We start from the raw sequence: 220283 nt of genomic DNA on the forward strand, positions 1-220283 counted from the left end.
ACTAAATGAAAACATTGATCAGTTAAAAACACTGCGTTCTTGAAATGCCGAAGGAATGTCTTCCCCATTTGCTCTGAATGAATAAAGGGAAATTATGTTATACTTTTAGCAACTTACATCTTTAAGATATGTGTGATAATCTACAATTGTGAAGGGCAAGCCTCTTATAAGCTGATCTTCAGTTCAGTTCAGTCACTCAGTCGTGTCCTACTTTTTGCAACCCCATGGACTGCAGCACTCCAGTCTTCCCTGTCCATCACAAACTCCCGGAGCTTACTCAAACTCATGTCCATTGAGTCAATGATGCCATCCAACAATCTCATCCTCTGTCGTCCCCTTCTCCTCCTGCCTTCAATCTTTCCCAGCATCTGGGTCTTTTCCAATGAGTCAGTTCTTCACATCAGGTGGCCAAATTATTGGAGTTTCAGCTTTAGCATCAGTCCTTCCAATGAATATTCAGGGCTGATTTCCTTTAGGATAAGGATAAGGATTTCCTTTAGGATAGGATAAGGATTTCCTTTAGGGTAAGTTGATCTTACCCTCATAATTTATAAGCATTTAATAATAATGTGTTAATAGTGCAGTAGAAAATGGAGAGGTTTATGGACTGAACTGATTTTCTTGAGTTCTCAATTTCCCAGACCAATCACTTTAGTTTTCTTCATGTAACCACCTGAACTTTCCTCAGAAACTTAGAATGAAGAACAATTCAACTGGTTTGGGTCTTGAGGAAATAACAATTGGTTTTCTTCTAAACTCAAGTGTTTGCTAATCCACTCAAGCCATGATTTTGTATTAGGTAGAACGTGGCGCCTACATGTTATGACTGGGGAACTGTTTAGGTAAGTTGATTTCTTTCTTGTGACCTTGGAGAAGTTAAGATACAGATTTACTTTTGGTTACTTTTTCAGGCCCCATTGAAACATACACACTTGAATAAGACAGCTACACAAGATGAAACACCAAATGCATGGGTAGTTGGGAAGGCTTAGATCAGAAATGGAAGCCATATCCTGCTGATGCTGATTCCTGACCCCAGGACACAGTCACATCTGGGTAGACAGACAAGCCCTTTCCCTTCAGGAACTAGAATAATGGAAAGGCTTGGATCTGGGCAGAAAGGTTCTACCCAAGCTCTGCCATAGGTATATTGTTACATCCCAGAAAGACTGCCCATTGAAACATCTTAGTAACATCTGTTTTAATGTACAAACAAGTACCCAGCCACCACTTGCTGAAGGACAATAGTTCATGTGAAAATGACATCATATGCCAACAAATCAAAGTTTTCCCTGAACTCTTCATTATATTTATGAAATATTTTGGTAGATTCTACCAGAAATCTATGAAAACATGGGTAAATTCTTTAACTCAATTATGAATGTAATTACAAATTTCTCATTGATTCCAGTTCAGTTCAGTCGCTCAGTCGTGTCCGACTCTTTGCGACCCCATGAATTGAAGCACGCCAGGCCTTCCTGTCCATCACCAACTCCTGGAGTTCACTCAGACTCACATCCATCGAGTCGGTGATGCCATCCAGCCATCTCATCCTCTGTCGTCCTCTTCTCCTTCTGCCCCCAGTCCTTCCCAGCATCAGAGTCTTTTCCAATGAGTCAACTCTTCACATGAGGTGGCCAAAGTACTGGAGTTTCAGCTTTAGCATCATTCCTTCCAAAGAAACCCCAGGGCTGATCTCCTTCACAATGGACTGGTTGGATCTCCTTGCAGTCCAAGGGACTCTCAAGAGTCTTCTCCAACACCACAGTTCAAAAGAATCAATTATTCGGTGCTCAGCCTTCTTCACAGTCCAACTTTCACATCCATACATGACCACAGGAAAAACCATAGCCTTGACTAGACGGACCTTTGTTGGCAAAGTAATGTCTCTGCTTTTCAATATGCTATCTAGATTGGTCATAACTTTTCTTCCAAGGAGTAAGTGTCTTTTAATTTCATGGCTGCAATCACCATCTGCAGTGATTTTGGAGCCCAAAAAAATAAAGTCTGACACTGTTTCCACTGTTTCCCCATCTATTTCCCATGAAGTGATGGGACCAGATGCCATGATCTTCGTTTTCTGAATGTTGAATTTTAAGCCAACTTTTTCACTCTCCTCTTTCACCTTCACCAAGAGGCTTTTTAGTTCCTCTTCACTTTCTGCCATAAGGGTGGTGTCATCTGCATATCTGAGGTTATTGATATTTCTCCTGGCAGTCTTGATTCCAACTTGTGCTTCTTCCAGCCCAGTGTTTCTCATGATGTACTCTGCATATAAGTTAAATAAGCAGGGTGACAATATACAGCGTTGACATACTCCTTTTCCTATTTGGAACCAGTCTGTTGTTCCATGTCCAGTTCTAACTGGTGCTTCCTGACCTGCATACAAATTTCTCAAGAGGCAGGTCAGGTGGTCTGGTATTCCCATCTCTTTCAGAATTTTCCACAGTTGATTGTGATCCACACAGTCAAAGGCTTTGGCATAGTCAATAAAGCAGAAATAGATGTTTTTCTGGAACTCTCTTGCTTTTTCCATGATCCAGCGGATGTTGGCAATTTGATCTCTGGTTCCTCTGCCTTTTCTAAAACCAGCTTGAACATCAGAAGTTCACAGTTCATGTATTGCTGAAGCCTGGCTTGGAGAATTTTGAGCATTACTTTACTAGCGTGTGAGATGAGTGCAATTGTGTGGTAGTTTGAGCATTCTTTGGCATTTCCTTTCTTTGGGATTGGAATGAAAACTGACCTTTTCCAGTCCTGTGGCCACTGCTGAGTTTTCCAAATTTGCTGGCATATTGAGTGCAGCACTTTCACAGCATCATCTTTCAGGATTTGAAATAGCTCAACTGGAATTCCATCACCTCCACTAGCTTTGTTCGTCGTGATGTTTCTAAGGCCCACTTGACTTCACATTCCAGGATATCTGACTCTAGGTGAGTGATCACACCATCGTGATTATCTGGGTCATGAAGATCTTTTTTGTACAGTTCTTTTGTGTATTCTTGGAGCTTCCCTCGTGGCTCAGATGGTAAAGCATCTGTCTACAATGCAGGAGACCTGGGTTCGATCCCTGGGTTGGGAAGATCCCCTGGAGAAGGAAATGGCAGCCCACTTCATTTCCAGGACTATTGCCTGGAAAATCCCATGGATGGAGGAGCCTGGTAGGCTACAGTCCATGGGGTTGCAAAGAGTCAGACACGGCTGAGTGACTTCACTTTCTGTGTATTCTTGCCACCTCTTCTTAATATTTTTTGCTTCTGTTAGGTCCATACCATTTCTGTCCTTTATCGAGCCCATCTTTGCATGAAATGTTCCCTTGTTATCTCTAATTTTCTTGAAGAGATATCTAGTCTTTCCCATTCTGTTGTTTTCCTCTATTTCTTTGCATTGATCACTGAGGAAGGCTTTCTTATCTTTTTTTGCTATTCTTTGGAACTCTGCATCCAGATGCTTATATCTTTCCTTTTCTCCTTTGCTTTTCACTTCTCTTCTTTTCACAGCTATTTGTAAGGCCTCCCCAGACAGCCATTTTTCTTTTTTGCATTTTTTTCCATAGGGATGGTCTTGATCCCTGTCTCCTGTACAGTGTCATGAACCCCAGTCCATAGTTCATCAGGCACTCTATCTATCAGATCTAGTCCCTTAAATCTATTTCTCACTTCCACTGTATAATCATAAGGGATTTGATTTAGGTCATACCTGAATGGTCTAGTGGTCTAATCTTATTGATTAAAGACATGTTAATGCCATCTTATCACATGGTAGACAGAACATTTAAAATTTGGTGACCAGGGTGGACATGGACATGCATGCATCAAGGAAGGATTTGTTGCCTCAGCTGTCAGTCTTCTCCAAGAGTGCCTCAGCTGCAGAGTCACCTTGCCCAGGGGTATGCTCTTCCAGGGGTGGCTTTCACATCCAGTGACTAATGTAGGTGGAGTCATAAGAGCCTATCTATATTACTCTGATGAAAGACAACTCTAGCCAGAGCTGTCCAACTGGGTTGGCAGAAGGCATGTCAGCTCTACTTCTCTTTCTGGCCAGGCATGCTTCTCTCTTTGTGTTTGTGATGATCCCTAATAAATACCTTGCATCACAAGCTCCATCTCAGCCTCTGAGTCTTGGGAACCAAACCTGCAACAATAATTTCTACATATTTTATTGGCCTGGAAAAGGAAGCAAGTGCATCTAAGCCATCTTGTCTTCTGAAGTGGCCCATAATATTTAAGGTTCAAATCAATATTTCTACTTCCTCTAAATGCACAGCTTCAACATATGTACCAATATCTAAGTGCTGGAGATACTGAGGTGAAAAAGCTATAGCCTTGATTTTCATACATGTACAACCTAGAGAGGGTGAGAGATGACTATAATAAGTTCACTGGTGACACATAGAGATAATACACAAGCAGATGTTCTTGTGTGCTTGGTTTTAAGGAGGCCATCTTTAAACCAAGGGGCTATGACTTTCAATAATAACATTATAATGATACAGCACTTGCACAGATGGTATCTCATCCTTATGAGGTAAATTAATTACTACAGAAATCTCCTGGATAAGAAACCATAAGTTCTTTGCAATTCTGTAACACCCTCTTTTTTTTTCCCTGAAACTTGAAAACAGAAGACAATGACCACCAAACCATCTTGTGTTGGCATCTCTCAGTTCTCATTTGCAAACTACCATCCCAGAATGTAGAGAGCTTGTTGACACAAACCATGAGGGGTTTGATTCAACAGAACTTTAGAGAATATGCTATTTGAATATAAGCTTCTGCAGAAAATAAATATATTTCAAATTATATATAAAACCAAAGCTGAGCTTGTGAGTTTAAAATCCTGTCATATTTGGCTGTAATCTTTTGAATAGCTTCAATATTTTCATGTAATGTATACATGTTAAATGGAATGTTTTATTTTAAAATTGTTGAGAGTTAGACATGGCTCCCTTAGTGCAGTTTGACTTGTGTGGCCTGTCATTGTCATCATCACTGTTGCTGTCATCATTTTTAAACTTGATTAACAGAGCATAATGAAGCAGACATTGAGCTTAGCACTTTCTCTGCTTTATCTCATTTAATCCTACCAACAGACTGTGAGGTTAATATTACCCTCACTGTACAGATAGTACAAGTAAGTTCTTATGGTTTCTAATCATTCAGACTTTCTTTGGTATCTGAGAATTCTTCATTATCTTCAAAACAATCACTAAACCTAATATTGCCATTATCATCACAAAGTGTATTAAAGTAACTGTCCATGCATATGTGCAGTGGAAAAAAATTTAAAGAGGTAAAGATCTTTCCTGGTAAGAACTGATATTCTAAACCCTGTGTTTGGTTTTAAATAACTAAATTCTTAACAATGTGTCCTCTTCAATTTTGGTCGACACCAGCAGTGTTTTTCCCATAATCCTAGCGTCCAATTATTGCCTCTTCGCATTGGGGCAGTCTCCTTCACCTGCCCTTATTAAATTCCACAACTTCATTTGCGATTCACGACTTTTTAGGTAATTGTCATTGGAAGAAGCTCTCAGAAGCCATAATACTAACAGAATAATTGGTCTGATAAAGGTACATGGAGGGCACGTCATCCCACTGTCTCACTCTATAGAACAGGGTTCCTCAACTCCCCATCCTTCCTCCCCACACCCCTTGCTCTGGCCACGTAGCAGGAGGTGAGCCATGGGCCAGGGAGTGAAGCTCATTTGTATTTCTAGCTGCTCCCCATGGCTCTTATTGCTTGAGCTCCATCTCCTGTCAGATCAGCGGCGGCATTAGATTCTCATAGGAGTTCAAACCCGACAGTGAACTGTGCATGTGAGGGATCTAGGTTGCATGCTCCTTATGAGAATCTTTCAGAAACCACCCTCCTACCACTCCCCCCAACCCCCTGGTCCATGGAAAAATTGTCTTCCATGAAATCAGTTACTGGTGCCAAAAGGTTGGGGACCACTGTTATTTATAGAGGTTTCTGATCCTGTGTCTCCTGACTTTTCAACCAAGGCTCATGCCATTGGCCAATGCTAAATCCTTGATTCTTCTTGCATGGCAGTTTCCCATGATCCATGCAAATGAATTCTTCATTATTGTTGTTGAAACCAATATTCTAAGACTTTGTTTAACTGTTTGGCCACTTTTACTCACTAACTCAGAGTGCTCATTGTATGTTAAGATCGTGAGCTATGAGGCCAGACTGCCTTACACCCCTGTTCTGCTGTTTACTAGCCATGTGATCTCTGGGCAAGCTTTTCCGTTTTTCTGTGGCTTGGATTTCATATCTGTAAGGTAGGATGAGTCTATAAATAGAATTCATGATTCTATTATGACAATTAAATACGTTAATACATGATGTGTAGAAACCCAGAACAATGCCTGGCACTGAGTAGCACTCATGAATATTAGCAACCATTTGCATTATGCATTCAGAGTTAGAACAAGGTGCAACTTCTCAAATAGAGCTTTGCCTAATCTGAATGGTATTCTTATCCATGTTTCCCCAGAAAAATTTATGCATTCCTAAGATTTTCTGTTATATTACTATACAGTAAAAAGTTTTCATTTTTAAGGTTATAGTACTAAATTGGTAGAAATAAATCAAAGTTGGTTTCTATTTTATAGCTTAATTTTTAGCTTGTATATTCTGCTTTAAAATTACATTCACTCTAGTGGCAGAAGACACTTATTAGATCATTTTATTTGCCCTCCTCCATGCATGAATCAGGCTTAGATGAAAACAATGTGTAAGCTTTTTAATATTTTTCTGGGAAATTAATTTATTCTGAAGTAATGTACAGCCTTTTCTTCCTCGCATCATTCAGTTATTCTCAAAAGCCCTGTCTTCTCTCTCTCTGCTTCACACCCCACCCTTTAATAACAGCTTACAGCTGTGAGTTAATGAGCCTATTCTGAGGTATGTTCTGAGTAGTGGCCTGCTGGAAGAACTTTATGAAGGCAACATTTTTGGTTACATTTAAATTTAAAGACACCAGAGAGTTGGGGACTATATGTTCCACCACAAGGAAGGGAGGATTATAGTAAATTGTACAAATTAATGCATTTAAATCATTTGTGCCTTATGTTAATTTCTACTTTACCAGAATAGTACAACTATGGATTAGTATAATTTATATAATCTGCCCCAAACAGTGCAATTATTGATTAGCACAGCTTAATATACCTAAGTCAATCATTTCTTACATTAAATTCTACTTTGCCAAAACAGTAGTCATGTACCCTTAGCCAGAAGCCTTTGTTGCAAATCTTGGATTTGAACAAAGAGTAGAATATCTAATTCAAATTGGAAGATTATAATTCTACATGATTGAAGCTATAATGTGAGCCACATAAATCATTTTTAACTCCATAGTAGCAACACTAAAATTTTTTAAACAGGTAAAATTAATTTTAACAAATTTTACTCAATCCAATCTATCCCAAATATTGTTTCAACATGTAATCAATAAGAAAAGTTATCACTAAGATCATTCACATTCTTTTTGTCATATCAAGTCTTTGAAATCTGGTGCTTATTTTACATTCACAGTGCATGTCAATTCCAACCATGTATTATTTTTGAAACATATGTACTGAAATCTTTGTGTAAAAAGGGAGCAAATATAGTGGACAAGTCTAAGAACAAGAGCAAAGAGGTTGAGGGAACAAAAAAAGAAGTTGAACTGGTTTAGTAACAGTTCAAAAGCAACAGTAACACAAGCAACAGTTACTTGGACACTTTGGAGACTTCACTGTCCACATGGCCTTGCTCAAAAGTATCTAAGAGTCAGGAAATCCAAATGCCCTCCTGGCTCCACCACCAACCGGCTGTGTGATCCAGAGAGCATCACTTTGCTTTCTACTACTCAGTTTTGTAGACCAGATTATGAAGATCTCTTCCCATATCATGAATATTCTACACACACACACCCCACACACACAGAGCCCTGCTCTAACACTTAACTATTCTTAAGATAAAGTTTTTGCTGTACTTTCACCACAAAGAAACCTTGTATTTTTACTTATTCAGTTTCTCATGTTTCCTTCTCTTCTTTTCAAGAGCTGTACATGGGTGATATTTTATGTAAGTGATTAAAAATAGAAGTAAGCTCATTGCTTTGACCAATCTTGGAACAGAATGAATTGCTGATAATGCATCATTCATTTTGAGATTTTTTTTTAAAGGTTAAACATGTTACCAATATATTTCACAAAAATGTATTATATTTTCATGATCTTTTCCTCATAGCTCTCTCTTCCTCTTTTCCCTTCTAACAAAGGCAGCAAGCAGCAAATGGATGGGAAGGGAGTGGGGTCGTTCAGTGGTGGGTGGGTGGGTCGGTCATCCCTTTGCTTTTGCGTATCGAGTCCCTGGCTAAATGCCAGAGGTACTTGAACAAAAACAAGAGCAGAGCGATACAGGCTTTTAGGCAGAGTGCTCATTCATAATTAAGTTGCTTAGTTGCAGGGCCATCAAAGGAAGACTTCAAACACCCTGACAGCAAAGCCACCTGTGCTAAAAGCAGAAGCAAGATGGTGCAGGGGAAAGGTGCAACCGATGGCAGACACTCAAGAAGCACAGAGCTAAGAGGCCATTTTGAAAGACAAAAGCAAGAACCCAGGCTGTGTGTCAGAGGAACCTGGCAAGCATTGTTAGATCTGAGACTCAAAATCTATTGCTGGGGCTTGTGCTAATGCACAAGAATCTCAAACCTTTCTTTGTTCACTGTGTTGCCTTAAACGGGAGAGTCTGCTTTTAAAATAATAAGCTTGTGACATCATTCATGGGATATTTATGCTGCATCCAGTATTGGGCTAGACTAGATGAGTACAGTGTCTAATTTAATCCTCTCAACAACTTGGTTGTTAGGTGCATTTTACAGACGTGGAAACCAAAGCTTAGAGCAGTTGAGTGATTTTTCCTGAGTCTCACGACCAGTAAGGGGCAGAGGCAAACTAACCACAGATCTCTGTCTGCATGCGCGTGTGCTCAGTCGCTTCAGTCATCTCCGACTCTGTGTGACCCTATGGACTGTAGCCCACCAGGCTCCTCTGTCCATGGGATTCTCCAGGCAAGAATACTGCAGTGGGTTGCCATGCCCTCGTCCAGGGGATCTTCCTGACTTAGGGATCGAGTCTATGCTTCTTTCGACTCCTGCATTGTCAGGCAGGTTCTTTACCACTAACGCCATCTGCAAAGCCCTAGATCTCTATCTACTAAGCTTAAAATTCTTTTTCTTTTTGCTGCATCCACTCTCTGTCCCCACACCTGCCAAAGTTTGACCCTCAGAAGTCACATTTCCATTGGATGACTGTATCAGAGGGTCAATCTATTGTAAAATCCTCCTACCACCCAAGTCTTTTAAAGACAAGCTCCTATTTCTAATAGGTCCTTAGTAACTTCTAGGGAATCTGGGGACTCTAGCTTACTACTGGGGCCTTGGAAACTTTCCAAAGAAACTTTAAGTCAGGCTTTCCTTGCCTTTGAACCCAAAGGATTTGGGTACAACTCACCTGGGTATAATATAACAGAAAGTTTCCTGGATCATTTTCTTTTGCTTCCCAAAATGATATAAAATAGAGGTATGGGACCAGGTTAATCATGGTCTCAAAATGCAGGGCCACAATGATGGTAGAAAAGGAGAGGTCCCTAAGGATAATCTAGTTGAGCAACCTTGCTTTATGCCTAAGAGGATCAGAGAGGTTAAAGCCACAAACCTAGCAAAGAGCAAAGCAGACCTGGAGCCCCCATCTCTCCTACAAGGCTAATGGCTATTTCATAACTGCCCGGTTCCCCGCGCTCCTCAACTGCCTCCCTCCCACCAATGGCCAAGTTCAGACTAGACCCACTGGCAGTTTGAGCTAAGGAATAACAGGTCCCCACAATACAGCAAGCCAGTACAGCTTTTGATAAACATGACCTACTTTTGGGAAGGGGAGAGATGGATAAATTAGGAGTTTGGGATTAGCAGGTACACACTGCTATATATAAAATAGATAAACAACAAAGACCTACTGTTTAGCATAGCGAACTCTACTCAATATCTTATAATAACCTATAAGGGAAGAGAATGTAAAAAAAATTAATGTATGTGTTTATACATATAGGTATAACTGAACCACTTTGTTGTACACCTGAAACACATTGTAAATCAATATTTCTATAAAAAATTTTTTAAAAGGCCTACTCTTTCAAACAGGCAAGCACTACAGATAACATGTACCTCTCCAGAAATATAACCATCTCAGACACATAGCATGTGATACTGGCCCACTGCTTCATTCTCGGTAGGCAAAAATTTTCAGCGTCAATACTCCAAAGCATTCAGTTCAGTTCAGTCGCTCAGTCGTGTCCGACGCTTTGAGACCCCATGAATCGCAGCACGCCAGGCCTCCCTGTCCATCACCAACTCCCGAAGTTCACTCAAACTCATGTCCATCGAGTCAGTGATGCCATCCAGCCATCTCATCCTCTGTCATCCCCTTCTCCTCCTGCCCCCAATCCCTCCCAGCATCAGGGTCTTTTCCAATGAGTCAACTCTTCGCATGAGGTGGCCAAAGTATTGGAGTTTCAGCTTCAGCATCAGTCCTTCCAATGAACACCCAGGACTGATCTCCTTTAGGATGGACTGGTTGGATCTCCTTGCAGTCCAGGGGACTCTCAAGAGTCTTCTCCAACACCACAGTTCAAAAGCATCAATTCTTTGGCGCTCAGCTTTCTTCACAGTCCAACTCTCACATCCATACAAGACCACTGGAAAAACCATAGCCTTGACTAGACGGACCTTTGTTGGCAAAGTAATATCTCTGCTTTTCAATATACTATCTAGGTTGGTCATAACTTTCCTTCCAAGGAGGAGTAAGCGTCTTTAAATTTCATGGCTGCAGTCACCATCTGCAGTGATTTTGGAGCCCAAAAAAATCCACAATAAACACTATTTCAGGCAACATTTACACTGGCAAGACATTTGGAATGTAGCCTTTAGATGGTGCTAATGTTCTACTTTTAACATGGAGTCTGCAAGAACTCTGTGCTCAGCATCAAGGAGGTAGAAAGGACCTTGAGAAGCTTGCTATATTCCAAACCTCCTGTTCCAAGCCCTGGGAACACACCAGCAAACAGGTTTGGAGCTATCTTGGTAAAAATACATTTCACAGGAGTTCATTGCTATAGCTAGGTTTTGGTCATGCTAAATGTACCTTACCGGGTGGCTCAGATGGTAAAGAATCACCTACAATGCAGGAGACCCAGGTTCGCATTCATGGGTCAGGAAGCTCCCCTGGAGAAGGGAATGGCTAGCCACTCATGTTCTTGGGGCTTCCCTGGTGGCTCACAGTAAAGAATCTGCCTATAATGCAGGAGACCTGAGCTTGATCCCCGGATTGGGAAAATTCCCTGGAGAAGGAAATGGTTACTCACTCCAGTATTCTTGCCTGGGGAAATTCCATGGACAGAGGAGCCTGGTGGGCTACAGTCCATGTGGTCACAGAGTCAGACACGACGGATAGACTAACAATTTCGCTTTCACTTTTCACTTTTGGTAGATCTCATGCAATCCATGCCATCAGTCAATACTTTAAATGTGAATATACATCCTCAGAATTCAGATCCATCTGTGCCTTTGTGCACTGAGTAGAACTTGTGGCTATCTTGGTTCCTAATGTCTGATTGTGTCACCAGATTTGTTTAATGGAGCCATTCATTTTGTGAGACAGTTTTCTTTGGGAAAGCCTCATTCATTCACTTATGAAAGAATTGGTGAAATCTACCATCATCCATTTTTTTTCTGTCTCTGAAAAGAGTGGTGGGGTCGGGGAAACACATCACACCATAGCACAACCTTTCTACAGCGGGCTTTTATGTCTTATTTCTTCTCTTTTCCACACACTGTGAGTTCCTGAGACTCCATTCATCTCACAGTCCTGCTGAAAGAGACAATGCTTTGCTCTCTAGTTTTTCTTTGCCAATGCAGTGAGTGACAGGCTGTGTCACAGTCTTATTGAGAAGCCTTTGACATTTTGTTGAGATTTTTATGCATGGAAGAAAATTACTCCTTGTGCATTCCCATGGACAGCTCTGCACATGTAGGAGCTGACAGAGGTTCCCAAAGTAAGACATCACACTTAATATATACACTTGTGAGTGTATTTGTGTGTGTGTGTGTGTGCACATGTGTTTATATCTGCCCTGAGTGGAAGAGAAAGAACAACTAGGGAGCAAAGAAGGGTAGAGATCAGGAAAGAGGTGAAGTTCCTACCCAGATTATCTGTTGAGAAAAAGCTAGGAGAGTCATGATACCATCATTCTGATGTCTGAAATGGTATTATAGTGGACAAGTATGTTTGTCCAGAAAGATCACAGAAGGGACAGAATTAGATCCAAAGAGATGGAAATCTTTGGGAGACAGGATTCAACTCAGTTTCAGCAAGAACTTTTTGTTGTTGTTGTTGTTGTTCTTAAAATTAAAACAACAGCAACTCTAGGATCCAGGTGAGCACTGGCCCATGAGTGGGTTGGGAAGACCACTGCTTCTGCCTTCCTGCTTCCACCCTGGAGTATATAGAATTTAAGCCTTCAGTCAGAGTTTATGGTAGAGCTAAAGAAGAACACAACCAACCAAGGATCATATGAAATTATAATTGGCTAATAATCCCAGGTGGCGTTAGTGGTGAAGAATCCACCTACCAATCCAGGAGATGCAAGGGATTCAGGTTAAATTCCTGGGTTGGGAAGACCCCCTCGAGTAGGAAGTGGCAACTCACTCCAGTATTCTTGCCTGGAGAATTCCATGGACAGAACAGCTTGGCGGGTTATAGTCCATGGAGTTGCAAAGAGTTGATGTAAAGGCTTAGGCTGAGTATGTTGTGGAGTGGGCTTCAAAGGACCCATATGACTTCTTTTCCACAGTTATTTTGGCCCTAATGTCATTGTTTCTAGCAAGTGCTATATTGTCTTGGAAATTGGCTAAGATGATTGGGAAAAGGAGCAAAAGAAGAAACAAAAATATCAAAAAAATATTGCAAAAACTAAATGATTGAAAAAACATTGAAGGCATAAACAGGCTCTGCAACCAGAGGAAAATCGTTTGGAAAATTATTCAGCATTGGAAGGACCCAGTAAGGTTTCTTTTCAGATCTTATGATGGTATTTTTCAGTAAACAAAGTCTGAGCATATGGAAGAATCATGTTAGTTCTCACCTGTACTGTAGCAACTTTTCAGCTTCAGTACAGAAGTCGGTTGACAGTTACTATAAATTGGCTCTTATTATGCTACAAATTCTTTGTAACTGACGTAGTCATTTGCCTTTTTGCAACTTATGTATTAATACTAAAATGAAAACATCCTGTGGAGGAAAATGGCTTTAGATTATGAACTCTATTCAAACAATGGCTTAAGAATGCAAAAATCAGAATTGTCCTGAGGTGAAAAACAGGCTTTGGCTTAAAAGAGATAGGGTGTATTAATTACATCTCTTATCATTATCACTTATTTCCTCAAATAGAATCATTTCTGGCTTCCTCAAAGCAAAATAATATTATTTAATGAGTACTTCTATTTTCTGTATTTTTCTCATTTTAGCTTTTGTGAGACTGGTAATTGTCAGACATTCTGCATTTTTCAAAATATAATTTTGTAAAGAATTCTCTTATTATCTTGACTGTGTAGAACACCACTTACTGGATATAATAATTTTTGTACTTGTGAACACCACCATTTTCTTGAGATGATTTGAGTATAGTAACAATATGATTTAAAGCCTGTGGTAAAAATGCCAAATCTGTAGTACCTTGGAACCAATTTATTCTCACTTGTGCTAAGAAGAAATGTGAAGTAGTAAAAATGTTTTTCAGATAATTTGTTGATTATATAAATACCAGTTTTGCTTTTTATTCTACTCTTTGTTTTAATTAATGTGGTAGTGACATCCTTTACCTTTTTGATCAAACAGGTTCATGGTGAAAATTAAAATTTCAAATTTCCTTTAAGGAACTTTTAAAGAGTAACAGTTAAGTCATATTTCATAAATAGTAAAGAAAGGCTTAACATTTGGAAAATTTTTGTTTGGCATAGTATTGATTGGATGAAAAAGATGTACATTATGTCAAAATGAGACTATAATTAGAAATAAAGAGTTAAAAGATAGTTCCTTCATTAAGTAGCATAACTGGAAATTTTTACTCTAACATGGCTTTTAAAAATGCATGGTTAATAATTTAGTTGTCATTAATCATTAAAAGCTTATTAATTCTTTCCTCACCTCTGATAATGAATTTTAAATTACAAAAAAAACTGTCCAATAGCTTTAATTTAAAAATGAAACTAGATATTAAAATAAATTTGATATATTTTTATTTTTTAAAAAATCTTTAGCTTACCAAAGAGTTGCAAGAATAGTACAAAGAACACTCGTATGTTGTTGATCTAGATTCCTCAGTTGTTAATGTTTTGCCACATTTGCTCTCTATCTCTGTCTTGTCTCTCTCTTTCTCACTCTTTCTCATATGTGTTTTCCCCTGACTCATTTGAATGTAAATGACATGCAAATATCCTTATATTCCTAAATATTTCCTCATGAATTTCATAATAATGACATTCTCTTACATAACTTGGGGCTTCCCTGGTGGCTCAGACATAAAGAATCTGCCTGCAATGTGGTAGACCTGGGTTTGATTCCTGGGTTGGGAAGATCTCCTGCAGAAGGGAATGGCAACCCACTCCAGTATTCTTGCCTGGAAAATCCCATGGACAGCGGAGCCTGGTGGGCTACAGTCCACAGGGTCACAAAGAGTCAGACACGACTGAGGAACTAACAGTGTCACTACTTTACACAACTTGAGTAAAACTATACACTCCATACTCAAATTTCAGCAATTATTCGAATGGTATGCTTTGTAACTATTTTTTCCCTCTGATTCCAGGATCCACTAGGATACATTTCTGGTGATGCTAACAAGTATGAGCTTTTTTAAGATTCTGGGTTTTCAGAAGTGAAAGGTTCTGTATCAAATATCAATTTTCAAATATCAGCTTGGCAAGTATATCCTATTGTGCTTACCAGTATGGCAGAATAAAAGATTTAAATAAACTCTACAACCCCAACCCTTTGTGATTAAGGCTTTCTGTGTCCTGTGTATGAAATCTGTCTGCTTCAAAGTGGTGAAAATATCCTCTTAGGCCTTCTTATGGAATCTTTTGTAGTCCTAGGTTTTACCTTTAAATTTATAATACACCCCAAAATAATTATGTGTGTGTGTGAATGGAGTGAGGTAGAAATCAAGGTTCTCTTTGTTTTCTATACAACTGGCCCAGTTCCATTTCTTTAGAATATTATTTTCATGCTAATCATCATATTTTTCATAGATGAAGGGATTTGGCCAAAAGGTTGCACTCAAATGAAAGACTGGACAGAGAGGACATTACATTGGGAGGGGGTGGTCATATGGGGGCAGAGGGCTTGCATTGTCTTGCCTCAAACATCAGTAGTTGGGATTAGTCCTGGGTGTCTGAAGGGTCACTTGTGGTCTTCTTGTTGAATTTCAGAAGACAAGAGACTTGCTCATTGTTTTAAAAAACACCTATTAGGGACCTGGCCAAATGGTACCACTCTGGGGAAGTTGTTCCTGCCCAGGGGAGAACAAAAAAATTAACACACAGGTGGGAATTCTTATTTATTTATTAATTTTTTGCCTCACTGCACAGCACATGGTATCTTAGTTCCCTGACCAACCAGGGATCAGACCCTCACTGCCTGCATTGGAAGCTGGAGTCTTAACCACTGGACCTCCATGGAAGTCCCCATAGGTGGGAATTCTAATGTGGATTTTAGTTGCAAAATACAGAATACCATACGTGTTTGTTTCAGAGGGGGCTTGGTTGGAAGAGACATTCAAGCTGAGGCTTGAAGGAAGGGCACAAAAGAGCCAGGTGAAGAGGAAGGTTAAGATGACACCAGCACCTATGGGGATAGGGAAGCTGGCAGCCAGCAATAGGCAGCCCCAGAGACCGGGTATGGGAAGTGAGGCAGAGGGTAAAGGAGCATAGGGATGACAAGGAAAGGGATGCACTGGCTGACTTGCCTCTGGTACTTTGGACTGTGCTAAGGATTTTAGACTTGATTTCAGGTGCCTTGTGAAGCCTTTGGAAAATTTTAAGTGTTAGTGACTTTTCTATGCAAAGAGCTTTCATGCACAGAAAAATAGTCTTACAGTTACTTGTGTCTTAATATTTCATTTATCAACATAATAAATATAAAAACCATTACTTTTCAGCTTTTAAGCTCAACATATAAGCTATATTTATAACCTAAGTGATTTCTGTGTAAGAAAAAAACCCCATCACTTTAATTGGTTATTTGATTAATATGCTCTTATTTCATAAATTTGACAAACCAAAATTTCCTCAGTATTTAGCATCAGTTTCAACTTGAATTAATTGAATGATCTTAGGTGTTTCAAACTGTATTTACAAAGTTAATGCATTTGGTTCTCTCACAGCTACAAAGGCAGATTTACAAATCTAATGTGAAAAACTTTCCTAACATTTAGTGGATCAAATTCTCTTAAGCATTTCAAAGATCTTAAAAAAAGAAAAGAGAAGCCCATTTGGAGCAACACAAGCCTTCAACATTTGTCAGTACACTTGTCCAAACAGAACGTTCCCAAAGTGTTCTTGTTTTTAATACCTTCCTTGTGTTACTTAGTTAAGCAAATGGAATACATTTGCCAGTTCATTTTAGCTGAGGTTTCTTAGTCAGAAATTTTGGGTTGTAAAAGTCTGACCAGAAGCATCACAGGCCCTGTATTTTAAAACATTCCTAGGATTTCTTTTATTAAATTATGGTAAGACGCACAGACATGGAAATGACTGCCATGAAAGAATAAGTTCTTACAGATTCCTAGAATCAGGAAGCACTCCACACAATTCAGGGCCACATGGGGAAGCACCAGAGTCAGTCAGGAGGCAAAAAGAGTCAGGGGGAAATGTAAGCAAGAGCCTTTAGTGCAGTTTTTGTGAAAAGGAATGAGTGAGGCAAAGTAGGCAAACAGAGCAGGCTTGAATAGTGTGAAGAATTTTGACAGGCTCTGGGCCATGAGGATGGTCCCTGGTTGTCTGGTACCTAGCCCTGGAGTGATTTAGGGCAGAGGGATATTGTCTTGGGAGGCAGGATCCTGATAAAAGGAGGTAGATGGAGGGTAGAGACTTAGGATTGGTTGGTTTGCAGCAAGTTGTTTGCTATTTTTAGGAATTAACTAACCCTAGGGGAGGAAATGGCACCCCACTCCAGTACTCTTGCCTGGAAAATCCCATGGATGGAGGAGCCTGGTAGGCTGCAGTTCATAGGGTCGCTAAGAGTCGGACACGACTGAGTGACTTCACTTTCACTTTTCACTTTCATGCATTGGAGGAGATGGCAACCCACTCCAGTGTTCTTGCCTGGAGAATCCCAGGGATAGAGCCTGATGGGCTGCCGTCTATGGGGTCGCACAGAGTTGGACACGACTGAAGTGACTTAGCAGCAGTAGCGGGGGAGGAAGTAGTCCTCCTCTAAGTCCACAAGGTCCCAAGATGCCAAAGCATCATAAAATACAGAAAATTAAAAAAAAAAAACAACATGACTAATATACCCTGGACACCCCGCTTAAGGTGAAGCAGGAAACTATTGGGAAAGCCTCCTTCTTGTGGTCAGCTTTTGTCTACCATGTTACCTGACATGTGGGATTTAACAAACCACACAAATTTTAGGATCTAAACATACAATATAGCATAGTATTTCTGACTTAAAAGTATATATTATATATATATATATATATATATATAATGTATTAGCTGGGGCCATTTTTAGGCCCACTGATTATTCTGTTTTGCATAGCCACTGAAATACCCTCTTCCCGACCCAGGGATCAAACCTGGGTCTCCTTCATTGCAGGTTGATTCTTTCTGAGCCACCAGGGAAACCCATAATAATACCCTACTAATGCTTATTACACCATAATGGATGGAATTTTGAACCATATTCTCTGGGCTCATTTGCATCCTGTATCTCTTTCTGATTCTCATATGCCTCGTGAATTGCTCTTGTGTTATTGCTTTATTCACTTATTCATGCAAAAATGAATTATTGAAAGTTTAGCACTTAGCACTGGGGATACACCAGAGAATAAAACAAACATTTTTGCCCTTTTGTAGCTTTCATTCTAGCTGGGAGACAGACAACAAAAATGCATATAATCAATAAGTTAATTGTACAGTATGCAAGAAGGTGGTAAGTATTATGGAAAAAAGAAAAAGTAGAGCAAGGTAAAGGGGTTTGGGAAGGCTGGTGGGGAAGTGAAAGAGGTTTGAAATTGGTTGGACAAGGTAGTACTCACAAAACAGGGAGCATCTGAGTGAACACTTCACATTTACTAGTAGAACGATGTGATCATATCTGAAGACCAAGGTTGTTTTTCCATTGGTGACATCTGTCATCTCCTAAGGGTTAGATGAAGGCATAATGGGAGGAGGAATAGAGAAAGAAGGGACAAGTGACTTGCAGATGAGGTTAGGTGTTTAGATTCTGGAGGTGGTGGTAAAATGGGCTATTTGTAAGTTTCCCTGCACAGTCTGCAGTAGGTGGAGTGCTAAATCCTTAGAAGCACTTGGCTGGGCTGGGCAAGATGGAAGCCAAAACCAGACACAGGTATAGCAGTATTCAGCACAGAAATGGCAGTGGAAGCCATGAGAACAAGCAAACCTTTCAGGGGACCCTAGAACCACCCACATTTAAGGGGCAAGTAGAAAACAGGCCCTGCTGGAGACATCTGAGTGGTTTCTGTCAGAGATGCTGAGGCAAAATCAGGAAAGAAGGAGTTGAGGAAGTGTGAGTTGGTGAAGATCCGAGGGTAGTCATCAGTGCGTCATCCAGCCAAGGATTGTGTGAAGACTAGAGGATTTAGTGGCATTCTGGGAAATCTTTGGTGACCTTGGTCAGAGACTTGCCATCAAAGTGTAAAGGAAAGGGGCCCGACTGCCAGAGGAGGTGGACGGTGGGGACTGAAGGCTGCAGAAATGAAGCTAGCAAGCAAATCCACCAGGCTTTTTTTAGATTTCCTGGGCAGGGAGGGAGGAAGAGTCCAGAGGGGTGAGCTCCTGTGGCCTACTCTGCCCTCTCCAGGACCTGCTGACACAAACCTATTGATCTCCAGCGCCCTCTACTGCCTCTAATACAGCATTTATTGTCTTAAATTAGCTTGCATAGTCAAGAGAACTCTTCTCTGACCTTACAGGATAATTACCATAAGGAGTCAGGAAACTGGCTTTGTTGTTCTGTAATATGTTTGCATACTTCCATTATTTTTCAGTATCCAAATCTTGCCTCTGGCATCTTTAAAATGGATTTCCATATTTTTATTGATATTTTTTCACTTTTACCATTCTCCTTTTAGCTATTTCTATTGAGCCCATTTGTTTTTATAATTTTAAAAGTAAATTTCTGTCAATAACTATAGGGGTTTTACAGCTGTAGGGTTTTTGGGGGACCATTCTCTATATTTCTAATTTTTTATTAATTCTTGTTTAAGTATAGTTGCTTTACAATGTTGTGTTAGTTTCTGCTGTACAGGAAAGTGAATCAGTTATATATATACATATATCTTTTCTTTTTAAGATTCCTTTCCCTCTAGGTCACCACAGAGCACCAAGTAGTAGAATTCCACTTACTAGAGTGGTATACAGTAGGTTCTCATTAGTCATCTGTTTTATACACAGTGGTGTTTATATGTCAGTCCCAATCTCCCTGTTTATTCCACCCCCTTCCCTCCATGATAAACCATAAGTTTGTTTTCTATATCTATGACTCTATTTCTGTTTTGCAAATAAATTCATCTGTATCATTTTTCTAGATTCTACATTTAAGTGATATTATATGATATTTGTCTTTCTCTGTCTAACTTCGGAGAAGGCAATGGCAAGCCACTCCAGTACTCTTGCCTAGAAAATCCCATGGATAGAGGAGCCTGGTAGGCTGCAGTCCATGGGGTCGATACGAGTCGGATGCGACTGAGTGGCTTCACTTTCACTTTTCACTTTCACGCAATGGAGAAGGAAATGGCAACCCACTCCAATGTTCTTGCCTGGAGAATCCCAGGGATGGGGGAGCCTGGTGGCCTGGCGTCTATGGGATCGCACAGAGTCAGACACGACTGAAGCGACTTAGCAGCAGCAGCAGCAGCTGTCTAACTTACTTTACTCTGTATGAGTCTCTAGGTCCATCCATGTCCCTACAAATGGCATTATTTCATCCCTTTTATGGCTGAATAATATTCCATTGTATATATGTACCACATCTTCTTTATCCATTCCTCTGTTGATGGCCATTTACATTGCTTCTGTGTCCTGGCTATTGTAAATAGTGCTGCCGTGAACATTGGGGTGCATGCATACTTTCCAATTATGATTTTCTCCAGTTGTATACCCATGAGTGGAATAGCTGGATCTAATGTGTGTGCATGCTAAGGCACTTCAGTAGTTTCTGACCCTTTGACACCCTATGGACTATAACCCACCAGGCTCCTCTGTCCATGGGATTCTCTAGACAAGAATACTGGAATGGGTTACCATGTCCTCCTCCAGGGGATCTTCCCAACCCAGGGATCGAACCTGTGTAGCTTATGTCTCCTGCACTGGCAGATGGGTTCTTTACCAATAGCGCCACCTGTGAAGCCCTTGTTGGATCATATGGTGGCTCTATTTTTAGTTTTTTAAGGAGCCTCCATACTGTTCTCCATAGTGACTGTACCAATTTACATTCCCACCAGCAGTGTAAGAGGGCTCCCTTTTTCCCACACCTCCAGCATTTACTGTTTGTAGATTTTCTATGATGGTCATTATGACCACTGTTAGGTGATACCTCATTGTAGTTTTTATTTAAATTTCTCTAATAAATAGTGATGTTGAGTATCTTTTCATGCATTTGTTGGCCATCTGTATATCTTCTTTGGTGAAATGTCTATTTAGATTTGTCCATTTTTTGACTGGGTTTTTTGTTTTTATGATATTGAGCTGCATGAGTTGTTTGTATAGTTTGGAGATTACCCCGATCGGTTGCTTCATTTGCAAATATTTTCTCCCATTGTTTTAGTTTTGCTTATGATATCCTTTGCTGTGCAAAAGCTTTTAAGTTTAATTAAGTCCTGTTTATTTATTTATTTTTTCTGTTTATTTATTTTTGCTTTTGTTTTCATTTTCTAGGCAGTGGATCAAAAAAGATCTTGCTATGCTTTATGTCTAAGAGTGGTCTGCCTGATATTTTCCTCTAAGAGTTTTATAGTATCAAGCCTTACATTTAGGCCTTTAATCTATTTTGAGTTTATTTTTGTGTATGGGGTTAAGTGAAAGTCGCTCAGTCGTGTCCGACTCTTTGTGACTCCATGGACTGTCGACTACCAGGCTCCTCGGCAGACAGTCCGTGGAGTTTTTCAGGCAAGAGTACTGGAGTGGATTGCCATTTCCTTCTTCAAGGGATCTTCCCAACCCAGGGATCAAACCCGGGTCTCCCGCATTGCGGGCAGATGCTTTACCATCTGAGTCACAGAGTGTTCTAATTTCATTCTGTTTCGTGTAGTACAGCTGTAGTTTTAAATCTGGGGACATTTTGGAGAACATCCAACCATGACAATATGAATTTCCCTTTTCCCATGGACTTCTTTCACTCAACCAATTTATTTTATTTAGAGTTTCTCCTTCCTCCCTTTATTCCTCTTCCTTATCTTCATCTTCATCAGGTTTTACTTCTGGAATGTTGTACTGAGGATTAGAGAACTAGGATGTTATATACTTGTGATCTGTTTCCAGTTTGTAGTTTAATAGTATAGCATTAATCCTCTGGAAATACAAGAGATTTGATTTCAGTGTATGGGGTCTGATTGCTCCTTACCTCCATGTGACACTGAGCCATCAATGATCGTGAAAGTGAGCTTGTGAATGTCTATTGGGTGGAGGGTGCATTGAATGTGGTCTGAGCAATGAAAGGGCTATAGTCTCTCCCACAAGCAATTCAAAGAAACATGTGTGGATTATCCCATGTCTTACACATGCTATCATGGACGTTATCTCACTTAATTTCTGTAACAACCTTGTGGCACAAGATAAGTTTTATTACTATCATTTATCAATCTCATTTTATTGAAAGGAATCCTAGGAAGGTACTGGTGCTGGCAGGAGCATATCTTTTGAATCTGCTCACACACACACAAAATAAAGAGAAACTAAGATAGTAAATCTAAGAACACCTATAATAAAAGCAAGTGCCAAGGTGTCCTCATCAACTCTGAAAGAGAAACAGATTTGGGACAAAACACCATCACCAACAAGACTTGTATAGAACCAGCCACTGTCCAGGGGAAAAGAGAGGAAAAGAATGGGAATTTTCAGTGACCACAAGAAAGAGATAATCCAAAAATTGCCCATTGATTTCTCCAAAATGCCCCTTAGCATGGAAAGATCAGGAGTCAACCTGAGAAGAGCTAAAACTAGCAAGGATATTTCTAGGTTCCAATCTAGGAACCATGTTAAGGTAGAGTTTCACTGGAGTGGTGTGGGCCCTAAGAACTCTCAAAGCTGACCTAATAAATAGACCCACATGAATAGAAAGAGTTGCTCTAGAGGCAAGGAAAAATAAGAATAAGTGAGACAGCAAAGCTCAGGAAGGAATTCAAGAAAATCTTCCTGAGAAAAAATGAAGAAAACTTGGAAAGCCATTTAGGACAATTCACCAAAACGTCAGCATTAAGACATATTCTAAGAGAATTATTGGTGTTTTCAAGCTAGAAGACCATGTCATTGATGAGGGAGATAAATCAGATTGACATTAGACTATTTATGCCCAAAGACAATGGAGTCAGCATATTTATGACACTGTTGTTCAGTCACTAAGTCGCATTCAATTCTTTGCAACCCTGTGGACTTCAGGATGCTAGGCTCCTCTGTCCTTCACTATCTCCTGAAGTTTGCTCAAATTCACGTCCACTGAATCGGTGATGCCATCCAACCATCTCATCCTCTGTCGTCCCTTTCTCCTCCTGTGTCAATCTTTCCCAGCATCAGGGTTTTTTCCAATGAGTCGGCTCTTCACATCAGGTGGCCAAAGTATTGGAGTTTCACCTTCAGCATCAGTCCTTCCAATGAATATTCAGGGTTGATTTCCTTTAGGATTGACTGATTTGATCTCCTTGCAGTCTAAGGGACTCTCAAGAGTCTTCTCCAGTCTTCTCCATTTATGATGCTAAGGGAAAGAAAATGTGAGCCAAGGTTGCTGATAAGCAACCAAACTGACCTTTAAATATAGAGGCCACAGGCAAACTGTTGCAAAATCTATAAGAATTTGGGGAATATTATTCTCATAAGCCCCTTCTGAAAAAAATCTACTAAAAAATAAGCTTTGGAAAACCAAAAAATGACCTAAGACTAAAATCATAGTGATAAGGAAGAAAGTAGTTTGTAATGGTTATCTCTGACCATGTAAATGCAGTGTTCAAAAAATTGGATGAGAGAGAATACACAGAAAGTAGGATAAATTTGTTGACTGTCTTACATATACATAAATTGGGATCAAAATTATATACTAGGGGAGGCAGAGGGGTTAGAAAGTGTTTATGAATAATTTGAAAATCGCTCATTGTAGACAGTATAAACAAAAAAGGATTAAGGTTATTGATAAAGACAGTGTACAGGTAATTATATTCATTTTCTATTGCTGTCATCACAAATTATCACAAACTTAGCAGCTTAAGGGCTTTCCTGGTGGCTCAGTTGGTAAAGAACAGCTTAAACAATATAAATTTATTGTTTTACAGTTCTGGAGGACAGAAGTCCAAAATGGGTCTCACTGGGCTAAAATCCAGGTGCTGGTAGTGCTGAATTTCATTTGGAGATGCTAGAGGAGACTTGATTTCCTTGCCTTTCCAGCTTCTAGAGATACCACATCCCTTGGCTCATGGTCCCCTTTCTCCATCTTCAAAGCTCATCATGTGAGTCAAGTGCTTCTCACATTGCATCCTTCTGACCTTGCTTCCATCATCATATTTCCCTCTGCCTCTCCTTTCTCCCTCTTCCACTTAAGAACTGTTGTGTTTACGTTGAGCCACACAGATAACCCTGAATAACACAAGTGTGTATGTGCCCAGTTGTGCTCAATTCTTTGGACTATAACCCATCAGGCTCCTCTGTCCATGGGATTTTTCCAAACAATACTGGAGTGGGTTGCCATGTCCTCCTCCAGGGGATCTTCCCAACCCAAAGATCAAACCCATGTCTCCTACATTGGCAGGTGTGTTCTTTAACCACTGTGCCACCTGGGAAGCCAGGCAATCCTGAATAATCTCCTTATGTTAAAGTCAGCTAACTAACAACTCTAATTCCATTTGCAACCTTAACTCCCCTTTGTTGTCGTTGTTCAGTCGCTCAGTGTGTCCTACTCTTTGTGACCCCGTGGACTTCAGCACGCCAGGCTTCCCTGTCCTTTGCCATCTACCAGAGCTTGCTCAAACTCATGTCCATTGAGACTTCCATTTACCATGTGATATAAAATATTCATAAGTTCTAGGAATTAAGACATGGACACCTTTGGAGAAGGCATTATTCTTTTTGTCACAGTAACTAAATACTAGGTTCCAACAAAAACATAAAACTTCCCAAATGTCAAAATATATGTGTGTGTGCTCTGTTGTGTCCAGTTCTTTGTGACCCCGTGGACTAGCCCATCTATCAGCCTCTTCTGTCCATGGGATTTGGACAAGAATACAGAAATGCGTTGCCATTTCATTACTCCAGGGGATCTTCCTGACCCAGGGATAGGATGTGCATCTCTTTGCCTCCCTCCAAAAAGAAAGAGAACAAATAAAATACATTTAAGGAAAAACTGAGGCCCAGAAGGAAATAAACTAACCATCAGTAGACCCAGGGCTGAAACCTAGACTATCTAATTCCAAATTCCTTGCTCTTTTTATTGCTTCACATGATCAAGTCCAAAGGCTCATCTCTTAAGAGATGGAATTATGACCGTCAGTCTAGTCCTTGTAAATAAGTAGTCTCTAAAGATAAAGACATATATGATCATTATCATGATTATTATGTTAATAATAATATGATTATTGTTCTTAAAGGATGCCAAAAACTAGCTGAGGAAGTAGAGGAGATAAAGAGGAGCTGAAGGCATGATTACAATTCAGTTGCTCAGTCATGTCCAACTCTTGGAACCCCATGAACTGCAGCACACCAGGCTTCCCTGTCCATCACCAACTCCCAGAGCTTGCTCCAACTCATGTCCATCGAGTTGGTGACGTCATCCAACCATCTCATCCTCTGTAATCCCCTTCTCCTCCTGCCTTCAATCTTTCCCAGCATCAGTGTCTTTTCAAATGAGTCAGGTCTTCACATCAGGTGGCCAAAGTATTGGAGTTTCAGCTTCAGCATCAGTTCTTCCAATGAATATTCAGGACTGATTTCCTTTAGGATGGACTGGTTGGATCTCCTTGCAGTCCAAGGGACTCTCAAGAGTCTTCTCCAACACCACAGTTAAAAAGCGTCAATTCTTTGGCGCTCAGCTTTCTTTATAGTCCAACTCTCACATCCATACATGACTACTGGAAAAATCATAGCTTTGACTAAATGGACCTTTGTTGGCAAAGTAATGTCTCTGCTTTTTAATATGCTATCTAGGTTGGTATAACTTTCCTTCCAAGGAGTAAGCATCTTTTAATTTCATGGCTGCAGTCACCATCTGCAGTGATTTTGGAGCCCAAGAAAATAAAGTCTCTCACTGTTTCCATTGTTTCCCCATCTAACTCACGATTACTGTCTTTAAACATATAGTAGGATTTTCATAGGGATAAGTTGGGTCACTTTTCTTTATCTTCTTAGAAGACAGAACTAGAGTAAAAGATTTAAGTCAAAACTGCAATAACTTTAGATCTTCATTAGAAAAAAAATCCTTTCTTTCAAGAGAAGAAAACACTGGAAGAGGTATGCAGGGTGAAAGGTATGGATTTTCTACCAGAGATCCTTGAGAAAGGAACAAGATAGCAATTTGAGAGAGGCTGAGGCAGCTTCTCAACCTTGGAGTGAGAGCCAGACAAGACAGACTATTTCTTTGGGTCTCTTTTAATTCTAATAAGAGATGACAAGATTCTGAGTACAGAGTAGAGAGTGTGTCATGTGTCATGATCCAAACTCAAACTACTGTTTGTTTCTGATGATCACTGCATAGTCTAGAAAACTCATCAGACCAAAGTGTGAAGGAAAGTTTGGGTGTCATACACTTGGAAAGTTAATGTTGCCTGATAAGAAGGAATGAGACAATATGAAGGAAGAAACACCCATATAACCCATCTTGGAGTAAGCAGAGTTGTCAGAACATGTTTTGAGCTTTGATCTTGATTCTGTCATTTACTAGCTGAATGGCCTAGGGCAATTGACTGAACTTTTCTGAGTCTCAGTTTTCTGATCTGTAAAATGGGCACAATAATACATACACCATGGGCTTTTTAGGAAGAGTAAATAAGGGAATGTAAGCCAAGTTCTTAAAGATGGGAATATAAGATGGCAGAGACTCAGTTCATGAAAGGCTTCTTCCATGCAAGTCATGAAACAGTATGCATTTGGTTTGAGATGTTTTCATGTTGTCATTAACAGGCCTGAGCAATACTTCCTTAAGATTTGCATTCCTAAGCGTGTGCTCTCTGTGCCTATACTTTCTCTCCCCTCTGCTGTATTTACATCTGTGCCCTAAATTTACATCTGAGTGGCCCTTGAATAGATATTGGGTAGATAAGGCCTGCTCCCACTCTCAATGACAAGGAACAAATAGAACAGTCATGAAGAGACCATTACACAACAACACGGAAGTACCGTGTGTGGTGTGAGAGTGGCCGACAGACATAGTGGTGCCCTTTGGGTGCTAAGGTGCTTGGCAAGATGGCAGATAGTAAATCAGAGCTATAAGTTGGTCTTTCTGTGGCCTGACTGCACTTGGGATGCCCCCGAGGACAGGTGCTTCTCTTTAGTTTACTCCAAAGAAGTGCTTCTAATGGTGAAAGATATGCTATTGGTGGTGGTTGATGCTTTCTCATTCTTAGGTTAGCCCACCTGGTCATTTAATACACATAAGATGCACAGAGTGTGGATACATGTGTATGCATGGCTGAGTGGATCTGCTGTGCACCTGAAATCATCACAACATTGTTAATCGGTTATGTGTGTGTGTGTGTGTGTGTGTGCGCGCGCACACTCAGTCATGTCCCACTCTCTGCTGCCCCATGGACTGTAGCCCACCAGGCTCCTCTGTCCAGGAAACTTTCCAGGCAAGAACACTGGAGTGGGTTGCCATTTCTTACTCCAGGGGATCTCTCTGACACAGGGATCAAACCCATGTCTCTTGCGTCTCCTGAATTGGCAGGCAGATTGTTTACCACTGGCGCCACCTATACTGCAATATAAAATAAAACGTTTAAAAAAAGATGCATAGGGTGGCAATCTCTCCAGGGCCATCTGCCCAAATCCTAGAAAGGAGAACCCTTCAAAGAGATTTTGTGAATTTTAGCTCTGTCAGCAGAGGCAGAATTCAAGATCAACACAGGCAGCCTGTCTATGCCTGGCTACTATGAGCCCTAGCTGTGTCTTTGATCCTTAGCATGTATTTCCCAAGATCATTTAGGTAAGTCAAGTATGGTTGGCTGGGAGCTCAAGGATCACAAATGGCCACAAATACTTCCCCTCCCATCAAGAGGGGTAGTCTATTTCTGCAGCCCTTGAATTTGGGTTGGCCTGGTGATTTGCTTTGGTTGATGGGGAGTGAGCAAACAAGATATTAACAGAAGCTTGAAAAACATTCATCATTTCAGCTAATGCCCTTCTAGACCAGTCAGCTCACAGCAGACAAACAATTGACCCTAGACCAGAGGTTGACTGGCTAGCTGCCTGTTTTTGTAAATAAAGTTTTATTGGAAAACAGCCAAGCTCATTCATTCACTTCTATCTATGGCTTTAGTGCTATACTGGCAGGGTTGCATAATCATGACAGAGATAGTATTGCCTTAAAAACCCAAGATAGTTACATCTGGCCCTTTACAGAAAAAGTTTGCTGACCTTCACCTTAGACCAATAAGGAAGCCTAGTCAAGACAAGCAGAAGCCAGTCCCAGTCCAAACTGCCAATCCACAGAATTGCAAATTAAACAATGGGAGTTTTACACAATTTCATTTTGGAGTAGTTTGCTGTGTAGCAAAAACAGAACTGGTACAGTAACATATAGGTTTCTCAGAGAAGTATGAGAACTGTTTGCAGGTTAGGAAAGCTTCAGAAGTCAGACGAAGGTGGTGAGATAGCCAGCACAACCTTTTGTGCTTTTAGCTTTTGACAATGTTTTGGAAGAGGAAATTGGTTTATTTTCATAATATCCTTGCACATCATATATGAACTGAAACCAGAGCAATTTGTCACAAGAGTTATCCATACAGTTCCACACCTATATCTACCAGTCTATCTCTGCCTATGCTTATAGAGATTGTAAACAGATTGAATAACTGGATGGCCCAGCTATAAGAGACAGCAGAGACTTTGCAAATAAAAAAACCTCGGATATTAAATTCTGACAAAATTTCTGTTAAAATTGTTGCGACTGCTTTTCTTGATAACTATGAGAATTGACATATTGTCATTAATTTGTCTCACTCTCCCAGCAGAATGCACTTAAGCCAAAATTAAATAAAGGCTGTTAGGTGGTGTTTTAGTCTGCCAAGAAAGCATCCTCTGTGTAGTAAAAAGAAGGAAAATTTTCTTTTTAACTCCCAGAGAGTGGATGCATTACTTGAGGAATTGGAACTGTATTTCCTTTGTCTTATGATTCTAGGCCCCCAAACTCTGGAAACTAAAATGCTTTTTGAAAAAAGACCACCTCATCATGTTTGTGTACAAATGACTTATTCTTAATCATTCTTTGTGTCTGTTTTGAAAAAGGTCATGAACCAGAGGGACCACATGTGCCTAGAAGGCTCCAAATAAAATACTTTGGGTTGATGGACTGATTTTTTTAAACCAACATTTACCAAGATTTATGTGAGAAAATAAATTGTAATTCCTTCCATTGTGTGAAAGAACTAAAGCCCAAAGTTACATAAAGCCATCTGATGAGTCATCATGAAATCTAAATTTCATGCACACAATTGCCTGGCACTCAAACTTCTACTCAAACTGAATCTTCATTCTCTCAAGAACATTCCAAAAGTTAAAATTGCAAGGATTTTTACTATAATTTATTATGGCCTGCCTAGATTTCTATGGACACTTTTTTGTTGTTTTTTTAATTGATGTATAATTTCTTTACAGTGTTGTGTTAGTTTCTGCTGCACAACAGAGTCAATCATCTATATATGTACGTATATCCCCTCCCTCTGTTACTTGTCTCATGAAAATATATGGTTCATATGATCATCACAATCTTTTACTCTTTAATTAAGCTGCCTATTAAATATACTTTGCTTCACCTGGTAAGTACCACTTTGTTCAGTTTCTGATCAATTCTTAGCAAGTATTTTGCTGTTCTAATGAACTCAGAGTATTTGAAATCACTAGACAATATTTGACATACCATTTTTCAGCTTCAGTTTTAATTTAAATGATCTCAAAGGAAAAGCTAGAAATATGACATCTTAAGCTTGAGAGACTTATCCCAGAAGTTCTTTCTCCGTCTGAAAAGAAAAAAAGACCCCTTCATAATTATAAGTTTGCCGTCAGGGCTTATATAATCAGTTACTGGAGAGTTACCATGAGATATGTGTTGTGTCTAAGTTATGAAGAAATTATTTGATCATAAGGTAGGACTTACAATTTAAAAATAAAAATTTATCTACAACACCCTACAAAAGCACCTTGATTCTGTAGGCCTTGATGTTTCTTGCTAAAATACTGATAAACAGGGAATAAAAAGTACAGGCATTTTTAGTCTTGGACATGTAAATACGTAGGTTGAAAACGCAGTAACTATTTGTCAAAGGTTTCCAAGTTAAAACAAGTCTCTATCTGAGTACACACTACTTATCCTTTCTTTCTCAGGTCATCATTACTTTTGTGAAAGAGAGCAAACAATAAAGCAAGAAATAAGTTAAACTGTAATCAACATCTTAAAAAACAAATATATACTGATTTGAGCCAGAGGCATAAATCTTTTCTTTGAGGTAAATAATAAGTGGGCAGGCACTCAGTTAGTTGGTGAAATGGAATGTCCAAGAGTGGCGTGCTTTCACAATGAGAACACACTCATTTGCAGGTTAAAGCTGTTTGTATGCACACAAGTGACATGGGCTTCTTTGTGACACGTCATAGCAGATCAAAATCAATATCTTGCTATCTTTCAGTTGATGTGATTTGTTATGTACAGGATGATGATGAGTTTTTATAATTTCATATTCATTGAACCATGGAACTCTTGTTTTTTCCACTTATAAAATCAATGCAAAATGTAGTTATTATGTAATTAAATACAATGATAAAGAAGATGCAGGTGTATGTAAAATAGATGACCAGTGCAAATTTGATGCAGGAAGCTGGGCACCCAAAGCTGGTTCTCTGGGACAACCAGAGGAATGGGTGGGGAGGGAGGTGAGAGGGGATTCAGGATGGTGGGATACATGTATACCCATGGCTGATTCATACTGATGTATGGCAAAAACCACCACAATATTGTCAAGTAATTAGCCTCCAACTAAAGTAAATTAATTAATTTTAAATAAAAAAGAAGTTGTAGGTGAAAGGCTTCAAGGGAGGGAAATATATTTAAATCAACATTGAAATCTCTGTAAACAAAAAGAAAATTTTCCTAAACCCAAGAAAAAATTCACTCACAAGGGTGGTATTTTCCCTATATTGTCTGTCAGTTTTTAACCAACTTCATTCTCTATCCTCTTCTACTTTGTTTACGGTTGAATTCCTTTGTTGATTCATCTTTGCACTTCTTTCCTTTCTCCCAGGCCTTCACTCATGAAATATTTCCCCATGAGAAGGGCACAAGTGATCAGGACCAGTTCTAATCAGCAAGAGGAATCAATGCAAATAACTGGCTAATTGCTTTCATAAAAAGGACAAAATTGCCATATATATTAGTTTACTCAGACTGCCATGGCAAAATACCACAGACCGGTGGTTTAAACAACAAAAATTTACTGCCTCACAGAACTGGAGGCTGGAAGTTCAAGATCAAGCTGTTGGCAGGTTTAATTTCTTCTGAGGTCTCTTTGGCTTGCAGATGGCCACCTTCTAGCTGTGTCCCCACATGGTGATCACTTTGTCTGTGCTGTCTGCTTCCTAACCTCCTCTTCTTAAAAGGACACTAGCCATATTAGATTAGCACCTACTCTAATGATCCCACTTTAACTTACTGACCTCTTTAAAGACCTTGTCTCTAGATAGTGTTACAGTCTCAGGTACTGCGGGTTAAGACGTCAACATTCAAATTTGGCAGGTTGAGGGGGTGGGGATGGGGACATAATTCAGCCCATAACACGACACTATGGCAAATCAGTGTCCCTCTGTAGAACAAGGTGAAGAGAAGACTTTACACATATGGGACTTCTCTTTAGCAGCATCACTATCACCTTTGCAGATATCTTCCTTCTCACCTCATCTTGAAATGTAGTATCAGGGAAGGTTAGACTAGGAACCCCAAAGCCTGATCTGGCTTCTAGGCCTGCCTCTGATATACCTCAAGGAGATTCCTTCAGCTCATTGGGTCTTGGTTTCCCTCTCTGAAGTGTTGGTGGAAAGGAAGATATTCAAGATTTTGGCTGTGACTGAAATTTTATGATTTCATTATTATTATTGATGACCATACCCATAAGTAAAGTAAGGAAGGTTGGAAGTTATTTTAGGATGATTCCTGTTGCTCCCAAATCACTCTCTAGATCACTTGCTACATTATTAAATTGTGGTCTTAGAAGTTTCTTCTTGCCAAGTGAAACACAGCAGACACAGAAAAATTTTGCACTATCTCACCTATCTGTGGGGGCTTCCCTGCTGGCTCAGATGGTAAAGAATCTGCCTGCAATGTGGGAGATCTGGCTTCAATCCTGGGGTTGGGAAGATCCCCTGGAAGAGGACATGGCAACCCACTCCAGTATTCTTGCCTGGAGAATCCCCATGGATAGAGGAACCTGGTGGGCTACAGTCCATGGGGTCACAAAGAATCGGACACAACTGAGCAATTAACTAACTAAACTATATGTGGAACCTGAATTAGTCAAACACATAGAAGCAGAGAGTAGAATGGTGGTTTCTCAGGGCTAGATGAAGGGGAAAATGAGGAGTTTTGACCAAATGGGACAAAGTTTCAGTTACACAAAATAAATTTTGCAGTTCTGTTTTACAACCTAGAGCCTGTGATCAACTACACTGTATTGTATACTTTAAAAATTTCTAAAGTAGATCTTATATTAAGTGCTCTTATGACAAAAGGAAATAAAAACTCAAGGATGTGGGAAGGAACTTTCAGAGGTGATATATAACTTTATGGCATTAACAGAGATGATGGCTTCACAAGAGTGTGCTTTCCCCCAAAAAACATTAAACTGTATATATTAAATATCTACAGCTTTTGTATATTGGTCATGCCTCAATAAAGTGATTTTTTAAAAAGTGCCTTCTTTAGGTGAAGACCTTGCCCTTGAAGCATCTTGTTTAAAATATTACTTTTACAAGGAACAAATATGTAAATCAGTTCACTTCAGTTCAGTTGCTCAGTCGTGTCTGACTCTCTGCGACCCCATGAACTGCAGCACGCCAGGCCTCCTTATCCATCACCAACTCCTGGAGTCCACCCAAAGCCATGTCCATTGTGTCAGTGATGCCATCCAACCATCTCATCCTCTGTCGTCCCCTTCTCCTCTGGCTCTCAATCTTTCCGAACATCAGGGTCTTTTCAAATGAGTCAGCTCTCTGCATCAGGTGGCCAAAGTACTGGAGTTTCACCTTAAACATCAGTCCCTCCAATGAACACCTGGGACTGATTTCTTTTGGGTTGGAATGGTTGGATCTCCTTGCAGTCCAAGGGACTCTCAAGAGTCTTCTCCAACACCACAGTTCAAAAGCATCAATTCTTTGGCACTCAGCTTTCTTTATAGTCCAACTCTCACATCCATACATGACCACTGGAAAAACCATAGCCTTGACTAGACGGACCTTTGTTGGCAAAGTAATGTCTCCGCTTTTTAATATGCTATCTAGGTTGGTCATAACTTTCCTTCCAAGGGAACAAGAGTCTTTTAATTTCATGGCTGCAATCACCATCTGCAGTGATTTTGGAGCCCCAAAAAATAAAGTCTGACACTGTTTCCCCTGTTTCCCCATCTATTTCCCATGAAGTGGTGGGACCAGATGCCATGACCTTCGTTTTCTGAATGTTGAGCTTTAAGCCAACTTTTTCACTCTCCTCTTTCACTTTCATCAAGAGGCTTTTTAGTTCCTCTTCACTTTCTGCCATAAGGGTGGTGTCATCTGCATATCTGAGGTTATTGATATTTCTCCCAGCAATCTTGATTCCAGCTTGTGCTTCTTCCAGCCCAGCGTTTCTCATGACGTACTCTGCATATAAGTTAAATAAGCAGGGTGACAATATACAGCCTTGACGTACTCCTTTTCCTATTTGGAACCAGTCTGTTGTTCCATGTCCAGTTCTAACTGTTGCTTCCTGACCTGTATACAGGTTTCTAAGAGGCAGGTCAGGTGGTCTGGTATTCCCATCTCTTTCAGAATTTTCCACAGTTTATTGTGATCCACACAGTCAAAGGCTTTGGCATAGTCAATAAAGCAGAAATAGATGTTTTTCTGGAACTCTCTTGCTTTTTCCATGATCCAACAGATGTTGGCAATTTGATCTCTGGTTCCTCTGCTTTTTCTAAAACCAGCTTGAACATCTGGAAGTTCACGATTCATGTACTGCTGAAGCCTGGCTTGGAGAATTTTGAGTATTACTTTACTAGCATGTGAGATGAGTGCAATTGTGGGGTAGTTTGAGCAGTCTTTGGCATTGCCTTTCTTTGGGATTGGAATGAAAACTGACCTTTTCCAGTCCTGTGGCCACTGCTGAGTTTTCCAAATTTGCTGGCATATTGAGTGCAGCACTTTCACAGAATCATCTTTCAGGATTTGAAAGAGCTCAACTGGAATTCCATCACCTCCACTAGCTTTTTTTTGAAGTGATGCTTCCTAAGGCCCATTTGACTTCACATTCCAGGATGTCTGGCTCTAAGTGAGTGATCACAACATCGTGATTATCTGGGTCATGAAGATCTTTTTTCTACAGTTCTTCTGTGTATTCTTGCCACCTCTTCTTAATATCTTCTGCTTCTGTTAGGTACCTACAATTTCTGTCTTTTATTGATCCCATCTTTGCATGAAATGTTCCCTTGGTATCTCTAATTTTCTTGAAGAGAGCTTTAGTCTTTCCCATTCTATTGTTTTCCTCTATTTCTTTGCATTGATTGCTGAGGAAGGCTTTCTTGTCTCTCCTTGCTATTCTTTGGAACTCTGCATTCAAATGGGTGTATCTTTCCTTTTCTCCTTTGCTTTTCTCTTCTCTTCTTTTCACAGCTATTTGTAAGGCCTCCCCAGACAGCCATTTTGCTTTTTTGCATTTCTTTTCCATGGGGATGGTCTTGCTCCCTGTCTCCTGTACAATGTCACAAACCTCTGTCCATAGTTCATCAGGCATCTGTCTATCAGATCTGGTCCCTTAAATCTATTTCTCACTTCCATTGTATAGGCATAAGGGGTTTGATTTAGGGCATACCTGAGTGGTCTAGTGGTTTTCCCCACTTTCTTCAATTTAAGTCTGAATTTGGCAATAAGGAGTTCGTGATCTGAGCCACAGTCCACTCCTGGTCTTGTTTTTGCTGACTGTATAGAGCTTCTCTATCTCTGGCTGCAAAGGATATAATCAATCTGATTTCGGTGATGTCCATGTGTAGAGTCTTCTCTTGTGTTGGTGGAAGAGGGTGTTTGCTATAACAAGTGCATTCTCTTGGCAGAACTCTATTAGCCTTTGCCCTGCTTCATTCTGTACTCCAAGGCCAAATTTGCCTGTTACTCCAGGTGTTTCTTGACTTACCACTTTTGCATTCCAGTCCCCTACAATGAAAAGGACATCTTTTTTGGGTGTTAGCTCTAGAAGGTCTTGTTGGTCTTCATAGAACCATTCAACTTCAGCTTCTTCAGCATTACTGGTTGGGGCATAGATTTGGATTACCGTGATATTGAATGGTTTGCCTTGGAAACAAACAGAGATCATTCTGTCGTTTTTGAGATTGCATCCAAGTACTGCATTTCAGACTCTTTTGTTGACCACCATGGCTACTCCATTTCTTCTAAGGGATTCCTGCCCACACTAGTAGATATAATGGTCATCTGTGTTAAACTCACCAATTCCAGTCCATTTTAGTTCGCTGATTCCTAGAATGTCAATGTCCACTCTTGCCATCTCCTGTTTGACCACTTCCAATTTGCCTTGATTCATGGACATAACATTCCAGGTTCCTATGCAATATTGCTCTTCACAGCATTGAACCTTGCTTCTATCACCAGTCCCATCCACAACTGGGTGTTGTTTTTGCTTTGCCTCCATCCCTTCATGCTTTCCCCACTAATCTCCAGTAGCATATTGGGCACCTACTGACCTGGGGAGTTCATCTTTCAGTGTCCTATCTTTTTGCCTTTTCATACTGTTCATGGGGTTCTCGAGGCAAGAATACTGAAGTGGTTTGCCATTCCCTTCTCCAGTGACCACATTCTGTCAGACCTCTCCACCATGACCTGCCATCTTAGGTGGCCCCACGGGCATGGCTTAGGTTCATTGAGTTAGACAAGGCTCTGGTCCATGTGATCAGATTGGCTAGTTGTCTGTGATTGTGGTTTCAGTGTGTCTGCCCTCTGATGCCCTCTCTCAGTGCCTACTGTAATACTTGGGTTTCCCTTACCTTGGACGTAGGGTAGCTCCTCCTGGCCGTTGCCCCTGACTTGGGCATGGGGTAGGTCCTCTCAGCCGCACTGGTGTGCCATATGTAAATAATAGTGTGCAAAAATGCTTCTCCAGATTGGTTTCCTGTTTTTCCATAGAGTGTAACCGATTGCATGATTTTAGTTGTATCCCTACCATCTGTCAGCAAGAAATGTCTATTTAGCCTTACAACATATTACTATTAGTAATTATAATAATAGCTCCAGTTTATTGTATGGCTACAAAGTGATTGGTTTCCGTATCTACTATTTCTAACACTTAGCAGTTCTAGGAAGTAGGTTTTATTATTTCCATTTTGCAGGTAAAAATCTTGACACAACAGGACACACTTCATCTTCAGATAATAAACCACCAAATTACATGGTGGTCTCAGAGGAGCCAATGTCTCATCCAATGAGAGGACTTTATACCTTCAGAGATATGTGCTTTTTCTTTCATTGGCCCAGTCTTGAGTTTCTGCTTTAAGAAATATAAGACAGAAGATTAGGCTTGTCACATCATTAGCTACCATGAGGAAGATGATTCTAAGCCAGGGAGATTTTGCATACTGACTAAGGATGATTCCAGTCACAGTGGAAGCAACTCATCCTCTTGTTAGTCCAATTACATTTGTAAATCCTTTCAGAAATCCATAACATCTGGAAGCGATATCCAAGACATTTATCAACAGTCCAACCACAGAAAAGCTTCGTCTTGCATTGGCAACTATCAGGAAAATCATAGTGCCATGGAAATTGGAATTCAGGTAAAGTAGGCACAGGCTGAAGAGGGCAGGAAGGAGAAGTCCTTGATAGGTGAAGAGTTTTGGATGGTGAATATGCTGAGAATATTCCTGCACTGGAAGATGTCTGCCATATGACCTGCTGTTGAACGAGGATGGACGTGACATATTCCTTCTCAGTTCAGTTCAGTTCAGTCGCTCAGTCATGTCCGACTCTTTGCGACCCCATGAATCACAGCACACCAGGCCTCCCTGTCCATCACCAACTCCCAGAGTTCACCCAGACTCACGTCCATTGAGTCGGTGATGCCATGCAGCCATCTCATCCTCTGTCATCCTCTTCTTCTGCCCCCAATCCCTCCCAGAATCAGAGTCTTTTCCAATGAGTCAACTCTTCGCATGAGGTGGCCAAAGTACTGGAGTTTCAGCTTCAGCATCATTCCTTCCAAAGAAATCCCAGGGCTGATCTCCTTCAGAATGGACTGGTTGGATCTCCTTGCAGTCCAAGGGACTCTCAAGAGTCTTCTCCAACACCACAGTTCAAAAGCATCAATTCTTCAGTGCTCAGCCTTCTTCACAGTCCAACTCTCACATCCATACATGACCACAGGAAAAACCATAGCCTTGACTAGACGAACCTTTGTTGGCAAAGTAATGTCTCTGCGTTTGAATATGCTATCTAGGTTGGTCATAACTTTCCTTCCAAGGAGTAAGGGTCTTTTAATTTCATGGCTGCAGTCACCATCTGCAGTGATTTTGGAGCCCACACTGATGCTTATATATAAGTGATTCTTTGGGTCCTCATAAAACAGAATGAACCAGGGAAGACTTAAGGCACAGCCAGAAGCACCAAAAGTGTAAAAGACCTTGAGCCATCCCAGGGAGTCACAGGTAAATTCAGTTATATTCAGGACAGTACAGGGTCCTAGCAGAAGTCCTGATAAACTCAAAATGGTAAATTGGCTTTGTTTCAGGTGAGGAGCCCACTTAATCCAGACTAATTGTTGTTTAGTTGCCAAGTCTTGTCCTACTCTGTGACCGCAGGGACTGCAGCACACCAGGCTTCCCTGTCCCTCACCATCTCCCGGAGCTTGCCCAAGTTCATGTCCATTGAATTGGTGATGCCATCCAACCTCTCATCCTCTGTTGCCCTGTTCTCCTCCTACCCTCAATCTTTGCCAGCATCAGGGTTTTTTCCAGACTACTTGTTATTAGTGTTATCCCCTCAAAGAGTCCCTTGATTACTCAGCATATAATGACCAAAGCTTCTCCAAATTCAGCCATCAGTGAGTGGAACATGGTAAATATTGAGCTGAGAAATAATTCAGAGCCAGCCATTTTATTTAAGATAAATATCCAGCAGGAATTTTACTGATCATATCAGTGTCAATGCCATGATAACCCAGAGGCAACTAGTCAACCCTATCCAAGTCCAACTGTTGACCACTGAATGACCAACTACTGGTCAGGGAACACCACTATGCAAATAGATAACCAGGTGCCTCCCAGGAAAGTTCCAAATTTTTGTTCCCTTGGTTATGGAATTGCTCTCTTCCTGCTTCTCTGTAATGTTATAATAAGATTATTATCCATTTGCATAGTGGTGTTTCAGTTGCTTCTCTTCTTGCTGAAGGATTTGTTTTCTATCCACTGCTCATCTCAGGGCCATGTTATAATATGCTCCCCTGGGAATAGATCCTGTGGCAAACGTGAGTTACTGTACTGACCAATAGTTGGCAACAATCCTTTGGTGGTCAACAGTTGGACTCAGATGGGGCTGACTTGTTGCCTCTGGGTTACCAAGTCGATGGTACTGGGAGGATCACTCCTCAGATGTGTCCACATGCTGAGGGAGCATGTTTCTCATCTCAGTTGTTGTTGAAGCAGCTCATTCACAACCCAGCAGCAGTGAGGTTGTGAGGCAGGTGGAGATGCCCATGCATGATATTCTTATTGACCCATTCCTAAACTTCATGGCCTACAAAGTGGGTCCTTTGGTCTATTGATGTCCTTGGGGTCCTGTATCTCACACACAGCTGTTCAAAAGTGGCTTATTTACCAGCCATCTCCATGCAATCAAATGAGCCATGAGCATGGGGCTGTTACTTTTAAACTAGGAGGAGACTCTGCATTTAACAGAATTGTTGTTTAGTCACTCAGTCGTGTCTGACTCTTTGTGACTCCATGGACCATAGACCCCAAACTCCTCTGTCCATGGGTTTCTCCAGGCAAGAGTACTGGAGTTGGTTGCCATTTCCTTCTCCAGGAGATCTTCCTGACCCAGAGATCTAAACTGCATCTCCTGCATTGCAGGAGGATTCTTTACTGCTGAGCCACTGAGGAAGCCCAGTTAATAGGATACTGTTGATTTAATGGAATGAGACAGACGCTGACGTCTCTCATGGTAGACAGCTGCCACACAGCCTCACACATTAGTGAATGGTCTCCTCAGGGTCACCCCGGCAATTTTCTGTTCCTTGTCCTCATTTCCCAACATCTTGGCACTCACAGGAGTTGCCTCAGCCTAATGGCTGACTCATCAATCTACACCACGCAGGCCTACAAGCCTTATAGTTGCCAGCCTCGAGACTAAAGGAATAGCTTGGAGACAATGACAGAGATAGCAATGACTTATTAAACAGGGGAACTTACATGTCTAAAGCTGGGTCTCAAAGCAACACCCCACCATGTGAAGCAGCTGGAGAGCAGGACATGAGAGCACTCATGGCTAAGGGGTTCAATAATGAAAGAAAAAGTGAAAGTGAAGTCGCTCAGTCATTTCCGACTCTTTGTGACTCCATGGACTGTAGCCTGCCAGGCTCCTCCACCCATGGGATTTTCCAGGCAAGTATACTGGAGTGGGGTGCCATTTCCTTCTCCAGGGGATCTTCCCGACCCAGGGATTGAACCCTAGTCCCCTGCACTGCAGGCAGACTTTTTACCCTCTGAGCCACCATAATTAATTTTAACAAATTAAAAAATAAAATAGACTCTAGCATGTTTTAAATTCATCTTGAGGACTGGTAATTTTTAGTGTTAACTTTTTGCCGATTATAAAAATAACGTATGTTTATCATTGAAAATTCATAAAATGCAGAGAAATATGAGGAAGAAAATGCAGTGGTCTGTATTCTTGTTTTCAGTGATCATAACACATTTGTGAATGTCATTCTGGCCACTAATTCCATGAAATTTTAACATGGTAGAGTACTTACTATATATTTGATTTTGTTCCTGTTTTTTTAAACTTGATAACTATATTTTGTCTCTAAATTCTTTGAGAACATTATTAATAATGCAGTACCATTTTATTATTTAGCTATGTCATTTATTTAATCAATATTAGGCTGTTTCCATTATTTTGTAATTTGAATTTTTTCATGTACAGATAAATGTTTGCATTTTGAATTATTATTGCTAAGGATGCTAAGCTGCTACTGCTAAATCACTTCAGTCATGTCCGACTCTGTGTGACCCCATAGACGGCAGCCCACCAGGCTCCCCCATCCCTGGGATTCTCCAGGCAAGAACACTGGTGTGGGTTGCCATTTCCTTCTCCAATGAATGAAAGTGAAAAGTGAAATTGAAGTCACTCAGTCATGTCCGACTCTTAGCAACCCCATGGACTGCAGCCTACCAGGCTCCTCCATCCATGGGATTTTCCAGGCAAGAGTACTGGAGTGGGGTGCCATTGCCTTCTCCATTGCTAAGGATAGGTGCCCAGAAACGGAATTATAGAAACAGAAGAGAGGAACACTTTTAAGACTGCTGATAAATATTGCCAAATTGTGTTCATAAAGAAAATTCTTATTTTTATTTCCATTGGTAATACAGATAAACACTCAATTCATTTCCCCTCCCTTGCCAGTTTTGGGTTTCATCTTTTCTTAGTCTTCTTTAATATGACAGATTAAACAGATTTAAACTTCTTTAAAAACAGATTCCAATTGTTACTTTTAGTTTGCAGTTATTTGGTAACTACCATTTTCAGTACTTTGTCACAAGCTTACTTGGTAATCATATTTAGAATTTTGAGGGATATATACTAATAACATGGACTCATTTATATTTTGAGATCATATTTATTTTGTGTTAATTTCCATTCTCTTTAACTTACAAAAATTTATTAATGTGTATAAATGTTGAAAATAATTCAACTTTTCTTGTTCGTATTTAATAGTTCTTGACCTGTAGTATTTTCTTTCTATCCATCAGATCTGTGTTTCCAAACACGGTCTTAAATTTAAACTTAGAAATTCTGTGCTTGGAGGGATTAAATAAATACTCATGTCTATTTTTGTATTTACTTCTTGGATTGCTTATATTTGCTTGGTTTAGACTTACAGTCATTCTTTACTCCAACTGAAATTTATTTCAAGTATATTTTGTGGCGAGGATATAAATTGATTTTGTTCCCAAATAGCTAAGTAATTTTCCAACTCGTCTTACTGATTAATTCCTCCTTTTGAACACTGATTTATGGTGCCACCTTTATCACACATTGCATGACTACCTGTCAACGATATACAGATTTATTTATCTGTCAAGGATTCTTGCACCAGCTAAAAAAAAGCTTTTAATAATTGAACCTTCATAAAGCATGTTAAAACTTATTTTGAATTTCTGCTTCAATTCAAAATGGAAATTGTCTTCCAATTGAAAATAAATACATTTAAAAATGGAATAACAGGTGCCTAAAACAATTTTACTAGAAAAAAATTTAATGGAAACAACAGTTTCGAACATTGGACACTAAGCAGTGGAAGACATAGGTCACTGAGAGAGGATAAACAAATGAGTTGAGAAAGCTGAACCTGTTGCTCAAAAAGGATTTCCTGGCAGCAATTCAGGGAGGGAGAACCACAGTGAAGCTTAGTGATTTCCCTGAGTTGAGTTTTGAGGAAGTTGATAAGGAAGAAGACGGTATCCAAAGAGAGTTTTCCAGAGGTTTACATAGGGCCCCCTCAACTGAAGGCTGAAATGAATGTGTATAAAAGAACTCCCAGAGGCTGGGGAAAGGAGCTATCCAAAAACAGCAGACAGAGAGTAATCACATGGATATTAACTGAATCATGAGTTAAAAATTAGACGTTCACTAAAGGCTACTCAGGTCTCATCTTACAAAGCTTAAAACAAAGCCCCCAAATAATCAAACTACTTTCACGTAACTTAATTACATCCTAGAACAAAGCTTGACATTTTTTTTAGGAACACGAAAATATCTAACTACTAGTAAGGTAAAATTCACAGTGTCTAACAACCGACCAAAAATTATCAGGCAGACTACAACAAAGGAAGCAAAAATACACAATGGAGAAAAGATAGTCTCTTCAATAAGTGGGACTGGGAAAACTGGACAGCTACATGTAAAAGAATGAAATTAGAACACTCCCTAACACCATACATTACTGTGACATTATTAAAAAGCAGAGACATTACTTTGCCAACAAAGGTCCGTCTAGTCAAGGCTATGGTTTTTCCAGTGGTCATGTATGGATGTGAGAGTTAGACTGTGAAGAAAGCTGAGCGCCAAAGAATTGATGCTTTTGAACTGTGGTGTTGGAGAAGACTCTTGAGAGTCCCTTGGACTGCAAGGAGATCCAACCAGTCCATTCTAAAGGAGATCAGTCCTGGGTGTTCATTGGAAGGAATGATGCTAAAGCTGAAACTCCAGTACTTTGGCCACCTCATGCGAAGAGTTGACTCATTGGAAAAGACTCTGATGCTGGGAGGGATTGGGGGCAGGAGGAGAAGGGGATGACAGAGGATAAGATGGCTGGATGGCATCACTGACTCGATGGACGTGGGTTTGAGTGAATTTCGGGAGTTGGTGATGGACAGGGAGGCCCGGCATGCTGCAATTCATGGGCTCGCAAAGAGTCGGACACAACTGAGCGACTGAACTGAACTGAAGTAACACCATACACAAAAATAAACTCAAAATGGATTAACAATCTAGATGCAAGACCAGATAATATAAAACTCAGAGGAAAACATAAGTAGAACACTCTTTGACATAAATCGCAGCAGTATTTTTTGAGATCTGTCTCCTAAAATAAAGGAAATAAAAGCAAAAATAAGCAAATGGGACCTAATTAAACTTCAAAGTTTTTGCACAGCAAAGGAAATCACTGACAAAATGAAAAGAAAACCTGCTGAATGGGAGAGAATATTTGCAAATGATAAGGGGTTAATATCTAACATATATAAACAATTCATACAACTCAATGTCAAGAAAACAAACAGCCCAATTAAAAAATGGGTGGAAGACCTAAATAGACATTTTTCCAAAGTGAAATACAGATGGCCAAAAGGGACCTGAAAAGATGCTCAGCATCACTATTCATCAGAGAAATGACATCAGGATAGCAAAAGTCTAACTGTGAGGGGTTATTTTTTGTAGATGCAGAATGAGCTTTGTCTACATGTACCATCATCTTAAATGTTTATTTACTTTACCAAAGTAACAAAAAGATTTTAAAAACAAATGTAAATCACTTAAAGACAAAGAAATTCATAATCTGTTATTGAAAGTTGCATTCTACAAAAACTTCCTTCTCTAAGCAGAGAGAAGACAAAATCCCAGTCTGGTGCCAACTTGCTGTTAATAACAAAATTTGTTTATCTGTTTAATCTTAGAAAGTCTTTTCCATAAATTTTGAAGAACTAGCAGTATTTTTCTAAAGGCATGAGAGTAAAACCATAGAAGGCATGTTTAAAATCTGATTCTATTGCAATGGACAAAGAAACCTGGTCATAACTCTTTAATATGATAACTAAAATTATAATTGACCATATTTTATCAGGGCATATCGGATCTATATGAATTTCACATAATTTTAGGATATCTGTATTACTAACATCAACTATACAGTATAACCTGAAAAGATTTATCACCCCTTCAACAGTACTTCTCATGTAATTTAACATGTCCGGTGAACCCAGGTAGCTTAATAGCTCTTTGGGATGTCTCAGGGGCCCTCTGAAGCATCCCAAAGTTAGCTAGAAGTCAAGTTATTTAGGAAGCTTTGTGGATAAATATCAAAAGGGTTTATAACAATCAGGTAGGATCATATAAGTCACTGTGAAATAAGTTATTTACTTAGCCAAAGGTAACAAAAGATTTCAAAGGTAAATATAGAACAGATCAATTAAGAAGTAAAGGAACTTAAATCTATTATTAAAAGCACTTCAACATCTGAAGAAAGTATATTCTCTTAACAGAAAGAAAGGCTGAATTCAAGTTTGTACCAGCTTACTTTAAACTCGTTTAGGTAAACTTAACTAAATTTATTTTAAACTTAGTCGTAACCATGCACAAAATTTTTTTTCAGGGTCCACCTTCCACAAACTTTTTATCCACTTTCTGTAACAGCCACCTGTAAGTCAGACCTACTTTCTTTTCCCTTTATAAAATGTAATTTTATTTTTTATGTCTTCTTCATTAAAAACATACATCCTACTTCCTTATTAGATTAGCAAACAAACATTAATACTAGATATTTAATATTGAATATTTCCCAGTTTACATGAATCTGAAATTTATTTAGGTTAATTTTTCTTGTATTTAGAATTGTTTGATTTTCAAGTGCTTACTTTTTTAGGCCAATTAAATTAGAATTCACTTACAACTTCAACAATATTATCAGAAAAAAACAAAAGACATACGCTGAGACATACATAAATACAGACAGACAGAGATCTTATAGTTTACCGTTTGAGATTTAAAATATCTCTTTGACCCCCCTTTTTTTTTCTTTGCTTGAAGTTCTAATTTGCCCAAGGCTGAGGCCTCAGGCAAAGTTGTCTGTGTATTTCAAGGATGTGGAAATGGTTAACTTCAAGCTTTTCCCTAGGCAGGACTTTTAACAAGCTAGTTGTTTTTAATTGCATATGCAAAAAAGAATTGGTTTCGCAGTTTCCAAAAAGAAAATTTTTTCTCATTCCATTCAATCAGCAATCATGCACTCACAATCATTCAGAGGCTATCACAATGCTTCCCTTCTCCTGAGTCCCCAGGTTTCCTTAACTATTGCTCCCTTCCTGGGAGCTCCAAGGAGGTTATCAGTCAATGCCTCCCTTCTCCCAAGTCTCCAGATTTCCTTAACTTTTGCTCCCTTCCTAGGAGCTCCAAGGAGGTGATCTGTCTCTTCTACCCGCTGGGGTAGGATCTGACTGGGGACTGGCCCTGGGGCCTTCCGTGATTCTGTGGGCATTCCCGGTGAGTTGGTCCGTCTCTCCAACTAGTCAAGTTGGGGCTTGTCTGTCCGGAGAGTGGGAACATTGGTCCGAAAGAGAACCTGGAATACCATCAGGTGGCGCACCTCCTCGTCCCTCTTGGGGTTCCTTCACTCCAGCCCGACCGAGCCACCAGTCCGGCGGCTCAAGGGAATCTCACTGGGGCCTCTAGAAATGTTGCAGAAACCAGTACTCGAGAAACTAAGCACCACACTCCGAGAGTTGGAGAACTCAGGTTTACTATGCAGGCGGGCCCAAAGGAGTTAACACTTTTAAGTTTTGAGCCCCAAACAAAGGGGTTGCAGTTTTTATACACAGACAGGCATTATTAAGCGGGTTTGCAGAGGCTGGGCGGTTGCAATAAGCAGGACAAGGGTGAGGGAGATAAGCTCCAGTTCCTAGTATTGTGAGTCCCCACTTTCTGAGACTATGTGACCTACATGATCCAGACATTGCAAGGAGCAAGCTGAGTTACAAAGGCGGAAGGAGCAAAAAGTTATGTAAAATTTAAACTTTTACTCTTCAGGAGGGGTGATTGTGGGTGAGAGTAGGGGAGGTAGATGGAGCAGCCAAGCAAAAGTGAAAAAGAGAAAAAAGTTTGCATTTTTAAAATATACTTATATGAAAACATATATGGATTCACATAAAATTTTTAAAAGAATGTGTTAAATAATAGTGTTTTGTGTGCTTCATATCCATGCTTAAATACCTTTGGAATCTGAAGCCACATTTTGCAGATGTCTTTTGTTTTGAGAGCCCTGAGCTAAATAAAGGAAGCACTGTTTTCCTCTAGGAAGGATTTCAGGTTCATGTAGTTCATAACTTCTGATCTTATTGCCAAGAAAATATCAGAACTGCAATCTATGAAATCCATCCTTTGTTTTATGTCTATGTACACACACCCTCTCCATTGCTTTGTCTCAGGCATAGACATCTGACCAATTTATTTTAAAATGCTTGTTATTATGATCAGAATTGACTAATTTATGGTTGTTACTGAAGCAACTGGAGGATAATATAATAACATTTATTCCAGATAAGATTTTTTATTGCATTGACTGGTTTGGATCTGAGCAATTACCTTGAATATCAAATAAAAAAGCTATGCTTTCCCTTTAGAATTTAAACCCCACCTGCTTTTCCTCAGGACAGTTTCGATCAAGCTCTGTCATATGCTATTTTACTAAAAAGAGGTCTTAGATATGAAGCACCCTGGATCAACATAATTCAGAATGACTTAAAGGGCACCAGCTAAATGAAAGGTGGTATCTTGAATTAACAGATGGGCTCAATAGCGTAGGAAAAATACAGGAAGTATTTAAGTCTGAAGCACACAGGACAATGTACAAGCTGCAGCTCTCTATCCCTAAAAATTGTGAGTAAACAAACAAAACCAGAAGGCTTCTTTAAAGAAAGTGAGATTCTCTGGGGGTATTTAAAGAAATAGATGGACAATTGCTATTGTTTTCATATGGAAATGAGAGGAGACTGTGGTCAAGAAAGATGGAAATATAATTTGGTCATGATTTTTTCCATTTTATTCTAATTATTATTTATTTATTTGGCTGTGCTGGGTCTTAGTGGCATCCTGTTGGATCTGTTTGTTTGTTTGTTTTTAGTTGCGGCATGTAGGATCTAATTTTCCAGGGATGGAACCCTAGCCCCTTGCATTAGGAGCATGGAGCCTCAGCCATTGAATCACTAGCAAAGTCCATTAAGCACAATTTTTTAAAATCTAACAACCCTGGAAACTTGTTGCTATTTGAAACTAACATATATTTGAACCTCAGCATTTAGCAGTTTTATAGAAAGTTAACCTCAAGATTACTTGTTTATGTCTCTCCAGCTTGAATTCTGATCATTCTGCATAACTTTCCAGCAGAATCTAAATATGTGGGACTTCCCTACTCAAATATTAATTTTGTCAGTTTATTTTCCTCTAAGGGAAAACTTTAATGTGTCTGGATTGTGTGCATAAGTGAACTGTAGAACTACATGTGCTGGCTTCCTTATGGGACATTTTGGTTTGTTTTTATGCTCAAGTACATTTACAGTAAGAAAGAAGGTGAAAGCAATTGACCCTAAAGAGTCCTTTTCACTAGAAATGTAGTTAAAGCTTGAATCACTTGAATGATTTGAACAGTCTCTCAAAATACCCCAAATTCCAAGTAATGTATATTCTTTTTGTTTTTAATTCTGTCAAATATTTTTTTTTGATGATCCCCAAGTAGTAAGTATTAAGTAAATTTTAGTTGGACATATTGGTATTTAAAACTCCCAATGGATACATTTATAGATGTGACTGAGTCACTCTGCTATGCACCTGAAACTATCATAGCATTGTTATCAGCTATACTCCAATATAAAATAAAAAGTTTTTTTTAAAAAAAGAAAATTCCCCTTTTGAGGCAACTAATGACATAATTATATCTGCTATGATTCAGACCTCTCCACCCCTTTCCTGGATGGTGGAAATGCATAGTTTCTTGACAGTCTAGAGTCCCCAAAATCACATTAGGTTGCTGAAGTCAACAAGATCAGTCTGAAATACAAATTCTTTTCCAGCTTAAAATTATTCAGTGGTTTATCTTCAATTTTTGGATACATATCAAATTCTTTATCCTTGCTATGCAAGCAACATGATTATGCTCCTGTCTGTCTCTCCACCATACCTTCTATCACACCCTTCAGATTCTCTTCCTTTTGGGAACATTAAGACTGCCTGGATATTCTGCTGCATTCATATAGCTATTCTACCCCCTTCTCACACAGTTACAAATCTTTCAAATACAGTCTATTCATCTTGTAAACTCCTACTTCTTCAAAATGAATTTTTGTTTGTAACATTCTCCAGAAAGCCTCCCTAGTTAAAACTTAATTTTCAAGTAACAGATACTACTTAAAGGTAGATTTAAAAGGTGTGTGTTTAGTAAGTATGGTAACAATGCTTTGGTCAGCAAATCATCATAGAGGAGAGAGATTATAAGGTAAATCTTTATGAACGGGGAGGCCTTAGGAGAAGAGACTTACACTTTTAGGCAAGAAGGAAAGGTTCAAACAAAAGTATTAGAAGAAAAGGTGATTATGCCAGATTCTGAACAGAATGGTTTTAATATTTATTCTGATCCTGGTATTACAGTTTATGAGTAGATATTCCTGTTTACCCTCTACGTTAGAATATAGACATCATGTACCTTTAAAGATTTGTAATGTATAAGGAAATGTCCTAAGAAGATAAGCTTGTGTTATTACAGGGCAATTAGAGACTTTGTAGATTAAAAATAAGGACAATACATACTAAAGGGCTGTGAGGGAGATTAAGTAAAAAGGATATTGGGACTTCAGTGAGAATTGGCCAAGAAGAAACTCTAGACTTAAATTCCTTGAAATGTAATACATTTTGCCCTAGTTAATATCAATGGTCTGCATGTTCATGGCTTTGCATTCTTAGTAAAATGCATCTAAGGAAAAGCATAAGAATACCAAAGAGAATGAGTTTCAGCTTTCTTTGGCAAAATAAGCCCTTTAAGGTGTAGGGCACATAAGATATTAATGCCTAGTTACAGGGCAGAAGTACCAGGATCTCAGTGGACTCACTATGAATGAAAAATGAAAGCTGCTCAGTCGTGTCCGACTCTTCACAACCCCATGGACTACACAGTCCGTGGAATTCTCTAGGCCAGAATACTGGAATGGGTAGCCTTTCCCTCTTCCAGGAGGGGATCTTCCCAACTAAGGGATCGAACCCAGGTCTCTTGCACTGCAGGCTGATTCTTTATCAGCTGAGCCACAAGGGACTCACTATGGGTAGCAGTAAAATTATGTTGTGATTTGAAGTGGGTGACATTATCATGAACCATGCATTGGAGAAGGAAATGGCAACCCACTCCAGTGTTCTTGCCTGGAGAATCCCAGGGACGGGGAAGCCTGGTGGGCTGAGGTCTATGGGGTCGCACAGAGTCGGACATGACTGAAGCAACTTAGCAGCAGCAGCAGCAACTAAAAGCCATTTTCTCCATCTTTTTTTCTTTAAAAGAAATGTGATCATAAAATATATCAGTTCAGTTCAGTGCAGTCGCTCAGTCGTATCCGACCCATTGCAAGCCCATGAATTGCAGCACCCCAGACCTCCCTGTCCATCACCAGCTCCCAGAGTTCACTCAAACTCACGTCCATCAAGTCGGTGATGCCATCCAGCCATGTCATCCTCTGTCGTCTCCTTTTCCTCCTGCCCCCAATCCCTCCCAGCATCAGAGTCTTTTCCAATGAGTCAACTCTTCGCATGAGGTGGCCAAAGTACTGGAGTTTCAGCTTTAGCATCATTCCTTCCAAAGAAATCCCAGGGCTGATCTCCTTTAGAATGGACTGGTTGGATCTCCTTGCAGTCCAAGGGACTCTCAAGAGTCTTCTCCAACACCACAGTTCAAAAGAGTATCAATTCTTGGGCGCTCAGCTTTCTTCACAGTCCAACTCTCACATCCATACATGACCACAGGAAAAATGATAGCCTTGACTAGATGAACCTTTGTTGGCAAAGTAATGTCTCTGCTTTTCAATATGCTATCTAGGTTGGTCATAACTTTCCTTCCAAGGAGTAAGCATCTTTTAATTTCATGGCTGCAATCACCATCTGCAGTGATTTTGGAGCCCCCCAAAATAAGTCTGACACTGTTTCCACTATTTCCCCATCTATTTCCCATGAAGTGGTGGGACCAGATGCCATGATCTTCATTTTCTGAATGTTGAATTTTAAGCCAACTTTTTCACTCTCCTCTTTCACTTTCATCAAGAGACTTTTTAGTTCCTCTTCACTTTCTGCCATAAGGGTGGTGTCATCTGCATATCTGAGGTTATTGATATTTCTCCTGGCAATCTTGATTCCAGCTTGTGCTTCTTCCAGTCCAGCGTTTCTCATGATGTACTCTGCATATAAGTTAAATAAGCAGGGTGACAATATACAGCCTTGATGTACTCCTTTTCCTATTTGGAACCAGTCTGTTGTTCCATGTCCAGTTCTAACTGTTGCTTCCTGACCTGCATATAGATTTCTCAAGAGGCAGGTCAGGTGGTCTAGTATTCCCATCTCTTTCAGAATTTTCCACAGTTGATTGTGATCCACACAGTGAAAGGCTTTGGCATAGTCAATAAAGCAGAAATAGATGCTTTTCTGGAACTCTCTTGCTTTTTCCATGATCCAGCAGATGTTGGCAATTTGATCTCTGGTTCCTCTGCCTTTTCTAAAACCAGCTTGAACATTAGGAAGTTCACGGTTCACATATTGCTGAAGCCTGGCTTGGAGAATTTTGAGCATTACTTTACTAGCATGTGAGATGAGTGCAACTGTGCAGTAGTTTGAGCATTCTTTGGCATTGCCTTTCTTTGGGATTGGAATGAAAACTGACCTTTTCCAGTCCTGTGGCCACTGCTGAGTTTTCCAAATTTGCTGGCATATTGAGTGCAGCACTTTCACAGCATCATCTTTCAGGATTTGGAATAGCTCAACTGGAATTCCATCACCTCCACTAGCTTTGTTCGTAGTGATGCTTTCTAAGGCCCACTTGACTTCACATTCCAGGATGTCTGGCTCTAGATGAGTGATCACACCATCGTGATTATCTGGTCATGAAGATCTTTTTTGTACAGTTCTTCTGTGTATTCTTGCCACCTCTTCTTAATATCTTCTGCTTCTGTTAGGTCCATACCATTTCTGTCCTTTATCGAGCCTATCTTTGCATGAAATTTTCCCTTGGTATCTGTAATTTTCTTGAAGAGATTTCTAGTCTTTCCCATTCTGTTGTTTTCCTCTATTTCTTTGCATTGATCACTGAGGAAGGCTTTCTTATCTCTCCTTGCTATTTTTTGGAACTCTGCATTCAGATGCTTGTATCTTTCCTTTTCCCCTTTGCATTTCGCTTCTCTTCTTTTCACAGCTATTTGTAAGGCCTCCCCAGACAGCCATTTTGCTTTTTTGCATTTCTTTTTCCTGGGATGGTTTTGATCTCTGTCTCCTGTACAATATCACGAACCTCAGTCCATGGTTTTTCCAGGCACTCTGTCTATCAGATCTAGTCCCTTAAATCTATTTCTCACTTCCACTGTATAATCATAAGGGATTTGATTTAGGTCATACCTGAATGGTCTAGTGGTTTTCCCCACTTTCTTCAATTTCAGTCTGAATTTGGCAATAAGGAGTTCATGATATGAGCCACAGTCAGCTCCCGGTCTTGTTTTTGCTGACTGTATAGAGCTTCTCCACCTTTGGCTGCAAAGGATATAATCAGTCTGATTTTGGTGTTGACCATCTGATGATGTCCATGTGTGGAGTCTTCTCTTGTGTTGTTGGAAGAAGGTGTTTGCTATGACCAGTGTATTCTCTTGGCAAAACTCTATTAGCCTTTGCCTTTTTTCATTCTGTACTCCAAGGCCAAATTTGCCTGTTACCTCAGGTGTTTCTTGACTTCCTACTTTTGCATTCCAGTCCCCTATAATGAAAAGGACATCTTTTTTGGATGTTAGTTCTAAAAGGTCTTGTAGGTCTTCATAGAACCGTTCAACTTCAGCTTCTTCAGCGTTACTGGTTGGGGCATAGACTTGGATTACTGTCATATTGAATGGTTTGCCTTGGAAATGAACAGAGATCATTCTGTCGTTTTTGAGATTGCATCCAAGTACTACATTTCGGACTCTTTGGGATGTATGAAAATGCACTGATTGTAGTTCTTTCTTTATTCTCAAAATGAGCAGAACCATGCTAAAATGCCATTTGTATTCCATGCTCTCTGATGTAGGACAGATCTAAAGACCTAATAGTTCAAAAGAGAGTCACTTGGTCCAGGAGAACAAACTCCATAAAAAAAACTGTCTTTATTTTTGCCCGAGAAGGCGATGATCTAGGAATAAACTTAATAGTGCTCTAAATATACAAAGCACAGTTTGATGAGAGTGAGGTTTATTTTTCCATTTTATTGAAGAAGAACCAAAGCAAGAATTTAAGCAGGATGAAGCTCTTAAATAAGATGGAAGGAAAGAAGGACTTTTTGATAATAAGAAGGCAATAAACACTCAAATGACCTTAGAAATTGTCCATCCAAGTTTTCTGTAGACAATCACCAGTGTGCTGGGCTGGAGATCAAAAGACCTTTAAACCTTAGTCACTAATTAGTTCCATGACCTGGGACAAGTTACGTAGCTTCTCTGAGTCCTAATTTCTGTACCTGTAAAAGAACACTTGATTCTTAACTAGATTCTCATCTAGCTGATATGATTTCTATCTCAAGTCAAGGAAATGGGTGAGATTTCCTTGCCAGGCTACCTAATGGCTTAGCTTTTAAATAATGCTTTTCCTCTTAAAGCACTGATTTCTTCATATGTACTTATCATTTTGTCAGCATTCCGAAATAGAAAACATACAAAATATCTTTTTTCTAAAGTTTCATGTCAAGCATATATTTACCCTGAAAGGTCAAACTTCTATGTTGCTTGAACGTTTTGATGCTTTGCAAAGATTATGATATGATTTCTTGGAGTTCTTTATGACAATTCACCCAGTACCAAGGATAACTTCACAAAAATGTTCTCTATGCTATAATGGAGGCACATGTGTGAGTCCAGAAGGGCCCAGAAGAAGGTATTCGGGCAAACCAAGGGGTTCAGGACATTTGAAATGTATCCTAAAGCGTGAATAAGAAAGCATTCCAGTTAGGGTGGCCAGATACAATACAGACACACAGTTTAATCTGTCTTACTCAAACAATTTTTAGTATAATTTTTAGTGTAAAGATGTCCCAAATATTGTATGGAACATACACACAAAAAGGTATTTATTGTTCATTTGAAATTTACATTTAACTGGACATCCTATTTTTTTATTTGTTAAATCTGGCAGCCTGGATTCTAGCCCCAGCTCTATCTGCTCATCTCTGCCCCTGATATACTACTGTAATCATCTATCTCCAAGGCAGCATCTCACTTGTATAGTATCTTCCCAGAATGACCATCTCTGACCATGCAGTCCCTCCTTCATTAAAGTTAATTACTCTCTACTTTGTGCCAACACCACTCTTTAACATTAATCTCTATACAAAGACATCACACTGTATTGCAGTTATCACATTTTATTATCAAGTAATATTTTAAAAAAGCCAAAAACACACAGTGGGGGAAAGGCAGTCTTTAACTGAAAGCATTGGAAAACTGAATGTGCACGTGTGCTTCATTGCTCAGCCATGTCCAATTCTTTGTGACCCCCATGGATGTAGCCCACCAGGCTCCTCTGTCCATGGGGATTCTCCAGGCAAGAATACAGGAGTGCGTTCCCATGCCTTTATCCACGGGATCTTCTACCCAAGGATCAAACCCAGGTCTCCCGTGTTGCAGGCAGATCCTTTACCATCTGAATATTCACATGCAAAATAATAAAATTAGAGCTTTCTCTTATATCACTTTAAAAAAAACCTGAAGTAGATTAAGGACGTAATTGGAACTGTAGCCATAAAACTTTTAGAAGAAGATACAGGAGAAAAACTTTGACATGGGTCTAGAGGATGATTTTTAAGATGTGACACCAAAAATTCAAATGATGAAAGCAAAAATAAATGAGAGATAATCAAATTAAAAATTTGCTGTACAGTAGAAGTAACAATAAACAAAATGAAAAGACAACATGCAGAATGGGAGAAAATATTTTCTTTTTATAAAAAAAAATTGTTGGAGTATAGTTGACTTACAATGTTGTGTTAGTTTCAGTATTATTTATTTAGTGTCTATCTTATTATTGGAACATAAGCTTCCAGAGGACCATGTCTTATTCATCTGGGTGTGTTCAGAATGCCTGGAAATAGATGAGCTCTCTGTGAACATTGTTGCCTAAATGAATATATGGATGTGGATATGAGTGAATGTCCCATGTAGCACTGATTTCCAAATGAATCAGAGAACAAATAGAAAAGACACTTCAAATAAGGTCATTTATATATTTTTTAAAAATTTCTTCTGCAAGGTAAGCATACTGGAAATTTGTTGCTCAGTATACATTTTTCTCCCTTTTGATTGTCCAGGATCTAAACTTCCTTCTTGAATTTGGGGAATCTACTATTGAATTCACACAACAACATGGTGGGAGACAGGTCTTGACAACTAGAGCATGGTTATGTGACCCAAGCCCAGTCAACTGATATGGACTTTGAATTCAGAATGCATTTGGAGTTCGGAAATCAGAATGAATGATAAGGAGAGTTTAGGCTTTATTCTGCCATTGCTAGTGGTGGCCAACAGTGCCCAGGGTTGACATGCTAACCAGTGAATTTTCCTTCTGCACGACTGTGTCAGTCCTGAGTACTATTTGTCATTGACTTCCAGTTCTTTCCTTCCTCTGGAAACATGGTTCAATTTCATTTTCTGGCTGCCTTGTGGTTGGGTGGAGCCATGTGGCTAGCTATGGCCAATGAACTGGGGTGGAAGTGAAGAGTGTTCCTTCAGGACTGAGAGTTTAATTGGTCGAGTGGTGGCTCCTAGTAAAGAATCCACCTGCCAATGCAGGAGATATAGGTTCAATTCCTGTGTTGAGAAGATCCCCTGGAGGAGGGCATGGCAACCCACTCTAGTATTCTTGCCTGGAGAATCCCATGGACAGAGGAGCCAGGCAGGCTACAGTCCATGGGGTTGCAAAGAGTCAGACATGACCAAGGAACAAAGCACACACACACACAACCCACTTCAGTTCAGTTCAGTCACTCAGTCATGTCCGACTCTTTGTGACCCCATGAATTGCAGCACTCCAGGTATCTCTGTCCATCACCAACTCCCGGAGTTCACTCAGACTCACGTCCGTCGAGTCAGTGACGCCATCCAGCCATCTCACCCTCTGTCATCCCCTTCTCCTTCTGCCCCCAATCCCTCCCAGCATCAGAGTCTTTTCCAATGAGTCAACTCTTCGCATGAGGTGGCCAAAGTACTGGAGTTTCAGCTTTAGCATCATTCCTTCCAAAGAACACCCAGGGCTGATCTCCTTCAGAATGGACTGGTTGGATCTCCTTGCAGTCCAAGGGACTCTCAAGAGTCTTCTCCAACACAAAGAATGCTCAAACACAACCCACTAGAGCTATCTTTTCCTTCTGGTGTGACTACTGGCAAGGTTTGAGATAGTGGCTGCCTTATCAGCTTAGGACTCTGAGGGACTATGTTGAGCATAGATCCTTTGTCAACTCAGAATGGATATGTGGATTGAGTAAGAAATAAGACTTTATTGATTTAAGCTGCTTAAACATAACCTAGCCAACCCTGTAACTTTGATTCCTATTTATTTATTAGCCTAGTTCGTAAGTCTTCCCACTGATTCTGTTAACCAACCTGTATCTTTCCAACACATTCTTTGTTTCATAAGGTAGATAGAATTGAATTTCAGTTGCTTACTCAAGAATAATGACAACTGTGACAGAAAATGGTCATTGCAATGTCCTACCTTTAATTTGTAAGAAGAAAGTTATTTGGGCCTAACAGCTATTTTTCCAAATTGTTGTAAAGAAAATGTAGAATCTAATAGGAAAGAACATTGTTAGAAATCGTAATATTTTATGGCTTGGTAGCTGTGCTACCTCTGGAATGCAGCTGTCACTTTTACTATTTGAAACTGATTCCTCCAGGGCTGATGTGAAGGTTAAACAAGAAATGTCATGTGAAAATGTTCTGTAACTTTAGCAGGGTTGTACAAATGTGACACCTTGTTCCTGACCCAGGCTGGGATTGAGCCAGTCTAGGCCAATCCTAGAGCCAGTCTAGGATTGAAGGAGTCCCATTGCAGTAACACTTGAGACTGAATTATCAAGTCATTATGCAAAGAGCAGATCACTGCAGTTACAATATGAGAGGAAATGTGCAAATATGTGCAAATATGAGAGGAAAGTAGGGACCATGGGAAGGAAGAAACCTGAAGACACCAGCTAGAGTCTCAGCTGGGGTTGGTTACATGGTGTGTTAGTAAAACAATCGCCTGGATGTAAACTATTATATATAGAATGGGTAAGCAACAAGGTCCTGCTGTATAACACAGGGAACTATATTCTATATCTTGTGATAAACACAATCAAAAAGAATATATATATATATATATATATATATATATATATATATATATATATATATATATATCTCGGAGTCACTTTGCTATACACCAGAAAGTAAAAGTGTTAATCGCTCAGTTGTGTTCAACTCTCTGCAACCCCATGGACTGTAGCCCACCAGACTCTGTCCATGGAATTCTCCAGTCAAGAATACTGGAGTGGGTTGCCATTCCCTTCTCCAATGGATTTTCCCAACCCAGGGATCGAACCCTGGTCTCCTGCATTGCAGGCCAATTTTTTTTACTGTCTGAGCCACCTGGGAAGCCCCTCAAGGACCCGTGGTGGATGCATATTGATGTATGGCAAAACCAATACAATATTGTAAAGTAAAAAAAATAATAATAACAAAATAATTAAAAAAAAAAAAAAGAAGAAGAACTGCCTGCCCACTGAAGCTGTCACTGGGATGAGGCCAGAAGTGCTATAGGCTAATGGAAAGAGCATTAAATTCAACTGAAGATTCACTTGAAAGCTTGTTGCTTATCATGAGGCAACTGCTTCTGGATCCTTCTTCTACTTGACCAAAACATTGTATCAGACCCTTCAGGTGCCTTGCCTCAAATCCTCCTAGCACATCCTTTGTCCCCAGTTTTGAAGTAACAGTTTTGCCAGGCATATGTCATTTATCAGTTGTGTGATGTTGGAAAAGCCCCTATCCGTGGTACTCTTGATCTCGAGTGGCCCTTGGCCTACAGTGGTTTGAAGCGGGATTTCAGTCCCCAGCCAGAGACTGAGATCAGGTTGTCGAGGTGAGAGCACCAAATCCTAGCCACTAGACCAGTAGTCTGTGACAAGGCCCTGGCCCTGTGGCTTTGCAGAAAAGAATTCCCACAAAGATGAAAAGTAGTGAAGCAAGTATTTATTAGGGGGAGAAAAGAGTACAGTGTGTGTAGGTAGATACAACACATGGGCAGATTCAGAGGAAGGGTTGTGCCCTCATGGTGGTTTGAATCACGTTTTGGGGATATTTCTTCCAGGTTTGTTTTGGCTGATCATTTTCATTTGCTTGCTTCTGAGTCCATATTTGGTATGTCTCAGGGTCCTCCCACATGTGCATGCTCATCTCTTAGCCAAGATGGACTCCAGCGAAGGGGTCTATGGGCAACTGACATCATTCGTTATGAGGTGACTACTCCTCTTCCTTTATTGACCTCCAAGGAGCCTTTCTGTGCATGCGTAGTTGGGGAGGTCTTCTTAACTTCGAGAATGAGGAATATGTGGCCTTTTATCTCTTACTGGACAGGGTCCAGCCTCCTCCATCATCCTGCTTTTATGGAGTTTCTACTATCATGGAGTTTCTGTCCACAGGGGAGAAACTGTTCAGTCTGGGGCCCATCTATCTCCTGCCTCCCAGTCTGTGTGTGTTTTTACTGAGGAGGTGACTTGGATGTCAAGTCATCTTATAAATAACCAAAGGTATGTCTGTGACCTTTGGAATTTGGTCTTTGCCACCAATGTCCCTCTGACATTGAGGGCCTCTACCAGTTCCCCCTCTGGGGTATGGCCACTCCCAGTTAGGAAGTCTCCATCACTTTGTTATTGCTTGTGAGGCTGTTATTTTTGCTCACAGTAATGGAGTATATATATCCTTTATTTTAGAATTATTTGTACCTTGGCATTTCTGGTTTTGTACACTCTTTATTTTGTTTTACTGTTGTTCTTTAGTTGTGACCAACTTTTTTGTGACATCCATGGACTGTAGCCCACTAGGCTCCTTGATCCATGAGAGCCCCCAGACGAGAATACTGGGGTAGATTGCCATTTCCTTCTCCAAGGGATCTTCCTCACCCAGGGATCGAATTGGCATCTATTGCATTGGCAGGTAGAGTCTTTACCACTGAGCCACCTGGGAAGCCCCCTTACTCTGCTTAGCCTACTTTAAATTATTTTTTATGGATTAGTACACCATTTTCTGGTCTTTGACTCTAAGATTTATTCCTTTAAAAATTCTTCCTTTTGATTATCTCTTCATTTTATATGATCTTTAATATTAAAAATCACCTTTATAGTATTTTCATTCTTTAATTTCAAGACATTAACCAATTATTTTCATTTCAATTTCTTATATTTTCACCATTCTGTTTAATTTTATGTAATTGTTTAATGTGCTAAATATCCCTTTTAATTATATGTTTTCAATTGTTACTTTTCCCCATCATTTCTAGCATTCATTGTAACTGCAACCTGCTGTTACAGTTTTTTCAGAAAGAAACTTTTTTACCCACATTCACACCCCAAGCTGAGATAAGTTCTTCTTCTACCTTTCATGCAGGTGGCTTGTTTCCAATGAACCCTTTCATTGAACCATTCTTTTCAGTGTTGTGGCTTCCTCCAGTGGTCTCACCTGGTGCAGCATGTATCCAAAGCACTGCCTCCTGCCCTGTGCTGCCCTTAAAAGTCAATTCCCTTCATTAGGAAAATCATATAGCCCCACTAGAGCTATAGTTTCATATGGTCACTTGCATTTCCATCTGCCTCTTTAGCCCTTCATAATTTCTACCACTTTATTATTAACCTGGCCACACATGTAAAAAGATGTTTGTTACATCTCTCTCTGTTTTGTATTGAGAGAAATTCCATATAACCTGAAATTAACCATTTTGAAGTGTACAGTTTAGTGATATCTAGTACATTCACAGTGTTGTGCAATCACCACCTCTGTCTATTTCTACAAATTTTTATCATTCCCAAGGGAAACCCTGAACCCATCCAGCAGTTAATTCCCTGTTTTGCACCCCTCAGGCCCTGGCAATTGCTATGCTGCCTTCTGTATTTATGGATTTACCTATTGCTTATATTTCATATAAATAGTATCATTCTATCTGTGACCTTTTGTGTCAGCCTTCTTTTGTTTTGCATTATGTGATGTCTGTTATATTTTATCTAGCATTTTTAGCTGTTTTGTATTGGAAAAATTTTCAGGGCATCTACTATATACATCATGTTGCTGGAAATAGAAGTCCTATACCTGATTATTACCATGAGTAGGAAATTAAGGGACTTTACTGAAAATCCCTTTGACTGATTATCTCTTGGAGTTCCAAAACTTTCACTCAATGTTTTACTTTTTAAAGAAAGCAAGGATAAAAGAGTTTCTTCTAATATTTGGTCAATAATTCCCTAAAACAGTGTGCATTCAAATATACATTCATTTAATCCGTATTTTGAATCCATTAATCCATTGCACTTAATAAATTCCTAGAAAAAGTGATTTTTTTTTCTAACTTCACTAAAGGGAAAAATTTCTTGAATCAGGAAAAATGTGCTATGAATACATCTTGCATATCTCTCCCATAGAGATCAATTCTTAATGAACTTCCAAATAGTAGCTTGCTGTGTTGTTGTTTAGTTGCTAAGTCATCTCTGACTCCTTCGCTATCTCCAGGCTCTTCTGTCCATGGGATTCTCCAGGCAAGAATACTGGAGTGGGTAGCCATTCCCTTCTCCAGGGGCTCTTCCTGACCCAGAGATCAAACTCTCATCTCCTGCACTGGTAGGCAGATTTTTCACCACTGAGCCACCAGGGAAGCTCCAAATAGTAGTTAGCAATAGCAATTGTTTCTCAAAGTGAAGAAATGAACTCTCTAGGATAAGATAGCCAGAGATGAACAATATGGCAACTACCTGTTTTGATGGAATAATTTTGAATATGCAAAATTTTCAAGCATTTTTGAATTAACAGAAGTGTTTATCAGCTAGAGAGATATGCCTCTTGGGAGGGCCTCCAGATTTTCAAGGGTCTTTCTTTTTTTCCTTTATCATGGTCAATTTTTCTTCTCCCCGCCAACTTGTAGATATAGAAGCATTTATTAAAGATAATCATCTCTATAATTGCCAGTAATGATTTCCCTTTCATTTTCAGATGCACTTATTTTAATGAGCAAGTCTGATGAGGTCAACCCAGGACCACTGAAGTCAAGATCTTTGAAGTGAATGTGTGTGATCTTAATGGATACAATTCATCATTTGCCTTTTCATCATCATGTATTCATGTCTGGCAGCACCTTTATTCATCTTAGAAATGAGCTTTTCAAATGCATAGGCTTTATTTGCTCAAATTGCCCCTGATTTGTCTCAGTTGGATAGGAAAAGAATTACGTTAGAGACTTGTTAGACATCTAATTCAATCAGTACAAGGTGCTTTCATCTAGACCAATGGTTCTCAACAGGGGCTGGTCCCCCCCTGCCCCCACCAGGGGACATTTGGCAATGTCTAGAGACACTTTTGTTTGTTGCATGCAAATGGTGGGGAAGGGGAGAGCAGTGGTGGTGCTACTGGTATCCAGTGGGTAGAAGCCTGGTGTATCATTTAGGGTTTTCCAGAGAAACAGAACCAGTAGGATGGAAATACATAGATGATGAGGAATTGGCTTACACCATTGTGAAGGGTGAGAAGTCCCACAATCTGATCTGCCATTTGCAAGATGGCAACCCGGGAAAGCCAAAAAATATGATTCTGTCCAAATCGGAAAGCCTGAGAACCAGAAGAATCAATCAATGATTTAAATTCCAGCCTGAGGGCTGGTAAAGATCAGATGAGATGTTTAAAGTCAAGCAGGCAGGCAGGAAACAAGAGGGGCAAATCCCTCCCTCCTTCCTCCACCTTTTGTTCTATTTAGGCCAGTGGATTGCACGATGCCCACTTACATTGGAAAAGAGCAATCTGCTTTACTGAGTCCACAGATTCGCATGCTAATCTCATCCAAAAACACCCTCATAGACACACCCAGAAATAATGTTTAATCTGGACACTCTGCGGCCAGTCAGTTTGACACAGAACATTGACCATGACACCAGGAGTCCTGCCAAGCATCCTGCAATGCTCAGGACAGCCACTATAACAAAGAATCTTCCTGTCCAAAGGGTCAACTGGGCAGAGGTTGGGAAACCCTGATCTAGCCTGAAGCAATTTCAGAATTTAAATCATGTTCCTTCTTGGTCTCAGATGATTTTAAAAGACTTATAAAAATGCATTTGAAGTCTGCCTGGCCAGAGAGTATGCTGTTCTATTAACACTTTCATATCAAATATTAGAGATCTAAGATTTAGTCTCTCACTTTTCAGTGTTCCAAGTCAAGAAACTTAACACCTATATTCTAGTTGGACATTTCCCAAAATACAATCCTTAAACCACTAATGAGTAACAAAGGTTCCCTGCTAAGCTGTAAACATACCTAAAAATGTAAATTTTTAGTGTTTCTGATCACATATAATCCATAGACTTTTACTGAATTTTGTTGCACTAGTTTTTTTCCCACTGGAAAGTGCAATGAGTAGTTTCATCAACAGTTATGAAATCTTTTTCTCTGCTGAAGTCTTTCTTAGTCAAAAAATGATTGAAAACCACTGCTATGAAAATTTTTCTTTTGAACAGCTCCTCCTGCTCAGACTCCTGCCAAGATTAGTTCACTCCTCTCTGCTGCTTTTTACCTATAGATCTTGGTCTTCCTTCAAGACACACCTCAAGTTCCCTAACACTCATGGATGTATTCGTGAATCTAGTAAACATCTCTACCACTATGCCAAGGGCTGGGAACATCAAAAAAACCCCTAAAGACAGAGTTCCTTGAGTAACTCATTGTGGAGGAATTCTAACTTCTGCTAACACTTCCCTTTCATTACAACCCACAATTTAATAATTATATCTTGCTATTTTTTACTCTCAAATTGACTTTTGTGGTATTGATTTCTCCTTCTGAATCATAACAAAATATCTTTTTTGGGCTAGGGTTGCCAGATAAACTATGGGCCATCCAGTTAAATTTGAATTTTGGATAAACACCGTCTAATGTTTTCAGTATGAGTGTGTTGCAAATGTCATATGGAACACCTTTTGGGGATTTTCCAGGCAAGAATACTGGAGTGGGTTGCCATGCGCTCCTTCAGGGGATCTTCCCAAACCAGGAATAGAACCCAGGTCTCCCACATTGCAAGCTCTTTGCCCTGAGCCACCAGGGATGTTTCACCCTTATATTTTAAAAGTTTATTCAGACAACAAATTTCTACGGTATAGCACAGGGAACTATATTCAATATCCTGTGATAAACCATATTGCAAAAAATATGAAGAGGAATTTATATATTATATACATTGTTCATTGCTGTACAGCAGAGATTGACACAACATTGTAAATCAACTATACTTCAATAAAATAATTTTTAAAAGATTATTCAAATGTAACTGAACATCTTGTATTTTTATTTGCCAAATGTGGCAATCCCATTTAGAGCAAGAGTTCTCTAGTATTTTTCCTACATCTCCAAGGATATATGAGAGAGGCCTGGAATGTGCAGTCAGGACTCAAATGAACATTCTTATTAGCAGTTGTCTCATTCCTTTGAGGAACACAGAAAATTAAAACATTTTTTCCTCCAAAGGTAGGGACAGTGAGTATTTTGTTCTAGTTGATAGTGACATCATAGTTAAATCAGTTGTGATCTGAAGCAGGAGGAGGCTTCCAGGAAATCATGGGGTTTAGGACGTAACTTCTAAAATATCAGATTAGGAGAGAAGAGAATCCAGGCTCTAAGAATTTTTTTTCTCCCCCATAAGGATAGAGTGGGTGAGAGTTGGTCTTTTAGTCCTATCCATTCCAGGATGAGTTTCACACAGGGCATTGGTAATATTGATAATGCAGGGAAACAACTTGTTTCAGTCTCAATTATTTGGATAATCAATCATGGAAATTTAACCACAAATAATATTTTCTTTTCAATCTAGCACTTTGCAGTCAAAGAACACTATGCTTTATCTACAGTCAACACTGTAACTGAAAATACCCAGAGTTGCTCCTGAAATCTCAGCATCAATAAAATGACTTGACTTAAATGTCCAGAAGGCATAAATAGCCATTGCTAAATAGCATCCATTTTGAGCCCAGCAGGTTTCTATTTGCAATCCCCTGAAAATGCCCTGCTACATGGAATGTGTTGATAAGTGTCACACACACATAGATAGCCCAAGTATTATATAAACAGGAATTACTGTCACACAAAATTACTGCCATGGCAACTTCACAATGTTAACTCTTTAATACTTGATTTTCATCACCAAGAGTCCAGCATTCTAATCTTGGCTATATAAATGGGTGCTGCTGTTTGTAGGAGAAAGGGGTGTCTGAGATGATATTGCTTCCTCTTTCTACTTAGAACCTTCTTTCTGTCCCACTGCCTCACTATTAGGGCCTACCTGACTCAGACCTTGAGCCTTGGTCCCCAGGCTTACTTGTGGAGATGTAGACCAAATAGCTCCAAATGTCTTTTCTAGCTCTGTGGTCCACATCATCAGTCCTCTTAAGTTGGAAAATATTAACTTATCTGTCTTGAGGAGATGAAAATTTCATCTGAATTTGTTCCAGATTATTCCAGGTGGAAAACCAAATAGCTGAATGATTTATAAGAGTAGGAAGTAAGGAAGTTGGGGAGGAAACTATTTTCTTTGAAATGCAGCAAAGCCTCTATTATCCAACATGACTGGACAGTATTTTTCAGATTAACACAAATTTATCAACCAATTACCAGTTTTTAAATCTTTTGAGCATAATAAAATATGCTTAACAAAATATAGTCAACAAGTTTTAAAAACATTTAATTCTGAAGGTTTTCATGAATGTACATAAGTAGAAATGTACACAAGTGAAGTAAGTCAGAGAAAGACAAATACCATATGACATCACTTATATGTGGAATCTAAAAAATGATACGAATGAACTTATTTACAAAGCACAAACAGACTCACAGACATAGAAAACAAACTTATGGTTACTAAAGGGGAAAGAGGGGGAAAGACAAATTAGGGATTTGGGATTACCAGATACAAACTACTTTATATAAAATAGATAAGCAACAAGGACCTGCTGTATAGCACAGGGAATTATACTCAATATTTTGTAATAACTTATATGGGGAAAGAATCTGAAAAGGGTGTGTGTGTATATATATATATATAATATAATATATATACAGCTGAATCACCTTGCAGTATGCCTAGAATATTGTAAATCAACTATACTTCAACTTAAAAATATAGAAAATAGTATAACTTTTTCTTCATGCACCTATCACCCAATTTCAATATCTGTCACTGCCAGTCTTATTTTATTTACATCAGTCACTATTTTCTATTTTCTCCTAGTGTATTTTAAAGCTAATCTTAAATATTACATTGTTTTACACTCTAAATATTTAGTATACATCTCTAACTGATAAGGTATTTTTATATAACCACTATGCCCTTATCACATATACCAAAATGAACAATAATTACTTAATATAATCTAGCAGCCAATCCATAGTCAAATTTCTCCATCTATCCCCTAGATATAATTGATTTACTCTAATCAAGATCCAAACAAGTCTACACATTGCATTTGGTTGAGTCTCTTAAGTTTCTTTTATAGTGAGCACAATTTAATCTCTTCACTGAACAATTTAGAAAACATTCCAGAATTTTAGAGACTTCTGGGATTCATAGTATAATAATTATTATATTTCACATGGCTGGATATCTGTGAGTAAGTGGTTAATAATATGCAGAATATGAGACTGTAGTTTAAGACTTTGGGATAGAGAGCTTCTTCCAAGTGATACACAAAGAACCAAAGAGAGATCATGGTCTTTGTCGCATAGTTTCTTTCAGAAAATGTGTAAAGGACTTAGTTGAGCTTTGTTGGCTTTGTTGTACAAATGCTTTAGCTAACATTTTCCAATTTAAAGCAAATACCTCCAAAATATCTACCTAAAGTCAAGCCTTTTTATTAGAGAAATCACAGTATTAGTAAAATTTGAAGATGTTTCTACTGCAAGGTTTTTTATGGGTGTAAGGTATGTCAAGGAAGAGCTAATGGGTCATTTGATTTGCTGAAAGAGAAAATACACTGTTTCTAGTAGGATAAGAGACTTCATCAAAGCAGCTAGCTAGGTTCAGGAAATTGGGGAAACCACATGGCAGTGGACCAAGAGGGGAAAAAAAAATCAAGCAACAGTAACACAGAAGGTACATGGGGCTTCGGCCAAATGACTCAGAAGAAGGTATCTGTAAAGGGCTAAAAGTAGAGGAGAAAGAAAAATCCTAACATTGTGCATTAATCTGCCATAACAAAGTATCATACACTTGGTGGCTTAAACAACATAAATTTCTCATTTTTGGAGGCTTGGAAACCTGAGATCAGGATGCCAACCTGGTCGAGTTGTGGCGAGGCTTCTTGCCTTGTACTTGGCCACCTTCTCACTCCCTCTGCCTTTTCACTTGGCAAAGGGAGTGGGCAGGGGAGAGTGAGAGAGAGAGGAGAGGGAGAGAGTACTAGAGGGTTTTGGTGTCTCTTTCTAATGAAGGCACTAATCCTATCATTAGGGCCCCACCCTCATGACCTTGTCTAAACCTAAAGTGAAAGAAAGTGAAAGTGAAGTCACTCAGTCGTGTCCAACTCTTTGTGACCCCATGGACTGTAGCCTACCAGACTCCTCTGTCCATGGGATTTTCCAGGCAATAGTACTGGAGTGGATTGCCACTTCCTTCTCCAGGGGATCTACCTGACCCAGGGGTCGAACCCGGGTCTCCCACATTGTAGACAGGCACTTTACCGTCTGAGCCAACCTAACTACCTCCCAAAAGCCCTACATTTAAATATCATCACAATGAAGAAAGGGCTTCAACACAGGACATTTTCCCATCTTTTCTCTTAATATTTCTGTATCTGAGTCATTGTTAGAAATGTTTTCCCTGCTCCTAGTTTATAAAGTATTTCTTTGAGCACTTGTATAGTCTAATCATTTACATTTAAATTGCTGATCTGTTTAGAATGTATCCTGGTATATACCAGGATGTGAGATATGGATTCAATTTTATCTTTTGCTTTATGGCTATCTAGTTATTTAAGTGCCATTTATTAATAGCTCCATCTTTGGAGTGACATATCAGAAAGACAAGAAGTCGGCTTGAAGGGGCACCCCAATTCACAGACAATTTGAACATCAAAATAAATATAGTAGTGGATTAGAAGCTATTGAATAAAATCGGAATCCATGAGTCCATCCTGTTGTACATAATAAGGGAAATACATTGAATATTTGATGAGGAATAAGATACAGGGTTTCTCAGGTGGCTCAGTGGTAAAGAATCCTCCTGCCAATACAGGAGAGATAGGAGATGCAAGTTCAATCCCGGGGCTGGAAAAAACCCCTGGAGGAGGGCATGGCAACCCACTCCCATATTATTGCCTGGAGAATCCCCATGGACCGAGGATCCTGGTGGGTTACAGTTCATGGCATTGCAAAGAGTCAGACACAACCGAAGCAACTAAGCACAGCACATGGTAGAGGTGAGGGCTTCCCAGGTGGTTCAGTGGTAAAGAATGTGCCTGCCAGTGCAGGAGATGCAGGTCCAATCCCTGGGCTGGAAAGAACCCCTGGAGGAGGGCATGGAAACCCACTCCAGTATTCTTGCCTGGAGAATCTCATGGACAGAGGAGCCTGTCGGGCTATAGTCCATAGGGACTCAAAGAGTTGGACATGACTGAGCACTGCTGCTGCTGCTGCTAAGTCGCTTCAGTCATGTTCGACTCTGTGTGACCCCATAGATGGGAGCCCACCAGGCTCCCCCATCCCTGGGATTCTCCAGGCAAGAACACAGGAGTGGGTTGCCATTTCCTTCTCCAATGCATGAAAGTGAAAAGCGAAAGTGAAGTTGCTCAGTCATGTCCGACTGTTAGCGACCCCATGGACTGCAGCCCACCAGGCTCCTCTGTCCATGGGATTTTCCAGGCCAGAGTACTGGAGTGGGGTGCCATTGTCTTCTCCAGGACTAAGCACATATGCATGCAAAATACAAGATATTTGTGTAGTCTCAAAGTACTTCTCCACTAAATAGTTATTAACTACAAAAGAAAAAGTAACTTTATAAAAGAAGTCTGGAAGATACCACCTTAACCAAGAGACCAAAATTGACATCACTAGGAATGGGATCAATTGAAATTGTACCTGATTGGATACAATTAGGAGAACACAGACAGACTTCTGTGAAATTTTTGTCAAAGATGCATAAAATGAATCTAATCACAAGGGAATATTAGACAAATCCAAATTGAGTGGCAGTCTACAAAATTCCTTGACTAGGATCTTCTAAAGTGTCAAGGTCATGAATATCAAAGCAAGATTGAGAAGTGTGCCAAGTTAAAAGTGTCTAAAGAGACAGCACAACTAAATGCAATGTATGATTCAGGACTGGGTCATTTTGCTAGAAAAGACATTATTGGGACAACTGGCAAAATTTGAACAGAGTCTGAAGATTAGATTACAGTTGTGAGACGATATTAATTTTCTAATTTTGAGAGCTGTATTGTGGTTTTGTAAGAGAATGACTTTGTTCCTAGGAAATACACAGGAAAGTATTTGGGGGTTGTAGTAATGGAACATTCTGTCAACAGCTTATTCTCAAAAGTTTCAAGGAATAAAAGGATCCTTATACCATAATTGCAACTTTTCTGTAAGCTTAAGACTGTGTAAAACAACATAGTTACAGATAAAAAACAACCTCCATCTTTTCCTGATTTGAAATTCACTCGTTTTTCACGTATAAATTTCCATATACAATTGAATCAATTTCTACAGTTCTATTACATTGAGCTGTCTACTCATGAATTAATGTCCTCTATTTTAATCACTGAAGCTTTTCTGTTAAAAAAGCAAAATTCAACTAAGTTTAAAGATCAAATTGGCTTTATTCAATGATTCATGAATTGTACAGCATTCCATCTAGTAGGAAGGAGCTCTGTACAAAATGAAAGGTTTTTAAAGGCAGGGAGGAGGTGGGGGAAGTAAACCATGAACAAAAGAATGGGGTTATTTCAGGCAAGGTCACCTTCCTTTGAGTGAAGGTGGGTCTCTTAGGCAGGTTATCTCTCTGGTGCTCCCAGAAAATTCTAGGCTGACTAGTTATGGTCACTTTCCTGAAGAAGATTGAAACTGCAATTAGGTTAGCTATTAATTCTTGATTTGGTGATATGGGTTAACATAAGTGACTCCATTTTGGGCATGTTGTTTCTTTCTTTCTTTTTTTTTTTAAACAATGCCTAGTAAGTTCAACCCTCTACTTCCCCTTTTCTTCTTCTTTTTAAAGATTTTCCTAGCTATTCTAAGGTAATAGTCTCTATTTGCACATCTTTTTTGCAAAGCTCAAATCAATAGGAAAAAACTGCAAATGATGAGAGATTCTTTTCACTATATATTTAAGTATAGTTGATTTACAGTATCATATTAGTTTTAGGTGTAGAACATAGTGATTCAATATTTTTTATAGATTATACTTTCCTTAAAGTTATTATGAAATATTGGCTATATTTCTTGTACTGTACAGTTTATCACTGTAGACAGATTTTAATAAAATAATAGGTTATAGAATAAATATACACAAATGAAATTCCTCCATTTAAAATAAAGATACTATATTCAAAGATATAATGAGGACTTCCCAGGTGGCACTAATGGGAAAGAACCTGCATGACAATGCAAGAGACATAAGAGAGGTGAGTTCGATCCCTTGGTTGGGAAAATCCCCTGGAGAAGGGCATGGCAACCCACTCCAGTATTCTTGCCTGGGAAATCCCATGGACAGAGGAGCCTGGCAGGCTACAGTCCATAGGGTCGCAAAGAGTCAGACATGACTGAATCGACTTAGCACACATGCAAAATCTCAATAAAACAATAGAAATGGAATATTCAAAGATATAATAAAACCAAAGACCTCATTCACAATAGAAAAAAAAATCTAGGCATAAATTTAACATCATACATCGAAAACCTATGTGAAAAAAATTACAAAACAGTTTGGAAATACACAAAATTATACTTGATTGAGTAGAAAAATATTTCATGTGCTTAGATAAAAAGAGTCAGTGTCATGGAAACATTGGTTTTTCCCAAGTTAATTTTATAAATTTAACAGATCCTAGTAAAATCTGTCAGCCTCCTTTAGGGGTTGCCTTGGCTGTTAAAAGTCATGTCACCATCCCCAAGCAGCCCAAAACCAGCAGAGGATCAAGGCAAAAGTTCAAAGGCCTGCTCCAAGGAGACACAAGTCTATAGAGGCAGTCCAGTCCCAGAATTCCCTGCGCAGTTGGCCAAACCTTCCAATGGGATTGAATTACAGGTCAACTTCTTCAGCTTCCTGCTCCCTTCCTTTCCCTTTAGGGATCCTAGATCCTGACAGCACTCCCTAATAAATCTCCTGCTCACTAACCTCGGTCAAAGTGATTAAACACTTTGATGCTTTGCTAGCCTATGTGAGCAAACTGATACCTAACCCAGTTCATGCACATGTATCTGAGAAATGGAAACTTAGGAACAACCAGTCACCAACAGCCAACTAGGTTTTTCCAGATAGGCAACTGCTTAATTTCCTTGCTTTGCTTTGCTTTCTTCTCTGCTGTGTAAAAAAGCCTTGCCTTTAGCACTGAATGCCTCCAATCACTTTCAGTTTGGCTTCCCTGGTGGCTCAGATGGTAAATGCAGGAGACCTGGGTTCGCTCTCTGGGTCAGGAAGATCCCCCGGAGGAGGAAATGGCAACCCACTCCAGTATTTTGGCCTGGAGAATTCCCATGGACAGAGGAGCCTGGAGGGCTACAGTCCATGGGGTTGCAAAGAGTCAGACATGACTGAGTGACTAAGCACACCACTGGAAAAGATTTTTGCTCAGATAAACTCCTGAAACTTATAATGTTCCTCAGTTTATCTTTGAACACCTCTATTTCAGAGTCTGCTTCCTTAGTAATCTAGACTGTGACCCAGGCTGCAGGATTTGACTTGATCTGTGAGCACAGACTCCTCAATCCTGTGGGATTAGACATGGTACCCTCAGCCTCATACTTTGCTCTCTGTCCTTGAAGAAAATTATCTCGGTCTCAGTATGATACCACTATATTCCTGTGAGGGACAGTAACTTGCTGCAGTGTCTCTAGTTTTCCCTCTCATGTGGAATATTTTTCTTCCTTATAGATGTGGGTGCCTGAATTTAAAAACATGATGATGTTATGTACATCTTCTAAAGAGCTCAGCTTTGCCTCTACATCCTCAGCTGCGGCTCCGCAATCTGCCACAGACAAGAGGATCTCAGTGTGAGCTGTCAAACACCCATTTTAATTACTTGTGTTATATCTGCTGCTACTGCTAAGTCACTCCAGTCGTGCCCGACTCTTAGCAACCCCATGGACTGCAGCCTACCAGGCTCCTCCGTCCATGGGATTTTCCAGGCAAGAGTACTGGAGTGGGTTGCCATTGCCTTCTCCAGTGTGTTATATCTACTTAAGATATATTATTGTATGTGAATAGTTATAATACATAATTAATTAATATAGACTACATTAACATACGTATAAGTAATATATAGCTCTGGGCTTCCCAGGTGGCTCAGTAGTAAAGAATCTGCCTGCCAACACAGGAGACTCAAGGGATGTGAGTTTGATCCCTGGGTCAGGAAGACACCCTGGATATGGAACTGGCAACCCACTCCAGTATTCTTGCCTGGAGAAATCCCATGGACAGAGGAACCTGGTGGCCTACAGCCCATGGGGTTGCAAAAGAGTCAGACACGACTGAGAGACTAAAACAGCAATATGTAGTTCTATTATTATATTCAATGTATTACTATAGGTTATATATCAGAGGTATGCTCAAGTTTTCTACCTTTTGTAATACATTTCAGGTTTTTGCAATAGATTGCCCAATTCCTGCAATCTACTTATCACTTATCTTTACAGTTATTCATAGTTTAAATCCCAAAAGTCACAGCATCCATAGTGAAGAATAATTTTTTCCTTCTTTAATACCTTGATTTCAATCATTTCATACAAAGTGAATGTCTACTACTGAGAAGAGTTCAAATCAATGCAAACCTCAGCTATTAACATCATTTTGTAATGTGTAACCCTCCCCACCAGGAACATGTCTTGCTGTGGTAGCCATCCATAAGGGTAGCTCCTCTTCTCATCTAATTACTATGGTTGCCAGACTTGATTGCAACCATCCTCTGGAGTCCATTTCTTATATGTAACATAAACGTCTTATTTATAAGAAAACATGGCGAACTTTCCTGGTAGTCCAGTGGCTAATACTCTGCATTCCCAATGCAAGGGGCCTGAGTTTGATCCCTGGCCAGGGAGCTAGATCCCACATGCCACCCACAACTAAAGATCCCATATGTTGCAACTAAGAGCTGGTGCAGTCAAATAAGTACATAGTGAAAAAAAAAAAATAGCATGGAGAGATTACTTAATGCAGCACTACATAGAGATAGCCAGTGTTCATTCTACATCCAAGACCTCACAGTATGAAATGAGAATCATATAAAGAATAATTAATTGAAAATAACTTTATTGAATAACCAATAGCTAGCATATATAAAACAATACTCTAATAGTTATTGGAGTGTTGGGGCTCTAATACTCATTTCTGATTTCTTCTTCCCCCAAAGAATTGGTAAAAATGCTTAACTGTGTTCTTGGGAAATGTTCTGAGCTTCTCTTCTTCCTGAGCTGAATATTTCGCAGTTTGCTCTTCCTCTGTGGGTCCCCTACAATCCTTGTCTTCTGATTATCACCCTTGTTTAGGAAACTTTATTATGATTTCTGGAAATAGTCTCTACATACAGTCACTGTTAAAAAAAAAACATCACTTTGGTCCAGTTGGTTTAGCACTTAGGTTGCAGGTAAGAGTTGTTTTTTCTTCATCAGACTCTGCAACATGTCTAGGTATGACCTCTGTCTTTCTGAAGCCTTGTTGCTTGGTAGTTTTGGCCTGAGGCCACATGTTCTGGGGCCTGCCTCTGTCTGTTGTGCCCCTTTGTCCCATCCTTCTCTGTTGTGGCAATAAGGTCATGGAGGAAAGAGCCATCCTTTGGTTCTTTGAGGAGGAACAGTCTTTTCTCTTCCTTCTCAATCTTGTTTTGATGGGCTGGCTCAGAACATCCATCTCACTGCCAGCTGTTAAGGGAAGTCATGCAGACCCACCTGTTTTTGCCTTGTACCCTGCCAACTGTACTTTGATCCAGTTCATGACCAGTCCCTTGGCCTTTGGCATCTTAAACCAGCGTTTGGACTTTTGAGTTGGATCTCAAGCTTGTAGCCCAATGCCCCATGAAGGGCTTTGATTTGGATTGCAGCTGGGCTCCCTCAACTCTCTGGCTGTTTGAGGATATGATTCCCCTCTAAAGTAAGCCTTTGAAGCCAAAAGTAAGGTTTTGGCCCAATGAAAGTTCCCCTACTTCCTTTTTGTTGTCCCCAAGGAGAGGATTTGGAAACTCTCAGATTAGGATCCAAACTGATGACAGATTTTTCACTGGGCAGAACCAGAGGTCCTATAACATTTAATGATTGCTAAAAGTTGTTAAAATTTTTATTTAACATCGTTACAGAGAAGGCATGGCTGAGACCCTTTCATCGTTTGATCCTTCCATCTATGTTTCAAAAAAAGATTAACAGAGAAGTTGGGGAAAAGAAACTGGTAAACTCTAAAGAATCTAATTTTAAAACAAATTTTCTATCCCTTTGTCAAGCTTTCAACATTCAAAAAAAAGTGAAATGTACAACTTAGATAATATCTGGTGAATTCTGCTTTGCTCTGTCTGCCTCTTTATTGAAACCTCCTGTAGCATCATAGGAGACTCACTGAGATATCTGTTAATGAAAAGTCAGACAGCAAGAAAGAAGTAATAAGGACAGTTTATCTCTTTGGCAGGCTTCTAATAAAAAAAATGAAAAGAAAGTAAGTTCATTTTAATTAATGAAAGAAACACGGATTTCATCAAGTTGGAAAAGGCAGATAAACACTGCTCAGGGCAAACAGCATTCCTCTGTGCTTCTTGGTTAAAGATGCTAAGCATCTCTCTATTGGAACATGTATTAGGTTCACGGTAATTGTCTGTTTTCATATTTGGTTTTTCCTAGGATTAGCATGGAGAAGGCAATGGCACCCCACTCCAGTACTCTTGCCTGGAAAATCTCATGGACGGAGGAGCCTGGTAGGCTGCAGTCCATGAGGTCGCTAAGAGTCAGACACGACTGAACGACTTCACTTTCACTTTTCTCTTTTCATGCACTGGAGAAGGAAATGGCAACCCACTCCAGTATTCTTGCGGGAGAATCCCAGGGACGACGGAGCCTGGTGGGCTGCCGTCTATGGGGTCACACAGAGTTGGACACGACTGAAGAGACTTAGCATAGCATAGCATAGGATTAGCATAACTTCTTATTGATAAGGGCATATTCCAATGATGAGCACAGTGACTGATGCAAAGCTGGTGCTCAACAAATTGTTTTGGAATGGATGAATAAAAGATAATGCATGATCTCTTCCTGTAGGAATTTATTATGCAAAGAAATAGAGGAAAACAACAGAATGGGAAAGACTAGGGATCTCTCCAAGAAAATCAGAGATACGAAAGAAATATTTCATGTAAAGATGGGCCCGATAAAGGACAGAAATGGTATGGACCTAACAGAAGCAGAAGATATTAAGAAGAGATGGCAAGAATACACAGAAGAACTGTACAAAAAAGATCTTCATGATCAACATAATCACGATGGTGTGATCACTCACCTAGAGCCAGACATCCTGGAATGTGAAGTCAAGTGGGCCTTAGAAAGCATCACTACGAACAAAGCTAGTGGAGGTGATGGAATTCCAGTTGAGCTATTCCAAATCCTGAAAGATGATGCTGTGAAAGTGCTGCACTCAATATGCCAGCAAATTTGGAAAACTCAGCAGTGGCCACAGGACTGGAAAAGGTCAGTTTTCATTCCAATCCCAAAGAAAGGCAATGCCAAAGAATGCTCAAACTACCACACAATTGCACTCATCTCACACACTAGTAAAGTAATGCTCAAAATTCTCTAAGCCAGGCTTCAGCAATATGTGAACTGTGAACTTCCTGATGTTCAGTCTGGTTTTAGAAAAGGCAGAGGAACCAGAGATCAAATTGCCAACATCTGTTGTATCATGGAAAAAGCAAGAGAGTTCCAGAAAAGCATCTATTTCTGCTTTATTGACTATGCCAAAGCCTTTCACTGTGTGGATCACAATAAACTGTGGAAAGTCCTTTAAGAGATGGGAATACCAGACCACCTGACCTGCCTCTTGAGAAATTTGTATACAGGTCAGGAAGCAACAGTTAGAACTGGACATGGAACAACAGACTGGTTCCAAATAGGAAAAGGAGTACGTCAAGGCTGTATATTGTCACCCTGCTTATTTAACTTATATGCAGAGTACATCATGAGAAACGCTGGACTGGAAGAAACACAAGCTGGAATCAAGATTGCCGGGAGAAATATCAATAACCCCAGATATGCAGATGACACCACCCTTATGGAAGAAAGTGAAGAGGAACTAAAGAGTGTCTTGATGAAAGTGAAAGAGGAGAGTGAAAAAGTTGGCTTAAAGCTCAACATTCAGAAAACGAATATCATGGCATCCGGTCCCACCACTTCATGGGAAATAGATGGGGAAACAGTGGAAACAGTGTCAGACTTTATTTTTCTGGGCTCCAAAATCACTACAGATGGTGACTGCAGCCATGAAATTAAAAGACGCTTACTCCTTGGAAGGAAAGTTATGACCAACCTAGACAGCATATTCAAAAGCAGAGACATTACTTTGCCAACAAAGTTTCGTCTAGTCAAGGCTATGGTTTTTCCTGTGGTCATGTATGGATGTGAGAGTTGGACTGTGAAGAAGGCTGAGTGCCGAAGAATTGATGCTTTTGAACTGTGGTGTTGGAGAAGACTCTTGAGAGTCCCTTGGACTTCAAGGAGATACAACCAGTCCATTGTGAAGGAGATCAGCCCTGGGTGTTCTTTGGAAGGACTGATGCTAAAGCTGAAACTCCAGTACTTTGGCCACTTCATGCAAAGAGTTGACTCATTGGAAAAGACTCTGATGCTGGGAGGGATTGAGGGCAAGAGGAGAAGGGGGCGACAGAGGATGAGATGGCTGGATGGCATCACTGACTCGATGGACGTGAATCTGAGTGAACTCCGGGAGTTGGTGATGGACAGGGAGGCCTGATGTGCTCCGATTCATGGGGTCGCAAAGAGTCGAACACTACTGAGAAACTGATCTGATCTGATCTGGGAAGAGAAACATGTTGTGCACACACATACACACAATGCTTCCCACAATTTTATTCCTTGTTAATATTTCACTATTGTTATTGATGCTTTCAAACTGTGGTGCTGGAGAAGAATCTTGAGAGTCTCTTGGACAGGAAGGAGATCAAACCAGTCCATCCTAAAGGAAATTAACCCTGAATATTCATTGGAAGGACTGAGCTGAAGCTGAAGCTCCAATACTTAAGCCACCTGATGTAAAGGGCTGACTCATTTGAAATGACCCTGATGCTGGAAAAAGTGAGGGCAGGAGAAGAGGATGACAGAGGATGTGATGGTTGGATGGCATCACCGACTCAATGGACATGAGTTTGAGCAAACTCTGGGGATTACTGAAGGACAGGGAAGCCTGGTGTGCTGGAGTCCATGGGGTCGCAAAGAGACACATGACTGAGCAAATGAACAACAGCAAGCCTGAGGTCAGAAGAAACTCAGGATTCTCTGGCAGCAAGTGGATACAGGGACTGGGGTGTGATAAGATAAGGGGTCACTTCAGGCTCACATCAGTTTACCAGACCTGGAGCCAGCCCCTTACCAGGCCCCCGGCTTCCCTATTCTCAACAGAATTTATCAATTAGTTCTTGAAAAGCCATGCTACATTGCTTCTTTCTGTTTTTGGTACTCAGAGGTGGCTTTTTGAGTGGTCTGGAGAAATATACCTCTATTTTACTACTTCAGCTTAAACACCTGTCATCTCACTGAATCACCCTACTTTGGCAAAGCCCATATCCCAGGCTCATAGCTAATTCCCCCTTGCTGCTTCAGGGTGGGCTCTGAATTCCACTCTGCCCCCCCCCAAAGTCTTGCCTGGACATCACCAATTTCCTGGGCTCCTGCCTCAGCAGCTCCCAGAGGGGACACACTGGCTTGCTCCAGGAACAGTTGTCTGTTTTGATCACTTGCAAACATGAGACTTTTTAAGATAACCTTTAGGTGTTGCATTTACAATACTAGGGAAGAGCCTGCTTGAATTCACTGGGGGTTTCAGGGCAGGGAGAGTGGGGACAGAGTGGGTATCCAGAAGGAGGATGAGCGGGGTTTGTGCCGTGCTCAGTAGCTTCAGTTGTGTCCGACTCTTTGCAACCCCATGGACTGTAGCCCACCAGACTCCTCTGTCCATGGGATTCTCCAGGCAAGAATGCTGGAGTGTGTTGCCATTTCCTTTTCCAGGGGATCTTCCCAACCCAGGGATCAAACCCATGTCTCATGTGTCTCCTACACTGGCAGGTGGATTCTTTTCCACTGAACCACCTGGGAAGCCCATGAGCAGGATTAGGGATCCCATTCAACTTCAGTTCAGTTCAGTTCAGTTCAGTTCTGTCGCTCAGTCATGTCTTACTTTTTGCAACCCCATGGAATGCAGCATGCCAGTCTTGCCTGTCCATCACCAACTCCTGGGGCTTACTCAAACTCATGTCCATCCAGTCGGTGATGCCATCCAACCATCTCATTTTCTATCATCCCCTTCTCCTCCTGCCTTCAATCTTTCCGAGCATCAGTGTCTTTTCTAGTGAGTCAGGTTTTCGCATCAGGTGGCCAAAATATTGGAGTTTCAGCTTCAGCATCAGCCCTTCCAATGAATATTCAGGACTGATTTCCTTTAGGATGGACTAGTTGGATCTCCTTGCAGTCCAAGGGACTTTCAAGAGTCTTCTCCAATACCACAGTTCAAAAGCATCAATTTGGGGCACTCTCTCTCCCCCTTCTGATGTCTATGTCAGAAGCTTTCTCTGACTCTTTTTATGCTTTAATAAAACTCTGCTATACAAAAGCTCTTGAGTGATCAAGCCTGGTCCCTTGTCCTGAAATTAAATCTTCTTCGGAGATCACAAATCCGAAACCGTTCACCATAAGCTATCATCTTGGGGGCTCATCTGGGATCTTCAGGACAAGGTAAGAACACTCAGAGCTCTAGCCTCTCTGCTTTCTCAGTATATGCATTTTTCTGCCTTACTTTACTAACTCTACAGTGTGCTTGTGTGAATGAATAACATGCCCTGCTTGAAGCAAGTGATGAGTCCTGCTCTGCAGTTTTGCAGTGCCTCCTAATGACTGAAGGCAGTCCCCAAAAGGGGAGCCTTGTTGGGGGTTTATACAGACCTGCCAATGCCAAGAGACACCCAACATCTCTGTGGGGAGAGCAGCCAGAAATGGGCAAAGCAAGTGGACTGAACTTTGCTTTCTTGGTCATCTTTTCCTGGTCTCTTTGACCATTTCATAATTGTGTGGGGAATTAGAAGTACTAACCAAATCTGTCAGATCATAGATTTCTGAGGAACTTGTGATCCATGCCATTACTGTGTACTATTTCTTAGACCCCCAAGCTTGGAATAGTCATGTGACACCCAGACTTGCTGGGAGCACATTTGGGAATAAGGTGGAATTCTAGCTTCAGCAGCATCTCTCTTGGCTGCCTACCTCAGGGGCCAGCGACCTGAAAGTGAGTCCTTGTCATAGCTGTGCCTCCAAACTATATGGATGGAAGCACTGCTAGACAGCATGAGGTTTCTAAGAACATAGGTCAAGAATCCCAGATTGGAAGTACAGCTGGCTTCTTCCTTTGGTAGTGCTAACTGTTAGTGGATCAGGGGAGGCTCTCTGGTGGCTTTTGTCTCAACTCCTTAGATAATTCTTCTGTGGAATCTGTGGAAATGAACTGGAAGGATTGGCGCTAAGAGTTTGAGGATGAAAAATCCCTTTTTCCTCCCTGGGTGACCCTTCACTAACTCTTTTGCTATCACATATACTGGTGTGGCAACTCTCAGAGAAGGGACATCTTGGTTGCTGTTCATCTGTTTATGACTCACTGCTTTTACTGTGGTCAGGACTGTACTCAGGAATGTGCACAGACACACATAAAGAAGGATGCTTCCCCTAGTAGGCCTAGCTTAGGAAACATTTCTGGGAAAGCTACTCTGTCACACTCTGGGTGGCATCAGAGAAAAGAACAAATCAAATCAAAGGTCTTGGTGGTATGAAACTAAATCAATTTGGGATGCCATCAGGTGTGCCTCTGGTGCATCTCCACCCCGCCTCAATGGTACAACTCAGAGGGACAAGTAAGGTGCCTGCATCCATAAGGGACAGACTAAGTCCAACCAGGGAGGAAAGCTTCAGTGGAAAGTCTGTCTCCACTCCCATCTAGAGCAGGGAGGGATGCCTCCAGTGGAAAGAAGCCACAGCTGTGGATGCCACTTTTTTCTCTCTTACAGATGGGAGCTAACAGTTTCAGAACCACTCCTTTACAATGTATTTTTAAAAAACTGGGACAAGTTTGATCCCCAGAATTTAAAAAGACACGCCTGATATTCTGTTATTTGAATGGCCACGGTATCCTTTGGAAGATGCAGAACGCTGACCTGTTGTTGAAGGATCTCAATTATTACTGTTTTACAACTAGACCAGTTCTGTAGAAAACAAGAGAAATGGGTACAAGTGCCATAGGTGTTGCTCTTTATTTCTCTGTGAGACATGCAAGACTTATGTCCTAAGGGTGCAAATTTGGGTGTGAAACCTTCAGCTGCCTCCTGTTCTCTTACTTTGCCCCTGTATCTGGGGCTCCCAACTGAACAGACTGAGAATAAGGGCACCCTTCCAGGAGGGGTTGCCTCAGTCTCAGTAGAAATATTAAGGTCGAGACTATCGAGAGGATCCAAAAAGTACACAGAGACTTTATGGTACTAACTTTACATTATGACCTTTCTTGGAGAGATGCTTACTTGGGACAGACACTGACTCCTGACTCGGAAACTTGAGTTTTGGGAGAAGCTACTACTTTTGGAGATGAATGGCTTGAATGTGAGATAAGGGGAAAGAGGAAACACGAAATAGCCCTCCTCCCTACTAGGAGCCAAGCAGTTCCTATAACAGAGCCAGTTTGTCAGGTGTAATCTTGAAGGACTCACGTGAGTGCACATCGTGAGACTTTAGACTGTGCTAAGTTGGTTAACATAGAACAGGGAGAGAAGAAACTCCTGGTAAATTCCTAGATAGACTACATGAGGCTCTCTGAAAGTTTACTTATGTTGATCCCAAAAGTTCAGAGGGAGAAATGATCTTAAAAGATAGATCACTTAGTTGGCTCCAAATACTTGCTGTACATTACAAAAACAGGAATTTGGACCAAATCAGTCTTTAAAAAAAACTGTTACAGCTGGCTCAGATAGTATATTATGGTAGAGAATACAAGGAGGAAGAAAGAACCAGACAAAAGACTGAAGCCCCAACAATGACAGTTAGATCTGCTCTGAAACAGCCTGAGGAAAAATGTCCAGAGGAACCCAGGTGAAAAGAGATGGACTTGTTATTACTGTGGAAAGGAGGGGCATCTCAAGCAAGATTGCCCTCAGGCATCTATAAGCTGCCCCTGGATCCATGTCAAGTCTGCAAAGGACTATACTGGAGAAGAGACTGCCCTCTGAGGTGTAGGCCCCAGAGGTGGAATCTCAAGACAATTGGGACTGAAGGTGCCCAGGGGTCCCCACACAAGCCCTTATTCTAAGGCTGAAGAGCTCCATGTATTAATAACTGTGGAGGGCCTATCAGGGCCCCGTCGATTTTCTTTTGGACACTGGGGCAACTTTCTGCTCACTAAAGCCCCTGGTCTGCTTTCCTCCTGATCCACTGCCATAATGAGGCTGTCTGGACAACCCAAATGCTATTATTTCAGTCATCCTTTAATCTGAAACTGGGACTCTGTGCTATTTTCTCGAGTTTCTAACCTTGCCAGAGTCTCCCTCACCCCTTCTGGGTAGGGATATACTGAGCAAGGTCCAGGTCTCTGGTTTCATAAATATGGAACCTGCTGTTTTAATTGAACAAAATGTAAATCCTAAAGTGTGGGCTGATGGAAAAACTGTGGGTCAAGCACAAAATACTGTTTCTGTCGTCATCAAGCTCAATGACCCTCATCTATTTTCACATCAAAAGCAGTATCCATTAAAGCCTGACGTGTTAAGGAAAGGTTAAAACCCATCATTGAAAATTTAAAGGAACAGAGGTTATTAATTCCCTGTAACACTCCATACAACACTCCTATTTTGGGTGTAAAAAAGTCAAATGATAAATGGAGACTTGTTCAAGATATACTAATAATAAGTGTCTAATCCTTATACTTTATTGTCTGAAATTCCTAAACAAGCCAAATATTTTTCAATCAATTATTTGAAGGATGCTTTCTAGAGTTAAACCTATATTAGATCATCCTCTACCTATGATTTTAAGACAATTGAGAGGATTCTTGGGCATTACAGGCTATTGCCGCATTTGGATTCCAGGTTATAGGGACTTGCCCAGCCTTTATATAAACTTATAACTGAGACTCAGCAGGCGCAAACCCACTAGCTGGTTTGGTCCCCAGAGACTCAAAAGGCTTTTAAGTCTATTCAAACTGCTCTCTTGCAGGCTCCCACTTTGAGCTTGCCCACAGGATCAGAGTTTGTTTGTTACTGGAAAAAAAAAAAAAAAACAGGCTATGGCCACCTTGCTTAAGGGCAATTGTTACTATTGTTTTGCTAATGCCTAAAGCTCATAAGTTTACTAATGGGCAAAATTTTACTGTACTGACTTCTCTTGATGTAAGTGGGATCTTAAACTTTAAATTTCAGAGCAAAGATGCTCCACCTTTAAAGCTGCTATAATTCAAGGGGTATTGAAAGCTCTAGGAATAGAATATCACTTACACTATTTCTGGAAACCCCAATATTCAGAAAAAGTTGAAAAGGCTAATGACATTATTAAAAGACATCCATGTAAGGTAATTCAGGAAACACAAGACAGTTTAAAGCTTTACCTATAGCTTTAATGAGGGCTTGAACTGACCCTAAGAAGAAGGGACTGTCCTAAAGCCTTAGAACTAACTATCTGAGTCAGCTTTCAGCTTTTCAACCTCCTCATCAATTGAAGGCTTCCCATGGTGGGTTTCTCCACTTCAAGGAAAGGACTTTCTTCAGCTCTGTGAATACCTTTACCAACAACAATCATATGTGACACCTCTTCTTGATCTGATGACATCTAGCAATCCTAAAATGGACTGATGTAACTATGGACATAATGTAACTTTTAATTTTGATTAGGTTTTAACTTGATTTAATGACTATTTTGCCTTACATCTGTAACTATATAACGGGGTTTGTTTCTAACCGTGTGAAGGCTTTTAGGTTACAAATGGTTTTCCAGGCTCCTACAAGTGTCATAGCCTCCTCCAACTATTACTTGGGGCCTCTGGATCAGAAACCCTCAATATGAGGTTTAGAAGAACATGTTGCCTCAACAATTTAGGGATGATGCCCTTCAACAGCAAGAAGTAGTTATGGAATGAGAACGATGCCCCTTTCCCTTTTCAACATAATTTTCCTAAAAGAAAAAGGGGAAATGAGAGCGTCAGTTCCTAGGCAGGTTGATAAGAAGTCCAGGGTCCTCAAGGAGAAAGAGGTCTGGGGCTCTTGAAGAGGAGATAGGGGTCTGGAATTCTCAAGGAGGAGGAAAGGGCAAACATCTTTTTTTTTTTCCTCTACATTCCTTAGTCTTAGTCACATTAAATGTTTTTTTTCTTTAAGCCTGGAACTGATGATTACACAACAAATAACTCAGTTTGAACTCTGTACTAAGGATTATATAACAACATATCCTGCTTGAGGACAGTTTCTCCTCCTGAGAAACTTCTGGCTAATCCTGTTATCTTAAAATGTAAATTATGAGAGTGGATCTAGTAAGATCTTTACAACTTTGAGACATTCTTTGATTTATTGTAATAATTAATTAAAAAGTATATAACTCCCTTGCTAACACTAGTGAAGGGGGCACTCTCTGTCCCCCTTCTGATGTCTATGTCAGACGCTTTCTCTGTCCCTTTTTACACTTTAATAAAACTCTGCTATACAAAAAAAAAAGCATCAGTTCTTCGGCACTCAGCTATATGGTCCAACTCTCACATTCATGCATGACTGCTGGAAAAACCATAGCTTTGACTATATGGACCATTGTTGGCAAAGTAATGTCTCTGCTTTTTAATATGCTGTGTAGGTTGATCATAGCTTTTCTTCCAAGGAGCAAGCATCTTTTAATCTCATAGCTTCAGTAACCATCTGCAGTGACTTTCGAGCCCAAGAAAATAAAGTCTGTCACTGTTTTCGTTCTCTCCCCATCTATTTCCCATTCAAGTACAATGCCAAGATAATAACAATCCTGGGTAGCAGATCAAGGTAGGGCTTGGAATCTTCCTAGCCCTCAGGAAATTGTTGTGTGTGTTTTTTTTTTTTACTTTTTAAAAAAATTTATTATTATTATTATTTTTACTTTACAATATTGTATTGGTTTTGCCATACATCAACATGCATCCACCACGGGTGTACACGTGTTCCCCATCCTGAACCCCCCTCCCACCTCCCTCCCCATACCATCTCTCTGGGTCATCCCAGTGCACCAGCCCCAGGCTTCCTGTATCCTGCATTGAACCTGGACTGGCGATTCGTTTATTATATGATTTCTGACTCTTTCTCTTGTCTTTGCCCCTCCTTAACGACTTTATCTCACTTTGCTCATCCATAAAATGAGTTGTTGTAAGGTTTAACTGGAATTATGCATGTAAAATGCTGAGGATGGTGCCTGGTACCAGAAAAGCCTTCACATTATGTTTGCCGTTCTCTACTGGCTTCCCTGGTGGCTCAGACACTAAAGCGTCTGCCCGCAATGCGGGAGACCCGGGTTCGATCCCTGGGTTGGGAAGATCCCGTGGAGAAGGGAATGGCAACCCACTCCAGTACTCTTGCCTGGAAAATTCCATGGACTGAGAGGCTCCTCAGAGCCTGGTAGGCTACGGTCCATGGGGTCGCAAAGAGTCAGACACGACTGAGCGACTTCACTTCACTTTACTGCTCCATTCCAGGGAGTCGTTTGAGGTGCTGGAGGAGGACATCCCGATCTGCCATCCTCCCAGCCCCCAAGCTGAACAGCGCACCAGGGAAGCTGATGGGAAAATACCGTGCAATGCATAAGGCCAACGGGGAGTGGTGGCCCTGGGGATGGACTCTTGGGGGCCCTGGGCGACCTTTCTGCCCCGGCGTCCACCCTCCCCAGATCTGAGCCGCAGACCTCCGGGCGGGAACGGGGGCGGTGCGCTCTAGCCCCGCCGGCGCGTAGGCGGGCGAGCGGGCGGGGCTCTGCGACCCGAAGCCCGGGGCCGCCAATATAGGCGCTCGGCGGAGGCGCTAGTGTGCGGGGGCAGCGCTGCAGGCGGGGGCCGAGATCCAGACACCGAAGCAGCTGGCACCCGCGTAGCCCGGAGAGGGGCGAGCAACATGAGCAGCAAATGCGACGTGGTCGTGGTGGGGGGCGGCATCTCAGGTCAGTGGCTGCTGCGCGCCCTCTTTCCCCCTCCCAGGGCTCCGACAAGTGGCCGCCCGGGGAGGCATGCGGGGCGGCCGTGCGGCGGCGTATCCCCCGGAGCCCCTAGACTCTCCGTGCGCCGGAGGGGATCTAGAGGGTCCCAAGCGTCGCACACGAAATCCTCCCTCAGGGGGAGAAGGATTTGGTGGCCCCCTCCCCTCCCCGGACAGAAGCTAGAGGATGTCTTTTGAAGGTCTGGGGCTAGACTTTGAACTTCTGCCCCGGACAGCTGCCAAGCCTGAGACTGCTGGAATTTTCAAAGCGCCGGGGGGCAGGGAGAGAGGGTGGTGGTGGTGAGAAAACGGGCAGGGGAGAGACTCTTACTAGGGGGTGGCATAAAGGTCAGTCGCTTGCCCTAAGCAAAGGTCAGTCCTTTTGCTCCAGCCCGACCTGGACACTCTACACCCTCACTCGGACCACGACGTGTTGTTATTCTGGAACCAGGAAAACGACCTTGAACAGCTTCCCGTTCAAAAAGAAGGGATTGGACCCTGGGGTATCGACCCTCCTGATCCCGATTCTTTCTGATTCCACGATTTCCATGGGTCTACCTGCGGCTGCAGGGCCTTCTTGTCAAATGCCTTCTTGTCGAATGTCTCCTCTCCTTCTGCCCCTTCTTCTCCTCGCCCCCACACTCAGTGCAGGGTGGCCAAAAAGCTTAGAAGGGATGGGGGACAGAAAGTACCCTCATAGACACGGGGAAGGGAGGTGGGACTGGGCCTCGAGAAACAGACGCCAGAAGATGGATGGGGTCAGCGGGGGAACCCACCTTCTGAAGAAAGTCAGCCAGATCCTATGGGGAGGGGTCAGTGGAATATGAAGTGATGCTTCCAGAACAGCCTGTCTCACAGACCCCTGAGAATGCTTTGGTCCAACCCCCAGGACCTCCTGGTACTTGAGCAATTACGAGGACACCTCCAAAATCCACCACTGTGTTGACTAAGACGTGCCCTAACCAGACGTCAGGAGCCGGCCTCCAACTTGCTTCCTGGGGGGCAGGCAGGGCAGAGGCGTTCAGATTCTCTTGTGGCAGGTAAAGAAAGCAAGGTGCTGGATGTTGGATGCCATGCCTCCATTCCAGCTTTCCTCACCTTTGAGTCAGATCTCAGGCTATCCCTTCTGTTTGCCGGGTCCCCCACCCCCTCCCCTAGCTCACCCATGCCAGGCTCTGTACACAGGGCTACAGATGCTTTAAGTACAACAGCATGCTGTGGTGGGCTCTGGCTATATAGATTCCATGTTCATTCAGTATTTTAGACATCATTTCTCCTAGAGGAACTCAGTGTGTGTCCGTGCGGCCTTGCACAGCACTCCCATCTTACGGAAGAGGAAACCTCTCTTTCTAGGCCTTCAAAGTCCTTTTCTTACCCAAACTATGTCTAACGTGTTCCAATTCTTCGTTTCCCCCTTTATTTTGTTTTTTTTGTTTGTTTGTTTGTTTGTTTTTTCTGATTCATTCTCTAAACCTTCACGCTCACTCAAATTATTCATGTAAGACTCGTACTGGAAGGATAGATAAGGGTTTAGTTATTTTTTACAGCAGTGGTGAATCTCTGCTTTTGACTCCCAAACTCTCCAAACAAGGGACTGGTGAGTAGATCTGCCTTTTCTCAAGAATGTCACATGGAATAGGCATTGTTCTAAAAACTGAGAAAGCAGGGTTCCAAGGCCTTACTTAAATGCTTTATCTGCTATGTGAGGATAACTCCAACTAGTCATAGCTAGATTACAAGATCATCTAAAAGGTAGGTGAAGCAATGTGTGTGAAAATGGCTTTGCAAAGTCTGATATATGTGTGACACAAGGGATTACAAGAGTTTTGCTCATTTATTCAAACAGTACACGTTAGGGCAGGCTGTGGTTGAGGATGCAAAACTAGATCACATTTTTCTTGTCCTGGAAGATTTTTCAGTCTAGGAAAAGAGATGAGGTATCCAGACAAAGACAATACAAGGTAGAAAGTGTTAGGTGCCACAAAAGAGGTCCATTCATTTGTTCATTATCCATTCATTCAAGGAACATTTGCTTCCTGTCCCACATCCTATCGAAAAGGGAAGGAAAGTTGAGTTAGTCAGAGCCATTGCCCCTGGGGTACTCACAAGCTAATGTGGGAGGCAGAGTTGTGAACGAGTGGTACTAATGACCTACGATATATGCCTTTTCCTAGGACCTCCTACTGAAAGTTATAGGAAAGGTGAATGTTGAACTCTAGGTGAATGTTGAACTCTGCCTGGGAATATCCAAGCAGACTTCACAGGGATGGTGAAGTAGATCTTAAAGAATGGATATGAATTCACCAGGAGACTGGATGAAGAAAGTATCTGAAGCTAAAGAATAGCTTAAATCACAAATATGTGAGATATTCTCATGCTTAGGAAAGATAAGAACTTTAGCACAGGGACTTCCTTGGTGTTTCAATGGTTTAAGACTTGGCCTTCCAATGCAGGGGGTTGCAGATTCAATCCCTGGTCGGGGAGCCAAGATCCCACATGCCTCAAGGCAAAAAAACCCCAAAACATAAAACAGAAGCAATGTTGTAACAAATTCAATTAAGACTTTAAAAATGGTCCACAGGAAAAATTCTTTAAAAAAAAAAAGAAAGAAAAAACTTCAGTGTGGAGAATTGAGGGGAACTTGTGGGAGACCAAGCTACAGAGGTGGGTTGGGATGAGTTGTAGGTAGCCTTGTATGTCATCACCCAAAGATTTAGCTCCCTGGTGGCTCAGATGGTACAGAATCCACCTACAATGCAGGAGACCCAGGTTCAATCCCTGGGTCAGGAAGATTCCCTGGAGATGGGAATGGCTTCCCACTCTAGTATTCTTACCTAGGAAATCTCATGGACAGAGGAGCCTGGCGGGCTACAGTCCATTTGGTCGCAAAGAGTTAGACATGACTGAGTGGCTAATTTTGGGGGCTTCCCAGGTAGTGCTGGTGGTAAAGAACCCACCTGCCAATGCAGGAGACATAAGAGATGTGGGTTCGATCCCTGGGTCAGGAAGATCTCCTGGAGGGGAGCATGGCAACCCACTCCAGCATTCTTGCCTGGAGAATCCCATGGACAGAGGATAGGGTCACAAAGAGTCAGACATGACTGAGTGACTTAGCACACATGCAGTCAATGAATAGCCACTAATGATTTTTCATTCACAAAGTGATATGTCGAGTGACAGGAATATGATCTACAAAAAGAGGAATGTGCAGAAGAGCAGGTTTGGGGAAAGATGGAGCATCTAGAATTGAAGGTGCTGATAGAACACCTAGGGAGAGATGTCTAGCAGCTGCAAGTGCAAAGAACAGGTTGGGCTGACAGATTTGTGTGACAGAGACGTATTAGTTGAGGCCCCTGAAGTCTGTGAAATGACCCAAACCAAGAGTGGCGAGAGAAGAGAGGATGCCTAGGATGGAACTGGTTGAGGCGGTGCTCACCTTCTCCACTGGGAGGAAGATATTTCGGTCTTTATAGTTTGATGAGAGAGATGAGGAAACTGAGAAACTGAAAAACACTTGCTGCTGCTAAGTCGCTTCAGTCGTGTCTGACTCTGTGCGACCCCATAGACGGCAGCCAACCAGGCTCCCCGTCCCTGGGATTCTCCAGGCAAGAACACTGGAGTGGGTTGCCGTTTCCTTCTCCAATATATGAAAGTGAAAAGTGAAAGGGAAGTCGCTCAGTCGTGTCCGACTCTTAGCGACCCCAAGGACTGCAGCCTACCAGGCTCCTCTGCCCATGGGATTTTCCAGGCAAGAGTACTGGAGTGGGTTGCCATTGCCTTCTCCGGAAAAAAACTTGGTTAATCTCAAATCTTAGCTCATATGTCATTTACTGGGGACAGCCTTCCCAAATCCCTCCAAATAGGTTGAGATGCCTTTGTTTAACTCTCCTCTGCCATCTTGTTCTTTTCCTTGAGTTTTTAATTGTTCACATTTTAGTGTCATTTCTTGTTCAATCACTTTCTCCTCCACTAGTCTGTAAGCCCCTGGAGCCCTGGGAAGTGTTTCTATGTCTCCTGGAGAACCCCCAAACTCCAGCTCCAGAGCTCTGCCTGGCCTACTTAGCACTTAATAAATGTGTTAAATGAACAAACTTTAACATATTCCCCACAAAACAGCAGTTGATTGCATCTGAAATTCACATCCACTTACTCCTGACGCTTTTGCATGTCCTGCCAAATCTTATTGAGTAAGGGGAAAATGGTAAAATCAGAATTTTAGGATTGGTTGGTGACTGACGCAGTTAACTTTGTTAATTATTAAACTTGGGCCATTCTGGTAGTTCTCTGATAGTTTTCGAAGCTGTCAGCAAATTTTAATCACTCCCTTTGGCATAAGCAGAGACAGACTGGGGGTACGGATGGTTAATATATAACCTTTTTTTTAGTGTTTGAAAAATTCCAAGGCGACTGCAGAACAGCATTTTGTTTGGGGAAATGCGTGTGGCATACAAACACACACCTGCTGACATCTCTTTCACCCAAGGAGCAGGTCATCTCTGGGGACTTGGCAGAGTAATGGCATTTCCCACATGGAGCTGGACAACAGCATACGGCTTCTGTTCCGAGTCTCGATTTTAATGTTTGGTTTGGTAGAACCATGGAAACTATCTTTTGCAATTCTGGAATGGCTCTTGCTCAAGCCTCAAAATAAAAGCTAAAAAAGGGAAACTTGAAACAGAAAGGAGAATTTTTTTTCCAGGCTTGAGAGAAGTGATCTGGCCATCTGAGGGTGGCAGGCACTCGGCTAACAGCCTGGAAGAGTCAAAGTCAGTCTTCCAAGTGGTAATCAACACCTGGAAGGTGATCTGTCCAGCCAGAAGGGCCAGGGGGGCAAGCCTGCTGCAGGCTGGAGGGACTGGCCTAGGCAGGGTGCATCAGAGAGGGCCCACAGAGGATCATGAGTTGAGGGATGTGATAGGCAGATGAGGCCTGTGTGTTAATGGCAAAGCCCCCGCCTCACCTTTGATGAAGAAAGATGGAGAACTTCCTGGATGCCTATAAACCACCTGAATGTTCTAAGAAATGGTAACTGGATGGAAGTGCTTGGAAATGTGTGTATCCCAAAGATAGGCTATAAAGAGGCAGTATGCAATGTTAAAAGAGCATAGGTCAGACATCAAACAGACTCGTTATGAATTCCGTTTCCTATACTTAGCTATTGTGTCACCTTAAAATTTCCCTCACCTCTCTGTTCTTCAGCTGCCTTTTAAAATGAGATTCCCAGTGCCGTTATTGGCCGAGAGCTTGTTGCTAGGATTAGAAAGAACGCACATAAAGGACTGTACACAAGAGGCCATTATGGCGACAGGTTGTACTAAAAAGACAGCTTGTCTTTTTGGAAAAGACATCCTTTTTTTTTTTAGCTTCTAGGGTTTTTTCATCTGTGGGAGCAGAAGCAGGCATCTCTGTAATCATGTCTTCCTCTTTACTGACCAGTCATTTTTCTCGCTGTGAGGCATTTATAAGGTGACTACAGGATCTGTACAGGCATCATTCTGACCTCATCCTGCCCCACCCCCATCCCTTCAGTCCCTCCAGTGAGGAGTCTGAGAACTCAGGCTTATCCTGGGCTTCAGAGCCACCAAACCCATTGTGTTCCTTATCAGAAGAAATTTTCAAAGCCCTCGATCTGTATTTCATCACTACCCCAGCCTGGCTGTTATTCCCTTTCTGATCTGGTCTTCATTTTAGCCACCTGACACCCATCTTAATTATAAGAAATAATAAATGGGATTATTATTTATCTCTTGAATAATATTAATTATGTAATAATAATAGAAGAGTCAGCATTTTGAGTGTTGTCTATATGTTAAATTGAGTAACAGTGAGGTGATCTTAATATTAGCATCTCCAGGCACTGGATGAATTCAAACTCTTAGTGTAGAAATCTGTCCTGTGTTTAGAATTTCTGACATATTTATCTCTTAACTATATACAAAAAATAATTAGAATTTCAGACTTTTCTTTCAGTTTAGCTGCTACGTTTCTTACATCATCTGTGTTGGTAAATCATATACAAGCCAAGAAAGTAGGGCTGTGAAACACAGCCTTGTTATAAGACAATATTCCATGAGTGTGTGTGTGTGTGTGTGGGTACATGTACATGCACAGCCACTAAGCCACTAGCCACCTCCTCCAGCTAAAGTTTGACAGTGGAGTTGGCCGCACACTGACACTTCACATCCACTAGTGGTTAGAGGCCATTTTGTCGGCCTGATTAACAATAATAGCAAGGTCTACTGTGTGCTTGCCAGATCCTAAGCCCCATTCCAAGCATTTTACATGCATTTTCTCCTTTACCCCTCTAGACCACTTTATGAAGTAGATACCTTTATTATCCTTACTCTCCAGATGAGAAAACTAAGTCATCAAAAGGTTACCAATTTTTCTTAAGGTGACATAGCTAGTGAGTGGTAAAACCACAATAAATGCCATGCTCTTAACCTCTGTACTCTACCACTGCTGATTTCTTCTGTTCCCAGTGAAAATGTCACTACAGGAACAGTTCCTTCCAGTCTGTAGCAATAATTTAGGATTTGTTTTGATATAATTTGTTCACATTGGAACAGTGGAAAAGACATATATATTGAGTAATGTGCATGATATGTATGTCATCAGTTTGAAAATCATTTGTTTTATAGCTCGTACACCTTAATATAAAAAAAAGGCTCAATCAAAAAATGGGCAGAAGAGCTAGATAGACATTTCTCCAAAGACAGGTGACCAACATGCTCATGAAAAGATGCTGAATATGCTGATTGTTAGAGGAATGCAAATCAAATCCACAATGAGTAGTTGATCTTACACCAGCCAGAATGCCCATCATTAAAAAGTCTACAAATAATAAATGTTGGAGAGGGTGTGGAGAAAAAGGAACCCTCCTACACTGTTGGTGGGAATGTAAATTGGTGCAGCCACTATGGAGAATAGTATGGAGGGTCCTTAAAAACTAAAAATAGAGTTGCCATATCATCCTGAAATCCAGCTCCGATACCCAGAAAAAACTCTAATTCAAAAAGATAAATGCACAACAATGTTCATAGCAGCACTATTTACAATAGCCAAGACATGGAAGTAACCTAAATGTCCATCAACAGATGAGTGAATTTAAGATGTGGTGTATATATATGGGCTCCCGTGATGGCTCAGCAGGTAAAGAATCCACCTGCCACTTCAGGAGATGTAAGAGACACGGGTTCAATCCCTGGGTCAGGAAGATCCCTTGGAAAAGGGCATGACAACCCACTCCAGTATTCTTGCCTGGAGAATCCCATGGACAGAGGCACCTGGAAGGCTACAGTCCATAGGGTCACAAGGAGTTGGACACAAGTGAAGCGACTGAGCACACACACGCATATTCAGCCATAAAAAAAGAATGAAAATGCCATTTGCAACAACATGGATGGACCTAGGGATTATCATACTAAGTGAAGTAAGTCAGACAGAGAAAGACAAATTTATGTGATATCACTTATATGTGGAATATAAAAAATGATACAAGTGAACTTATTTACAAAACAGAAACAGACTCACAGACATAGAAAATAAATTTATGGTTACCAAAGGGGATAGTGATGGGGGAGAGATAAATTAGTTGTTTGGGATTAACAGATACACACTACTATATATAAAATAGATGAACAATAAAGACCTACTGTATAGCACAGGGAGCCATATTCAATATCTTGTAATAATCTATAATGAAAAAGAATCTGAAAAAGAATATGCATATATATACATATCTGAATCACTTTGATGTACACCTGAAACTAACACAGCATCGTACATTAAATATACTTCAACTTTAAAATGGTTAAGAGATAAAGAAAGGCAGAATATACAGATTTCTGGATTATCACTGGAAAAAAAAATCTGCTTTTAAATGCAACCAATAGGGCAAAAGGAAAAGAAAAAAGAATAAATCAGCTGCTTTGATGATTTCTACATTTTTGTCAATAAATATACAGATGGGATCTGACTCAAATTTTGAGATAATTTAGTTTCTAACTTATTTCTCCAATATTTTGGGCTTCAGTGGCATTTTCATGTTCTACTAACACAATAAAGTCAATAAAATGTTCCAGTATCAAGCATTTCTCCAGATATCAGTAATGACAACAAATGTTGCTATCACCGAATTCTAATGTTTGTACATTTCTTTATTCTTGTCAAGATTCAAAGTCTATGTACACATGCCCTTAACTGATGTACACTGAATTAGAACTTCTGCATTTTAAATACCATTTAGAATTAGGTAATATTGAATTATTACAGGTGGCAAGGTCATAGTATAATGTCACCCGAGACACCTGGGACAAATGAAATGTGTACAGTAGCATGTCACTCTGAATTGGAATTCACACTAACTTTAGTTTCATCTTTGGATTTGATGGCCATTATACATATAGTCTTAGCAGTGTTCCATGTGTGTGTCTATTACTGGATCTCACTTACTGTGTTTAAATGACCTGTTTAAGCATCCGTGAACGTTCACCTGATCATAGGCTGCTCAAAATCAAAGACTTCGTACAATGTATCTCCCTATCTCTGGTGTTTAGCAAAGAACCCAGCTCACCTTAGCCCCCAGAAATTGAATTAAATTGATAGAATCCCTTGATCAAGATTGTAGGTCTTCTTAGGCTTTGGGCTCAGAAAAGGTAAGCCTTACAACCAGAGATCTATTGGAAGGATGGGACTAACTTTTTACTTCCTGGAGGAAGCAGGATAACACAGAAGTTAACCCAGAGGGATGATATGGGGAGGGAGGAGGGAGGAGGATTCAGGATGGGGAACACATGTATACCTGTGGCAGATTCATTTTGATATTTGGCAAAACTAATACAATTATGTAAAGTTTAAAAATAAAATAAAATTTAAAAAAAAAAGCAAAAAAAAAAAAAAAAGAAGTTAAATGCAAAAACCCTAGGAGCCTAACATTTGGGTTCAGATCCTACCTGTGTCCCTAACTGTATAGCTTCGGTTAGTTACCTACTTCCTCAGCCTCCAGATATTCACTTATTAAGTAGAGTGATGTTTCTAGGGCTAACTTTTGGGATGCTCAGTCAGTGTTAACTCTGCTATTTTTACAAGTCAGCAGGCAAGGCTTAACTGAGGGGATCTTGGAAATGTACAAGATTGAATACACTTCTAGGTCCCCAAAACTGAGCCAAATGGAGAGGCCATGTTCAGGATGAGGGTTTTTGTTCCCATAACAAAATACTTTGGAAATTTCCTCATGTGAAAAGTACAGCATTTTCATTTTTCAAGGGCCCCAAGCTTCTTGAGCTTAGCTTTTTAGGGACGTCTCCAGTAGCTCAGCTGGTAAAGAATATGCCTGCAATGCAGGAGACCCTGGTTTGATTCCTGGGTCGGGAAGATCCCCTGGAGAAGGGATACACTACCCACTCCAGTATTTTGGGGCTTCCCCGGTGGCTCAGCTGGTAAAGAATCCACCTGCAATGTGGGAGACCTGGGTTTGATCCCTGGGTTGAGAAGATCCCATGGAGAAGGGAGTGGAGAAGGCAATGGCAACCCACTCCAGTACTCTTGCCTGGAAAATCCCGTGGACGGAGGAGCTTGGTAGGCTACAGTCTATGGGGTCTCTAAGAGTTGGACACAACTGAGCGACTTCACTTTCACTTTTCACTTTCATGCATTGGAGAAGGAAATGGCAACCCACTCCAGTATTCTTGCCTGGAGAATCCCAGGGACAGAGGAGCCTGGTGTGCTGCCGTCTATGGGGTTGCACAGAGTTGGACATGACTGAAGCCACTTAGCCACCGCCTGGAGAAGGGAATGGCTACCCACTCCAGTATTCTGGCCTGGAGAATTCCATGGACTATTCCATGGGGTCACAAAGAGGTGGACAAGACTGAGTGACTTTCACTGACTAGAAGTCAGTAATTCCCTTGATAATGGTATAAATTTTTTCCTGACTTTGACCATCCAAATCCCATAAATTTCTTCTGAGCTAAAAACATGTTCTAAGGAATTCCCTGGTGGTCCAGTGGTTAGGACTCTGCTTTCACTTCAGAAGGGCATGGCTCCAATCCCTGGTAGGGGAACAGAAATCCTGAATGCCATGTGGTGCAGAAAAAAAAGTTTTTTTGCTCTAATAGAGTCATTGATGACTGAAGATGGAAATATCTTTAGTTTTATCTACTAGTGACAGCACCTGGTTTTCCAGTGAATAAAGTCCCTGTTCTGGAGGATGAACCCTCAGCTTTAGGAGAAAGGGCAGTTGGAACAAGAACCTGACCAAATGATGCTATGTGGAAGATAAAAATGACTAACATTTTGAATGCACTGTTTTTACTTTCAAGTTTACAAAACGGATCCATGTTCAGTCTCCTCAGTTAACTCAGTAAACCAAGTACTACAGAAAATGAAGATCTGTAAGCCATGATCTCAAGTCGTCATCTGTCAGTTTACTTAAGGGAGGTACAGAAAGTCTTCTGTAAGACCAAGTTCCTACCCTCAGAAAACTTAAAATGCAATTGCAGACACAAGACCAGCACATACAGGCAATAAGAAATGTCTAGAAATGATAAATAATTGAGTTCTGTACTGTGGGACCCAAGTAAATCACAGAAGACCCCAGGAGTTGGAGAAGTTCTTCTTCAGATCAGATCAGATCAGTCGCTCAGTCGTGTCCGACTCTTTGCGACCCCATGAATCACAGCACGCCAGCCCCCCTGTCCATCACCAACTCCCGGAGTTCACTCAGACTCACAGCCATCGAGTCAGTGATGCCATCCAGCCATCTCATCCTCTGTCGTCCCCTTCTCCTCCTGCCCCCAATCCCTCCCAGCATCAGAGTCTTTTCCAATGAGTCAACTCTTCACATGAGGTGGCCAAAGTACTGGAGTTTCAGTTTTAGCATCATTCCTTCCAAAGAAATCTCAGGGCTGATCTCCTTCAGAATGGACTGGTTGGATATCCTTACAGTCCAAGGGACTCTCAAGAGTCTTCTCCAACACCACAGTTCAAAAGCATCAATTCTTCGGCGCTCAGCCTTCTTCATAGTCCAACTCTCACATCCATACATGACCACAGGAAAAACCATAGCCTTGACTAGATGAACCTTTGTTGGCAAAGTAATGTCTCTGCTTTTGAATATGCTATCTAGGTTGGTCATAACTTTCCTTCCAAGGAGTAAGTGTCTTTTAATTTCATGGCTGCAGTCACTATCCGCAGTGATTTTGGAGCCCAGAAAAATAAAGTCTGACACTGTTTCCACTGTTTCCCCATCTATTTCCCATGAAGTGATGGGACTGGATGCCATGATTTTTGTTTTCTGAATGTTGAGCTTTAAGCCAACTTTTTCACTCTCCACTTTCACTTTCATCAAGAGGCTTTTGAATTCCTCTTCACTTTCTGCCATAAGGGTGGTGTCATCTGCATATCTGAGGTTATTGATATTTCTCCCGGCAATCTTGATTCCAGCTTGTGTTTCTTCCAGCCCAGCGTTTCTCATGATGTACTCTGCATTTAAGTTAAATAAACAGGGTGACAATATACAGCCTTGATGTACTCCTTTTCCTATTTGGAACCAGTCTGTTGTTCCATGTCCAGTTCTAACTGTTGCTTCCTGACCTGCATACAAATTTCTCAAGAGGCAGTTCTTCTTAGAAGTGTGAAATTGGAACAGTTCCTGAAGAACAGTCAATGTTTGGGGTTGGTAGAGAAGGAGAGGCTTTAAAGATGGGAGGAATAATATAAATCATAAGGCTATAGGCTCCAGTTTACAGGTGATATTTTTGTTTATAGGAAGGTAAAAAGTGTAATAAGTCTAAGATAGTACTAGGGAGATATGGGTAATAAATTTGGAAGGAGGAGGGCAGGATCAAGCAATGAAAAGTTGAAGAGCAAAGTGAGTTTGTTACGTTTTTCAGTGGTTTGGAACTAAGGAAGCATTGACAGTTTTTGCCAAAAAGATAAGATGGGCAGTTGTGAAAGAGGGCACCCCTAGAGCCAAAGAAACCAAGAGATGGGTAGTAATTCAGGAATAGGTTGAGAGGTGATTAGCTGATTATAATGAATTGAGTTATCCTGAAGCTCAAAGTAGATTGCAAGAGAAAGTGGGGGGAGGCAAGAATGGGAAGAAGTTCTTCTGTTTTACTGAGAAAACACCTAGAAAAGAGGTATCACAAAAATTAATTAGTATTTTCCCCCTGAAGTTTCATAGTTGAAATGGAAGGACTTGATTGTACTTAAAATTTTCCTTTTTTGAAAAAATAAGATCAAAGAGATTTTCTCCCTAAGGGTTGTGACCCAGCTTACTAAATGACAAACACACATCTTGAGCAATTTCAAACACAAAGTGAATCCTATTCTGTTCAGAATAGTTCATCCTATTTCAAGCAATTTCAAACACAAAGTGAATCCTATTCTGTTCATCCTATTCTGTTCAGAATAGTTCATCCTATTCTGTAATGTAAGAGTTTTCATTGAAACCTGTTGTTTTGTGAGAGGACAAAATCAGAAAGCAAGGTCAAAGTTTGACCTTTCAAATGTTAGTTATGTTACCAGAGTCTCTATTTAATGGCATCTTAAATGTCATATTCTGGTTAATTTCCATTTTAAGTCAGAAGTTTACATTCTTGATCTTATGTTAGTCATCTCTTACCTGGCTCATTTTTCACTCTGGACTCATCATCAGCTTCAACATTTAATCTAAAAAAATGATGCAAATGAACATATTTATTAAGCAGAAGCAGACTCCCAAACTTAAAGAAGGAAACTAGTGGCGTTAGTGGTGAAGAATCTGCCTGCCAATGCAGGAGACACAAGAGAAACAGGTTTGATCCCTGGGTTGGGAAGATTCCCTGGAGTTGGAAATGGCAACTCACTCCAGTGATATTCCATAGACAGAGGAGCCTGGTGGGCTACAGTCCTTGGGACCACAAAAAGTTGGACACGACTGAGCTATTAAGGGGAGAAGGCTGGGGAAAAGGATAGTTAGGGAGTTTAGGATTGACATGTACATACTGCTTTTAGTATATATAATGATTTGTATGTTCATTCATTTTGAGAAGCATCCATTTGCACCTTGTACCTCAAGCAGTCTTAAAAACTTGTTATAAACTTAAAAAAAAACACATTTGTCAGAATTGCACAATGCTGAAAGTGTCCTTCTAGGTCCTTAGTTTTATTTGCTGTCCTTCCAACCTAAATAACACCCCCCCCTTTATAATTTATCTCACAGACATTTCCAATGATTCGTTTATAGTGAATTTGGAATACTGACCTCATCTTTTGTATTTTTTAATTCCTGTGATCCCAGTCCTGTTTCTGTCTTAAATTGTGTCTTTATAATCATGTTTAATTCTATCTCACTTTTTTGGGTTGTTTTCCAGTTTTTTATATTAAAGCAACAAATTCTTTGGAAAAAGTTTGTTATCCAACACGGCCCCCTTTCAGATAACTTCGGGTAAAGAGTTAATAATCAAATTAATAACCAAAGTTCCCTCAGAAATTTTTAGGAAGACGGGCCACTGATGTAAATGAAAGATGAAATCACATTCGTTCTTGGTTATTTACAGCTTAAGGAGTTTTTTTTGGAGAGGTAGGAATGTTTTTTAATAATGTGAATTGAGGAATAATACATACTTACTGTGAAAATGTGTAAATTACAGAAAGGAGCAGAAAGAAAACAAAAATAGTCTATAATTGATTCCTACAAAAAAAGCCACTGTTACAATTGTCACCTGTATTTCCTATTTGTAAACCATCTACTGGATTTGCCATACTCACTGGTAGTCCCTTTAACATAAATAGCAACATATTATGAATGTTTAACCATGTCTTAAGTTCTCTTCTATACAATATTAATAACTTTATATTACTTCATCTGATTGTATTTATTTACCAATCTTCTATTGCTGAACATTTGTATTGTTTCCAAATTTCTATTTTAAATGAAGCTATTGTGAATGTCCTTGTACCTAAACCTTTGTGCATAATTCTGATTACTTCTTTAGGAAAGTCCTAGACATAAGTGTTGGGAATCATTTTAAGGCATTTCGTAATGATCACGAAATTGTTACTCCAAGAAAGTTTTGTCAATTTAAGGTAGAATTTTAATAATAGGTTTCTTAGTTACTTCTCTAGGAAGCCAGTATTTTTCCATCTTTGACACAACACAAAGAAAACCAGGGATCTTCACCAGTTCAGAGTTGTAATTTAATGAAGTTGTAGGTACTAGTTTTTGTAAATGTTCTTTAGTTTTATAAAATTTCAGTAGTGGCATTCTTGCTCTCTTGCTCTTTTTGCTCTCTATAACATGCAGGCAAACCACTTTTGCAATTAATGCTTTATGCCTACCACTGTTTACTAGGTATTTATATATTATACAGTGCTTTAAAAATTTTTGAATATCATTATCCTGTGCTTCTAGAAGTTTGATATCATTAATTAGATCATTCTATGTGTTTCAGCTGGAGAAGGCAATGGCAACCCACTCCAGTACTCTTGCCTGGAAAATCCCATGGACGGAGGAGCCTGGTAGGCTGCAGTCCATGGGGTCGCAAAGAGTCGGATACGACTGAGCGACTTCACTTTCACTTTTCACTTTCATGCATTGGAGAAGGAAATGGCAACCCACTCCAATGTTCTTGCCTGGAGAATCCCAGGGACGGGGGAGCCTTGTGGGCTGCCGTCCATTGGGTCGCACAGAGTTGGACACGACTGAAGCGACTTAGCTGCAGCAGCAGCATGTGTTTCAGCACAGAAAAGAAAAAAGAATAGTCCTGCGGAAAACCATTTTCTATGATTATTTTTGCCCATCTAGATAAGAAATGAATATTGCCTGTGTCCAGGGTCTATTGTAAAAGCTGATCAAACAGCTGTTTCATGTTTTACATTTTAATTTCCTCTCCAGTTTGCATTCAAATCCCGTGATAGATTTTGGTTTGTTTAGGAGTCCTGTAAGATACAGTTGGCTGTTTCAGAGTAGCCCTTTTATGCTATGCCTGTTAAAATTAAATAGCCCTTGTTAAGTAGTGATGATAAGCACCCATAAACGCATACACTCAGATGAGTTATCCTCATTTCATCAAGCATGTTTTATTTTATCATTTCTGCAGAGGAGAAAAAAGTCAAGTTTGTTCATTCGTTGATTCATCCATTCATCCAATAAACCCTTATCAAGGGCCCTATTTACCAAGCATGGGGCTAGACATGAGAATATACAGATGGGTAATCCATGTTTCCTTCTTTGAAGGGTACACCAAGCAGAGGGAGGCACATTCAGCTACATACAGGTGAATTCTCTGAGCGGTGGTGGGTGCTGAGAAAGATAAATTCATCTGGTTCAGGTGATACAGAAGAGAGGAATATGGCAGCTTCACCTCGGGGCCTCAGAGGACCCGAAGGAGGACTTGGTGATAGGATTTATTGGAGAGATAGTTAGCCAATTCAAATATTCTTCCATCAAATAGAGTGTTATGTGCTTGACATTTAAATCTACGTTGGTATCTACCTCTATTCTTCCCTTAATCTACAACCATTTTATGCAGCTCCCTGTAGGATTTCTCACAAGGAATCAGAGATGCTGAAAGTGATGAACAAGAGAGAAAGTGACACTGTGAGGGAACTGTTGATAGGATTTGAGTGGAAAGGTTAATAGACTGAGGATCTTGGGTTAAAGGGCATTCATATTAGATGGATTTGAACAAGTGAACTAGAAAGATAGAAGATCATGATTGCAAGGGAGAGTGCTATAGTGTTTTGACAGACAACCTTTTGATTGTACTTCTTGGAAATGACCATTAATAGCATTTACATGAGCTGTAACATTTTGAATCAGCATATCCAGAGATGGGATTCTCTGTGTGATTCAACAAATGGTTTAAAGGCAAGAAAAATAAATGCCTTAAAAAAAGTAATTAATCTGCTATTTTACAGTTGGGCAGAGGAAACAACTAGTCATTTAGTCTAAGTTTAGGGATGTCTGGAAGGCCCCTCTGCTGGACTGAGAAACGCAGGAATCTTGAAGATGATTGGAAAAGCATAGAAAAAGGCAAGGGCTATATATAATGCAGCATTATGTAAAGTCCAGTAGGGACACCACATTGTCCCATTCCATGGCAAAACAGAGGAGAGAGAAAGAGAAAGTCCATCCTTCCCATGCCCCACCAGATCAAACGTTGTAGAGCTAGACTATTAGTATTATAATGACATTGACAATTGGAGGATTCTGTTCTCTGATTAAAAAGATGAAGCCTATGACTTATGCAAACGTCTGTAAAAGGAAATTGTGGTCTAGTTTTTAATCCTGTGATTCAGCCTCTTCTGTTTACAATCTATCAAAAAATCTTGGCTGGCAACATGCCAATCTGTCTCCATCCATCTGCTGCTAGTCTTAGATTGGGAAAACATTAAGTAAGAGCCTTTTTCACTCTCCTCTTTCACTTTCATCAAGAGGCTTTTTAGTTCTTCACTTTCTGCCATAAGAGTGGTGTCATCTGCATATCTGAAATTATTGATATTTCTCCCAGCAATCTTGATTCCAGCTTGTGCTTCATCCAGTCCAGCATTTCGCATGATGTAGTCTGCATATAAGTTAAATAAGCAAGGTGACAATACACAGCCTTGAATTACTCCTTTCCCGATTTGGAACCAGTCTGTTGTTCTATGTCCAATTCTAACTGTTGTTTCCTGACCTGTGTACAGATTTCTCAGGAGGCAGGTAAGGTGGTCTGGTATTCCCATCTCTTGAAGAATTTCCCACAGTTTCTTGTGAGCCACACAGTCAAAGGTTTTGGGGTAGTCAATAAAACAGAAGTAGATGTTTTTCTGGAACTCTCTTGCCTTTTCAATGATCCAATAGATGTTGGCAATTTGATCACTGGTTCGTCTGACTTTTCTAAATCCACCTTGAACATCTAAAAGTTCACGGTTCACGTACTGTTGAAGCCTGACTTGAAGAATTTTGAGCATTATGTGGCTAATGTGTGAGATGAGTGCAATTGTGCAGGAGTTTGAGCATTCTTTGGCATTGTCTTTCTTTGGGATTGGAATGAAAACTGACCTTTTCCAGGCCTGTAGTCACTGCTGAGTTTTCCAAATTTGCTGACTTATTGAGCACAGCACTTTCAGAGCATCATCTTTTAGGATTTGAAATAGCTCAACTGGAATTCCATCACCACCACTAGCTTTGTTCGTAGTGATGCTTCCTAAGGCCCCCTTGACTTCAAATTCTGGGATATCTGGTTCTAGGTGAGTGATCACACCATCGTGATTATCTGGGTCAGAAAGGTCTTTTTGGTATAGTCCTTCTGTATATTCTTGCCACCTCTTCTTAATATCTTCTGCTTTTGTTAGATCCATACCATTTCTATCTTTTATTGTGCCCATCTTTGCATGAAATGTTCTCTTGGTATCTCTAATTTTCTTGAAGGTATCTCTAGTCTTTCCAATGTTGTTGTTTTCCTCTATTTCTTTGCACTGATCACTGAGGTAGGCTTTCTTATCTCTCCTTGCTATTTTTTGGAACTCTGCATTCAAATGGGTGTATCTTTCCTTTTCTCTTTTGCCTTTAGCTTCTCTTCTTTTCTCAGCTATTTTCAATGCCTCCTCAGACAACCATTTTGCCTTTTTGCATTTCTTTTTCTTAGGGATGGTCTTGATCACTGCCTCCTGTACAGTGTCACTCACCTCCACCCATAGTTCTTCAGGCACTCTATCAGATCTAATCCCTTGAATCTATCTGTCACTTCCACTGTATCATAGTAAGGGATTTGATTTAGGTCATACCTGAATGGCCCAGTGGTTTTCCCTACTTTCTTCAATTTAAGTCTGAATTTGGCAATAAGGAATTTATGATCTGAGCCACAGTCATCTCCCAGTTTTACTGACTACATATAGCTTCTCCATCTTTGGCTGCAAAGAATAAAATCAATCTGATTTCAGTATTGACCATCTGGTGATGTCCATGTGTAGAGTCTTCTCTTGTGTTGTTGGAAGAGGGTGTTTGCTATGACCAGTGCATTCTCTTGGCAAAACTCTGTTAGGCTTTGACTTGCTTCATTTTGTACTCCACGGCCAAATTTGCCTGTTACTCTGGTATCTCTTGACTTCCTACTTTTGCATTCCAGTCCCCTATTATGAAAAGGACATCTTTTTTGGGTATTAGTTCTAGACGATCTTGTAAATCTTTATAGAACCGTTCATCTTCAGCCTCTTCAGCATTGCTGGTCAGGGCACAGATTTGGATTACTGTGATATTGAATGGTGTGCCTTGGAAATGAACAAAAATCATTCTGTCATTTTTGAGATTGCATCTAAGTACTGCATCTCAGACTCTTTTGTTTACTATGATTGCTACTCTATTTCTTGATGAAAGGGAAAGAGGAGAGTGAAAAAGTTGGCTTAAAGCTCAACATTCAGAAAACGAAGATCATGGCATCTGGTCCCATCACTTCATGGCAAATAGATGGGGAAACAATGGAAAGAGTGGGAGACTTTATTTTTTTTTTACTCCAAAATCACCACCAATGGTGATTGCAGCCAGGAAATTAAAAGACGCTTACTCCTTGGAAGAAAAGTTATGAAGAACCTAGATAGCATATTAAAAAGAAGAGACATTACTTTGCCAACAAAGGTCCATCTTGTCAAAGGTATGGTTTTTCCAGTAGTCATGTATGGATGTGAGAATTAGACTATAAAGAAAACTGAGTGCCGAAGAATTGATGCTTTTGATATGTGATGTTGGAGAAGACTCTTGAGAGTCCCTTGGACTGCAAGGAGATCCAACCAGTCAATCCTAAAGAAAATCAGTCCTTAATATTCATTGGAAGGACTGATGCTGAAGCTGAAACTCCAATACTTTGGCCTCCTGATGTGAAGAACTGCCTCACTGGAAAAGACCCTGATGCTGGGAAAGATTGAAGGCAGGAGGAGAAGAGGATGACAGAGGATGAGATGGTTGGATGACATCACCAATTTGATGGACATGAGTTTGAGTAGGCTCCAGGAGTTGGTGATGAACAGGGAAGCCTGGTGTGCTGCAGTCCATGGGGTTGCAAAGAGTTGGACACAACTAAGTGACTGAACTGAACTGAACTGAACTGAGAGCCTTCTATGTGCCTGGTGCCAGGAATGAATAGTGAAGAAACATTTCCAGTTTAACCAGGTGCACACACAAGGAAAGATGTTAAATTACATTTCTTGTGCACATCTATTGTTATTGCATGCACCAAAATGTCCTTTTTTTCGATGAAAGAAGCTTCTGGGTGCCTTTCAAGAGATCACCCTTGGACCAAGTTAGAATAGATGCTAAGATAACTTGGGGTTGAGTTTCCAAGTATTATGTCCTATCCTAGCTTTTTTAGTCTTACTTGTAGATAGTGTGATATTTCTGGCCTCAGGAGGGGTAAGGAGAACATCAGAAATGCCTTTTCTGTCATCAGAAATTGGGTTGCATGAGGGAACAGTCACAATTTGAAAGGAAATCACATGGTCCACCCTAGTTGATAAAAGGCAGAACATCCAAAATACACTGTCTGTTGTCTGATTTTCTCCCCTTGGTCCATCCTTTCTGATTTCATGAAGAATATGTCCAAAGGGAAATGAGTTTTCTGTAGATAAATCAGTCTGCTGGCCCACAATATTGCACTTCCAGTGGACAGGTCTGAGAAATGGGGAAAAGTACAAAAAGTTGAGCTGACTGTAAAATAAGGGAGGCAGAAATATTTTATTTGCAAAAGAAAAATCTTTTGGGTTTATGCTTGCTTTATTTCTGGGTTTTAGTTTGTGAACAGAATAGTATGAGAAGTGATGGAGTGCATTTTCTTCTCCCATTGCATTCTTTTAAAAGATATATTTCAGTAAACAGGTATCTTTTAAATCTGGCTTCCTTTCCGTTAGGTGTGAGAGCAAGTTTAAAACCAATCTTTAAAATTCTAAGCATTAGTAAATTATAATTTCCAAAGAATGCTTATGTGTTAGTGATTTTAATTTTTTCTTAGAAAAATAAGGGTTTTAAACAGTATTAGCAATTAGAATTTAAATCAGTATTCATATCTATACAGCATTCTGTATAGAAACTCTTAGCATTATTTTTCAGTGTTTTTTAAATACAGTGGATAAAGACCGCAATGACAGTGAAAAATGATGTCTGCATTTTTCAAATTACAAGTAATTGGTAAAGTAAGAGCTTATTCCATCTTGTGAAACCATTGGAATGAAGTGTGAAGAACAAAGCACATGTGCAAAATATAGTAACAAAAATATCTGCCTGACATTGCTAAAGGACCTTGGTTACGTACTAATATAATGACCTTCTGTACATGTAAGAACATATAAAGAAAGGCAATATTAGGATATTTTTCCTCCCCAAATACATCCTTCCTATAAGGTGGTATGTGCAGTGCCGGGGTCCAGCCCTGGCTGATCCAGGGAGTTTGAAGCGGGGATGGCGTTGGCGAGGATCAGGATACAATAGCTTCAATTAGATATTAATTAGAGATGTAAAGAGTAATAGAATGAGGATAGCTCAGTAGGAAAATTCAGTGGAGAAAAGAGGCTGAGTAGCTTGGTTTACGCGGGAGACCAATAAAACTTCAAGACAAGAAGTTTGCACCACTTACGTAGGCCGCAGGCGTCCTTCCGTTCTCCCGAAGGAGAGGAGACACTGAGGCCTCCCCGGTCGGATCTTAGAAGCCCAGGCAAAATTAGTAAGCATGGTGGGTTCCGCGCTCCAGATGGAGACTCAGCCAGAGTGAGATAGAGAGCGACATGGGGAGACCAGTATTTCGAGAAACTAATCCCAATTCTTTGTTTTCCATGGTCTACTTTTATACACTGAGCTGTTATGCAAAAGTCACGCGGGGTCAGCAGTCCTGACTTTTATCAAAGTCAGGTGCTTCATACAAATGTATACAGAGGTCTTAGGGGTGTTACCTCATCTTCTTGCCAGGGGGCCTGCTGACAATTTATGACCCTCTCCTTGTGACAGCGGTCAGTCAACCAGGACACTTATTTCTCCAGGGGTGATTATTCTTAAAAGAGACGCCACCCAAATAAAGTTACATTTCTATAGGGTGAGGGTATAGTGGGTTTTAGTTAAGGAAAGAATTTACTTAGCCTAAGGTCTAACGTGCTTAATATCAAAGGTTAATACTTATTTCTTCTATGTATTCGTTAATGTGTATAAGGGCAGGGGATGTGGAAACTTAGCAACAAACATTGGCTCAACAAATGAAAAATCCTTCACCAATAAAATTTCTAATCAGCCCATTATACTTATACTAATAGTTTTCTAACTTTTCTAAGGATCCTGTTTTTAGAAGGTTTAAAGCATCTCGTGCCTCTCATGGTTGGGAGGCTGTGAGCAATCACATGTGGCCGGACAAGCCTGTCAGGCAGGCTAGAGAACCTTCAGAGGAGTTTGTAGGTTAAAACACTTGTCACGCCCAGGAATTTTTATTAACTGGAGCTCTAAGTTAACTCCTTCTCTGAAAGAGGTGGTGGGGGACAGCCCCCCGTAAAGTCAGAGGTGTAGGTGAGAGCACAAAGTAGTAAAGTAGGCAGGCTCTGGTTATGGGGGTAGATGCTCGAGGATTTCCAGGGGGACTCCTGAGGCTCGATCCCCACTTTGCGTATGTCGAGCCTCCTTCCTCATGACCTTTGCCATGGGCAGAGTGCCTCACTCTGGCCCCCAACAGTGCAGTATATTGATTTGTGTGATTTTACATATAGTGGAAGGTCAGAAAGAGGTGGAGTGTGGGACTGCACTGGAAGCTTTTATTTCACTCACTGAGTTGTCTGGTTGAATAATGTTTCCTCCATCTTTGACATCTGAGCCTTGTGGTACAGCACAGGATAAGGGTGTTTATTTTTTGGTTTTAACTAATACTGTGTATTTTATTTAACTATAACCTTTTATTTAACTAATAACTGTTTTCCAAAAGAGTTCCCACTGTCTGAAAAAAAGATTTTTCAACTTTTTATGCTAAGTATTAACCAAGCATTTTAAAACAGCACTTCTCATCACTCCCACAATCCCACTGTTTCCTGCTTCCCTCCTCCTTCTCTAGTTGCTCCTTCCATCTCTTGTGGCAGCATCGACACCCTTCACCTCCAGTGTCCCCTGTTTTGGGAAACAGAATCACCTTCAGACAAGTTCTCAAGCCAAGACCCTTGACATTGGTAGCAGACATTGGAGGGGTCCCACTGTCCCTCTGCACTCCCCTGTATGGGGACCTATGGCTTCTGAGTGCTGCAAGTCTTTGCCTGAGGGCTTTCTCTGACCACTGGAACCCATAAGGGGCTCCCACTCAGGACAGGCCAGCAGTGGGGTGGGGTTAATGCCCCCAATAGCAGCCATCTTCCTAAGACTGACACAATGGCTCAGCACTTAGTAAAATCACCTAGGTGTGTTCCACACAGTCTTCAGAGGTCCCGAGCATGATCCATCATCAGTTGCCCACAGTGACAGTCTGCTGGCTAGTACACTTTTACTACCTCCCTTCTCTTCTTTGCCTCACTTCCCCTAAGCCCTACTTGGGCTTCTTGAGGTCTCCTTACGAATAAACTAGCGGCATCTAACTCCTTGTTTCACGGTCTGCTTTGGGATATTAGACATTTTCTTCTTTTCTTCTTCCTAAAGCCCTATTAGTTGCAGTTTCAAAATATAACTTGGATCTGTCCATCTCACCGCTTCTGTGTCCCTGTGAATCTGGGGTTCTGCACGTGGGCCACTCTAGTTCTGAGTCGCTCGTTTATGTCTGTCACTTGGTCCAGCCCTTCTCCAGTCCATTCTTTTTCTTTGTTTACAGTGATAAAATATGTATAATGTAAAAAATACCATTGTAGCCATTTTAAGCATACAATTCAGTAGTGTTATGTACATCCACATTGTACAACCATCACCACCATCCATCTCCAGAGTTTTGTCAGCACTCTAAATTGAAACCCTGTCCCCATTTAACACTAACTCCCCATTCCTCGATCCTTTCAGCCACTGGTAACCTCCATATTACTTCCTGCCTCTATGCATTTGACTGCTCTGGGAACTTCATGTACTGAAATCATGCAATATTTGTCCTTTTGTGTCTGGTTTATTTCACTTAGCATAACACCCTCAAGATTCAGCCATCCAGTCCATTCTTACAACTGAAGGAAGAAGAATAATTTTTTTTTAATGGAAAAGCACAAATTTGATGTTTCTAAGTGACAAAAAAAAAATTATTGTCAGAAGTGATGTAAACAAAGTTGTTCAGAGACAAAGCTAACTACCCGTCAGACTTTACCCCATCTCATCCCTTCAGAGGTGACTCGTGTTGACAGTCTGGCATGTATCTTTCCAGACTTTTCCCCAGGAAGGATAATCTTTCTAAAATATAAATCTCATGAGGTTACTCGTGTGCTTTAAACCCTTCAGTGGCCTTCCATTACACCCAAGATCAAGTCCAAAATGATGACTCTGGCCCAGACATGCTGCAAACCTGAGCCCTGCCTACAGTGGAAGCCTGATCTCCCATGACCTCTTTGGTTTACTCTCTAGCCACACTAGTCCATTTTCAAGTTCTCAATCTACCACAGTCTCTGGCCATTGCACTTGCTCTTCATGTGGATCTCTTCCTAGCTCTTCTCCTTCCTATCTATCACTTTGGCAACTTGATTGTCTTTCAGAGTTTATTTTAAAACTTACTTTTTTGAGAGTCTCCTTATCTAATAACTTTCTGCACACTACCCTGCACCCCCACTTCTTCCTTCCTATAGCACCTTGTTTTATACCTTTCTTGCCCTCCCAGTAATCTACTCTTTGTCTCTAGATATTTGCTTGTTCTGGACATTGCATACAGATGCAATCATACCATAAATGGCTTTTGTGTCTGGCTTTTTTCAGCATAAGGTTTTCAAGGTTCATCTACTTTGTAGCATGTATGAGTACTTGATTCCTTTTTATGACTGACTAATATTTCATTGTACGGATATACCACATTTTGTTTATCTGTTCATTAGTTTATGGGCATTTTGTTTTTTCCACTTTGGAGTTATCATGGATAGTGATAGTGCTGCTATGAACATTCATGCATGTGGGGACTTATGCTTTCATTTTTGGGGGGGGTGGTTAGATGTCTAGAAGTGGAATTGCTTGGTTGTATGGTAAATCTATGTGTAACCTTCTAAGGATCATCTTCCTAAGATTTTTTTAAATTTTATTGAAGAATAGTTGATTTACAATGCTGTGTTAGTTTCTCTGTACAGCAAAGTGACTCAGTTTATATACATATATGTGTTATATTGTGGTTGTTTAGTTGCTCAGTCACGTCCAACTCTTTGCAACCCCATGAACTGTAACCCACCAGGCCCCTCTGTCCATAGAATTCTCCAGGCAAGAATATTGGAGTGGGTTGCCATTCTCTTCTCCAGGGGATCTTCCCAACCCAGGGATAGAACCCATGTCTCCTGCCTTGCAGGCAGATTCCTTACCACCTAGCCACCTTGGAAGCCCCACGTGTGTGTGTGTGTGTGTGTGTGTGTGTGTGTGTGTGTGTACTTTTCCTTTATGGTTTGTCACAGAATATTGAATATAGTTCCCTGTGCTATATGGTAGGACCTTACTGTTTATCCATCCTGTATATAATAGCTTGCCTCTGCTAATACCAAACTCTCATTCTTTCCCTTGCCTATCCCCCCACTTGGGAACCACAAATCTGTTCTCTCTACCTAAGGTTTTTAAATGTCACCTTCAGTGGTTTTCTGGATACCACATTGTGTGGATCACCTAGCAAGCTGGTATTTTTTGTTGCCTTCTGAGAGAAGAAGTTGACTGTATTAATCCAGGAAATTGGAATGAGACAGGCGGAACTTGCCTGCTTCTCCTGTATGCTTTCCCCAGATGACTGGGACTGAAAGAGATCCTTGGGGCAAAATGTTCCAACATTCACATGAAAACCCTGACCAAAAAAAAAAAAAAAATACTTACCTATATATTTAAGTATATGCTTATATAGAGAATGTGTATATTTACAGGAGTATATTTATGTGTATATTTAGATATTGTATTTAACATATAAGAAGTATTTTTCTTGGTTACAATTTTTTCTATTAACATTGGGGAATTTTAGTTGGCCTGTGAGCCTGGAATACAGATCATGATGCCAAATTCAGTCCCTTAATGGGTGAACGATAATTACATTGTATTCATCAGTTTAGAAAGCACAATATAAACAATATTATTAAGTTCCAAAATTTACAGGGTAATCTAATAAAGATGTATTGGTGGTGTTCAAAAAACAGTTAAGGGAAACAGCTCCTGAGCCTTGAAAAAATAATGTACATCCTTTGCTTTTCCCCCAATCCCATCATTAGGTTGTAATTGGAGTAAATTTCATAAAATATCAAGTAGTTGAGTTTATTAGATTTGACAGCTTTGGGTAAGCACTTCTGTGAATGTACTTGCATGCAATTTTCTTCTGAAATAGGGAGGGTTGGTGTCAATATAAAGGCAGACTATGATTTACAGAGAGAGAAGTTTTGCAACTATGGGACTCTAAGTGCTTAATTTTAGGTCTCTAAAAAGTACAAATTTATAACAAAAAGTCAGTCATTTACACAGTGATTCCTGGAAATAGCCCAATAACCTAAACCACTCATTTGTCATCACAATAATTTTTTCTTACTATTCCTGGATGAGTTATTTTCATAAGTTCATTTTTAAGTTTTACCATCCAAAGACAACCACTCTTAACACTTGGGTGTGTTTTCTTTCAGTCTTTTTTCATGCATTTGTTTGGTTCTTCTGCGTGTGTGTGACATATTGATATTTATAGCCATAGTACAGACACAATTTTATATCTTTTCACCTGATATTAAAACATGAACATTTTCTACATTTTTACAGTCTTTATGAACACAATTTAATATCAAATAAGCTTACCATAGCTTACTTAACTAATACCAAATTATTGGACATTATATTTTTTGTATGAGTATTGTTATTATAAATGACATTAACCCAAAAATCTTTAGGAATAATATTTTTCCACATTTGATATTATTTCTTGGAATTAAATCATAAAGTAACAATGTCTGATTTAAAGATATGGACAGTTTAAAGGTTTTGATAGATACTGCCAGATTGCTTTTCTCAAATGTCTTACCAATTACTATTCCAGCCAGCTTTGTTTCATCACATTGTTGGCAGCCTTTAATACCATCCTTTTTTCCCAAAACTTTCTTAAATTGTGAGTGAAAATGGTATTTCTCCGTTTCTCAAATTGACAGGTGTATGGTTGTAATTTTTACTTACTAAAAAGTTGAACATTTTTCTTTTATCTATTAATCAATTACATTTTCTGGAAGGGCTACTATTATTTCATTATTTTTCTTAATTTGTGGTTAGAATATGGGGTGGAATCTATTCTTTTTGAATAAACCAGTATTTATGTATTTGTTTTTGAACTGGTAAGTAACTAATACTAGAAACATTTTAACCAAGATATTTAAATGCTCTTTGAGAGCCATTATGCATGCATGCAGTCTTCTGTGAGCTTCTCAGCCCCTTTCAGGGTACAGATTTCACACCCAGGTGTATGGCCAGTGGCCATAGGATGGTTCTGATACTATAATTAAAGTGGCTTAATCCAATAAGTAAACGTCCTTGAACATATTTTCCTTGAGGTATTATTCTATGCAAAATTCGTGCTGTGATTCTCCTGCTTTCACAAAGCACTCCTACGGGAAAGAGTGATTTCAAACTTCGCCTGTGCTGAGATGAGTCCCAAATTGCTATATATTTTCAGCCAAAGTCAACAAATGGGAAAATAAGTAACTATTGGCTTTGTAGTTGGGTCAGTTATGAGAGACAGAAGGAACTGGGGAAGTATGGGATATAGATGGATATAATAAGACAGAGCTAAGAATGTATTAAATACATGGAGCCCCACACACTTAGAGGGGCCCCAGAAATAGACTCACTAGATCTGTAGAAATTCAGGGGGACAGAGGAGCACAGAAAAACAGAATATCACAGCATAACTTTCCAGATTTAGAATTTTGTTACTGCTGCTGCTGCTGCTGGTGGTAAGTCGCATCAGTCGTGTCCAACTCTGTGCGACCCCATAGATGGCAGCCCACCAGGCTCCCCGGTCCCTGAGATTCTCCAGGCAAGAACACTGGAGTGGGTTGCCATTTCCTTCTCCAATGCATGAAAGTGAAAAGTGAAAGTGAAGTCGCTCAGTCGTATCTGACTCTTCGCGACCAGCTGTTAAATATAATTTTTGCAACTGTGGGTTATGAGTGGTGATGCTGGCATTTTCAGTTCCATTTGCTCCTTCATCTGGAAGGATTTTGTCAAAGATCACAGGATCCCTAGTTCTGGATTCTACCTCCATTTAACAAGATGAAGTGGCCTTTCCCATTAGAAGTGGTTTCTGCTTTCAATTTGGAAGGCGGCTATGCCCAGAGCTTGGGAGTACAGAGTTTGTTTAAGGTACTTAAACACACACACACAATTTCAGCTAGAATATATTAAAACACATTTAATGTATAAGAAATTTCTGTAAGTAGGTAGTTCAACATAGGCCAGGTACCTTTCTGTCCCATAATCTCATGGTGCAGGCTTAAGATTTAAATGCCCCAGAGGATTTAGTAATTAACAAAGCCTTTAAAATACCTCTTTAAAATATCAGTTGCTCCAGTGATCTTCTATTGAGTTTAGCTTTCTGACCAGTGCCAGGTTGTGTTATTGATTAAAAGGAACTCTAAAGCCTTTAGATGTGAGGAAGGCAGGCAGGCTATGGAGCTGACATTGTACTTTTAATATTTGGGGGCCTATTTGAATCCTTAACCAGATGGAAGGCTCCATTTCTATACTGATACTTTTTCCCTTGAAAAATTTTATGTTAAATTTGTGATTAAAAAGATACTTGGAAAAGGAAATTTGGGGTTGAATATTTTAAAGGGCACTTGCGATCAAATGGTCACATTGACATTAAAATAAGTTTCATGATACATCAGATTTTCAGTAGAAATGCATTCTGATGGACCCACTAGAGTAAATTCTTTGCAAGATGAGCCCCTCTTCGTCTTTCACAGCTGAGCTAACTAACTTGTCTGACTTGTTTCAGACCAGATCAGTCACTCAGTCATGTCCAACCCTTTGCGACCCCATGAATAGCAGCACGCCAGGCCTCCCTGTCCATCACCAACTCCCAGAGTTCACACAGACTCATGTCCATTGAGTCAGTGATGCCATCCAGCCATCTCATCCTCTGTTGTCCCCGTCTCCTCTTGCCCTCAATCCCTCCCAGCATCAGAGTCTTTTCCAATGAGTCAACTCTTTGCATGAGGTGGTCAAAGTACTGGAGTTTCAGCTTTAGCATCATTCCTTCCAAAGAAATCCCAGGGCTGATCTCCTTCAGAATGGACTGGTTGGATCTCCTTGCAGCCCAAGGGACTCTCAAGAGTCTTCTCCAACACCACAGTTCAAAAGCATCAATTCTTCGGTGCTCAGCCTTCTTCATAGTCCAACTCTCACATCCATACATGACCACAGGAAAAACCATAGCCTTGACTAGACGAACCTTTGTTGGCAAAGTAATGTCTCTGCTTTTGAATATGCTATCTAGGTTGGTCATAACTTTCCTTCCAAGGAGTAAGCGTCTTTTAATTTCATGGCTGCAGTCACCATCTGTAGTGATTTTGGAGCCCAGAAAAATAAAGTCTGACACTGTTTCCACTGTTTCCCCGTCTATTTCCCATGAAGTGATGGGACTGGATGCCATGATCTTCATTTTCTGAATGTTGAGCTTTAAGCCAACTTTTTCACTCTCCAATTTCACCTTCATCAAGAGGCTTTTGAGTTCCTCTTCACTTTCTGCCATAAGGGTGGTGTCATCTGCATATCTGAGGTTATTGATATTTCTCCCGGCAATCTTGATTCCAGCTTGTGTTTCTTCCAGTCCAGCGTTTCTCATGATGTACTCTGCATTTAAGTTAAATAAACAGGGTGACAATATACAGCCTTGATGTACTCCTTTTCCTATTTGGAACCAGTCTGTTGTTCCATGTCCAGTTCTAACTGTTGCTTCCTGACCTGCATACAGATTTCTCAAGAGGCAGATCAGGTGGTCTGGTATTCCCATCTCTTTCAGAATTTTCCACAGTTTATTGTGATCCACACAGTGAAAGGCTTTGGCATAGTCAATAAAGCAGAAATAGATGCTTTTCTGGAACTCTCTTGCTTTTTCCATGATCCAGCGGATGTTGGCAATTTGATCTCTGGTTCCTCTTCCTTTTCTAAAACCAGCCTGAACATCAGGAAGTTCATGGATCACATATTGCTGAAGCCTGGCTTTGAGAATTTTAAGCATTACTTTACTAGCATGTGAGATGAGTGCAATTGTGCGGTAGTTTGAGCATTTTTTGGCATTGCCTGTCTTTGGGATTGGAATGAAAACTGACCTTTTCCAGTCCTGTGGCCACTGCTGAGTTTTCCAAATTTGCTGGCATATTGAGTGCAGCACTTTCACAGTGTCATCTTTCAGGATTTGAAATAGCTCAACTGGAATTCTATCACCTCCACTAGCTTTGTTCGTAGTGATGCTTTCTAAGGCCCACTTAACTTCACATTCCAGGATGTTTGGCTCTAGGTCAGTGATCACATCATCGTGATTAGCTGGGTCATGAAGATCTTTTTTGTACAGTTCTTCTGTGTATTCTTGCCATCTCTTCTTAATATCTTCTGCTTCTGTTAGGTCCATACCATTTCTGTCCTTTATCGAGCCCATCTTTGCATGAAATGTTCCTTTGGTATCTCTGATTTTCTTGAAGAGATCCCTAGTCTTTCCCATTCTGTTGTTTTCCTCTATTTCTTTGCATTGATCGCTGAAGAAGGCTTTCTTATCTCTTCTTGCTATTCTTTGGAACTCTGCATTCAGATGTTTATATCTTTCCTTTTCTCCTTTGCTTTCTGCTTCTCTTCTTTTCACAGTTATTTGTAAGGCCTCCCCAGACAGCCATTTTGCTTTTTTGCATTTCTTTTCCCTGGGGATGGTCTTGATCCCTGTCTCCTGTACAATGTCACGACCTCATTCCATAGCTCATCAGGCACTCTATCTATCAGATCTTGGCCCTTAAATCTAGACTTGTCTAGGCCCTTAAATCTAGACTTGTTTCAAGCCAGCAACAAATATTGAGAATGTCTGCATGTCAGATACTCTCCCTGATGCTGGGAATAAAGTAGGAAACAAAACAAATAAGATCCCTGCCTTCATAGAGCTTATAATCTAGTAAGGAAGATCATACAATAGATAACCAATTAATCAACCAGATAAATTCCTATCTACCTACATACATTGTTGTTGTTTATTCGCTCAATTGTGTCCAACTCTTTTGCGACCCCATGGACTGTAGCCTGCCAGGCTCCTCTGTCCATGGGATTTTTCCAGGCAAGAATACTGGAGTGAGTTGCCATTTCCTTCTCTAGGGGATCTTCCTGACCCAGGGATCGAATTGCAGACAGATTCTTTACTGCTGAGCCACCTATGTATATACACACACAAAGTACTACCAGTGGTAAGTAATCCATGAAAAATAAAATAGATGGTGTGATGGAGCAGAGTCAAGGAATACTTCTTCCTTAGACTTGAAATATAAGTTGAGATCAGAGATGCTGAACATGTAAATATCAGGGGGAAAAAAAAGTATCATAGGAGATGGGAACAATTGATCCAAAGCCCCTATGGTGGGGAAACCTTGAAGTGTTCAAGGAACAGAAGGAAAATCAACAAAGCTAGAGTGGAATAAAGTGGGTAGGAAGGCAGGATACATAGACAAGAGTTCATATGTGTCCCAGTAAGTTAAGTAATGAGGTGGGGTTGTCTCTTTGCACTAGACGTCATTGGAAGATTTGAAACAGGGAAATGTCATAAATTTGATTTTGCTTTAAAAGATATTCTATGCTATGTAAATTGAAACTTTAGAGACGTTAGAGTGGAAGCAGTTGCAAGGCTATTGCAATAATCCAAAGGAGAGATTCTGTCCTAAGAATCTCTAAGAGATCAAGGTGGTAGTAGTAGTAGTAGTAGTAGTAGTAGTAGTAGTAGTAGTAGTAGTAGTAGTATGGGTGCTAAGAAATGGTTGTATTCAGGTCAAGTTGACTTACTGATGTATTGATTGGAGGGTGGAGTGGCCAGGGGAAAAAGAATCAAAGACAAATTCTGGATTTTGGCCTGAACAACTGGGTGAAAAGTGGTACCATTACTGAGATGGAAAAGCATGCACAAGAACTGATTTGGGGGAGGGGACTCACTCAAGACCTCTGTTTGGAATATGTTCAGTTTGAGATGATTTTTTAAATAGCTGAAGGCATAATTAAGGATCTCCCAGAAAGGATTTTTTAAAAAAAGGTCCAAGAAACCTAGTCCCAGGGTTCTCCAACATTTAGAAGCTGGAAAGGGGAGAAAATCCAGCAAAGGAGTCTGAGAAGGATAAGAGAGAGGAAGAATCTCAAGGAAGTGTGTAGCCCAAAAACCAGTGAAGAGAGTGGGTCAAGAAGGAAGATAAGAGAGTTCCAGGTGGCCTAGTGGTTGGGATTCCAGCCTTTCACTGCCATGGCCTGGGTTTGATCCCTAGTCAGGGAAGTAAGATCCTGAAAGTTGCATAGTGCAGCTTAAAAAATAAAGACATCAATGCAGATCCTACAGATATTTAAAGAGAGAGGAGGATAAAAAAGAGGACAAGACCAGAAGATGCTAAGAGGACAAATAATTTAAGGACCAAGACTGGACTGTGGGGTTTGCATTATGAAAATCACTGGCATCCTTGACAAGAGTAGTCTAGGTGGAATGGTAAAGAAGAAAGTGATTGCAGTGAAATGGGGAAATAGAGGCAATGGCCAAAGATAACTCTCTGTAGTATTGTGAAGAGATGCAGAGGGAAGGGGTTTTAGCTAAAGGAGATATTGGGCCACAGTTAGGTTTTTGGAAGATGGGAGATACCAGAGCAGGTTTGTTTGCTGATAACAGTGATCCAAGAGGGAGGGAGAAATTGATGTTGCAGGAGAGAAAGTATGTGATTAGAGGAGCAAAGCCCTGGGGGGAATAGGATCCAAAGAGAGTCGCAAAGGTTGACTTCCTCAAAGAATCCACTTCATTTGAGTCATAGAAGGTAAAGCAGCACATATAGGCACAGGTGAAGGTATACAGTTGGATTTATTATGAAAAAATGAAAGAGTTATTTTATTTTCTCAATAAAAAATGAAACAGAGCCATTAGTTGAAGAGGGCTAGGGTCAGGGGGTTAGTGTCATGGAAGTTTAAGAAGAAAAGGTATGAAATAGCCATTTTGGACAGTGGGATGTGTGAAGATATCTGTCAAATAGACTTCCCGAGTAGCTCAGCAGTAAAGAATCCACCTACCAATGCAGGAGATGCAGAGGAAGTGGGTTCAATCCCTGGGTCAGGAAGATCCCCTGGAGAAGGAAATGGCAACCTATTCCAGTATTTTTGCCTGGAGAATCCCATGGACAGAGGAGCCTGGCGGGCTACAGTCCATGGGGTCACAAAGAGTCAGACACGACTGAGTGACTAAACAACAATTTGTCAAATATAATGGCCTTAATTTTAGAAAAGAGATCGCAATATTCATTCCAAGGATTGCTAATCAAAAGATATTGCTTAGATTGCTCCAGGTCCATGATAAAAATGTTACCAACAGAAAAAATTGCTTTACCTCTTCCCTGCTGTGGTCGGTGGGCATTCATACAGTCTATGATGCAGTTTATCCATTTGTTTTGTATAGGTTAAAAATAAGGTGGCTTAAGATCCAGTCATTTTTTTGGTTGTTCTATCAACTCTGCCTGAAAGGGAAATCCCTGTTTTACAGACTGGAATTAGAAGGAGTTTGGAAGTTACTTCCTAAAGATTTCACAGGGCCTAAGGGGCAGAGTGGGATGGGAACCTCATTCTTCCAATTTCAAGGCCAAATACTTCCTAAGATGCTGGATTCATTCATCCGTCTGTTATTTACTGAGTATACACCATGCAACAGGCAATGTGCTGAGAGCCTTATATATTTGGCCTCAATTTCTTTTTACAACTACTTGACAAGGTAGGGAGTAAATAAGGGGGTGACAGACGATGAGATGGTTGGATGGTATCACTGACTCAGTGAACATGAGTTTGAGCAAGCTCCGGGAGAGAAGGACCTGGTGTGCTGCAGTCCGTGGTGTCACAAAGAGTCAGATACAACTGAGCGACTAAACAACAACAACAAATACTTCCACTCCTTTGCAGATCAGGGACTTGAGGTTTAAAGAAGGAGGATACATTTATTTAATCACCTAACTCATGGTAGACCATGAATATGAGAGGGGTTGAATTTTTTAGAAAGAAGAACATTTCCTTTTTGAAGTGATACAAAGGCAATTTCACACAAGGAATTAATGAAGACAAATGGATTGGTAAATGTTGGGGCCCACTGCTCAGCATGAAATCTAGATATTCTGGCTAAAAGCACCCAAATTTGTTTCTGATTTGGGATTAACTGAGTAGATGTCCTAAGGTGGATAAGGAAACTAGATCCCAACTACAGATACCCCTGAAATAATTTGCTCAGACAGCAGTAGCTATTGTTTTCCTGTACATTTTGGCACTAGTTTTCATTCTTGTTGGCAGGTCCTCTTTTGATATTAGCCTGACAACTGAGTCGAGGGCCTCTCACTGAGATTTAGCAATTTTTTTTTTTTTTTACTTTTTTTTTTTAGGTATAATCTTCCTTAGAAAGAATTGAACCTAACGAACACATAAGTAATTGCATCCGAGTTCCATTTGAGGCCTTGTCTTCACAGACGTTGTCAGCTCATTTTGGCTTTCTGAAAGCCTTTTATCAAACCACAGGCTGAGTTTTGAACAGACATGGAGTGCTTTCAACCTATCTCTGAACTGTTGATACGAAATAACAGGAAAATCCTCTATCCAAAAGTAAATTGAGTGAGAAGTTTAAAATTATAGAGCTCTCAAAATAGTCTTGGGGATTTAGATGCAAATTCTGCCTCAGCCCCAAATGGCCTCCTCATTCTTATTGTAGGTGATCTAAAAGGGGGTAACGTATTCATTGTTATGAAAACCTCAACTCTGGGCTCCTAACCCACCTTGGGGTGGGGGGCTGGTTAGGGCAAATTGTCTACAGCCTGAGCCAAATTTTGGGGGGTGAGATGAAACTAAGTGAAATATTTCCAGTATAACAAAGGTCTGGAAACACTAAATAGTGTGGGATATGGAAAGAATCATGGGGAGGGGGGTGGGTGTGGTAGGATTTCAATATTGCTGGAGTATAAGGTGCCAGGTGGGGAACCGAAGGACAAAGATAGAAGAGTTGGCAGGGACAAAGTCATGCTGGATCTTTAGGGCATTAAGGGTAAGATGGGAGAAGGGACCAGGAAAATTAAAAGATGAATTCCAGGTTTCATTCCATGGGCTCTTGGGCAAATGACTGGGCCCAAGTTATGAGTCAGAAAAAAACCTGGGGAAAAGAAAAAAGAAAGAAAAAAACCTGGGAAAATGGATAAGAGTTGCTCATTCACCAGTTTCAGGTTTGTCAGTTATCCCTACATTGTAAATATGCTGAAAACTAGGGATTTCCTTATTGGTTTGATGAACAACCCTCCTTTGTAGTTGGAAGGACTGCCATATTTGAAGCCATGTGAGCAGCTAATGCATCAGTAAAAACCCAATAAAATGGTGTCCTTTGCTGAAGTCATGTCACTATTAATGAGTTGAGGCCCAGATAGTAGTTTAGAGCAGAGGTTCTAAACTGGTAGCCCATGGGCCTTCCTACTGTACTTTGTGTCTTGAAAGAGGAAGAAAGAGGGAAACTTCTAGTTTCATTCTTGGTAGGACACTTTTTCCTTCTCGTTTCACTATTTTCCACTTGGTGGAACTAAATACACTTTTCAGCCTCTCCAGGAAGCTCCCTTTCCAAATACATTAGAGTCATCTTCTTCCCACTGCCTGGTGCCTCTCTTGTTGGGCGTTGTTCTCGTCTAGAAGCAAATCATGCTTGGTAATCAACTCCTTGACTACGTGCAGCTTAAGGACATGGTGTGGTTGAGAATGTTTGACATGTAGGGGGAAAGAGAGGAGGACTCTTTCTGAGAGGGATTTCTGTGACCAACCTACCACCAGTTGTAGCCACATTGACCAAATGGACCAGTTGCTTTAGGATAGTATTTCCCAAAATATATAAGGAGACATTTCTGCCTTTGAGAAAGTCATTTTCACCCCCTGTTGCCCAATAGGTTATAGAGACTAAGAAATGATATAAATAGTACATACAGCACCTGGGGCTTCCCAGGTAGCTCAGTAGTTAAAGAATTCGCCTGCAATGCAGGAGATGCAGGAGACATGGGTTTGATCCCTGGGTGGGGAAGATCCCCTGAAGGAGGGCATGGTAACCCACTCCAGTATTCTTGCCTAGAGAATTCCATGGACAGAGGAGCTACAGTCCATAAGGTGGGCTACAGTCCATAAGGTCACCAACAGTTGACATGACTGGAGCGACTAAGCATGCACACAAGCATGCATATATAGTATCTGCTGATGCAGGTATGCATGTTAGTCACTGAGTCATGTCCATCTCTTTACGACCCCATGACCTGTAGCCTGGCAAGCTCCTCTGTCCATGGAATTCTCCAGGCAAGAAGAAGGAAATGGATAGCCATTCCCTTCTCCAGGGGATCTTCCTGACCCAGGGATGGAACCTGAGTCTCCTGAATTGCAGGCAAATTCTTTACTGTCTGAGCCACCTGGGAAACCCTGATGGAGACATACAGTACATTAATTAAAGACTCTCAAAGTCCATCTGGATGGAAACCAGTTTAACTTGTGTGTGTGTGTTTATTTTATTTTAGAGCAGCTTGGTAACCTATTACTAACAGCCATTGTTGATACAGAAAATGTCAGCAAACATTTGAACATTTGTACTTAAACAGTGCTTCACTCATCTTTAAGTTGGGCAAATCTTAAGTATTCTGCAATTAAAGATATACATATATATGTGTGTGTGTGTGTGTGTGTGTGTGTATAGTCTAAGAAAACCCACCTATTTCACACTTCAAATAATCATCCTCATAATTTTGACTTTATAGCCAATTTTAGCAAATAGAGATACAATTGACATGTACCATTCATTATATCAGTTTCGGGTACACCATATAAAGTTTCAATATTTGTATATACTATGAAATGATCACCACAATATGTCTAGTTAATATCCATCACCACATAGGTGATGTGTGTGGATTTGTATGGAGAAGGAAATGGGAACTCACTCCAGTATTCTTGCCTGGAAAATCCCATGGATGGAGGAGCCTGGTGGGCTACAGTTCATGGGGTTGCAAAGAATCAGACATGACTGAGCGACTTCACTTTCACCACACAGGTACAAATGTTTTTCTTGTGATGAGGGCTCTGAAGATCTACTTTCTTAGCAATTTTCATATGTATAATGTAGTATTATTAATTATAGTCACCATACTATACATCACATCACGATGACTTAGTTTATAACTGGAAGTTTGTTCCTTTTGACCACTTGATTTAATGTTTTTTTCCCCCAAGATCTTTTTTATTGAGAAAATTTTCAAGGAATTATATAGTCAACACTTATATACCTACCAACTAAATTCTGTGGTTAACTTTTTTGCTGTATTTGCCTTATTCCATATTATCTATCTAGCTGTCCTGCTCTTGATCCATCAATCCTTCTTATTTTGTGATGCATTGAAGAGGAAATGACAGCATCAGAACCTTTTACCTCTAATTACCTTAGCATGCCTATCCTCAACCAGCTTTGTTTGAATCTGCATTTCCTGGTTCCAGCAGAGCACAAAAATCACATGTGTTTTATTAACACCTCTGGAGGTCACTCAAATTTCATTCTCCACAGGGCAGGCTTTGGGATAATGCTTTAGTGTTGTAAAGACACCACCTATATCATGAAATCTTGGATTACTTAAAATTGTTGTCTTGTCATATGTAGACTAATCACAGAATGGAAAGGGGGTTGATCTAACCACTTCATTTTATAGATGGGGAAAGTGAGGGCCAGACAGGTGAGGACTCATGCTTTTCTACAGAATGCCTTGTCCTTGAATGAGGCTGTTTTCCCTTCACTCTAGTCCTTGCACACCGCTGACTGCCTTGGTCTCTGGCTCACAAGAGTGTTTCTGGGGCAAAGTAAAACTCCTGGGCCAGGCTCCAAACTAGGCTCCCAAGTGACTGCCTTGTAACTTCATTTCTTCCAGTTACTTGTTAATCTCATCCAGATTTCCTTTCCTTAACAATACCCACATTTTATTCTGTTCTGGAATTCCAAGTTGATCATCTCAGTTTTGGTGAATGGAGCTGTTTAAATGAGAAGTGTTCAAAGTATTCTACAGCAGACTTCTGACCCTTTTCTGGGCATTTGTAACACCCAGCTCTTTCAGAGACTAGGGTGTAGAGAGTGGGTGAGCCGAAGTGGGAATGATATCTCTGCAATTTTATGTTCTACCTTAAGAATGTTCATGATTCTAAAAACCATGTTGGTAAAAAAAATTTTTTTTAATCATGTTGGTAATCCATAGGAGGGCTGCTATCATGGCAATGAGTTATTTTACCCTTAAATCATAGTCAGGGAAATTATGGTGGTATCATATGATTATTTTTGATACTTCAAAAACAGTATTGCTAAAGGAGTATGTTTATTTATTTATATATATTCCATTGAATTTCCAAAAGGATTCAAGGCAGGTGAATTAAATGATTGTAGTTTTCTGTGCCAATTTAAAAAATGAAGACTATAACACCCATATTTGGGAAAGACCAAGCTGGAATTTCTGGGTTTGCCTCCTTTTTTCTTGGGAGAGCATACTGAGGTAAGACAAGAACAAATTTTGTCCACCACGATTGTAAAACACAAAAGATAACCCCACTCCTTTCAGACAACAAAGAAAGACAAGAGCTTGCCTATGAAACAAGACTCATGATGATGGCTGACATTTTAAGAAAATGCAATAATTTACATATAAAGCATGATAAAATGATTTGTATGGTTTTAGACGTATTCTTGGAGAAGGCAATGGCACCCCACTCCAGTACTCTTGCCTGGAAAATCCCATGGATGGAGGAGCCTGGTAGGCTGCAGTCCATGGGGTCGCTAAGAGTCGGACACGACTGAGTGACTTCACTTTCACGCATTGGATAAGGAAATGGCAACCCACTCCAGTGTTCTTGCCTGGAGAATCCCAGGGATGGGGGAGCCTGGTGGGCTGCTGTCTATGGGGTCGCACAGAGTCAGACATGACTGAAGCGACTTAGCAGCAGACGTATTCTGAAAGGCCTTGGAAGGCAGTCTTATTGTAGTATTTCAGAAGCAGCACATCTGGAGAAAGGTTTCTATGGCAACTCATGAAAGTTTGATTTTTTTTTTCTCTCCTTTTCAAGAGCATAAATCATCCTACAGCCTAAGGCTTCAGTAAAGGTCTCCTGTATTTTAGCAGCTATTGCCATTTGTTTTGGGGGTTGTATATTTTGACTGTCTAAGAGAAAACAGAGCAAAGGGCTTCCAAGAAGGCTTGGAGTCTTACATTTTTCGTATTTGGGAGCAAGATGTCAATAATCTTATTCTAGACTTAGTTTCTCTGTGATCAAAAGGATGGTGCACACTGGTATGTTTGGTTTATAGCATGTGTTATTTCAGTTTTCAAGAAAGTTGTGGGACTTCCCTAGTGGTCCAGTGGTAAAGACTTGGCAGTCCCAATCCAGGGGCACGGGTTCAATCCCCAGTCAGGGATCTAAGATCCCCCAGGTGCCATGTGGCACTGCTTTAAAAAAAAGAAAGAAAGTTGTGATCAGTGTGTTCTCAGGAAAGAGGAGTCAGTCTAGACTTAAGAAGGAGGAACTGTTTGGCCAAAGCATCTCCTAATCAGTAGTTTAGTGGAGGTGTCCTACTGTCTTCACGTCTGCCTGTGAATGACATGGTCCTGGGGTTTTGCACACTGATATGCTTAAGGTGATTTTTTATCAATATATCCTTTCCAAGAAAGTCAATAAAGAAATATGATATATGGCAAAACCAATACAATATTGTAAAGTTAAAGAATAAAAGAAAAGAAAAAAACAAGATATTCAAAAATTAAAAAAAAAAACAAAACTCAGAACAGTTTGAGAAATTGTTTTAAACAACTTTGGCCTTTGTATATTATAGGATGTCACATGACTAATGAAAAACACCCAAGACACAGAAACAGAGCTAGACTATAGACCGAGCTCTGCCATCACTAATTGTATCATAGTGAGCAAGCCCTTGAGAATGTCTTTGAGCCTCCATTTTCTAATCTGAAAAATAAGATAAACAACACGAGCCTCAAGGCTTATTGTTAAGAACTGAATGTGTGTGAGTATTGGAAACTATAGTGTTGTAGCAATGTAAGGTAGTTATTATAATTGATGGGCTGGCTTTCTTTGCAGCTCTTTTTCTTTGTTAAAGTCCCTTTACCATTTCTGGTGTGACAAGAAGAAATCAGTTTCAATGTGCATCAATATTTTAGTTTTCTTATACTATGTTAAATATGATTATATAGACACCACTGCAGCCAGTTGTTTATTTCTTGACTAAGTAATTAAATATCATCTTTGCTGAAGGCTATTAAATTAATCCAGGCAAGTGCCAACTGTGTACTCACATTGAGGACACAAAGACTAGGTAATTAAATTCTTATCATTCAGGAAATAAGTTCTCTGAGTTTTGAGGCCACAGCATGAGCTATTCAGACTGATGCAGTGAAAGAGGGGGGATGCAATCCAGCTCACACACTGCTAGCCAAGCATCAATGTGAGCTGTATTCACCTGAAGAAAGGATGCTTTTTTGAAACTTACCTGCCACGAGTGTAATTTCTTCTTTCTTCCTATAATTTACACAAAGGCATGGAATGTGCTAGCAGTGGCCCTGGTATTTATGTGGTTCGTGATGTTCTGCAGAAGGCTTTCAGTGTTTCATCATTTAGTGTGAGGAAGACTGCTTTCCGTGTTTGTTTTCTGGAGTTACATTGCCTAGATTTGAATACTGGCTCTGCTGGTCGCCAGCTGTGTGACCTTGGGTACATTACTTGACCTCTCTGTGCTTTGCTTTTTACATCTGCAAACTTCATAGAGTTGTTAGGAGAATAAATAAATTCTTATATGTAAAACATTTGGAATTGAAACTGGCATGTAGTCAGTGCTCAAAATATTCCCGTCTTTTGGGAACTAAACCAATAAACTACTCATTAAGAAATACTTTGACCAAACAGTTCCTCCTCTTTAAGTCCAGACTGACTCCTCTTTCCTGAGAACACATTGATTACAACTTTCATTCTTCTTTTCTTTTTTTGGCAGTGCTGCAGGACATGTGTGATCTTAGTTCCCTAACCAAGGACTGAACCTGTGTCCACCTGCCCCTCTACTCTGTGTTGAAGAGTTCAGCAATTAACGTTTGAATTGTACCTATAAATGCCACTTTCCTTTAATTGATTTAGTCTCACATTGGTGATATTTTTTCTTCTTACCCCAGCCTCTTTTGTGTGTGTGTATGTGTTAAATAACTGAAAAGGCATTTTTTGTAGAGACATCAAAGAATTCCAGTTCTTTGATTAGAAGGTCAGTTGGTTGTTTCTAGAATTTTCTCATAAAACCATTGCTTTGTCCGAAGCGACAGAGGTGATGAGGGCTATTTGCATGTTTTTGGCTTTTTTCCTTCCTAAGAGCGTGCTTATAAGGTTTACTAGGGTTATAAGTTTAGAGATGCTTTGAGGTACCATGAATTTTTTTTTTCTCAGTTTTGGTCAACATGATACTTTTTTGGTAACTTTAAACTGAGAAAAAGTCCTTTGTAACATGGAAGTACTGATATTTGATAATATTTTCAGAACAATTAGCCTTGCATTTCATAATGCCGAAAAATTCTGTTAAATATCAGCTTTTGATAGGAAGGACATAAGACAGACTGACAAAGCGAAGAGTGAGGCAGAGGGCGATTTTGATTTTTATCTTCCTTCCAAATCCCAACTCCTTCACTGTTCTTAAGACTCTTAGAAGAGGCCCTTTTGTTACTTGCACTGTGTACTTTTCAGTCTCCTACAGTCTCTAACTCTTAAGCCCTTTTCCGTGGCACAAAACAGGAAGCATAGAATGTTAATAATGCTGCAAACCACTGATTTCTAGGTATTTAAAATAATTTGGGCATCTAATACAGATTGAAATATCCAAATAATTGAGATAGTCATCACTTTGAGGAAACATTTTCCAAGTGAGCTACGTGGAAAGGGAGATGAAATATTTTGATCATTTCATGGCATTAGGCTTTCATCCACCATTTAGTCAGCTATGCCATACTATGCTTATTCATCCAAAGAAGACTCCCTGAGGCAAAATACCATAGATCCCGCACCATTTAGAACTAACAAGTGAGATGATCTTATCAGGGACCTGTCTAGGACACATAGGGGCTACTTCTGAAAGTGCCAAATAATCATTTGTTTGTGAAATATTCATTGATCCTGCATATTAAACTCAAGTTTTTATTAGCTTTTTAAAAGTAGGCAGCGATTATGTACTTGTTTCTAAACTGGTTGCCTAAAGAGTCTGCCACAATGTGGAAGACCCGGGTTCGATCCCTGGAGAAGGAAATGGCAACCCACTCCAGTATTCTTGCCTGGAAAATCCCATGGATGGAGGAGCCTGGCAGGCTGCGTGCAGTCCATGGGGTCACAAAGAGTCAGACACAACTGAGAGACTTTACTTTCACTTTCAAACTGATGGCAAAAATTAAATCTCTGTTTAAAAGAAAAACCAATATTTTAAGATTCTTCTGTTTAGATGGACAGCAGAATGTTTTAAAGACATTGCATCAATCTGTGTATAGAGTTACTGCATTTTTAACTTTTGCTTTTTGGTCCAAGGGCGGTGGCTAAGAAGTCCAGTTTGGGGCTGAACCCTCACCATTTACTAATTGTATAGTCTATGGCAAGTCAGTGAATGTCTCTTAACCTCCATTTTTGTTTTCTTTTTAAAATGAGGATAATAATACCTGTCAGTACTGTGGTGAAAATCAAAAGGTTTTTTTTTATGTGAAATGCTACTTCTTCACACAGAGCAAAGTAACGCTCAGTGCTTTATGGTGGCGTTTGTTATTATCATGGATATTTTCTTTTTCCTTTTTTTAGCTGTTACTGCATTGTATCAGGAAATGATTGCCTAAGGGTTTCAACAGCACTGATTACATTGTTTAGTGTTTCTACTTTATATTATTTTTCACAATAGTATTACATTTTAAAATTCTCAGACTTCCAAGAGAATACACCATCTCTCCTATTTTTGTTTTATGGCAAAATGTGTCAAAAGTTCCAAATTACTGACATAAACATGAACCCTTGGGAAACAACCCTGTTGTCAGCCCAGGGGCTCTGGGTCCTCAGTTGTTTGCTTATCTTTTGATTAATTCAACCATTAATCCTTTTGCCAGTCATCAGCGAGGAATCCCTTGAGAGCTCAGTTGCTCAGTTGTGTAACACTGAACACCATGGACTGGACTGTAGCCCACCAGGCTCCTCTGTCCATGGGATTTTCCAGGCGAGAATACTGGAGTGGGTTGCCATTTCCTCCTCCAGGGGATCTTCCCAAGCCAGGGATTGAACCCACATCTCCTTGTCTCCTATATTAGCAGGCGAATTCTTTACCACTGAGCCACTGGGGAAGCCCCTCCCTTGAGAGCTACATGTAAACAATCTTTTTAAATTTTCTTTATTAAAAAAAATTTTTATTGAAGCATATAATTGGTTTACAATGTTTGGGTTAATTTCTGCTGTATAGCATAGTGATTCTGTTATATATATCTATATATATACACATACATACATTCTTTTTTAAGTGTTTTTTCCATTGTGGTTTATCAGAGGATATTTAAGATAGTTCTCTGTGCTGTACAGTAAGACCTTGTTGTTTCTACATCTTGACAATCTTAATAACCTCCGGACCAGACTCCAACTCCTCAATTTCTTTGGTAATGTAAAACTCCCTCTTCCTAAAATGCAGAGGATGAGATGGTTGGATGGCATCACCAACTCAATGGACATGAGTTTGAGCAAACTCCAGGGGATAGTGAAGGACAAGGAAGCTTGGTATGCTGCAGTCCATGGGGTTGCAAAGAGTCAGACACAATTTAGCGACTGAACAGAAACAAACTGCAGGGACTTTCTTAAGCCATTGTTATTTGGGTCAGTTATTTTTCAAATCAGTCTTTGTCAGTTGATGTCCAACAAGCATTTGAATATCACCCCGCATGAGCATGAGTGAGACAAATTGTGAGGTATTTCCCACAATATATTTTTGTATTGCTCTATTTAAAGATACTTTTGTAATTTCTATTTATGCCTTTTTAAGGCACACGAACCTAGAGAACTCTAGTCAATGATTTGATAAGACCCCGGATTGTTCTAGTAAATGTTCCAGTATAGCATCAGGTACTTACTTAGTAGTATCTTTTGTGGAATGTAAAATACTAGTGTATTTGAGTGATGTTGTGTTTCATTCTGAGCCCCTTTTTAAGCCTCAACATGCTTAGCAAGTCTATCTGAATTCCTTGATAACTGCTGTTACTATGGCTGCATGTTATTTCATCTTTCATTTGTTGAACTGATGCTTGATAAGAGAGATGGCATTGAATCGTGGGTAATTTTGACTCAATAGAAAGGTTTTCTTTCTTTTTTTTTTCTTATGGAGGTAAAATTGGGAAACTGTAGTTAAAAATCCAAGCCTTGTATTTCTAAATTAGGGTTGTGCAATGCTTGTGCACACTGTGTGTGTGTGGGGGGGTGGACTTTGGCACCATCACCCCACCACCTGCTGGATGTTCTGGCCTTGGCCCCAAGGACAGTTATCAGAAGGTGGATTAACTCAAATAATGAAATGTCACATCAGCCTCTTTAAAAAAAAATGGTTTTCTTCTTTTAGGACAGCTCACAGAGGGTGAATGGAGCCTCATGTTTTCATTATGGTTTCCATGGTAGACTCATATCTTGTGTTCCACGGATTCTTATCAAACTGCAAGATACAAGTGTGCTTTCAAAACATGGTGACCCAAACAAAGTGAAAAACACTTTTGAAATGTAATTTCTCCCTGAAGCAAAAATTGAGAGATGCAATCTATGAAAAGGATGGCTCTAAGGCCCCATGGAAACCAGTGCTCATAGTGCTTATAGAAGCAGACACTGGAGTGAAACTGCCTGGCTTTGCTGCTGGCTCATTATGTGATCTTGGACACCTCTTTGTGCTTCAGTTTCCTCAGCCATAAAATGGGAATATCAATAGTACTTTTTTAAAAATTGGATTGCTGTGAAAATTCATTGAATTGATACATTAAAACACTCAGAATAGCATCTGAAATATTGTGCGCACTACAGGAATATGAGCTATTTTTGTAGGAATTTTTTTTTTCCACACTCGTGCTTGTGCTCAGTTGTTTAGTCATGTCTGACTCTTTGCGACCCCATGGACTGTAGCCCGCCAGGCTCCTCTATCCATGGAATTTTCCAGTCAAGAATACTGGAGTGGGTTGCCATTTCCTCTTCCAGGGGATCTTCCCGACCCAGGGATTGAACCTGTGTCTCCTGCACTGGCAGATGGATTCTTTACCACTGAGCCACCGGGGAAGCCCTTTTTCACACTGCTACTGCTGCTAAGTCGCTTCAGTCGTGTCCAACTCTGTGAAACCCCATAGACGGCAGCCTACCAGGCTCCCCCATCCCTGGGATTCTCCAGGCAAGAACACTGGAGTGGGTTGCCATTTCCTCCTCCAATGCATGAAAGTGAAAAGTGAAAGTGAAGTCGCTCAGTCGTGTCTGACTCTTAGCAAACCCATGGACTGCAGCCTTCCAGGCTCCTCCATCCATGGGATTTTCCAGGCAAGAGTACTGGAGTGGGGTGCCATTGCCTTCTCTGCTTTTTCGCACTAGTGGGATCTAAAAGTTCCAGAACTATTATTTTTAAAAGACAAGGTAGAAATTGTTTTATTTCTCTGTAAGGCACAGAATCTTGGCATTTCCTTGATTTTGTTTGATTTCATAAAGCAAATGAGTAAGGTATTTGGAACTGAGTAAATTCAATTCATTGTGGTAAGAACACCAGTTATATTGTCTGAAAAACTCTTACTAAACTCTGTAAGTTAAAGATGTAGAATTTTAAGATTTGTGAGATCAAAAACTACATTCAGGATGTATTTATACCAAAAATTACATATTTGAACTTTACACTAAGCTCTATCCCTTATCAAAACTCACTGAACTCATTGGTTAAAGTTTATTGTATGTAAATGTATCTCAGTAAGCTGTTTTGTTATGTTGAATTCATGATGTTGGAATTGTAGTAGGCATAAGTATTTTTGACTACATTAATAGATGAATAAATGAAAGGAGTCATTTTATTCTTCAGTGATGGATCCTACAGGGAATGAGGACAATTAAATGAGTTGCATTTTATGTCTTTGGTTTTGTAACTTTACATCAACTTCCAAAAGTTCAGTTTTAACAGTGAATTTTAGGTCCTTTCACATGCTTTGAAGAGTGACTCCCCCCTTTTCTCTTTCACCTAAATTTATTGGATTTTCATATTACCAATTGCTCCATTTGGTCCTGGGTTTGCTGGGGCTTATACACTTCTTTTTTGTGGGGCTTTGTGTTTTCTTTCATGTTGTCAGGCACATAATCACGTAATTTAGTCTTTAAAGATAAACATTTTGATAAAGTGACCAAAGAAGTTTTTTAGGGTTTGAGACTTTTACTAAAAATGAAACCTTTTTTTATTCTTTCAAGAAATAGCAGTTGGTTTTGCAGACTTGGAATCTGGGTCTCTAGTGAGAAACCCTAGACACCTGTAAGTTGGTTAAGTTGAACGTGATGATATGCTATGTGTATGAGCCAACATGGACTTTAATCATTGGCTGTTAGCATGGGGAGCTTATCTGGAGTTGAGTGTTTGGTTCTGATTTTTTCTTGTATTTTCTACCAGGTATGGCAGCAGCCAAACTTCTACATGACTCTGGCTTGAATGTGATTGTTCTGGAAGCCCGGGACCGCGTGGGAGGCAGGACTTACACCCTTAGGGTAAGACAATAAGAATTGGCTGGAAAATTGTGACCCTGAAACTGAGTTTCCTTTTTTCTTTCTGAAAGTCTTGAACTTCACTTGACTCTTGACAAGAGAGTGAAAATTACTTCAAAACACTCCACGTCCTCTCAATTTGCTTTCTTTCCATGTCTTTCTTCTGTCCCTTTTCTCTTCTTACCTCATAACACTTGGCACTTTCCCCATAAATGATTGCACCAATAATTAGATTTTTGAAATACATTAGTGAGTAAAACAAAGATTCCCTGCCCTTGTGAAATATATACTCCCCCTTTTTTTTTAAGTGGGGGAGCAATAGTGACTCAGTAGGTAAAGAATCCGCCTGCCAATGCAAGAGACCCAAGTTCCATCCCTGGGTCGGGAAGGTCCCCTGGAGAAGGAAATGGCAACCCACTCCAGTATTCTTACCTGGAGAATCCCATGGACAGAGGAGCCTGGCGGGCTACAGTCCATGGGATTTCAGGAATTAGATGCAACTTAGTGACTAAACCATACCACCATACAATAAACAAACAAAAGCAGAAAAGGAGGACCTGCTCTGGTGTCCCTGACTATTAGGAATCCAGTTATGTTTGGACATGTTCAAACATAGGGAGTTTTTCTAGTCATTCTTGTTCAAAAGTTGGTCCTTAGTCATTGCAAATGGAGCTAATTCAAAACCATATGAAAGCCTTTCTACTGAACATAAGAGCAATTTCAAAGGTTTAAATTAGGACTCTAATGCTATCTTTCAAGTGTCTGGATTAACGAACCACAAAAGAAATGGTCATTTCCTGGATGGACTTAGAGTTTATCATACTAGGTAAAGAAAGTCACACAAAGACAATTATCATATGATATCATTTATATGTAGATGCTTTAAAAATGATACAGATGAACTTACAAAACAGAAACTGACTCACATAGAAAACAAATTTATGGTTACCAAAGTGAATAGAGGGGAAGGAAGTTTGGGATTAAAATTAGGAGTTTGAGATTAACAGATACACACTGCTGCTGCTGCTAAGTCGCTTTAGTCATGTCCAACTCTGTGTGACCCCATAGACGGCAGCCCACCAGGCTCCCCCGTCCCTTGGAGTCTCCAGGCAAGAACACTGGAGTGGGTTGCCATTTCCTTCTCCAGTGCATGAAAGTGAAAAGTGAAAGTGAAGTCGCTTAGTCGTGTCTGACCCTTAGTGGCCCCATGGACTGCAGCCTACCAGGCTCCTCCATCCATGGGATTTTCCAGGCAAGAGTACTGGAGTGGGGTGCCATTGCCTTCTCCACCCAGATACACACTATTATATATAAAATAGACAAACAAAGGCCTACTGTATAGCACAGGGAAGTATATCAAAATTTTCTAGTAACCTATAATGGAAAAGAATCTGAAAAAGAATATATATATACACACACACATAAAACTGAATCTTTTGACTGGTGTGAAATGGTACCTCATAGTGGTTTTGATTTGCATTTCTCTGATAATGAGTGATGTTGAGCATCTTTTCATGTGTTTGTTAGCCATCTGTATGTCTTCTTTGGAGAAATGTCTATTTAGTTCTTTGGCCTGTTTTTTGATTGGGTCGTTTATTTTTCTGGAGTTGAGCTGTAGGAGTTGCTTGTATATTTTTGAGATTAGTTGTTTGTCGGTTGCTTCATTTGCTATTATTTTCTCCCATTCTGAAGGCTGTCTTTTCACCTTGCTAATAGTTTCCTTTGATGTGCAGAAGCTTTTAAGGTTAATTAGGTCCCATGCTGGAGAGGGTGTGGAGAAAAGGGAACCCTCTTACACTGTTGGTGGGAATGCAAACTAGTACAGCCACTATGGAGAACAGTGTGGAGATTCCTTAAAAAACTGGAAATAGAACTGCCTTATGATCCAGCAATCCCACTGCTGGGCATACACACTGAGGAAACCAGAAGGGAAAGAGACACGTGTACCCCAATGTTCATCGCAGCACTGTTTATAATAGCCAGTACATGGAAGCAACCTAGATGTCCATCAGCAGATGAATGGATAAGAAAGCAGTGGTACATATACACAATGGAGTATTACTCAGCCATTAAAAAGAATACATTTGAATCAGTTCTAATGAGGTGGATGAAACTGGAGCCTATTATACAGAGTGAAGTAAGCCAGAAGGAAAAACATAAATACAGTATACTAATGCATATATATGGAATTTAGAAAGATGGTAACAATAACCCAGTGTACGAGACAGCAAAAGAGACACTGATGTATAGAACAGTCTTATGGACTCTGTGGGAGAGGGAGAGGGTGGGAAGATTTGGGAGAATGGCATTGAAACATGTAAAATATCATGTAAGAAACGAGTTGCCAGTCCAGGTTCGATGCACGATACTGGATGCTTGGGGCTAGTGCACTGGGACGACCCAGAGGGATGGTATGGGGAGGGAGGAGGGTTCAGGATGGGGAACACATGTATACCTGTGGTGGATTCATTCTGATATTTGGCAAAACTAATACAATTATGTAAAGTTTAAAAATAAAATAAAATTAGAAAAAAAAAACTGAATCTTTTTGCTACACACCTGAAACATTGTGAATCAACTATACTTCAATAAAAAAAGTGGTCCTTTCCTTTCTTGCTTTTCCTCTAGCATTAGGTACCTCAAAATTAGCCAGAAATGCTAAGTAAAGAGAAATTTATTAATAATTCATAGTTTACAAATCTAAGCCAGTAAAACCCAGAGCACGTTGTGGTACATAGTGAGAATGATGGGGTTCAGAAATCTCTTGCTTATTTCAAGTCCGATCAGTTTTGTTTTAAAATTAGGAATGATTCAATAACCGTTTAGTTGCATGAATGAGGTAGATAAAGAACAGAGTCCAGTTTTCTATAGGTACTCCTCAAGGTGTATCTAGAACCTGTGAAATGCCAATCTGCTTTTTTTAGGGCTGTCTTTTTTATCTTAAGAATAACATTTTCACAAATATTTATTTTTATTTCTTTCCATGGGAAAACAGAACCAAAAAGTTAAATATGTGGACCTTGGAGGATCTTATGTTGGGCCAACTCAGAATCATATCTTAAGATTATCCAAGGAGCTAGGATTAGAAACCTACAAGGTGAATGAAGTAGAGCGTCTGATTCACCATACAAAGGTAAGCCTGGAACAACCTTTGAAGGATTTGGAGATTATTCTGTCAGTATTTCCATATATTAGTACAAATTCCAGATCCTCCCCTCAGACAACCTCCTTTATCCTTGAATGATGCGTATGTATTTTATAACTATATTTCAACCATTCTAAGAATTTTCTTTACAGTTATCAAAGGCTAATTCTAAATCTATTTGGGAAGGTTATTGATGAAGTAGTATTAACCATTTGGTAACAAGATGAACAAAACCAATAGAGAAAAAACATTTGTGATTAATTAAATACCTCTATTAAAATAATTAGGGCTCTTTCATGTGATACAAAAACTTGTGAACAGTTTTACAAATGCTATCTTAGACATCATGTGATAGAGTATTTGCAATATGTCTAATGTAATTATTTTGAAATTTGGTTATTATGTCCTATATATAGGCTAAACTCACTTTCTTTTGGAGATTTACATAAACATAGGTCAAGTCCCAAATTTCATCTTCTGTGGGAAAGCTCCATTGATCTCCCTCAAATTTCTGTGAGTTTACTGTGTCTCGCATTCTCACGATCATTTGTGGTCCACGGTTCTTGCTTCCATGACACATATGCTCATTCACATTCGTGGCCTGTGACTCTCTTCTTTCGTTTGCTCTATGTCAACCTGGGTTCGAATTCACCTCTTTGTCTTGACTTTCTTTGGACTACCCCGAGCATTTGTGTACAGTAGACTGGACTGAAGTTTTGAACAATGGGGGTGAGGGGTTCAATCACAGAAACTTAAAACTGAATATTGGACATTGTTATTCTAGGAAGCTCTTCAAACAGGGTGCCCTTGGTGATTTCTCACTGGCCACATTTTTCTGTGAATTCCAGTCTCCCACCATGTTTCTCCCTTTAGACTCTTCTCACAACTCCCTGATGCTTGTTTTCCCAGCATCTCTGTCTTGGTCCAAAATATCACTGATGTTCTCTGACAGAGATTTTTAATTTCAATCTTTCCTCTCTCTTCCTCACTTACCTCCTTAAAGGATTTGAGCAATATAGAGACAAGTTCCTCACTGGAAAAAATTGTACCCTTAGGAGGCAGAAGAAACTATCAACAGTTAGTTTTGAATCACATAATAGTGTCGATGTGTTTATTATTTGTGGGTGATAATATTAAGAAGGACAAATAATAGACTATATGTTGTGAACTGTTTAATGAAACAGAAAATAAAAATTTATCTGATTTGGTATAATGTGGGTAACATTTATAAGAAATGTTTTGTTTGACCTTCAAATTTTGTTTTATGAGCCTTTTCACCTTGCTTCCATATGTGTCTAGTGGGAAAAGAGACACATGAATTAGAAATGAAAATGAAGCATGGTAATAGCGTGATTTATTGAACATTCATCAGCAACTCTTTGTAAACATCGTTCATTGTGTTCCCGGCTTTTATATGTAGATCATCTTGACCGATTTCTTCTGTCTTCATGTCCTAACATTTAAGACTTGCAGAGACTGAATTCCCAGAACACTAGGATCTCTTTTAAATTTCTCTGGACAAAGGAGATGATGACTAGAAATTAAATTCATTTTTCTGTCTTTGTGAGGGCAGGGTTTCTTGGCAATCAGGGGCTATGTTCAGGACACTTTGTTTTTCTGGAAATCTTTCCGCCGACACTGTGTTCCTTGTTTGAAAGAGATTGCTCACAGTCATCAACTGTGGCAAGGATGTTATACTTGAATTTTTCAGAGTGATGACCAAATATGCTTCTTTCTTTAGCTATTTCATATAATCCACATGCAGCTAAGAAAATAATTAAGCACTATCTCTGATTTTATACAGAATACATATGCCAACATTGGTCTTCATGAAATTCAAATGAATGTTATTGCTTTCTAATTATTACAAAAGGAAAGCAGGTTTATTGTAAAAATATAAGAAGAAAACTTGGGTAGAGGAAAAACAATTACAAAACCCCTTCAATAATCTTATGTAGAGAAAATCACTCTAAAATATTCTTTTGGTACATAGATTTTCATGTTCCTGTATTGCTATTTTCTGACCTCTGCTGGAGGAAATAAGAAATATCAGTACACTTTAAAATATTGTATACATATGCATATGTGTATATGTTTGATATACTTACTCTTTAATTCTCATCCTGAGACAATTAAAGCACTAATGAATTTATGAAACAAAGATTTCAGTTTTCAGTCCACTGAAAACTGGTTGTATCCAGTGAAGTGTTACTTGATGATAAATAATAATAAAGATTTTAGAGCTAAAAAGTCCTCCCTAAACTAAAAATTTGTTCTCCACCATCATCACTTCCATGTCTTTGCTTATATGTCGTTTTTCTTCTTTTGAATCTGTAAAAAGCATCTGAGATGCTTCCATCCATTTCTGGAATTATTGACCAGAGCTCTGACATCTGATCTCCTACTACATGACAAAGAATGTAGTTCAGAAATTTGTTTCCTCTGTAATGGTAGGAAGTACTTTGGCCATTTGGACATTACCTATTTCAACAACTACTGTTCCCAAATGCAAACAATTATTCATGCAAATATCTAGTATATTTGTGCCTTGTTTCTTCAGTGGACCTGCACTCTATTTCTCAACCCAAAGCCTGAGAATGTCAAGAGTATCAAGTGTGTTACTTCTCATATTGTCAGATCCTGCTATTCAAATCAGCCTGCTCAAGGACTCTGTTTTTTCAGTTTCTTACATGATTGTTAACGTAAGACAGAGTTTTACATGCAGTCTTAATAACATTAAGCTAAAGAATTTGAAGTTGGTTGTTGGAATTGAAACTGGTGAAATGGATGGAGCTACTCACAAAGAGGGGTGAGGGGCCCTAGCAGCCCGTGATAGGCTAGCTATTCAAAGGAAGGACATCTTTTCTAAGAAACGAGGACCCTCAGTATCACCAGTTCTCTGATAGTACTGGAAGAAGTGGTCTGTTGACAGTTGGGTTGTGCCCATGCTAATCCCATAACAAGCATGCATCAACCTCTAATGTGTTATGATATACGGGGTGTTTTGCTCTCTGCCTCTGATCTCCAGAAATATTTCTGTCTACTGAGTGGTACTCATTTTTAGTGCTACAGTAGATCTGTCTTACATTGCTAAAAAGTGACTTTCCAAACCCTTGTTCATGAATTGGTACCAAGCTATATGGGGATTTTATTATCAGTGGGAAAATGATCACCTAAGCTCAAATCAATATAATTTAGAAAGTGTTTTCCATACTTCTCAAATCGGTGATGCAGTCCTTCATGCTTAATAATTATTGTGAAACAGCTACTCAAGTTTATAATCTATTTCACAGTCATGTTGATTTCTGCTAGGATGGTTTAGAAGGCAGTTGTTTACATGCCTTGGAAGTGAATTGTGAAAAATGTCCCCTTTTAGGGACTAACTCATAATTAAAGAGAAAAATACAAGAAATATAAACCTCTTATGGAATGTTGCTGCATTTTGCCTTGCGCCTCTTCCTCTTTTATCTTGTGTGTGTGTGTGTGTGTGTTTGCATGCTCACATGTGTGGTTATTGTGTTTTTGTTTGTTTTTTGTTCTTTCAGGCTCATACTTTGAAGGAGTTTTGTACAATGTAGGCTATTGACATTCAGAGTTTCTCTGTCTCAGAAGTTTTATAAGTCTGAAATTTAGAATGAGTGTCAAGTGAAAATATGCATGCAACTGCTTTAGGCCCAAAGGCTGAACTGCTAGGCATCTGGTGAATGTAAAGATGTAGCATGACTTAAACTTAAGAGTCCAACTTCACACTGATAGTTGTGTGTTTCCAAACTTCAGCTCTTGTGATAAACTGAAAAAGAAAGAAAGAAAAAAAAAAAGATGCTCTGGTCTTAGTCTACTTCCCAATGAGCAGAAGCCAAGATCACTGTCAAAGTCCCTTTTGTGTTGTATGTGGTAAATATCAATGCTTGAAGGGATGAGGAGCTATTTCTCAAATACTTTGCCTATGTGTCGCTGCTACAACTGCTATTGCTTAAACAGCTTTGTGGAGGAGGCACCATTTGGCAGAACTTTTCCATTTGTTGACAACACTGAAAGCCAACAGAAAATACGGTACCCCCAGAGGACATAAAGGCGTAGAGTAGAAACTAGATCTCTAGCGATCAGACCAGTTGGGTGAACTTCTTGGAAGAGATCACTGTCTCTCTGTGTTGGGGAACAGCAATAGAATTAGAGGAAACGTTGAAAAAGAAAATACTCAAATTTGAATTGCATTTGGCTAATGAAAACCATCCTAAGATGTAGGACTTCAGTATCTTGCAGAGATCAACAGACCAGGAGTGTCCAGTCTTCTTCAGACTCTTAGTATCCCCTTCTGCATGCCTCTCCCTCCAACATTATTAATCCAGAGAAGCCTGGATCAAAGTCGAGGGTGTACTTGCTTTTCTCACAATGACAGAAGAATCCAGGAACAGGTTGGACAAAATCTTGTATTTCACCCAGGAACAGCTGCCATTTTCCCAAGAACTTCACACATGCCACCCAGAGCTCACTGGTTCTGAGATGGGCTTCCTGAACCTTTTCTTCCATACATACCCCTACTCCACTTCATTTCTTATTTGTTGGAAACAGATATGTCTTATCATCACGGGAATATCCCCCCCCTCCCCCCCGCTAAATATGTAGAATAGTAATTTCCTCTTCAGCAGGAAAAACCTATTTGTCTAGTGATCATTCTGAAGCTTATGTTAAGTTCTTCTGGAAAACAAAGTGCTAATTTGCGTTTATGAAAGACAGGCAGATTTTTGACATGTAATTGATGAGGATGATGCTTTCAGTGGCTGAATGTGGGGGAATATTTGGGGGATAAGAGAGCAATTTATTCTAAGCCTTCAAGGTTTCCTTTTAGAATTTAAAATATGATAAAATCAGTAAAGAAAGTGAAGTCAGTCAGTTGTGTCCTACTCTTTGCAACCCCATGGACTGTAGCCTTTCAGGCTCTTCAGTCCATGGTATTTTCCAGGCAAGAATACTGGAGTGGGTTGCCATTTCCTTCTCCAAAATCTGTAAACATAGTCTCTATGTAAAAATACATGCACACACATCTGGATAAATTTAACAATGGTTAGAGTTGTGGGTAACACAGAGTTTTAAATTATAGTGAAGGTAGAAGGTAGAGAATGTATAGAATTCAGTTATGGTAGTGAAGTTCATGAAAGGAAACAAGCCTGTGGCTTAAAATCTTGTGGGAAATGTTTACAGCAGCTGTACCATATCATCATGGAGTATGGCCAAGTAGTCCAACTACTTGACTACATGCGTGCTCAGTCATGTCTGACTTTTTGTGACCCCATGGACTGTAGCCTGTCAGGCTCCTCTGTCCTTGGAATTCTCTAGGCAAGAATGCTGGAGTGGGTTGCCAGGGGATCTTTCTGACCCGGGGATCAAACCCTAGTCTCTTGTGTCTAGGGCATTGGCAGGTGGATTCTTTACCACTGTGCCACCTGGGAATCCAAGTAGTCCAAAGGAAATGCATTGGCGAGGCCCAGCTCATCAAAGGATGGCGACTAACAAGGGTGATCATATAATAGGTCAAAGCTTCAGCAGCCTGTAGGGATTGGCAGGAAGTAGAAGATGGCCTAAAATATGTTAGTCTACCTTGCCACACCCTCACAGAGCCCATGCCTTTCTATTGGCCTCTGCTTCAACTAGTAAATAATAACAATGGGAACGTTGCTCTGTTATGGACATCTAGAACCTTCCAAGTGCTTTCATGCATGACATCTTTTTTGTTTTTTTTTTTGACTGCTTGGTATATGGGATTTTAATTCCCTGACCAGGGATGGAACCCACACCCCCTATAGTGGAGTCTTAACCACTGGACCATCAAGGAAGTCCTCATGATATCTTATTTGGACCTCACAATTGTGAGTCTCAAATAGCTAGAAGTTTTGTCCCCGTTTAACAGATTAGAATGTAAAGGCTAAAGAGATTAATTGCATATGGCAGGAAGCGATACAGTCAGAGCATGAACTGAGATGCCAAGAATACACATTAAAGAGCTTGCTGTCCTCTGTATGGGAGACTTTTTGTCATTTCCATCTGAGCCCCAGCACCTGCCTTTGTCCTCCTTCTTTCCTGCCAAACTTACACTCTAGCATCTTGGAAAAACCCTGTTGAAGATCCTCCCTTCTTTAAAATTATCTGCAATTGGCTCCAGTTATTCCACTAACTTCTTCCCAAGTCCTGTATTCTCTTCACTTTCTTAATTACATTCTGTGAAAAGCAGTTTGGAAGTAGAAAGTGAAAATCGCTCAGTCATGTCCGACTCTTTGCAACCCCATGGACTATATAGTCCATGGAATTCTCCAGGCCAGAATACTGGAGTGGGTAGCCTTTCCCTTCCCCAGGGGATCTTCCCAATCCAGGGATCAAACCCAGGTCTCCCACATTGCAAGCAGATTCTTTACCAACTGAGCTGTGAGGGAAGCCATTGGAAATAGAAAGAAGTCTGTTATTTGTACTTTAAGATTAAGACCCTGCCCCCTACCTTCCACACACACAGAGAACATATTTTGATTACATTTGACATTCTTGGATTCTTATTTTTGTATTTTCACATAAAATTTTTAGGTTTGCTTTTTTCACTTATAAATATTCACAGATATTTTCTAATGTCCTTAGACATTCTCTGTAGATACCATTTAAAATAGATATATAATATTCTGTCCCAAGAACATTCTGCAATGTAGTGGCTATTTTGCTGATCGGTTGCATTAGTTAAGTTTCTCCACTCTATTCAAACGGTCTAACATGTAATACAGATCTAATATAGGTTACTACTATGCAAGGCACAGGACTAAATAATTTAGTTTGTGACAATTTGAGGTAAAGTCGTTGTGGGATTTGTGGAATCAAAAAAATTTTTTTAATATGAAAAGAAACATAAAAAGGCACAGTGATTAAATAAAATAAAGCAGGAGAAAAAAAAGATTTCCATGGTGCAATTAAACCAGGAAAAGACTGCAGCCATAGATCATAAAATTTGAGAATTGATGGCAAGAAAATTCCTGACTGATAGCAAAAAAAAATTCATTCCTGGCTCTCCAATCCCAGAATTACTCCATTGCTGAAAGCAAACGTGTTACAAAGTAAAAAATCACTAAGGACTCTCACAGTTTCTTTTGGCCGCTTCAGGGTCGTTAAGTTACTTGGTCTGCTCTCCCAATCATCCAGGTGACAGTTTTGCCAATGCCTTACCACTTTCTCTGGTGGCTTAGATGGTAAAGGATCTACCTATTAATGCAGGAGATCCAAGTTTGATCCCTGGGTCAGGAATATCACCGGCAGAAGGGAATGGCTACCAACTTCGGTATTCTTGCCTGGAGAATCCATACATGCCATGGACAGAGGAGCCTGGTGGGCCCCAGTCTATGCGGTCATGAAGAGTTGGATGTGACTAAGCTAGTGCTTTCTCTACCTTTCAATCATGTGCCATTTCTTTCCTGGGCACTTGCACCAGATCCACTAAGCTAATGGTACACAATTTAAAATTTTGTCCTAGCAGTGCTCCACTTCGAGTTATCATCACATGGTGACTCCAGATAAAGAACTCTGGAATGGACCAGCTTGGATGAAATTGGCACTCAACATTAAATACATTTAAATAAAGATTTAAACATAAAGAATTAGAAGAATTATGATTGTAGTACAAAATGTACTATAGTTTGTTTTTTAAAAAAGCCCCTATATGGTCAAACATTATAGAATATATAAAATCTGAATGTGAGGAAGGTGAGAAAGGAAGAAGTATAAGAAAGATGAGTATTACTTGAAAATTTCCATCATAGCATGGAATCAGTATATACCAAAATTATACTTGTAGCTAGTAAAAAAAAAGAGTCAAATCTCTTAATGATCTTTATGATCTTTTGACTTTATGCCACAGGGCTCTTTCTCTTGTTTTAAGCAACATGCATTTGAAGTTTAACCCTTTCTTCAATTCCCTTCAGTTTGTGTTTCTTCTGACTGAAGTGACTAAGCACACATGCATGTCATTAAAAATAGCAAATCTTATCTGATTTGATTCTCATATATTTGTATTTCTTTCTTTGCTCCTCCTTCTCGTCATCTCTTACTTCTCTGTTTCCTTCCTCTTTCTCTCAGTCATCCATTTGTTCACTTGTCCATCCATACCAACCATCCATCCATCCTTCTTTTGATGTTGTAGACGCATACACAGAGGTCTGGAATGTCGTGTTATAGCTATTTTTTTTAATCTGGAGTAGTACGATTTGAAGTAATGTGCGGCCTTCTTCATTGTATTTTTGAGTACTGCTCAAACTTTTTATGGACAGCTCCTTTCATTTTTACTTTAAAAATGTAATTAGACAAATACTCTACTTTTTCATATTCTTTACCATTATACTTTATGACAAGATACTGAATATAATTCCCTGTGCTATACAGTAGGAATTTGTTGGTTATCTATTTTGTATATAGTAGTGTATATCTGCTAATTCCAAACTCCTAATTTATGCATCCCCATACCTTTCCCCTTTAGTAACCATAGTTTGTTTTCTACGTAAAGATGCTACTTTGAGAATTCATGGTATATGAGAAGAGGTTAGGCCCAGTGTTTCCAGCAGATCTCTGTTATTCTCACATGCCCAGGCAGCAGTCTCTTGGGTGACATAACTATTAACAAGAACCGAACTGCTTCCAGCCAGGCTTAGCTACTGAGTTTTGACCCTTTGAGTTTAGACAGTCTAGATCCCAAAGCAGCTGTTTGAATGCAAACCCTCAAAGATTCTGATCCTGGTATTAATGGGCTGCAGAATTTTCCCAGTGTATTCCACACACACACACACACACACACACACACACACTTCATTGACTTTTTTTGTGACCTTGGCCATGTTGTTTCTGCTTTGTACCTTGATTTCTCCATTTGCAAAAGGTGGATATTTGTACCTGTCCTATTTAGTGCTTTGAGATTTTAAAGAGAAAAGAGAACAGAAGCCACTGATTAACATTATTTTCACCAATAAGACTACTGTGGTACACTGAAGATACTAAGAATGTTTTGACAGAGCCTGTTTCCTTTCCTTTTGAAAACAAACTTTTCTAATAGGCTCTGAGGATTCTTACTACCAAGTAAAAATTTAAATGGTAAAACACCAGATAGGATAAAGCTATACAAGTTCTTTTCAAAAGAAAACCAGGTCAGTAAACTCACCCTGAAAATATTTTCACAGGTGCCTTATACAATGAAATATAACTTCTCTTACTGTAAAATCCAGCCTTCTTTATTTATTCCTCATATTTTAAAAAAAATCTGTATTTATTTGGCTATGCTGAGTCTTGCAGCATAGCCAAATGCAGGATCTATTTCCCTGACCAGGGATCACCAGGGATCACATTCAGACCCCCCTGCATTGGGAGTACAGCATGTTAGCCACTGGACCAACAATGTATTGGCTGCTCAATTGTGTCTGATTCTGCAACCCCATGGATGGTAGCCTTCCAGGCTCCTCTGCCCATGGAATTCTCCAGGAAAGAATACTGGAGTGGGTTGCCATTCTCTTCTCCAGGGGGTCTTCCCAACCCAGGGATCAAACTTGGGTCTCCTGCATTGCAGGCAGATTCTTTACCACCTGAGCCACCAGGTAAGCCCATTTGGACTACCCCCATACTAAGTGCCTTAGCAGCAGCAGCAGCATACTAAGTGCTCTAGTGGATACTGTATGGGAACAGCAGAGGCCTAGAAAGTTAGCAGATTCTGTGTATTTTTCCAAATGTTTCCAATCCAGCTTCAATTTTTTAAAAAGTCTGTCTAAAACATGTCTAGATCTTACAACAGAAACCCTACATTGTGGCGTAGATTAATTTTGCTTATTCTGTCAACTCCAAATGTATGGCATCACAAAGAACTTGGAAATATACAAAGAGTGAAATTCCTTATGTGCCTGTTGCTTCCTAAGAGCAAACCAGTTTGCTGTTGCTGCTGCTAAGTCGCTTCAGTCGTGTCCAACTCTGTGTGACCCCATAGACGGCAACCCACCAGGCTCCCCCATCCCTGGGATTCTCAGGCAAGAACACTGGAGTGGGTTGCCATTTCCTTCTCCAGTGCATGAAAGTGAAAAGTGAAAGGGAAGTCGCTCAGCCGTGTCCGACTCTTAGCGACTCCATGGACTGTAGCCTACCAGGCTCCTCCATCCATGGGATTTTCCAGGCAAGAGTACTGAAGTGGGGTGCCATTGCCTTCTCTGTAAGAGCGAACCAGCTTAGAATCCTTTTTTAAAAACTCTCCTAGGTACCCAGAAAAAGGCCATGTCCCTGAGGCTTTCATGTATAAGACAGTGAGCAAGTTGTAATTAAACAGGATTGAAGTAGTCAGAGATGCTTTCATAGAGAGCGCTTTGGACACTTCTCAAAACCTTGAAAGACACTGCTAAATGAATTTAAGGGACTAACTTTGTGGAGAGCATAAATACTTTTCCTATGGTCGCATTACTTTAATATTATTTTAATGAAGTTGTTAAACTATCCCTGACTGTGACTGACTCTGGAGAAACCACGGAACTGGCCCAAAGGGTTATAAATTATTATTGTCTTAAAATAGAGTTAAGGAAAATTCCTACAAGTAATAAGCTGTAGAGAAGATAAGGCTATAGTTAAGAGAAAGATGTTTATTCATTTCATCTTTGAACACACATGCTCCATGCAAAGCTTTGAGCAAAAGGGCGGCAGAGTGACCTGGAGCCTTTTACTGCTGACATTTACTGTTGCCTCTTTTTCAAGTTGGCAAATGTTAAGGGCAGCTGCTGCAGACAGTGTCTAGTCACATACAAACCAAGAAAAAAAAATTACAATTCACAATCACCTATAGTTTAGATTCTCACATAGAATTAAACACACATGTGCCTTGTGGTTCCTGGAAACTCAGTTCAAAATTGAATGTAATAATAGCCAATACCTTTTGAGATTCAAATATGTGCAAAGCACCATTCTAAGCATTTGATATGCATTATCTCAATCCTCAGGAAAGCCTTACAGCTATTACTATCTCTTATTTACAAATGAGGGCATTTCAGTACAAGATGTTTGGGTGATTAGCTCAAGTCTCTCAGTTGGTTAGTGATGATCCCCCTCAATCCAGAGTTTGTGTGCTTGGCTCCACAGCTGCGGTGCCAACCCCAGAAATCCTTATGAGAAAGGAGCGGAAGCCTCAAGAAAAACAAAGAAAAGGGTAAAGGTGCTCAGAACTGAACTGTGGACTCAACCCTCCTCTTCTTTCTGCTCAGTCTTGGTCCATAAGGCTACCTTTTTTCTGTCTTATTCCTCATTGCTGATTTTTTAAACCTCCATTTCACCTCCTGAGACCTACCTGATCTCCTGGTGGCATTAGGAGCCCATGAAGGCCACTGACATGAATTTTCCTTTTGGTTTAATCAGAGGCTTTCAGTATCTCTATCTCAGAGAGATATTGAACCACCTCATTTCATTCATAATCCAGGAGTTTAAGAAAGTATTAAAATTGCTCATTCTGGTAAGACTGCTGGAACTCTGTTATACCAGATCAGTCTGAGAGTAGACAGCCATACATGTGTCTCACATTTATTTCATTTTCCTACTACAAATTGTAAACATAATATAGTTAGAAGAAGAAGCATTGCTCTATGTCTAACTTGATGCTAAGGCAGAAAAGGAAAGGTAAAATAATATATTTAAGGGTGACCTATGTAGGGTAGGTGTTTTGGCAGTTGAAGGAGGTCATTATGATACCTAATGACATTGATCCTTTGGATTAGAAAGGATGAGAGTCCTTCTAAAAAACAACAGGTTGTTTTAAGCTCCTACCTCTCTTTTCTAAGGCCAGGGTGGTTGTACTGCTGCTATTTTAGGGACCTCATATTTCTCCATTATTACTTCCAGGCATTTTTCCCAGGTCATTCTTGACATCTTGTCTATGAATACAGGCTGATTTCTTGACTGGAGAACCCTGGAAGAAAAACAGCAGTAAAAAATAAATTAGAATGAATGAAACTAAATTTTTGTTATGGCTTACAACTACCTACATGCTGTGCCCCTTCCAATGTCGTGACCCAGGTCACTCTAGTCTCCAGGCACTCTGGCTTCTAGTATGTCAAGTTTATTCCTATCCCAGGGCTTTTTCACTTTGAAGTAAATTAAATATGAAACAATGATACAAATGAATTTATTTACAAAAGAGAAGCAGACTCACAAGCTTCAAAAACAAACTTACGGTTACCAAAGGGGAAAGGTGGAAGTGAGTGGTAAATTAAGAGATTGGAATTAACAGATACACATCACTATATATAAAATAGATAAAAAGAATTTACTGTATAACACAGAGAACTATACAAATGTCTTATAATATCTATAATAGGAAATAATCTGAAAATAATATATATGTAGATATATGCATGTTGGAGAAGGCAATGGCACCCCACTCCAGTACTCTTGCCCAGAAAATCCCATGGACGGAGGAGCCTGGTAGGTTGCAGTCCATGGGGTCGCTAGGAGTCGGACATGACTGAGCGACTTCACTTTCACTTTTCACTTTCATGCATTGGAGAAGGAAATTGCAACCCACTCCAGTGTTCTTGCCTGGAGAATCCCAGGGATGGGAAGCCTGGTGGGCTGCCGTTTATGGGGTCACACAGACTCAGACACGACTAAAGCGACGTAGCAGCAGCAGATATATGCATGTATATAAATCACTTTGCTGTATACTTGAAACTAATATAATGTAAATTAACTATATTTCAATTTTTAAAACATTAAAAAAAAGTGACTAGATATTCTTTGACACCCCTCCCATGGGGAGGGAGAGGTGAATTCTATGACCACCCACCCCCCGTACTGAGAGGGCTCTGTTGCTTATTTGACAAGTAGAATATGATGGAGGTGATGCTGTTCTAGTTTGGGGCCCAGGACTTAAGAAACTGGCAAAAACACTTCTGTCTTGGAATAGTCACTCAGTAGAGCTTTTGAGTTACATCATATGTGAAGTCCAAATACCCTGAGACCACTGTGCTGGAAGAAACCTCATATGCCTAGTCTCCTGTCCCAGCTGATTGTATAGTCTCCTGTCCCAGCTGAATGCTGCCTTCCAGCCTTACCTTTCAAGGCACTAAACTTGGCAGTGAAGCTGTCTTGGACGTCCAACACAGTCAAGCCTTCAAATGACTCCAGCGCCAGCCATTCTCTGACATAAGCCACACTAGTAACCTCAAGCAACAACTGCCTAGCTGAGCCCAGTCAATTCATATAACTAAAAGAGATAGTAACAGGCTAATGTTTTCCGACATGGACTGTTTCTTTATGCATCAATAGATAACCAACACATACTTGCTGTTTTTTCCATTTGGAATGCTCTGTCTCAGGTCTCAGCTCAAACATCCCCTCCTGGGAGACCTTCCCTGATAACCTCACCTTGCTGCTGCTGCTGCTGCTAAGTCGCTTCAGTCGTGTCCGACTCTGTGCAACCCCATAGACGGCAGCCCACCAGTCTCCTCTGTCCATGGGATTCTCCAGGCAAGAACACTGGAGTGGGTTGCCATTTCCTCCTCCAATGCATGAAAGTGAAAAGTCAAAGTGAAGTCGCTCAGTCATGTCCGACTCCTAGCGACCCCATGGACTGCAGCCTACCAGGCTCCTCCGTCCATGGGATTTTCCAGGCAAGAATACTGGAGTGGGGTGCCATTGCCTTCTCCAACCTCACCTTAAGGAGTAGCTTCTCCCACCCCCACCTAATATTCTCTATTCCTAATTTATCCCTTCCCTGCTTTATTGTTTTTCCAATGCATTTATACATGCTTAACATCATATATGTATGTATCAGTGTTTTTTTAAATATTTATTTTTGGCTGCCTTAGGTCTTGGTTGCAGCATGCGGATCTTTCATTGTGGTGTGCAGGCTTCTCTCTAGTTGTGGTGTGGGCTCTGTAGTTTGTGGCACTCTGGCTCTCTAGTTGTGGTGCACAGGCTTAGTGGCCTCACAGCATGTGGAATCTTAGTTCTGCGACCAGGGATCAAAACCACATCCCCTGCATTGGAAGGTGAATTCTTAACCACTGGATCAACAGGGAAATCCCTATGTATTCAGTTTTCATATGCTTTCTCCAAGTAGAATATAAGCTCCACGAGGGAAGAATTTTGTTTCTATTTTGTCCACTGAGACACCTCCAACACTTGGATAAGGACCTGATGCATGTTAGGCTTTAGGTAAATGTTTTTTGCATTAATGACTGAAAGAATGGATGTTCACCCCCATGTGAGCCTATCTTTTAGAGCACAACTGGGTGGATTTTGATTTGGTATTGCTCTTAGGGGCAAAGTGAAATATTTTAGTCACAAGAAATCTAGTCTTACAAGACAACAAGTGCCTACCTCATCTGGTGTCAGGAAACCAGGCGATCCTACCCCCATCTCAATACATACACCACCAGTTCCCACCAGAATTCCACAACTAAAGACTTACTTTCTTTGTTCACCGTTAAGGTACAAATAAACTTACAAACAAAACATACAAAAATCCTTGTGTTCATGGAGCTTATGTGTTAACTGGGTAGGACTGGCAGTAAACAAACAAAATATACAGAAAGCCCAACTTTATACCCAAAATAGAATTAGAATTAACCATGTGTGGTTTTATATTACTTTTCAGGCACAATCAAGAAATATGAAAAAGTACAAAATAAAAAAGGGTATAAAATATGGATTTTCTTAAAAGTGAAGTTAATTCAAATGTACCAAAAATTCATGTATTTCTTTGTCTGAAACTTTTTTTAAAAAAAGTTCATTTATAATTTAACACTCTCAACTCTAATAAGTATATGAGTTAATTTTCAAATACATTTTAGAGTTAAAAATCAGTTAACCACCAACTTGTGAATTATGCAGAAAGCTTTGGCTTTTAAAACCTGTTATTTTTCCCATGTCAAGATTTAATTAAATTTCTATGAAGGGTTTAAACTTTTTAACCAGGTCTGCTAAAATCCCCTGTATACATTAAAGCAATGTGTAATAAAACATCTGCTCAACCATATTTGGATGAATATATATATATATATATATATATATATATATATATATATATATTTGTTTGTTTTTCAGAAAGTCCCAATGCTACAAAGAATTGGAGGTACAGGAGTGTAAGAGAGTGGGATAGAATATCAAATAAAGTAGGGCCTAACCCAGGGGGTGACATTCCAACAAAAACCTAACTCTAATCTGTAGGGTTTGCATGATGTAAATATTTCATTGTGGCTCAGGTCAACCTACCAACGTACTGTTAATTAATATAGACTTGGGGAGAGACGAGCACAGTGGGTTTTCCTGACTCAGTATGCACAAGCCCCAGTAACCCCACTGGAAGGTCAGTTCATATAGGCAGTTATAAGAATATTGGCTTTTATTCTGGGTGTTATGAGAATCCATAGGAAGATTTTTTTTTTTTTTTGGCTATGCTGCGGAATGTAGTTCCCTGACCAGGGATCAAACCCAAGGCCCTTGCGTTGGAAGCACAGAGTCTTAACCACTGGACGGCCAGGGAAATCCCTATTGGAAGATTTTAAGTAGAGAGGTAACATGATCTTAATTTTGATTTAAAAGTTATATTCTACAGAAGTTCACTCATGAGAAAATAGATACTCTGTGTGTGTGTAGGCTCATATACATATATGCACATTAGCACATGGTTATGTGTGTATTTCTTCTTCATAGATGTCAATTCCCCCCAGCCACCACTCTGCTTTTTCTTTGGGGCAGATACAAGGGAAGAACGCACATCCTTTCCTGTGAAGGGCTGGTCCTTTTGCTTCATTGAGGCATTTAACCAAGAGCCTGCTGAAATAAAAAATGCCATATATTATCATAGCTTTTAAGAATATGTGGCTTATTCAACCCTAGAGCTTCTCATAAAAGCAAAATTCAGCATACATGGTGAAGCCTTAAGTTGTCATCACAATTAGTTATATTCATTTCATTAAAAATATTCTTATGATCCTGCTGTGTCCTCCAGCTTGGAAGCTCATAGCATTCTATTCAAATGGATTTATGTACATTTAGGAAACATAAGGGTTGTCAGCAGACATTCAATAACTTTGAAGGGGAGCTTTTTGAAACTATACTTTGACAGTCTGCATTTCTCATTGCTATGATCATCATTTAAATCTAGTTTCAGTCAGCATAAGTTAGCTAGCACCTTGTGGACTGTTTTGGAATTTAAAACAACCATATGAGACAGTATCCCTGAATGGAATTTTACAACTGAAGCTATGCATATGAATGGTGTTAGAGGTATTTTAGGAACCGTCTCAGTTAATAGATTAATTTCAAGTGAGTCTAAATGATACAGATCAAAGAAAGAAAAAATACTTGTATGGTGACAGACTTCCTGAGCATAAATACATAGACTTGGAGACAGAAAAAGTGAGATGGTTGAAAATAATGTCCAGAAGAAGAAAGACATAAATGCTTATAAATTTAACAGAGACCATGAATATGTCTTAATTACAATAAATCTTAAATAAAAGACATCTTAAAGAGTATCTCTCTTAGCTATGAATGAAACAGCCTTTGTCTCAATGGTCTTTTGCTATGATCTTCCACCAGCTTGAAGATATGTTGGCAGTATCATATTAAGGTTCCTCATAGCCTTGAAAATACATTTTGGGGGAAAATCAAAAGATAAAAACAACTCTCCCATCTGTAATAGTATAAAGACTGGGAACAAAATAGTGCCACTTGCAGCGACATGGATGGACCTAGAGATTGTCATACAGTGAAGTAAGTCAGAAAGAAAAAGACAAATATCATATAACATCACTTATATGTGGAATCTAGAAAAATGGTACAGATGAACTTATTTGCAAGGTATAAAAATAGCGTCACACATGTATAAAACAAACTTACGGCTACCAACAGGAGAAGGGATGTGGGATGAACTGGGAGGTTGGGACTGACATACATACACTACTATGTATAAAATAGATAACTAATGAGGACCTACTGTACAGCACAGGGAACTCTACTCAGTGTTCTGTGGTGACCTAAATGGGAACGAAATCTAAAAAAGAGGAGAGATATGTATAACTGATCCACGTTGCTGTACAGCAGAAACACAACATTGTAAAGCAACTACAATAAATATTAAAGATTGGGATCATAGGCTTAGAAGCCAGAGGATCTGAATTTGAATTTGAGTCACTACCTATTGGCTATGCAATTTGAGGCAAATTTCTTAATCTTTCTGCACCTCTATTTCTTAATCTAAAATGAAGATAATGATAACACCTTCCTTGTAGGTTGTTGAGAGAGAAATGAATGAAACTTGTAAAATCCTTGAAAGAATGCCTGGTCCAGAATTCCTGGTACAGAAAGTGTTAGCCATGGTGATGATGGTAATTATGATGCTTGCCTATCACAATCCTTATTTCTCTTACCCACCTTCTTCTTGCTCATGACTTCCCTTTTGCAGTGATGGGTTTTTTGTTTTTTTTTTTTTTTTTAAGCATATGGACATCCATCAGAAGTACCCCTTAAGTGAATTTCTTTGAAAACTCTTTGTTCCTGATAAGATTTTTTTTCCAAATAAACAGATACTTCTGGGATATTCCTTTCATCTCAGGCTGGTTGGTAAAGTTTGAATTCCCTTAAAGGGTCTACAGAGTGTATGTAAACTTCATGAGTGGCCTCTTTGCCAGATTTGCCTCTTTCTTCATCTGAATTTCACTCCAGGTTTCTCCTGCCATGTCTCTTCTCTACCAGATTCCACCCCCAAGGATTAATGTCCATAGCAGTTATGTTCATTTTGGGGCCAAGGAAACCTTTCTATTTATGCATAAAATCTCTTTTGATTTATTCCAATGTGGAGTTCTTATTTCAAAGCATTGCATTTGAAATCTTGAGATCTTCTGGCTCATCAAGTGAATCATTGTTTTAGTCTGTACCATTAGAGAAAGTAAACAATTTGCCCCAAACTATTTATGGGGTGAAAAGTTGAAATCTTTACTGGCATTAATCAGTGGCTGACTTTGGAACTGGATGAGTTATTCAGTGGGAAGTAGAATACATGTTGTGTTGGATACATTCAAAGATATGAATTTCCATCTTGGGAGAGGACCTCTCCATAGACGAAGGCAGACTATGGAGTCATGGCCCTTCGTTAAGGCCTGGGCTTTCAATAAATTCGCTATGGACTTTAGATATATCACTTACTGTTTCTTAGAACCCTCAATTTCTAGTCTGTAAAGAGGGACTACTAGTTTCCACTCCCAGTGTTCTCATGAAAATTAAATATGGTAAGATAAAAAATGATTTTATAAATATCAGGTACTTTTACTATTTTAAAAAATCTTATGTGGCAGAAAAACCTTTCAGGTGGGAATTTTTTTTTTTTTTGATAATTTACTTTTTAGACACAATTTTTCCAGATGTAGATCATTATATATCCTCAGATTTCAAAATGATAGTGTGGTAACCCAAACAGGGTAATAATTGACATCTGAGGAAAAACCCATTGTGAGAAAAATTATTTCTTTTAGGAGACTTAATCTCTCTCTTATTCCCCTTTGATGTTGTGTGTGCCCAAGTTACAAAGAGCTTTTTCATCTTCTCATTACTCTATATAGTTTAGGGACATCAAAAGCATTTGGATAATACCTTTGAAAGACTAGGGACGCACCTGTCGTCTGGCACCTGTGAGCCCAGTGAGGCTACAGTTGGACTAGGAAAGGGGTGCAGTTGTTTGGGATTAGTTGAGCTGCTCTCTGAGGCTGGAGTTCAGGGTCCAGGTCAGGAGGTTGAGAGAGTCCTTGACAGAGAAGGTGGCTGGATGAACACCTTCCCTGACAAGGGTGTTTTGGGGTGAGCAGTGGGGATTGATTGTTTTCTGCTGGTAAACCCCAGCATGCTGAGTGATGCCATAAGGGCAGGAAGCTTTGCACCTTCTGCTGCAAAGTCCTCCAAGGACTCACACAGTGGAATTCCCCTAGAGGACCCCAGGGCATTGTGTCTGTAAAGTTCAGTTCAGTTGCTCAGTCGTGTCCGATTCTTTGCAACCCCATGGACTGCAGCACACCAGGCTTCCCTGTCCATCACCAATTCCAGGAGCTTGCTCAAACTCATGTCCATCAAGTCAGTATGTGTTTGTAAAGAGATATTGTATTTACTAAAATAATAATACTAGTATCCTTCTTAACACTTTACATATAGTATCTCATGTAATCCTCTCTTCAGCCCTGGAGGTAGGTATTATTACATACATTTTATAAATGATGAAAGTGTCAGCCGTGTAGAGTAACTTACCTACGGTCTGTCAGAGAATCAGCCTCTTTCTATGCAATCTGTTTCTTGCAGTCTCTTGGCCTCTAAATGACAGTTGGTAAATAAAAAAGAATGAAATAATGCCATTTGTAGCAACATGAATACAACTAGAGATGATCATACTAAGTGAAGTCAGAAAGAGAAGGACAAATACCATATGATATCACTTATCTGTGGAATCTAAAACATGACACAAGTGAACCTATCTACAAAACAGAAACAGAATCAGGGAAGTAGAGAACTGACGGGTGGTTGCCAAAGGGGAGGGAGTTTGGGGAGAGATGGGGTGAAAGCTTGGGGTTAAGAGCTTTGAGCTATTATATATGGAATGGGTAAACAACAAGGTCCTACTGTATAGCACAGAGAGTATCTTATGGTAAACCAAAATGGAAAAGAATATATTTTAAAACATGTATATGTATGTATAACTGAGTCACTTTGCTGTGTAGCAGAAATTAACACAGCATTGTAAATCAACTATACTTTAATTAAGAAAAGTTAATTGGTGATACTTTTTGTGGAAAGAAAAGTGTATCAAAAAAAAAAAAAGTGTATCGACAGTAGTGATGATATTAGTCAGTATTTACCCATTTGCTATAGACAGGGCACTCTGTTAAGAGATGTACTGCTTCCTGGCAATGATACCATGACATTGGTTCTATTTAAAGCCATATTATACAGAGATTAGACAGTGGAAGTTGGTTGCCCCAGTTCATATGGTTAGCTAGTGCTGGACATCACAGGCTGTGTTCTCATCTCTAATCGTGTGTAATTGGGCACAAAAAGGGATCTTTTTCAAGTGACTTTTGATGTCTGAATATTCTAAAATAAGAGTTGGCCACATTTACTATTAAGCCAGTGTCCCTTTTTTGCTAGGACTAATTGTGTTTTTCGGAGAAGGCAATGGCACCCCACTCCAGTACTCTTGCCTGGAAAATCCCATGGACAGAGGAGCCTGGTGGGCTGCAGTCCATGGGGTCACTAAGAGTCGGACACGACCGAGTGACTTCACTTTCACTTTCACTTTTCACCTTCATGCATTGAAGAAGGAAATGGCAACCCACTCCAGTATTCTCTCCTGGAGAATCCCAGGGACGGGGGAGCCTGGTGGGCTGCCATCTATGGGGTCGCACAGAGTCGGACACGACTGAAGTGACTTAGCAGCAATTGTGTTTAGTTTTATTTCTTTAATGTCCTACAACCTACACAAACCAATTCTTTAACTCTTTTCACATTGACTGGGTAACCTACAGTTCAGTTCAATTCTGACACTAACTACTTGAAGTCCACATGAACCCCACAATTTAAGGACTCAGTCTCACAAAACTGCTCCCTCTTCCGATGCCAGATGAAATTTCCATGCCTCACCTACTTCCGACTGACCAATAGAAATCAAAGGTTCCCAGGACACACTCTTCAGGTTCGAAAGTTTGCCACGGAACTGGTCACAGAACTCAGAGAAAACAGTTTACTATTACTGGTTTTATTATAAAGGATACAGATGAACAACCAGGTGAGAAGGTACACAGGGTGAGGTCTGGAAGGGTCCTGAGCACAGTAGCTTCTATCCCCAAGAAATTGGCATATACCATCCTCTAGGCATATAGATGCATTCTAGTTCACCGACTTGAGGCTCTCTGAACTCCCTTCTTAGGGGGGTTTATAGAGTTTTCATTATGTAGGCGTGATTGATTAAATCACTGGGCATTTGATTACATCAGTAATCAGCAACCCCCTTCCTCCCTGGAGGTTCTGGGGCGGGGCTGAAAGTTCCAACTCTCTCATCATGTAGTTGGTTCCCTTGGCAACCAGCTACCATCCAGAAGCTATCTAAAGGCTCGTTAAGAGTCACCTTCATTAGCATAAACTGGTTTGATTGAAGGGGGCTTGTTAGGAATAACAAAAGACACTCTTCTCACCCCAGTTGCTCAAGAACTCCTGAAGGTTTTAGAAGCTCTTGTGCCAGGAACTTGAGATAAAGACCAAATATATATTATCACAATATCACACTATTGAAGTAGCATTTTCCAAATATCTATATAAGCTCTTACAGCCCTTTAGTAATGGCTATTTTAATAAGCATTTGATCTATTTTTTCCTATGAATAAACCACATTGGATTTATTAATTAAACTCTAATACTAGACCTGAGAAAACTATCTTTCATGTAAATTATTTATGGAGGATTTTATAAAGTCTTTTAGTGAGACTACAGTGATCTTTTCTCTAATTTAAGATTGTGTATAAGTTAATGCAGCTAACAGAGCATGTTAAAAATGCATGGAAGGGAAGATTTCAATATTTAGATGTGTTTAAAATTTATTGGAATTTGGAGACCATGTGGATTTTAACTACCAGGTCCTTGCCTAAATAACTCAAAACATGCAATAGGAATTATTTTTTTTTAAGTCCTTGGAGATACTTTTATGATGGCAAATTCACTCTTGCTCCTGGTGCAAACCTCTATGTGACCTTAATGAGATTTTAAAATTATGATGTATGATATAAAAGTCAGTTTTGCTTTGTAGGCCTTCTGTCACCTGAAAACTTGGTTTACTCATGGGTGTCAAGCCCATAGACACACCCAAGTCAAAGTGAAGGAGAATTTATTATTACTTGCAGCAAAGAAGAACACTGGGGATCTTTCCCAAAGCAGCGTCTCCCCACACCAAAATTGTGCTGTGCTTAGTCACTCAGTCGTGTTCGACTCTTTGTGACTCCATGGAATGTATGTATCTCTCCAGGCTCCTGTCCATGGGGATTCTCTAGGCAAAAATACTGGAGTGGATTGCCATGCCCTCCTCCAGAGTATCTTCCCAATCTAGGGTTCAAACCAAGGTCTCCTGCATTGGCGTGCATTCTTTACCATCTGAGCCACCAGGGAAGCCCCAGAATAACTGGAGCAGGTAGACTATCCCTTCTCCAGGGAAACTTTCTGACCCAGAAATCAAAGTGGTATCTCCTGCATTGCAGGTGAATTCTTTACCTGCTGAGCTACCAGGGAAGCCCCCAACAAAATTGAGGAAGTTTTAAGCTAAAGGTACATGCATATTCATGAAAGGGCTTGAGCAAAGGAGAATTCAGCATAGAATTGGGACAAAGGTCGACAGAGGCAAGTTTCGGTTGATTGGAGGGTCATGGGGGCCTTAATTTCTGCTGCTGCTGCTTCTGCTAAGTCGCTTCAGTCGTGTCCGACTCTGTGCGACCCCGTAGACTGCAGCCCACCAGGCTCCTCTGTCCCTGGGATTCTCCAGGCAAGAACACTGGAGTGGGTTGCCATTTCCTTCTCCATTAATTCCTGCAGAAGACCTCAAAGATATTATGTATATTCCTTGAGCAGGAACCAGGACCCTGCTTTAATGGCTGTGCTATTGTTTCTTATTCAGCTGCAAAACTTAACCACGGAACAACAAATTGTTTCTTGATTGCTCTTCCTTTGTTTCTGCATTCCCTCCCTTCCTTGATCAGCAACTGTTTGAATCTGCCTTTTGGAACTCTGAAAAGGTCAGGGAGGCTGAATGAAGCCTATTTCCTATGAACATGAAACATGCATTCATGCTTGCTGCTACTAATGCTGCTAAGTCACCTCAGTCATGTCCAACTCTGTGTGACCCCATAGACGGAAGCCCACCAAGGCTCTCCCGTCCTTGGGATTCTCCAGGCAAGAATACTGGAGTGGGTTGCCATTTGCTTAGTTGTGTCCAACTCTTTGAGACCCCATGCACTGTACCCCACCAGGCTCCTCCATCCGTGGGATTCTCCAGGCAAAATACTGGAGTGGGCTACCAATTCCTCGTCCAGGGGATCTTCCCTACCCAGGGATCAAACCCACGTATCCTGTGGCTTCTGCATTGGCAGGCAGACTACCACTGAGCCACCTGGGAGGCCCCACAAACAAGAAACAGGGACTGAGGGTGGGACTTGGAAAGGATTTTTACCTGGGAGTCCTGCGGGTCCTGCTCAGTTTCACTTAGATTTGATTACAGTCTTTCTCCTCTGAATTTCCCCTGTCAGTCTGTTAACCTATCTGAATATGTTTGTAACAGCTATGGCTGTATTTCTTATTTCCTTTAGCAAGTCTCTGGTCAGGATCACAGAAAAGAAGATTGGGACCTCCCCACTAATCCTCCCCAAAGAAAACTTGTATTCTCAAAGGGGGTCCCGATGTACCTGGTTCTGTATATTTTCCTGAGATTAACCCCGCCCCTCACCCCCAGAGCCTGGAGATTGAGAGTCTTTAGACAATGCTACAGTCTGTTGTGTCTATTCCGTTGAATGGCTGTTATGAGGGAGTTTCCCAGGAATCAGATCTCTGAGATGGAGAGGAGCATCACTTCACTTCACTTCAGTCACTCACTCGTATCCAACTCTTTGTGACTCCATGGACTGCAGCACTCCAGGCATCACCAAATCCTGGAGTTTACTCAAACTCATGTCTGTTGAGTCAGTGATGCCATCCAACCATCTCATCCTCTGTTATCCCCTTCTCCTCCTGCCTTCAATCTTTCCCAGCGTCAGGGTCTTTTCAAATGAGTCAGCTCTTCACATCAGGTGGCCAAAGTATTGGAGTTTCAGCTTCAACATCTGTCCTCCCGATGAACATTCAGGACTGATTTCCTTTAGGATGGACTGGTTGGATCTCCTTGCAGTCCAAGGGACTCTCAAGAGTCTTCTCCAACACCATAGTTCAAAAGAATCAATTCGGTGCTCAGCTTTCTTTATAGTCCAACTCTCACATCCATACATGACCACTGGAAAAACCATAGCCTTGACTAGACGGACCTTTGTTGGCAAAGTAATGTCTCTAGCATGCTGGAGGGATGTTGGGGAGTGCTCTGGGCATCAACAGCTGTGGATGGAAGGGGAAAGAGGCAGGACCCAGCAGAGGGAGAAGTCAAACTGTGATATATTTTCAATGGAATCCTCAGCCCACCCTGAAAGGAATTCTGAAGATGGGGTGACACTTCAGAGCTGTCCTGACTGGGGCAAGAGGACAAGACTTCTCTACCCTCACATCAGTCAGTCACTGGAAGTGCATTGCTCAGAGAAGGGAGCATGACCTTGGGTAAAGTGGTTTTTTCTGCAGCTGGGGTTGTCTCTGAAGGAGGCTAAGAGCCAAGGGTTGCCTGCTAGGAACACTCTTAGCAGGTAAACAAATAAGACCCTTACTTCTGAGTGGGGAGATGGGCAAGCTCATCACAGTGTCCACCATATTGACCATTTGGGTAGACCACTCTGTTCTTATGTAGTTCTAGATCAAGCTTTACTTATTGGGGCTTTTGTAGACTTAGCCCCCTGGCTAACAGAATGGCTCTGGATGGATATGCATAGGGGTGTTTGGAGTAAGATAGCTGCCGTCATGGGGCTTCCTTTGTGGCTCAGGGGTAAAGAATCTGCATGCAGTGCAAGAGAGGCAGGAGATGCAGGTTCAATCTCTGGGTCAGGAAGATCCCCTGGAGGAGGGCATGGCAACCCACTCCAGTATTCTTGCCTGGAGAATCCCATGGAAAGAGGAGTCTGGCTGGCTACAGTCCATGGGGTGGCAAAGAGTTGACATGACTGAGGTGACTGAGCATGCACGCAGGCAGATGACCTCATGAATCCTGCTGACCGCACTCTGCAAAGCTCTCTTTAACAGCCATGTAGCCAGGTGACACCATGAAGTCAACCATGTGCCTTGTTATAATTATGGTGCTGTAACTGTTTCCATGGACCTGCTCTCCAACTAGACTTTGGAGCTCGTTGAGCCTGGGATTGTGTCTTATTTCTTTTCTGTGTCTTCAGAGGGTCACATGGTGCTTGTCTCATATCTGTGGTCAGTATGCTGTTAGTGATTGAAATAAATTGTCCTAATGTTCTTAGCAGTTAAAAATATGATGTCTAGAGATTTTTTTTCTGGGCCTATCCAAGCCTATCATTAGGGTTCCCTGGTGGCTCAGACAGTAAAGAATCCACCTGCAATGCGGGAGACCTGAGTTAGATCACTGGGTTGGGAAGATCCCCTGGAGGACAGCATGGCAACCCTCTCGGTATTTTTGCCTAGAGAATCCCCATGGGCAGAGGAGCCTGGTGGACTACAGTCCATGGGGTCTCAAAGAGTTGGACATGACTGAGCGACTAAGCACAGCAACATCCAAGCCTATCAGTAAAATGATCTTAATTCTCTTCATCATTTAGCTAAATATAGTGTCAGTTCTAATTTGATAGTTATCCTTTGCTTGGGCTTTTAAAGTCACAAACACATTTAAGCAGACAGAGTGTAATGGCAATGAGGTGGGCCACATTGGTGCCTGCTGCTGTTTATGCCCTTGTGACCATCCAGATCTTGGATCTCCTGCTGTTACTGAGTCCAAGCTCACTTTGCTTGCTGCATGACAGGCCAATGAATCCGAGAGAGGAGGTGTTGAGGCAAAAAGAGACTTTAATTGGGGAGCCAGCAGACCGAGAAGATGGCAGGCTAGTGCCTCAAAATCACCATCTTATTGGGGTCCAGATGCCAGGTTCTTTTATAGATCAGAGAGAAAGAAGCAATAAGTAACTAAAGTAAAAGGGCAGAATAGAGAGGGAGAGGCAGTGGGGAAGTAAAGTGAAAGGGTTTTCAGTCTTGCAAAACATCTCAAAGGGAGTGGCCAGCCTTTGGAAGGGGTGTGTTAATCTCTTCTATTCACAGGTGAGCACGGACAAGCCATCTCTCCAGGAGCTGAACAAAGGCCTTTTAGTTTACAGTCATGCAGAGGGTCAGGGTTCTCCAGGCAAGCCATTAAGTATGATTATAATAACAAGAGTAACGAAAAGCAAGTCAAAGAAACAGTTTCCAATGTGGAGTCAGAATTGGCTTTCTCCCTGCAACACTGCTGCATCATGAGAGGTGGCATGAGGTGGAGAACCAGCTTGATTTTAAGCACGGCTAAACTTGAACCCCTCTCATTAGCTGGATGATCCTGGGGAAGTTGTTTATCCTAAGATTCACTCTCCTCTGTAAAATGGGTCAATACACAAATGTTCATGGACATTTCACATTTTTGCGTAGGTGTTTGGGGACCATTTTCTTGGGCGTTTACCTAGAAGTGAGTCATAAACTGTGTGCATAAGCATCTTTAGTAGATACTGCCAAAAGGTTTTCCAAAGTGGTTATACTATGTCACACCATCTTAATTTCACCAACACTCAGTGTTGTCATCAAGCTTTCTCAACCTCAAATTCGTGACTCTTAAGAAAGGGCTCAAGTTAAGTTTCAGTTATACTCTCTGATTTTACATACAGAATTGTTTGTATATGTGTGCTTTGCTGGAGAGATTACATGGTTTTCTACAGAGCTTCAGGGGGGCCCTTGTCCCAGAGAAGAGCAGGGACCACGGCTTCAAGTTGTTGGCTTTCTTATAATCCTTAACACTATAATGGTACACGTAGTGTTTATTCGAGCCAAGATTCCTCTTGGGAAAACTAAAACTGCTGGGTAGCTGTCTCTATTTTTGAAAAGCACATTATGGAAGGCCAAAGCACTCTGGCATTTTGCTAGTGCTGGTGGATGTCGGGAGATGTTGGCAATGTTCAAAATTTCATGCCCTAAAAAAAGAGATGATATTTATTGGGGTATTTTAGGTGTCTGTAATAATTTGATCAAATAAACACATACGTGTCTACTAATTGAAAGAGTGAAAAAATTGGCTCAGGAAGATAGATTTTAGCTGTGGGCGTTATTCTGCTTTGGAAACAACCTGTTGACATCAGTGGTGTGTCCTGATGGTTTGCAATGTGATACAGCTGGAAATGGCTAATACAAGTAGCAGAGGATTAGAGGCACAAAATCCTGCATCCTTCTCAATACACTCTTATTCTTTGAGGTAAATGTATGGGCTTATTTTGGGAACTCTTTCCTGTGGAGGTCTCCATCTCCATCAGCAGGTGCATTTAGAAAAGATTAGGAAAGTAAAGAGAACAAAGATACTGATCAAGTTCTGGTGGGGGAAGAATTACAATGTTCAGTTTTCCTAGTTGAAACCCTTTAAGTTTTTTTTTTTTTTCCGAAGATATTAAGTTTCATGGTGTTTACAAAGCATTCAGTCGTTCTTCTGTTTCAGACGGTGAAGAATTCTTCTTCTTATTTTAAAACTATTTGCCTTCATCCGTTTGGGTTGCTATAACAAAATACCACAGACTGGATGGCTTATAAACAGCAGAAATTTATTTCTCCCAGTTCTGGAGGCTGGGAAGTCCAAGATCAAGGTCACTGGCAGATCTGGTGATGCTGTCTGCTCGCTGTGTTCTTGCTTGGCAGAAGCTTCCAGACGTTCTTTTATAAGGGTGCTGATCTCATTCATGAGAATGAAGCCCTCATAACATAATCATCTCCCAAAGACCCCCGCCCTCACATACCATCATGGGGCGGGGTGGGGGGTGGTTAGGCTTCAACATACAAATTTGAGGGGGAAACAAATATTCAGTCTGTAGCACTGTTCATCCAATCAATCATCTATCCATCCAATCATCCAATTATCCAACAGTTGTAAAACACCAGTCAAATATACATCACCTTTAAGCATTATCAATCAGTCAATTCAGTCACTCAGCCGTGTCTGACACTTTGGAACCCTATGGACTGCAGCACACTAGGCTTCCCAGTCCTTTACCATCTCCTGGAGTTTGCTTAAACTTATGTCCATCAAGTCGGTGATGCCATCCAACTATCTCATCCTCTGTCATCCCCTTCTCCTCCTGCCTTCAATCCTTCCCAGCATCAGGGTCTTTGCCAATGAGTCAGTTCTTCACATCAGGTGGCCACAGTACTGCAGTTTCAGCTTCAGCATCAGTCCTTCCAATGAATATTCAGGACTGATTTCCTTTAGGATGGACTGGTTGGATCTCCTTGCAGTCCAAGGGACTCTCAAGAGTCTTCTCCAGCACCACAGTTCAAAAGCATCATGGGAGGAGGTAAATAATTGATTTTTTTCCTGAAGTAGCTGGGGAAAGAAGACAAAGTCACGTGGAACACCTAGAGAATAATGTCGAGCTGACATGGGCAAATATTAATATGAGTTGCTATGGTAAGAATTCAAAATGGGGTGAACTTTATGTTTTGAAGAGTAATGGGGGGTGAGGTGAATTTTTGGAAGGCTTCCTGAAGAAAGTGAGTCTTGAGCTGGGTGTAGAAAGTAGTTTAAGCTTTTCACTGCCAGAACTCAGAAGGCAAAGGAACATCTGAGGGCACATGGAGCCACGATGCAGGGGTCAGGTTGTCCTGCAGAGACCAGAGCACAGAGGCCTCTCCTCGGCAACCACCTCTTTCCAGCCTGGATTATTCCAGTGAGCAGAAGAAAGAGGATGAAACAGGCCTCCTTTCTGTTCTTGTGTATCTGTTTCATCTCAGGATGCTTGCCGGGGCCTCTAACTAAAGCACTGTTTCCTCTCCTGCCCCACCACACTGAGAGTCACATGGTTCCCTCTTCTCTTCTCGTCTTTTCCTTCAAATGGTACCTTCTCAGTGAGGCCTTCCCTGAAGACCTTATTTAAAATTGCAATCAACCCCAAACCACCAACAGTCCCTCTTTGCCTTTCTTACTCTCTCTTTCTTTCTGCTTTTTAATTAGTGTAATTGCTTTACCATGTTGCTATACGATGTTCCTGCTATATGATGTTCCTGCTATACGATGAAGTGAATTAGTTATATGTATACATATATCCCCTCCATCTTGGACCTCCCTCCCACCTGCATCCCCCATCGCACTCCTCTAGGTCACCACGGAGCACCCAGCAGAACTTCCTTCATAGCACTTATCATCTTTGAATATACCACATGATTTTCTTCTTTATGTTTTTAGCCTCTTTTATTTTGTTTCTGTCTATTACAGTGTAAGCTCCCAGGAGAGCAGAGACTTTTATCTGTTGTCACTCAGTACTGTGCCCCCAGAGCCTGGAACAGGTGCTTAGGAGGTGGTCAAGAAATATTTGTTGACCTATGTAATTTTAAAATTTCTGTTTTAAAAAAATTATTTATTTTGATTGGAGGATAATTATTTACAAAAATGTGATAGTTTTTGCCATACATAGACATGAATCGACCATAGGTATACATGCGTCCCCTCCATCATGAATCCCCCTCCCAGCTCCCTCCCCGCCCCATCCCTCTAGGTTGTCACAGAGCACCAGCTTTGGGTGCCCTGCTTCATGCATCAAACTTGCAACTAGTTATCTATTTTACATATGGTAATATATGTTTCAATGCCATTCTCTCAAATCATCCCACCCTCTCCTTCTCCAAGAGTCCAAAAGTCTGTTCGTTATGTCTGTGTCTTGTTTCACAACAAAAAAAAAAAAAGAAAGAAAGAAAAAGAAAGATCCGTGAGCTAATGAACTGGCATGGAAGTCATCTTAGGAGGGGGATGGACTGGTCTTTGCCTGGAGAGTCACAGAAAAGATCTGGCAGGTTATTGAACCCATCATTAGCTTCCACCTGGTTTGTAAGAATCTCAAGTGGTTCCTGGATCTAAATATCTTCCAGAGACCTTCTTGAGCAGCAGCTCACAGAGCAGAGATCTAAGTAAGTGCTTGAGCTCTAAATGAACAAACCTGAAGTTAAGTTCTGTTCTACTTGTGTGCAAGCTGTGTGACCTTTGAACATATTACTCAACCTCTGTGTGCTTCAGAACACATCTGTAAAGTGAAACATACAATTAGCAATTTACTCACTGGGTTGTGAGAATTTAAGTAAAACCATTAACCTAGTGTCTGGCAAATGGTATTCAATGATTATAATTAAAGGCTGGAAAGTTTCATGATCAAGAGCATTGACTTTTGAATGTCTGAATTTCAGTCCCATTGCCACTTAGTACTTGTGAGTCCTTGATAATTATTTTACCTCTCTCTGTCTCAGCTTCTCCATCTGAAAGGTGGCTGTGAAGATTAATGAATTAATACATGCAAAGTATACAGAACAAGGCCTGAATGGGGTAAACATTCACTGTAAGCTGTTGCTGTTAATGTTATTATAATTCCTGCAGAGCTTTGCCTAATGTCTCAGCCACTATCACCACCACCTTCCCTATTTCTCCCTACATGGACAATTCTGTTGCAGGAAGAAGGACCCTTCAAGGGCCCAAGAGTGAGCTCCTGTCTAACACTTGGATTGCCCGAGGAGATACATGTGCTGACAAAGTGAGAGACTTTATTGGGAAGGGGTGCCCAGGAGGAGAGCAGGAGGGTAAGGGAACCCAGGAGAACTGCTCTGTCATGTAGATCGCAGTCTCAGGTTTTATGGTGATGATGTCAGCTTTCTGGGTTGTCTCTAACCAGTCACCTTGCTTGGTCTGACTCAAGGTCCTTTCTGGTGGTGTGTATCTCTCAGCCAAGATGGAATCCAGCATGAGGATTTCTGGGAGGTTGCTCATCTCCTCCCTCTTTTGGCACCTCCCCAATTCTCCTGGTTATTTTTTGGAGATAGCATTCTATTCCTTATCAAGACCTCCTGTTGTGAGAAAGTCAGGCTGGCCTGGCCAAGGCGAGTGGCTTCCGTCAACAGTTACCTAACCACTCCAGGCCTTTCCTGTACTAAGTGTCACTGTTGTCTGTGCCTCCCTCCAGCTTCACCCATGTGATGATGCAATCAGAGCACAGTGTTGACACCAGGCTCCAGGCACTTAGAAATGAGAACACATTAACAGAGGAAGAAAGCCATTTGGCTAAGTAGAGCTTCCTGCCCTCCTCCCCCACAAAAGTGAATGTGAAGTTGCTCAGTCATGTCTGACTCTTTGCGACCCCGTGGACTGTAGCCTACCAGGCTTCTCCGTCCATGGGACTGTAGCCTACCAGGCTTCTCCGTCCATGGGATTCTCCAGGCAAGAATACTGGAGTGGGTTACCATTTCCTTCTCCAGGGGATCTTCCCAACCCAGGGATCGAACCTGAGTCTCCCGCATTGGACGCAGACACTTTAACCTCTGAGCCACCAGGGAAGCCTAAATTTCTTTTCTTCCAAACTGGAAATATAGATCAAAAGTTAAGCTCGGTCCTCCTCCTGTTTTGTCTGTGACTCAGTTGGAATCCTTGCCAAGAGCTGTAAAAATGACTGCATTCTAGAGGGGCCAGGTGACTGGCTCTGGCTCCCAGGAGGAAGGCAAGATTTCCATGAATAGCAGAGGAGACACTGAGAAGGAATCTGTTTTGAATCTGTTGTTTGGTCTTTTAAAAGTCACCCTGTACCCCTTCTCCTGTAGTTGTGTTCCAGCCCTTCTCAGACTTTTTTCATTCTTGAAGATTACTGAGAACTGAAAGTAGCTTGGCCTCACCTGTTCTTACTGCAGAGACTGGGGTCAGCGTGGGAAGTTCAGTTCACTTGCTCAATCATGTCTGACTCTTTGCTACCCCATGGACTGCAGCACGCCAGGCCTCCTGTCCATCACCAACTCCTGGAGCTTGCTCAAACTCATGTCCATTGAGTCGGTGATGCCATCCAACCATCTCATCCTCTGTCTTCCCCTTCTCCTCCTGCCTTCGATCTTTCCCAGCATCAGGATCTTTCCCAATGAGTCAGTTCTTTGCATCAATGTGGGAAATAAGATGGCAAAAGGGCTTCCCAGATGGGACCGAATTCAGGGTGGGTGGTCTTTGCCTCCAAAGAATGAGGGTCAGGAGAAGGGTGAGAACACCTGGAACATTAGGATTGTCGCTGTCATTAGTAATGTGTGTGCCTGCCAAGCCAGCCCATCTCATTACGGGCCAAGAAGGCAGATTTCAGGTGTTTTAAATGGGCTTGCATGGCTCAAAGGCTACAAAATAAGGCCATGAGGTAATCAAGTTGGTTGCCGGTTGTCTGCAAGTTTCCTTTAAAATGTCACACATCAATCTCCATGCTAGGTTTTCTGATTCAAGGAATTTACTCAAAGGAGATTAATTGATAAACATGGATTTATGGGTAAGAAGTGGTTGTATAAATGACAGGGCATGCCTCATGATCCTGGAACTGTCAGCACCAACCATTTAGTGAGTGCATCCTATTTGCTATGCATCATTTGGGTTAATTCTGACAATACCCCTGTGAGATGGCTACCATTATTCCAAATCTAAGGATAGGAGTACACAAATGTTAAGCAACTTGCCTGTAGTCACACAACTATTAAGTTTCAGAGCCTGTTTTGAATCCATTCTTTGGTCTTTTAAAGCCACCCTGCATCCCTTCTCCTGTGCTTCTGTTTCAGCCCTTCTCAGACTTTTACATTCTTGAAAATTACTGAGAACTTCAAGTAGCTTTGGCTCAAGTGACTCCATCTGTTTGTATTTTCCATATTAGGAATCAAAACTGAGAGTTTTTAACAATATCTATTAATTCACCGAAACTTACTGTGTTGCTGCTACTGCTGCTAAGTCGCTTCAGTTGTGTCCGACTCTGTGCCACCCCATAGACAGCAGCCCACCAGGCTCCTCTGTCCCTGGGATTTTCCAGGCAAGAATACTGAAGTGGGTTGCCTTTTCCTTCTCCAATGCAAGAAAGTGAAAAGTGAAACTGAAGTCGATCAGTCGTGCCCAACTCTTAGTGACCCCATGGACTGCAGCCTATCAGGCTGCTCCATCCATGGGATTTTCCAGGCAAGAGTATTGGAGTTGGGTGCCATTGCCTTCTCCAAACTTACTGTGTGGGTCACAACAAACTGTGGAAAATTCTGAAAGAGATGGGAATACCAGACCACCTGACCTGCCACTTGAGAAACCTGTATACAGGTCAGGAAGCAACAGTTAGAACTGGACATGGAACAACAGACTGGTTCCAAATAGGAAAAGGAATATGTCAAGGCTGTATATTGTCACCCTGCTTATTTAACTTGTATGCAGAATACATCATGAGAAGCACTGGGCTGGAGGAAGCACAAGCTGGAATCAAGATTGTCGGGAGAAATATCAATAACCTCACATATGCAGATGACACCACCCTTATGGCAGAAAGTGAAGAGGAACTAAAAAGTCTCTTGATGAAAGTGAAAGAGCTGAGTGAAAAAGTTGGCTTAAAGCTCAACATTCAGAAAACGAAGATCATGGCATCTGGTCCCATCACTTCACGGCAAATAGATAGGGAAACAGTGGAAAGTGTCAGACTTTATTTTTGGGGGCTCCAAAATCACTGCAGATGGTGACAGCAGCCATGAAATTAAAAGATGCTTACTCCTTGGAAGAAAAGTTATGACCATACTAGATAGCATATTGAAAAGGAGAGACATTACTTTGCCAAAAAAGATTCGTCCAGTCAAAGCTATGGTTTTTCCAGTAGTCATGTATGGATGTGAGAGTTGGATTGTGAAGAAGGCTGAGCACCGAAGAATTGATGCTTTTGAACTGTGGTGTTGGAGAAGACTCTTGAGAGTCCCTTGGACTGCAAGGAGATCCAACCAGTCCATTCTGAAGGAGATCAGCCCTGGGATTTCTTTGGAGGGAATGATGCTGAAGCTGAAACTCCAGTACTCTGGCCACCTCATGCGAAGACTTGACTCATTGGAAAAGACTCTGATGCTGGGAGGGATTGGGGGCAGGAGGAGAAGGGGACGACAGAGGATGAGATGGCTGGATGGCATCACCGACTTGATGGACGTGAGTTTGAGTGAACTCTGGGAGATGGTGATGGACAGGGAGGCCTGGCGCACTGGGATTTATGGGGTTGCAAAGAGTCGGACACGACTGAGCTACTGAACTGAACTGAACTGAAAGTGAAAGTTGCTCAGTCGTGTCCAACTATTTGTGACCCCATGGACTGCAGCACACCAGGCTTCCCTGTCCATCACTAACTCCCAGAGCTTGATTAAACTCATGTCTATCGAGTTGGTGATGCCATCCAACCATCTCATCCTCTGTCGTCCCCTTTTCCTCATGGCTTCAATGTTTCCCAGCATCAGGGTCTTTTCTAATGTATCAGTTCTTTGCATCAGGTGGCCTAAGTATTGGAGTTTCAGCTTTAGCATCAGTCCTTCCAATGAATATTCAGGGCTGATTTTCTTTAGGATGGACTGGTTGGATCTCCTTGCAGTCCAAGGGACTCTCAAGAGTCTACTCCAATACCACAGTTCAAAAGCATTAATTCTTCCGCACTCAGCTTTCTTTATAGTCCAACTCTCACATTCATACATGACTACTGGAAAGACCATAGCTTTGACTAGACTATATATAGTCCATTTGACTAGACCATATATAGTCCACTAGACTATACAGTCCATGGAATTCTCCACGCCAGAATACTAGAGTGGGTAACCTTTCCCCTCTCCAGGGGATCTTCCCAACCCAGGGATTGAACCCAGGTCTCCCGCATTGCAGGTGGATTCTTTACCAGCTGAGACACCAGGGAAGCCCAGTTCACCTAAAGTAACAATAATACCCCTATGACAAGTTAAAATAGTTGTATGGAAAAAAAGATGTTTTCTAAAGCAAACACATGAGTGAGTGGCACTGATTTTCATTTTTGTGTATCTTTCCCATCTGGCTGAAGAGGAAATAGCTGGATTCTCCTATCTGTGTTTGGCATTCAATCTGTTGTGATATGTTGCTTTGTCCCTGAGCTGGGGACTTACTCTGATGTCTTCCCATGATTTCCTCAGATGAGACAGGCCTCCCTGGACAATATTTTAAATAGTAATAGTCACTGAAATGTTTCTACAAAAGCCAAATCTGAGGCACAAAACTCTCGCAGTATCTTTGGTTATGTCAAATAAATTTAGACCTTTCCCTACTTTCCCTACTTATTCCCTGAAGCTTGAAAACTTGAGTTTTTATGGCTCTAATAATAGTTATTTCCTGGGTTCATCATAAGATTTCTGTAATCTTATACAACAATACAGTTGGCTCTCCATGTTTGCAGATTCAACTGACCACAGATCATGTACCATATTTATGATTGTGGTTGGTTGAATTCGTGGATATAGAACTCACAGATACAGAGGGCCAGCTCTGGGACTTGAGAATCCATGGATTTGGGTGTCTGCTGTGCATCTTGGAAACAGTACCCTGAAGACACTGAAGGATGTAATCACTTTTATAAACTTAGCTAAGGTGCTACTTGCTTGGATGTAAGACACCAAGGACTGTCAGTAAATGAGCACATAAAAAGGGTAAAGTGTTTTATTCTTTTTCATCACAGTACTCTTTGTACATTGTTTGGTTTCCATTTACTCACACAGAGCTCTTTGTGGTGGTCACTTCTCACTTTGGTTTTGGCTTTAGAGTTCTGAACACACCCCCTGTCTACGAGCATTCCTGATTTAGGAGGGCTTTGGCAGCTGATCTCTGACCCCATTGTGTTGCCAGAATGATTGCTGTTGGTGTAGCCCCCACTGTGTTTAGGACCCAGTTGAATGCCTGGCCTTCAGTGGGGGTGACGTCTCAACTGGGCTGCTAAGCTGGCATCTGTCAAGTGCAGTCTTGGAAGCCCCGCACCCACCTCCGTCATACCCTTTCCATATGATGTGTGCTTTACAAAGGTGTTATCCTTGAGAAAGGAGGGAGGGATAGTGGAGAGGTACCCATCTCACAATGGGTCAAAGGTTAACCAGGAAGGAGAAATAGGTCACTGTTGTTGGATGGGGCTCTCTGTGCAGGTCATGATAACTCTGCCCTCACCCAAAAGCTGTTCTTTACCTTTTCCTGGGCCAAACCACATGCATCAGATAGACGTTCCCAGTTTCTGAAGCCATTGCTCTTATGTTCCCAGGAGCTGCCATGGCTGTTAGTGCAGACCTTGGCAGTGACAGAGCAGACACCAATTAACCAAATGTGCTGGGCTCACATGCTTCTTCCAGTCATCTGCTGGTGATTTCTGGCAGAACCAAAGTGTTTGTGAAAACCAGCACACACAAAGCGCTGAACAACCTGTCTGTCTGACTACTAATTTCTTCCCCTCCATTCTTGGTCCTGGAGCATGGAACAACAGACTGGTTCCAAATAGGAAAAGGTATATGTCAAGGCTGTATATTATCACCCTGCTTATTGAACTTATATGCAGAGTACATCATGAGAAACGCTGGGCTGGAGGAAGCACAAGCTGGAATCAAGATTGCCGGGAGAAATATCAATAACCACAGATACACAGGTGACATAACCCTTATGGCAGAAAGTGAAGAGGAACTAAAGAGCCTCTTGATGAAAGTGAAAGAGGAGAGTGAAAAAGTTGGCTTAAAGCTCAACATTCAGAAAACAAAGATCATGGCATCCATTCCCATCACTTCATGGTAAATAGATGGAGAAACAGTGGAAAAAGTGGAAGACTTTGTTTTCTTGAGCTCCAAAATCACTACAGATGGTGACTGCAACCATGAAATAAAAAGACGCTTGCTCCTTGGAAGAAAAGTTATGACCAACTTAGACAGCATGTTAAAAAGCAGAGACATTACTTTGCCATCAAAGGTCCGTCTAGTCAAGGCTACGGTTTTTCCAGTAGTCATGTATGGATGTGAGAATTGGACTATAAAGAAAGCTGAGCGCCAAAGAACTGATGCTTTTGAACTGTGGTGTTGGGGAAGGCTCTTGAGAGTCCCTTGGACTGCAAGGAGATCCAACTAGTCCATCCTAAAGGAAATCAATCCTGAATGTTCATTGGAAGGACTGATGTTGAAGCTGAAACTCCAATACTTTGGCCACTTGATGTGAAGAACTGACTCATTTGAAAAGACACTGATGCTGGGAAAGATTGAAGGCGAGAGAAGGGGACGACAGAGGATGAGATGGTTGGATGGCATCACCGACACAATGGACATGGGTTTGGGTGGACTCCGGGAGTTGGTGATGGACAGGGAGGCCTGGCATGCTGCAGTCCATGGGGTCGCAAAGAGTGAGACACGACTGAGTGACTGAACTGAATTGAATTGATTCTTGGTCCTAAAGGATTTTGCAGCAAAAATGGGCTGTTCTTCCCATTTAAGGGGTGATTATTCAACCTGCTCGTGGTTTTATCTCTTTCTGATCTCCTTTACCTGTGGGCAGAAGGCCCAAAGAGTCCAGGGAGAGGTCTTTGAGTGCCAGCCTTGGGTGTATTCTGTCTTTGCGAGGTAGCCTGACCTATTTCTTTACTGTGGGAGTTCTATCTCTTAACTTCTTTTATAAGTGCATCTCTGGTGTGTGGTGGGAAGGGGGAAAGTATTGATGGTGGGGACCTGCAGGGGCCAGGGGAGGGAACTTAAAAGCAAAGAAGTTAATAATAGCTAATAATAATAGGAAACCTGCTATAAACCAAATGTTTGTGCCCTCCCTCAAATTCATATATTGAAATCCTAACCTGTAGTGAGATAGTATTAGAAGACGGAGCCTTTGGGAGGTGATTAGGTCATAAAGGCAGAGTCCTCATGAATGAGATCAGTGCCCTTATAAAGAGACCTAGAGAGCTCCCTTGTCTCTTCTATTGTGTGATGATACAGCAAGAAGATGGTCGTCTGTGAACCAGGAAGTTGGTCCTCACCAGACACCACATCTGCCAGTGTCTTGACCTTGAACTTCCCAACCTCCAGAACTTTGAGAAATAAGTTTCTGTTATTCATAAACACCCAGTGTATTGTATTTTTGTTGTTGTTGTTAGAGCAGCCCAAAAGGACTAAGACCAAAGATCTTTCTTAGAATTTAGGACATTGTGTGTCAAATAAGTAAGTTCAAGGTCACACACCTGAGATGATAGCCAACATTTATTGTGAACTTACTGTGTGCCAGCAATCTATGCCCACAGGTCCTAGACATGCAAAAATAATAATTACAGCAGTGGTAACTGCTGCAGGAATAACGGCGATGTTTGTTGATAACTGACAATATGCCAGTTGTCAGAGTAACTCATGTGAGTCATCTCACTTCATCTTTCCAGTACATCTATGAGGTAGTGACTGTCATCCCATTTTACACATGGATAAACTGAGGACAGAGAGCTTAAGCAGCTGAACACAGCTAGTGAGTGGCAGAGACATGACTTGATCGTAAGATTGGCTCCAGAGTGTGTGACCTTGTAGCTTAGAGTCCAGTGGGTAACACAGAGTGGTCAAATGACATTGGTGCAGTGGAGTTAGTGGCAGGAGAGCTCTGGGACATGGAGAAGTCCCCCTAACCTGGTTGTTTATGGTAATCTGGACATACTTCCTGGAGGAAGATGATGGGGCCAAGAGTTGTTGAGTTGGAAAGACTGATATATGGGGCCTAATGAGATCAAGCAACTTACTTGTTCCATGTCAATCAGCTTTGGAGAGGCAGTGCAGGGGTGGGACCCACCTGTCCTTTGCAATGAATGCTCCTGTGGATCCAAGTTTAGAAATGTACAGTGGTAATGTACAATATTAGCATTAGGGAAAACTAGTTGAAAGGTATAAGGGCACTTTCTGTACTGTCTCTGCAATTTCTCCATAAGTCTAATATTCTAAAATCAAAAGGTACTTAAAGCATAAAAGTCAACCAAGTGTTGATCAGGCTGTGGAGCAAGTAGAACTCTTGTACATTTCTGGTGAGAATGTAAAGCGGTAGAATCACTTTGGGAAGCTATTAAACTTGAAAAGTTCAATGTACAGCTACCATGCATCTCAGCCATTCCGGTCCTAGGCATTTATTCAAGAGAAAAAAAATACATATGTGTGTGTGACAAGAAACAAGGATGTTCTTAATAGCTTTATTCACAATGAATCAAAACTGGAAATAATCATCAGTGGAGGAATGGATAAACAAACCATGGTGCATCCATACAGTGAAACACTCAGCAATCAAAAGGGACCATTGCAGCATGGATGAGCCTCAAGAACACCATGTCGAGCAAAAGAAGCCAGATAAATGTGGAATCATACATGCTGCATGATTCCATTTGTAGAAAAACAAAAAAATTCTAGAACAGGCAAAACCAATCTATAGTGACAAAAAACTGATCAGTGGTTGTCTGGGGGCAGAAAGGGAATAGGAATTCACTGGGAAGGGGTAGGAGAGAACTTTCTGGGGTGATGGAAATGTTTTATATCTTGATTGTGATAATGGTTACACAGGTACATACAGTGTGTCAAAAACTTCCCAAATGGTGCGTTTAAAATAGTTTCATTGTATGTGAATTATACCTTGTGAAAGTTTTACTCAGTTGTGTCCCACTCTTTGTGACTCCCTGGACTGTATCCTCTGTCCATGGAATTCTCCAGGCAAGAATACTGAAGTGGGTAGACATTCCCTTTGCCAGGGGATCTTCCCGACCCTGGGATGGAACCTGGGTCTCATGCACTGCAGACAGATTCTTTGTCGGCTGAAATGTGTAGCAGTTAATTTTATGTGTAATTTGGCTAGGCCACAATACCCAGATATTTGATCAAACACTCTTCTAGATGCTTCTGTGCAGGTATTTTTTTAGATGAGATTATCATTTAAATTAGACTTTGAATAAAGCAGATTCCCCTCCATAATGTGAGTGGACCTCATCCAATCAGTTAAAGGCCTTAACAGAAAAACACTGAGGTTCCCCAAGGAAAAGGGAATTCTGCTACCAGATGGTCTTTGGACTTGAACTGCAACTCTTCCCTGAGTTTCCAGCCAGCCGGCCTGCCCTGTAGATTATGGAGTTGCCAAGCCTCTACAATTGCCTGAGCCAACTCCTTAAATTAAGTTAATCTCTCTCTCATCACTCCCATGCACACACACATGCACACACATTCAATTGGCTTTGTTTGTCTGGAGAATCTTGACTAATAGAAGAAAAGTAAGCCTATATGATAACTCTTCCCTGAGAACCTTAGGACCTTGTTGGAGAAAAGATCAATATGACCATAGAGTTTGTAATTAAAATTATTTCTGTGAGCACAAAATCAGTATGAGATGAAACTTTGCTGAATGACTGAGATTATTGTGAGATTTGGGTTGATTGTGGACCTTGACTTACTCCAATTTGGTTGCAAGATGATGCCAGAATACACAGCCTGACTCAGGTTTTCAAATAAACCAAAAGTGATTAACAGTAGTTTTCTTCCAGCATTAACAAGTTAAGTTTCCCAGAGATGACTTACATGCTGCCATATTAGTAATCTTTGCCGAAATATTAATATATGCCTTTTATTTCTGTGTTGAGGTATCCCTGCTCTCTTGGAAGCACCAGGTAGTGTAAACGTGTCACAAAGAGATCCTTGAAGTCATCTGTTATTGTGTGTGTGGCTGTACTCTGCTTGCAGGATCTTAGTTCCCCAACCAGGGATTGAACCTGGGGCCATGACAGTGAAAGTTAGGAGTCCTAACTGGACCACGAGGGAACTCCCTAAGTTGTCTCTTCTTTTTGCTTTGACCTTGATCTTTGGGAACTCCTGTGTTGACCTAGTGTATCTATTCCTGGGAAAAAACTTTCTGGGCCCTCTTTTGTGACTCTCCCTAGAGATATTTCTCCTTAGAGAAGCCTGGCGGGCTACAGTCCGTAGGGTTGCGATTGGTTTTCTGTCCCCTTCTAACTTGTGTAATATTTATAGTTTCCATTTTCTGACCCTCCACCATGCAGGGATATCCTGGCTCTGAGATATTTGTAAGTACCATTGGCAAATGAGATTAGGTAACCTCAATTCTGTACTGGCATTTATATTTTACATGGAAAGAGTTCTAGTTTCAGAAAGAAGCTTCTCTATTGTGTTGGGTGTGGCACCAAATTTATTTAGTAACAGAGAATTCTGCTGGAAATGTTTATGCTTAAAAGTTAAGTTCTGAGGACAGAAGGAACTAAAACATTTGAGTATCTATCACAAACTGATAGGGGGCTTCCCAGGTGGTGCTAGTGGTTAAGAACTCATCTGCTAATGCTGGAGATTTAGGAGATCTGGGTTCAATCCCTGGGTGGGGAAGATCCCCTGGAGGAGGAAATGGAAACCCACTCCAGTATACTTGCCTGGAGAATCCCATGGACAGAGAAGCCTGGCGGGCTACAGTCCATAGGGTTGCAAAGAGTCAGACACGACTGAAACGACTTAGCATGCACATACTGATAACATGATTTTGCTTGCAGCTATTTAACAGCTTAGCATATTTAACTACTCTTCCATCGAAGTAAATGTTTCCTTTGAAAAATATCTTGTATCTCACAGGGCAAATCCTACCCCTTCAGGGGCTCATTCCCGTCTGTGTGGAATCCTATCACCTACCTAGATCATAACAACCTCTGGAGGACGATGGATGACATGGGACGAGAGGTAAAACTTCCACAAGCTTCTTTGATGACATTTGTATTCTTCATGATAAGTTTAGTCCTTGAAAGACGGTGAAACATGTCACCAATGCCTAGCACATTGTGTGGCACAGTGACTCACAGTAAAGATTTGTGAGATGAATGAATGAACTTGTTTCTAACCCTTAAAAGAATGAGATGTCCAACAGGCTCCTATTTGCATACCACCAGTGTTGGGGGAGGGAAGATTTTATATCATTCAGCCTTCCTGTGATAATGTTTCTAATTTACAGAAATAGCAAATAAGATTTCTGGATCTTTGAGTCATCACCATGCCCAAACCTGCATCTCCTAAGTAAACACACACAGAGTAAACACACCTGAAGGTCCAGTTTAAACATGATTTGGTGCAACTGACTGATCTTTGTTAAGGCGTTGACTTTCTGAATTGTTCTCTCTAAATTAGTAACTTAGTAGTTATTTGGAAACTGCCTGATTACAGAATCACCTCCATTTATGGTAGAGGAAAGGTTAGCATAAATTAAATATGGATTGAGTGAATAGGAATAGGAAGGGGATTGTGCAATAAAAACCACTATTGAGGGAATTTCAAATTTTCTTTCTTTAAGTTAGAGCTTTTAATACTATTGAAATGGTTATTTAAAATGGAAAATTACATTTGTTTTTTCCCCTCTGAATCATCACCCGAATGTAGATTCCCAGTGATGCCCCGTGGAAGGCACCCCTTGCAGAACAGTGGGACCTGATGACAATGAAGGAGTTGCTGGACAAGATCTGCTGGACAGAGTAAGACTCGCCATCAGACACAGGCATTGACTGTGACCTGCTTTCAGATGTATTTAGCAATTCCATTCAGCAACTCTGAGATAAAGAGCTGTTTTGTGTTTAAAACCACAGTTGGTCAAGTGGAGGGCTGAAAAATATTGCGATCATGTCCTAAAGGCGTCTATACATCAAACCTACTTCTTGGAAATAGTTTTGCATCACAAAGGTGATGTTGCCCCATAAAGTCCTCAGGACAGTCTAGAATATGCCATCTCTTTTATTTAGAACAGCTTAAAGGGAAACTTCCCTGGTGGTCTGGTAGTTAGGACTCTGTGGTTCCAGTGCAGGGGGCACGGTTTTAATCCCTGGTGGGGGAAACTAAGATCCTACAAGGCATGGCCAAAATAAATAATTAATTAATTAAAAATAAATATGTGTTTTTTTTTTTAAAAAAAAAAACAGCTTAAAGATCTCATTTATTAAGCTGTTGAAGTAAAGATAGTTTTGTACTCCTTGCTAAAGGTCAGGTATGGAGATAGTGTACCAGGATATACATTTCAAACACCTATGGAATGGGGTGCAACTCTTTAAAGCTTTGAAGGGGAACTTCTAGAGACCTTCTCTGGATCATTCACGAGTATCCAGGAAATATGGATGACTAGACTGACTACTCCCCATTAAGGAGAAACATGTAGCATTGAAAGAAAGTGTGCATGAGTCAAGTATTAAATTGCAGTTGGCAGAGTTGTGGAAGCTGTATAGACAGACAAGATGAAGAGGCCTCACTGATCTTGGACATCAGGGAAAAGGGAAAGGATGTGGTGAATTTGTGGTAAACAAAGTAAGAAAATGGAATTGCAATGAGGGTATTTGCCCATGCTAAACAGCATTAGTTGGGAATATGACTCTGCGGTTGATATCTTCATTCTCTAGGCTTTGGGGAGGGAAGTTGGAGCTCTGGCAGCTAAAAGTAAAAAAGATTTGAGGGATATCTGAATCTGAGATATGGAAATAATCAAAAGACATAAAATGTACATACATTTTCATATGTAGATTCAACTTTTAAAAATTTAGCTTAAAGAAGGAGAGAAAAAGAGAGAAAGGGAGATTCAAAGCATTATTATTATTATTATTTTGGCCACTTGGCTTGCAGGATCTTAGTTCCCTGAACAGGAATCAAACCCAGGCCCTTGACAGTGGAAGCACAGAGTCCTCACCACTGGATCACCAGGGAATTTCCTCAAAGCATTATTTTTAAAAGAAAAATCTAAAGGTCCTCAAATTGAAGATTGGTTAAATTAATTATGCTTTGTCTGAAAATTGGAATACCCTAAAATCTTTAAAGTTTTGTTGTAGAAGAATATTTAATGACTTGAAAAAATTGTATTATTAAACAAATAGAAAAGCAGACTATAATCAAGTATGTACAATGTGATCTCATTTCTAAAAAGGAAACAGTATATGCACTGCAAGCAATGGACATCCATCAGAACATTTTTTTTAACATATATTGCAGTGCAAACATTTGTCCGAGTAATTAAAATTCTTCATCAAACACCATATTTCATGGTTGCAGACTATTTCATGAAAAGTGAATATTATAATGTGTTTATCTATTATCATTAGATATTTTAGTTACTTCCAGTTTTTAATCATTGCCATTATTATATAATAGTTTGTGATAAACATGTACTACTCTTATGTCTTCAGCCTTTGAAAGCAACCAATTTTGAAAGAGTAAAACCCTTTTATTGTCATGAAATCATGCCTATTATTAATTACATCATTTTAACACATGTGATTTACCACATTTTTTGAGAATGTAGCTTGTGATACAACGGGTTTTTTTGGTAATAAAATTGCAGTATTAAGTTTTAAATTTTATACATGAGATTTTAAAAATATAATGAGTATTTATTACCTGCATTTATAACTCCCATTATAAAAAGCTTTTAATAAATTCATGAGTTCTTCTCTCTCCAGAGAGCTTTAAAGCTCACTGAAGATAAGACTAATTATATTTCTTTGGTCTCATAGAGATCTGAGTTTTTCTGTCATAGTCTTTGGCCTTGTCCTCCTGTTAGTGAATATTTCAGGTTGTTGGCTGACAAAATACTGCATTCTGAGATGTTAGGACTATATGAACACAAGCTAATTTTTAAATTTTTCCTAAGCAAGATAACTATGACATCATTTCGTAGTTTCAAAGAAAGTAACCCTTGGAACTTCTCTGGTGGTCCAGTGGCTAAGACTCTGCTCTCCCAATGCAGGGGGCCCAGGTTTGATACCTGGTCAGGGAACTAGATCCCACATGCTGCAACTAAGACCCAGTGTAGCCAAATAAATATTTTAAAAATAAATAAAATAAAGGGAAGGGGACAACAGAGAGTGAGATGGTTGGATGGCATCACCGACTCAATGGAGATGAGTTTGGGTAAACTCCAGGAGTTGGTGACGGACAGGGATGCCTGCAGTCAAGTGTGCTGCAGTCCATGGGGTCGCAAAGAGTCAGACATGACGGAGTGACTGAACTGAACTGAACTGAACAAAATCCCCACCATATCCAACCTACTGTGATTCAAACTAAAGTATAGTCATACATTCAAAAATTAATATTGATCATTTTGTCTGTTATTATCATTTTATAATACACTTTAAGAAACACATTGAATTTATGATATAGTCACAACTATGTAAATATACTTTTTAAAATTTATAACTAGAAAAAATGCACCAAAATGAGTCTAAGGATTATCTTTGGGGGAGGCAGAAATGTGGAAGATACTCATTCTCTCTTTTTATTTTTATAAATTTTCCAAATTTTATATAATATATTTATTTTTTCCATGTAGAAAATATAGTAACGTTTACCTTTTAAAAAGTCAACAAGGCAAGGAATACAAAAATATTATTGCACTAGCTTCCTTGACCTTCCATCCCTCAGATATTTTTCTTCTAGTTCTTTTCCCACTAAAGCTCCCAGAGTAAATCAAATAAAGCATTAGATATGGCCTGACCCTCCAGAGAGAATGACTTATAGATTTCCCTTGATTTCAAGCCAGTTATTTCTTTCTCACCAAAGTGGCAACAGTAACAATCACAGCACTATTTTTATGTTTGATATTGGTTATCTAGCCAGGGCAATATTAGATTTTAGTTATTTATGACTCCCTTTGGAGAAGACTCTTGAGAGTCCCTTGGACTGCAAGGAGATCCAACCAGTCCATTGTGAAGGAGATCAGCCCTGGGATTTCTTTGGAAGGAATGATGCTGAAGCTGAAACTCCAGTACTTTGGCCACCTCATGCGAAGAGTTGACTCATTGGAAAAGACTCTGATGCTGGGAGGGATTGGGGGCAGGAGGAGAAGGGGACGACAGAGGGTGAGATGGCTGGGATGGCATCACTGACTCGATGGACGTGAGTCTGGGTGAACTCCGGGAGTTGGTGATGGACAGGGAGGCCTGGAGTGCTGCAGTTCATGGGGTCACAAAGAGTTGAACACGACTGAGCGACTGATCTGATCTGATTACCTTATATTGTCCGAATTCACCTATAAATTAAATAACAAAGGATATAAGACATGAGGAAACAGCAAAGGATATTTTTACTTTGAAGTAATATTTTAAACCATTCTTTGGATATTTGCTTTAGATAGATGACAAAAATTGCCTCTACAAAGAAACCATGAGTCAGCAATTTCCGTCCCTTCCATTATCATGAGGAATCTTGCAAAACTAACTTTAAGTCACTTCAACATATATATTACACTATTTTCAGGCTTAATGATGGGGACTATCACAAAAGTGCTACCAGGTGGTTATGGTTGCAAACATTGTCACAAGTAACTGGTGTGTGTTATTTGATTCTACAAACTTCCAGAGCTAAGGTACACTAGGGTAGAGAGGTGTCCCTTGGTCAGGGGATTCATCCCTTTGAGGTCAGCTGATTAATTATAAAGCATTTTGAGGTATTAAAAGCATGAGGTTTGAATTATGTATGATGTGGTTTACAGTGGTACCATTTAATGAGCTCCCTGAGACTCAGTTTTGGGGCTTGTGAACTGGGGAAAAATAATAACTGTCATTTTTATAACAAATCAGTAAGACAGTGGGTTTAAAAAAACCATGGAGTATGAAAGAGTTCAATAAGTGGAAGACAATATTATTTATTCCATGTATTGTCAGCATTACCAGGTGGCAAATTCTGCCTCAGATATAAAACAACATGCAAACTTTATGTCAAAGTCAAAAGCAGGGTTGGTCCTAATTAAAGATATCCCAGAGTACACATTACTCCTGGTCTGTTAGACGTAACTGAGTTGTTGGAATTGCATGAGATCTTTCACCTTCTGGTGTGGCTACAGGTAGGACATAACCTCTCATCATTTACCTGCCAACCTCAAGCAAAAGTTCATCTATTTTTTGCCTCCTTCATTCTTTGGGCTGCTCTTCCATTAGGTGGTAAAATAACTGAATAGGTAACTGTGACTAATTCTGTACTTGGTACATCACCTAGCATATCCTTTGAGCATTATCAGTTCAGTTCAGTCACTCAGTCGTGTCTGACTCTTTGTGACCCCATGGACTGCAGCACGCCAGTCTTCCCTGTCCATCACCAACTCCCAGAGCTTGCTCAAACTCATGTCCATCGAGTCAGTGACGCCATCCAACCATCTCATCCTCTGTAATCCCCTTCTCCTACTGCCTTCAGTCTTTCCCAGCAGCAGGGTCTTTTAAGTGAGTCAGTTCTTTGCATCAGGTGGCCAAAGTATTGGAGTTTCAGCTTCAACTTCAGTCCTTCCAATGAATATTCAGGACTGATTTCCTTTAGGGTTGACTGGTTTGATCTCCTTGCTTATGTAGACCATTTACAAATAATGTTTAGGGAGTTCCCCCTAGTGGCCGAGTACTTAAGGATTCCAGGCTGTGGCACAGCTTCAATCCCTGGTTGGGAAACTGAGATCCCACAAGTTGTTTTGTTGTTTAGTTGCTCAGTTGTGTCCAACTCTTTGTGACCCCGTGGACTGTAGCCTGCCAGGCTCCTCTGCCCACTAGGCAAGAATGCTGGAGTAGGTTGCCATTTCCTTCCCCACGGGATCTTCCTAACCCAGGGATCAAACCTGGGTCTCCTGTGTCTGCTGCACTGGCAGGTGAATTCTTTACTCCTGAGACATGAGTGAAGCTCTGCAAGTTGTGTGGCATGGCCAAAAAAATAAATAAAATGAAAGTAATGTTGAATTGATATTTCTCATCAACGTGTGTTCATTCAGTCATATAACAAGTAATCTATTCAGTGCTTACTATGTGCCAGACATTATTTTATTAAAGAGGACACTATGATGAGCAAAAAAGTTAAGATTCCCGTCTCACTGATGATATTCTAGTGTGGGAGACAGCAATAAAAAATAATAAACCAATAATTAAGATAAGACAGTGAAAAGAGTTTAAATGATACTGTGGTAAAATGATAGAGAATGCCAGTGTGCTGGGAATATAGAAGCTGGTGCTCACTTTCATGAGCATGTAAGAGTTCATTTGGGGCTTCGCTGGTGGTCCATGGGCCTGGTTGCCCTGTGGCATGTGGGATCCTCCTTGACCAGGGATCGAACCTGTATCCCACATGCCATAGAGCAACTAGGCCCATGTGCCACAGCTACTGAGCCTACACAGCCCTAGAGCCCGTGCTCCACAAGAAGAGAACCGCCACAGTGAGAAAGCTGCACACCGCAACTAGAGAGTAGTCTTCACTCGCTGCAACTAGAGAAGAACCCACACAACGATGGAGATCTAGCACAGCCAAAAGTAACTGCATAATTAACTAACTAAACAAAAATTTTAAAATTTAGTTTAAAATAGATGTATGGCAAAACCAATACAATATTGTAAAGTAATTAGCCTGCAATTAAAATTTTAAAAAAATTTTTAAAAATTAAAAAAAAAACAGTTCATCTTTCTGAGGAGAAATTAGAATAAGGAGAGAAGGTATGGGATAAAATAGAAAACATAGGAATGGGTTAGACCACTTAGGACTTTGAAGGCTGTGGTAAAAGATCTGAATCTTATTCTGGTTTTGAAAGGATGCCACTGAAGAGTTTTAAGCAGGGGGATGATGTGACTTGATTTACACTTTAAAAAGAGCATCACAGAGGCAAAGGCAATAAACAGATTTTGGCTTCAAGAATGGTAAATAGATACTAGGTGAGGACAAATGGAACCTTGTCCAGGAACCAGTCTGGAGGAAATAATTGCAATAACCTTGGCAAGAGAGGTTGCCAAATTGGTAGTGATGAAGATGGAGTGATGTGGTGAGAAACAATAGGATTTCCCAATGGATTGGATGGGAGGGAGAGTGATGGAAAGAGAAATTAAAGTTGATTTCTCTAGTGTTGGCCTTAGCAAGTGGATAAATGGTGATGCCTTTTGCTGAGATGGGGATGACTGGAAGAGTAGCAAGTGTGTGGAGAGCAATCATGTGTGTGTTAGTTGCTCAGTTGTGTCCGACTCTTTGTGACCTCATGGACTGTAGCCCACCAGGCTCCTCTGTCCATGGGATTCTCCAGGCAAGAATACTGGAGTGGGTAGCCATTTCCTTCTCCAGGGGAATCTTCTTGACCGAGGGATTGAACCTGGGTCTCTTGCATTGCAGGCAGATTCTTTACTACCTGAGCCACCAGAGAAGCCTGCTTCTGAGTTAGGTCTTTTGATGAAGGGGAAAATATATCTCTTATTCCCCAAATCTTTGATGTCATGTTTTATAATATTAGATTCTAGTGATTACGAATTTCTACAACTTGCCAAATTGCATTCCACTTAGCCAAGTAAGTTTGCTGTTTGAATAATTTCCAGACAATGAAGAAGATGCTCCCCTGCATTTGCCAATGTTGCTCTTATTTCTTCCTGAGCAGATCTTCAAAGCAGCTTGCTATTCTCTTTGTGAACCTTTGCGTCACTGCAGAGATCCATGAGGTCTCCGCTCTCTGGTTCCTGTGGTATGTGAAGCAGTGTGGGGGCACGACCAGGATCTTCTCAACATCCAATGGAGGGCAGGTACCCATTCATACCCAGACCATTCCAACAGAAAACCACCACTGCCTAATTCAAAGATTGCCATCATCCATCCTTCATTCATGAACAGACAGAGCTGGAAGCACGCTTGTGGCTTTTGGAATTTAAGCATAGCAGCTCAAAGTGACTTTTGAAAGGGGGAGTCCATTGTTAGGTACCAAATGTGACAACCCAGTGGCCAATAGCATTTAAAAATTAGGCTTTTTAATGTACTTTTGCAGTCTTCCATTTGGATATACATCTGATGATTGTTTATAAGTTTGTAAGAGACCAGCTGATGAACTGGGTACTTCTTAGAAAGCTCAACAGAGAAAATCAGAAATATATTTTCAATTAAAAACACATACACCACATGGAATTCATTCATTGCTTATTTCCTGAAGCCCAGCTTTGTATAAGGGGCTGTGCTGGCACTGTAGGAAATGGATTAGAGTTCTTAGATAATCTGCTTGACAGCCATTTTCCTTTTCTTTCCTTACTCTTCCTCCCCTTCCTTCCTCTCATCTCCCTTCTCCTTCTCCCCCTCCGTTCTCTTTCTCCTTCACTTTCTTCTTCTGAGAACTATTTGAAATAGTCTTTTAAAAATTTAGCTGAACTGAACATGTAGGAGGAGGTGGTCAGTTCAACTGTGTGTACAATCATGCAGAACATTTTGAAGCGTTTTCCTGGGCTTGGGACAAGGGGGTGCAGGGAGGTGAAATGACCTCAGTGACCACAGAAACAGCAGGCACCTGACCCAGGGTGAGATAGACAGACTGTAACAGGGAGTAAGCTGGCCTGGGGACAGGTAGGCCAGCAAGGTTCTGAGACTGGGTGACAAGGAAAGGGGAAGCAGGCCTGTGTGGGCTCAAGCAAGTGGTTGGCCCAGCAACCCAATCAAAGGATGCAGGTACGACACAGAGCAGGGGCAGTGGCCAGGCAGGTGGGACTTGGGAGTCAGGCTGAGGATGTCTACCTGAGTTTGGAGCCTACGAGCCCATCAGAACATAGCATGAAATGTGACTGTTAGAAAACCTGTCGTTTTGTTGAAAGCGGCTTCCCAGGTGGCACAAGTGGTAAAGAATCTGCCTGCAATGCAGAAGACCCAAGTTGGATCCCTGGGTTGGGAAGATCCCCTGGAGGAGGGAATGGTTTCCCACTCCAGTATTCTTGCCTGGAGAATCGCATGGACAGAGGAGCCTGGCGGGCTACAGGCCATGGGGTCTCAAGGAGTAGGACACGACTGAAGCTACTGAGGACAGAAGCATCCATCATTAGTTAGAAAACAAAGGTGAAAAAAAGCAGCCAGGAGAGCAACATGAAGCTGAATACCTCACACAGTAGAGATGTGTGAGGAAAACTAGCAATTTAGCAATTTGTATCTATTTTTATATTTCCTACTCACTCCTTGGGTCCTTTTTTTTTTTCCTTTCCAGGAGAGGAAATTTGTGGGTGGATCTGGTCAAGTGAGTGAGCGGATAATGGACCTCCTGGGGGATCGAGTGAAGCTGGAGAGGCCTGTGATCCACATTGACCAGACAGGAGAAAATGTCCTTGTGGAGACCCTAAACCATGAATTGTACGAGGTAACCAAGAGCCTTAAACCAGATAGAGGAGACCAGAGTACCATAGGTAACCAGAGCACAAATAAAGCCAAGAACATTCCAGACTTCAAAGACAATGCCCTTGCCCAAAGTGAAAAAGCTACCTCTATCTGAAAGAAAGGAAAAGGGAACCATAATATTTGGGGCTAAGTTGGAAGATTTATAAAATATATATTATCAGTCCTCTGTATTGGGCTCCTGCAGAATTAGAAAACCAAACAAAACATTGATTTGATACATATTAAGTGCTTCCTATGTGCCTGGCATTCTTCTAGGAGTTGGAAACATAGCAGTGAACAAAACAGATAAAATTGCCTGCTTTCATGTGACTTACGTTCTAGTGAAGGAGAAAAGCTGTAATCAAATATATAGTTAAAACATAGACAATGCCAGATAGTGATGAGTACTGTGGAAAAAACCAAGCAGGAAAGGGACAGGGGGGTGATGCCAGAGGTGGGGTGGGCCATTGGTCATGCAATTTGAAATAAGGTCATCAAGGAAGGTCTCACTCAGAAGGTGATGTTTGAGGGCAGAACCCAAAGAGATGATAGATTGGGCCAGGTGGCTCTCTGGGGAATAATTTTTCAGATAGACTGAACATCAGTGCAAAGGCTCTGAGGTAGGAGCAAGCCTGGCATAATGAAGTAATAGCAAGGTAGTAAAAATGGTGATATTAAGAGGATTGTGGGGAAGAGTAACAGAAGATGAGATCAGAGATGTGACAGGGGTTCCTCTCATGTATGGCCTTGAAAGTGACTGAGGAACTTGGCTTGGACTCCAAGTGTGATGGGAAGTCATTGGAGGTTTTGAACTATGGAACAATCAGAGCTCATTCTGATTTTAACAGGGCTCTTCTAGTTTCTCTGTTAAGAAGAGACTGAGTAGGGGACAAAGGTAAAATGAGGGAGAAACATTTAAAAAGAGAGAGTAGAAACAACCCACCAACAATGTTTAATCACACCATTTTTTTCCCCCAGGCTAAGTACGTGATTAGCGCTGTTCCTCCTGTTCTGGGCATGAAGATTCACTTCAATCCCCCTCTGCCAATGATGAGAAATCAGCTGATCACTCGTGTGCCTTTGGGTTCAGTCATCAAGAGTATAGTTTATTATAAAGAGCCCTTCTGGAGAAATATGGGTGAGTACTTTTCTTTGGTAGAAGGTCCAAGAAACTTGGTGCAAAGTTACACATTTGTGTATAACTGTTTTTCTTAGCATGCGGGCATAAAACATTCATCCAGGTTCTAAGGTCAGTTCCATTAAGTAAAGTACATTGGCACAAACTCATGGAATTAACTTTCTTTAGAATATGATTAACTCTTTTTATGATTCAATATGGGCTTCCCAGGTGGTGCTAGTGGTAAAGAACCCGCCTGCCAATGTAAGAGACCCTGGTTCAGTCCCTGGGTTGGGAAGATCCCCTGGAGGACGAAATGGCAACCCACTCCAGTATTCTTGCTTGGAGAATCCTCATGGACAGAGGAGTCCGGTGGGCTACAGTCCATGGGGTTTCAAAGAGTCGTACAAGACTGCGGTAACTTAGCACAGCACATCATAATTCAATGTTTACTTAATCCTTTCACAGAATTTTGTGAAAATAGATTATTAACACTTTCTGATACAGTTTTTTTAAAGTGCAAGTTTATAGAGCCATTCACAAAGATGGGGATTCTGAAAATTTCCAGGCAATTTCTCGCTTGTGTCAGGATTCTACTGTGTAAAATACATATTCAATAAGTGTGTTGCCCTGCTGGATAGAATATTACATAGATGCCCACTAAAATACTAGATTCTGCAATGATGGAAATGTTCCAGAGTGGTTTTCTCCAGTACAGCAGCCACTGGTCACTTGTGTTGAGAATTGAATACTTGAAATGTAGCTAATAAGACTGAGGACCTGAATTTTTCAATTTTGTCTCATTTTAATTGCTTTAAAGTCAAATGTAAGAAGCCACACATGGCTACTTCATTTTAATTGCTTTAAATTTAAAAATATTATGCAGCCATTAAAAAGAGAGAAATAATGCCATTTGTAGCAGCGTGGATGGACCTAGAGATTATCACACTGAGTGAAGTAAGCCAGACAAAGACAAATGCCATATGATATGACTTATGTGTGGAATCTAAAAAGAAAAACTACAAATGAACTTATTTACAAAACAGAAACAGACTCACAGACTTAGAGAACAAATTTATGGTTACCTTGTGGGGAAAGGTTGTGGGGAGGGATGGTTAGGAGTTTGGAAATTGACATGTACATACTGCTCTATTTAAAATGGATAACCAACAAGGTCTTAAATGTATAGCACAGGGAACTCGGCTCAATATTCTATAGTAACCTAAACGGGAAAAGAATCTGAAAAAGAGTAGATATGTGTATATATATTAATGTATTAACTGAGTCACTTTGCTATACCCTTGAAAATATCACAACATTGGTTTTTTTAATTGATGAATTAATTTTTTTACTTTACAATATTGTATTTGTTTTGCCGTACATTGACATGAATCCGCCATGGGTGTACACGTGTTCCCCATCCTGAATCCCCCTCCCACCTCCCTCCCCATCCCATCCCCCAGGGTCATCCCAGTGCACCAGCCCCGAACACCCTGTCTCATGCATCAAACCTAGACTGGAGATTCGTTTCACATATGATAATATACATGTTTCAATGCCATTCTCCCATATCATCCCACCCTCGCCCTCTCCTTCAGAGTCCAAAAGACTGTTCTATACATCTGTGTCTCTTTTGCTGTCTCGCATACAGGGTTATCATTACCATCTTTCTAAATTCCATATATATGCGTTAGTATACTGTATTGGTGTTTTTCTTTCTGGCTTACTTCACTCTGTATAATAGGCTCCAGTTTCATCCACCTCATTAGAACTGATTCAAATGTATTCTTTTTAATGGCTGAGTAATACTCCAGTATGTACCACAGCTTTCTTATCCATTCATCTGCTGATGGACATCTAGGTTGCTTCCATGTCCTGGCTATTATAAACAGTGCTGCGATGAACATTGGGGTACACATGTCTCTTTCAATTCTGGTTTCCTCGGTGTGTGAAAATATCACAACACTGTTAATCAACTTTACTCCAATATGAAATTTAAAAGCTTAAAAAAAGAAAAAAAAATTCAAATGTACAAAAGCCACACATGCCTACTATATTGAACAGCACAATGCTAGAGTCTTACCACATTTACCCTCATCACAGCTCCTTTTCTTCCAAGAGGAGGCCAGGTAAGAACAGTCAGTACCTGAGACTGAGGGCAAAGGGAAGGGTGGACTGAAATGAGGACCTATATTACAGAAGATGAGAGGAAGCTTGTGCTGCAGGCAAAGGGGGAAAGTTCCATGTTTTTCCCTTAGGACAGTTCTTACTGTATCTACCCCTTTCCACCACATTGCAGCCTCCTAATCCTCCGCCTTTGCAGGACATTCTATTTAGGACTGTTACTGGGTTGGTGCATCACTTGAGCAAGTAATTTATCTTTTCCAAAGAACTGGATAGTGACCCACCATGGAGAACTTGCTGGTGCTAAGCTGCTTCCCTCTGTGACCACAGATATTTCTCCACATCTTGGCATTTAAATCTACTTTATTTCAACAAGTGAATAAACAGTAATTCCCTGTATGGCTCTATCAAGATGTGTCCAGTAGTTATGCTGATAATAGGCATTTCCATTGTTTTTAAGTTTTTGCTATTATATACGATGCTGCAATAAACAGCTTCTTCTGTATCACTCTGAAGATTTGAATAGAAGCATTTCTTTTTTATAAAATCTGTAACTTTTATCATTAATAAGGCTTCAGAACTATGTAAAATCATTTTGTCAATTATCTCTTTGTCCTGTGCTCATTAATTTTTTTCTGCATCTGTTGCAAATATTTTCTTCCAGTGCATCATTTTTAAAAAATGTGTTTATGATGGTTTCATCCTACTAGGAAATATATCTACATGGGGCTTTTCTGGACCAACCATTCTTTTTCCCTGATCTTTGTCACTGGGTTCCAGATGTGTTTTTTTGTAGCACTCTATATAAAAGGGGCTTCCCCAGTGGCTCAGCAGTAAAGAATCCAATGCAGGTTGGATTCCTGGGTCAGGAAGATCCTCTGGAGGAGGGCATGGAGACCCACTCCAGTATTTGCGCCTGGGAAATCCCATGGATAGAGGAGCCTGGTGGGTTACAATGCATGGGTGTCACAAAAGAATCAGACACAGCTTAGCGACTAAACAAAAAACCACTGAATATATTATTTCTAAATTATGTCGGAAAAAAAGATATGTTTATTATAAGATATACAAGAGTAGTCAAAACAGTTAAAATTGAAAATAAGAATTTCTAATATCTTTCTCCTCTATCCAGATGTGCAATCTAGGTGGGCATACTCCACTTTAGAGAACACAGATTCTATTTTCTAGTCCTTTAGAAGCACTTGTACTATTGTAACCCATGTGGCTATAATATGTATGTTTGATATTTGGTACAAGAGTCTCCCTTTGGCTTCCCAGGTGGTGCTAGTGGTAAAGAACCTGTCTGTCAATGCAGGAGACCTAAGAGACTTGGGTTTGATCCTTAAGTAAGGAAGATGCCCTAGAGGAGGGCATGGCACCCACTCCAGTATTCTTGCCTGGAAAATCCCATGGACAGAGGAGCCTGGAGGGCTGCAGTCCATGGGATTGCAAAGTCACACAACACTGAAGCAACTTACTACGCACACACATCCTCTCTTCATTATTTTTCCTATAATTTTGTCCTTGGTAAATATCATTCTTCCAGATGAATGTGATCATCAGCTCAGCATTCCTCCTTCCACACTCCCACACTAAAAAAAGCTTCTCATGTATTATTTGATTCTAAATAGTCCTCTTTGCATGCATGTACTAAGTTATTTCAGTCATGTCCGAATCTGTGTGGCTCTATAGACTATAGCCCTCCAGGCTCCTCTGTCCATGGGACTCTCCAGGCAACAATATTGGAGTGGGTTGCCATGCCCTCCTCCAGGGCATTTTCCTGACCCAGGGTTCGAACCCACATCTCTTACATCTTCTGTGTTGGCAGGCAGGTTTTATTTTATTTTTTAAACCACTAGCGCCACCTGGGAATAGTCCTCTTTATCACGGACCATAGGTACAATATCTTCTCTTTTCTCCCTGAGGATGTTACTTGCCGCTTTGGGAGGTACTTCCTCTCTTTGTCTTTTTTTCCTTAGGGTTCCTTTTTGTTTGTTAGTTTGTTTCTGCTTTTGTCTGCTTCTTTTGTTAAAGGACTTTGTTAAATGTCTAGATGTCTTTGAATGCCCCTTTTTAAGAGTAAGGCTGGACCAAGTTAATCAGAAGTCCCCTGTGCATGGGCAGAACTCCTGAGCTTTCTACCTACAAATGACAGAAATACTACTGTCATCTCATGATTTGTCCTGGCATGAACAGGGCTCTTCTCTCTGCCTCTTGGTCCTTTGCTTCCTCCCAGTGCACCTGGGTGGTACAGAGGCCAAGCAGCGTCTCTGCCCAGGAAGCAGGGCCTCCACCCCAGCCAATTCAGCTGACTATGTGACCAGTGTGCCCTTGCTCTTTTCTCTTATCACATCCTGTCTTCTTTCTTGTCTTCTTATAACATGGTGATTCCTTAGCTATTTCTCTTGTATTCTTAAATCTTCTTAAATTCTCCGACAGACTTTAAACATTTCTTCTCCCTGTAGTTCAGTTTTTCTCAATGTTTTTTCTAGCCCCAGTACACCTGCTACTGCTGCTAAGTCACTTCAGTCATGTCCGACTCTGTGCAACCCCATAGACGGCAGTCCACCAGGCTCCCCTGTCCCTGGGATTCTCCAGGCAAGAACATTGGAGTGGGTTGCCATTTCCTTCTCCAATGCATGAAAGTGAAAAGTGAAAGGGAAGTTGCTCAGTCGTGCCCGACTCTTAGTGACCCCATGAACTGCAGCCTACCAGTCTCCTCCATCCATGGGATTTTCCAGGCAAGAGTACTGGAGTGGGGTGCCATTGCCTTCTCTGCAGTACACCTGAGGGGCATGCAAGTGCCCCTCAATTCAGTGACCGACTAGGACGTTGATTCTCACAGATGCAAAGTGGGGAGGGTCATGAAGGGAGACAGAGAAGCAAATGCAGGTTCAAAGGTCTAGAGGTGTGCCTGCTCACACACAAGCTGGGGGCATTGCATATCCTCCAGGTTCTTTCTCTAGTCGTTATTCCTCATTTTGAAGCCCTCTCATTGGATTTTCTATACAACCTTTGTTCCAAGGTGTCCCACCATAATTTTGTTCAAACAACCCCAATTTCCTAGTAAATTATGGAGCAGAAAGAGTGGTACACTGTAGTAGGATCTTATTCTAACATTTAAAATTCTGCCCTGACATTTTCACCATTGCTCTGTTGTATTCTCTTGATAAAATTACATATCTTTTTTGTTCAGGAGGGGAATCAGATAAGCACATTTGTCCAGAATGAGTTGAAATTGTTTCCCAAGTTGTTCTGGAGGTGCTGTATGAAATGCTCTCTGCCCTGTCTACAGATAATTAAGAACTAGTTAGAATAAGTACATGTGCTCTATGTCACTTCAGTCATATCTGACTCTTTGCAGCCCTTCGGACTATAACCTCTCAGGCTCCTCTGTCCATGAGATTCTCCAGGCAGGAATATTGGAGTGGGTTGCCATACCCTCCTCCAGGGGATCTTCCTGACCCAGGGATCGAACCCACATCTTTTATGTCTCCTACATTGACAGACAGGTTCTTTATCTCTAGCGCCATCTAAGTGGCCCCTCATAAAATGTGAATGTTCAGTGCCTTCTATTTTACAGGAATAGACTAGCATGTCTTTGATACATCTTTGGTTTTATGTGATTTTTTGTGAAAAAAGAAATGGGGACACATGTGGTAACAGTAAGGGAAAATAAGATTTCGTTTAATGGTGGCCTGGATTAATTCATGATATCACATTGCTTCTTTGCAGAGAGGAACTTAGCATTTGAGTTTTTCACCAAATGTTGGCTCCTTCACTTTCCAAACATCAGTTTGATTTGCCTTCATATATTTAGAGTATAAGTTCTTATTTTCATCTTTTGGGCTTCTCAAATTGAAAACTGTATGCTTCATTGTAACTGCTATAGGTAATTTGATAGGGTGATGAATGTCTTTTTCCATTTTGTTTTTCTCCAAGATTACTGTGGAAGCATGATTATTGAAGGAGAGGAAGCTCCAGTTGCCTATGCATTGGATGATACTAAACCTGATGGCAGCTATCCTGCCATAATAGGGTAAGGCATGCTTGTGGTGGTGTGATGATCTTCCATATTGACAATATGTTCCTATACTATCAATAATTGTGTCCCAAACTTTGTTCAATAATTTTTTACCCAATGTCACTTTTCTCCAAATCCAGCAGTAAGAAAGATCTTATTGATTTTTTACAAATAATGTCTTCTGGTAATTCCCTGATAGTCCACTGGCTAGGACTCCACACTTTCATTACAGGGGACACAGGTTCGATCCCTGCTCAGGTCCTACAAGCCACATGGCAAGGCCAAAAAATAATTTTAAATAATATCTTACAATGGGTAACAATTTAGAAAGGAATTAAAATATCAGTAACATTTTAAAATGTGTTATACTAGTTTTCTTCTTCATGTTTGGCACTGGGTGTTGATATATTATGGTAAGCTATCTTTTGTGAAAGCATGATATGAAGATTTGACTTACGGTGTTCCACTAACAAGGCTTCTTGTGGAGGCTACATGAGCATCGATGGTACTTATGTGGGATGCTGAGATTTCCCATAAGAGAGAAGCCAAGGCCAGCCCAGTCCTCAGTTTGGTAGGGAAGAGCAACGTAGATATGGTTGTCATGGGGATGGAGAGGTGGTGATTACCTGGAGCAGCCAAAACTGAGAAGGGTCTTAGGATATGTATGAGTTTATTTCAGAGAGAGCCAAAAGTCAAAAGAGGGAGATCAAAGCCAGTTGGTTAGTTGACAATCATAGGGCTGGAAATGGAGGCAGATTCTAGAAGGCTGGGCAATTGGGAGAAGCATATTGAAAACAGAACCAAAGAACAAGAACTGGATGGAACTGTAAAATCTCAGGCACATCTTAAATAGGCATTTGAGATCCAGGGTGTATTCCTATTGACCACCAGCCATATATGGGGAGATAGCTTAGTCATGGTATACCCCTAGGCAAAAATTATGACCAGTGATCTGTTTTTAGTCCCTTGAATTCCTAAAACTAGAAGGTATCTTTTAATGTCAGGAGTGTAACACGTAAATAGTAAAACATGGAACATAAAATAAGATAGTGTGTTGTTTGTTTCTTCTGGCTTACTTTTAACTTGTACACTAGACATATGTGTAGCTATAGAAATGAGGCCAAGATGATAGCACCCATTGATTTCCCCCCATTTTCTTATTTGTATGTTTTAGATTTATCCTTGCCCACAAAGCCAGAAAGCTGGCTCGTCTTACCAAGGAGGAAAGGTAAGGAAAAAAGTATCTGTTCTTTCTCCCTCCCTCTCTGCCTCCCTCCCTTCCTTCCTTTCCCCCTCTCTCCTTTCCTGCACCACCCCATACCCCTCTCCTTTTTTCCTCTGTTTCTTCTTTCTACCTACTTTCAACTTCACTTTAACTTTTTAACTTAAAGACTGCTTAATGTGTATTCCTAATATGACATGTCTGTTAAGTTTCATCATGAGGGTCTTGTAGAGAGGCACAAGGCTGATAATTGAAGAACCAAGTATTCAAAATAATATTTGTTGAGTTTATCATACATAAGATACCATGCAAGGAGCTATGGAGAATACAAAAATGGATATAGCCCAGGAGCTGAAAACTTACTGGGGGAGGAGATAACCAGGTAAACAAACGACCCCTTGCAGGGCACTCTGCCATACATCCTGCATGAATGACGCATAACAATGAAAAAGTATAGGTACAGACGGACTAGGTTCCTTGGAGGTGGCAATTTCTTTCAGCAATTGGTATTCACCACTACCAACTATTTATTCCCATACCACCCCTGATAACATGGTGTGCTTCTAGCATGGTGTGCGTGCTTAGTCATGTCTGACTCTGCAAGTCCAAAGACTGTAGCCTGCCAGGCTCTTCTGTCCATGGGATTTCCCAGGCAAGAATACTGGAGCAGGTTGCTGTTTCCTTCTCCAGGGCACATTCCCAACCCGGGGATCAGAGCCATGTCTCCTGTGTCTCCTGCTTTGGCAGGCAGATTCTTTACCACTGCGCCACCTTGGGAGCCTCCCTGATAACATATTTACCAACTAAGAGCCCCTGGAGGGCTTCCCAGGTGGCACTAGTGGTAAAGAACCCACCTGCCAATGCAGGAGATGCAGGAGACATGGGTTTGATCTCTGGGTCGGGAAGGTCCCCTGGAGAAGGAAATGGCAACCTACCTCAGTATTCTTGCCTGGGAAATACTATGGACAGAAGAGCCTGGTGGGCTACAGTCCATGGGGTCACAAAGAGTTGGACATGATGAGCATGCACGCACAAGAGCCCCTGGATACATTATGGCACACCCTCTCCTGCCTCCATTCTTAGCTCGCTGCTTTATGACTATTGCCACCACTGTGCTTGGCCAGGGCTATGGAGGGCTGATTGGACCACTTACCTAAAAAATGTCCCCACTAGAATATTAAGATCCAAGGAGGGATGGATTGGGAGTTTGGAATTAGATGCAAACTCTTATACATAGAATGGATAGACAACAAGGTCCTGCTGTATAGCACAGGGAACTATACTCAATATCTGGTGATAAACCATAATGGAAAAGAATAGGAAAAAAAATGTACAAAAATTACATACAATAAAACATAAACCAATAAGAAAGTAGTATTATCTGTAAATATTAATATTACAGTATTAAGTAAAATAAAATGTTGCAAAACAGTAAAAAGAAAAAAATCCATGAAAGTAGGAAGTTTTGTCTGGTTGGTTCACTGCTGAATCTCCAGTGCCTGGAACAGATCTTTTCCCAATATGTCTTTTGATCATATTTATGGCTTATTCATTTTATACTATAATAAATATTTAGCTTTTTATGAAGTTAGGTTGATCTGTTTTTAAAATCATTGCTTCTGAATGGTCTATCATGCATAGAAAAGACTTTCCCATTTCATTTCAAGATTGTTTTAAAGTACTCATTTTCAGTGCTTTTCTGTTTTCGTCTATTCTGTGTAAATCTTTGATCCTTCTGAAATATATTTTGGTGTAAGAAGTCACATAGGAGTCCAGTTTTGCTTCTTTCAGGGTAGCCATTTGTCCCAGTGCCATTTTATCAAATAATCTATCTTTTCTTCATGAGTTTAAAATGCCCACCTTTATGATTCTAAATTCCCTTATGTATTTGGTTCTATTTAATTTTCTTTGTTCTGTCTGACTATTCCTCTGCTTCTGCCAAATTAGTCCGTTTATGTAAAAAGAAATTAGAAAGAAAAAGTGAAAGAAAGAGAGATGGCAGGGTAGAAGGGAGGGAGGAAGGATGGAAGGAAGGAGGGATGGAAGAGAGGGAAGAAGGGAGGAGAAATTAGGAATTTTCTTTTTAAATTTATTTTATTGAAACATAGCTAATTTACAATGTTATGTTAATTTCTTCTGCACAGCAAACTGATTCAATTATACATATACTAGGCATCTTCATATATTTTTATTTGTAGAAAGAGTTCCTGTATTTAAAATAATAATAATGATAATAATACTAATACTTTTGAAAGTCATTGGCCTAACTTTATATCACCTGTAAGATCCCGTTTAACAATGCTATTCTCTAAAAATCAGAATGGAAATAAGTCTAATGTTGTACCTAAATTAACTAATTATAACTTTTGGCTTGTATCCGATTCCCCCATAAGACTAAATCTCTTAAGAGCTATCATTTATCAAGCATTATTACATATGTACCAGTTGTTGTGGAGATAGTGAGGGACAGGGCAGCCTGGAGTGCTGCATGCAGTCCATGAGGTCAAAAAGAGGCGGACACGACTGAGCAACTGAACAACAACCACCAGTTATTCACCTGGAAACTTTATATGCTTTCTACCCATGGTTCTCAAACTTAATCACCTAGAAGGTTTGTGAAAACACAGATGTGCCACTGCTGTTTCTGAATTGGCAGGTCTGGGATGAGATCTGAGAGTCTGCATTTCTGACAAGCTTCCAAATGATGCAGTTGCTACTGGTCCTGGGGCCACACTGTTTTACTGTGATTAGTGAAAAAATCAGGCAAGTTTGTGAACAAAACTAAAGGTCGAAGAGCTTAAGTAACCTGCTTAAGACTTCACAGCATGGAGGAGACAGAAGCAGAATTCAAAGTTGTTCTTTCTCCACTTTGCTCATTTCCTCTTAGTGGGATGAGGAGAGAAGGAGGGTAGCAGGAATCCTATCCTGGTCCTCCCAGAATCTCCAGTGCTTAGGAAATTGACAACAGGTACACAAGGTTTCCTTCGATGAATGAGTAAATTGCCCTGTGCCCCTGGTGATGCAGGCAATGCATCCCTTTCTTTTCATTATAACTTTTTGTGACCTCGTAGATTTCAGATACTGGAACTAAAATAAAGTGCCTTGTTTTGAAAAGTTAAAATCAAATGTCAAGTGGAAGCAAAAGTTCAGAGGCTCAGAATCTTTTTGAATGATGAGAATCATAGGTACCTCTTCCACTTTTGCTTCCTTCTTCATTTTCATTTATTTATTTTTTCTCCCATCTTCCCATAGGTTGAAGAAACTCTGTGACCTCTATGCAAAGGTTCTGGGCTCACAAGAAGCTTTGCACGTAAGGCTTCCCAACCCTTCCCTATGGGAGAGACATCTTGCTTTTCTTTTTCTCTTTTTCTTTCTTTTTTTTTTTTTCAACTTTGGCAGCACTATGCAGCATGTGGGATCTTAGTTCCCTGACCAGGGATTGCATCTGTGCACCCTGCAGTGGAAGCTGGGAATCTTAACCACTAGACCACCAGGGAAGTCCTGAGAGATCTTTCTTTGTTGTCTTGGGCCTAGCAGTGATGGGCTCATGCAAGTCAGGTTCTAGAGCTCATGTTTTTCTTGCTCTATTCTTGGAGGGCTGTGCACAACAGGGCTGGTCAACTTATGAGTTGTCCCAGAAGGGATGGACCCTGGCTAGTGGCAGCTTGAAAAGTGAAAGTGAGGTCACTCAGTCGTGTCTGACTCTTTGCAGCCCCATGGACTGTAGCCTACTAGGCTACTCTATCCATGGGATTTTCCAGGCAAGAGTACTGGAGTGAGTTGCCATTTTCTTCTCCAAGTGGCAGCTTAAGGACCCTGCAAACTAATGTGTTTTATGTGATGCTACCCTTGTCCCTGAGTTTAGAGCTCTTCCCGGAGCAGGGAAGCAATGCTGAATGGCTCAAGGTGAGCCTTAGCTGAGCTTCCTAGACATCTTTGCAGGTAGTTCTCCTCCCTTCTGCGTGGCTAAAGGTGGGATGATATGGGAGGCAGGGAAGTAGGGGCTTTTGGTGATAATCAAAGGACCTAATATGCCCATAACCAGTAACCATAACCACCACCCCCATCAATATTTAAAACAATGAGCTGACGTTTCCTTCCATTCACCAGACTGCTGGGTTTTAATGTTTTGACACGGATTACATCACCTTTTGAAAGCTATTATTAAATCCAGTTATCCATGAAGCATTTGAAGACAATGGAAAACAATGTACAAATGAGCGGTTAAAGCATAAGGAAAATCTAATGAAGGGGCTAAGAATATTTAACTTGTTAAGCCTCTTAAATCCAAATCTCTGCACCACACATCATGACCTACTTGAACAGCTCCGTGGCTTCATCTTATCCCTTGAACATTTATTTTGCTCAACTTTGCAATGGCTGATTTCCTCCTAGTCAAAAGTTGTTGTGGTTTTTGAATTCGTCATTTATGTTCATCCTTTTAAAGCAAGAGTTACTTGTTATAGGTGAAACACATGCTCTTGAAGCTTCAAAGAATTTGTCCACAACAAATGAACAAGAATGACAAATTGATTGGTTTGGAGAGAAACATAATAATAATGAAGAATGGGTTTTGTTTCATTTTTCACTGTCATACACCATTTAACAAGATTAAATATAAGCATAGCCTCTGGACACAAGGATACTATGAGTGAGGTAGCAAAATCCAAACTCTATGCATGTTAAAAATTAATCCTGTCACATCTGCTGAAATTGGCTGGTCTTTCTATTTAAAAATTACAGTTCAAGATATTTCTCCCTGGTAGATACTCAAGCTTTATTGAAGTTACGTTCTGAGACACCCTCAGGCTGAGGCAGTGCAAAGCTGAGGTTCCTCCAACCACCTGTGAGATGGTTGTTTGGGGAACCCCAGTGGGAGGGAAAAGCAGTTCTCAAAATCCCAAAAAGCTGATCATTTTTAACAGGGGAACAGTCTCTTTTTCATAGAAAAATATGTAAAATTAATTTCTGATGATAAAAATGAGTTGTTTGCTCTTGGCATAGAGAGTGGCAGTTGCTTTTGGCATTTGTCCTGGGATCAGGGAAAGGTGAAACATGAAGTCCAAGCTTTCTTCTGATTGGCTGACTGGATATAGGCAGAGAAGCATGCTTGTAAGGTGGTTATCACACTCAGATGCAGAGAGGGAAGAGGGCTGGGCCAGAGGCATCAGAGCCACTTATACCTAGCAGAAAGGGCTTGTGCCCTTTTGTTCATTGTTACAAATAGCTATCCAAAGTCCCATGTGTGACTACAATTGTTTTAAATGAAACATCTTTTCCAAATCTCTTTTTACAATTAACATTTTTCTCTTAAGACTTGCCATGCTGATTTTATTAACAACTTTTCAAAATAATGCTTAATGATAACACTTATGTTTACTTTTTTTTAGTACAACTTGAAGTTCACAAAACCTCAGCTAATGTTTTGCCTGTTCATGGCAAAAACATATTTTTCAGGCTGATCGTTGCCTGTATGCATTGCCATCAATGGGCTTCAGCTGGTAAAGAATCTGCCTGCAATGCAAGAGACCCCAGTTCGATTCCTGGGTCAGGAAGTTCCCATGGAGAAGGGATAGGCTACCCACTCCAGTATTCTTGGGCTTCCCTTGTGGCTCAGCTGGTAAAGAATCTGCCTGCAATTCAGGAGACCTGTGTTTGATCCCTGGGTTGGAAAGATCACCTGGAAGAGGGCATGGCAACCTACTCCAGTATTCTTGCCTGGAGAATCCCCATGGACAAAGGAATCTGGCGTACTACAGTCCATAGGGTCTCAAAGAGTCGGACATAACTGAGTGACTAAGCACAGCACAGCACTCCACGTTTCCATCAACACAATTGCCTACATCCCATGAAAACATTAAGTCGTCTGTCCTAGCTTCTCTTAACAAAGTTGACTTGCACCAAAAATGTGAATCTGGTCATTCTTTTTACTTAACAGGCAGTCTTTCTACTTTTTTTTTCCTCCTCCTTACTCTAGTAAGCATAAATCCTTTTTCAAACTTGTCCTGAAACTATTAGGCACTAAAGCTTCTTAACACCTAAGACCACTTTAAACATGAGCTAGACAATTGAAATTTATGAACGGTACCTGGGACATGAATGAAGCAAGTGTGAAAACTAAGTCAGAATTTCTTAGAAGTTTATAACCAAGGACATTTACATGTCCAAAGTCATATCTCTAAAAACATCATAACAATAAAGCTTTATTTTAGACATAGGGCTTTCCTGATAGCTCAGTTGATAAAGAATTTGCCTGCAGTGCAGAAGACCCCCCTTTGATTCCTGAGTCAGGAAGATCCACTGGAGAAGGGATGGGCTGCCCACTCCAGTATTCTTGGGCTTCCATTGTGGTACAGCTGGTAAAGAATCTGCCTGCAATGCAGGAGACCTGGATTCGATCCCTGGGTTGGGAAGATCCCCTGGAGAAGGGAAAGGTTACCCACTCCAGTATTCTGGCCTGGAGAATTCCATGGACTGTATAGTCCATGGGGTCGCAAAGAGCTGGACACAACTGAGTGACTTTCGCTTTAGATATATGTTGGTTCTCCAGTATGAAGCCTACCGTGATGTGTTTGATTTATTCTGGATGAGATCACTTCCTTTGATTCTTCTCTGAGTTTTTGTCACTCTGCCTTGCAGCCAGTGCACTATGAAGAGAAGAACTGGTGTGAGGAGCAGTACTCCGGAGGCTGCTACACTTCCTACTTCCCTCCTGGGATCATGACTCAATATGGAAGGTAGAGTAAAAGTGGGCTCAGTTCTAACTGAAATTCCCTGAATCTGAATCCATAACTCTAAGAAGGTTCATGTAGCTCTTCTCCCTTGTTTCTTATAAATGCTGGGGGAAAATAATCCCCAAATCTCTGGGTTCCTTTGTATCTTGTGAATCTCACTACTGAAGTCATTGCAATGCCACATCATGGTGGCACTTTGGACTCTGAATTCCTCTGAAGGAGCAATCCCAATCAATAGAACCAAAGAAGACTGCAGCCTAAGATTAGGAATTAGATAGGGGGTTCATGTATATTGTCAGAAGAACTGTCTTTATAGCAAGTGTAGGGCTCAGTGAAACTTCCTCAAATGGTACCACATAAGTGCCAACATGGGTACAGCATTATAAAAACAACTTGAGTTCTAGACTGGGGATAAAGGGACTTGGATTCCACTCCTGATTCTACCAATAACCAACTTTTCCATCCTGGACAGGCCACTTGTCTCTGAACCTTGTTTTCCTTATCAGGTGTATGAGAAAACACAAGGTAGCATACAGTAGACAAGAATCAGTATATTAATGAGAGCATACTTTCTTTAAACATCTTTATTGGGATATAATTCACATACCATTACTTTGCCAACAAAGGTCTGTCTAGTCAAAGCTATGGTTTTTCCAGTGGTCATGTATGGATGTGAGAGTTGAACTATAAAGAAAGCTGAGCACAGAAGAATTGACGCTTTTGAACTGTGCTGTTGGAGAAGACTCTTGAGAGTCCCTTGGACTGCAAGGAGATCCAACCAGTCCATCCTAAAGGAGATCAGTCCTGGGTGCTCATTGGAAGGACTGATGTTGAAGCTGAAACTCCAATACTTTGGCCACATGATGGGAAGAACTGATTCACTGGAAAAGACCCTGATGCTGGGAAAGATTGAAGGCAGGAGGAGAAGGGGATGACAGAGGATGAGATGGGTGGATGGCATCACTGACTCGATGAACATGAGTTTGAGTAAGCTCCAGGAGTTGGTGATGGACAGGTAGGCCTGGCATGCTGCAGTCCATGGGGTTGCAAAGAGTTGGACACAACTGAGCGACTGAACTGAATTCACATACAATAAAATTCACCCATTCAAAATACATAATTCAATGGCTTTAGCATTTTATAGTGTTGTGCAGGCAAGTATGAATCATTAGTGTTTAGTTTATTGTAGTTAACAAGGTATGAATTAATAATACAGCAGTAACTATTGACCGTTAGAGTAATACTAAACCAAGAGATCATTTGGTACCAAGAGCTCAATCTAAACAGAATAGGAAATGTAGAGTGATGAGTAAAAGCCTGAGTATGCAACAGGAAAAAAAGAAAGGGTGTGAGTAAATGTAAATGGCTAATCAATCTGTTTGTGAAAACCAGTCAAAGAAGGATTAAAACCTGCTTGTGAGAAGATACGTAGTGGCTTTGGTTAGCACTGTCCCATCCTCCTGAAGATGGCAAAATATCATCTACGAGATCATTCTGTGGTAAAAGGGCACCACCTGATTAGTTACTGGGTCAATAAACTAATTTTTGTATATGCTGATTGTAGACTATGTCAGTAATAATTGTTTCATTCATCACTTATTACCTGTGTGCCAACTATTTGCCAAGCATTCTGCTAAAAACTTCAGTATAGGCAGACCTTGAAGATATTGAGGGTTCAGTTCCAGACCACTACAATAAAGTGAGTCATACAATTTTTGTTTTTTGGTTTCCTAGTGCATTGTTTCCTTGTTAGTACAGTGATGAGTATCCCTACCTGTCAGGTGGGAGACCGGGGTTACATTACCCGAAGCAGAGGTGAGCTCTTTTGAAGCTTCCCAGGTGGCACTGTGGTAAAGAGTCTGCCTGCAATGCAGGAGACTCTGGTTCGATCCCTGGGTTGGGAAGATCCCCTGGAGGAGGGCCTGGAAACCCACTCCAGTATTCTTGCCTGGAAAACCCTTCTTGAATACCCTTAGGCTCTGCAACCCGTGCTGGCTATGGATAATTCCAGATGATGCTGTGTATTGTTATCAGGATTCTAGTCTTTTATAATATCTTCTAGTGTCCTCCTGGGTTTTTTTTTCTTGATGGCTGCAATAAGGGTAGGTGAAAGAAAACCCACCAATTCAAGCCAACTCGTTTTGTTTTCTCTGAAAGGTCCAGTGGTGTACAGTGTTGTCTAAGAGTGAGGGTATTAGCTCTGGACATCCACATCCATTATCTGGAATATAATGGAAACATGGAATAGGATGAATAATGCCATATTGATGGTGCCCTCCTTATGGTATTTTTGTCAGGGTAACAGCAAACAGTCCCTCTTAGAAACCAAGTGCTGTGACCTTCTGTCCTATTATGTAGCATATGGGCTTCTTGTTGTTACTGTTGCTTAGTCACTTAGTTATATCCGACTCTTTGCAACCCCATGGACTATAGCCTACATAGCTCCTCTGTCCATGGGGATTCTCCAGACAAGAATACTGGAGTGGGTTGCCATTTTCTCCTCTAGGGGATCTTCCTGATCCAGGGATCAAACCTGCATCTCTTACATTTCCTGCATTGCAGGGGGATTCTTTACCACTAAGCCACCAGGAAGCCCACGGCAATTTTCTTTAGTGGAGGCAATAGCCAAACAGTGCTGACATCAGAAGACTACCTTTCAGCAGCTGGAAGTAAGTCCTTCATTCTTGAAGGAAGGTCTAGGTGGACCTAATGTCCACCATAGTTCCTGTACCTCCATATTCTCATCTGCAAAATGAGGATAATGATAGTATTGACTTCATAGGGTTGTGGTAAAGATTAATGCACTTAGAGGAGCGCTTGGTGCCCCCCAAAATGTTAACTGCTTATCATTTAATGCAATAAAACTCTTCACACTGATAAAGTGCTCAGTGAATGGTTATTGTGGAGCCATAGTGATATGCACAGATTTGTTGAATGTTACTGGTAAGAAAGGTTTTAAAAATCAGTGGATCATGCCCCTTAAGGGATGGGGAAGCTGGAGCTCAGTGAGAGGACACTTTGCCAAATTCACTGGTGGAATGACCAGGTGGGAAACTGGGGTACGAGTCTCCTTATTCAAACCTGGTGAATCATAAAAGGAGCTTATCCATGACCGGGCACATATAGTTTCTCACTTCATGTACTCAAAGCAAATGCTTCTTTTACCTCAGCTGATGGCAGCCCCTTTACCTGTAAGCTCTTGGTGCAGGAAGGAATTTTGGATTTTATTCCACTTTTGTCTGTGACAAAGATCATGCAAGAACTGAAGGAAACTATGAACCTCATTCCAAAATTGCCATTGGACCTCCTGACATTTAAAATCTGAGGAAAGTGACCAGCCATGGTCTTTGTAGGAAGGCTCTCTTCTGGCTCTCTGAGACTGACCACTTTTATCTCTTTGCTTTCTTTTCAAGGGTTCTACGCCAGCCAGTGGGCAGGATTTACTTTGCAGGCACAGAGACTGCCACACACTGGAGTGGCTACATGGAGGGGGCTGTGGAGGCTGGCGAGAGAGCGGCCCGAGAGGTGGGGCCTGAGGTCATGCGCTGTGGAGAAGGAAGTAACTCAGGGTCCTGACAAGCAGGTTAAAGATGTCTGAGATCCTGGAGGCCAACTGCCCATTAACCCCCATCTGAAAAACCACAAAACACCCTTTTAACAGTAGTCTTGGGTGAAATGAACACCTTAACCCCAAAGTAATGAGTCCAAGGTAAAAAGACTCCATGGGGCAAAATATCACCATGGCTATACTTGAGAGAGAACCTCGGTCTAATATTATGAAACCAAACATGTTTACCCTAGGACTCAGAATTCATTTATGTATTTTCTGACAGTTCCTCTGGTCTCATCCCTATTAAGGCATGTTTGCAGCTACTAAGATTTATTGTGAGTCTAATGATTGTGCTTAGTCTCTTAGTCGTGTCTGACTCGGTGCGACCCTATGGACTATAGCCTACCAGGCTCCTCTGTCCTTGGAATTCTCCAGGCAAGAATACTGGAGTGGGTTGCCATGCCTTCCTCCAGGGCATCTTCCCAACCCAGGGATCGAACCTGAGTCTCCTGTGTTGCAGGCAGATTCCTTACCACTGAGCCACCAGGGAACCCCAAGATGCCACAGATGAAAGATCTTTTGGACATTTTTTGAAGGTTCAGTGGACTACACTGGCTTTTACCCTGGAGTGTATAATGGATATCCCAAAAGACATTGTTAGTCTGTATTTAAAGAGCAGATTAGGAGATTAAGAGAAAGATTAGTAGATTGGGAGAAAGACAGTGTTGTTTTTGTTATTCACCAACATGCTCTTTCTTTTCAGATCCTGCATGCCATGGGCAAGATCCCAGAGGATGAAATCTGGCTGCCTGAACCAGAGTCTGTGGTAGGTTCTATTTTATTTCATGAATTAATTTCTTTCCTTTGAGAACAGTTATTTGCAAATAGAACACACTTGTATATATTCACAGACCCTCCCCTTAGTGATTCAGCCCATGGATGTTTAAAGGGATGTCATGGGTTAGGGCAGAGGTGAGGGATTTAGAAGACCTTTGATAAATTTGTAGTTGCCACATGCCTTGCAAATTATTAGGAAAAAGTATTTTTTTGGTCTGGTGAGATTACTCAGAGAGTTCTAGGCTTATTAAGAACTCAATAAAGGTCTCTTGAATAAATCTCTAACCTGGTGATAGGGTGGAGGAAATGAAGGGAAGATAAGTCAGTATACTCTGTTCAGAGGGCAAATAAGTGGAATGAAACAGAGCAGATTTAAATTAAAAATGCATTTTCAATATGCCTATCATTTTGTAATAAGACCCCAGGAGATTTTCCTGACTGGAAGGAAGGATACGTAGAGGGATAGAGTGAAATGCATTGTAAAGGACAAGAGTCTGAAAGGTCAGAGTTACTCGTCTATCAGGTAGAAGGTCAAAGGCAGTAGCCTGGCCACCCTGAAGTCTTTCTCTTAGTGCTTCTGTCAGAGATGGGATTGAGGACTGAGTGGACCATAGATCAATTCACTCAACACATATTTATTGTGCAACCTGCCACTGGCACAATACTTATTGTGCCATCAGCCACTGGGATAATGGTACAACCGCACTTTCAGAGCTCAGCACGTGGTGGGGAGAAGAGATGACAACCAAAAAGCCCCATGTGCGATAAAGATGACATGCTGAGAATGTAAAAAGAGAGAGTCAACTTAGCTTGGGGGCACTGGAAAGGCTCCTGGAGGAAGTGAGGGGGAAACTGAGGCTTGAAGTTAGTGGTCAGAGTTAGCTAATTCAAGGGCCCCGTGGTTGAAGAGCATCACTGACTCAAAGGACATGAACTTGGGCAGACTCTGGGAGTTGATGAAGGACAGGGAGGCCTGGCATGCTGCAGTCCATGGGGTCGCAGAGAGTCGGGCATGACCAAGCAACTGAACAACAACAACCGGTGGGGAATGGAGATGAATGTTCTGAGCGAAGGGAGTGTGATGTTTCATGGCCTGGAGGTTGGCAAATGTGAGTCACATTCAGAGAACTGGGGGAAATACAGACTTCTTGGAGCAAGGTGCACAAGCCCTGTACTGACACCAAGTATTCTCTGACCCCAGGATGTCCCTGCGAAGCCCATCACCACCACCTTCTTGCAAAGGCATTTGCCCTCCGTGCCAGGCCTGCTGAAGCTGATTGGATTGACCACCATCTTTTCAGCAACTGCTCTCGGCTACCTGGCCCACAAGAGGGGGCTCCTGGTGCGAATCTAAAGAGAGGGCATCTGTAACCACACCCTGGTGTGTGGGTTTGGGGGAAGGCATTGTAATAAAGTTCCACAAAGATGCAAAGAATGTACAGTGAGGCGGCGAGCATGATGATCAGTCAGACTTTCTGACCACAGGATACACAGTCTCTTTCTCCATTTTGACACCTGTGTATTGTCTAGTACCTAGCTTAGCACTGTCTCACCCACTTCCAAGTTCACTGGCTCCAGAATCTTTACAGTAGTTAAATTGGCTTGTGAAAGGTCCTTGCTATCCTACTATACATTGCCCAGGCACACACACACACACACACACACCCCCCCACACACACACTACTTTTTTCTTACCTCTATGGCTTTGTGCTTGTCCTTCCTCTTTCCTGTAATGTCCACAACCTTCCAGGTTCTCTGCATTTGTCCTTAGAATCCCATATTGTTACAGCTGGAAGAACTTAGACACCATCCAACCCTTACTTTCTGTTTTAGAGTTGAGCAAACTGAAACGGAGAGAGGAGGAACTTAATGGCTCAGTGTCCACAATAAGTCACTGATATTTTGGTGACTAGGACACAGGTCCATTGCTTTATCCCATCTCTCAGGATGGATTGCCCAATCACCCTTCTCTACTCCCTGCCAAGGTCGCTGTGTTCCCTTGGGTAGGTTTACTCTGTACTAAGCTGTTTTGTGCTGCTCAGATGCTACTACTCAGTATATATCCTTAAGTCTTACCGTCTTGCGCAGTGTGCCTTCAGCTCATTTTACTTTTTTTTCATGGTAAGAGTTCTTGTCTTTTCTTCCTTTTGTATCCTCCACTGAATCTGGATACAAAGGTTGGTGCACATTTGGGTAATTCAAATAAAGTTGATTGATCAGATGTCTGTTGTCTTTTCTTTCTGGGTAATGACTTTCAGGGTTTTGATAGATCAAATCAAGATTCAGTATTAGGCATATAATTGAGGCTTAAAAGCATTTAGTCAAAATTTCCTTGAAGCTCAGATGATGCATGCATTTTGATTGTGTGATCCATCATGGGTGGCGTCTATGTGAGCACTTGGCAAGTGATTTATAATAATATGATAAGGATGCTAAAAGACAAAGCTCCTTGTTTCTGCCCCCCAAAAGTCTGTCAAAATAATTGACATATTAATAAGCAAGATGCTTTAACAATTAAGATAATTGTAATATTTCAGTTGACCTTTCATATGCCTGTTAGTGCAAAGCTTTTTACTAGGTACACTCATTAATTTAAAACCACAGTTCCACAGTCCATTAAATCCTATTTGAACTACTTTTTTTCAACTCCCAAGGTCAGCTTTTATCAGGATATATGTTAAATCCATAAATGACAATTCTCACATGCTCCTTTAGAAAATGAATGTTATTATTCTTAGCATAAATGACATTTAAGAAATCTCCCAGGATTAATCAATAATAATATAGTTTCTGATTTTGCAGTGACATTTACACTTGTGAATTTGTAGGAACTTTAGAGACTAAATGAGGAGATGAAAAAACCAACTAAGACTTATGAAGTGATTTCCCTAGCAGTCTCATGGTTGGGACTCCGAGTTTCTACTGCAAGAGGCACGGTTTGGATCCCTGGTCAGGGTACTAAGGTTCCCACATGCTGTGTGGCATGGCCAAAATAAAAACACTTCTGCAATAATTTTGGTTTTTCCATCTGTCTAGAAATATAATGTATTTGGCTTAGGAGTGTCTACTTGAGCATGTTGCCCTTTAAAACAGCCCCACCCACCCTGAGAGTTGTCATACTACTCAACTCCAGCGTATCCATTAAGTGAAAAATGTTTGTGCTCACCAGGCTCCTCTGTCCATGGAATTCTCCAGGCAAGGATTCTGGAGTGGGTTGCCATTCCCTTCTCTGGGTTATCTACCTGATTCAGGGATCAAACCCGGGTCTCTTGCATTGCAGATAGATTCTTTACCATCTGAGCCATGAGGGAACACCCATTATGGAAGAGTCAAGTAAGAGATTACCTTCTTCAGGAATCTCCTGGACCAGCCAGGAATCTCCTTCCTCAGGAGTTACCTTCTACCAGGAATTACCTTCTTCAGGAATCTCCTGGTCCTCCAGCCAGGCCAGTGGAGGATGCCCAGTGTTCTTCCAGTATTACTTCTTGTTCTGTACGGACATAGAAAAGAAAATGAAAGTGTTAGTCGCTCAGTCATGTCCGACTCTTTGTGACCCCATGGACTATGGCCCTCCAGGCTCCTCTGTCCATGGGATTCTCCAGGGAAGAATCCTGGAGTGAGTTGCCATGCCCTTCTCCAGGGGATTTTCCCAACCCAGGGATTGAATGTAGGCCTCTCACACTGCAGGCAGGCTCTTTACCGTCTGAGCCACCAGAGTAGCACTTAAACTGTGATACTGCAATTATGACATCTTGTTAAATTACATGATTTGAGGTGCCAAGTTACATTCGATATTAATTACCAAGGTAAATCCTGAGGTAGATGAAAATGGGTAAATGAAAGACCTAAAAACCAATTTCTTGTCTGATGAAACCTCTCACCAGTTTTGAGCATATGAAAAGAATGAAAATTTAAAAAATTTTTTGAAATATAGTTGATTTACAATATTCTGTTAGCTTCAGGTATACAGCAAAGTTATTCAGTTACATATATATATATATATATGTATATACATACATATGTTCTTTTCATTCTCTTCTGTTATAGGCTTTTTTCAAGAAAATGAATATATGTGGAATCTAAACAATTACACAAATGAACTGCTTTACAAAACAGAAATACACTCACATAGTACACAAACTTATGGTTACAAAAGGGGAAAGGGGGGAGGGATAAATTAGGAGTTTGTAATGAAAATCTGAACACTACTGTATATAAAATGGGATTCCCACATGGCACTAGTGATAAGGAATCCACCTGTCAATGCAGGAGAATTAAGAGACGCAGTTTCAATCCTTGGGTCGGAAGATCCCCTGGAGGAGGGCATGGAAACCCACTCCAGTATTCTTGCCTGGAGAATCCCATGGACAGAGGAGCCTGGTGGGCTACAGTCCATGGGGTTGCAAAGATTCGGACACGACTGAAGTGACTTAGCATACATGCATGAGAATATAAAATAAATAGCAAGGCCCTACTGTCTAGCACACAGAGGGGATTTGAAGGGGTAGATTCGTGAAGAGATCTCTTTAGAGAGAGCTACCATTCTTGAGTCCAGCCCACCCCAAAAGGGAGGGCCAGGGTTTTACCTTCTCATCTGAAGCCTTGTGAGAAGGTCTTCAAGGAGACCCTTTCGACCGCGTGAAACACCCCAGAGGAATTTAAAGTCTTGGCTTTTGTTCAAGACACTTCTGACTGGAGAGTAAGGGTATGCCACCGAGACTGCCAGAAAACAGGAGCTGCGTGGGGATCAACATTGAGGGACAAAGGAGAGGTCTTCCTGTGCTATGGTAGTCAAAGTCAGAAAAGGCCAGCACAAAATTCCCTGAAAAAAAATCTGTAAGTGTCCCCACAAGAAAAAGTCAGTTCTCATAACAGCCAGGCCCAGAGCATATAAAACTATCTTAGAAGAGGATGGGTCAAGTAGGAATGTTCAGAAGCCCTTTTCCCTCCTCCCTTTCCACACTCAACCCATGAAGTCCCAGAATTCACAGTTGTCAAGATAAGCAAGGAGAGGAAAAGCTAACCACAGGCTCCTGCAAGACCCTAAATCAAGTTTAGAGGTTTGCTTTTTACACAATATTAGACAGGCTTCCCTTGTGGCTCAGATAGTTAAAAAAAAAAAAAAAAAAAATCTGCGTGCAATGCAGGAGACGCTGGTTCGATACCTGGGTTGGAAAGATCCTCTGGAGAAGGGAATGGCAACCTAGTCCAGTATTCTTAACTGGATAATTCTATGAACAGAGGAGCCTGGCGGGCTACAGTCCCTAGGGTCACAAAGAGTCAGACACGACTGAGGGACTAACATCTTCACACTTTCAATATTAGACATTCAAATTATTGAATTGAAGCTGTGCTTTGTGATTTAAAGAAACCTTAGGATTGCCTCTAATTTAAGAGTGATTGGTAAAATCATAGACCTGCCCAGGTTTTCAGCAAGAAGGGAAGACATTTCTCTCACTGTTCAGGTTTAAATGAACAACAGAAGATAAACTTGTGATTTCTATGCATCCTATTGAATGCACTGGTGTTATTGTCACCTATTCATGAGAGCAGAGACTGTCTTCTATTCATCTTTTCATCTTCCTTATCACTATGGTGCATAAGCCATCAAAATTTCTCAAAAATAAATGAATAGATTCCTGTAATTTTCATTATAATTTTGGATTTGATGATCCTATCATACCTACTCTTTTTAAAGAGAATGTATCAGTGAGAGCTAATTTTCATGTTTCCTCATATTCATTTTGAAAGTATCAACTGCCTTGATCATATCTTAGTTGAGGTAGCTCTAATAAGTGGTTGGATCTGGTTTTCTTCTTGAGTAGGTGATGAGTCTAAAGCAATGATTCTCAACTGAGGGTACACACCAAAATTACTGGGGTGCTTCGGAAAGACCCACATGTCTTCACGCTTTTCATGGGGAGTTTAATTCAGCAGGTTGAGAAGAAGGCAAGTATCTTCATAGAACTTTGTGAAGGTTTTGCGTGAGTGCTGTCACTTCAGTCATGTCCGACTCTTTGCAACCCCATGGACTATAGCCCACCAGGCTCCTCTGTCCATGGGATTCTCCTGGCAATAATACTGGAGTGGGTTGCCATGTCCTCCTCCAGGGGATCTCCCTGACCCAGGGATCAAACCCACGTCTCTTACGTCTTCTGCATTGACAGGTGGATTCTTTACCACTAGTGCTACCTGGGAAGCCAGCATATACACATAACTAAAACTAAAACTGAAAATTAAAAAAAAAATTTTTAAGTGGTCAGAAGTGGATCCTTGCAGGTAGGACACCTGCTTTTGTGATCCTACTACTCTGGCCACAACAGATTGGACTAGGGTTGATTCCTGAGTCAAAGGCAGAACTCTATGAGAGGGCAGTGGCCCATGAGTTGGCCTGACCCAAAGCCTTTCTGTGGCAGTGGTGAAGATAAAATGGACACAAGGAGAGGCAGACTAAGGCATTGGAATGGAGAAATGACGGCTGATTCCAAGGGAGTGACAGTAGAGTGGTTCCTGTGTCACTTGACCTATTGATGCATCTCAGCAGCAATGGCCAGTGTTCCAGGGCATTAGAAGTGTCCTGAACCCTAGTGGCCTAATCCCCCGACTTCTTCACTTCCTCTAGTTTTTCTATAGAAACTCAACGTATCTAACAGAGATGTCTTTTTTCCTGCCAACATTCACCTCCCTCCTGTCTGCTTCCTCTTGAACTTCAACTTCTGCTTGTCCCCAATGACCCCTGTCACTGTATACCTTTTAGGGTCTTGTGTCCTGGATAATCTGGTAGGATCCCTTAACTTCCATCTTAGCCTTGGCTCCAAACTAAGAAGAATGAGTTCCCATTTCCACAATAAATTACATCTTGTAACCAAATAGATGACTTCCCAGGTGGTGCTAGTGGTAAAGAATCTGCCTGCCAATGCAGGAGACATAAGAGACAGGAAAAGTCTAGAATGCTCTGTACTCTGCTGCTACTGCTAAGTCACTTCAGTGGTTTCCGACTCTGTGTGACCCCATAGATGGCAGCCCACCAGGCTCCCCCGTCCCTGGGATTCTCCAGGCAAGAACACTGGAGTGGGTTGCCATTTCCTTCTCCAATGCATGAAAATGAAAAGTGAAAGTGAGGTCGCTCAGTCATGTCTGACTCTTAGCGACCCCATGGACTGCAGCCTACTAGGCTCCTCTGTCCATGGGATTTTCCAGGCAAGAGTACTGGAGTGGGCTGCCGTTGCCTTTTCTGGCTCTGTACTCTAAGTGAATGTAAAGACAGCTTGGTGTAATGTGGTGGTGGGTTTGTCATTTGTTTCCTGTTAATTTGTTTTTTAAGTGCTGAGCAAGGTTCATCCGAGTGGAAACTTCTCCTGGAGAGTGATCTTAATAACATTTCAGCCTGTGGACAGTGGAAGCCAAGCCCCTGTATTAGAAACAGCTGATCTAATCAGACCCTGCACTTAGCCTGGGCTGCTCCTTTCTGATGTGATTGTTTTTGGCGTTTCTGCTGAGATCTCACAGTGAGTCACGGACAAGACATACACCACTCCGGCAGAAAGACATTTTAGCCTCTGGCCTCCATCCATGATCACTTTGACCTCTTCTTTCACCCTTCTTTACATCTCTAATCCTCAGCCATTTCTTCCTCAAGCATTCTGGTTCAGTTTATTCTCTTCAAAAATCCATTTCCACGCAAGGCAGAATGCTCAGTGGCACTGAGTTTTTGCTCTTGAGTTTGACATATTTAACTGTCTTACCTCTAGGCCATCTTCATTGCATTACAGTTTTTTTCCCTAACCTCCTGTCAAAAATCTTTTCATGGCAACCCACTCCAGTATTCCTGCCTGGAGAATTTCATGGACAGAGACGCCTGGTGGGCTACAGTCCATGGGATTACAAAGGGTCAGACACAACTGCAGTTTCTTAGCACACACAGGCATGCATGTAGAAGACACTGTACATCATCTCATTTTCTCATGAAATCATCCCTATCTACATTTTGCAGATGAGGAGTCTGACTCTCAGAGATGCTATGAGTCTAAGGTCTCATAATCAGTTAAGTATGGACATGCCTTCTAAGCCACACTATTACAGCTTTTCAATGATTATAATAACCTGATGTTAAAAAGCGAGTAGTTATTTTTTTAAAAATGTCCTTTCAACATTTGCGTTATATATTTCTGGAGTTCAGACACCTAGTTAAACAACCTGCCACTGTTTTTAGGTATTTGTTTATTGTCTGCTACCTCCCAAAGAATTTGAGACAACATCCAGCAGTACATGAACATATCAACTTAATAAAACAAATACAGATCAAGACTCGTGCCAAAAAGGAGATGGTGGGTAAACTGTAAGTGGATAAAGAGAAGATGGATGAAGAGCTGGCCACAGGGAAGGCCAACTGCTATGTAAGTGCAGAATCTGAGTTAGCAGGGACACATTGACCCAGGCCTGAGATGTTGCTATTTTGTTTTGTCACGCTGCTGAAATATTACATTAGAAATCCTCTTGGATCAGGGTTTCTCAAAATGGACATTCAACTCACCAAGTCGATTCCTGGCAGTCTTTGTTGTTGTTGTTCAGTCGCTCAGTCGTGTCTGACTCTTTGCAACCCCATGGACTGCAGCACACCAGGCCTCCCTGTCCTTCTGCCTCCCAGAGTTTGTTCCAACTCTTGTCCACTGAGTCAGTGATGCCATCCAACCATCTCATCCTCCATTGCCCCCTTCTCCTCTTGCCCTCAATCTTTCCCAGCTAGTATAAATAAACTTCATCAAACTGTGGTCAACCTAGAATAAAATCTACTCTGAAAATGAATTTTGGGGGAGCATCAGCTTGAGGTGACTGCAGAATGTTGGGAGGCCCAAGGATTCCTCCTTCCCCATGGCTTTCTGGGCTTCTCTTTCTGCCCTCTTTGTCCACATCAGCTTTTCCTCATGTCTTTCCTTGTCCTCTGCCAGGAGCCCTTTCAGTTAGTGACCTCCTCCTTTCCAAGATCCTGCTGATGCCCAGAGATAAACCCATGCACCTATGATCAATTAATCTATGACCAAGGAGGCAAGGGATTCCAAGGAGTCAAGGAGAATGTTCCCTGGTGGCTCAGATGGTAAAGAATCTGCCTGCAATGTGGGAGACCTGGGTTCGATCCCTGGGACAGGAAGATCCCCTGGAGGAGGGCACGGCTACCCACTCCAGCATTCTTGCATGGAGAATTCCCTGTACTGAAGAGCCTGGAGGGCTACAGTTCACAGACTCGCAAAGAGGCAGACATGACTGAGTGACTAATGCTTTTACTTTCAAGGAGGTAAAAATATACAATGGAGGAAAAGACAGTCTATTCAGTAAGTGGTGTTGGGAAAACTAGACAGCTCCATGTGAAAGAGTAAAATTAGAACACTCTCTAATATCATACACAAAAATAAACTCAAAATGGATTTAAGACCCAAATGTAAGACCAGGTACTATAAAATTCCTAGAGGAAAGCATAGGAAGGATACTCTTTGACATAAATGGTGCCAAGATCTTGCTGATGGAGAGAAGACGGTGCCATGTGTGTCCAGTGTTTCCCAGGGACCAACAGGGAGATGCTAAAGGATACTTTTCATGGTTTGCCCTCATAAAGATGGGTTCCTTATTTGAATGAGCTCCATGAAAAAGTGGATGGGTGAGAGAACCGAAACATAGGTGGAGGGAGTGGGGAAGGCTCCAATGAGTTTGGTTGGCCTTTTGTCTACTCAGCTGACTGTGGCCTGAGAACCTTCTCCTGGGACTTGTACCCGTGGACAGTACTATTTCATCTGCCTTGGGTGTCCTTCCCTGTTGTCAGCCTGGAGAATGGCTATATTTTGTCTTCAGCCACTCAGCTCCAGAATATCCTTCTTCAGGAAGGTAAGGGGAAGAAAGCCAGCCCATATCCTTCCCCCTAAGCCAACCCATCAAGGCTTGTAGTGCCAATCACACAGAACACCTGGCTTGGTAGGGTGACCCGGATAGCTAAGTGGAGGGCGTTAGTCAGTCAGTCGTGTCCAACTCTTTGTGACCCCATGGACTGTAGCCCACCAGACTCCTCTGCCCATGGGATTCTCCAGGCAAGAATACTGGAATGTGTTGCCATTTCCTCCTCCAGGGAATCTTTCTGACCCAAGGATTGAACTCAGGTCTCCTGCATTATAGGCAGGTTCTTTACTGTCTGAGCCACCAGGGAAGCCCAGGTGAGTGGGGCAGAATACCAGATCCCAGGTTGGTAGGTGATTCAGTCATGGTACCATGGAGACCAGTGCAGGTGGATTCAGGGGCCCAGACCTCAACAGGGGTATGAAAGGTCTACTTCAGCTGGGAGGGTGGGGAGGTAGGAGACTGGCAGCTTCTGGGTTCCAGTGATATCTGTGTCTCATAGGGAGATGTAGTGAGAATAGGGTGAGATGCTCAGTGCTGACCCCTGACCTAGGACGGCCCCAGACCCCATCTTTTCACAAAGGGTCTGCCTGAGGGGACATGACAGAGGATCCATGTCCAGTAGCCATCAGCAGTCCCCTGGGAATTCTGTGGGAGGCTCAGCCTCTGTTCCTTGGCCTGGGGGAAGGAAGGCCCTCCTGCCTGAACTCAAAAGGGTGTCCTGCCCCAGATTAAGATTTCCTGTTGTTATTCTCTGCCAACTTCCAGAGAAACCCAGACTGAGAATGGCTGGACCCTCACATGGCAAGCTCTTCTTTTCCTCTGAATGCTCCTTGACCACCAAGACTGTCATTTCCCTTTGGCTCACCTTGGCTGCCCCCGTGATGCCTCTGCCCCAGGAGACAGAATTGCGCTGGGCACGGGCTTCTTCTTTCTGTCTCAGAGGGACTGGCCATGCAGATCCAGTTTTCCTGGACATTGATCCATGAAGGATGTTATCTGCCAAGTGCTTGAAAGCACCCACCTGATGCTAAACAACCCTGGTGCATGCATGCTAAGTCGCTTCAGTCATATCCGACTCTGTGACCCCCATGGACTGGAGCCCGCCAGGCTCCATGGAATTCTCCAGGCAATAATATTGGAGTGGGTTGCCATGGCCTCATCCAGGGGATCATCCTGACCCAGGGGTCTTCCTGACCCATGTCTCTGGCACCTCCTACATTGGCAGGCAGGTTCATTACCACTAGCGCCATCTGGGAAGCCCAAACAATGCTCATACTGCCCTAATACTGTCCTGTGTCTTTACCTAACTAGAAATGTCTACGTTGGACATATTCAAGCATGCTTGGCTGTGGGGTGCAGAAGGTGGAGGAAAAGACTAGCCCAACTTTGAGAAGCCAGAGGTGCCCTTCCTGGATGCCTCTGTGTCAGTCCCAGCCCTTGAAGTGAGCCGAGGCAAGACTGGATTTGTTCCTTTCTGTGCTTGTTAATTTTAATTTGTTAATTTTGTATTTCAGCCAGACACCTGGTTTCCCCTCAAGATTGGGCATGTCATAAATGATCGAGTGAAATAAATAATGAATAAATGCTTCTCCCTTGGATTCCAATTTAAATCCAAGGAGCCCTGGTGAGATCTGAGGACTGGTCTTGTCAATTATTTCTTCCAAACTGACCTCCAGTTACTAATTGGCTCATTTAAATTCCTTCTTTTGAGGACATGTTACAATGGAAGTAAAATAATTAAAGAGCAGAAGACTTGAATTTGTGGTTGGATATGTTTGAAGCTATGTGATTACCATTATGATGCTGGGCACCATATGAAATTGTGGGCCAGGGAAATGATAGAGGGTTTTTAATTTTTCTCTTGCAGATGATGTTTCATAGTTAAATCTGAATATTAATGAAGATCCTTGATCCTTACTTGCTTATATCTCTATGTGTACCCCAAATACTATCTTTAAGGCAGTGCATTCCAAACTTGTTCACATCATATCACAAAGAGAAAAAATGATTGTATTTATATGGCATATTTTGTAAATGGATAAGTTTACTCCAGGTGGCTCAGTGGGTAAAGAATCTGCCTGCAGTGTAGGAGATTCAGGAGACCCAGGTTTGATCCCTGGGTGGGAAGATCCCCTGGTGATGGGAATGGCAACCTACTCCAGTATTCTTGCCTGGAGAATCCCATGGACAGAGGAGCCTGGAGAGCTACAGTCCATAGGGTTACAAAGAGTCGGTTATGACTGAAGTGACAGAGTACGAATGCATGCAAGGTCAGTCCATGCCTGGAAGTGAAGTGAGAAGCTTGAGGGCTCCAGCCATATGACACCTCCACCCAGAGGGTTAATGGCCTCCAGATTCTGCACACATTTGAGGCGGCCTTATCATCCGGGAAGACATGAAACATCATTTAAACAAATATGTAATTTTAAATCTTTATGGAGGGAAAGTAAATATAATGATGTGCTGTGCTTAGTTGTTCTGTTGTGTCCAACTCTTTGTGACCCCATGAACTGTAGCCTGCCAGGCTCCTCTGTCCATGGGATTCTCCAGGCAAGAATACTGGAGTGGGTTGCCATGCCCTCCTCTAGGAGATCTTCCCAAGCTAGGGATAGAACCCAGATCTCCTGCATTGAAGGTGGATTCTTTACCATCTAAACCACCAGGGAAGCCCAAAGACAATGATAAGGCATTCTAATGGAGAATCCACAGTGGGGAAAGGATTGTCAGGACAGACATTTCTGAGGAAGTCACTGGTGACCTGAAGGATTTAGTCAAGTAAAGAATGGAGTGATGTATAGAACAGTCTTTTGGACTCTGTGGGAGAGGGAGAGGGTGGGATGATTTGGGAGAATGGCATTGAAATATGTATAACATCATATATGAAACGAGTCACCAGTCCAGGTTCGATGCACGATACTGGATGCTTGGGGCTGGTGCACTGGGACGACCCAGAGGGATGGTATGGGGAGGGAGGAGGGAGGAGGGTTCAGGATGGGGAACACATGTATACCTGTGGCAGATTCATTTTGATATATGGCAAAACCAATACAATATTGTAAAGTTAAATAAAAAAAAAAAAAGAATGGGGAAAAGAACCTTCCAGAAAGAGGGAACTGAGACTGAAAAGGACTGGCTGTGTCTAAGGATTTATAAGCAGAACTAGATGGCTGGAAGCTTCTGAGGGAGGAGAGTGGCTCTGGGCTAAGACAAGGAAGCAGGCAGGGGATAGAAGCTTTGTGAGCCCTGATCTGTCACATCCACAGCACAACAGCAGCCACTGAAGGGATGTTGTCTCTGACTGAGGCTCAGATTTGCACTTTTCTAAAAGATCCCTCAGGCTACTGGCGGTGTGGTAAACAAAAAGAAACCAGGGCATTTTGATAGAAGAAGACTAATGAGAAAGAGGATAGTACAGAGAAGGACTTCAAGTTGTATTTTTAGAAGCAGTAGTCATAATAAACCACAGACTGCTATTTGCATCTTCATTTTCACTTTTTTAAATTTAATTTTTCTTAACTTGTGTCCGATTCTTCTTCAACCCTATGGGCTGTGCACAGGATTTCCCAGGCAAGAATACTGGAGTGGGTTGCCATTTCCTCCTCCAAGGGATCTTCTCGACCCAGGAATTGAGCCCGTGGCTCCAGCAGCATCTCTTGCACAGGCAGGTAGATTCTTTACCACTGAGCCACAAGGAAAGGCCCCTATATTGGACTATAGTTGGTTTACAATCTTGTGTTAGTTTCAGGTGTACAAAAAAGTGAATATCTTGTACATATACACATCCGTTCTTTTTCAGATTCTTTTCCCATGTAGGTTATTACAGAATATTGAGTAGAGTTCCCTGTGCTGTACAGTAGGTCCATAGTAGTTATCTATTTTATATATAGTGGCGTGTATATGTTAATCCAAAACTCCTAATTTATCCCTCCCCCGTGAATTTTTGTATTTAAGGACAACACTTACTGTTACTAACAGCTTTACCTGCCTTATCCTACTGAATGCTCAGAATAACTGAAAAGCTCCATTTAACAGGTGAGAAAATCTACATTCAATATCAAGATTCAAACCCAGGCTGAGCTGGCTCCGGAAACCTGAGTTGTTCACATTTAAGCTCTTCCCTTGTGGCTCAGCTGGTAAAGAATCCGCCTGCAATGTGGGAGACCTGGGTTCGATCCCTGGGTTGGGAAGATCCCCTGGAGAAGAGAAAGGCTACCCACTCCAGTATTCTGGCCTAGAGAATTCCATGGACAGTCCATGGGGTTGCAAAGAGTCGGACACGACTGAGCGACTTTCACTTTCACTAAGAAGGGTAATTTAACGAAGAATCAGTTTCCAAAGAAAATTCTTAGCACTCGTAAATCAAAATGAACATGTAGGAATAGTAAGTATTCTCAGTTATGTGTTAAATCTTAAACTGAAACTACCATGCTTTCCTGTCCCTGAGCTAAACAGTATATGGGAACCAGTCAAAAATAAGTTGGCTGCTTGTCCCAGGAAGTACTTGCTGCTGGAATACAAACCCTTGAACTAACAAAAATAGATTATTTATTAAGACTAACAGCTTGCTCATCAAGACTCACTTCAAGACCCCAGCCTCACTATGCTTACCAATCGTAAGCTATTATGTCATCAACTCTGCCAATCTGAACCAGTTTTCTGCCTTTCAAGACTGGCTTTAAAAAGCACCCACCCCAAATTGAAACCTATAGACCCTACAAACCCATAAAATCTATATACCTATAAGTGAAAGTGTTGGTCCCTCAGTCATGTCCGACTCTTTAAGACCCCATGGATTATAGCCCGCCAGGTGCCTCTGTTCATGGGATTCTCCAGGCAAGAATACTGGACTGGGTTGCCATGCCCTCCTCCAGGGGATCTTCCTGACCCAGGGATCGAACTTGAGTCTCCTGCATTGCAGGTGGATTCTTTACTGTCTGAGCCACCAGAGAAACTCATATACCTATAAACTCTGCTCTAATTTCTCCACTTTGAGACACGGCTAAGACTCTGTTAATGTGATGTTCACGTTTACAGCAGTGAGTCTAATAAACTAAGCTTTACTTGATTTGACATGTTTCCTGGTAATCTTTTGGGAGGTCATCAGCTAAGTGTCTGGTAGGAAGCTCTGTTGCCTAAGGGGAGGCCTAAGGTTCTTATAAGAGCACACTACTCAGTTGTGTGTAGAGTCTGAAACGTTTTAGATTAGAACAGGAATCCCCAACCTCCGCGGTCTAATGGCCGATGATCTGAAATGGAGCTGATATTATAATAATAGAAATAAAGTGCACAACAAATGTAATGTGCCTGAATCATCCTAAAACCATCCCCCCACAACACCCATTGAAAAATTGTCTTCCACGAACCCAGCCCCTAGTGGCAAAAAGGTTGGGCACTGCTAGATTAGAAAATAGGAATTTACTTGGATAGGAGAATAGAAATTTCTGGTCTCTAGTTTATTAAAGGTGCAAAATTAGAGTCTAGTTTTGTGTTTGTGTCAGGCGAACACATTTGCGTCTCAGGACCACAGATTCCAATCTTTTTGTATCTAAAATAAAATCTAATTCACTGCTAGACCTATTTGGTGTATATTCAGTCTAGGGTGCATGGTTTACCAGCTTAGATGTTGCTCTTTTCAGGGCAGAGTGGCTGAGGTTCTTTCTGTTTAGTTCCACTGAGATCCCATAACTGAACCTATGAGACTCTTTCACATCATTTAAGATGTTAGACACTATTACCCGTATGTTTTCTAAATTCATAGAGCCCAGAATAATATAGGCTGTTTGGGGGGCCTCCAAGGTGGTCCTAGTACAATATAATGTGTAGTCACAATTTTGACTCCCAATGCTTAATGAGTAGTTGTAGATGTTTATTGCACCAAATGACTCTAAGTTAAACTTTCTAAAATCCCTCCTTACATTCTGTCTCCCTAGGCTGTCAAGACAGCTTTTGAAAACTCCTCCTTCTCTCCAGCTGCACTCCGTAGCCCCAAGTCGATTTTTCTGAAATTTTCTCTTCTTCTACCCTCTTCCCTTCGCCTGCTTTTTGCAAATTAGTTCCCTGCCCAATTTAAGGTGAAAGCAATTCCATCTCTCTCAGCTCCCACCAACGTTCTTCCTCATCCATTGCCAAGATGGATACAACAGATCAAAGGACCAAGCAGTTCTAACCAAAAATCTTACTGGGTAATTAGGACAGTGGAAAGGCTGCGGATATTAGACATTAATATTTTTGACCCATGTTGCAACTGGAAACTAAGAGAAACACAAGCAAGTGTGTTTGGAGGAAATTCTGAATGCAGGGAATGCCTTTTATTTTCTTGAAAGATGAAACTGTCTTGAACACTTTAGGATTTCTGTTGGAAGGAAACATCAGTATTTGGCCAGAAGATGGCACTCTTTGAAAACAAATTTAGGCAGCCCCTTCGCACAGAGGGCTGGCAGACAGAGTCCTAGAGGATAAAGATCTTGGAGTACAGAGAAGGGCCGGGTAGACAGGAACAGAAAATGACTGAGGGGATGAACAATAGTCAGTGGAGCAAAAGGGACTTAACATTCGGGGCTTACTGGTGATACTTGCGGTTTTCTTACCATTTAGCCATGCTATCTGCTGTGGCCTGAATGTTTGTATCTTCCCAAAATTCATGGTGAAATTCTAACCCCAAAGTTGATGATATTTGGGGCTCGGACATTTGGAAGCTGATCAGGTCATGAGGGTGGCATCTTCATGAATAGAATTAGTGCTCTTATAAAGAGGCTCCACAAAGATCCTTTGCCCCTTCCGCCATGTGAGGACACAGCTAGACCTCTATGAACCCGAAAGCAGGCCCTTGCCACACCTCGAATCTTCCAGGGCCTTGATCTTGAACTTCCCAGCCTCCAGAATTGGCAGGAATTAACTACTGCTGTTTATAAGCCATCTAATTTATGACGTTTTTGTTAGAGTAGCCCAAACAGACTAAGATAACAATCTTATTATTTTTTTATTTCCTTTCTCTGCCCTGTATAAGGTTCTTTTTTTGTCTTTTATGTGTGTGTGTATATATATATA

At 40.9% G+C, this 220283-nt stretch overlaps 1 protein-coding gene and 1 pseudogene across 1 annotated transcript; both read left to right on the forward strand.

Moving 5' to 3' along the window:
* The first annotated feature begins 12815 nt into the window (after positions 1–12815).
* On the forward strand, positions 12816–13045 carry LOC109554904 (small integral membrane protein 15-like; annotated as a pseudogene).
* Positions 13046–83448: 70403 nt separating this feature from the next.
* On the forward strand, positions 83449–205572 carry MAOB (monoamine oxidase B). The gene is made up of 15 exons (XM_019956141.2): positions 83449–83605; positions 129678–129772; positions 132765–132902; positions 174231–174335; positions 175026–175117; positions 182002–182143; positions 183577–183726; positions 184722–184881; positions 190927–191023; positions 192183–192236; positions 195483–195540; positions 198870–198967; positions 202378–202489; positions 203278–203340; positions 204553–205572. The coding sequence occupies exons 1-15, from the start codon at positions 83560–83562 to the stop codon at positions 204703–204705; spliced, it is 1563 nt and encodes a 520-aa protein (XP_019811700.1). The 5' UTR covers positions 83449–83559; the 3' UTR covers positions 204706–205572.
* Positions 205573–220283: the final 14711 nt, after the last annotated feature.

The sequence above is a fragment of the Bos indicus genome, chromosome X (genome assembly GCF_029378745.1).
Source record: "Bos indicus isolate NIAB-ARS_2022 breed Sahiwal x Tharparkar chromosome X, NIAB-ARS_B.indTharparkar_mat_pri_1.0, whole genome shotgun sequence".
Taxonomy (NCBI): domain Eukaryota; kingdom Metazoa; phylum Chordata; class Mammalia; order Artiodactyla; family Bovidae; genus Bos; species Bos indicus.

Excerpts from the sequence above, each read along its gene's own strand:
- MAOB (XM_019956141.2), top strand. The coding sequence starts at position 83,560 with ATGAGCAGCAAATGCGACGTGGTCGTGGTGGGGGGCGGCATCTCAG. Across the intron at positions 129,773-132,764 it reads GCAGGACTTACACCCTTAGG|AACCAAAAAGTTAAATATGT; the intron begins GTAAGACAATAA and ends ATGGGAAAACAG. Across the intron at positions 175,118-182,001 it reads GACAAGATCTGCTGGACAGA|ATCTTCAAAGCAGCTTGCTA; the intron begins GTAAGACTCGCC and ends CTTCCTGAGCAG.